This window comes from Heterodontus francisci, chromosome 7 (genome assembly GCF_036365525.1).
Source record: "Heterodontus francisci isolate sHetFra1 chromosome 7, sHetFra1.hap1, whole genome shotgun sequence".
NCBI classification, from domain to species: domain Eukaryota; kingdom Metazoa; phylum Chordata; class Chondrichthyes; order Heterodontiformes; family Heterodontidae; genus Heterodontus; species Heterodontus francisci.
Window position 1 is genome coordinate 135,252,766 of NC_090377.1, and position 223,524 is coordinate 135,476,289.

The window sequence follows — 223,524 nt, forward strand, 5'->3', positions numbered from 1 at the left end:
TCTCAACTTTAACCAAATGGATTTTCTCTTTGCTCCCTCAAGGACATCCTCTCTTTAGAACACTATAATGACGTCCGTAATCAGTACTGCCACCCCACCTCCCTTTTTACCTTTTCTATCTTTTCTGAACACTTTATATCCTTGAATATTAACGCCTCACCAGTTTTAATTCACGTTTCTGTTATTGCCACTCCATCATATTCCCACATGGCTATTTATTCTTATAGCTCACCAATCTTCTTCACCACAGTTTGTGCGTTTACATACATGCATGCTAAACCTGTCTTCATATTCCTCCCAATGCGATTTGCAATCTTTTTTTCATAGAATGGATCCCCATAGAAGTGGGCAAACAAGACTTCATCTCGAATTATTTTTAAAGGAAATGGCTTGATTTAAAAATTGTAAATAAATACAGTCATCAAAGTAGGGTTTATTATAGCAAATTATTTCCCATATTTATTGTGAAGTTCTGTGATGATGCTTTGTTACACCATGTAGTACGCAGTGTATTATTCTGATGCTGAGGTGGAGTAGTGTTTAAGATAATCTGTTTAAAGTCACATACTGTAATGAATGTAAGTAAGCACAGTCTGAAATCAAGTCACGGCAGAAGTTGGTAGAAGTTTGGAACTCTTTTTCCGCAAACAGCAATTGATGTTGGATCAATTGTTAATTTTAAAACTGAAATTGATAAGATTTTTGTTAGTGAAAGATATTAAAGAATATGGTGGATAGGGAGTGTTAGGTCACAGATCAGCCATGATCTCATTGAATGGCGGCAGAACAGGCATAAAAGGCTAAGTGACCTCCTCCTGTTCCTGTGAGAGTTTCATGCTGTTTGGCAAAGGGAAACTTAGGGATTTCTGGCTCCAGCTTAGAAAAAAAACAGCACGAAATGACTATCTTTATCTTTCACCATTCAAATAAACAAAGACCCAAAATTCCACTCGTCCACCATTTCACTTCATTTTACTGAACTCCTGGTAAGGCTGCTGAAAGAAAAAGGCTTGCATTTAAGTCTTTGAGAAACACCCGAAGCACTCCTGGAAAATTCATTACTTTCTTCACACAGCAAGATCGCATAAACTGCAATGATCAATAAATAGTTTTTTTTTGATGGTGTTATTTGATGGAAAAATGTTGTCCAGGATAACTCTCTGCTTTTCTTAGATTAGTGGCATGAACATTATAACATCAACTTTCACCTCGGAAGCACTTCCATTTCATCCCTCATTCTGAAGGAGAACAGTTTCAACAATGCAGCTCCAAAGTTTCAGCCTAGATATTTTGTCTTCAGTCATGGGATGTGGGCGTCGCTGGTTCGGCCAGCATATGGGAAGGTGGTGGTGAGCTGCCTTCCTGAACCGCTGCAGTCCATGTGGTGCAGGTACACCCACAGCGCTGGAGTTCCAGGACTCTGACCCAGCGATAGTGAAGGAACGGTAATATATTTAAGTCAGATGGTGTGTGACTTGGAGGGGAGCTGGCAGGTGGTGGTGTTCCGATGCGCCTGCTGCCCTTGTCCTTCTAGGTGGTAGAGGTCACAGGTTTGGAAGGTGCTGTTGAAGGAGCCTTGGTGAGTTGCTGCAATGCATCTTGTAGATGGTACACACTGCTGCCACTGCGTCGGTGGTGAAGGGAGTGAATGTTGAAGGTGGTGGATGGGGTGCCAATCAAGCAGGCTGCTTTGTCCTGAATGGTGTTGAGCTTCTTGAACGTTGTTGGAGCTGCACCCATCCAGGCAAGTGGAGAGTATTCCATCACATTCCTGACATCTGCCTTGCAGTTGAATGGGCAGGTTTTGGATAGTCAGGAGGTGTGTTACTCACCACGGAATTCCAAACCTCTTGTCCTGCTCTTGCAGTCACAGTATTTTATTTATCTGATTGGCCTGATTGGATTTGTCCTGCTTTTTGTGGACATACCTGGGCAATTTTCCATAGTGTCGTTGCTGTACTGGAACAGCTTTGTTCAGCTACTTCTGGCGCATAGGTCTTCAGTACTACTGCCAGAATGTTGTCAGGGTCCATAGCCTTTGCAGTATCCAGTGCCTTCAGCCATTTCTTGCTATCAAGTGGATTGAATTGAATTGGCATTTGTGATGCTGGGGACCTCAGGAGGAGGCCAAGATGGATCATCCACTTGGCACTTCTGGCTGAAGGTGGATGCAAATGTTTCAGCCTTGTCTTTTGCACTGATGTGCTGGGCTCATCGTTGAGGATGGGGATGTTTGTGAAGCCTCCTCCTCCTGTTAGTTTTTTAATTCTCCACTACCATTCACGATTGGATGTGGCAGGACTGCAGAGCTTAGATCTGATTTGTTGGTTGTGGGATCACCTTTGTCTATAACATGCTGCTTCCGCTGTTTAGCATACGTGTAGTCCTGGGTTGTAGCTTCACCAGGTTGAAACCTCATTTTGCAGCTCCTGGCATGCCCTCTTCATTGAACCAGGGTTGGTCTCGCGGCTTGATGGTAAAGGTTAGAGCGAAGGATTTGCCGGGCCAATAGGTGACAGATTGTGGTTGAATACAATTCTGCTGCTGACACTGGTCCACAGCACCTCATGGATGCTCAGTTTTGAGCTGCTAGAACTGTTCAGTCTATCCCATTTAACACACTGGTAGTGCCACACAACATGATAGAGCATGACCTCAGTGTGAACACGAGGCTTCGTTTCCACAAGGACTGTGCGGTGGTCACTTCTACCAATACTGTCATGGACAGATGCATCTCCGACAGGTAGATTGGTGAGGACGAGGTCAAGTACGTTTTTCCCTCTTGTTGGTTCTCTCACCATCTGCCGCATCCCCAGTCAGTCAGATATGTCCTTCAGGACTTGGCCTGCTCAGCCAGTCGTGGTGCTACCAAGCCACTCTTGGTGATGGACATTGATGTCCTCCACCCAGAGTGCATTCTGCACCCTTGCCTCCCTCAGTGCTTCCTCCAAGTGGTGTTCAACATAGAGGAGTACTGATTCATCAGCTGAGGGAGGGTGGTAGGTGGTAATCAGTAGGAGGTTTCCTTATCCATGTTTGACCTGATGCCATGAGACTTCATGGGGTCCAGAGTCAATGTTGAGAACTCCCAGGGCCACTCCCACACCACTATATACCACTATGCTACCACTTCTGACAGGTCTGTCCTGTCAGGACATATCCAGAGATGGTAAGGGAGGAGTCTGGGACATTGGCTGTATGGTATTCTTCCATGAGTATGACTATGTCAGGCTGTTGCTTGACTAGTCTGTGAGACAGCTTTCCCAATTTTGGCACAAGCCCCCAGATGTTAGTAAGGAGGACTTTGCAGGGTCAACAGGGCTATGTGTGTTGTTGTTGTTTCCAGTGCCTAGGTCAATGCCGGGTGGTCCGTCCGGTTTCATTCATGGCTGATCTTGGGCTTCAATCTCACTTTCCTGCCCACTCCCTTAATTCCTTGTGAGACCAAAAATCTATCTATCCCAGCCTTAAATGTATTCAATGATGGAGCATCCACAACCCTCTGGGTAGAGAATTCCAAAGCTTCACAACATTTTGAGTGTAGTAAATTCTCCTCACCTCAGTCCTGAATGATCGGCCCCTTATCCTGAAACTGTGTCTTCGTGCTGTAGATTCTCTGACCAGTGGGAACAATCTTTCAGCTTCTACCCTATCAAGCCCTTTCAGAATCTTGTATGTCTCAATGAGATCACCTTTCATTCTTCTAAAGTCCAGAGAACATAGGCCCAATTTACTCAGCCTCTCATCACAGGACAACCCCCTCAATCCAGGGACCAATTTAGTAAATCTTTGCTGTACTGCCTCCAGTGCAAGTATACCCTTTCTTAAATGGGGAGACCAAAACTGCACACAGTATTCCAGATGTGGTCTCAACAAAGCCCTGTGCAATTTTAGTAAGACTTCTTTATTGCTCTACTCCAATCCCCTTGCAATAAAGGCCAACATGCCATTTGCCTTCCTAATAGCACCTGCATGTTAACTTTGTGTGTTCCTTGCATGAGTATCCCCAAGTCTCTCTGAACATCAACACTTACCAGTTTCACACCTTTTAAAAAATATTCTGATTTTCTATTTTTACAACCAAAGTGAACAACTTCACACTTCCCTACATTATACTCCATTTGCCATCTTGTTGCCCACTCACTTAATCTATTTATATCTCTTTGCAATCTCTCTATATCCTCCCTGCAGCTTACCTTTCCACCGAGCTTTGTATCATCAGCAAACTTAGATAAATTACTCTCTGTCTCTTCATCCAAGTCATTAATATAGACTGTAAATAGCTGAGGCCCCAGCACTGATCCTTGCAGCACCCCACTATTTATTCCCTGTGGCCAACTTGAAAATGCCCCATTTATGCTCACTCTCTGCTTCCTGTCTGTTAACCAATCCTCTATCCACGCTAATATATTACCCCAACACCATAAGCCCTTATTTATTTATTGATACAGCACTGAAACAGCCCACCGAGTCTGTGCCAACATTCAACCACCCATTTATACTAATCCTACATTAATCCCATATTCCTACCACATCCCCATCTTCCCCTACCACCTACCTATACTAGGGGCAATTTATAATGGCCAATTTACCTATCAACCTGCAAGTCTTTGGCTGTGGGAGGAAACCGGAGCACCCGGCGAAAACCCACGCAGTCACAGGGAGAACTTGCAAACTCCGCACAGGCAGTACCCAGAATTGAACCCAGGTCGCTGGAGCTGTGAGGCTGCGGTGCTAACCACTGCACTGCCCTTATCTTGCCTATTAATCTTTTATGTGGCACCTTATCGAATGCTTTTTGAAAATCCAGGTATACTACATCTACTGGTTCCCCTTTATCTACCCTACCAGTTACATCCTCAAAAAACTGCAATAAATTTGTCAAACAGGATCTCCCTTTAGTAAAACCATGCTGACTTGTTCTAATCATACTGTACTTTTCAAATGCAATGTTAAGAATTCTTTAATAATAGTTTCCAGCATCATCTCAATGACTGATGTTTGGTTAACTGGCCTGTAGTTCCCTGTTTTCTCTCTACCTCATTTCTTGAAAAGCGGTGTAACATTTGGCCACTTCCAATCTGATGAGACCATTCCTGAATTTAAGGAATTCTGGAAAATCATAGCCAGTGCATCCACTATTTCTGCAGCTATCTCTTTTAGAACCCTAGGGTGTAAGCCATCTGGTCCTGGGGACTTGCCAGATTTTAGTCCCTCAAGTTTCTCCAATACTTTTTCTCGGCTGATATCAATATCCTTAATTTCCTCACTCTTTTTAGGATATGTGTCAATATCCTACAGTACCACAATAAGGGTAAAAGGATACATAATATCCCATATATACCTAACAAGTCCAACTGAGCTGAGTCGAAACATAAATTTTGTTACCAAGGTTACCTTCAGTGGAGTAGCCAAGGATTTTAGAGTTTAGAAAATCATAGTTTTAAAACAGAATTCATTACATAAATATATAAAGCACTGAATGTCTATTTTAATTTAGTACTTTCTTTACTTTTAAATAAAATTGTTTTAGAGGAGTTTTCTTTGAATATAAACTCACTCTAAGCACCAAATGCTTTAGGAATTAAAACTCCGAATGTTAATGATTGCGTCTGCTTGTTTCCAGTTTCTTCCTTGTAAGGAAATGAGGATAAGTTATGGGTAATTTTAAAGATATTTATCAAAAAGGACAATTGTCTGACCTCTTGTGAGTGTTTTCCTGAAAAATCATCAGTGAAAGTAGAAAATATCTTTAGAGTTCCATGGAGGGACAGCTGCCCTTTAAATCATGTCTAGGGTATGAGACATTAACTACAATCTAAGTATTTCACTACTTGAAAATGCTTTCATTCACTGATAATATCCACAATCTCAGACTTTTACCTCTCTAATGCATACTATTTTATTATGCTTGAATTGGAAAATTTGTAGCTATAATTTTGCAAGTAGTTTTACTTGTGTATAATATCAACAAAATAAGATATAAATTGTGACTAGTTCGAACAGTGACAGTTACAGTTAGTGTTAGGCAAGCTTTTTCAGTGAGTTGCCTGGAAATTTCTGAAATCTGATCGAGACGTCAAGACCATTTTTCCATTCACCACTGTGTGCTGTAACACTGAAGTATTACTTATCGAGGCTTTCAATTAATGGAGTGTCTCCTGACAACGCAGAGCATGTGCAAAGTGATCGCCGATGCCATCAGTGCATCTGAACTTTTGCCAGCTTGCCGGTATGAATCTGCACATGCGTGCAGCGATGTCACCACACAACGATGCCATACGTAATGTTGTCTGAGCGTTGCTTCACTCCTCAATGGCTGCAATCATCACCTCCATTCCCCCCAACAGTGCCCCACTTCGGCTGCTCGCTCCTGGCCTCGCTGCTTCCCCACCTCGGCCAATCGCTCCCGGCCTCATTGCTTCTCCCCCTCGGCTAATTGCTCCCTGCCTCGCCGCATTCCCCACCCCCCCCCAAACCTCGGCCGCTCGCTCCCAACCTCGCTGATTTCCCCCACTCAGCCACTCGCTCACTGCTTCCCCCACCTTGGCTGATCGCTCCTGTATTTCAGAAAGAATATACTAGCATTGGAGGCAGTTCAAAAGAGATTCATAGAGTCATAGAGTCGTACAGCATAGAAACAGGCTCTTCGACCCACCGCGTCCATGCCGACCATAATGCCTATCTATACTAATCCTACCTGCCTGCATTAATTCCATATCCCTCTATGCCTTGCTCATTCAAGTACCTGTCCAGATGCCTCTTAAATGTCGCTACTATTCCTGCCTCCACCACCTCCTCAGGCAGCTCATTCCAGATACCCACTGTTCTTTGTGTGAAAAATTTACCCCTTTGATCCCCTTTAAACCACCTCCCTCTCACCTTAAATCTATGCCCTCTGGTTTTAATCACCCCTACCATGGGAAACAGACCCTATCTATGCCTCTCATAATTTTATATACCTATATAATTTTATATTCACTAGGCTGATTCCTGGGATGAAGGGGTTGTCTTATCAAGAACGGATAAACAGGTTAGGCCTTTATTCATTAGAGTTTAGAAGAATGAGGGGTGATCTTATTGAAACGTACAAGATTCTGAGGGGGCTTGACAGGAGAGGTGCTGAGAAGATGTTTCCACTAGCGGGGGAACCTCAAAGTAGGGGACATAGTTACAGAACAAGGGGACACGCATTTAAAACGGAGATGCGAAGGAATTTCTTCTCTCAGAGTGTAGTGAATGTCTGGAAATCTCTACCCTGAGAGTTGTGGAGGCTAGATCACTGAAAGTATTTAAAGAGGAGGTAGATAGATTTTTGAAATATTGGGGAGTTGAGGGCTATGAGGAGCTGGCACGAAAGAGGAGTTGAGGTCTGGGGCAGATCAGCCATAATCTTATTGAATGGCAGGGCAGACTTGAGGGGCCGAATGGCCTACTCCTGCTCCTATTTCTTATGTTCTGATGTTCTCCCTGCCGCGCCACCCGGAGAAGTGGCGGTGAATGAGTAGCTGAGGTGTGACTGGGCAAAACGGGGATTGAGTGGCCGAGGAGGGAAAGCGATGAGGCCAGGAGCAAGCGGCCGAAGGGGAAAGGTGGTGAATGAGCAGATAGATGCGGGAGGGAGTGGCAAAGAGAATCGTGATGGCAAGAGGGAGCGGGATACTGTTGGGGGGTAGGATGGAGGTGGTGATCGCACCCATTGAGAGGGTTTGGGTTTAATTAATTTTTTGTGACAAATTTAGCAGTGCCACTTTTATTACTGGCAGCTGCCTGAGACTTCACAAACAGTGACATTTCAGTGGATGAGGCTGTATTTGCGCATGTGCCAGTACAGCGCCACCTAGTGTTTGCGTTGTCAGCAAATGCAGCCTTCAATTAATTATGTCACAGAAATATGCTATGTTGAATGATGATTTTTTAATCCACTGGCTGAAAACCTGAATTAAATTTCAAAAAAGGAAAAATGAACAGGCAAAAGTACTAGCAGCTAAGATGGCCACCCTAATTTGCATCACTATACTCCATATTCCAATGCATCGAGGTGGAGACAAATTGTCTGCCCAGTCCCCTCAAAAACAATGACCCGGGGAATCGGAATGAACTACCTATCCTACTCCTATCAGCAAGACATTAAGGCAATCACTTGGGACTGTCATGCAGGGCCCCACCTGCCAAGAATGAGGCATATTAATTTTGACACATGGACATTAAATTTCAAATTGTTTCTGGGAAGAAGAGAAGGCCTGTTACAAGGACTGCCAGACCTTGGCTGGAAAAAACATTTACATACTAACAGATATTGAAGGCAGGGAAGCACATTCCATTCCCTGCTAAGATGATACAATACACAGAGCCAAGATGTGGTCAGGTCACATGACTAACCTGCTTGGCAACCTGGAGGTTTCTGAATTGTACAGTTTGAACTGAGAGCCTGCAGAAAGCTGTTTGGTACTGGACTGAGAAGATCTCTCTCCTGCTTGCTCCCATCTCTTTCTCACAAACCTCTGAATCCACTGAAGACACATGAACCCCAAGACAGAAAAGTCTCCTACAGGGAACAAGGTTAAGAACAAAGAACAAAGAACAAAGAAAATTACAGCACAGGAACAGGCCCTTCGGCCCTCCAAGCCTGCGCCGATCCAGATCCTCTATCTAAACATGTCGCCTATTTTCTTAGGGTCTGTATCTCTTTGCTTCCTGCCCATTCATGTATCTGTCCAGATACATCTTAAAAAACGCTATCGTGCCCGCGTCTACCACCTCCGCTTGCAACGCGTTCCAGGCACCCACCACCCTCTGCGTAAAGAACTTTCCACGCATATCCCCCCTAAACTTTTCCCCTCGCACTTTGAACTCATGACCCCTAGTAATTGAATCCCCCACTCTGGGAAAAAGCTTCTTGCTATCCACCTTGTCTATACCTCTCATGATTTTGTACACCTCAATCAGGTCCCCCCTCAACCTCCGTCTTTCTAATGAAAATAATCCTAATCTGCTCAACCTCTCTTCATAGCTAGCGCCCTCCATACCAGGCAACATCCTGGTGAACCTCCTCTGCACCCTCTCCAAAGCATCTACATCCTTTTGGTAATGTGGCGACCAGAACTGCACGCAGTATTCAAAATGTGGCCGAACCAAAGTTCTATACAACTGTAACATGACCTGCCAACCCTTGTACTCAATACCCCGTCCGATGAAGGAAAGCATGCCGTATGCCTTCTTGACCACTCTATTGACCTGCGTTGCCACCTTCAGGGAACAATGGACCTGAACACCCAAGTCTCTCTGTACATCAATTTTCCCCAGGACTTTTCCATTTACTGTATAATTCACTCTTGAATTGGATCTTCCAAAATGCATCACCTCGCACTTGCCCTGATTGAACTCCATCTGCCATTTTTCTGCCCAACTCTCCAATCTATTTATATTCTGCTGTATTCTCTGACAGTCCCCTTCACTATCTGCTACTCCACCAATCTTAGTGTTGTCTGCAAACTTGCTAATCAGACCACCTATACTTTCCTCCAAATCATTTATGTATATCACAAACAGCAGTGGTCCCAGCACGGATCCCTGTGGAACACCACTGGTCACACGTCTCCATTTTGAGAAACTCCCTTCCACTGCTACTCTCTGTCTCCTGTTGCCCAGCCAGTTCTTTATCCATCTAGCTAGTACACCCTGGACCCCATGCGACTTCACTTTCTCCATCAGCCTACCATGGGGAACCTTATCAAACGCCTTACTGAAGTCCATGTATATGACATCTACAGCCCTTCCCTCATCAATCAACTTTGTCACTTCCTCAAAGAATTCTATTAAGTTGGTAAGACATGACCTTCCCTGCACAAAACCATGTTGCCGATCACTGATAAGCCCATTTTCTTCCAAATGGGAATAGATCCTATCCCTCAGTATCTTCTCCAGCAGCTTCCCTACCACTGACGTCAGGCTCACCGGTCTATAATTACCTGGATTATCCCTGCTACCCTTCTTAAACAAGGGGACAACATTAGCAATTCTCCAGTCCTCCGGGACCTCACCCGTGTTTAAGGATGCTGCAAAGATATCTGTTAAGGCCCCAGCTATTTCCTCTCTCGCTTCCCTCAGTAACCTGGGATAGATCCCATCCGGACCTGGGGACTTGTCCACCTTAATGCCTTTTAGAATACCCAACACTTCCTCCCTCCTTATGCCGACTTGACCTAGAGTAATCAAACATCTGTCCCTAACCTCAACATCCGTCATGTCCCTCTCCTCGGTGAATACCGATGCAAAGTACTCGTTTAGAATCTCACCCATTTTCTCTGACTCCACGCATAACTTTCCTCCTTTGTCCTTGAGTGGGCCAATCCTTTCTCCAGTTACCCTCTTGCTCCTTATATATGAATAAAAGGCTTTGGGATTTTCCTTAACCCTGTTTGCTAAAGATATTTCATGACCCCTTTTAGCCCTCTTAATTCCTCGTTTCAGATTGGTCCTACATTCCCGATATTCTTTCAAAGCTTCGTCTTTCTTCAGCCGCCTAGACCTTATGTATGCTTCCTTTTTCCTCTTAGCTAGTCTCACAATTTCACCTGTCATCCATGGTTCCCTCATCTTGCCATTTCTATCCCTCATTTTCACAGGAACATGTCTCTCCTGCACGCTAATCAACCTCTCTTTAAAAGCCTCCCACATATCAAATGTGGATTTACCTTCAAACAGCTGCTCCCAATCTACATTCCCCAGCTCCTGCCGAATTTTGGTATAGTTGGCCTTCCCCCAATTTAGCACTCTTCCTTTGGGACCACTCTCGTCTTTGTCCATGAGTATTCTAAAACTTACGGAATTGTGATCACTATTCCCAAAGTAGTCCCCTACTGAAACTTCAACCACCTGGCCGGGCTCATTCCCCAACACCAGGTCCAGTATGGCCCCTTCCCGAGTTGGACTATTTACATACTGCTCTAGAAAACCCTCCTGGATGCTCCTTACAAATTCTGCTCCATCTGGACCTCTAACACTAAGTGAATCCCAGTCAATGTTGGGAAATTAAAATCTCCTATCACCACCACCCTGTTGCTCCTACATCTTTCCATAATCTGTTTACATATTTGTACCTCTATCTCACGCTCGCTGTTGAGAGGCCTGTAGTACAGCTCCAACATTGTTACCGCACCCTTCCTATTTCTGAGTTCTGCCCATTTTGCCTCACTGCTCGAGTCCTCCATAGTGCCCTCCTTCAGCACAGCTGTGATATCCTCTTTGACCAGTACTGCAACTCCTCCACCCCTTTTACCTCCCTCTCTATCCCGCCGGAAGCATCGATATCCTGGGATATTTAGTTGCCAATCATGCCCTTCCCTCAACCAAGTCTCAGTAATAGCAATAACATCATACTCCCAACTACTAATCCAAGCCCTAAGTTCATCTGCCTTACCTACTACACTTCTTGCATTAAAACAAATGCACCTCAGACCACCAGTCCCTTTGCGTTCATCATCTGCTCCCTGTCTACTCTTTTCCTTAGTCATGCTGATTTCATTATCTAGTTCCTTACAGGCTTTAGTTACTACCTCCTTACTGTCCACTGACCTCCTCATTTGGTTCCCATCCCCCTGCCACATTAGTTTAAACCCTCCCCAACAGCGTTAGCAAAAGCACCCCCAAGGACATTGGTTCCAGTCCGGCCCAGGTGTAGACCGTCCAATTTGTAATAGTCTCACCTCCCCCAGAACCGGTCCCAATGTCCCAAAAATCTGAACCCCTCCCTCCTGCACCATCTCTCAAGCCACGCATTCATCCTGACTATTCTTTCATTTCTACTCTGACTATCACGTGGCACTGGTAGCAATCCTGAGATTACTACCTCAGGTTGAAGAAGAATACTGGGCCCCAACAAAAAGCAAGATCTACCTACAATCAAGGGCTCTATAGTGAGCTCAAAGAACCAGAACAACAACTCTTCAGATATTGCCTCAAACTTTTTCACTTTACTTTTCTTCTGCTCTTTTCTGTCTCTAATTGCATCTGTGTATCGCGTATGCATGCTAGTGTGGGCGCGTCGTGTATCGGTAGGCGTTAACCAGATTCGAGTTTAAGTTTAATAAATTTTCTTCTTTAAACCTGAGAAAGCCTGTTTGTGCTGGTTTCTTTGCCTTATAATTGGAAAGGGGTGAGCAAGGATTCACCAAGGCAAAGCTAAAAACAAGGGTGTGTTTAAAATTAAGCCCTGTTACAGTAAGACCAGGTGAAGGGTAAAAGGGACCCCTACAACTCTTTTTCACCTGGTCGTAACAGGACATCAAACTGGTGGAAACGAACCACTCAAACCTAATCACTTGAAAAATGGGACCCTGGATGTGAGAAGGAAATTCCTAGTCATAAACTGATTAAGTTGCGAGAGGAAATACACACTGATAGCCATCATGTTGAATCACTGGGTGACGGTCATGTGACAAGCCAAGCATCTGTGTGTTTAAGCTGGTGTTTTCTCTGCAGCAGCTAGACAAGCAGCTATACACCAACAAGAGAAGACCCAAGTGAGGTCCCTCCTCTCTCTCTCTCCAGTCCACTGTGCAAGGTTTGATCCCTGCCTGCTAACTGTAACCACTTAGGCCTATCACTGCTGCAGACAGAGACCCAGTGAAGGAAATGATCTGCATTGCCGTCTCCAGGAGAACCACCGAATCAGCTGTCCACATCTGCAAACCAAAAACCTCAGGAGCACCAATTCAGCCTGAAGCCAGCTGAGTCACCAACCTACACAGGCTGTATATCCCTTTTTATTGCACTGGACTCTAATCTGACCAGTCTATCCTTCCCCACTCTGTAACCTATTTGTGTGTGTGTGTGTGTGTGTGTGTGTGCATGCGTGCGTATGAACCTCGAGTGTGTGTGTGCGAGTGTGTGTATGAACCTCGAGTGTGTGTGTGTGTGTGTGTGCGCGCGTGTGTGAAAGTTGGAGTGTAGTTTATTATTTTACTTAGATCGGTTTAAGTAAAATAAAGCTAACCTCTTTTTTTGCTACTCTAGATAATCTGTCCAATTGGTTCTTTTATGATCATAGCATGTAAATAGTTAAACGCTCACTGAATTGGCAAGTATATCCACATTAAAAAAGAAATAAACCTGTTGTGGTCAAACAAGGAGGGGGACAAAAGGGGAGGGAGCCCCTTGATCCCCCCCTCCTCACCTGATTGTAACAATTATCACTGCAGAAAATGCCAGAACTCTGGCACCCTCTGCTCCATCCCTATCCCACCTCCCTTGTCCAGATGTAGACTTGGGAAAAGATGGTAGCTCTCGTAATAATCACAAATATTTATTTGAATTTCAAAATGCATCAAACATCCTGAAGTGGGATTCACTTGAGCTTAAAATGTAACTGAGACTGATTTTTTTTTATTCGTTCATGGGACGCAGGTGTCGCTGGTTAGGCCAGAATTTATTGCCCATCCTAAATTGCCCTGGACAGGCCATTTCAGAGGGCATTTAAGAGTCAACCATATTGCTGTGGGTCTGGAGTCACATGCTTAAAATAAACATTAATTTGATCTGTGCTCATGTTTTTGATCATAAAGCTCACTCCTAACATTTCTTGTCAAGAGGAAGATGAAGGCTTATGTTAGGATGAGACGTGAAGGCTCAGTTAGGGCGCTTGAGAGTTACAAGCTAGCCAGGAAGGATCTAAAGGGAGAGCTAAGAAGAGCAAGGAGAGGACACGAGAAGTCATTGGCGGATAGGATCAAGGAAAACCCTAAGGCTTTCTATAGGTATATCAGGAATAAAAGAATGACGAGAGTTAGATTAGGGCCAATCAAGGATAGTAGTGGGAAGTTGTGTGTGGAATCAGAGGAGATAGGGGAAGTGTTAAATGAATATTTTTCGTCAGTATTTACAGTAGAGAAAGAAAATGTTGTCGAGGAGAATACTGAGATTCAGACTACTAGGCTAGATGGGATTGAGGTTCACAAGGAGGAGGTGTTAGCAATTTTGGAAAGTGTGAAAATAGATGTCCCCTGGGCCAGATGGGATTTATCCTAGGATTCTCTGGGAAGCCAGGGAGGAGATTGCAGAGCCTTTGTCCTTGATCTTTATGTCGTCATTGTCGACAGGAATAGTGCCGGAAGACTGGAGGATAGCAAATGTTGTCCCCTTGTTCAAGAAGGGGAGTAGAGACAGCCCTGGTAATTATAGACCTGTGAGCCTTACTTCGGTTGTGGGTAAAATGTTGGAAAAGGTTATAAGAGACAGGATTTATAATCATCTAGAAAAGAATAAGTTCATTAGCGATAGTCAGCACGGTTTTGTGAAGGGTAGGTCGTGCCTCACAAACCTTATTGAGTTTTTCGAGAAGGTGACCAAACAGGTGGATGAGGGTAAAGCAGTGGATGTGGTGTATATGGATTTCAGTAAGGCGTTTGATAAGGTTCCCCACGGTAGGCTATTGCAGAAAATACGGAAGTATGGGGTTGAAGGTGAATTAGTGCTTTGGATCAGAAATTGGCTAGCTGAAAGAAGACAGAGGGTGGTGGTTGATGGCAAATGTTCATCCTGGAGTTTAGTTACTAGTGGTGTACCGCAAGGATCTGTTTTGGGGCCACTGCTGTTTGTCATTTTTATAAATGACCTGGAAGAGGGTGTAGAAGGGTGGGTTAGTAAATTTGTGGATGACACGAAGGTCGGTGGAGTTGTGGATAGTGCCGAAGGATGTTGTAGGATACAGAGGGACATAGATAGGCTGCAGAGCTGGGCTGAGAGATGGCAAATGGAGTTTAATGCGGAAAAGTGTGAGGTGATTCACTTTGGAAGGAGTAACAGGAATGCAGAGTACTGGGCTAATGGGAAGATTCTTGGTAGTGTAGATGAACAGAGAGATCTTGGTGTCCAGGTACATAAATCCCTGAAAGTTGCTACCCAGGTTAATAGGGCTGTTAAGAAGGCATATGGTGTGTTAGCTTTTATTAGTAGGGGGATCGAGTTTCGGAGCCACGAGGTCATGCTGCAGCTGTACAAAACTCTGGTGCGGCCGCACCTGGAGTATTGCGTGCAGTTCTGGTCACCGCATTATAGGAAGAATGTGTAAGCTTTGGAAAGGGTGCAGAGGAGATTTACTAGGATGTTGCCTGGTATGGAGGGAAGGTCTTACGAGGAAAGGCTGAGGGACTTGAGGTTGTTTTCGTTAGAGAGAAGGAGGAGGAGAGGTGACTTAATAGAGACATATAAGATAATCAGAGGGTTAGATAGGGTGGATAGTGACAGTCTTTTTCCTCGGATGGTGATGGCAAACACGAGGGGACATAGCTTCAAGTTGAGGGGTGATAGATATAGGACAGATGTCAGAGGTAGTTTCTTTACTCAGAGAGTAGTAGGGGCGTGGAACGCCCTGCCTGCAACAGTAGTAGACTCGCCAACTTTAAGGGCATTTAAGTGGTCATTGGATAGACATATGGATGAAAATGGAATAGTGTAGGTCAGATGGTTTCACAGGTTGGCGCAACATCGAGGGCCGAAGGGCCTGTACTGCGCTGTAATGTTCTAAATGCGAAATTTGAGCTTGGGTTTGAGTGGCAGTGGGTGGGGGTGGGGGAGAGGGGGATTGAATCGGGGTGGGGCGGGTGGAGGAGGTGGTTGGGGTGGAGAGAGGGATACCAGGAACTGAGGTTGGAGGGTTTGCTGTTGTGGGTGGGGGGACTGGGAGACTGGGGAATGTGATGTGAGTGGGGCCTTACAATTCCTGCAGAACCAGGAGCAGCAGCAGCAATGTGGTTAGTGGAGCCAAGAGAGGAAGAGCCAATAAAAGGGTGGGCTGGATTTTAAGAGCCTGCCCACCGATCTCAGCCAAATCTGGTGGAGCGGGCGGGCTGTCCGTCCCCGGCAATGGCTTCAGCTGCCTGGGCGCAGGCGCTGGCACCATTTTTAAAGCCCTGCCGGCATATTTACATTTTTAAAGAAATATCCCCCCAAAAATAAATCTATTTCATATGCCCCTTTCTCACCCCCCAGTAACAATTACAATAAATATTTGCTCTTACCCCCGCAAACACGTACCTCTGACATCTGACCTTCCGCTGCCCCCGCAAACTGCACAAAGTTCAACCCTCCCACCATGCCCTACACCCATTATGTGTACTTGGCCCCGTTTCCCCCGAACCCCGGAATTAATAACTTACCTCCTCCCCCCTCTCCACCAGTGTCACATCTCATTTCCCCAGACGGGGATCTGAAGGTGCAGGAGCGCCGGCCGCCAAAGGTCACGGTGGGCCCTCAGGAGCTCAGGTAAGTGTATTTAAATGTATTCATTTTATTCATTTGAATGTGTCCATTGTGGTCCTGTCACCCAGCGGTGGGGGGCCGCCAGGGAGACTTGCCGCCACCAGGGGGCTGGGCCAGGCCCTGCTGGCATCAAGGTCCATGGCGGGTCTCATCCAGAGCCATCTTCACCACCACCCCCACCCACCCCGCCACAGATCATGATGTCGAGGTCTTCTTAAAATCCAGCCCGGTGAGTTGGAAGGGCACTGAGGTAGAGGATCAGCCAGTAAGGTGTGAGTGAAATCTGGAGATCTTATTCTGGGTAAACAGTGAAAGATTGTTTCCATTGGGGTGAGAATCTGGAGATGCTCATCAGCTAAAACACGGATGAAGACAGTGGAGCATTCTTGAACTGATGGTGATTAGACTGTGGGATACTTCACCACATGTAGCTATTGAGGAGAAATATAAAAGGATCTGGGGAAATAGGGTTACAGGAGAGGGCATCAGCACTGGCGTGTGTGGCCTCCTGGTTCTTGGAACCTCTTGCATAGCAGCTGCTGGCGTAAAACCACAAACAAAAGTACTCAACTACTGGGGACCCAGCCAAGGTAAATGCAATAATATTTGCAGACGTCAGACGATCAAACCCCAGGGATAAATTTAAGGAAAGTTGGCAATCTCAATGTTAACAAGAATTTGTGTCAGAGAATTCCACAATCCAATCAACCTCTGGGGAAAGATTATTGTTTTCCCCCCTAATCTTCCCAATAAATGAAACTCAAACTGGAAGCTGCTGTGATTAGTCCATCTTTGTCCAATGTGTGTATCCCTTCTGAGGATCTCATGTTTTAGTTGAGATTTGGTGTCTGCAATCCCTGGTCCCTCAAACCAATTACATGATGACGAGTCAGCAATGAGCATGCGCAGCCGCAATGCAGCCGGGATATGTGGTTCCACACCGGGACCCGCGGTGCATGGCGGGAGAAGGGAAGCACTGAGCATGCGTCCGGCCGCAGTGCAGACCGGGAGTTGTAGTCCACGCCGCGACCCGCAGTGTATGCTGGGTGGGGGTGGAAGAGCAGTTCCAGAATGCTCGGCGCGGTCGCTAGGCAGCCGGTGGTTCCGGGATGGCGCAGGGCTGCAGGATCGGCCCGTCGATTCTCAACAGCGACCTGGCGCAGCTCGGGGCTGAGTGCAGGCGAATGCTGGACTGCGGGGCCGACTACCTGCACCTGGATGTGATGGACGGGTAAGGAGGGCCCAGTCTGCGAGACTGCGCGGGGGATGGGTCATTCACGGGTTTCAGAGAATTGTGTGGAGCTTTATCTGGAGATCTAAAGGGTTGATGTTCAAACCTCTGGATAAGGGCTGGAAAAATGTACCCAACGTCGCCTGCATCCTGATGACCACCTTTGTGTGCGGCTGTATCAAGCTGTGCGTATAGCCCCAGTACGCAAACACCAAGTGTGACTACGTGCTGAGGTTCAGTCTGTCCCCAGTGTTGCGAAGGATGGGTCTGGTCACATTGCCGCAGAATGCTCCATCCAGTTGGACTGTGCTGCACCACGTATCCTTTGTGGAAAAGTTTCTGTGGGAAAACACCTTTGACCACCAATCCAACAGGCAGTGGTCTGTACGGAATGTCCTCAAAGCCCTACTGGAAAAGGAGATGGTGGATCCTGTCGGATGGTTCCCCGAGCAGACTGCCAAAATCATTTGGCAGAATGCATCATCGGCAGAATGCCTCTTCACCAGAACTTTCAAACAAGCACCAAGACGTAGCTTGGCTGGTGGTGAGAAGAGTGCTCCCCATCAGATCCTTCCTGCACGCCCAGTGTCTCTCCCCCTCCACATGCTGCCCTCGAGGTGGCTGTGATGTGGAAGAGACTGTCGTCCACCTCCTTTGCAGTGGTGTTTGTTGATGTTCATCCCAAGCAGCTCTGTAACACAGGAGTCTATGCTCCATGGGCTGTTCCCAGGGACGCACACTGAGATAAACATCAACTGCTGCTGGAGGACCATCAATTCGGCGAAAGATGCTCTTTGGTCATCCCGAAACTTGCTTGTTTTCCAACGAAAAAAGTTGTCCGCGACCGAGTGTTGCAGACTGGTGCATTCCAAGGTCTAGGACTATGTGGTGAGGGACACACTAAAGCTTGGGGCAGCTGCTGCAAAGGCTCAATGGGGAAAGACCACTTTGTAAGGCCCTCCCACCAAAGCGCACTGAGGGACTGGACCCATGGGAAACCCCTCGGGCCGTATACACCAAATATGGGTTTGCTGTAAAATGTACATGGCATGTAAAATGGAATGGAAGGGTTGTGAGGCAACTCACTCCTGTATTGAAGAAAACTGATTTCCTTTGCACTTTCTGGAATGTCAACTTGGTGCTGTTTTGAACTGTTTTGTAATGCATTTTTTTTTACAGATTTTTATGAATAAAGTATATTTTTTGGGGAAAAAAAAGAGTTGTGTGTAGGGTGATTAAAATGCACCAAGAGAATATAGTGTTGAGGTTCAGCAAGAGAGCCCATAGAGTGGATAGAGCAAGACTGTACATAGGAGTCTGGGTGTGCTCTCACCAAAAGCCAATACTATTGCAGTAATGCTTCTTAAATCTTATGTTGCAATCAAAAGTAGTGATCTCTGGATTGCAAATGAGTACAGACGTGGTTGGAAAGATGGTGCAGGAGGGAGGGCTTTAGATTCCTGGGGCATTGGGACCAGTTCAGGAGAAGGTGGGATCTGTACAGGCCGGATGTATTGCACCTGAATAGAACTGGAACACATTTTCTTGCGGGGTGATTTGCTGGTGCTATTGAGGGTTTAAACTAACTTGGCAGGGTTGTGGGAACCAGGAGATAATACAAGAGAGGAAGACCAAGGTGCACAGAGAGTTGGATGTGATATAGCACTAGAGTAGGAAATAGCAAAGTATTAGGTGGGGGCAGGGTGAGAGTGTTAGTACTAGAGAAGGGAGTAGTTCTGCATTAGATGGGTGTGGACTGAGAAGGATTATGAGGAATGCAAGGACAGGATTACCATGCATGTGTGTAAACGCACAAAGTGTGTTGAATATGGTTGGTGAGCTTTTATCACAAATAGCAGTATGGGAATATGATGTAGCAGCAATAATGGAAATGTGGCTTAAAAATGATGAGGACTGGGTGCTTAATATACAAGTGTTCAGAAAAGATAGAGAAGGAAAAATGGTTGGGTGGCAGTCCTGATTAGGGAAGACATTGCAGTGCTGGAAAGGGAGGGCATCCTTGAAGAGACAAGGACAGAATAGTGCAGGAGCAAAAAGGGTATGATCACACGACTAGGGGTATTGTATAGGCCTCCGAATAGTGAGAGAAATAGAGGAGCAAATCTGCAGGGAAATCACAGAGATGTGCAAGAACTATAGAGTGGTGATATTGGGGAACTTTAATTACTCCAATATCGATTGGGAGTGTAAAGGGGGAGGAATTTCTAAAATGTGTTCAGGAGAACTTCCTTGATCAGAATGTTCTCAGCCCAACTATAAAGGAGGCATTGCTGGATCTGCTGCTGGGAAATGAGGTGGACCAAGTGTCTGTGGGCGAGCACTTGGGTACGAGTGATCATCATATCATAAGGTTTAGACTAGTAATGCAGAAAAGCAAGGAACAAAATAAGGTAGAATGTCTAGATTGGAAGATGGATAATTTCAATGCAATGAGAAGGGATCTAGCTAGGGGAGAATGGAACCAAAGACTGGCAGGAAGAGCCAGTATCTGAACAATGGTTATCGTCAAGGAAGAGATGCTTCAGGTACAGGCTAGGAACATCCCAACAAGAGTGAAAAGGGGAACCAAGAACTGGGCTCCTTGGTTGATGAGAGAGATATAGATATTGATAAAACAAAAAAAAAGTGTGTATGATGCATGTCAGGTGAATTCTCAAGTGAGAACCAGACCGTATACAAAAAGTTGAGAAAGGGGGTGAAGAGGAAAATAAGACTGGCAAAGAGAGAATATGAAAATAGAATGGCAGTCAACATAAAAGGAAACCCAAAGATCTTCTACCAGCATGTAAATAGTAAGCAAATAGTAAGAGGAGGAGTGGGGCCTATTAGGGACAGAGAGGGTAATATATGCTTAGAGGACAAGGCTAATACACTTGATGAGTATTTTGTATCAGTGTTCACTAAGGAAATGGAGGCTGACAAAATATCAGTAGAAGTAGAGAGAGTAGAGGCAATGGAGAGGATAAAAATTGAGAAGGGGAGGTACTAAAAGGTTGGCTATATTTAGGGTAGATAAACCAGATGGCTTGCATCCCAGGTTGCTAAAGGAAGTGGGGGTGGAGATAGTGGAAGGGCTTGCTGTAGTCTTCTAATCTTACCTAGATACGGGGGAGGTGCCAGAGGATTGAAGAGTGGCAAATGTGACTCCCTTATTCAAGAAAGGGTGTAAGGACAGTCCTAGCAACGACAGACCAATTAGTTTAACATCACTGGTGAGTAAGGTTTTAGAAACAATAATCAGGGAAAATATCAACAGGCACATGGAGAGATTTGGGTTAATTAAAGATAGTCAGCATGGATTTGTAAAAGGCAGATCATGCTTAAATCTAAGTGAATTTTTTGATGAAGTAACCTAGAATGTGGATGTTGTTTATATGGATTTTAAGAAAGCATTTGATAAGGTACCACATAAAAGGCTGTTTAAGAAAATTGGAGCTCAAGGAATAGGAGGATCAGTGGCCAATTGGATAAAGAATTGGCTTATGGACCGAAAACAGCGAGTTGTAGTAAATAGTTGCTTTTCAGACTGGAGGATGGTAGACAGTGGTGTTCCCCAAGGGTCAGTGCTGAGACCATTGCTTTTTTTGCTACATATAAATGACTTGGATCTTGGAATACAGAGTAGAATCTCAAAATTTGCTGATGATACCAAACTTGGAGGTGTGGCAAACAGTGAGGATGATATGAACTGCCTGCAAAAGGACATAGATAGTCTAGCAGAATGGGCAGACAGGTGGCAGATGGAATTTAATACTGAAAAATGTGAGGTGATGCATTTCGGCAGAAGGAATAGGTGGAGGCAATATATACTTAATGGCACAGTTCTAAAGAGTGTGCAGGAACAGAGGGACCTGGGGGTGCATATGCATCAATCTTTGAAGGTGGCAGGACATATTGAGAGAGTGGTCAGTAAAGCATATGGGATCTTGGGCTTCATAAATAGAAGCATTGAGTGCAAAAGCAGGGAAGTTATGCTGAACACTTATAAAGCTCTGGTTAGGCCTCAACTGGAGTATTGCTCCAGTTCTGGTCACCACACTTTAGGAAGGATGTGAGGATCCTTGAGAGGGCACAGAGGAAATTTACCAGAATGGTTCCAGGGATGGAGGATTTTAGTTCCAAGGTTAGGTTGGAAAAGCTGGGTTTGTTTTCCTTGGAACAACGGAGATTGAGGGTAGATTTAATAGAAATGTACAAGATTATGACAGTTTTAGGTAAGTTAGACAAGGAAAAGCCATTCCCATTAACAAATGGTACAAGGACTAGGGGACACAGATAAAGGTTTTGGGCAAAAGATGCAGGGAGAATATAAGGAAGCGTTTTTTTATACATCGGGTGGTAATGACTTGGAACTCGCTGTCCACAAGGGCGATGGAAGTGAAGACAATCAATGACTTCAAGAGGAAGTTGGATGGCCACCTGAGAGAAATAGACTTGCAGGGCTACGGGGATCGAGCTGAGAAGTGGGACTGACAGCATAGCTCCGTGGAGAGCCGGCATGGACTTGATGGGCCTAATGGCAGCCTCCTGTGCCATAAATGACTCTATGACTACCGTAAAGGCTATCACACCATTTGCTTTCCTAACTGCTTGTTGTTTGTGTACAAGGACAACCAACGTTTCCCAGTCTCTCTTCATTCAAAAAATATTTTGCTTTTATCTCTCCACATTATATTCCTTCAGCCACGTTCTTGCTTGCTCACTTAACCTGTCTAAATCCTTTTGCAGCATCCTCACTGCAAACTTTCCCATCTAAATTTGCATTGTCAGAAAACTTGATTGTAAATAGTTGAGGTCCAAGTACTGATCCTTGCACAGCCGCACTAGTTACAGTGTGCCAACCTGAAAATGACCCATTTATTCCTACTCTTTTCTGTTTATTAACCAATCATCAATCCAAGCTAATATATTACCCCCAATCCCATGAGCCCTAATTTTGTGTAATAACCTCTTGTGTGGTACCTTATTGAATGCTTTTTGAAAATCCAAATACACGACATCTACTGGTTCCCCCTTATCTACCCTGCTATTTACAACCTCAAAAAAACTCTTAACAGACTAGCCAAACACTATTTCCTTTTCATAAATTTGTGTTGACTGCCCAATTGCGTGATTTTCTAAATGTCTTGTTATTACATCCCAAATAGGTTCTAGCATTTTCTCTACTACTGATAGGCTAACTGGGCAATATTTCTCTGTTTTTTCTCTCCTTCCTTTCTTGAATAGCGGAGTTAGGTTTGCTACCTTCCAATCTATGGAACTATTCTAGAATCTACGAAATTCTGGAAGGTCAAAACTAATACGTTTATCCACTCATAGCCGTAGAACCACCTGCAGTGGCTTCTCTTCCTGCCCCTGCACTGTTAACTTGACCTCCAGTGAGGACCCGAGGTCCAGCAAGGCTCTACTGTTGGCTTCCTCCTAATTCTCATCTACATGCTGCTCCTCTGAAAAATCATCAGATTCCACATGTACCTGACCCCCAGCTCTACCTCACTACCAGCTTTATCAACCCTGCTACTGCCTCTAAATTGTCAGACTGTTTGTCCAGTATCCAGCACTGGATGAGCAGAAACTTCAACTAAATATTGGGAAAACTGAAGTCATTGTTTAAATCCCTGCCATGAACTTCATTCCCTGGCAACTGCCTGAGGCTGAACCAGACTGCTCGCAACCTTGATGTATTACTTGATCCTGATGGGAGCTTCCAACTACATATCCACACCGTCACTAAGATTGCCTTTTTCCACCTCTGTTACATTGCATGACTCCGGTCCCCCTCAGCTCATCTGCTGAAACCCTCATCCTTGCATTTGTTACCTCCAGACTTGACTATTCCAATGCACTCCTGGCCAGCCTCTCATGTTCTACCCTCTGTAAACTTAAGTTCATTCAGCTGCCAAGGCCCTAAGCTCTGGAACACCCTCCCTAAACCTCTGTACCCCTCTTTCCTCCTTTAAGACGCTCCTTAAAACCTAGCTCTTTGACTAAACGTTTGGTCGTCGGGCCTAATATCTCCATAAGTGGCTTGGTATCAAATTTTATTTGATGACACTCCTGTGAAACATCTTAGGATGTTTCACCACGTTAAAGGTGCTACATAAATTCAAGCTGTTGTTGTTGAGGTTGTTACGACCATGATGGGAGAAATACACTGTTAATTTAGTCCCACTTCTCCATGGGTCACAGCATATCGATTAATTTTTCCCACCTACCGAAGGATAGCCAATTAGACTCTATTTGTCCTCCAGAATAAAGTACACCAACCAGGTTTCTTTAAACAACAACAACATTAGCTATTTATTATCAAAAAAATAGTCTTAGCCACTAATGAGAGAAATCTATATATATGAAAAGCTCCTTATTTCCCTAGCCATCATGCTGTTGGATTCCATCAGTTACAAAGAGAGACGAAGTCCGACCGTAACTTTTAGAAACTTTATTGCCGTACGTAATTGTTACATTGCAAGGACACAAAAAGCAAAACAAAAGAACGTGTGCTCACTACAGCAAGCCTTTCTTATAGCTATTCAAACAAAACTAGTAACGCCCCCCCTTTGTTTCTGATTGGCTTGCAGACTTCTGTTGTCAGTGCATGATTGGTTCATTCATACCAGCATTTTATTTCTGCATTTTATTTCAGTAGTTTCACATTCCCCCTCCTTGAACCGTTAGGCTGATTATTAAACAATAGGTTACTATTAAGCTATCTGCAGCTGTCCTGTTAGCTTCTGCTTGTTAGTTTTTTATAAATTGTCTCCACAGCTCCACAGTTAGTTTGTTAGTTAGGTTACTTTTGATCGGTCCCCATAGTATATTAAAAAAAAAAGTTAACTTGGGAAAAAATGGATTTTGGTTTACAGCTGTTTTATATGAATAAAAGGAATAATAAAATAATTCAGTTTGTCACGTTCTGGTAGGAAATTCTTCGGTTGGGTGAGGTGTCACGGAGTGGAATAGTCGGATGCCACTCGAAGTCTCTCCAGACGAGGTTGATGAACGGTCTGTGATGGGTAGGCGTTCAAGGCAATTCGATTACAGCAGGCGTCACATACATCTTTCAGCAGGGGTGTAGCAACAGGTCTGTTTAGGATTCACAGCAGCAGTATAGCAGTAGAAGCTTTCTTCAGGTTCCAGGATTTCCCAAAACACAGGAGGAAACAGGAACCACACTGGATGCAGGAATTCTTCAGAGACAGGAGGCAATAGGAATCTGCCACCTTTCAAATACAGGATTTCCTTTCAAGAGGTGCAAGTCTCCTTTACAAAGAGAGATCTTTTTCTCTCGTCTCCAGGCAGGTCGGGTCTATGTTTCAAATTTCTGCTCTTTGTCCAACTCACTGGTTTTAAAAGTGAAAGCAAAACCTTTCTGAGCCGATTACATGACCAGACATAGTCTCCACTGTCACTCAAAGTGTTGCTGTGAGGAGGTCAAAACTTCTGGCTGGCCTCCTTGAAACTGCTTGCTTTTCCTATTCTTGTATACAAAGTCAACATCCAAACATTTCTGCTATTTGCAGGTGTCCATGTCCACTGAAAATCCTTTTTCTCAGTTTTTTAAAACACAGAATTCTAACATTTTAGTATAAAAATAAAACTCTTGTATCAAAGTACTTTGGGTGCTTCTAGTCCTGAGGATTTGTATCTTTCTGTTTTCCATCTTATTTCTGTTGAAATAATTGCCTTTACTGGGGTTCTCACCAGTTAGGAAGGGCACAGTGCTCCAGTGAGTACTTGGAAGAATTATTCATTCAATTCTTTAATTATCTTGTGCTCATTCTCTCTTTCAGCTCCATTAATTTTTTAGGTTTTCACCTCTTCTCTGACTGTCTCTACCTGTAATAGTAATGAAAGGATTTCTTAGTGTTCGGTTTGCATTTGCAGTTATGCCTTTTACTCAGTTAGTTCTTTGTCCCCTGACCAATTTTACTACAATTCTGCATGTGCTTATATTTATCCCAGTGGTTCTCTATTCTCATTTCTTTCTGTTGGAATTTTAGAGATTATTTTCCTCTGATTACTGCATTTATCCATTTGCGATCATGCTTAGGCTGTAATTGGGAATCTTGCGCATGTGTTTCTCCACAAGTCACTGAAAGTGGCAACGCAGGTGGATAAGGTAGTCAAGAAGGCATACGGAATGCTTGCCTTCATCGTTCGGGGCATAGAGTATAAAAATTGGCAAGTCATGTTGCAGCTGTACAGAACCTTAGGCCACACTTAGAATATTGTGTGCAATTCTGGTCGCCAAACTACCAGAAGGACGTGGAGGCTTTGGAGAGGGTACAGAGGAGGTTTACCAGGATGTTGCCTGGTCTGGAGGGCATTAGCTATGAGGAGAGGTTGGAAAAACTCGGATTGTTTTCACTGGAACGACGGAGGTGGCAGGGCGACATGATTAGAGGTTTACAAAGTTATGAGCGGCATGGACAGAGTGGATAGTCAGAAGCTTTTTCCCAGGGTGGAAGAGTCAGTTACTAGGGGACATAGGTTTAAGGTGCGAGGGGCAAAGTTTAGAGGGGATGTGCGAGGCAAGTTCTTTTCACAGAGGGTGGTGAGTGCCTGGAACTTGCTGCCAGGGGAGGTGGTGGAAGCAGATACGATAGCGACGTTTAAGAGACATCTTGACAAATACATGAATAGGAAAGGAATAGAGGGATATGGGCCCCGGAAGTGCAGAAGGTGTTAGTTTCGGCAGGCATCAAGATTGGCGCAGGCTTGGAGGGCCGAATGGCCTGTTGCTGTGCTATACTGTTCTTTGTTAGAACATAGAACATAGAACAGTACAGCACAGTACAGGCCCTTCGGCCCACGATGTTGTGCCGAACCTTTAACCTACTCTAAGATCAAACTACCTACATACCCTTCATTCTACTATCATCCATGTACCGATCCAAGAGTCGCTTAAATGTCCCTAATGTATCTGCTTCTACTACCACCGCTGGCAGCGCATTCCACGCACCCACCACTCTCTGTGTAAAGAACCTACCTCTGACATCTCCCCGAAACCTTCCTCCAATCACCTTAAAATTATGCCCCCTGGTGATAGCCCTTTCCACCCTGGGAAAAAGTCTCTGACTATCCACTCTATCTATGCCTCTCATCATCTTGTACACCTCTATCAAGTCACCTCTCATCCTTCTTCGCTCCAATGAGAAAAGCCCTAGCTCCCTCAATCTTTCTTCATAAGACAGGCCCTCCAGTCCAGTCAGCATCCTGGTAAATCTCCTCTGCACCCTCTCTAAAGCTTCCACATCCTTCCTATAATGAGGCGACCAGAACTGAACACAATATTCCAAGTGTGGTCGAACCAGGGCCTTATAGAGCTGCAGCATAACCTCGCGGCTTTTAAACTCAATCCCCCTGTTAAAGAAAGCCAACACACCATACGCCTTCTTAACAACCCTATCAACTTGGGTGGCAACTTTGAGCGATCTATGGACATGGACCCCAAGATCCTTCTGTTCCTCCACACTACCAAGAATCCTGTCTTTAAGCCTGTATTCTGCATTCAAATTCGACCTTCCAAAATGAATCACTTCACACTTTTCCAGGTTGAACTCCATCTGCCACTTCTCAGCCCAGCTCTGCATCCTGTCAATGTCCCGTTGCAACCTACAACAGCCTTCCACACCATCCATAACTCCAGCAACCTTCGTGTCATCGGCAAACCTGCTAACCCAGCCTTCCACTTCCTCATCCAAGTCATTTATAAAAATCACAAAGAGCAGAGGTCCCAGAACAGATCCCTGCAGAACACCACTGGTCACCGAGCTCCATGCTGAATACTTTCCATTGACTACCACCCTCTGTCTTCTATGGGCCAGCCAATTTTGTATCCAGACAGCCAACTTTCCCTGTATCCCATGCCTCCTCACTTTCTGAATGAGCCTACCATGGGGAACCTTATCAAACGCCTTGCTAAAATCCATATACACCACATCCACTGCTCTTCCTTCATCAATGTGTTTTATCACATCTTCAAAGAATTCAATAAGGCTTGTGAGGCATGACCTGCCCCTTACAAAGCCATGCTGACTGTCTCTAATCAAACCATGCTTTTCCAAATAATCATAAATCCTGTCTCTCAGAATCCTCTCAGAATGTTCTTTGAATATTCAGCATGTGTTTTTATAAGTGTTCCACTTGTACCCAGTGCTATACAGTGACAGACCTGTATCCACTAATACTGTATGCCAGTGTTACACAGTGACAGACCTGTACCCAACTGTACTGTACCTCTCTGTTATACAGTGACAGACCTCTACTGGACCCAGAATTGTGCATTGACAGTTGTGGTACATGTCGGTACAAATGACATGGAGAGGAGGTACTTGAAAGTTCTCTCCCTTTTTATACAGTTCAACTCTAACTCAAAACACTTCAAAAGTGAAACCGATAACAGGAGGTTAACCTTTTGACCTCCATCAATCTTGACCTGTCACTTCTTTGTCCTATGGTCAGATTTTCTGGAGCTAGGGAGGATGTTTAAAAAGTAGGACGTTGAATGCATTAATCGCTGGATTATTCTCAGTTGCATGCACTAGATAGGGAAAATAGGGAAGCAAAAAAGGGAGGTGGAATGAAGGTACTGATTAAGAAAACCTTGTATTGTTGGGAGAGGATGTTCTTGAGGGGGCAAGGACAGAATCCATTTGGTTAGAGTTGAGAAGCAAAAAGGGTATGATGCTACTGGGGGTATTCGATAGGCCTTCAAATAGTGAGAGAGAGAGATAGAGGAGCAAATCTGCAGGGAGATCACAGAGATGTGAAAGAACTATAGGGTGGTGCCATTGGGGGAACTTTAATTATCCAATATCGATAGGCATAATGTTAATGGGTAAGGAAGGTGAGGAATTTCTAAAATGTATTTAGGAGAACTTCCTTGGCCAGTATGTTCTCGATGCAACTAGGAAGGAGGCATTGCTAGACCTGGTGCTGGGGAATGAGGTGGGCCAAGTGGAGAAAGTGTCTGTGGGCGAACACTTGTGTAAGAGTGATCATCGTATAAGGTTTAAATTGTAATGGAGAAGAGCCAGGAACAATCTAAAGTACAACTTCTAAATTGGAAGAGGACTAACTTCAATGGGACGAGACGGGATCTAGCCAGGGTAAAATGGAACCAAAGATTGACAAGATAAACTGTAATGGAACAATGGGTGATCTTTAAGGAGGAGATATTTCTGGTACAGGGTAGGTATATTCCAACAAGGGAGAAAGGTAGCAGAACTAAAGCCAGGGCTCTTTTGATGACGAGGGTGATAGAGCATATGATTAAACAGAAAGAGGGTGTAAGATGCATGTCAGGTGAATTCTTCAAGCGAGAACCAGGCCAAATACAATAAGTTGAGAGGGAAATGAAGAGGAAAATAAGGCTGGCAAAGAGAGAATATAAGAATAGAATGGCAGTTAACATAAAAGGAAATCCAAAAATGATCTACCAGCATGTAAATAGTAAGCAGGTAGTAAGAGGAGGAGTGGGGCCTATTAGGGACAAAGAGAGTGATACATGCTGAGAGGCACAGGGCAAGGCTAGAATACTTAATCAGTGCTTTGTATCGGTGTTTACTAAGGAAGAGGATGCTGACAAAATATTAGTAGAAGTGGAGATGGTATAGGTAATAGATGGGGTGAAAAATGATAGGCCAGATGTACTGGAGGGGTTGGTTGTGCTGAGAGTGGATAAGTTGCCTGGTCTGGATGGCTTGCATTCCAGGTTGCTAAAGGAAGTGAGAGTGGAGATAGCGGAAAGGCTTGTGTTACGACCGAGGTGGGAAGAGTGCACTGTTTATTCTAGTTCCACTTCTCCATGGCTCAGAACATCTATTTAAATTTTTTTACCACTTACTGATAGGGTCAATCATAGACTATTTTTATCCCAGAATAAAACACACCAACCAGCTTTCTTTAATAAACAACAAAATTATCAGTTTATTATAAAACAAGTCTTAACCAGTAATGAAGTAAAGCATAAACACACAGATTGAAATATTGAAGTGCCCTTTTTACCTTAGCTCCTCACTCACACACGTACACCAGCTAACCAGAAATATAAAAGGATTTTTGTTTTTAGAGCAGTATTACAGACAAAAAAAAAAACACCGGGCTGAATACTTGCGTATTCTTGAAGAAACAGCAGATGAGATATGTTGAGTTCTAAAACTGGCATACAGTCTGTCCTCAGTACACATAGGTGGGTCACTGGGACCTTTTAGAACAGTTCTTTTCAGGCAACTGTGAGAATTAATTTAGTAGGCTTTTCTTCAAAGATAGGAGATGAGATGAGTTGACACAGTGGACTTCTCGGTATCTTTTAGAGAAGTGCTAGAAAGCAGAGCTGGGTTGGGGTCTTCTCTTCTCTCCTTGGAAGTTCTCTTCTCTCCTTAGAAGTTCCCTCCCTTTTTATACAGTTCAACTAACTCAAAACAATTCAAAAGCGAAACTGACAACAGGAGGTCAACCTTTTGACCGCCATCAATCTTGACCTGTCACTTCTTTGTAAACAACTTCATCAGATGTTCAAAGTTCTCTGTTATTTATTGAGCTGGATGTCAGGTGGTTTCCCAGAAAGGCTTCTTGTTGCTGGAAGTCAAGTGGTTTCCGGAAAGGCCTATTTTCCTCACAAGACTTAACATTTCTTCAGTCTTTCAAAAATGAATCTCCCCCAAAAATCTAAAACACAGGCACTTTCATAGCACTTGCCATAATCTTCCAATCTTACCTAGATAAGGGGAAGGTGCCAGAGGATTGGAGAGTGGAAAATGTGACACACTTATTCAAGAAACGGTGTAAGGACAATCCTAGCACTGCAGGCCAGTTAGTTTAACATCAGTGGTGGGTAAGGTTTTAGAGACAATAATCAGGGGGAAAAAATCAACAGGCATTTGGAGAGGTTTGAGTTAATTAAGGAGAGCCAGCACAGATTTGTAAAAGGCAGAATTGTACTTGACCAATTGAATTTTTTGATGATGTAGCAGCGAATGAAGGGAAAGCAATGGAACACAAAAACAAAATACAGCGAGTGCTGGGAATCTGAAATAAAAACAGAAAATGTTGGAAATATTCAGGTCTTTTTTTTTATTTAGAGATACAGCACTGAAACAGGCCCTTCGGCCCACCGAGTCTATGCCGACCAACAACCACCCATTTATACTAACCCTACAGTAATCCCATATTCCCTATCACCTACCTACACTAGGGGCAATTTACAACAGCCAATTTACCTATCAACCTGCAAGTCTTTTGGATGTGGGAGGAAACCGGAGCACCCGGCGAAAACCCACGCAGACACAGGGAGAACTTGCAAACTCCGCACAGGCAGTACCCAGAATCGAATCCGGGTCCCTGGAGCTGTGAGGCTGCGGTGCTAACCACTGCGCCGCCTCTGTGGAGAGAAAAGCAGAGTTAACGTTTCAGGTCGATGACCTTTCATCAGAATTGTCTGAGTTTTAAGAAAGCGTTTTTCAAAGTACAACATAAAGGACTGGTTAATAGAATTGAGGCTCATGGACTAGGAGGGTCAGTGTCAGCTTGGATAAAACAACAAGTTGTGGATGGTTGTTTTTCACACTGGAGGATGGCAGGCAGTTGTGTTCCCCAGGGGTCAGTACTAGGACTGCTGCTTTTTTGCTATGTATAAATGACTTAGATATTGGAATACAGAGTAAAATTTCTAAATTTGCTGATGATACCAAACTTGAAGGTGTGGCAGATGGTGAGGATGATGCCAGTTGACTGCAACATAGGACATAGATAGGCTAGCAGATAGGCCAGCAGAATGAGCAGACAAGTGGCAGATGGAATTTAATATAGAGAAGTGTGAGGTGATGCATTTTGGCAGAAGGGATAGGGAGGGGCAATATAGACTAAATGACACAGTTTTAAAGCGTATGCAAGGACAGAGGGACCTGGGGTTTATTTTCCCATTAGCTGATGGACTAGGGGACACAGATTGAAGGTTTTGGGCAAGAGATGCAGGGGGAATGTGAGGAAGAACTTTTTTTACACAGTGAATGGTAATGACCTGGAACTCATTGTCTCCACTTTCAACAATCAATGATTTCAAAAGGAAATTTGATGTGCATTTGAGGGAAATAAACTTGCAGGGCTACGGGGATAGAGTGGGGGGAATGGGACTGACTGGATTGCTCTATAGAGAGCTGGTATGGACTCAATGGGCCTCGATGGTTTCCCTTTGTGACCTGTCGTCGGTGTTATACAGTGACAGACCTGTACCTACCATAGGAACATAGGACTTCAGAGCAGGAGTAGGCCATTTGGCCCTTTGAGCCTGCTCCACCATTCGATAAGATCATGGCTGATCTGGTTGTGGTCTCAACTCCACTTTCCTGCCCCCCATAACCCTTGACTCCCTTGTCTATCAAAAATCTATCTAACTCAGCCTCCACTGTTTTCTGGGGAAGAAAATTCGACAAACTAATGATCCTTTGAAAAAATAAAATTCCCCTCATCTCCATCTTATTCTTAAACTGTGTCCCCCAGTTCTACTCTCCCCTGCAAGAGGAAACATCTACCACTCTTATCAAGCTTCCTCAGGATCTTGTGTTTCAATAAAATCACCTCTCATTCTTCTAAACTCCAATGGTATAGGCCCAACCTGTTCAACCTTTCTTCGTAACATAAGCCCTTCATCCCAAGTATCAGTGGAGTGAACCTTCTCTGACTTGCTTCGAACATAGTTATATCCTTTTCAAATAATGAGACCAAAACTGTACACAGTACTCCAGATGTGGTCTCACCAAGGTCCTGTACAGCTGCAGTAAAACTTCCCTACTTTTATACTCAATTCCCCTTGCAATAAATGCCAACATTCCATTTGCCTTCTTAATCACTTGCTGTACCTGCATACTAACCTTTTAGAATTAGAATTAGAACATTACAGCGCAGTGCCGGCCCTTCAGCCCTCGATGTTGCACCGACCTGTGAAACCATCTGACCTACACTATTCCATTTTCATCCATATGTCTATCCAATGACCACTTAAATGCCCTTAAAGTTGGCGTGTCTACTACTGTTGCAGGCAGGGCGTCCCACGCCCCTACTACTCTCTGAGTAAAGAAACTACCTCTAACATCTGTCCTATATCTATCTATCTTTTGTGATTCATGTACCAGAACACCCAGATCCCTCTGTACCACCAAGTTATGCAATTTCTCTCCATTTAAATAGTATACAGCTTTTCTGTTCTTCCTGCCAAAGTGGACAAATTCACATTTTCCCACATTAGAATCATAGAGAGATACAGCACTGAAACAGGCCCTTCGGCCCACCGAGTCTGTGCCGACCAACAACCACCCATTTATACCGATCCTACATTCATCCCATATTCCCTACCACATCCCCACCAGTCTCCTACCACCTACCTACACTAGGGGCAATTTACAATGGCCAATTTACCTATCAACCTGCAAGTCTTTGGCTGTGGGAGGAAACCGGAGCACCTGGCGGAAACCCACTTGGTCACAGGGAGAACTTGCAAACTCTGCACAGGCAGTACCTATATTATATTCCATCTGCCAAATTTTTGTCCACACACTTAACCTATCTATATCTTTTTGTAGACTCTTTACCTCCTCTTGACAACTTACTTTCCTTCCTATCTTGGTGTCATTGGCAAATTTAGCTACCATACATTCAGTCCTTTCATCCAAGTCATTGATATAAACTGTAAATAGTTGAGGCCCAAGCACTGATTCCTGTGGCACTTCACTAGTTACAGCTTGCCAACCTGAAATTGACCCATTTATTCCTACCCTCTGCTTCTTGTTAGCTAACCAGTCCTTTATCAATGCTAATATGTTACACCATTTGCCTCGTATCTTGTGTAGTAACCTTTGATGTGGCACCTTATCAAATGCCTTTTGGAAATCCAAGTACACCACATCTACAGGTTTCCCTTCATCCATGTTGCTTGTTACTTCCTCGAAGAACTGTAATAAACTAGTTAAACATGATTTCCCTTTCACAAAACCATGTTGACTCTGTCTGATCCCATTATGATATTTCTAAGTATCCTTAAAAATGGATTCAAATGGTGCTTCCTCGTTAGTATAGTGGTGAGTATCCCTGCCTGTCACGCGGGAGACCGGGGTTCAATTCCCCGACGGGGAGGTGTGAGTGTTTCTGAGGCCACCCGAGGGCGGAAAGGGTCAATCTTTTAGGGCGGCGCAGTGGTTAGCACCGCAGCCTCACAGCTCCAGGGACCCGGGTTCGATTCTGGGTACTGCCTGTGCGGAGTTTGCAAGTTCTCCCTGTGACTGCGTGGGTTTTCGCCGGGTGCTCCGGTTTCCTCCCACAGCCAAAAGACTTGCAGGTGATAGGTAAATTGGCTGTTGTAAATTGTCCCTAGTGTAGGTAGGGGGTAGGGAATATGGGATTACTGCAGTGTTAGTATAAATGGGTGGTTGTTGGTCGGCACAGACTCGGTGGGCCGAAGGGCCTGTTTCAGTGCTGTATCTCTAAATAAAAAAATAAAAAAGTAATTTCCCTATGACAGTTCTTGGGCTAACTGGCCTATAGTTTCCTGCTTTTTGTCTCCCTCCTTTCTTGAATAAAAGTGTTACATTTGCTATTTTCCAATCTGCTGGGACCCTTCCAGAATCTAAGGAAGTTTGGAAGATTATAACCAAAGCCTCTACTATCTCCGCAGCCACTTCTTTTAAAACTAGGATGCAAGCCATCTGGTCCTGGAGACTTGTCAGCCTTTAGGTCTAATAGTACCTTTTCCCTGGTGATGGTGATTGTTTTAAGTTCCTCCCTCCCTTTCCTCTCTTGATTTTCAAGTATTTTTGGGAGGTTTCCTAAGTCATTTGCAGTGAAAACAGACACAAAATACCCATTCTCCATTTCCTTATTTTCTGTTATCAATTCCCTAGACTCACTCTCTAGAGGACCAACTCTAGCTTTAGTTACTCGTTTCCTATTTAAATACATGTCAAAATTCTTACTGTCTGTTTTTATATTACTAGCTAGTTTTCTCTCACACTGTACTTCCTCATTTTTGTCATTCTTTATTGGTTCTTAAAATCTGTCCAATCTTCTGACCTATCACTAATTTTTGCAGATTTTTACAGTGTTTCGTTCAATTTGATACAACCCTTCACTTCCTTATTTAGCCATGGATGATGCATCCTTCTCAAAGAATCTTTCTCACTGCGATAAATCTTTGCTGAGAGTTATTTAAATATCTCACTGCATCTCTACTGTCCTACCTTTTAACCCAGTTTCCCAGTTCACTTTAGCTAGCTCTGCCTTCATACCCTTGTAATTACCATTATCTAGGTTTGAAATACTATTCTTAGACCTACACCTCTCCCCTTCAAACTGAACATGAAATTCTATCATGTTATGATCGCTCTCGCCTAGAGGCCCCTTTACCATGAAGTTATTGATTACTCCTGTCTCATTGCATATTACCAGAATAGCCTGCTTCCTAGTTTGCTCTAGTACGTACTGCTCTAGGAAATTGTCCCAAATACACTCGAGGAACTCATTTTCCAGGCTACCTTTGCCAATCTGATTTGCCCAACCTACATGTAGATTAAGGTCACCAATGACGATTGCGGTACCTTTCTTACACGCCCCGTTTCTTTCTTTTATACTCTGTCTTACAGTGTAGCAACTGTAAACTACTCCCACAAGTGACCTCTGACCTTTTCTATTTCTTATCTCTGCAGTACTCACCCCAGTTGTATAGAGGCACATGGTATTGAGGGGACTCTGGAAACTTGGGTATGTAATTGACTGTGGGATAAGAGGCAGTGAGTAGTCGTGAACAGATATTTTTCAGACTGGAGGCAAAGTATGGTATGCGGTCACCGAGGGCTTGGTATAGCTTTTGTCATTGTGCATAGATCACCTGGACTTGGATACAGGGAGTACATTTTGAAGCTGGTACATGATACAAAGCTTGATGATGTAGTAAATAGTGAGCTTGATAGCAGATTTCAGGAGGATATAGACAAATGGCACCTGGTAGATGCAATTTACTGCAGATAAATTTGAAGTGATGGACTTTGGGAGAAACAACATGGTTTAGAGTCATAGAGTGATAGAGTCATAGTGATACAGCACTGAAACAGGCCCTTCGGCCCACTGAGTCTGTGTTGACCATCAACCACCCATTTATACTAATCCTACATTAATCCCATAATCTCTACCACATCCCCACCTTCCCTCAATTCTCCTGCCACCTACCTACACGAGGGGCAATTTACAATGGCCAATTTACCTATCAACCTGCAAGTCTTTGGCTGTGGGAGGAAACCGGAGCACCCGGCGGAAACCCAAGTGGTCGCAGGGAGAACTTGCAAACTCCGCACAGGCAGTGAGGCAGTATAATCTAAGTGCTTCTGTTTTGAGGGGATGCAAGAGCAGGTGGTCCTAGGGAGTGAAGATTTGTAAATCCTTGAAGGTGGTAGGAAAAGGTGATAAGGCAGTTAAGAAAGCATATGGGATACTGACTTTGTATACGGAACATTGAATACAAAAGCAAGGAAACCATGCTAAACCTTTTACAAAACACTGGTTAGGCCTCAACTGGATTATTGTGTATAGTTCTGGGCGCCACACTTCAGGAAGGATGTCAGGCCTTGGAGAGGGTACAGTGGAAATCTATTAGAATGGTACCAGGGATGAGGGATTTCAGTTATCTGGAGAAACTGGAGAAGCTGGCACTGTTCTCCTTAGAGCAGAGAAGGTTAAAGGTAAATAGAGGTATTCAAAATTGAGGCGTTTTGTTAGAGCAAGTAGGGAGAAACTCTTTCCTGTGGTAAATGGGTCAGTAACCAGAGGTGATGGATTTAAAATAATTGGTAAAAAAACTACAGGGGAAATGAGAAATGTTTTCATGCAGGATTGTTAAGGTCTGGAACATACTACCTCTGAAAGAGTGGTGGAAGCAGATTCCATAGGAACTTTCAAAAGGCAATTGGACATGTACTTGAAGAGGAATAATTTGCTGGGTTATTGGACGAAATTGGACTGTTTTTTCAAAGAGTTGCCACTGGCATGACTGCCTGAATGGCCTCCTGCTGTGCTTTAAAATGCCATTCTATGAAATATCTCAATTGAAAGTTGGCTTTGAAGAACACCTGCCCTCTCTCTTCCAGACATTTTGTGCCTAATATCACCTTTGGTCATCCTGTGGTAGAATGTCTTCGTAAGGAACTTGGACAAGAACCCTTCTTTGGTAAGGCATTTAGCAGCAGTCCCTCTACTTATGATGGTTATGTCAGCAATGATTTTGAAATCGTAGCACAAAACAAAATGGGCAGCCTGGCTTTCCATTGCTACCAACTGGTAATGCAGCCACACTACCATTAACCATTTGCATTATTGTCAGTTGCAGAGTTGCCAGTTGTAAGGTCTTTAGTGATCTGTTTATTTCAGGCAGAAATAATGAGGCCAGTGATTCATTGGCGACTAAGTCAATGATTGATAACAGAGCAGCAGATTCCTGTGGTCGGGAAGTTGCTGGGAGTCAGCAGGTTTTCTCTTTTGCTTTGCCTCTCAGGAATTTATCACCTGTCTCTGCCCGACTAACCACAGCCGCAGACTGTCTATTCCAGCACGGGCAGAAAATCGCTGTTTACAGTCCTTGGAAACGCTTTCGCTAAATTCAGAGACGCTCAGTGAGTGAAATACTGTCCCTCCAGTGAGAGTGACTGAGAGAGAAATACTGTCCCTCCAGTGAGAGCGACTGAGAGAGAAATACTGTCCCTCCAGTGAGAGCGACTGAGAGAGAAATACTGTCCCTCCAGTGAGAGCGACTGAGAGAGAAATACTGTCCCTCCAGTGAGAGCGACTGAGAGAGAAATACTGTCCCTCCAGTGAGAGCGACTGAGAGAGAAATACTGTCCCTCCAGTGAGAGCGACTGAGAGAGAAATACTGTCCCTCCAGTGAGAGCGACTGAGAGAGAAATACTGTCCCTCCAGTGAGAGCGACTGAGAGAGAAATACTGTCCCTCCAGTGAGAGCGACTGAGAGAGAAATACTGTCCCTCCAGTGAGAGCGACTGAGAGAGAAATACTGTCCCTCCAGTGAGAGCGACTGAGAGAGAAATACTGTCCCTCCAGTGAGAGCGACTGAGAGAGAAATACTGTCCCTCCAGTGAGAGCGACTGAGAGAGAAATACTGTCCCTCCAGTGAGAGCGACTGAGAGAGAAATACTGTCCCTCCAGTGAGAGCGACTGAGAGAGAAATACTGTCCCTCCAGTGAGAGCGACTGAGAGAGAAATACTGTCCCTCCAGTGAGAGCGACTGAGAGAGAAATACTGTCCCTCCAGTGAGAGCGACTGAGAGAGAAATACTGTCCCTCCAGTGAGAGCGACTGAGAGAGAAATACTGTCCCTCCAGTGAGAGCGACTGAGAGAGAAGTACTGTCCCTCCAGTGAGAGCGACTGAGAGAGAAGTACTGTCCCTCCAGTGAGAGCGACTGAGAGAGAAGTACTGTCCCTCCAGTGAGAGCGACTGAGAGAGAAATACTGTCCCTCCAGTGAGAGCGACTGAGAGAGAAATACTGTCCCTCCAGTGAGAGCGACTGAGAGAGAAATACTGTCCCTCCAGTGAGAGCGACAGAGAGAAATACTGTCCCTCCAGTGAGAGCGACTGAGAGAGAAATATGTCCTTCCCAGTAAGTGCTGCATGGAGCTTTTTTTTTGCAGAGTAATGGCCCCTCACCTATTCACTCAGTATGAACTCTAAACCATTCATGTGTTATCTCTGCTTTGTGCTGAAAGGTTACAGCAGGTCATTTGACATTCTGACTCGATCCTAGATTTGAAAATCACTAAGTGTTCTTTTTAATTTGTTCGGATTCGCCTTGAAATTAAATTTTGTTAAATTGGATAAAGCTTAAGATGCTGCTGTCTCACTCCCTTTTTAATTTAAGCAATGAGTGACCTTGTTGGAGCACTTGGCTTGGCAGGCATAACACTGCTTGACAGTACAAGGGAGGAGGATTGTTCTGGAGATTCAATCATTAGCCATGGGTGCTTCACTCTGTAGCAGCATGATCCAGCTCTCCAATCACTTTGTTTTGTTTAACCTCTCACAAGTGAGGTTTGTCGAATAATATCGTGCTTGATGGTTTGAGTATGCTACATGGAATTGGATGTTCAGACATTGTGTGTAGTGTCGTGAGTGTGCCTGTGCCCAGTGTTTTCAGCGAGCTTCACCTACCAAATTAGCACCGTATCCACCTGCCGTCCAACAGGCCCAAGAGGTTGCAGTGTGGGCACAGTGAGTCCCTTTACAGCTGCTGGTCTTGACAGTGATGCACACTTTTTTTTTGAAGGGCAGGCGACTTTATCCCTTTACTTTGGGCTGATATTGACAGTGCTTTTTCTCTCCCTGTTATTAGCTCCCTTATCTTCTGAAGGCTGAAATTAAAGCTGGGATGGGCAGGGTGGTTGCGGGGGAGGTTGGAAAACTTCAAACCAGCTTTTTGTCTCTAAAATACAAAATGCTTGTCTCCCGATCATGGTGTTCCAGTAATGGTGAACACTCCTATAAGGGTGTTGTTTTTTGAGCATAGCAGCATGTTTGAGTTTTGAAAATGGCAGCAATGTGGATGAGGCTGTGGGCAATCAATCAGCAAATTATGCCATCGGCTCTAACCCAAGCTGGAAGGCGGGAGAAGTAAAAAAAGTTGTTTGGCCTAGTGAAACGTAATTCTCTGGCACTGTATTTAGCACTGCATCCAACTACACTTTGAACTCATTGTTTTGTTTCCACTACATTAGCTGGTCATTAAAAACATTTATCACTCTTTGAATAACTCTGTAATGCCAAGCATGCCATGTTTTTAAACAGCGTATTAATGAATTGTGAAACTGACCCTTGATATTTTTGAAAAGCAGCTGAAACTTGTAACAGCCACCTGTGTGGTTGTTGTATAAAAACTGGCATTAAAATTTGGTCATTTGGAACTAAGTTGCTTTTGCAGAGAGCCGACGTGGGCTTGATGGGCTGATTTGCTTCCTTCTGTGCTGTAAGTCTAAGTCTAATTAACCCCACGATATTTTCATAAGGTGAATGAGACCTTTACACAGTGTTGTACTGACAGACAAATTGCACGCTTTAGAACTGGGGTTTCATGTTTCCACTCCATCATTGGCAGCCGTGCTTTCAGCTGTCTAGACTCAGCAATTCCCTCCCCCCCCAGATTCCCTCATCTTCTGTGACCAATTTTTGGTCCTCCTTTGTGCTGCCATCCATGTTTGACTGATTATTCCTTTGTGAGGCGCTATGAGTTGTTTTTCTATGTTAAAGGTTGTGGTTGTTGTAAAGTGTGTGGAACAACAGCAACCTGATGGAGAACACCAAACTGCAAGTATACAGGTGTCGCCAAGCCTGAGTCCTCAGTGCACTCCTCTACGGTAGTGAGACCTGGACAATGTATGCAAGGCAGGAGAAAAGGCTGAACAGCTTTGCTGTCTCAGAAGAAATATCAGCATCTCTTGGTGGGACAAGGTCACCAACTGAGAAGTCCTAGAGCATGCTAATTCTGTCAGCGCACAGTCATTACTAAGCCATGATGTCTGTGATGGCTTGGCGGTATTCATTGGATGTATGATGGCTGTATACCCAAAGACCTTCTGTGTGGTGAACTGGCCACTGGGTCGTGACCTGCTGGACATCTATCCCTCTGCTACAAGGACACCTGCAAGCGAGAAATTAAGATGGCAGGCATCGACGCAAACAACTGATAGACAACTGGAGGCTTACTGTTTGGAGGGGCAGTGGAAAAGGTGAGGAGAAACAGAAAGCTCAGCTGGCTGAGAAGAGGCCAGAGAATCCTGCAGCTTCCCAGCCCACTGCCTCCATCTGCAGCAAGAGACTGCCATGTCAGAGTGGGATTCCTGAGACACACCAGGCAATGTTTAACACAGAGTTGCCCACCAAGGCACAAACCGTTGTCTCACGAGATGGAAGGCTGCCAGGGACGTTGCAAAGTGAAGATTTTGCTCAATATTTGCAGTGCAGTTATCTTTATTTGCAGGACCTAGGTTTGCCATTGGAGTGAGCTTTAAAAATCTAACCTTTCAAAAGCAGCTGGTTGGAATTTAAAAAAAAACACATTGCCTGCCACTGTGCGTTGTTTATTCTGCAGATATGCATATGATGGTCTCAAAGCCAGAGCAGTGGGTGAAACCAATGGCAGTAGCTGGTGCTAATCAATACACATTCCACCTAGAAGCAACAAATCGCCCAGGGCCGCTCATCAAAGACATACGAGAAAACTGTATGAAGGTAAGTGTAAAGGAATTGTTCCTTTCAGAGAACTATTGGGTAAAGTATGAATAGCTTCAGTGCTGTCCACAGACTTAGGAGAGGCTATTTTCAGCTGTGTGTAACACTGGAGTGCAGGACTGGTGGGGTACTGATCAGTTACTGTGCAACACTGGGTACGCTACTGATGTGTACATGTTCCAATGGAGCTCAACTTAAGTTCGACTTAAAGTAGAGGCAATTGTGGGGAGATCCGATAGAGGTGTACAAGGTTACGACAAGTTAAGATAAGGTAGACAATGAAAAGCTCTTCCCATTAGCTGATCATAGAAAAACTAGGGGACATATATTTTTGGGAAAGAGATACGAGGGGATGTGAGGAAGAACTTTTTTTACACAGCGAGTGGTAATGACCTGGAATTCTCTGCCTCCGAGTGTGGTGGAAGCAGGGACGCTCAATGATTTCAAAAGGAAATTAGATGGGCATTTGAGGGAACTAAACTTTCAGGGCTATGGGGTAATGGAATGAATTGGATTGCTCTACAGAGAGCCAGCATGGACTCAATGGGTCAAATGGCCTCCTCCTTTGCCGTAATGACTGCCATGGTATCACGGATACTAGTGGGTCTAGGTCTATCACCTTTTTTGGGACTAATGTGACTAGATGAATTCAATGTATAACACAGTACTGAAGGTAATTGGCCAGTGTGATTTTTATTTCCCTTTATAGTATCTTGTACCAGTACACTAAATGAATCCAGTGACCACCGTGAACTTGCAGCGGATAGAACAGTGGTGTTTAAAGAGTCTCCATGTATAAAATTGGATGTGGTAGGCTGATTGTGGATCTGGTGGCTTAGCTGCCTTCTATAACCGTGAACAGAGGTTGATTTTCGTGAAACATTACAGATTAAAACCACTCACTTTGTTCTATAATTGAAAATAAAATAAATACAATTGAGGCCATCTTGCTCATCCTTCCAGAGAAACTTGATTTTCTCTCTTTCTTCCCCAGCATCTAACTGTTAGTTGAAAGACTCTTGTGTTTTTGTCTCAAAGGCCATTCTAGGTGTTGAGCACTTGTGTGAAACACAGGAACGGGAATAGACCACTCTGTCCTGCCATTCAATGAGATAATCATTGATCTGGGACCCAATTCCATATATCCACCTTAATAACTTTGGCTCAAAAAAGCTATCAATCTCCGATTTAAAATCTATAGCTGATCTAGCATTAGTTGTCATTTGCAGAAGAGTTCTAAACTTTTCCCACCCTTTTTCTTAATTTCACTCCTGAAAGGTCTGGCTCTAATTTTTTGACTATGCCCCTAGTCCTTGACTCCCGAGCTAGTGGTTAATAGTTTCTCTCAACCTACCCTACCTGTTCTCCTTAATATCTTGAAAACTTTCATCAAATCGCTCCTCAACCTTCTAAATTCCACAGAATACCACCCTAGTTTATTTAATCTCTTCTCCAAGCTTAACCCTTGGAGTCCAGGTATTATTCTAGTAAACCTGTGGTGCACTCCCTCCAAGACCAATATATCCTTCCTAACGTGTGTAAGATTATTAAACATTTAACCCAACTAAGAACTCTTATAGTAGAAAAATGGGGAAAAATATAAAAGATGCCAAGGTAGAGGGACTGTGGGAGATCATGTCAAACTATAACAAGTCCACTGCAGCTGAAGCTAGAAGTCTTGGCTGAGAACTGTCTAGCAGGCCTCTCTCAAGTTGATAAGGCACAGGCTGTAAAGACCTTGAGATAAGGAGACTATAAGACAGTGCTGTAATGAAATGCATTATGTAAGATTGGTAACAGCCACATGAACAAATAACTGGTCAAGAAAGGCATGGACAGGGCATGATAGCCACGGAGATGAACATGATTGGGAATGGGGAGGAGTTAATTGGATAAGAGCAAGGATGAAAGAGAACCTCCCAGTCAGGTCTGCACAGTGGAGAGAGCCAAAAACAAGAAAACAGAGGAAGCGAAGTCCTTGAAGTCCAAAAGCTGCTAGAGAAGATGTGCGCTTCCCATCCAGGACTAATACAGCAAGTATATAGCCTGCAATAGACTGTAAATTGCTGTCCGAGTTTATTGCCATAGATTGCATGATACTTAAACTTGTTTTGACTTTGCCTCAATAACTTCTGATCCCGTTGTGAATAAGGGGTTAAATCCTCACAGACTGATTTCCTGATTGCACATGTGGTGCCCAATATCCAGGTGTAGTCGAACCAGGGCTTTGAATAGCTGAAGCATGATTTCCCCCCAATAGGCTAGATAAAAAGACTCTAATTCCATTAGCCTTTGATTATTTTCTGTACCTGTTCTTGGCATTTTAATGATCTGTGTACCTGGGCTCCCGAGTCTCTTTGAACCTTTAACTGTTTTTAGCTTTTTACTATTTAGAAAGAACCCTGTTCTCTCCTTTTTAGATCCAAAATGGATAACCTCACATTTGCTTACATTGAAATCCATTTGCCTCAGTTTTGGCCATTCACTTAATCTATCAATATCTCTTCTGTAATTTTATGTTTCCATTGTACAATACCCACAATTATGTGTCATCAGCAAATTTGCATATGCGGTTTTCTATCCTATTATCTAAGTCGTTAATGAAAACAATGAATAGCTGAGGCCCCAACGCTGATATTTGTCTTAATTCCATCCACTCGCCTTGGCTCCATATCTTTTAATATCCTTAGCTAGCAAAAAATCTGCTGATCTCAGATTTAAAATTAATTGCTAGCGTCTACTGCTTTTTGTGGAAAAGTTCCACACTTCTCCCACCCTTTGTGTGAAAAAGTGTTTCCTAACTTCTCTCTTTAAAGGGCTTGCTTTTATTTTAAGGCTCTGCTCCCTTGTCCTAGACTCCCGCACCAGTGGAAAACGTTTCTCTCTATCTACCCTATCAATTACTTTCAGAATCCTAAAACCTCAGTCAGCTCAGCCCTTAACCTACATTCTAGGAATACAAACCCACTTTATGTAATGTCTCCTCATAATCTAATCCTTGGAGACTTGGTAACATTCTTTAGAAAATCCTTTCCAAGGTGCAGGGCCCAGAACTGTACAGAGAATTCCAAATATGGTCTAACCAGGGCTTTGTATAGCTATAACAGAACTTCCTCCCCTTTATATTCTACAAAGTTTAATGTTCTATTAGCCTTTTAAATTTTTTCTTGTACCTGCCTACTACATTTTAGTGATCTGTGTACATGCCTACGTCTCTTGGAGCTCCAGAGTTCCTAGCTTTTCACCATTGAAATAAAACACTCATCTATCCTTTTTGGATCCAGAATGAATGACCTCACACTCACCTGCATTGTAAGCCATCTGCCACATTTTTGCTCACTCACTTAATCTATCAATGTCTCTGCAATTTTATGCTGTCATCTACACTGCAATGACAGCACCCAATTTTTGTGTCATCAGCAAATTTGGATATATGGACCCTTCTGAAGAAGGGTCACTGACCTGAAACGTTAACTCTGCTTCTCTCTCCACAGATGCTGCCAGACCTGTTTTCTGTTTTTATTGCACAATAGCTTTGGATGCTCTTTTTTTTCCCCCATCTAAAAAAGCCGAGTTTGTACCTGAAATATATCTACCCTGAATGTTCTTTATTGTTCCATTACTGCTTTACCCGGTAATCGCCTTCTCCAATCTATGTGCCGAGTCCCTCCTTAAATCACTGAAATTAACTCTTCGCTATTTCAGCATTTTTACCTTCGATATTTTCTGGTTTCTTTCCATAATTACTTTAAACTGATTAAACCTCTCACTGTTAGCTAGATGATCTACTGTAACAGATTCCAGTTAGCCTACTTCATTTCCCAGAACCAGATCTAGTCCTTGTTGGACTAGAGACATGTTGATTGAGAAAGTTTTTTGTATACATACCAGAAATTCCTCTCCTTCCCTGGTCTATATTAGGGTAATCAAAGTCTCCTAATATTATCCTATTTTTGTTATACACCTTTTGAAATTTGCTAATCTATCTCCTCATTGTTTGGAGCTGTATTTTTAAAAACAAAACTCCCAGCAATGTAACAGCTCCCTTTCTGTTCCTTAATGCAAGCCAAATAGATTCAGTCTTAGAACCATTTAGTGTATCCTTTCTATTTAGAACTGTAACATTATCCTTAATCAAAACAGCCACGCCCCCTCCTCTTTTTACTTCTATCTCATTCCTGAATACTTGGTAAAGAAGAATATTAGGAACCCATTCCCAGCCTTGTTTAGAGTCATAGAATAATTTATGTTAATGCAACATCATAATCCCATGTGGCAACTTGTGTCACCAACCTTGTTAGTTGCATTTAGTATCTCTTTCCTCACTTTTACTATTTTCCTCAACCTGGTTCGTGCAATTTTTGGGATATTTCTAATTTTACTGCTGTTTATTATCTCTGATCTCTTTTCTGCCCTTTTCTGGTTCCCCTCCCCCTGCCAATTTAATTAAGACTCTCCTCGACAGTACTAGTTAACCTCTCAATGAGAACATTGGTCCTGGCTGTGTTCGAGTGCAACTAGTCCATCTTGTACAGGTGCTGTTTCTCCCAAAACTGGCCCCAATAATCTGAAACCCTCCTTCCTGCCCCACTTCTCCAGCCATGCATTTGCCTACACTATCTTCCAATTTCTGTACTCAGTGGCACATAGCACTTGGAGTAATCCTTTGAGGTTTTTAAAAATCCTTTTCTAACTCCTGAAATTCTGTTTGAAGGATCTCAACACTTTTTTTCTACCTATTTCATTGGTTCCAACATGGATCATGATTTCTGGCTATAACACTTCCCCTTGTAGAATGTCCTATACCCTTTACTGTGGCAGTAGGGAGGCAACATACCATTCGGGAATTGCATAGCATTGAAACGAGAGATTAATTACAGCATAAATACGTTGGCTCTGTGTATTCACACAGCACTGTTAGTTCTAGGTCTGTACTTGGAACTGCCAGTTCCAGTAAACATATGTAACCCAAGATGAGGCCACTCCTTCTGCAATTATTTCCAGTCATGTTGGATGTTTTCTGTGCCAATTCTCAACTATTAGAATCCTTTTATTTGTAAAGCCAAAACAGGATTTGATTCAGCTCAACCACCTGTCACTGCGAGAAACAAGCAGCGCAGATTGAATGTTGGTCTTAACTATTTCAGTGGTCTCTTGTTATGCAGTTGCATTCAGTAACTCCACCAAGCTCTGGATGTTCCAAGAACTCTGAAGAACTGTTTTTGTAATTTTACTGGAAGTTTCTATTGAAATGAACCTGGTGTATGTACTTTCATAATCAGAATGACACACAGGTGTGACATATTGCTGCTTTACACCCAAACCAAAAGGTAATTGAAATTGATATCTGATTCTACTAGGCGACTGATGTAATAAGTAGTAATAGTGACATGGCAGTATCAACATTTAATAATTGCTCCAGGGAGGTTGATCAGGTGAATGTTACATCAGATGAGATTAGAAATTATATAACTAAATTTAAAATAAAGATAAAAATATTACAACTAATCAAATCGGAGGATAAACCCCCTAGTCCCATCAGATCGCAGCTGCATATTTTAAAAGAAACTAGGGAAGAGATAGCAGAGGCTCTATTACACACAATTTGTTAGAAAAAGGTGTAGTGCCAGAGGACTGGTGGATAACTAACATTATACCTATATTTAAGAAGGAAGATAGAACGTGTCCAAGGAACTATAGACCTGTCAGCTTAACACTGATGATAGGCAAGATAAGGGCGGCGCAGTGGTTAGCACCGCAGCCTCTCAGCTCCAGTGACCCGGGTTCAATTCTGGGTACTGCCTGTGTGGAGTTTGCAAGTTCTCCCTGCGTTTGCGTAGGTTTCCTCCGGGTGCTCCGGTTTCCTCCCACATGCCAAAGACTTGCAGGTTGATAGGTAAATTGGCCATTAGCAATTGCCCCTAGTGTAGGTAGGTGGTAGGGAAATATAGGGACAGGTGGGGATTTGGTAGGAATATGGCATTAGTGTAGGATTAGTATAAATGGGTGGTTGATGGTCGGCACAGACTCGGTGGGCCGAAGGGCCTGTTTCAGTGCTGTATCTCTAATCTAATCTTAATAAGGAGGCCCAAAAGAAGAAGAAGAAAAAAAGAAATCAAATCTTGGTTAGATCACACTTGTACAGTTGTGGTCATAATTTTATAAAAAGGACATTGAGGCGCTCGAGAGACGGTGCAAAAAATGATTTGCAGGGATGATACCAGAACTGAGGTTATGCCTATCAAAGAAGGATAACAAGCTGGGTCTCTTGAAAGGGGTGACCTAATAGAGCCCTTTATCAAAATCTCTCTCACTTTGGGGGAGCGGGGGGTGGGAACAAAACTGGAGGCCAACAATAGAGTCAGAGCACTGAAACAGGCCCTTCGGCCCACCGAGTCTGTGCTGACCATCAACCACCCATTTATACTAATCCTACATTAATCCCATACCCCCTACCACATTCCCACAATTCTCCTACCACCTACCTTAATTTACCAATCAACCTGCAAGTCTTTGGCTGTGGGAGGAAACCGGAGCACCCGGCGGAAACCCAGGGAGAACTTGCAAACAGGCAGTACCCAGAACTGAACCTGGGTCGCTGGAGCTGTGAGGCTGCAGTGCTAGCCACAGTGCCACCCAATATAAGCTAGTTGCCAAGAAATCATATAGGGATTTCAGAAGAAACTTCATTACTCAGAGAGTAGTGTGCATAACTGTCAATAGTTGAGGTGAATAGTATAGAAGGGAATAGAGGGTTATGCTGACATAAGGAAGGTCGAGTGGAATATAAACATCAGCATGGACTGGTTGGGCCAGATGGTCTGTTTCTGTGCTGTATATTCTATGTAATTCTGGATTAGATATTTCACTTCCGGGACATGGAGCTGGACCTTAATTGAATGAAAGTCTCATCTAATTGTAAGGATTCTATTTGAAATGAGTTTAGTTGATCTTCGCCCATTTTCTAGTGGCCAGGAGCACACACAACCGCCTCTAGTTTGGTACTAAACTTTATTCTGCATTTAACTGTGCTGTACCTGACCTGGGAGTGACTGCAAGACTTCTGGACGCCTTAAAGGAGAAAGTCTTTCATTTGCTTGTATTAACCTCATTTCACTTTGAGCAGGAAAAATGGTTTATATAAAAAAAAACTTGGAATTTATTTAAACCCAAATGAAAAAGAATGAGAGTTTTATTTTGAAACTTACAAAATTCAGACATTATATTTGCTAGAGTCATCCTATCAAAGTGGGTGGTGTCCCTGCCAGCTTCCAACAGTGAAAGGACTTCAGAACTAGGTAGCACACCGTGATAAAACAAGCTTTCCTCTACTTGACTGCTACATGGACACATTAGTAGATGAGTGAGGTTTCAAAACCTAATGTAAAGTGTAGAGACCCATTTCATGTGACAATCATACTGTTAATGCAGTATATTGTATTCTTCATCCTAAGGTGGGACTGGCAATTAAACCAGAGACAACTGTAGAAGAGTTAGCTCCATGGGCAAATCAGATCGACATGGCCCTGGTGATGACTGTGGAACCTGGGTTTGGCGGTCAAAAGTTCATGGGTGATATGATGTCAAAGGTATAATTTTCATTTAATATGCTTTAAACTACTAGTATTTTGTGGCCTGTTGCACTGTTTGAACAATAAAGGAATTGGTTTCATATGCAAAGTAATAATAGTTCCTGTTGGAACAGGTTAGTTTCCAGATTTGGGCACAGCAGCACAGTTCTGCTTAAATTAATCAATTGCAAGATAATTCTTTACATTCTTTTCTATCCCAATGAAGGTGTAGAATCTTGGTATACCAGTTACAGGTCTGTTCCCATTTAGCTGTGGGACATGTTGGCTGGAATATTTCCCTGCATTGTCAATTTGCAGAAAAGCTTTGGAACAGAAAGCAATTTGTTTGACTTTTGTTTTAGGTCCACTGGTTGAGAACACAGTTTCCTTCTCTGGACATTGAAGTTGATGGAGGTGTGGGACCCGACACAATTCATAAATGTGCAGAGGTATTATACCCTAACAAAAATGAAATCTAGCACAGAATGTGTGATGTATAATTATTTCTACAGGATTAAATTCCAGCACCCCCCCCCACCTTTTTGCAAGTCCATTATAACACAGGTGCCATCCCACTGGTCATCTGTGACATTTTCTTAACACCTCGAACACAGCTGAGTATCTGGACATGAATATAGGACACCAAATTGGTTTTCTTCTTAACAAAAGGTGCTAACCTTGCTGGTGTATGGTTCCATGTGAGTCAGCAGCTGTCTGATACCACACTCTCTGAATGTCAGCAGACTTTGGTGGGGTAGTGGGGAATACTTCTCCGGATACCTCCAGTGCATCACTGGGCATTAATTGGAACAGGGTGGTTTTTTTCTCCCTAGCCTAGAACACTCAGGACATTTTTAGCACATGAACTACTGTCCTGGCTAAGATCAGCTAACTCTGGAGAGCAAGAATTGACTCTGAAAATTTCTGGTCTGCATGGCTCTCTGCAAAATTGAGCTTGGCGCCCACCTACACAATCAAAATCTGCTTTTTTTTAATATCTCATTGTCTGTGTGACTTTGCTGTGCACAGATCGGCTGCTGAATTTCCTTCATTTAAACTGTGATCACATGTCAAAGGCACTATACAAAAGCTGTGGATTCCTTTGGGATATACATTTTCACTTTATCTTCAAACTGTGTCTGTTACTAACGCTATTGAATTAAAGGTACACAGCCAAACCCGTGTTTCTTCCATAGTATAGAACTGACAGGAGGTACAAGTTCTGCAGTGCTCAATTCTAAAGTTCAGTATTTTCCTATATTGATTAAATGCATCTTTATAGTATTTTTATTGAGCTTCAACAAAGTACAGAATGCAGATTTAACAACAGGAAGCACAGAACTTCACAAAAATTGGCTTGTTATACTAAACCTGAAATTCTTTCAGGCTGGAGCAAACATGATCGTATCTGGCAGTGCAGTCATGAAGAGTGATGACCCTAGGTCGGTGATAAACCTGCTCCGAAATGTTTGTGTGGAAGCTATTCAGAAGCGCTGTCTGGACAGATGAAGTGTCAACAATGCAACTCTAGGTTCACTCTAGGAAACCACTGTACCTGCTGTTGGTGGTGTGGGTATGACCTTAAATCACTTGTACTAAGCTCATACTAAATCGTCCTTGCAACAATCTGAAATGGTGCAGAAGTTCAGATCATTTTTGGCAGGGTACTCTGCAAATGCTTAATAACGTTGTGTAGCTGAAACACTCATCTCTCAATACCCTTTCTAATTTGAATAAAGATGTCTGTGGCAAAACATTACAACAAGGAGCATTTGTGTGTCCAGTATATGAATTGATACAAGAGCCGAATACTGCAGATGCTGTAAACCTGAAATAAAAACAGAAAACACTGCAAATGCTAAGCAGGCCTGGCAGTATCTGTAGAGAGAGAAAAAAGTGTTGATACCACTGCAGAACCCATTCCTGTTATCTTTACCATATGACTGCTGTAGTGCTCCAGCTGTGATCAGCTAACTTGGCAGAGAGCAGGAATCAAATATGGAGCCTTTGTATGTAGCACAAATGTTAGATATGAATGTTCTGAGTGACGTGTTTAGTAGGGATACAAATTCAATGTAGCACTAATGCTTGGAGCACTATATTTTAAATGAAAATTGAGGCACAAAATTGGTTCCTTAGAGTTGATTCAGTAATTTTCTATATCCCTTGACATGGAAAGATAAATTGTCCAGAACATTTGCTAAATCAGCCTCATTCAAACTTGAGTTTCAAGTCTGTCACATGGGGAAATGATGGCCAGAGGTAGGGAATCTCTTTTGTGGTCTTAGCAAAGAATGAGTTAGCACGTGCTGAGGGTTTAATGCCACATTTGTTGTTTGCACCTGCTGGATCCTGGTCTGTCCCCATTGCACAGTATAAAGGAGTTCTAGAGAACCATATGTATTGCTTGTGCATTTTAAATCTGTGTGGGAGGAAGTATTTTTACCTCCTTGTAAGTACAAACTTACACTGTTTTGCTAAAATTATCAATTGCTAGAGATGTCATCAGACTTAAACCATAGTTTTACCATAAATATCTATAGAGGTGTTCCAACTCTTGTTCTGTAAGTTGAACTGAGCTGTCCAAACTAAGAACATAAAATAGGAGCAGGAATAGACCACACAACTTGTTGAGCCTGCTCCACCATTCAGTATGATTATGGCTGATCTTGGGCTTCAACTCCACTTTCCTGCCCACTCCCCATATTCCCAGACACCAAATATCTGTCTATCCTAGTCGTAAATATATATTCAATGATGGAGCATCCACAGCCCTTTGAGTTAAGAAATTTTCCCCTCATCTCAGTCCTAAACAATCAGCCCTTTATCCTGAGACTGTGCCTCTGTGTTTTAGATTCCCCAGCCAGCGGAAACAACCTCAGCACCTACCTCTCAAGCCCCTTCAGAAGCCTTTGTTTCAATCAGATCACCTCTTATTCTTCTAAACTCTAGAGAGTATAGGCCCAATTTACTCAGCCTCTCATCATAGGACAACCCTCTGATCCCAGGGACCAATCTAGTGAACCTTCGCTGTACTGCCTCCAATGCAAGTACATCCTTCCTTAAATAGAGACCAAAATCCTGTACTACTTTATTCCTGTCCTCCAATCCCCTTGCAATAAAGTCCAACATGCTATTTACCTTCCTAATTGCTAGCTGTACCTGCATGCTCACTGTGTTCCTTGTATGAGCGCACCCAAGTCTCTGAACATCAACATTTACAAGTTTCATGCCTTTTAAAAAAAAAAAATCCTGCTCTTGTGACCAAAGCGAATAACCTCACACTTGTCCACATTATATTCATCTGCCACCTTGTTGCCCACACACTTAAACCAATCTATTATCTCTTTGCAGCCTCTGTATCCTCCACAGCTTGTATTTCCACTTACCTTTGTATCATCAGCAAACTGTGATACCTTACTCTTTGTCCAAGTCATTAATATAGATTATAAATAGCCAAGGCCCCAGCACTGATCCTTGCAGCACTCCACCAATCACAGCCTGCCTACTTGAAAATGCCCTATTTATGCCTTCTCTTTGCTTCCTGTTCATTAACCAATCTCTATCAATGTTAATAACATATTACCCTCAACTCCATGAGCCCTTATCTTGCCTATTAAAGCTTTTAAATGGCACCTTTATTAAATGCCTTATGGAAATCCGGGTACACATCTTCTGGTTCCCCTTTATGTACTCTTACCAGTTACATCCTCAAAAACCTCAATAAATTTGTCAACCCTTTCATAAGACCATGATGACTTTGCCGAATCATACTATGATTTTTTAAGTCTATTGTTGAGACTTCCTTAATAAAAATTTCACAAACTCTTCTAGACCACCCTTGCCAATTTGACTGGTCCAGTCTATAAGATTAAAGCCCCCCACAAATATTACAAGCCTTTGTTACAAGCTCCAATAATTTTCTTGTTTAATGCTCTGTCCAATATTGTAACTGTTAGGGGGCCTGTAAACTACTCCCACCGCTGTTTTCTGGTTCTTGTTATTCCTAATACCTATACTGATTCTACTTCATGATTTTCTGAGACAAGGTCCTTTCTTACTAATGCCCTTATGTTATCCTTTACGATCAGGGCTAGCTCTCCTCCTTTGCCATTCTGTCTGTCTTTTTGAAATATTGTGCACACTGGAATATTTATTTCCCAACCTTGGTCACCTTGTAAGCATGTCTCCGTAATGGCGATGAGATCTAATCCATTCATCTTTGTGCCACTAGTTCATTGACCTTATTGCAGATGCTTCGCGAATTGATATAAAGAACCTTTAATTTCAGTAATTTTTTTTTTACTGCTGTTGACTGCATGGACCTTAGTCATTACTGTGGAACGCTCTATTCCTTCCTGTCTCACTCTGCTCTATATCGCTAGACTGAACTATTGCCCTGACATTTAGTCATCGAGTCGTACAGCATAGAAACAGGCCCTTTGGCCCACCGCGTCCATGCCGACCATAATGCCTATCTATACTAATCCTACCTGCCTGTATTAATTCCATATCCCTCTATGCCTTGCTCATTCAAGTACCTGTCCAGATGCCTCTTAAATGTCGCTACTGTTCCTGCCTCCACCACCTCCTCAGGCAGCTCATTCCAGATACCCACTATTCTTTGTGTGAAAAATTTACCCCTTTGATCCCCTTTAAACCTCCTCCCTCTCACCTTAAATCTATGCCCTCTAGTTTTAGTCACCCCTACCATGGGAAACAGACTCTGGCTATCTACCCTATCTGTGTCTCTCATAATTTTATATACCTCGATCATGTCCCCTCTCTAGATTTCTAACTCTCCCTTCACCTGAACCAGTCCACAGCCCTAGTTGTACAACTGGTCAGGGCACTGGTTCCAGCCAGGTTTAAGTGGAGCCTATCGCAGTGGAACAGCTCTCTTTCCTGAGTACTGGTGCCAGTGCCCCATGAATCAAAATGCCTCCTTCCCACACCACTGTTTGAGCCCGGCATTTCATTCTCTAATATGCTTGAACCTCACAGGTTAAAGTTTCTCATCAGCTGATGTAACTAAAATATTAAATTTTTTAAAAGCTTAATTTGAAATTGTTGATTTACCTTTATATTTCACTTGTCTGGGCTTTCACAGTCCGTTATGGAAATAGGGCCTGTAATGTGAAAGCGGGCACTTTTCAAATGAGTAAGATTAAGCCAGAAATGTAAAGATGCACACCTTTTTGCATTGTTGTGAGGTCACCATTAATACAATTTTTAAACACCAACAGTGGAGTGTTATTTTGTAAATGGTCCCACTACCTTAAATCCTGCTCGAGCTAACTCAGTAGTAACTCTCAGGGTTAAACTGACGATTTAGAATGATCTCAGTTCAGATTTCTCATTTCACACATGACAAAGAATTCCTCAAGAGTGAAATTATTCATTACATCTATTCAGAATCTATAGATTCTTGTTGGGTAAGGATATGGAGCAGTGGTAGGTAAGTGAGTTGAGGTACAGATCAACCATGATTTCTAGTTGAATGATCTATTCCTTTTTCCAGGGGAAATTGTGTGTCATTTAGCTTCAGGGCAACTCCAGAAGGGAAAGCTGCAGTTTGTCATTAATTCCCCCTTTGGTGTGTGCAGAAAGGGAGCAGATTCTAGGAGGATCTGGTTAAATATAATCTGTATGTGTGTGGGGGGGGGGGAGGAAGTACATTTAAGGCATCTCCAGACTGGGAAGAACAGCTTCTCACTGATCTGTATGTGTTCATTCCTCACAATCAAACATTGCATTAACAAAATGATATGCAATGCACATAGGATGGAAAATGGAGCAAAAATAATATACAGCTAACCACAGAGAATCAGCCACATGAAGCCCATCTTGGGAAAATGACTGGTGCAGGCATGAATGTTGGCTATGAATGAAAGCTTTTAGTGTTTAGCACCAACATAATAATGTAACATTGTTTTCTTCTGCCATTTTGTCATTATTTCCATTCTGTGAAATTATTTTCCATGCTTCACAGGCTGCAGCTTGTTAAAATTGAAAACTTTAAATGTAACAAAAAGATGGGGAAAACCGTAAGCCATTTATAACTGCTGGCAAACATAGAAAATGCTGGAAATACACAGCTACTGTGATTAAGTGACTGGTCACAGTCAGCCCTGAAACATTAGCCTGCCTTCTTTCCGGTGCTGCTCCACATTTAGTATTTACACTTCCTATTTCTCCTTCAGATTTACAGCATAGCTGCCCAGACCATATCCTTTGTGCACAAAAGAGAACAATGACAGATTTTTTTAATAACTAAAATAATTTTACTTTTTAAAATGCAAACAGAAGGCAACAGGGTGTAAAAAGAAAACAAACAGTTTTGGAACAATTCTTGAACACAGTTACATAAATTCTCTCCTGATCTAATTGTTATAACCACAGAGCCAGCTGCTGGTCAAACAGTCTTAGGATGCAGAATGTCCAGTAGATTAAGAAAAGCTTACATGTTTAAATGCTGCCATTCTCGTTGAGGCTACTTGACCACTTCAGGCTCAGACTTTGTTAATAATCCACACTCATTTCTCTTAATGCAGACAGCCAACATTGCAGCTCTTTGTATGACCTCCAAACTTTTGCTGAGTTACATTTGAATGATTGAGATAAAAAAAATCAGCTCAAAAGCTTACAAGATTGCAGGTGTCTTTCACTACCATAAGGTGATTTCTTGAAGATAGTGTCTTCAATGTAATACCTGGCTGCAAGAAAGTAGGAAATGTTAATAAAGTACTGTGTGAACAAAAAACAGGAAACAAACATGTTATTCAGAAACTTAATACTATTTTTCTCATTGATCTTTTCTATTTGACTCATTAATTTCAGGTTATTCCCAAATGGAAAACTGATGTAATGACCTCAAAAGCCCTGGGTTAAGGAAATGAATAATCAGCCACAGGTTCCACTCTGCTGAAAAGCATATGCATGTGTGTGTGGAGGATGTGCTGGTGAGGACAGAATTAAGCTCAGCTGTGATGCATTTTTGAGAGACATTAATGTTTGTCTCATTAATTGCAGACACCATTTCATTATGTGGTCTAAGTAACAAATACTAACCACAAATTGAAAGTTGCATGAAAAACATTCTTGCCATTGTACTATTTGGACATGATTTCTGCAGGGCCTTATTTAATAACATGCATTTCCCAAACACATTCCTCACTGTATAAATATGGTTAAAACAATTTAAGATGCATGTGTTATTCAGCCGTGTCACCAACTGGGAAATCTTGAAGGGTATTTGCCAAAAAAATGCAATTTCAACATGTCACTGTATGCCTTTTGGCAATGGCAGGCAGCACAACTGCAACATTGTGGAATACGCTTGCAGTTCACAAGAGCGAGTGTCGAAAAGGTAAACTAAGGCAATTTTTTTCTTCAATACAAAAGACAGTGGATGCTGTAAAGTTGAAAAACAAAATGTTGGAAATGTTCAGCAGGTCAGGCAGCATCTGTGGAGAGAGCAACAGTTAATGTTTTAGGGCGATGGCCTGTCAGAACTGAAAAATGCTAGCGTTATAACAGATTTTAAGCAAGTACAGAAGCAAGGAAAGGTGGCAGGAGGGAAGAACAAAAGGAAACGTCTGGTCGGGTAGAAGGCAGGAGATTAAATGACAAAAAGGGATGATGGCAAAAGATGGGTCTCGATGCTGTGTAACTGGGGAAAGTAGAATCCATAGCTGCCATCTACAAAAAAATAATGGGCAGAGGTTATGATCTGAAACTATTGAACTCAGTGTCAAGCCCGACAGGCTGTAAAGTGCCTGTTCAGAAGATGAGGTACTATTCAGAGATTACTTTGAGCTCCTTCCACTGGAACAGTGTAGGAGGCCAAAGGCAGAGGTCAGAGCAGGAGTGGAGCCGCGAATTGAAATGATGATAGGTGACTGGAAAATTGGGGTCACACTTGTGAACTGAATGGAGGAGTCCTACAAAGCAGTCACCCAATAAAATCAAACAACTGAGAAAAAAGCAAGCAGCACTGATGAAAGGTTGCATTGTCAGAACAGATGTGACAAAGACAGAAACTGGGAGAATTGAGTCCTTACAGGAAGCAGGGTCATAGCGAGATACAGCACTGAAACAGGCCCTTCGGCCCACCGAGTCTGTGCCGACCATCAACCACCCATTTATACTAATCCTACATTAATCCCATATTACCTACCACATCCCCACCTTCCCTCTATTCTCCTGCCACCTACCTACACTCGGGGCAATTTACAATGGCCAATTTACCTATCAACCTGCAAGTCTTTGACTGTGGGAAGAAACCGGTGCACCTGGCGGAAACCCACGCGGTCACAGGGAGAACTTGCAAACTCCGCACAGGCAGTGCCCAGCGCCACTGTACCGCCCAGGGTAGGAGGCAGTGAACTCATGGTAGCTTATAGTGGATACTGGTCGATAGTCACATTTCTTGGGGATAGGCTGAGAAGTTGAGGAAGGGAAGGGAAAAGTTGGAGAGGGACCCTGCAAAGGTGAGGGGAGTGGAAATTAGAAGCGAAGTTAATGAACCTTCCAGTTCAGGATGAGAGTAGGAAATGGCAAGGGGAAGGGGTCCTGAGTATGACTGGGACAAAGAACGTTCCACATATCCCACAAAAAGGCAGGCATAGCTAGGTAATAACTTGACCTGAGTATTTCCAGTATTTTCTATTTTAATTTCAATTTTTTTTTCTTTCTTCCAATCAAACGGTAGGCGATTGCAGATTTACAAGGGAAATGGGGTGAAGGGGGAATGTACTTTTCAGTATGAAGGATTCAAAATATTTTCAAACTGTTTAAAAATCGCTAGCAACTGTTTTCCAGTGTGTGCAGTCCCTGAATTGTAGATCTACTTTTTTACTTGGGACTCAGGCATATCTTTCTGATATATCCTGAAAATAAAGTGTTGCTCAGAAAAAATGCAGCATTGCTTAAAATAATTTGATTTGCCAGAAAAAGACTTGCATTTATCCAGCTCCTTTCACAATCACCAGTCTCAGTACTTTACAGTTCTACAAACAATACTGCTGTTCAGCCCCTCCCAAAAAATACACTGCATTCCAGTCTTTCAGCACAATGCAGACAGAGCTCTCTATAGAACATCTTCCAGATTTACATTCAGAGGGAGTCAAGAGATAGAGTTGGAATAATTTAGTAGGGGCTTGAAATCTAGGTTTTGCTGCAATTGACTGGAATCTGCTGCCTGGAAATTTGTAGCAAGACTGGAGAAGAAACTGCAACGAAATAAAAACAAAATGCTGGAAATAGCATGTCAACATCTGCAAAGAAACAGTTAACGCTTCAGGATTGGGATCTTTCATGACCTTTTGTCTGAAGCTCAGCCGTGTTATTGGTAAGTTTAAGATGCACGAACTGCCTGTCTCTCAAGCATGTGCAAGTCAATATTGAAGCAGGAGGAAAACATGGGCTTGAAAGTTACACACTGGATCAGATTCAACACCTGATCTGATATCTGCTGGGTCAGCAGTAGGGATTACAGTTAACTCCATGTCCTAACTTAAAGAGAAAAATGAAATCAGCCAGGGTTCCTGATTTCCATCCAGTAACTCCTGCTGAAAAATGCACATGTTTGCATGTTAGTTGAAGGCAGGATCCAGCACAGCTGAGATGTTCTCCACGAGTCAATAACCTAGAACTTCACACCTTCCATCCATGAAACTACATCCCTTTTGGAGTCTGCACCTTCAGGAGGGGAGGGAAGAAAATTAGCAAAAGAAAATAATGCAAAGGTTTACTTAACATTGCTGAGAAGGTAGGTAGTTACATTTAAAAGAAATGTAATAAAATAAAAGTTACTGCAAAAGTTACCTTATGATCATCCAATAATTTTCTCCGTTTGCTAAATAAACCCTAGGTTTATCGGCACTACTTCTTGCCACTGTTCTGTCCCCGGAGTAAGAGACTGCATTCAGTTTCTTCAGCATTTATCTGTCCAGTAGATGGTACTCTTTCTGAAGAAGAGACAGTGCCACAAGGTGACTGGTTTTGAGCTGGGCTGTTCTCACTGAGCGCTGAGTATGACCTTGTGAGTGGCCTGGGGCAACCTTTATCAGCAACAACCACCTCCGGATCAGTTAAGCATTTTATCTCTTCATCACTCAGAGGGAAAGTTTGACAATTCCAAGGCAAAACGACCTGCAATAAAGGGCAGTTATCATTACAGAAAAAGCTAGGCTTATGATTTCTATATTTTCCACCGCACCTCATTCTTCAATATTATGTTTACAAGGATCAACACCTAAACAAAATCCTGAAGCTCTGCAGCAAAATTATTTAATTTCTGTACATTTTAAATCTGCTCCTCTGTTGAAACAGCAGTGCCACATGGTTACTGAGCATGATGACCTCATACATCAATGCTTAACAATAAATATGCTTGAAGCTTTGGAGTCTTAATCGGTCATTTTTTTGAATTCCAAAATAAAAATGCGCTCAAGAGTTGAGAAAGACAAGGAACAGTGTTTCTTACTTTACTGCAGGTTAAATGGCCCAAATCTTATCCGAAAAGTGTTTTAACATCTTAATTATTGTTTCATGTTGAAGAACTATTTTTACATAAAATCCAACCTGTAATTTGATAACTTTCATCTTGTACAGTATTATACACCAAATGCTCATTTCAGCAGTGCCTATTCTTTGGTTTTAAATGACTTGCCACCAGCGCTTTTCAGCTCTGAACTGGCTCTGCATTTACATTGTTGCCAGCAAAATGTGACACAAGCAACCACCCAGAAAATGCACCTTCATTCCGACAGGGTCCATCACTGTAAACAATAAATTACTTCATGAAAAAGCATTGAATGATCAGCCTTCATTGTTTTAACCCTTTACCTGCTCCCTCACTTGATTAATGAGCACAGGTGAAAATGAACTGCATTTAAGATTCAACCGCCTTCTAAAAAACCACAACCATCTCTCTCCATATACACCTTGTCATCTGTATTTCCCATCCTTTACAACCCAACAGCTTATATTTAAGATTGATATGAAATAGCAAATTAAAAACAATCTATTCAAAATGACCATAAATCAGTCTGTGTAGAACCAACTCAGCTGGTACTGTATCCAGGATATACACCATGTCATATTGTATGTAGTGTCCTAAAGGAAAAAATGAACATTGGGAGGTCTAACTCCTGATCAGTTATATCCAACACTAGAGCTTTTATGAGATCTAAAAGTCTGATAAAGGCAATAAAATTCTAATGGTTTTTGTTTTCTTTTTAAGAACATATCTTTACAAAATAACACTAACTCCTCCCTCAAGAGAACAAGCAAAGTTTATTTTCACATTCAGCTCAATTCTAGTTAATCTTGTTACCTTATAGACCAATCATCTTGGCTCCATTTATTTTTATGAGGTGATTAAGCTGAAGATATTCTTCCTTTACCTTGACTCTCACCACTGACCAACCAAGATACTATAAAGCTCCAAGATGCACTTTTTAATTTTTCATTATTCCTTTCTCTTAGACAAACATCACCTCAGACAACCAAGCTATGATCGGCAATGCATCACATGGTGAATTTAACAGCAATTCTGCCACTGGTCAGACTGCTGTACTGGGCAGTAATATACCTGATTCAATACCTATTCTAGGGGCAAAACTACAAAATGTTACATCTACTGTAAATTAAGCAAGTGAGGTAGAAAATAAACATCAAAAAAATTAAGTATCCTTTAGTCCGAAAAACAAACATTATATACTTTAACTAGTATGGTTCAATTATATAAATTCCAGCAGATCTTCAGTGTGGAACTCAGAAGAAACACTTCCATAACAGTAGGAGGCCAAGGCATACATTTGTTTTAATCACAGTGGTTAGAATATGGAATTCGCTACCACAAGGAGTAGTTGAGAAGAATAGCACAGATACATTTAAGGGGAAGTTAAATAAACACACAAGGAACAGAATAAGCTGATAGGGTTAGATGAAGAGAGGAGGGCGGAGGCTCTTGTGGAGCACAAACACTTAACATTGGACCATTAGGCCAAATGGCCTGTTTCTGTGATGTATATTATGCTCGGTTGTAATCAACTACAATTTTATGAATATGGCCTTTGAGGCAATGACAGTTGCTGCATGCATGAAAGATTTGAGGTGTGACAGACATACAAGATGCAGAATTTCTTTTAATGGTAAATTTCCCGTGACGATGCTCATAGTCAGTCAGATGTGCTGTGTTAGATACTGGCCACAAAACAGCTCCCAAAATGAACAGCGCAGGCAACAGAGAGGGGGATAGGGCAAGAGATAGTCTCATGCAACAGTGCCGTTAGCTTAGTTGAGATTATAAAGGGAAAACAGCAGCAACACATAGGATGATGGGAAGAGAATGAGGCTAACAGCTGTCACCAAAGACCAGGTACCAGAGAAATAATGCACATTCAAGGGACAGTGAAACATGCGCATCTCAAGATTTACTGCAAAGACAAATAACTAATAGAAACAATGGAAGTAGCTATGCAGTTCAAATGATATACAACACGAAGATTACATTAACAGACAAGGGGGAACACATTTTCTCCAACTTAAATCACAGGAAACTATTACATTTTTTCTTGAACATTTAATTACATTTCACCTACCTTTGCACTGGCCATGTCCTCCAGAGGTAAATCCTGAGTATCTTCACTCTTTGCCATCTCAGATACACAGCAAACTGAGCTATAAAAGTCGAGTTGGTTTTCATTATCTGGAGGAGCTGGAAGGTGAGGACTCAAATGCTCATCATTATTCTTACTGAAGGATGACGACCTAAAGAAAAATACCAGAGCGGTGAGCTAAAAGGCTACGAAACATGCTTTCTGTATTTACTGTTGCTTTTAAAAATCAGAAAGAAAGCCTGGAACAGCACATTCAGTACAAACTACACCCCCAGGTGTATAATTTCAAAGTTAAGAACACATCTCTGGAGACTGCCGATAGCCCAAAGATAGGCAGTATTGTAAGCAGTGTAGATCGAATGGAAACATTACATTATATCAATAGGTTAAATGACAGCGCAAAACTGTGGCAAACAGATTTTAATGTACACAAATGGGATGTCCTCCTCTTTGGACCTAAAAAGGAAAGAACACGGTAGTTTCTAAATTGTAAAATGTGAGAAACAGTGGAGGTCCAGGTACATGGATTAAAATGTCATGAACTGGTACAGAAAATAATCAAAAAGGCTAATGGAATGCTGGCCTTTAAATTTAGGGAATTAGACAATCTCCTTTGGCCTCCTTATCTCAAGAGACAATGGATACGCGCCTGGAGGTGGTCAGTGGTTTGTGAAGCAGCGCCTGGAGTGGCTATAAAGGCCAATTCTAGAGTGACAGGCTCTTCCACAGGTGCTGCAGAGAAATTTGTTTGTCGGGGCTGTTGCACAGTTGGCTCTCCCCTTGCGCCTCTGTCTTTTTTCCTGCCAACTACTAAGTCTCTTCGACTCGCCACATTTTAGCCCCGTCTTTATGGCTGCCCGCCAGCTCTGGCGAACGCTGGCAACTGACTCCCACGACTTGTGATCAATGTCACAGGATTTCATGTCGCGTTTGCAGACGTCTTTATAGCGGAGACATGGACGGCCGGTGGGTCTGATACCAGTGGCGAGCTCGCTGTACAATGTGTCTTTGGGATCCTTCCATCTTCCATGCGGCTCACATGGCCAAGCCATCTCAAGCGCCGCTGACTCAGTAGTGTGTACAAACTGGGGATGTAGGCCGCCTCGAGGACTTCTGTGTTGGAGATACGGTCCTGCCACCTGATGCCAAGTATTCTCCGGAGGCAGCGAAGACGGAATGAATTGAGACGTCGCTCTTGGCTGACATACGTTGTCCAGGCCTCGCTGCCATAGAGCAAGGTACTGAGGACACAGGCCTGATACACTTGGACGTTTGTGTTCATAATGGGGTAGAAATCATGCTTCAGATACACAGAGCCCTCATTAGACCATACCTGAAGTACTGTCAGTAGTTTTGGGCACATGTTAAGGATAAACCAGCCTTGGAGGAAGTGCAGTACTGATTTACCAGAATGATACTTGAATCCAAGGGTTAAATTTTGAGGAAAGATTACACAAACTAGGATCGTGTTGCCTAGAATTTAGAAGGTTAGGGGGTGATTTGATCGAAGTTTTCAAGATATTAAGGGGAACCAATAGGTAAGAGAGAGAGAAACTATTTCTGCTGGTTCAGGAGTCAACAGGATTAGGGGGCATAAGTATAAAAATTCGAGCCTGACCTTTCAGGGGTGAAATCAGGAAACACTTCTAAACACAAAGGGTGGTAGAAGTTTGGAACTTTCCCCTGCAAGTGACATTTGATGCTAGGTTAATTGTTAATTTTAAAACTGAGGTTGATAATATCTTTGTTTAACCAAAATCTAAAGAATATGGGGAAAAGACAGGTATGGAGTTGGGGTTGCAGATCAGCCATGATCTCACTGAATGGTGGAGCAGGCTCAAGCGGATAAATGGCCTACTCCTGTTCTTATGTCCCTATTTCCCCTCTTTAGTGGAGAGGTTTCCCACTCTGGAGGGAATGTTTTTCAAGGAGTTGTTTGTGAAGGAAGGGCAGTGAATGTTATCTATATGGACTTCAGTAAAGCCTTTGACAAGGTCCCTCATGGCAGTCTGGTACAAAAGGTGAAGTCATACGGGATCAGAGGTGAGCTGGCAAGATGGATACAGAACTGGCTCAGTCATAGAAGACAGAGGGTAACAGTGGAAGGGTGCTTTTCTGAATGGAGGGCTGTGACTAGTGGTGTTCTGCAGGGATCAGTGCTGGGACCTTTGCTGTTTGTCGTATATCTAAATGATTTGGAGGAAAATGTAGCTGGTCTGATTAGTAAGTTTGCGGACGACACAAAGGTTGGTGGAGTTGCGGATAGTGATGAGGATTGTCAGAAGATACAGCAGGATATAGATTGGTTGGAGACTTGGGTGGAGAAATGGCAGATGGAGTTTAATCTGGACAAATGTGAGGTAATGCATTTTGGAAGGTCTAATGCAGGTGGGAAGTATACAGTAAATGGCAGAACCTTTAGGAGTATTGACAGGCAGAGAGATCTGGGCGTACAGGTCCACAGGTCACTGAAAGTGGCAACGCAGGTGGATAAGGTAGTCAAGAAGGCATACGGCATGCTTGCCTTCATCGGTCAGGGCATAGAGTATAAAAATTGGCAAGTCATGCTGCAGCTGTACAGACCTTTAGTTAGGCCACACTTAGAATATTGCGTGCAATTCTGGTCGCGACACTACCAGAAGGACGTGGAGACTTTGGAGAGGGTACAGAAGAGGTTTACCAGGATGTTGCCTGGTCTGGAGGGCATTAGCTATGAGGGGAGGTTAGATAAACCCGGATTGTTTTCACTGGAACGACGGAGGTGGAGGGGCGACATGATAGAGGTTTACAAAGTTATGAGCGCCATGGACAGAGTGGATAGTCAGAAGCTTTTTCCCAGGGTGGAAGAGTCAGTTACTAGGGGACATAGGTTTAAGGTGAGAGGGGCAAAGTTTAGAGGGGATGTGCGAGGCACAGAGGGTGGTGAGTGCCTGGAACCTGCTGCCAGGGGAGGTGGTGCAAGCAGGTACAATAGCGCTGTTTAAGAGGCATCTTGACAAATACATGAATAGGATGGGAATAGAGGGATACAGTCCCTGGAAGTGCAGTAGGTTTTAGTTTAGGCAGGCATCAAGATTGGCGCAGGCTTGGAGGGCCGAATGGCCTGTTCCTGTGCTGTATTGTTCTTTGTGTGTCCCACATGAACGCATACTAACTGAACACTGTTCCAGAGGCGCATGTGCCAGCAAATTGAGCATTTGTTGGGTTCTGTTGACTTTTTCAGCATAAATGGGCGGCACAGTGGCGCAATGGGCGGCACAGTGGCGCAGTGGTTAGCACCGCAGCCTCACAGCTCCAGCGACCCAGGTTCAATTCTGGGTACTGCCTGTGCGGAGTTTGCAAGTTCTCCCTGTGTCTGCGTGGGTTTTCACCGGGTGCTCCGGTTTCTTCCCAGCACCAAAGACTTGCAGGTTGATAGGTAAATTGGCCATTATAAATTGCCCCTAGTATAGGTAGTTGGTAAGGGAATTAGGGACAGGTGGGGATATGGTAGGAATTTGGGATTAGTGTAGGATTAGTATTAATGGGTGGTTGATGGTCAGCACAGACTCGGTGGGCCGAATGGCCTGTTTCAGTGCTGTATCTCTAAATAAAAATAAAAAATAAAATAAAGTGTTTCTACAGCTGGTCATTATCAGACACCCAGATCAATTCAGGATCACAAAATATTCCTATTCTACAATCATGATCTCTTTCAATACAAAACTGACCATGTAGGAATAAAAACTAAATGCAGATATGTTTGATCTGCAATTCTAGGTCTGACTCCCACAAGTTCTCATTATTGTTATTGTGCAGAGATCAGAGCTGAAAACAGAAATTTCAAGCAATCTTTTTATAAAAGTTTCTTGCCTCCTGAAGTTGTTGACTCTTTGTTGGGTGGGTGATTTCATGGGCACCCTTGGTACCCGGACACTCTCCTACAGTGAGAGAGCCACCCCATGCTGCTCCACTATCTACTTGCAGAGGGGTACTGGCAGTTGAATTAGGGTGCCCACACTTGAGGAGTGGCCATGTGGATGAGGTACCAAGGGCGGTCAGTGCCTGTGAAACCACATGCCAGCAAGGACTTAACAGCTTCAGGAGGCAAGGAACTTTTACAAAAAGATTGTGTGAAATGTGACCATGTATGGTACAAACTTCAAAAAATGTATGAGGAGGGCAGATGAAAAATAATAAACCGATTATAGTCAAAGAATATATATCTACTTAGGTCCCTCATATTCCTTATACAGTACACCAATACAGAATGAATACTGTAAGTAATTTAATTTGTTAAAGTACAATTTTGTGTTAGGAGAGGGAGAGAGAGAGAGAGATGCGTCATGTTGGATCAGTACACCTACCTGTTGCCCCTTCGATGACATCGGCTTTGCTCCCACAAGAACCACCTTGCCTGCTCCCTTCTTTCATGCTTTTTATGCCGCAAAGCAAATGCTTCATCTGAAGTGTCTTCTAACTGTGAGCAAGGCAGACAGAGTGGCCAACAGAAACTAGTATCTTGGTCCTAATTAAGATAAATCTTGTTAAAATGCATTTACAAAGACAGCACAGCACTTAAGAGAAAAATGTGAATGCAAGAAATTGAAAATAAAAACAAAAAATGTTGGAAATATACAGAGACCCTGATATCTACAGGGAGGTCAAAAACAGCCAATACACACATCGAGGTAAGGGAAGTGGATGTCCTGTCAAATTTAGTGCCAGGACCTCAATCATTTTTCCCTCATTTCCTACCTGGCAGGAAACCAAATTGACAGAACTTCACCTCCCTTTAACTGCTCAGTTTCCACAACAACTGTTAAATTTAAATCAGGGACCGATTAAAATGTGTTTGTGAAGTGTCTCGCAACTCCAGCAGGATACTCATACACCATGAAACCTACCTCCATGAAAATGGTAGCAGACATGCATGCGGCAGGTTGGAGATGCATTTTCCATTTTATAAAACCTTCAACACTCTCCTGCTCATTGTAGGGTTGGGATTTAATTGGTGAGGCCAAAAGTTCTGAAAAGGTGCATGAGTGACTAATCTGTATAGGGTTGTACAGGATAGTAAAATCAGCTGTTTTTAAAATGTTGGTGAACACAGAGCATTATCCATTATCAATGCTATAAAATATTAGGTGGGAGCAGTGAGCTGGAAAGCAAAATCAGGGGCTACCCAGCACAAAAGTACTAGGTGTAACCGATGGGAAATGCAGTTGATTTAAATCAAGTTGATAGTTGCAAGTTCAGCTCAATGTGGGAGCTCAGGGACACGGCTGATGTCCCTGACTCCTTCACGTGCGGGAAGTGTGTCCAGCTGCAGCTCTTGTTAGACTGCATGACGGTTCTGGAGCTGCGGATGGACTCACTTTGGAGCATCTGCGATGCTGAGGAGGTAGTGGATAGCACGTTTAGCGAATTGGTCACACCGCAGATTAGGATTGCTGAGGGTGAAAGGGAATGGGTGACCAAAAGGCAGAGAAAGAGCAGGAAGGCAGCGCAGGTGTCCCCTGCGGTCATCTCCCTCCACAACAGGTATACCGTTCTGGATACTGTTGAGGGAGATGGCTCACCAGGGGAAGGCAGCAGTAGCCAGGTTCATGGCACCGTGGCTGGCTCTGCTGTTCGGAAGGGCGGGAAAAAGAGTGGAAGGGCTATAGTTATCGGGGATTCGATTGTAAGGGGAGTAGATAGGCGGTTCTGTGGTCGAAAACGAGACTCCCGAATGGCATGTTGCCTCCCAGGTGCACGGGTCAGGGATGTCTCAGATTGGCTGCAGAACATTCTGAAAGGGGAGGGTGAACAGCCAGTTGTCGTTGTGCACATAGGCACCAATGATATAGGTAAAAAACGGGATGAGGTCCTACAAGCAGAATTTAGGGAGTTAGGAGCCAAGTTAAAAAGTAAGACCTCAGAGGTAGTAATCTCAGGATTGCTACCAGTGCCACGTGATAGTCAGAGTAGAAATGAAAGAATAGTCAGGATGAATGCGTGGCTTGAGAGATGGTGCAGGAAGGAGGGGTTCAGATTTTTGGGACATTGGGACCGGTTCTGGGGGAGGTGGGACTATTACAAATTGGACGGTCTACACCTGGGCCGGACTGGAACCAATGTCCTTGGGGGTGCTTTTGCTAACGCTGTTGGGGAGGGTTTAAACTAATGTGGCAGGGGGATGGGAACCAAATGAGGAGGTCAGTGGACAGTAAGGAGGTAGTAACTAAAGCCTGTACGGAACTAGATAATGAAGTCAGCGTGACTAAGGGAAAGAGTAGACAGGGAGCAGATGATGAACGCAAAGGGACTGGTGGTCTGAGGTGCATTTGTTTTAATGCAAGAAGTGTAGTAGGTAAGGCAGATGAACTTAGGGCCTGGATTAGTACCTGGGAGTATGATGTTATTGCTATTACTGAGATTTGGTTGAGGGAAGGGCATGATTGGCAACTAAATATCCCAGGATATCGATCCTTCAGGCGGGATAGAGAGGGAGGTAAAAGGAGTGGAGGAGTTGCAGTACTGCAGAGGAGGTTCACCAGGATGTTGCCTGGTATGGAGGGCGCTAGCTATGAAGAGAGGTTGAGTAGATTAGGATTATTTTCATTAGAAAGACGGAGGTTGAGGGGGGACCTGATTGAGGTGTACAAAATCATGAGAGGTATAGACAGGGTGGATAGCAAGAGGCTTTTTCCCAGAGTGGGGGATTCAATTACTAGAGGACACAAGTTCAAAGTGAAAGGGGAAAAGTTTAGGGGGGATATGCGTGGAAAGTTCTTTACACAGAGGGTGGTGGGTGCCTGGAATGCGTTGCCAGCGGAGGTGGTAGACGCGGGCACGATAGCGTCTTTTAAGATGTATCTAGACAGATACATGAATGGGCAGGAAGAAAAGAGATACAGACCCTTAGAAAATAGGCGACATGTTTAGATAGAGGATCTGGATCGGCGCAGGCTTGGAGGGTCGAAGGGCCTGTTCCTGTGCTGTAATTTTCTTTGTTCTTTGTTCTTTGGTCAAAGAGGATATCACAGCTGTGCTGAAGGAGGGCATTATGGAGGACTCGAGCACTGAGGCAATATGGGCAGAACTCAGAAATAGGAAGGGTGCGGTAACAATGTTGGGGCTGTACTACAGGCCTCCCAACAGCGAGCGTGAGATAGAGGTACAAATATGTAAACAGATTATGGAAAGATGCAGGAGCAACAGGGTGGTGGTGATAGGAGATTTTAATTTTCCCAACATTGACTGGGATTCACTTAGTGTTAGAGGTCCAGATGGAGCAGAATTTGTAAGGAGCATCCAGGAGGGTTTTCTAGAGTAGTATGTAAATAGTCCAACTCGGGAAGGGGCCATACTGGACCTGGTGTTGGGGAATGAGCCCGGCCAGGTGGTTGAAGTTTCAGTAGGGGACTACTTTGGGAATAGTGATCACAATTCCGTAAGTTTTAGAATACTCATGGACAAAGACGGGAGTGGTCCCAAAGGAAGAGTGCTAAATTGGGGGAAGGCCAACTATACCAAAATTCGGCAGGAGCTGGGGAATGTAGATTGGGAGCAGCTGTTTGAAGGTAAATCCACATTTGATATGTGGGAGGCTTTTAAAGAGAGGTTGATTAGCGTGCAGGAGAGACATGTTCCTGTGAAAATGAGGGATAGAAATGGCAAGATTAGGGAACCATGGATGACAGGTGAAATTGTGAGACTAGCTAAGAGGAAAAAGGAAGCATACATAAGGCTGAAGAAAGACGAAGCTTTGAAAGAATATCGGAAATGTAGGACCAATCTGAAACGAGGAATTAAGAGAGCTAAAAGGGGTCATGAAATATCTTTAGCAAACAGGGTTAAGGAAAATCCCAAAGCCTTTTATTCATATATAAGGAGCAAGAGGGTAACTAGAGAAAGGATTGGCCCACTCAAGGACAAAGGAGGAAAGTTATGCGTGGAGTCAGGGAAAATGGGTGAGATTCTAAACGAGTACTTTGCATCGGTATTCACCGAGGAGAGGGACATGACGGATGTTGAGGTTAGGGACAGATGTTTGATTACTCTAGGTCAAGTCGGCATAAGGAGGGAGGAAGTGTTGGGTATTCTAAAGGGCATTAAGGTGGACAAGTCCCCAGGTCCGGATGGGATCTATCCCAGGTTACTGAGGGAAGCGAGAGGGGAAATAGCTGGGGCCTTAACAGATATCTTTGCAGCATCCTTAAACACGGGTGAGGTCCCGGAGGACTGGAGAATTGCTAATGTTGTCCCCTTGTTTAAGAAGGGTAGCAGGGATAATCCAGGTAATTATAGACCGGTGAGCCTGACGTCAGTGGTAGGGAAGCTGCTGGAGAAGATACTGAGGGATAGGATCTATTCCCATTTGGAAGAAAATTGGCTTATCAGTGATAGGCAACATGGTTTTGTGCAGGGAAGGTCATGTCTTACCAACTTAATAGAATTCTTTGAGGAAGTGACAAAGTTGATTGATGAGGGAAGGGCTGTAGATGTCATATACATGGACTTCAGTAAGGCGTTTGATAAGGTTCCCCATGGTAGGCTGATGGAGAAAGTGAAGTCGCATGGGGTCCAGGGTGTACTAGCTAGATGGATAAAGAACTGGCTGGGCAACAGGAGACAGAGAGTAGCAGTGGAAGGGAGTTTCTCAAAATGGAGACGTGTGACCAGTGGTGTTCCACAGGGATCCGTGCTGGGACCACTGTTGTTTGTGATATACATAAATGATTTGGAGGAAAGTATAGGTGGTCTGATTAGCAAGTTTGCAGACAACACTAAGATTGGTGGAGTAGCAGATAGTGAAGGGGACTGTCAGAGAATACAGCAGAATATAAATAGATTGGAGAGTTGGGCAGAAAAATGGCAGATGGAGTTCAATCAGGGAAAATGCGAGGTGATGCATTTTGAAAGATCCAATTCAAGAATGAACTATACAGTAAATGGAAAAGTCCTGGGGAAAATTGATGTACAGAGAGATTTGGGTGTTCAGGTCCATTGTTCCCTGAAGGTGGCAACGCAGGTCAATAGAGTGGTCAAGAAGGCATATGGCATGCTTTCCTTCATAGGACGGGGTATTGAGTACAAGGGTTGACAGGTCATGTTACAGTTGTATAAGACTTTGGTTCGGCCACATTTGGAATACTGCGTGCAGTTCTGGTCGCCACATTACCAAAAGGATGTAGATGCTTTGGAGAGGGTGCAGAGGAGGTTCACCAGGATGTTGCCTGGTATGGAGGGCGCTAGCTATGAAGAGAGGTTGAGCAGATTAGGATTATTTTCATTAGAAAGACGGAGGTTGAGGGGGGACATGATTGAGGTGTACAAAATCATGAGAGGTATAGACAGGGTGGATAGCAAGAAGCTTTTTCCCAGAGTGGGGGATTCAATTACTAGGGGTCACGAGTTCAAAGTGAGAGGGGAAAAGTTTAGGGGGGATATGCGTGGAAAGTTCTTCACGCAGAGGGTGGTGGGTGCCTGGAACACATTGCCAGCGGAGGTGGTAGACGCGGGCACGATAGCGTCTTTTAAGATGTATCTAGACAGATACATGAATGGGCAGGAAGTAAAGAGATACAGACCCTTAGAAAATAGGCGACATGTTTAGATAGAGGATCTGGATCGGCGCAGGCTTGGAGGGCCGAAGGGCCTGTTCCTGTGCTGTAATTTTCTTTGTTCTTTTCTTTGTTCTTTGTTCACTCTATCTGCATGATTAATATAAGGGGTCACCACTAAAAGCCAATTCCACACTGTTAATTGCAACATTTGCTGTAGACTTCAAACATACCACTTTCCCCTGTATGTGCCGATCCTTCAATGGTTTGATGGTCACAATTCGCCAGCTGTTGATACAAGAGAAAACAGATTTGATCAACAAATCATTGAATTGTATAGCACAGGAGGCCATTAAGCCCAACTTTATGCAATTACTTCCACTCCCCTGCCCTTTCCCCATAGCCCTATAAATTTTTCCCCTTCAATTATTTATTCAATTCCCAGTTGAAAGTTACTATCAAATCTGCAACCACCCCTGTTCTGTCAGTGCATTCCGGATCATCATAATCTGCTGCGTAAAACAAGTTGTCACCTCATCTTTGGTTCTTTTGCCAATTATCTTAAATCTGTCTCCTCTGGTGACTGACCCACATGCCAGTATAAAGCTTCTCCCAATCTATTCAATTAAACACTAAAATAAAAGCAAAATACTGCGGATGCTGGAAATCTGAAACAAAAACAAGAAATGCTGGATTCACTCAGCAGGTCTGGCAGCATCTGTGGAAAGAGAAGCAGAGTTAACGTTTCGGGTCAGTGACCCTTCTTCGGAACTCCGAAGAAGGGTCACTGACCCGAAACGTTAACTCTGCTTCTCTTTCCACAGATGCTGCCAGACCTGCTGAGTGAATCCAGCATTTCTTGTTTTTATTCAATTAAAGCTCCTTATGATTTTGAATACCTTTATTAAATTCCCCTCAACTTTCTCAGCTTGATATAATACTGAACTTTAAACACATGTTACGATCAAAATGATTAGACACTGAATCTCTTTCATTGTTGCTACCAGCAGATTGTAGTACATGTGCTCTAGGCTGCCACTTCAGTACAGTACTGAGGGAGCACTGTAGTCATGGTGCTGTCTTTCAGCTGAGACGTTAAACCAAGGTCCTGTCTTCAAACTATGGGATCCTTTACCCAAGATGGAAGGGCAGCAGCCTGGCCAATATTTATCCCCAGCTAACATCAAAACGACTGCCACATTTCTTCCATTGCAACAGTGACTACAAAAAAGATTCACAAGTACAGTTCCAGGGATAAGGAACTTCAGTTATGACGAACAGAGAAGTTAGGACTATTTTCCTTGAAGAGAAGGCAGAGACAAGATTTGATCGACTATTAAAAATCATGAGGGGTCTGGACAGAGTAGATAGAGAAAAACTGTTCCCACTCATGAAAGGATCAGGAACACGAGGGCACAGATTTAAAGTGATTGATAAAAGAAGCAAAAGTGACATGAAAAAACAAAAACTTTTTCATGCAGAAGTGGTTAGGATCTGGAATGCACTCCCTGGGAGCGTGGGAGAGGCAAGTTCAATTGAGGGATTCAAAAGGGAATTAGACTGCTATCTGAAAAGGAAGAATGTGCAGGGTTACGGGGAGAAGGCAGGGGAATGGCATTACGTGAATTGCTCATCCAGAGAGCTGGTGCACACACGATGGGCCAAATGGCTTCCTTCTACGCTGTAACAATTCCGTGATTCTGTGAACTCAAAAGTACTTCATTGGCTGTTAATGGCTTTGGGCAACCCTAGGTTATGAACGGTGATACATAAATGCAAGACATTCTTTCTTGTACTTTAACATAAAGCTAGTCTGGGCATTTAATCACTGGTATCAAAACTACATTGCTTAATTGTGTGTCCAAGCAAGTGACTGCATGAATCTGCCATACGTGTAATTCTTGAAAGTTTAGTTCTCAAATTGATAATTTAATTAAAAGCAAGTTTATGGCCATCCTATACACAGATATGGTTATCCTATATTCTTGAAAAGAAGTTCAATATCCACATACAAATCAATTACAGCCGTCTTGGGAAAAAAAAGTCACCTCAAAACACTGTCCCTTTTAGAAACTTATGCTGTTTTGTCATGTGATTCTCCTCCACACCATTTTATTTTGGACCTTAATTATGAACTGCACCCTTTGATCAAAGGGATACCACAGACTTGGAATAAAGCAATAAGAACAATATAATACATTAAAGCAGCTTCAAATAGCACCAATTTAGAGAGGGATTCAAGAGGTGGGACACAGTTGTTTTGTATTTATAGAGAAGAAATATCTAAGTAGGTAATCAACATTCAGATGACACCATGCAGACTGCAGAAGTTAAGCAGGCTTGTGACTAATGAAGATTATATGAACCCTGAAGGAGATCATCACCAGCACCCTGGTTCAGCCTGTTAAGTGTTCCCAAGGTGTGTCTGAAAGTTTCAATCTCCTATCTCAGCTAGAGCTGGAGTGTCTTTAGGCAGAACCCAGAACCAAGCAACAAGTGTGGACATCATGATCATCAGCCTTCCAGTGATCAAGACTTGTCATTCCTTTTTGCTGTATTTGAAAAAGACATCACATCTCAGTAAGTCATGGAACATTGAGAAGCACCACAAGCTTCAAAAATAAAATCACTACAGAACTGCTGCTAAGGGATTCTAATAATAGGACCGGTGTTGAACTTGTTGCTTTCATTGATGACTACAAAACCCACTGACTTAGTGCAGAAAAAAAGAGCAATGAACAATTTCCATTTATATAGTGTCTAATGCCTTCAGTAGGTCCCTAAACACTTTCTATCTGATTAAAGGCTAAACTGAAACATTAACTTTCTCTCTTCATAGATGCTGCCAGACCCGAGTACTTCCAGCATTTTCTGTTTTTATTTCAGATTTCCAGCATTTTGCTTTTGCAGCTGATTAATTACTTCAGAAGTAACTAATCATTGTTATGCAAGCAAACATCGCAGCCAATTTATGTGCAAACAGTAACAAGTTTTTGGTGGTGTTAGTTAGCTCACCCTCCAACCCACATGGAACTGGCTTAAATGAGGAAGAGCAGAGCACAGTAAGTGGACATTTCGGAATGTGCTGTGAGGACAATTCAATGTTAAATTAATCTGAATTAGGTTTTAAGCAAGTGAAGGGGCGCGGAGGGGGCTAGGGCAGGAGAGATTAAATAACAAAGCTGCCCTGGGACAAAGGCAAAGAATGTGTTAATGCTTGTGGTGAAAGACAAAGCATTAGTCCAGAGAAAGTGTTAATAGCAGAATAATGAGCACTCCCCTCCCCTTCACTTGTTTAAAACCTAATCCTTTTCTAACCTTTGCCAGTTCTGATGAAAGGTCACTGACCTGAAACGTTAACTTTGCTTCTCTCTCCATAGATGTTGCCAGACCTCCTGAATATTTCAGTACTTTTTTGTTTTTATTTCAGATTTCCAGAACCTGCTTTTGTTTTACTAGATGGGATGTATGCTAGTTTGATGTTAGAAGTATGGTCACAATCTTATAATCCTCCTTAGATATGGGGGTGGTGTCAGAGGACTAGAGTATTGCAAATGTTACAGTTGTGTTCAAAAAAGGGGAGAGGGATAAACTACAGGGCAGTCAGCCTTGCATTAGTTTAAAATAAACTTACAGACAATAATTTGGGACAAAATTGTCACTTGTAAAAACATGGGTTGATAGGAACTAGGAGTTGGCCATTCAGCCCATAGGGCCTGCTCCGCCATTCAATTAGATCATGACTGATCATCTATCTCAACGCCATGTTCCAGCACTATCCTCATATCCCTTGATGTCATTAGTATCCAGATATCTATCGATTTCTGTCTTGAACATGTTCAATGATTGAGTTTCCACAGCCCTCTGGAGTAGAAAATTCCAAAGATTCACCACCCTCTGAGTGAAGAAATTTCTCCTAATTTCAGTCTCAAATGGCTACCCCTTATTCTGAGATAATGTCCCGTGGTTCTAGACTCACCAGCCAGGGGAAACATCCAAACTCCATCCACCCTGTCATGCCCTGTAAGAGTTTCGTAAGTTTCAATGAGATCACCTCTCATTCTTCGAAATTCTAGAGAATACTGGCCCAGTTTCCTTAATCTCTCCTAAGACAGTCCTGCCATCCAAGGGATTAGTCTGGTGAACCTCTGTTGCACTCCTTCTGTGGCATGTATATCCTTCCTTAGATGAGACCAAAACTGTACACAATACTCCAGATGTGGTCTCACCAAAACTCTATACTATAATAGACAATACCATATTGACAACCAGCACGGGTTGTTAAAGGCAAATCATGTCCAATGAACTTGATTGAGTTCTTTAATGAAGTAAAAGAGAGTGTTGATAAGAACATAAGAAATAAGTGCAGAAGTAAACCATTTGGCCCTTCAAGCCTGCTCTGCCACTGAACAAGATCCCAGCTGATCATCTACCTCAACTTCAACTTCCCACACTATCCTCAGATCCCGTAATTCCCTTAGTACCCAAAAATCTACTGACCTCTGTCTTGAATATACAGAATGACTGAACATCTTCAGCTTTCTGGGGTAGAAACCTCCAAAAATTCACCAACCCTAAATGGCTGACTCAATGTTCTAGATTCTCCAGTCTGGGAAAAAATTCTCTCAACATCTAGCCTGTCAAGCTCCTGTTTCAAATAGATCACCTCTCATTCTTCTAAACTACAGGGAATATAGACCTAGTCTACTCAATCTCTCCTCATAGGACAACCCCCTCATCCCAGGAGCCAGTCTAGTGAACCTTTGTTGCACTTCCTCTAGGGCAAGTATATCCTTTCTTAGGTAGAGACCAAAACTGCACACAGTACTCCAGATGTGACCTCACCAAAGCCCTGTATTATTGCAGTAAGACGACTTCTTGGCTTCTATTAAAAAAGATTACAATCTAACATACTATTTGCCTAATTGCTTGCTGTACATGCATATTAATTTTCTGGTGAATCGTGTTCAAGGACACCCATTTCCCTCTGAATGCAAACATTTCCCAGTTTCTCACCATTCAAAAGATATTCTGCTTTTTTATTTTTCCTATAAGCAAATGAGACACATTAAACGAATACTTTGTGTCTGTCTTAACTGTAGAAAACACAAAATTCCGAAATAGTTCCCCATTTTGTCTCTTCCTCCTTTCTTAAATAGCAAGGTATGTTTGCTACCTTCCAATCCTTGAACTGTTCTACAATCTAAGGAATTCTGGAAGATCAAAACCAATGCATCCAATATCTTTGCAGCTATCTCTTTTAAACCCCTAGGATGCAGGTTGTCAGATCCAGGGGATTTGTTGCCCTTAGTTTCTCCAGTACTATTTCTTTACTTCTACTTAATTCAAGTTTCTCGTTCTCACCGGACCCTTGGTTCCTCATTATTGGTGTCTTCACTATGAAGTATTTGTTTAACGTGTCTGCCATTTCCTTATTCCCCATTACAATTTTACCTGGTTTTGCCTCTAACAGACTTGCGTTTACTTTCACTAATTTCTTCCTATTTACAAATCAAGGGAAATGTTTACAATCTGTTATTATGTCTCTTGCTAGACTACTCTCATTCTCTTTCCTCATCAGTTTCTTGGTCCCCTTTTGCTGAATTGTACAACCTCCCAATCCTCAGGCTTACTACTCTTTTTGGCAACAATATAAGGCTTTGATCTAATACTATTAACTGTGTTAGCCACAGTTGGACCACTTTTTCTGCAGGTTTTTTGTGCCTTAAAGAAATGTATATTTATTGCAAATTATGTATTAATTCTTTAAATAGTAGGCATTGCTTGTCTACCCTCATATCATTTAATATAGTTTCCCAATCTACCTTAGCCAACTCGTCCCTCATACGTACATAGTATACTTTGTTTAGATTTAAGACCCTAGTTTCAGGCTTAACTAAATCACTTTCAAACTCAATATAAAATTCAGTCATATTATGGTCACTCTTCCCTAGAGATCCCCTTACTACAAGGTTATGAATTAACATTGCACAATACTAAATCCAAAATAGCCTGTTTCATTGTTGATTCCTCAATATACTGATCTAGAAAACTCTCATATATTCCTTGCATTCGTCCTCCTTACTGCAAATTTGATTTGCCCTCTCTACATGAAGATTAAAGTCCCTTCTCCTTTTCCATTCTGCCTCTCTTCTAAAGGTTAAGTATCCTGGAATATATAGCTTCCAACCTTGGTCACTTTGCATCCAGTCTCTGTAATGTCTATTAAATCAAACATGTTGTGATGGAATTCGTGGTTGCAAAGCTTGATTTTTTTTAAGACCCTAACTGAGAGGAAAACTAGAATTGAAAGAAAAGGAACTTAAAAACTGAAACAGAAACTGAAACAGCAGCTGGAAAAACAACTTCAGGTTTCCGGGGAAACCGACACTTATTCGAACCAAATGAAAGGAGGAAGAGTCCTCCCCAGATCAGGCAAACAGTGGCACAGTGGTCAGCACCGCAGCCTCACAGCTCCAGCGACCTGGGTTCAGTTCTGGGTACTGCCTGTGCGGAGTTTGCAAGTTCTCCCTGTGACCGCGTGGGTTTCCTCAGGGTGCTCCGGTTTCCTCCCATAGCCAAAGACTTGCAGGTTGATAGGTAAATTGGCCATTGTAAATTGCCCCTAGTATAGATAGGTGGTAAGAAATTAAGGGAAGTGGGGATGTGGTAGGGAATATGGGATTAATGTAGGATTAGTATAAATGGGTGGTTGATGGTCGGCACAGACTCGGTGGGCCGAAGGGCCTGTTTCAGTGCTGTATATCTCTATGACTGAGTGGAGCGTTGACTGAATCCAGGAGCTGTTTCTGTTACTTAAAGTAGCTGACTAACCAGACCCGGCCATACAGTGCATAGGTTGTCACTGAAGGACTCTGATAAAGGGAAGACTGGTAAATTCAGGCCATCAAGTCTGACGTGAGCAGATTTGAGGTGGTTCTGGAGAAGTGGTGAAGGCTACACCCACAGAGTTCAGATTGAAAGGGAACTGCTGAGGGAAGAACAGCAGAAGCTAAATCTTTGAAGAAAGGCTCTGAATATCTAGCTGAGGAACTTCAGAGTTGTGAACAACTGAGACTGTAATTTGGTGCCATATATGCTAGGTGAACTGCACAGTCAAACCATTTGACCCGTATCTGATGTAACCTGTTTGTTGCTTCATGTTAAATTTATGTTGGTTTTGGTTTGAGTGTTAAAGTAAAAGTTATAAAAATATGAAATCTTGTCCGTTGGGTTTGGTTTACTGTGGTCAATGGATTCAATTCTTTGGGTTTGTTGGTCTCCAAGAGGATCATAACACTATTTATTACTATCTGTGCTATCAATTCATCTAATTTGTTGCTAATGCTTCGCACAGATATAGTGCCTTTAGTTTTGACTTTCTCCCCCTAATTTTCGACGTCACTTTAGTCACTAATGCCCTCACTAGCCTTTCCTGACACACATTATTTTTACCCAAAACACTGCTCTGTTGTAGAGCCTTGACACTCGCTTTGTTGCATTTGAATTTACCCTTTCCTGAAATCCTCACCACACCCCTACATCCCTTTATTAGTTTAAAGCCCTGTCTACTGTCCTAGTTATTTGATTTGCTAGGACACTGGTCCCAGCACAGTTTAAGTGGAGCCAATCCCGACAGGACAGCTCTTTCTTTCCAGAGTACTGGTGCCAGTGGCCCATGAAGTGAAACCCCTGCTTCCCAGACAGGGTAGTGCAGTCGTTGTTGTGTATTAGAACTTTCAAAAGGCCTTGGATAAATTACCACATAATAGCAAAAACCCAGTGGATTGAAGGAACAGTAGCTGTATGGATACAAAATTGGTTAAGGGACAGAAAGCAGAGTGTCATGGTAAACAGTTGTTTTCCAGACTAGAGAAAAGTATAGTGCTCCCCCAGTAGTCAGAATTAACTGTTCCTTTTGATATATATTAATGACCTGGACTTGGATATAGAGGGCATAATTTCAAAGTTTACAAATGACAAAACTCAGCAATGTGAGAAGGATAGTTGTAGACTTCAGGAAGCCATGGAGAGACTGGTTAAATTAAATACGATTTAAAAGACAAAATTTCATGCAAAGATTGTGAAATGATGAATTTTTGAAGGAAGAATGAGAAGAAGCAACATAAACTAAACAGTACAATTTTACAGGGGTGCAGGAAGAGACATGAGGGAGTACATGCACAAATCTTTGAAGGTGACAAGTTGAGAAGGCTATTAAAAAACATGGCATCCTTGACATTATAAACAAAAGTATACAGTACAATAAGCAAAAAAGTTATGCTAAACCTTTATAAATCACTGGTTAAATCTGTGTATAAACTTTACAATGAAACAAAAATACTCTTTGCATTACAAAGTTCTGTGACCATAATTCTGCAATAATCTACAGAACATAGAACAGTACAGCACAGTACAGGTCCTTCGGCCCACGATGTTGTGCTGAACCTTTAACCTACTCTAAGATCAAACTAACTACCTACCCTTCATTCTACTATCGTCCATGTACCTATCCAAGAGTCGCTTAAATGCCCCTAATGTATCTACTTCTACTACCACCGCTGGCAGCGCATTCCACGCACCCACCACTCTCTGTGTAAAGAACCTACCTCTGACATCTCCCCTAAACCTTCCTCCAATCACCTTAAAATTATGCCCCCTGGTGATAGCCCTATCACCCTGGGAAAAAGTCTCTGACTATCCACTCTATCTATGCCTCTCATCATCTTGTACACCTCTATCAAGTCACCTCTCATCCTTCTTCGCTCAAATAAGAAAGCCCGAGCTCCCTCAATCTTTCTTCGTAAGACAGGCCCTCCAGTCCAGTCAGCATCCTGGTAAATCTCCTCTGCACCCTCTCTAAAGCTTCCACATCCTTCCTATAATGAGGCGACCAGAACTGAACACAATATTCCAAGTGTGGTCGAACCAGGGCCTTATAGAGCTGCAGCATAACCTCGCGGCTTTTAAACTCAATCCCCCTGTTAAAGAAAGCCAACACACCATACACCTTCTTAACAACCCTATCAACTTGGGTGGCAACTTTGAGCGATCTATGGACATGGACCCCAAGATCCCTCTGTTCCTCCACACTACCAAGAATCCTGTCTTTAAGCCTGTATTCTGCATTCAAATTCGACCTTCCAAAATGAATCACTTCACACTTTTCCAGGTTGAACTCCATCTGCCACTTCTCAGCCCAGCTCTGCATCCTGTCAATGTCCCGCTGCAACCTAAAACAGCCTTCCACACTATCCACAACTCCAGCAACCTTCATGTCATCGGCAAACTTGCTAACCCATCCTTCCACTTCCTCATCCAAGTCATTTATAAAAATCACGAAGAGCAGAGGTCCCAGAACAGATCCCCGCGGAACACCACTGGTCACCGAGCTCCATGCTGAATACTTTCCATCTACTACCACCCTCTGTCTTCTATGGGCCAGCCAATTTTGTATCCAGACAGCCAACTTTCCCTGTATCCCATGCCTCCTCACTTTCTGAATGAGCCTACCATGGGGAACCTTATCAAACGCCTTGCTAAAATCCATATACACCACATCCACTGCTCTTCCTTCATCAATGTGTTTTGTCACATCTTCAAAGAATTCAATAAGGCTGGTGAGGCATGATCTGCTCCTCACAAAGCCATGCTGACTGTCTCTAATCAAGCCATGCTTTTCCAAATAATCATAAATCCTGTCTCTCAGAATCCTCTCAATAATTTGCCCACTACCGACGTAAGACTGACTGGTCTATAATTCCCAGGGTTATCCCTATTCCCTTTCTTGAACAAGGGAACAACATTTGCCACCCTCCAATCATCCGGTACTACTCCAGTGGACAGTGAGGATGCAAAGATCATCGCCAAAGGCGCAGCAATCTCTTCCCTCGCTTCCCGTAATATCCTTGGGTATATCCCGTCTGTCCCCGGGGACTTATCTGTCCTCATATCATTCAAAATTTCCAGCACATCCTCCCTCTTAACCTCAACGTGTTCGAGCATATCAGCCTGTTCCACGCTGTCCTCACAAACGACCAGGTCCCTCTCTCGAGTGAATATTGAAGCAAAGTATTCAGTTAGGACCTCCCCTACCTCCTCCGACTCCAGGCACAAGTTCCCTCCACTATCCCTGATTGGCCCTACCCTCACTCTGGCCATCCTCTTGTTCCTCACATAAGTGTAGAACGCCTTGGGATTTCCCTTAATCCTACCCGCCAAGACTTTTTCAATTCCCCTTCTAGCTCTCCTAAGTCCATTCTTCAGTTCCTTCCTGGCTACCTTGTAACCCTCTAGAGCCTTGTCTGATCCTTGCTTCCTCAACCTTAAGTAAGCTTCCTTCTTCCTCTTGACTAGCTGTTCCACATCTCGTCATCCAAGGTTGCTTCACCCTACCATCCCTTCCTTGCCTCATCGGGACAAACCTATCCAGCAGTCGCAGCAAGTGCTCCCTAAACAACCTCCACATTTCTGTCGTGCATTTCTCTGAGAACATCTGTTCCCAATTTATACTCCCCAGTTCCTGCCTAATAGCATTGTAATTCCCCCTCCCCCAATTAAATATTTTCCCATCCCGTCTGCTCCTGTCCCTCTCCATGACTATAGTAAAGGTCAGGGAGTTGTGATCACTATCACCGAAATGCTCTCCCACCGAGAGATCTGCCAGCTGGCCTGGTTCGTTGCCAAGCACCAAGTCCAACATCGCCTCCCCTCTAGTCGGCCTATCTACATATTGAGTCAGGAAACCTTCCTGGACACACCTGACAAAAACTGCTCCATCCAAACTATTTGCACTAAGGAGGTTCCAATCAATATTAGGGAAGTTGAAGTCACCCATGACAACAACCCTGTTACTTCTGCACCTTTCCAAAATCTGCCTCCCAATCTGTTCCTCCGTGTCTCTGTTGCTATTGGGAGGTCTATAGAAAACTCTCAAGAAAGTGACTGCTCCTTTCCTGTTTCTGACTTCCACCCATAATGACTCAGTAGACAAACCCTCCTCGACGGCCTCCCTTTCTGCAGCTGTGATACTATCCCTGATTAGCAATGCCACTCCCCCACCTCTTTTACCTCCCTCCCTATTCCTTTTGAAAAATCTAAACCCCAGGACATCCAACATCCATTCCTGCCCCTGTGATATCCACGTCTCCGTAATGGCCACAACATCGTAGCTCCAAGTACTGATCCATGCTCTAAGTTCATCACCCTTATTCCTGACACTTCTTGCGTTAAAATAGACACACTTCAACCCATCATACTGGCTGCAACTTTGTCGTGTCAATTGTCTAACCTTCCTCACAGACTCTCTGCACTCGGTATCTGCCTGTTCAACAGCTACCCCATCCACTGATCCATAGCTCCGGTTCCCATCCCCCTGCCAAACTAGTTTAAACCCTCCCGAAGTGCTCTAGCAAACCTCCCGCCCAGGATATTGGTGCCCCTCCAGTTCAGATGCAACCCGTCCTTCTTGTACAGGTCCCACCATCCCCAGAAAGTATCCCAATGATCCACATATCTGAATCCCTCCCTCTTACACCAGTTCTGTAGCCACGTGTTCAGCTGCACTCGCTCCCTGTGTCTAGCCTCACTAGCACGTGGCACCGGTAACAATCCTGAGATTACTACTCTGCTCGTCCTGCCTTTCAGCTTCCAACCTAACTCCCTATATTCGCTTTTCAGGTCCTCATCCCTTTTCCTAGCTATGTCATTGGTACCGATATGTACCACGACCTCTGGCTGCTCCCCCTCCTGTTGACTGCATAAGAAGTTGCACTGGTTTTGTGTCAATGGTAATGGAAGATTCTAGTTATTGACTGAATAGGTGTCAACGCACAACACCTTGAGCACTCCTGTGGTCCCTCACTGCTGGCCTTCTGCTTGAAATAATAATAATGTGTCTTATGAAATAGAATTGAGAAAAAAAAACAGTATACCTTGGCGTAATGATTTCCTTATACTGCAGCTTTTCAATCTTGGAGGTGGCAACCAATGACATGGGTATCACAATGTTATCAATATCGTAACAACATTCACTTTGCTGCCTTTGCCGTAAAGGAATCTAGAATACATACAAAGAGCTTTTCATTAAATAGGCTTGAGTCTATTAAACAACTTGTCATATTACTTGCCCGATAAATAAAAAAGACAGCAGAGTTGCAATAATAACCACTGCAGAAGATTCTAACTTCTTGCTCTAGTACACAGTTCCACAAACACTAAACATTCAATACTTCAGCAAGTAACAAATCGTCATTGTATGAGTTGAGACAGTGAGTGTCAGACTATTTGACCAAATGGGGTAGGGAGGGAAATCCCGCCCTCACTTAGCTGTTTCCAGGGAAAGTCACTGGATCAGATGGGGAACCCTTGGCAAATTTCCCCTTTCCTGACCTGGAGATACTAAGGTCAACTGTGGCATCCTTTCTGTTTGTCCCAACTGAGATCAGGTACAGAGCAGGGATCAAATCTGGAACTTATTGGTCTGTGTGGCTCAATCTTAATCAGCCGAACCATTAGGCTGCAAGAATGAAAAGTTGATCACACAGAATCAAAATTAATACATGCAGTACTCAGACACATCTCAGTGTGCATTTAAATAAGTTACATTAGAAATTCAAGCACTGGGCTGCAGAAGATTTACAGGGATCCTTGGTACGGTAGATTCACAAGGACAATAATAATTGGTGCTCCTAATTAATTCTGGCCACATGTGTCCATATTGAATTTTGTAGCTCATACTGGCAAATAGTACAGATAAGCAGCTAAACTGCATGTAAAATAGGGTGCCATTAACCCCAAACCATTCCCATCTCAGCAATGTTCCAGAATCCTAAACAAGCAAAACTGGCACAGACACAATGTGCCAAATGGCTCCCCGCCTGATCCAGTGACCTTCCCTGGAAACAGTTAAGTGAGGGTGGGATTTCCCTCCCCACCCCATTTGGTCAAATAGTAAATTTTCTATGTTTCAATCAGCATCTGGAAATTGTCACAGGCCAGTAAAATTGGTATTATTGTGAAATCTATTGGAGAAAATGATTTTCACCCTTAAAAGGAAACATTCTTCCATTATGGCTTATTTGAAAATATAGATTTTAACATATCTGTGACATTAGGAAGCTTTTTCATTTATCAACTTCCTTTCCCCCCCTCCATGGCAGGAATCAATCCAGTGCAGAAATCTCTAAGGACTGAATATCACAGATAGGTTTAAACTAGTCCAATAAATTACAGGGTCTGTCAACTATATCTTACATCCTTTGTCTGTGTAAGTGGCCTTTGTGGTGGTGTTGATCTGGGTGCCCAGCTGTCAGTTGGGCTGGAACATGGAGGTTGTTGAACAGGGACTGGTGTCTGTGCTGTTTTTACCGAAGAACCAGAAGGAGATTCACTGGAGTTCAGCAGAGCACAGTGTCGTTTATTTAGAACTGAAATTTTAAAAAAAAAGTGCACAAATTAGTGGAGGTCATATCATAAAGACAGCAAGATTCTACAATGCTGCTTAACCAGTCTGATTTTAGAAAGCATTGCCAGCACACTGTTCAATAATCTTTAGCTGTGATTTATTTTGTACAGGTCCCTACATTTTAAATATGAAATAAAATATCTTTAAAAACCAGTAAGCAATTTTTTAAATCAATGGTTTAACAGAACAACTTGGAAGGGCAGCAAATATTATGAAACAGGCAGATCAGTTAGAATGGGGTCCAAACAGATTGGGAGTCTGGATCAAAAAGCAGGAGATATTATTTAATGTAGAGAAATGCAATGTCATGGAGCGAAGGAAGGGAAATACAAAATAGGACGAGTTCAAAATAAGTTGTAACTGTTCAGAGGAAGTAACAAGAGTTGGATCTGGAGGGGGTCAGGAGCAGGAGGAGGTTAAGTAGAAAATACTCAAACTATCTGTATAATGTGTAGCAGTGAGAAAGGCAATTCGGAGCTTAGAAATTATAGCTTAAGGAATTGAGGCAACAACAATCCAATAAACTTGTATTTTATATCGTGCCTCTCAGCCTCAGGATGTCCCAAAGCACTTCACCAGCAATTCATAACTTTTGAAATCACTTATGCAGGCAAATACAACAGCCCCCAAATTGCACACAGCAAGGTCCCACAAACAATGAAATAAATGTGCAATAATGTGTTTTAGTGATGTTGGTTGAGGATAAATGCTGATCAGGAAACTGAGCAAATTCCCTGCCTCTTTGAATAATGCCGTGGGATCTTTTAGATCCACCATCCAGCTGGGTGGGCAGGCAGGCATCTCATCAAATAGACAGCAACTCTGACAATGCAGCACCCACTCAGTACAGCACTGGAGTGTCAGCCTAGATTATGTGATAAAGTCCAAGAGTAGGAGCTGAACCCATAACCTGCTGGCTCAATGGAGTCATGCGCTGAGGAGCAGGGGACGCAGTAGACCGATAGCACAAGTACTGGGGCCAGGGGCAAGAGAGCGACTCTGCCGAATGGAGGAGAAAAGAGAGACCTGTTTAGAGAGGGAAGGGGAGATAGAAAATGTGTTATTCCGAAGATAGAAGAGGATCAGAGAGGGAGAGAGACTCTACTATGCTTTCCCCCCCACCACTCCCCCCGCGTCTGTCCGTCACTGTGAGGAGAGTGATCACTATATCAAATCAGGCCAAGTACTGGTGTTGGATGTGTAGTGGCAAGTTTGGGATGGGTGTCACAGGTCTAGGTGCAGGCTAGAGAACCAGTGAGAAATGGTGGGGCTCAGGCAACACGACTCAAACAGTGTGAAATGAAGAAATTCATGGGCCAAGTGTCAGCAAATCCACTTCAGCCATGTACTGTTCATTTGGGAGGAAAGCAGCATGCCATCAGTAGTGAATTCAACAATGACTGAATTACATGCCCTATAGCATGGCCTCCCAAAAATACTGCTTCTCCTTACCGGTAGTTCTCTCATTCGAATGCCTCCTCTTTCTTAATTCTTTGAGGGGCTTCCTCGATGCTTCTGCAGGAGTCTGTAGCTTAGGAACAGAAGACGACTGGTTCCAGTGCTGTCGCAGTGCCTTTGCATAGTGGTGTTTATTCAGATCACACCCTGAAGATCAATTGGACGATAGAAATAAAAATCTTTGGTTTTGCTCTCCTAGATACAATATTTGAATTTAAAAAATTCTACACTTTGCAAAGATTAATTATTTTTACCATTTTGATTAGTCCTTTTGAGATATATGCATACTCTGAAAGCTTTCTGCTGTAGTTTAATTTTAAAAAAACTTAAAAGTTCTCTTCCTCCTTGTTTCATCCTTTCCTGAAGGCATCGACTTCATGTAGAGGTATGGGCCCACGATCAGTCACATTTTGAATACCTCTCTGAAGTGATCACTTGTGTGCAACTAGCAACTGAGTGCCAGCAGTTCATTAACTGTAGGAGCATCACAGTTGAGACCAATCCTGTTTTCACCCAATGCCCATACATCTGTCTTGCCAACAGAGATTGCTGGATGGCAGTTTAGGATTGGAGATTCAAAAATGGTTTACCAGCTTCTACCTCAGAATGCTGACGGCAACAAGTCCTGCCGCCTGAATCAGCTGAATTTCCAGAGATATGTACACCAGTCAATGTTTGTAAGGCTCAGCTGCTCATTGCTCTCACCATTGCGTAATACTGCCCATGTTACCAGAAGCAGAAGTAAACAGTTCATGGAAATTAACAGTACTATTTCAGACACTGAAATTTGCAACTGAGTTAGGGTAAAAATCTTATTTCACATTGGATCAGAAGATAAGCCCCAAGATGATCCGGCATAAAGATGAACTGTGATGTTGCCTGTCCAACATTCTTATTGGAAATCAGAGAATTAAACATGTGGCTCAAAGAGTGGCGTGGGATGAAGGAGTTTCGATTCATGGGGCACTGGTACCAGTACTCAGGAAAGAGAGTACTGTTCTGTTGGGATGGACTCCACTTAAACCGGGCTAGAAACAGTGTGCTGGCCAAACGTATAACTAGGGCTGTGGATTGGGCTTTAAACTAACAGGACTGGGGGGGGAGGGGGAGAGGTCAGGTGAAAGGAGATTTAGAAATCAAATGGTAAAGTCCAGGCAATATAACAGTCTAGGTGATATGGTAAAGACAAGCAGAGAGAGACCGGAAGGGACAGAAAGTTTAACAGTAATTGTGCATCAGAGAGTAAGGTCAACAGCAGTAAAAAAAAAAGAAATTAAAGATTCTTTATCTGAATGTAAGAAGCATTCACAATAAGATAGATGAATTAGTGAGAGAGAAATAAATGGTTTAGATCTAACTGCCATTAGATGACCAAGGTTGGGAAATAAATATTCAAGGGTACACAATATTTTGAAAAGACAGACAGAATGGCAAAGGAGGAGGGGTAGCCCTGATAATTAAGGATGACACAAAGGCATTAGTGAGAAAGGACCTTGGCTCAGAAGATCATGAAGTAGAATCACTATGGGTGGAGAATAGGAATAGCAAAGAGCCAGAAAACACTGGTGGGAGTAGTTTATAGGCCCCCTAACAGTAGATATGCTGTTGGACAGAGCATTAAACGAGAAATTAGTGGAGCTTGTAAGAAAGGTAATGTAATAATTGTGAGGACTTTAATCTTCATATAGGCTGGGCCAATCAAACTGGCAAGGGTAGTCTAGAATAGGAGTTTTTGTGGCAGCTTCTTGGAGCAATATGTTGTGGAACCAACTAGGGATAAAGCTATTTTAGATAGAACAAAGAACAAAGAAAATTACAGAACAGGAACAGGCCCTTCGGCCCTCCAATCCTTCGCCGATCCAAATCCTCTATCTAAACCTGTCGCCTATTTTCTAAGGGTCTGTATCTCTTTACTTCCTGCCCATTCATGTATCTGTCTAGATACATCTTAAAAGACGCTATCGTGCCCGCGTCTACCACCTCCGCTGGCAATGCGTTCCATGCACCCACCACCCTCTGCGTAAAGAACTTTCCACGCATATCCCCCCTAAACTTTTCCCCTTTCACTTTGAACTCGTGTCCCCTAGTAATTGAATCCCCCACTCTGGGAAAAAGCTTCTTGCTATCCACCCTGTCTATACCTCTCATGATTTTGTACACCTCAATCAGGTCCCCCCTCAACCTCCGTCTTTCTAATGAAAATAATCCTAATCTACTCAACCTCTCTTCATAGCTAGCGCCCTCCATACCAGGCAACAAGCTGGTGAACCTCCTCTGCACCCTCTCCAAAGCATCCACATCCTTTTGGTAATGTGGCGACCAGAACTGCACGCAGTATTCCAAATGTGGCCGAACCAAAGTCCTATACAACTGTAACATGACCTGCCAACTCTTGTACTCAATACCCCGTCCGATGAAGGAAAGCATGCCGTATGCCTTCTTGACCACTCTATTGACCTGCGTTGCCACCTTCAGGGAACAATGGACCTGAACACCCAAATCTCTCTGTACATCAATCTTCCCCAGGACTTTTCCATTTACTGTATAGTTCTGTATAGATATAGTATTTTGTAACGAGGCAGGATTAACTAGTAATCTCAGAGGTGAGCTGGCAAGATGGATACAGAACTGGCTCGGTCATAGAAGACAGAGGGTAGCAGTGGAAGGGTGCTTTTCTGAATGGAGGGATGTGACTAGTGGTGTTCCGCAGGGATCAGTACTGGGACCTTTGCTGTTTGTAGTATACATAAATGATTTGGCGGAAAATGTAGCTGGTCTGATTAGTAAGTTTGCGGACGACACAAAGGTTGGTGGAGTTGCGGACAGTGACGAGGATTGTCAGAGGATACAGCAGGATATACATCGGTTGGAGACTTGGGTGGAGAAATGGCAGATGGAGTTTAGTTTAGTTTAGAGATACAGCACTGAAACAGGCCCTTCGGCCCACTGAGTCTGTGCCGACCATCAACCACCCATTTATACTAATCCTACACTAATTCCATATTCCTACCACATCCCCACCTGTCCCTATATTTCCCTACCACCTACCTATACTAGGGGCAATTGCTAATGGCCAATTTACCTATCAACCTGCAAGTCTTTGGCTTGTGGGAGGAAACCGGAGCACCCGGAGGAAACCCACGCAGACACAGGGAGAACTTGCAAACTCCACACAGGCAGTACCCAGAATTGAACCCGCGTCGCTGGAGCTGAGGCTGCGGTGCTAACCACTGCGCCATTGTGCCGCCCTTTAATCCGGACAAATGTGAGGTAATGCATTTTGGAAGGTCTAATACAGGTGGGAAGTATACAGTAAATGGCAGAAACCTTAGGAGTATTGACAGGCAGAGAGATCTGGGCGTACAGGTCCATAGATCACTGAAAGTGGCAACGCAGGTGGATAAGGTAGTCAAGAAGGCATACGGCATGCTTGCCTTCATCGGTCGGGGCACAGAGTATAAAAATTGGCAAGCCATGCTGCAGCTGTACAGAACCTTAGTTAGGCCACACTTGGAATATTGCATACAATTCTGGTCGCCACACTACCAGAAGGATGGAGAGGGTATAGAAGAGGCTTACCAGGATGTTGCCTGGTCTGGAGGGTATTAGCTATGAGGAGAGGTTGGATAAACTCGGATTGTTTTCACTGGAACGACGGAGGTGGAGGGGCGACATGACAAAGGTTTACAAAGTTATGAGTGGCATGGACAGAGTGGATAGTCAGAAGCTTTTTCCCAGGGTTGAAGAGTTAGTTACTAGGGGACATAGTTTTAAGGTATGAGGGGCAAAGTTTAGAGGGGATGTGCGAGGCAAGTTTTTTTTTACACAGAGGGTGGTGCGTGCCTGGAACTTGCTGCTGGGGGAGGTGGTGGAAGCAGGTACGATAGCGATGTTTAAGAGGCATCTTGACAAATACATGAATAGGATGGGAATAGAGGGATACAGACCCCGGAAGTGCACAAGGTTTTAGTTTAGACAGGCATCAAGATGTCGGCTTAGAGGGCCGAATGGCCTGTTCCTGTGCTGTACTGTTCTTTGTTCTTTATAATACAATTGAATTCCATGTTTAGTTTGACAGCGACACACTTCAATCACAAACACGAATCTCAAACTTGAAGCCAATTACATGGGTATGAGGAGAGAACTGGCTGAGGTTGAGTGAGTAACTAGACTGAAAAGGTATGGCAGTAAACATTTCCCACTGTTTATTTAAAGAAACAATTCAAAATTTTCAACAAAAATACATTCCATTGCAACATAAAAACTCAGCAAGAAAGATCCATCCGTGGCTTACTCAGGAAGTTAAGGATAGTATTAGATTAAAAGAAATAAAAACAAGAAATGCTGGAAACACTCAGTAGGTCTGGCAGCATCTGTGGAGAGAGAAGCAGAGTTAACGTTTCAGGTCAGTGACCCTTCTTCAGAACTGGCAAATATTAGAAATGTAAAAGGTTATAAGCAAGTAAAGTGGGGTGGGGCAAGAGATAACAAAGGAGAAGGTGTAGATAGGACAAGGTCAGAATAGCTGACCAGAAGGTCATGGAGCAAAGATATGTTAATGATGTGTTGAAAGACAAAGGATTAGTACAGAAAGGGTGTTAACGGACTGAAAATTGAACAGCAGCAAGTACAAACATGAAAAAAACAGTGGGTAAGCAAGCTGAACAAATTAAGATGAAATAAAATAAAATAAATACAAAAAAATATATATATATAAAAAAGAAAAAATAACTAAAAATAAAAGTAAAATGGGGGGGCCCGTCATGCTCTGAAATTATTGAACTCAATGTTCAGTCCGGCAGGCTTTAGTGTGCCTAATCGGTAAATGAGATACTGTTCCTCGAGCTTGTGTTGATGTTCACTGGAACACCGCAGCAATCCCAGGACAGAGATGCGAGCATGAGAGCAGGGTGAGTGTTGAAATGGCAAGCAACCGGAAGCTCGGGGTCCTGCTTGCAGGCTAAACGGAGGTGTTCCGCAAAGCGGTCACCCAGTCTGCGCTTGGATTCCCCAATGCAGAGGAGACCACATTGTGAGCAGCAAATACAGTATACTACATTGAAAGAAGTACAAGTAAATCGCTGCTTCATCTGAAAGGAGTGTTTGGGGCCTGGGATAGTGAGGAGAGAGGAGGTAAATGGGCAGGTATTACACCTCCTGCGATTGCAGGGGAAGGTGCCGTGGGAGGGGGATGAGATGGTGGGGGTAATGGAGGAGTGGACCAAGGTGTCGCGGAGGGAACGAGCCCTTCGGAATGCTGACAGGGGAAGGGAGGGGAAGATGCGTTTGGTAGTGGCATCATGCTGGAGGTGGCGGAAATGGCGGAGGATGATCCTTTGGATATGGGGGCTGATGGGGTGGAAATGATGACAAGGGGAACCCTGTCACGGTTCTGGGAGGGAGGGAAAGGGATGAGGGTAGAGGTGCGGGAAATGGGCCAGACACAGTTGAGGGCCCTGTCAATCACAGTGGGGGGGAATCCTCGGTTGAGGAAAAAGGAAGACATATCAGAAGCGCTGTCATGGAAGGTAGCATCATCAGAGCAGATGTGTCGGAGACGGAGAAACTGGGAGAATGGAATGAAGTCCTTACAGGAGGCAGGGTGTGAAGAAGTGTAGTCGAGGTAGCAGTGAGTTTATAATGGATATTAGTAGACAGCCTATCACCAGAGATGGAGATAGAGAAGTTGAGGAAGGGAAGGGAAGGAGATGGACCATGTAAAAGGTGAGAGAAGGGTGGAAATTAGAAGTAAAGTTGATAACGTTTTCCAGTTCGGATCGGGAGAAGGAAACGCCACCGATACAGTCATCAATGTACCGGAAAAAGAGTTGGGGGAGGGGGCCTAAGTTGGACCGAAACAAGGAATGTTCGACATATCCCACAAAAAGACAGGCATAACTAGGACCCATGCGGGTACCCATAGCAACACCTTTTACTTGAAGGAAGTGAGTGGAGTTGAAGGAGAAGTTGTTCAATGTGAGAACAAGTTCAGCTAGGCGGAGGAAGGTGGTGGTGGTGGATGGGGACTGGTTGGGCCTCTGTTCACGGAAGAAGCGGAGAGCCCTCAGACAAAGATTAAAAGAAGAGGTTTATAATGTTGTAAAAAATAGTAGCAAGTCTGAGGATTGGGAGTGTTTCACAAACCAGCAAAGAGCCACCAAAAAGTTGATAAACAGCAAAAATGTAGAATACGAGAAAAAACTAGCAACGAATATTAAAACAGATTGTAAGACCTTTTACAAGTATATAAAAAGGAAGAAAGTACCTAAAGTAAATGCTGGTCCCTTAGAAGCAGAGACAAGAGAAATTATTATGGGGAGTGACAAAATTGAACAAATATTTTGTGTCTGTCTTCACAATATAAGACACAAGATGCATACCAGAAATATAGGGTAACCTAGGGGCTAAAAAGACTGAGAAAACTAGGTATTATCAGTAGAGAAAACATATTGGAGAAACTTAAGGGACTAAAATTCAACAAATCTCCATGACCCGATGGCCTACATCCTAGGGTTCTAAAAGAGATACCTGCAGAGATAGTACATGTATTGGGATGATTTTCCAAAATTCCCTGGATTCTGGAATGGTCCCAGCATATTGGAAGTTAGCAAATGTAATACTGCTATTCAAGAAAGGAGGGAGAGAGAAAACTACAGGGAACGACAGACCAGTTAGCTTGACATAAGTTGTCAGGAAAGTGCTGGAATTTATTAAGGAAGACTTAACAATGGATTTAGAAAATCACTGTATGATCAGGCAAAGTTAATATGGTTTTACGAAAGGAAAATCATGTTTGACAAATGTTAATGTTTTTTGAGGATGTAATGAGTAGGGTAGATAAAGGGGAACCAGTAGATGTAGTATACCCGATTTCTAAAAGGCATTTGATAACGTGCCACACAAAAGTTTAATATGCAAGATTAGAGCTCATGGAGTTGGGGGTAATATATTTGCATGGATAGAGGTTTGGTTAATGGACAGGAAGCAAAGAGTAGTCATAAATTTTCAAGTTGACAGGCTGTGACTAGTGGAGTGCCGCAAGGATCAGAGCTGGGGCATCAACTATTTATAATCTATATTAAGTGACTTAGATAAAGAGACAGAGAAATGTATGTAAGTTTGCTTATGATACAAAGGTAGGTGGAAATGCAAGCTTGGAGGAGGACACAGAGAGGCTGCAAAGTGATATAGACGGGTTAAGTGAATGGACAACAAGGTTGCAAATGGAGTATAATGTGGGGGAAGGGTGAGGTTTTTCACCTTGGTCGTAAGAATAGAAGAGTGGAATCTTTTTTAAAAGGCGAGAAACTTGTGAATGTTGACGTTCAGAGAGACTTGTTTTTTTTTTATTCTTTCACGGGATGTGGGCATTGTTGGCTAGGCTGGTATTTATTGCCCATCCCTAATTGCCCTTATGAGGTGTTGGTGAGCTGCCTTCTTGAACCACTGCAGTCCATGTAATGTAGGTACACCCATAATGCTGTTAGGAAGGGAGTTCCAGGATTTTGACCGAGTGACAGTGAAGGAACGGCGATATAGTTCCAAGTCAGGATGGTGTGTGTCTTGAAGGGGAACTTGCAGGTGGTGCTGTTTCCATGCATCTGCTGCCCTTTCCTTCTAGATAGTAGAGATTGTGGGTTTGGAAGATGCCGTTAAAGGAGCCTTGGTGAATTGCTGCAGTGCATCTTGTAGATGGTACACACTGCTGCCACTGTGCGTTGGTGGTGGAGGGAGTGAATGTTTAAGGTGGTAGATGGGGTGCCAATCAAGTAGGCTGCTTTGTTCTGGATGGTGTCGAGCTTCTTGACTGTTGTTGGAGCTGCACTCTTCCAGGCAAGTGGAGAGTATTTCTTCACACTCCTGACTTGTGCCTTGTGGTGGATAAGCTTTGGGTAGTCAGGAGGCTAAGAGGCTGCAGGATTTCCAGCCTCTGACCTGCTTTTGTCGTCACAGTACTTATACGTATGGTCTTGTTCAATTTCTGGTCAATGGTAACCCCCAGGATGTTGATAGTGGGGGATTCAGCAATGGTAATGCCATTGAACGTCAAGGGGAGATGGTTAGATTCTTTCTTGTTGGAGATAGTCACTGCCTGGCACTTGTGTGGCGTGAATGTGCTTGCACAAGGAACACCAAGTTAGCTTGCAGGTACATCAAGCAATTATGAAGACAAATGGCCTGTTGGCCTTTATTGCAAGGGGTTTGGAGTACACGAATAAAGAAATCTTGCTTTAATTTATAGGGCTTTGGTGAGACTACATCTGGAATCCTGTGGACAGTTTTGCTCTCCATTTTTAAGGAAGGATATACTTGCATTGGAGGCAATACAGCCAAGGTTCACTAGGTTGGTTCCTGGGAAGAGAGGGCTGTCCTATGATGAGAGGTTGAGTAAATTGGGTCCATATTCTCTGGAGTTTAGAAGAATGAGAGATGATCTCATTGCAACTTTCAAGATTCTGAAGGGGCTTGACTGGTTAGACACAGGGATAGTTTCTGATGGCTGGGGAATCTAAAAGATGGGACCACAGTCTCAGGATAAGGGGACGATCATTTAGGACTAAGATGAGGAGAAATTTCTTCACTCAAACGGTTGTGAATCTTTGGAATTGTCTACCCCAGAGGGCAGTGGACGCTCTATCGTTGAATACTTTTAAGGCTGGAATAGACAGATTTTGGTCTCAGGGAATCAAGGGATGTGGGGAGCAGGCGGGAAAATGGAGTTTGTAATAAGAACATAGGAGCAGGAGTAGGCCATTCAGCCCATCAAGCCTGCCCCGCCATTCGGTACGATCATGGCTGATCTTCCACTTCAATGCCTTTTTCCCACACTATCCTCATATCCCCTTATGTCATTGGAGTTGAAGCACAAGATCAGCCATGATCATATTGAATGGTGGAGTAAGCTCGACGGGCCATATGGTCTACTCCTGCTCCTATTTCTTATGTTCTTTAAAGGTTGAAAATGATAAATATCCAGCATGGTGCTCAAATCTAATGTATGCAGGGTAAACGTGCTGTGTAGATTGCTGCAACAGCTGGAAGAATGGGAATCCTCCAGAAAACCGTCAGGAGCTGAAGTTCCACAAAGACACTCGATGTCCAGCTATGGAGTACTGTTGCCCTGTTTAGCTGGCTGTATAGGAAACAGGTGACTTGATTCTGGATACAGTACAGTAGAAAGTTCTGCAGAGCTTTCCTGGTGAATAGCTAGGCTATACATACCAGGGAGTTGTCAGTTTTGATCCAGTTAGCTGAGCTCAGGCAGGGCAGCATTAGCAGCAGAAATGGCTTCTGTGCCCCTGGGTTAGAGAGAAGAAATTGTCTATGATTCTTGTTCCAGCGACCCCTGTTGGAAATGTATTTTGTGGATTGGGCTCGGCTGTGATTGAATAGTCTACCAGCTGAATTACATAGTTCACACTTGAACACTTGGAGGATCCACTAGAGGGTGACTGAACTATAGCCCAGAAAGGAATTGGGACCATCAGGAGAGGTGGATGCAGAAGATTTGTGAAGAGGCAGAAAAAAATGCAATGCAGACCAGTAAACTTCATGAGTAGACTACTGCACCATTAAACTAGCCTGGTGTTTAGATCAAGAAAGAAGCTATCGTCTGTCAATTCAAAAAGGTCTGCACAAATGGCAGCACATTTCACATATTAATTCTGCTGGTGAGAGTATTCTTATAGATTGTGATGTCTGGAGCTTCATCCTTTGCAGAATATTTCACAGGAATTTCCCATCACAAGATTACGTGAGCACCCAAAATTTTTGAAGACTTTCACCCCATTATGCCACCCAATGCTTTGATGCCAGTCTGTTAAGAAGCTATTATATAGCTCACCGCTACAACTGAAAAGTCACCGACCTGAAGCGTTAACTCTATTTCTCTCTCCACAGATGCTGCCAGACCTGCTGAGTATTTCTAATGTTTCCTATTTCAGATCTCCAGCATCCACAATATTTTGCTTTGAGTTTACAGTTAGGTAACTGTGAATTTACCCACAAAACTGGCTTTAAAGAGGATGACAAAGTGAAAAGGAAAAACAGAAAAAGTTTCCCACTTACTGATTGAATCCAAGGTATCCTCACAAGTATGACTTTTACATGGTGTATTGTTTAATAAGGAAGCCTTTAACTCATTCGTTATTGATGGAAAGGGCTGCTTGTTCCACTCTTCATTATGCAACGAAGCTTGAATGTGTACACTAAGAGGCATATCTACAAAATGTAAAAAAATGGTTATTTCCTAACCCTGTATTATTTTATTCACCAGCAGCCATAAAAATGTTTGAGTACTGTACACAAGATTGGTTACAACTGTGCATTCATTATGTGGGGTTTTTAGATAGTTATGTACTGCTAAACAATGAAAAATATAAGCAATAGAAACAACATGCAATGTGATGTGGCATTGCCCATTTTTAAACTTAATTGAAACCTAGAGGAGTACAACTGTATGGTTAAAATGGAGTGGCCGGTATCTTTAAGACTTGTTCATTCAGAAAATACTATTACTTATGAACAAAAGATAAAGACATTTCTTTGAGACTATTGATAAATTAGTACTTCTTTCATTCACTAAATGAATGAGGTTAGGAGAACACTAAGCCAAATATGGTTGTCGTGCAGAAGCAGAATTTTTCATATGTGCATTATGTTCCTTACCTTTTCCTAATTTGATTTTACATACTCAAGAAAATCACAGAACTGTTCACCTCCAAGATAATTATAAGACCTCAGTTTCATTATATAATTTAAGATATAAATGGGGTTGAAAATAATAGATTTCAATGACTGTTTTCTTGTTACTACATATGGAACTACAGCTCTAGGACAACCTCTGTCAACAAGCATGGTTTCATGGTACATGATCAAAAATAATCATCCTGTTGCAACCTGTGAGACCATGCAGACAGCAAGGGGCAGATATAAACATCACACATCTCCTTTTTGGTTTTCTTGGCCTTTCTTAGAGGTAACGCCTCAGCTTCCTCAGCATTTCACCATCAGACTCCAGGGCAGGGGTGTACAAAGTTTGGCCTGTGAGCCTAACCCGGCCCTCATAACCCAGATAACTTAGGACAAAGCACTGTTACCTCACTGGTGGACAAATCCTAATCAGAACACCAAGAACTGTTTGTATTCGCCAGGTTAAATATACCTTATATTAATATTAATGGGAACGTAGATTTAAACTTTACAGGTTGCCTGTGAATCTCCGTGGTACGCACCTGGGTAGCTCACAGACCAATAAAAAATGGGATATCTCTGTCCCGTGGAGTTTAATTTTCTCTGTTCTAATTTTAGGGCATACTTGCCTTAACCAGTGCATTAAGAGCAGTGCAGAAGTGAGAAAAAAGGTGTAGACTATTGCAGAGATATCTAAGAATCAATGCTTATTAATGGTAACTGGTGTCATGGGTGTATTTTTTTCCCTCGGTTTTTAAAAACTAAGGGGGTTCTGTGTGCCTTTAAGGCCGAAAGAAGTTTTTATTTTTCTCTGGGAACAGTGTGTGCGAGCTGCAAGCCTGTACCTAGGCAACAGCAGGAGAGATGAGATCACATGCTGTATTGTATCAGTTTGACTGTGTGTAAGAACTGGCTAGAACCAGTTTGACCTGGCAGACCAGAGAAGTGTCCTCTCCCTGAAGGAAGGATTTGTGTCTCAGTAGAAAATCTACATTGACCTACAGGCTGTGTTTCGCCTAAAGAGTAAAAGACCCCGGAAAGGAATCTTTGCATTGTTGGATCTAGCAAACTCCTTTTTACCTCTAGTCTCTAAGAAGTCTCTGCCTCATGAGTGACTTTCTGTTGCCTTTTGTATATCTGAGAGTTCTGGAATTCTCAGTAAAGTTTCTATTATTAGACTGCTAATTCAAAATCCAAATAGACCTGTTGCTATAATCCTTGTTGAATGATCTGTGTGACGCCTGCTGCAGCTGAGGTGCCTTGATCCATTACAGACGGAACAACAAATTCGCCTGGAGACTTCAAGTGGCATCTGACTATTCGACTCCGGGACACTTACCGAACCGGGAACATAATCCACCAGGACTTACAACCCAGCTATTTTGTTATTCCTAAGAAACAGCTCTAATTTAAAACATCATTTTAAAAACTACTTAACCATTGGTTTTTGAATGCATGTGTGTGTGCATGATAAGATGATTAAGAAGTTATAAAGTCTTTTAGATAGATTTATCTAGATATTGTTTAAGGTTTAGTTTATTAATAAATAGTTAATCTGTTGTTGTTTAAAGATACCTGGCATGGTGTATTTTATTCTGGGGGTTAATAACGTGTTTAATTTGGCTAATTTCCGGTAGGTGGGAAACATTAATATGTTGTGACCTGTGGAGTAGTGGGACTGAATTGACAGTACATTACTCCCACCTGGGTTGTAACACTGGCTAATATCTTTAATCAATGTTTACCATATTACCTTCTTCTGCATACTCATAATTCAATTATCTTTTATTTTGAATGGAAATCATGCAAAAACAGATCAATTGAAAATTAATTTAACTGTAACTCTTAATTTTGAATACTGATTAAATTAAATTCCTAACGTAAATGGGTTCTGCCCAGACAAAGCTAAATTCAAATTAAACCCCATAATCAACATTAATTGCCTAATTAATGTTCCTGTGAAGATGAGGGGTAGACAGAGGAGAGACATGTTCCTGTGAAAATGAGGGGTAGAAATGGCAAGATTAGGGAACCATGGATGACAGGTGAAATTGTGAGACTAGCTAAGAGGAAAAAGGAAGCACACATAAGGTCTAGGCGGCTGAAGAAAGACGAAGCTTTGAAAGAATATCGGGAATGTAGGCGCAATCTGAAACGAGGAATTAAGAGGGCTAAAAGGGGTCATGAAATATCTTTAGCAAACAAGGTTAAGGAAAATCCCAAAGCCTTTTATTCATATATAAGGAGCAAGAGGGTAACTAGAGAAAGGATTGGCCCACTCAAGGACAAAGGAGGAAAGTTATGTGTGGAGTCAGAGAAAATGGGTGAGATTCTAAACGAGTACTTTGCATCGGTATTCACCGAGGAGAGGGACATGACGGATGTTGAGGTTAGGGACAGATGTTTGATTACTCTAGGTCAAGTCGGCATAAGGAGGGAGGAAGTGTTGTGTATTCTAAAAGGCATTAAGGTGGACAAGTCCCCAAGTCCGGATGGGATCTATCCCAGGTTACTGTGGGAAGCGAGAGAGGAAATAGTTGAGGCCTTAACAGATATCTTTGCAACATCCTGAAACACGGGTGAGGTCCCGGAGGACTGGAGAATTGCTAATGTTGTCCCCTTGCTTAAGAAGGGTAGCAGGGAAAATCCAGGTAATTATAGACCGGTGAGCCTGACGTCAGTGGTAGGGAAGCTGCTGGAGAAGATACTGAGGGATAGGATCTATTCCCATCTGGAAGAAAATGGGCTTATCAGTGATAGGCAACATGGGTGCAGGGAAGGTCATGTCTTACCAACTTAATAGAATTCTTTGAGGAAGTGACAAAGTTGATTGATGAGGGAAGGGCTGTAGATGTCATATACATGGACTTCAGTAAGGCGTTTGATAAGGTTCCCCATGGTAGGCTGGTGGAGAAAGTGAAGGCGCATGGGGTCCAGGGTGTACTAGCTAGATGGATAAAGAACTGGCTGGGCAACAGGAGACAGAGAGTAGCAGTGGAAGGGAGTTTCTCAAAATGGAGACGTGTGACCAGTGGTGTTCCACAGGGATCCGTGCTGGGACCACTGTTGTTTGTGATATACATAAATGATTTGGAGGAAAGTAAAGGTGGTCTGATTAGCAAGTTTGCAGACGACACTAAGATTGGTGGAGTAGCAGATACTGAAGGGGACTGTCAGAGAATACAGCAGAATATAGATAGACTGGAGAGTTGGGCAGAGAAATGGCAGATGGAGTTCAATCAGGCAAATGCGAGGTGATGCATTTTGGAAGATCCAATTCAAGAGTGAACTATACAGTAAATGGAAAAGTCCTGGGGAAGATTGATGTACAGAGAGATTTGGGTGTTCAGGTCCATTGTTCCCTGAAGGTGGCAACGCAGGTCAATAGAGTGGTCAAGAAGGCATACGGCATGCTTTCCTTCATCGGACGGGGTATTGAGTACAAGAGTTGGCAGGTCATGTTACAGTTGTATAGGACTTTGGTTCGGCCACATTTGGAATACTGCGTGCAGTTCTGGTCGCCACATTACCAAAAGGATGTGGATGCTTTGGAGAGGGTGCAGAGGAGGTTCACCAGGATGTTGCCTGGTATGGAGGGCGCTAGCTATGAAGAGAGGTTGAGTAGATTAGGATTATTTTCATTAGAAAGACAGAGGTTGAGGGGGGACCTGATTGAGGTGTACAAAATCATGAGAGGTATAGACAGGGTGGATAGCAAGAAGCCTTTTCTCAGAGTGGGGGATTCAATTACAAGGGGGACACGAGTTCAAAGTGAAAGGGGAAAAGTTTAGGGGGGATATGCGTGGAAAGTTCTTTACGCAGAGGGTGGTGGGTGCATGGAACGCATTGCCAGCGGAGGTGGTAGACGCGGGCATGATAGCGTCTTTTAAGATGTATCTAGACAGATACATGAATGGGCAGGAAGTTTAGAGATACAGACCCTTAGAAAATAGGCGACAGGTTTAGATAGAGGATTTGGATCGGCGTAGGCTTGGAGGGCCGAAGGGCCTGTTCCTGTGCTGTAATTTTCTTTGTTCTTTGTTCAAGTATGGCAGTCTTTCCATACCAGAATACAGGAAGCAGGGTTAGTGAGAAGTAAAAATTTCTTTCCACTGAGAAAAAAATACAAGATCTTCAAATAGCGGAGCAGCATCCTGAAGAAAGGAAGGAAGCTGTGGCATAGGAATTTATTATTCCCACGACACTTTCAACCTAGCTGAAAAACAGACAACCAGCAGAATTTTCATAAAGTAAGAGACTATCTTAGCCGGTCTCTACTTTGCTGAGCTGTATCAAGCATCTACCCTCATCTTGCTGGAAAAGGCAAATTAATTTTCCAAAGGATTTGGAACTAACCCCATTTCTGCATAAATAAAAACAGAAAGTGTTGGAAATACTCAGCAGGTCAGGCAGCATCTGTGGGGAGAGAAGCAGCGATAACGTTTCAGGTCCGTAACCATTTCTGCATAGTTCTGCCACTTCAAAAAGTACCACATAACCAAGTCCAGGTTCACATATAGGTAGGCAAGCTACATTCCTTAAATGGCATAAGAATTGAACATGATAAAATTCCTAAATTGTATCTCATAAGATTTTACATAGTGCCTTTCATGACCTCAGGACATCCCAAAGGGCTTTACAGCCAGTGATTTACTTCTGAACTATAGTTATTGTTGTAATGTAGGAAATGGGGCAGCTAATTTGCATGCAGCAAGCTCCTACAAACAGCAATGTGATAAAAACCAGATAAACTCTTTTTGTGGAGTTGATTGAGGGATAAATATTGGACAGGACACCAGAAATAACTCTCCTGCTCTCTTTGAAGTAGTGCCATGAGATCTATCACATCCACCTGAGGGGCAGATAGGGCCTCAGTTTAATGTCTCATCTGAAAGATAGACCAAGACATATCCAATGCTAATAAAACTAGCCTTTTTTGGACAAACTGCACCCAAGTGGAATGCTGGCTTTCATCAACAAAGGTTCTCAGGTGAGAAAAAGCCAAGCATGAATTCCTATCATGACTCTGGACTTATATGACTGGGGATTTAAAAAAACTCTTGGTGATTGGCATTCCAAAAATTTCCAATGTCGTGATGGTAGAGTTACTCGACCTGTAAACTATCAAAACAAAAAGGGATGGTTGATTGTTGCTTTTGAGGAATGGCTGTGTCACTTTCACCACAGTTTGGCATCGCAGGGCAGAAAAGTTCCCTCGGTAGTTGATAATTGTGGAGCTCACAAACTACCAACATTTAAATGCAAAGGGGAAGGGCTAACATTTCTACAGCCAAACTTGACATCATGATCCAGCCAATGATGCTGGTGTGATTTGTGCTATGAAACAACACTATGAAATGTTTGGTGCAAAAAGTGATTGCAATGTATGATGCTGACATGCTATTTACTCTGAATGCTCTGCAAGAACTCCACATGGTCCATTCATCATAAGAGGAGCTGAAAGCAGAATCATTGCCAATTGCTTTTGGCATTAAATCTGTCTCACCAGAAGCAGCAAAAGGAATAAGTTGTATTACACAGTTGAATATCCCACACTAATGGTTGAACCTGAAGTAACGAATCTCTGAACGCAAGTTCTACGTAGCAACTGGCAAGTTCTGAATCTATTGCCAAATATTGATAAGAAGTCCCCATACAGACCGTTGACCAACTGGATTCAATTTTTGATTTTGATAATAGCCAAGTTCTTACGCAATGCTTCTCAACACAAAAACAATCAGCTCAGAGTCCAGACAAGCTGCATGCATCGCTCCTCATTGTGGATGCTTTTAAGGCAAGCACAATGGATTGTCTAAAATGTTAATTGTTTATTTGATCAGAGCCAACACATTCAATCACAGATATCTTGGCCATTCTCAAAGTTTGGCTATCCATTTAATATTAATGGATGACTACTGATCCAATATAATTATGAGGGATGCACTCATCCACATAATTTTCAAAATTCAAAGACATTTGGATCATAGCTCTGCAGGGCAGTGTCAACAATAGTAGTCCCGAGCTGCCTTTGCATGGATCAAAGAATCAGGCCCTGTCTGTGGTTAGCAGGGTTGACAAACAAATGTGTCAGAGGTCTTTGAAAATTGATTTTTTTCTTATAATAGCGATGTGGAGCGACTAGAGAAGCTGGGGTTGTTTTCCTCAGAGCACAGAAGGGTAAGGGGACGTTTAATAGAGATGTTCAAAAATCATGAAAGGTTTTGATAGAGTAAATAAGAAACTGTTTCCAGTGTTAGAAGAGCTGGTAACCAGAGGTCACAGATTTAAGGTAATTGGCAAGAGAATCAGAAGCGAGATGAGGAGAAAGTTTTTTTTTAAAACACTGAGTTATTCACATCTGGAATGCACTGCCCCAAAGGGTGGTGGAAGCAGAGTTAAGAGTAACTTTCAAAAGTTGGTTAATAACTTGAAGGGGAAACATTTGCACGGCTATGGGACCAATTGGAGAGTTCTTTCAAAGAGCTGGCACAGGCATGATGGGCCAAATGGCCTTTTTCTGAGCTGTATGATTCTATAGGATCCTTTGGCAGACAGGTCAGTACACTGGGATCTACGAATACAGCATTAGATCGGGCTCCATCTGTTTGGCTGTTGCCTGATTGTAGCCTAAGAGCTCCATGTTTAGCTTTTCTGCCAGACCAGTAAGGAACCCATACCAGATTGAAGCGGCAGCAAGGAAACTTTTGTTTAAAGTCTACATTTAAGAGAGAAAGCAAGCGGCGCACTTATTATTTGAGAGAGTAATTATGATTATGGTTTTATATCAAATACTGTTTATTCATCTGTTTCATTTAATTGGCACCTTTTAGTACAAAGTCTGTTTTTATCTGATGAGTCCAGTTTGCCTTTCAAAGTGAGGAGAATCACGAGATATTCTCTTTGGTTTCCTTCCCGAAAGGACATTAGTGAACCAGATGGGTTTTTACAACAATCAATAATGGTTTTATTGTCACCATTAGATGAGATTTTAATTCTAAATTAATTAATCGAAATCAAATTTCACCATCTGCCGTGGTGGGATTCGAACACATGTCCCCAGAGCATTAGCCTAGGCATCTGGGTTACTGTTGGAAAGTGGTTAACAAGGAGCATCCCCTCCCCTCCCATCAGCATTCCGAAGGGATCGTTCCCTTCGCGACACCCTGGTCCACTCCTCCATTACCCTGACACCTCCCCATGCAATTGCATGAGGTGTTATACCTGCCCTTTTACCTCCTCTTTCCTCACTATCCAAAGCCCCAAATACTCCTTTCAGGTGAAGCAGCAATTTACTTGTACTTCCTTCAATGTAGTATACTGTATTTGCTGCTCACAATGCGGTCTCCTCTACATTGGGGAGACCGAATGCAGATTGGGTGACAGCTGTGCGGAACACCTTCGCTCAGTCCTAAAACATGACCCCAAGTTTCAAGTCGCTTGCCATTTGAACACACCCCCTGATCTCATGCCCACATCTCTGTCCTGGGATTGCTACAGTGTTCAGTGAACATCATCGCATGCTCGAGGAACAGCATCTCATTTACCGATTAGACACGCTACAGCCTACAGGACTGAACATTGAGTTCAATAATTTCAGAGCATGACTGGCACCCCCCCTTTTTTATTTTTACTTTTTTTTTTAATTTTAGTTTGTTTCATCATTCATTTTTTTAACCATGTGTCTTCCCACTGTTTTTTTCACATTTGTGCTTTTGGCAAGGCTGTTCATTATTGTCATTTAACACCCTCTCTGCACTAGCTTTGTCTTTCACCACACCATTAACACACCCTTTGCCTTTGCTCCATGACCTTGTCAGTTATTCTTTGTGACTGTCTGTCCTATCAACACCTTCCCTTTTGTTATCTTTTGCCCCATCCCCACTTTGTTTGCTTAAAATCCATTACATCTCTAACCTTTGCCAGTTCTGATGAAAGGTCACTGAAATGTTAACTCTGCTTCTCTCTCCACAGATGCTGCCAGACCTGCTGAGTATTTCCAGCATTTTTTGTTTTATATCTGGATTACTAGTCCTGTGACATTACCACTATGCCACCGCTTCCCCAAAAGTGCAGTTTTACTGCTTGAAATGCTTCACCTCTGTTCAACTTATCAAAATTGACACCCTCTGATTTCAGTTTTTTTGCTCAAATAAATGTTGAATTATTGCTGTAGTTTGAATTTGGTCTTAGGTTTTGAGTTAGCATTTTCAGTTATGATCCCTAGACTTTGCAATTGTTTACCTAGATATTGGGATGAAAAAGGTACACTCTTAAACACAAGATACATACGTTTTAGTTATGGAAATGATCAATGATACTAAACCCAAGAAAATAGCTAGCGCAAATGCCCGAAACCTGACAGGAAATATTGTGTGGGAAAATGCTGCTGCCAGTGAGAGGGAGGAAGAGGAGGGGTCCAATTGAGTGGGTCCAGACAGCAGATCAAGCTGGAGAAACCATCCCCCAACACAGCTATGTTATCCTAATCTTGTGCAATTGCTGAGGAAGTGGTCGGCACGTGTGCCAGATGATGTGATGGAACTTCTCTCTGCACTAAACAGAACTGACAACTTTATGGAAGAATCGGTCAGCAGGCAGCAAACCAATCACTGAACATTTTGTGAACTGACAGAAATTTGCACTGTGCAGTTTCCATACTAAAGTTTTGATCATATGGATTCATAAAAATAGCATAAATCAAACCAATTGGTAAACTTTATATGTGGGCGTTGCTGGCTAGGCCAACATTTGTTGCCCATCCCTAAATACCCTCGAGAAGCTGATGGTGAGCTGCCTTTTTGAACTGCTGCAGTCCTTGGGGTGTAGGGACACCAACAATGCTGTTAGGAAGGGAGTTCCAGGATTTTGACCCAACTACAGTGAAGGAACGGTGATATAGCTCCAAGTCAGAATGGTACATGGCTCGGAGAGGAATTTGCAAGTAGTGGTGTTCCCATGCATCTGCTGCCTTGTACTTCTAGGTAGTAGAGGTTGCGAGTTTGGAAGGTGCTGTCGAAGGAGCCTTGGCGAGTTGCTGCAGTGCATTTTGAGAATGGGACAACCACCACATGCGGGTTCTCCTCCAAGCCACACACCATCCTGACTCAGAACTATATTGCCATTCCTTCACTGTCGTTGGGTCAAAATCCTGGAACTCCCTTCCTAACAGCACTGTGGGTGTACCTACACCCCAAGGACTGCACTGGTGCAAGGCGGCGGCTCACCACCACCTTCTCAAGGAGAATTAGGGATGGGCAATAAATGCTGGCCTAGCAGCGACGCCCACATCTCATAAATGAATAACAAAAAAGTCCAGAAAGTTTTTCTTTCAACTGAATACAGATTATAAACCTACCTATTCAAAATTTTAACGGATAGGGCAAAGTTTCAAAGTGTTTAAGTGTTGAATTAAAGAAACCCCGCTGTGAAATCACGCTTTTTGGTGTGTTACTTACTTTTCTATGGATCATTGAGATTATTCATTTGTGGTTTTTCTCTCCTCTGATACAACACTCCATACTCACTTATTTAAGCCATTTGAATTGTTAGGAAGCTTGTACCCTGCAAACAAAGGCCTTTACTTCCTTCCTCCTTAATTACATAACAAAATCCATCCAGTTCTTGAATATTCAATTTATCCACAATAATTAAAACAATGATGACCTAAATAAATCAGTTCACCTAAATAATTACAAGAGTATTTTTTGTTTGCTTAAATCAGATAATTTAATGTATGGGATAGCTTAAATACTTAGGTTTATTGTGGCTGAAGAAATTCACGATGAATAAAAATGGCTTTTGGCTCTGACAGCCTCGTTATTGAAAGTATCATCTCTGTAGCGATAAGTAATTAACATCACAGCATCCCAACTTCAGCTCTGTGCTGATTTAGTTCATCTCAGCCACGACAGTTAAGAGCGGTTGTATAGAAACCAGGAGCAGAAACCCTGGCTATTTTACTGCTTCACATGGAAAGATCGACACAGTGAAAGGCGATCCCAGTTAGAGATGTTGGAGTTCGGGGAAGATGGCCAGGGTTTCTGCTCCCGATTTCTATACAGAGACTGCTGCTGGGAAGTACGCATGCAGACAGCAGGATCAAACTCAGCTGTGGCAGTCTTCACAGTCAACTAGCCTATCAACACTCACTGTCTAGGTTCTCACATAAAAAACAGCCAGTTGGGTGGTGCACTCCAGGACTGCCAGCATTTGTAGTACCATGCCCCAGCCAGAATCGATGTTTTTAACCAGAGAATGGAAAAATAAATATAACACCATAGATCACCTGTAAACATCCAAGCTAGTTATAAGAAAACAAAAGTAAAAAAAAAAGCAATACTTTGATAAGAAGCTTTTGTAATAGAAAAAATATGGTTATATAACCAGCCGTACCACAATGTAGTGACAATACTGGGTGGAAGCAAGGGTCCAACATAGCTACTTTTTCTTCCAGTGTCATTGTCCTCGAGTTTATGGCGTCAGTTGTGTTGTCGGGACCACACATTTCACAGGATACAAGCCAGCAACATTTACACTGCACAGCTGCAGCCTGTTGAATCTGCAAATGTAATTACTATATTAAAATAAAATTTTGGTTAATGGCAGTTTCACGTATATATTGTTGACAATTGGAACCATAGCAGATGATAATTTGAACCAAGCTGCCACATTCAAGGACTTACAGCAGCTTAGCAGGAAGAAAAGCCAACATAAATTTTGTGCATTACCGATATTCCACTGATGCAGAAACTAGCCTATGTTACCACTGAATCTAACTATTCTCAAAATTTAGAACGGAAATGAAAGATGGCGCCTCTGGATAATAATTTCCCTGCAGTTTATCCTTCCATAGTGCAGTTCAGTAAGCATTTATAAAGAAAAACAGACTTTCACATCATCAGGACATCCTGAAGTAACTGATAACTACTGAATTATTTTTAAGCCCACGCCTGTTATATAAGCAAACACTGCAATCAACTTGCACAGAGTAGGGTCCTACCAGCAGTAAGGAGGAAAATGATAAGTTCATCTGTTTTAATGGTGTTGGTCAAGGGATATGTCAGTCAGGACACCAGGAGAGTTCCCTGCCCTTCTTCAAAAAGTGCCGAAAGGATCTTTTATGTTCACGTCAATAAGCAGAAGGCCTCATTTCAGTAACTCATCTGAAAGCCAGCACTTCCAACAATGCAACTCCCTTGGTATTGCAATGAAGTATCAACCTGGATTGTGAGATTAAGTCCTGGGAGGGATGTGTACATTTTGAAAACCATCAATGGCAGAAACAAAATAAATGCCAAAACATACAAAGCAAATGATGGTGAGGGAGAAAAATGTTTGGTCTCAAAAGATAACAAAAACTGCTTCTACATTGGATTATCACTTTTGGTTCCTAATGTGTTGGTTTCATGCAGCCGGCGACAACTCCAATTTACTGGGTTCACAAAGATCAATTCTGAGAGACTTTAGATTAAAACATGCATAGTCAGCATGATTTTGTTAAAGGAAGATCTTGTCTGACCAACTTGATTGAATTTTTTTGAAGTAGTAACAAGGAAGATTGAGGAGGGTAGCGCAGTTGATGTGGTCTACGTGGATTTTAGCAAGGCTTTTGACAAGAACCCACATGGCAGACTGGTTAAAAGAATAAAAGCCACAGGATCCAGGGAAATGTAGCAAGCTGGATACAAAATTGGCTCAGTGGCAAGAAACAAAGGGTGTTTTTGCAACTGGAGGGCTGTTTCTCGTGGCGTTCCACAGGGCTCAGTACTGGATTCCCTGCTTTTGTGGTATATATCAATGATTTGGACATAAATGTAGGGGGCATGATCAAGAAGTTTGCAGATGACACGTAGACTGCGAGGAAGATAACTGTAGGCTGCAGGAAGATATCGATGGACTGGTCAGGTGGGCAGAAAAGTGGCAAATGGAATTCAACCCAGAGAAGTGCGAGATGATGCATTTTTTTTTTTTTAGAGATACAGCACTGAAACAGGCCCTTCGGCCCACCGAGTCTGTGCCGATCAACAACCACCCATTTATACTAACCCTGCAGCAATCCCATATCACCTACCGACACTAGGGGCAATTTACAATGGCCAATTTACCTATCAGCCTGCAAGTCTTTGGCTGTGGGAGGAAACCGGAGCACCCGGCGAAAACCCACGCGGTCACAGGGAGAACTTGCAAACTCCGCACAGGCAGTACCCAGAATCGAACCTGGGTCCCTGGAGCAGTGAGGCTGCAGTGCTAGCCACTGCGCCGCCCCGATTTGGGGAGGTCAAAGGCAGCAAAGGAATACACGATTAATGGGAGAATACTGAGAGGTGTAGAGGAAGTGAGGGACCTTGGAGTGAATGTCCACAGATCCCTGAAGGTAGCAGGACAGGTCAATAAAGTGGTTAAGAAGGCATGTGGAATCCTGTCCTTTATTAACCGAGGCATAGAACATAAGAGTATGGAAGTTATGCTGGAACTGTATAAATCATTGGTTAGGCCACAACTTGGAGTACTGTGTGCAGTTCTGGTCACTTCTGATGCAATTGCACTAGAGAGGGTACTGAGGAGATTTATGAGGATGTTGCCAGGACAGGAAACATGCAGCTATGAGGAAAGATTGGATAGGCTGGGATTGTTCTCCTTGGCACAGAGAAGGCTGAGGGAGATTTGACTGAAATGTGCAAAATTGTGAGGCACCTGAATAGAATGGATGTGAAGAACCTATTTACATTAGCAAAGAGGTCAGTGACTAGGAGGCATAGATTTAAAGTGACTGGTAAAAAGATTAGAGGGGAGAGGGGAAATATGTTTTCACCCAGAAGATGGTGGGGGTCTGGAACTCACTGCCTGAAAGGGTAGTAGAGGCAGAAACCCTCAACTTATTTAAAAAGGTGTCTGGATATGTATCTCAAGTGCCATAACTTGCAGGGCTACAGACCAAATGCTGGAAGGTGGGATTAGACTGGGTGGCTCATTTCTTTGGCCGGCACAGACACAGTGGGCCAAGTGGCCTCTTTCTGTGCTGTAAACTATGATTCTATGATCAGGAAGACTTTATTTAAAAAAACAAAAAAAAATGCTGGAAATCTAAAAATGCTGAAAGCACTCAGCAGGTTAGGCAGCATCTGTGGCCACCATTGGTGGCTGTGCCTTCAGCTGCCTAGGCCCTAAGCTCTGGAATTCCCTCTCTACCTCCCTTTCAACCTTTAAGACACTCCTTAAAACCTAAATACTAAAGTGTTGGAAATACTCAGCAGGCCTGGCAACATGTGGAAAGAGAAGCAGAGTTCACGTTTCAAGTCAGTGACCTTTCATCAGAATTGGCTCAGCCAGCTCATTCTAATCACATTTACCCACCCTGTTCCCATATCCATTCAACCCCTTTTTCCTTCATCTACCTATGCAATCTAATCTTGACTGTTGACTGAGTTTCTACCCAACCAAGAATCCGTTAGTATCCTGACGAATCTGTGTTGTATCCTCTATGAAGCCTTAATATCCTTCCTATAATGTAGAGCTCAATACTGTACACTGCACCCTAAGTGAGGTCTTATCAAGGTTTCATATAGCGTTCCTAGTTTTATTAGAAAAAAAAATCAGATATCCCCAGTGTCCAGCCTTAGTGAATCTGGGAAACTTATGTCCAAAAGTAAAAATAAAAAATTCTGGAAATACACAGCAGACCAGTCAGCATTTGTAGCAAGATGTTTAGGTGTGTACACTTCATTAGTTCTGTCATTTTCTGCCTTTTCCCTTTTCAGGTGTTGACTGCCCTGTTATGTATTTGCAGTTTTCATTGTAAAACTTGTTTACGTTAAGTTTAGATTTTATTTCACATATTTTAAAAGTTTAAATTGGTTGCAGCTATGATGCACTGAAGAAGTCCATGTCTCAGCTGAACTAAATGTATACAACTAATTTAAATAGTTGTTTGGTAGGACAGAACTTGAGTATTGCTGAAAATAGAGGCATGTCTTGCACTCATCAGGACAATCCGCAAGAATACTAATGTAAGGGAAAACAACAACTTTATACTTTCTGAGAAGGGAGTGCTGATTGGTAAAGGCGTTGCCATGGAGAAGGCACCTGTTTAACGGTGACTGACAGGTAACCACCAAGCTTTGTTTGAAATTTAAACCAGGCAGCTTGGCTCTGATTACTCAGGGCAATGCCTTGACCAATGAACCAGCGAATGACTGTCACTTATTTTGTTTAGCTGAAACAGGCGCAATGTTTGTACATGTTCTTTCTGTCTGCAAAGAACAGGGCCCTGCGTATTAATATGTAGCTTCCAGTACGCACAAATGCGCCACACTGCGAGCCCTACTGACAATCCTAAATTGTTTGTCAGCGTAATTCTTAGCACACTGAGGATTATTTAGCAAATGTTGTCCAATCGCGGAATCACGGATCATATCAAACGACATGTCCCTTCCGCTGTTTGCAACGGGTAAGGGACAGGCCGTACCCAACCAGCCCATGCTTGCAAAACTCAAAACACAGTGTCCAACATTAGATGTGATTCTGTGATTGGACAACATTTGTTAAATAATCCTCAGTGTACTCCGAATTACGCTGACAACCAATTTAAGATTGTCAGTAGGGCTCGTAGTGCGGCGCATTTGTATGTACTGGAAGCTACATATATTAATCTACAGGGCCCCGTCCTTTGCAGACAGAAAGAACATATGCAAACATTGCGCCTGTTTCAGCTAAACAAAATAAGTGACAGCCATTCGCTGGTTCATTCCTCGTGGCAATGCCTTGACTGGAGTCAAGCTGCCCGGTTTAAATTTCAAACAAAGCTTGGCAGTTAACTGTCAGTCATCGTAAACTGGTGCATTCTCCATGGCAACGCCTCTACCAGAGTTCACTTGCCAGTCAATCAGCACTCTCTTCTCAAAATATAAAATTGTTGTTTTCCCTTACATTGGTATTCTTGCGGGTTGTCCTGATGAGTGCAAGACGAAAAGCTTCGACAACACGTCTCTATTTTCAGCAATACAACTAATTTAATGACTAATGGTCTTTGGAAGCAGTTGTTTTGGGGGGAGAGTGACATAGGCAAAAGTGAATCAGAACAGATTTGCAGTTTAGACTCAGAACCCCCTTGACTGATACTTTGCCATTCAAGAAATTGAAGGACTGACCAGTCAACTCTCTCATAATGGAGTTCGATTTAATTAATCGTTTAGTGAGTTTCCTGCAGGGGCAATTTCCAGTGATGTTACTGGCAGGAAAAAACCATTTCATGGTTTCCAGGGCAGCAAATGTGTCCACGTGCTTCCTATTGAGGAATGTGGGTTTGACATTTGGTAAGATAATTATATGAAAATAACCTAAAGCAATGCTACAATAGACAGTTTCTTTTTAAACATCTTGGGGTTTAATTTCCTATAGCGGTAGGGTTTAATTTCCTGTCCTGGCTTGCTGTATGATGTCGTCAGGTTTATATTAAAATAGCGCAAATGGAATGTTCAGTGAACACATTCAGCAGTATGCCACCAAGAAAATGGAATTCTCATGTGGATGTAGGCTACATTTCAATAATATGGAATGCAAGGCTATTTTATGAACATGACATGTAGAACAGGGGCTGAAAGTGATTTGACAGTTATTAGCAGGGGGTGTTCCATGTAATGAAGCACAAGAGACAACAGTGGATTTGGCTTGCATCAGATTTTGAATTAATAGTGGTAAGAAGTCACACACACCATTTAATGAGTAGGAATGTGACATAAAAACTAAACTAAGCAGGTGTTGGTTATGGATAAAGGTAGCTAGAAAGGTATTGTGGAAGCTTTGCTCCACAACATGCAGTATTATTTGAAATTAGAGAAAAACATGAATTACAGTTGTTTGGAAACTACTGCTGCGGCTTTCCGTTACCTCTTCTCCCTTTGTGTCCTTTTTTGCTTTTTCCCCACTACTACTGTTGTGTATTTCTTTGTAGGTTTGATTTGGCAGCAACTTGTACACAATTTGTAAATTGGTCATTAGTACAATGACTGTTTATTGCTTTTATTTTGCTAAAATTCTTTCCTCCTTCCCTGAAGACATTGACTCTTGTCAGGTTACATCTCAACCTTGTAGTTCCACCAAATGACTAAGTAGCCTGCCCATAATCACTTGACCATGCAGCATCATTGCCAATCCCATTCTCATTCAATGTCCATCCATTTGACCATCCAACAGGGCTAGTGGATAAATATCAAGAGCAGGAACTCTAGTTGATTTGTGCTGTTCTACCTGACTGTAAAATAATGGGGACTGTACATCTCAATGCCACACACCTCTAGTAATAGAAGGAACATCACTTGGGTTGAGATATTAGCTTATGCAAGATAGAAGGCCAGAATCAAATCTTTGTCCGTGCTGAATTAAGTGATTACAGCTGAGAAAGCACTCAAGAGTGCTACCATGGCTTACAAGGGAAATTAGAGATAGCATTAGATCCAAGGAAGAGCCATATAAATTTGCCAGAAAAAACAGACCTGCGGATTGGGAGCAGTTTAGAATTCAGCAAAGGAGGACCAAGGGATTGATTAAGAAGGGGAAAATAGAGTACGAGAGCAAGCTTGCGGGGAACATAAAAACGTAAAAGTTTCTATAGGTATGTGAAGAGGAAAACATTGGTGAAGACAAATGTAGGTCCCTTACAGTCAGAAACAGGGGAATTTATTATGGGGATCAAAGAAATGGCTGACCAACTAAATGCATACTTTGGTTCTGTCTTCACAAAGGAGGATACAAATATCACACCAGAAATGTTGGGGAACACAGGGCTTAGTGACAGATAGGAACTGAAGGAAATCAGTATTAGTAGAGAGATAGTGTTGGGGAAATTGACGGGATTGAAGGCCGATAAATCCCCAGGGCCTGATGGCATGCATTCCAGAGTACTTAAGGAAGTGGCCCTAGAAATAGTGGCTGCATTGGTGGTCATCTTCCAAGATTCTATAGACTCGAACAGTTCCTACAGATTGGATGGTAGCTAATGTAACCCCATTATTTAAAAAGGGAGGTAGAGAGAAAGCAGGGAATTATAGACCAGTCAGCCTGACATCGGTAGTGGGGAAAATTCTAGAGTCCATTATCAAAGATTTTATGGCAGAGCACTTAGAGAACAGTGGTAGAATCAGACAGAGTCAACATGGATTTACGAAAGGGAAATCATGCTTGACAAATCCACTAGAATTCTTCGAGGATGTAACTAGTAGAGTTGATGAGGGGGAGCCAGTGGATGTGGTTTACTTGGATTTTCAGAAGGCTTTCGACAAAGTCCCACATAAGAGATTAGCATGTAAAATTAAAGCGCACGGGACTGGGGGTAGTGTATTGCGATGGATAGAAAATTGGTTTGCAGACAGGAAACAAAAAATAGGGATAAATGAGTCTTTTTCTGAATGGCAGTGACTAGTGGGGTACTGCAGGGATCAGTGCTAGGACCCTAGCTATTCACAATATATATTAATGATTTAGATGAGGGAACTAAATGTAAGATCTCCAAATTTGCAGACGACACAAAACTGGGTAGGAGGGTGAATTGTGAGGAGGATGCAGAGAGGCTTCAGGGTGATTGGACAAGTTGAGCGAGTGGGCTAATGCATGGCAGGTGCAGTATAATGTGGATAAATGTGAGGTTATCCACTTTGGTAGCAAAAACAGGAATTCAGATTATTATTTGAACGGCTAAAACTGAGAGAGGGGAATATGCAGCGAGACCTGGGTGTTCTTGTACACCAGTCGCTGAAGATAAGCATGTAGGTCCAACAGGTGGTAAAAGAGGCAAATGGTATGTTGGCCTTCATAGCAAGTGTATTCGAGTACAGGAGCAGGGATGTCTTGCTGCAATTATACAGGGTCTTGGTGAGGCCACACCTGGAATACTGTGTGCAGTTTTAGTCTCCTTATCTGAGGAAGGATGTTCTTGCTATAGAGGGAGTGCAGCGAAGGTTTACCAGACTGATTCCTGGGATGGCAGGGACTGACGTATGATGAGAGATTGAGTCGGTTAGGATTATATTCGCTGGAGTTCAGAAGAGTGAGGGGAGATTTCATAGAAACCTATCAAATTCTAACAGGACTTGACAGGGTAGATGCAGGAAGGATGTTCCCGATGGTGGGGGAGTCCAGAACCAGGGGTCATAATCTCAGGATACAGAGTAAACCTTTCAGGACTGAGATGAGGAGAAATTTCTTCACCTAGAGAGTGGTGAGCCTGTGGAATTCGCTACCACAGAAAGCAGTTGAGGCCAACACATTGTGTGTTTTCAAGAAGGAGTTAGATATAGCTCTTGGGTCTAAAGGGATCAAAGGGTATGGGGCGAAAGTGGGAACAGTTTACTGAGTTGGATGATCAGCCATGATCATAATGAATGGCGGAGCAGGCTCAAAGGGCCGAATGGCCTACTCCTGCTCCTATTTTCTATGAGCTTTAATGGCCCTGCACAAAATTCAGACTGTGATGCTATTCTATTATCCCTGCCCCATCTGCCTATTCAGATGGACATAAAACATTCCATGTCAATGTTTTTTGAATCCAGTGTCCTGGCTAACACTTATTTCTGAACCAACATCACTAAAATAGATCATCTGGCCATTTATCTCATTGCTGTTTGAGACACCTTGCTGTGCGTAAACTGGCTGTTGTGCTTCACTATATTACAATGGTGACTACACTTCAAAAGTACTTCATTGGCTGTGAACCACTTTGAAATGTCCTCTGAAGTTATGAAAGGTGCTATATCATGCTAGTTTTTTCTTACCCCCTCCCCTCTCTCTCAACTCCTATTCTTCAGATTACTGTATTTACTGATCATAAATGCTTTACTGGGGAATATTAGTTATTGTGAGCGAGGTGGTGGCAAGTAAAACTGAATCTTGAATTGGCAGCCTAGTCAAACTAAAGACTTTATGGGAAGTATACGAGAATAGAGCAAGGGAAGGGAGAGCAACACCAATTGCATGTGGAAAGCTACTCCTTTATCAATATATAGAGGCGAAACTTCAAAAGTGTGTGGGTACAAGACCAAGAAACCTCTTAGTGAAGGAGACATTGTTTCTGCAAGGGTGTCTTTAATGATTAAGAAGATATTTTATTTTTGCACCAGTATGTGTCGCTTTAGGGGAATCTGGTCTTCAACTAATTTTAAATATCGCCATTAGTCAAAGAACAAAGAACAGTACAGCACAGTAACAGGCCATTCGGTCCTCCAAGCCTGCGCTGATCCTGATGCCTGCCTAAACTAAAACCTTCTGCACTTCCGGGGTCCGTATCCCTCTATTCCCATCCTATTCATGGATTTGTCAAGATGCCTCTTAAACGTCTCTATGGTACCTGCTTCCACCACCTCCCCCGGCAACAAGTTCCAGGCACTCACCACCCTCTGTGCAAAGAACTTGCCTCGCACATCCCCTCTAAACTTTGCCCCTCTCACCTTAAACCTATGTCCCCTAGTAACTGACTCTTCCACCCTGGGAAAAAGCTTCTGACTATCCACTCTGTCCATACCGCTCATAACTTTGTAAACCTCTATCATGTCGCCCCTCCACCTCCGTCGTTCCAGTGAAAACAATCCGGGTTTATCCAACCTCTCCTCATAGCTAATGCCCTCCAGACCAGGCAACATCCTGGTAAACCTCCTCTGTACCCTCTCCAAAGCCTCCAAGTCCTTCTGGTAGTGTGGCGACCAGAATTGCACGCAATATTCTAAGTGTGGCCTAACTAAAGTTCTGTACAGCTGCAGCATGACTTGCCTATTTTTATATTCTATGCCCCGACCGATGAAGGCAAGCATGCCGTATGCCTTCTTGACTACCTTGTTGCCACTTTCAGTGACCTGTGGACCTGTACGCCCAGATCTCTCTACCTGTCAATACTCCTAAGGGTTCTGCCATTTACTGTATACTTCCCACCTGCATTAGATCTTCCAAAATGCACTACCTCACATTTGTCCGAATTAAAATCCATCTGCCATTTCTCCGCCCAAGTCTCCAACCGATCTATATTCTGCTGTATCCTCTGACAATCCTCATCACTATCCGCAACTCCACCAACCTTTGTGTCGTTCGCAAACTTACTAATCAGACCAGCTACATTTTCCTCCAAATCCTTTATATATACTACAAACAGCAAAGGTCCCAGCACTGATCCCTGCGGAACACCACTAGTCACATCCCTCCATTCAGAAAAGCACCCTTCCACTGCTACCCTCTGTCTTCTATGACCGAGCCAGTTCTGTATCCATCTTGCCAGCTCCCCTCTGATCTCATGTGACTTCACCTTTTGTATCAGTCTGCCATGAGGGACCTTGTCAAAGGCATTAATGAAGTCCATATAGATAACATCCACTGCCCTTCCTTCATCAATCATCTTTGTCACTTCCTCAAAAAACACAATCAAATTAGTGAGACACGACCTCCCCTTCACAAAACCATGCTGCCTCTCGCTAATAAGTCCATTTGTTTCCAAATGGGAGTAAATCCTGTCCCGAAGAATCCTCTCCAATAATTTCCCTACCACTGACGTAAGGCTCACCGGCCGATAATTTCCTGGATTATCCTTGCTACCCTTCTTAAACAAAAGTCAGAAGTTACATTCCCATCTTCTGGCTGTTAAACAGCTGAGACATCTGTCCATGAATGTTTTGACCAAAGGATAATTCTCTGCCTATGCAAGCATGCCAATAGTGAAAAGGAGGCTATATGGTATTAAGTAGCAGTGAATATTGGATACTAAGTCTTGCCTTAGAATATGGCGTGAGGTTTGAGGAAAGCATTCTCAGTCTATTCACCTGTTCAGAGGCATTGAATATGGTCACAAAACTCACTGGCACATCAAGAGAATCCAACCTGCCTGTTTTTTTTCTGTTTTTTCCCTCCTCCTGTCTTGAGCTTTATTGAGGAAGTTAATCAGCATGTATGGCTATCAACAGAGGACAGATTTATGCTACACCGCGATCCTCCCCAATTAGCCTACCATCACTCAAGCACATCAGTGAGAAAAACATTCAGCCAGACCAGAGGGCTGACTGGTGGCTGCACCTTCAGTTGCCTAGGTCTGAGCTTTCGAATACCCAACCTACACCTCTCCACCTCACTTTCCTCCTTTAAGGGACTCCTTAAAACCTCTGTCTTTGACCAAGCTTTTGGTCATTTGACCTAATTTTTTTTGTGGCTTTATATTACACTTTTATAATGCTCCTGTAAAGCACCTTGGGATGTTTTATTATGTTAAAGGCGCTATATAAGTTGTTGCTGTACGAGCACACCCAAATCCCTCTGAACATCAACATTTAGAAAAGTTTCACACCTTTTAAAAACTATTCTGCTTTTCTATTCTTACTACCAAAGTGAATAATTACACACTTCCCACATGATACGCCATCTGCCAACTTGCTGCCCACTCACTTAACCTGCCTATATCTTTTTGCAGTCACTTTGTGTCCTCCTTATAGCTTACATTCCTACCTAGCTTTGTATCAGCAGCATATGTGGATACATTACTCTTGGTCTCTTCGTCTAAGTCATTAGTATAGATTGTAAATAGCTGAGGCCCCAATGCTGATCGTTGCAGCATTCCACTAGTTACAGCCTGTCAACTTGAAAATGCCGCATTTATCCCTACTATCTATCAGTGCTGATATAGTATGCCCAACTCCATGAGCCCTTATCTTGTCTATTAACCTTTTGTGCAGCACCTTATCGAATGCCTTTTGGAAATCCAAGTATACTACATCTACTTGTTCCCCTTTACCTATCCTACTAGTTACCTCTTTAAAACACTAACATTTGTCAAACATGATTTCCCTTTCGTCTTTCTCTGATCGTACTATGATTTTCTAAGTGCATTGTTCAGAGTTCCTGAATAGTAGATTCTAGCATTTACCCTGATGACTGCTGTCAGGCTAACAAGCTTGTAGTTCTCACCCTCCTTTTTTGAACGGTGCTACATTTGAGAACTTCCAATCTGTGGGGATCATTCTAGAATCTAGGGTATTTTTGCAAAATCATAACTAGAACATCCACTATCTCTGCAGCTACCTCTTTTAAAGCGCTAAGATGCAGGCCATCAGGTCCTGGGGTTTGTCAGCCTTTAGTCCCTTAAGTTTCTTCAATACTTTTTCTCAGCTGATATTAATTACTTTAAGTTCCTCACTCTTATTAGACCCTTGGTTACTCTCTGTTTCTGGTATGAAATTTGCGTCTTCTACTGTGAAGACAGACACAAAATATTTGTTCAATGTCTCTGCCATTTCCTTCTGTCTCTGCCTCTAGGGACCAACATTTACTTTAGCTACTCTCCTTTTTATATACTTGAAAATCTCTTACAACATGTTTTTATTTTCCTGACTAGTTTACTCTCATTCTATTTTTTTCCCTTTATCAAGTTTTTGGTTGTTCTTTGCTTGTTTTTAAAACCCTCAATCCTCAGCCTTACTACTATTCTTCGTCACATTAAAAGCCTCTTCTTTTAATCTACCAGTATTCTTAATTTCCCCAGTAAGCCACAGATGGATCTTTGAGTTTTTTGTTTTTTTAATGGAATATATTTTTGTTGAACATTTTGAATTGCTTCTTTAAATCTTTCCCACTGTTTATTTACTGTCATACCTTTTAGTCGATTTACTCAATCAACCTCAGCCAGCTCTCCCTTCATACCTATGTAATTTGCTTAAGATTCTTCTTCGGTACTGGAATATGTCACTTTCAAATGGAATATGTAATTTAACTATCACTTTTTCGCAGCGGATCTTTTACTACAAGATAACTAATTAACCCCACCTCATTGCACAATACTAGGTTTAAAATAACTTTATTCCTAGTTGGGTGCCTCTTTCGACAGCATCTTTCAAACCCGCGACCTCTACCAACTAAAAGAACAAGGGCAGCAGACTCATGGGAACACTACTGCCACCACCTGCAAGTTCCCCTCCAAGTCACAACATCCTGACTTGGAACTACATCGCCGTTCCTTCACTGTCTCTGGGTCAAAAACCTGGAACTCTCCCTTACAGCACTGTGGGTGTACTTACACCAGATGAGCTGCAACAGTTCAAGAAGGCAGCTGACCACCACCTTCTCAAGGGCAATTAGAGATGGGCAATAAATTCTGGCCTAGCCAGCGATGCTCACACCCATGAAAGAATTAAAAAATAAAAAAAGGGACAAAAGATCACTATTAGCCATAATCTCAATGAATGGCTGAACAGGCTTGAGGGACAGAATGGCCTACTTCTGTTCTTATGTTCCTAGATATATTTCCAAGAGGAAAATAATATAGTCCAAGCCATTCCTAATAACAGAGTTGTAGCAGGATTGAGAAATGATACAAGAGAGTTGAGATATTGGGACAATTTCAACTGGTACAGAGAAGGCTAAATAGAGATTTGAGGTTTTTAAAATTATAAAGATTTTTAATAGGATAAGCAAGCAACCACTATGTTCTCTGATTGGTGAGTCAGTGACAAGAGGCCATCAATTAAAAACTGTCATGGAGTCAATGAGGAGTTAGGACATATCACTCAGCTCCTCATTGACCTACAGTGATACCCTGCCACCTAAACCCCTCCAAAGCACCAAATGCAAGTTTCTAGTCCCTATTTTTATAATGCTCCAAGGCCTCATTATGCCTATTCGCTGCAACCTCCTCAGACCTTACCTTCCCACAATTTCTGGTGTTCAACTCCAGTCTCCTATGTTGCCCACCCTCTCTGCAATACAACTCTGGTACAAGAGCCTTCAGCCACCTCAACCCTACTCTCTGGAACTCCCTCCCTACATCCCTCTGTCTCTTCACCTTCTCCAATTATAAACCTGTCATAAAATTTATCTTTGCAACCAAGCTTTTAATCATCCCTCCAAACTCTCCCATAATATTTATTTTCCCCCCTCTCCCACCCCTGTAAAGCATTTTCATGTTTTTGTTAAGGCGGTCGGTTTAATGGATTTTCCAGTGAGAAGCGTACATGATGGTCCATACAGAACAAGCTATGTATGTCCTGTATCATTCTGCAAAACAAAACTCAATATGCTGTTTGAGTCATTGGGCACATTCGCAGAGAAAACGCAATTTTCAAGCTGATTCACTTTATAAGTGGGAACTAACTTAAACAATAAGGAATTCCTTATTCTGAATGTGTGATAAATTGCATAGGTATGAGTGTGTTACTAGTCATTTACAGTTACTAATAATTGAGTTGAATGGCTTTCTATGTTATCACCTGAAACCTTCATGTCTTACTGTTTTGTAATGCAATTCTGGTTATACGTTGCCTTGCATACAATGGCTCATGAGTGACATTATTTCACAAACTCGATCTAGTCACCCAAGTGAAATCACAAGAGCTGGAATCAACATTTGTTCTGTTAAATGCACAGAGAAAGAGAACAAAAAGAGGCAGATTCCAGACATTTTGTTTTGCCAGAAGCACTGATGGCCAGGTTCAGGTTCAAAATTGAAAAGAGCTTATTGACAGTATGAAGTGTCAAGTACAAGAGGCAACATTGCTGAAACAGCTTGACAAATATTCAAACTTATATAGGGTTTATAATCTGTGATCATACCAACATGTTCTATTTTGTTATCTGTTGACATCTACTAAGAAAAAATTGCGAGTTGTCCCCTGACCTCTGCTGAAGGTGCTAACTTTCACTGGAGTATGCTGGCAGATACTAGTAGCTCCCCAATACATCAGCTACATAACTAGCCTTCATGCGTGAGTTAGGCAGCTAGAAATTTAACTGTGCACAGCATCATAGTTGTGTCTTGCCCAGTCCAAAGCCTACATCACAACTGACATTAACACAAAAGAACTTTCTAGTGGGTACCAGTGATCACTGTCTGTTTTTTCTCTTCAGCTTAGTGACTCCAGTTGAAAGTGTACATCTTACTGCTCCACCAGGTATTGCCTTTAGTCACCAAGCCATCAGCAGAGCTTTCCCTGTTTTTAAAGTTGCACTGCTGGATATTGAGTTTATTTTCTTCATGTACGTTTTATGTAAAGGTTGATGAACAAGTCATATCTACATTCAAACTTTCAATTTGCAAACTGGTGTGAGCCGCACATTGCCTTTATAACAGGTAGTAGCTTAAAGAAAGTATCCACTGAAGTTTTATTTTGCATCCAATTTATTGTAAAGATACTCCACTGCAACAATGAATTCTCATTAACAGAGTTTGTGGATTTGCAATGCTAAACTATGCCCTTCACTCGTGGTTTCAGCATCACAAGTACAAATGCCACACATTAATTAAATCAAAAATGGCTTCAGAATGACAATCAATAACATAAGTAGAATACTTACATTTCTACCAGTTTAAAACAAAAATGAAATTTGATCATTTGGCAAAAGAAAAGTACTGATGATATAATGGGTCAGACACTGACGTTTACTTCTAGGCCCTGTTCATATCAGCTCAAATTGAGATGGAAGTCTCCTCAGTCTGCTGTCCTATTTGAAATGAGTTTGGGAAGTTTCAACCTATTGGAGTGTGGGCCCACAGCTGAAAACTGCCTATAATTTGATACTAGGATGCCTGAAATACTAAGTTTTCCAATTCCTTACAGTAACATTGCTTTAATGAGCACAAAATTCATAAGTTAAAAAGCTTTGTCTGCAAACAAACTTTTTTTTCTGCTGCACTTGCTTTATACAGTTCACCTCACCTGTCTGTTTGCATTATAAACACAACTGAAGAGTCTGTGTTTATGTTGTGTCCAGAGGGGCCTAGTTCTGGCCGACGTGTCACCCATAGAAAGAAGCCGCTGTGAAGTCCTGTCTAGGTGCTTTTTCTTAGACTGACATTCAAACAGTTCTGGTTCTGTGGAACAGCTAGACTGGTCACCACCTAAAACACTAACAACCACAGTTATTTTTAAATATTGTGACCCTTAGATAAAATAGGAAACTATTTTCTTTCACTGAAAAGGCACTACTTGAAAAGAATGCATTTCCATCAAAAATCAAATGCAGCAGTTAGAGTTACTTACAACAGTTACAGATATAGTCAACATTAGCTTCAAAACACTACCACTCACCTCATTGCATTTAACATCCATGCTAGAGCCCCACTATAATTGAGACCATTTGTCCATGGGTCTGCTAGCATCACAAACAAAATCATTTTCAAATTTATGCTCTATTGTAAATTAATATTTCAATGAAGTATGAATGAAGATATCACAACCTGATCAACTGATAGCCTGATGTAGATGAAAGAAGTGAGTGGAAGTACTAATCTTCCTATTAATTGATTCAAAACAAAAATCTTCTACTCCTACTAGTAAACAGTCACACCTAAGTTTAACACTTATGCGAGTAAGTGTGTCTTTTTTTGGTAATTCTTTCCCACTACATGGAACCTCAAGAACTTTGTTTAGTGAAGTGACAGCAACAGAGAAGCATTCTTCTTTTTAAAAAAAATTGAAACCTTTAATTTTGTAAATATACATTCAGTTCATAATGCACTGATTGTTGTATAATGGTTTACAAGAGCATACATTTATGTATTAAGTGGAGTTACTAACATATCTGTGTAGTACACTTGAGGATATACCACTCCCACTAAAAACAACCAGGCCCACAGTTATGGAACTTATCTTATAATTATTGGGCAGTTACAGGGGATGGGGGCGTTGTGGGGTGTAAAGGAATGAGGTGATCCCTTATCTCTTCATGTGGTTCAAGGTTGAGGAGAAAGTTGACAGTCCCTGAGTGTGACAGGGCATCAAGAAAGGAACCCCAGTTGCTTGCTCATCTTCAAGCATAGTCCACGTATTGCTAATCTTCTGAAAATGGTTCCACTGTTTTAGCCACGTAATTCTTGTCTGTGAAATGATTTGGGACATCCCGTGAACGTGAAAAGCACTCTCAAGTTCTTTTATTCGGGAAAATGTACCTTCCTTCTGCAAGCAGCAAAGTAAATTGCTGTTCCAGTAGGCTTAGTTTCAAAGTAAGCCCAGGGAGAACCAACTTGAATGATTTAACAAACTGCATTCACAAAGTTTCATTTGAGTTTATTCCACAGGTTCACATTTCGAATGACTTAACTTCAGTTTAGCATGCTGATTCTGAATTCATCTCATGCAACCATTGGAAACAGCAATCTCAATTCGTCACATTTAATAAAGACAATGTCCAGGAAGGCCCATTTATCAAATTAAGAGATTTTCCAACTTCAGTTGTGGTCCTTGAAGAGGAAATCTCCCATGGACACCTCTTAGGACTACCCAGCATCGACCTAGGCACTGGAAACAACAACGGCACACCCAGCCCTGTCGACCCTGCAAAGTCCTCCTTACTAATATCTGGGGATTTGTGCCAAAATTGGGCGAGCTATCCCTCAGACTAGTCAAGCAGCAGTCTGACAGTCATACTTACAGAATTATACCTTACAATCAATGTCTCAGACTTTTCCATTACCATCCCTGGGTGTGTCCTGTCCCAGACAGGATAGACCCACCAGAGGTGACGGCACAGTGGTATACAGTCGGGAGGGAGTGGGAATCCTCAACATTGACTCCGGACCCCATGAAGTCTCACTGCATTAGGTCAAACATGGGCAAGGAAACCTCCTATTGATCACCACTTACTGCCCTCCATCAGCTGATGAATCAGTACTGCTCCATGCTTGGAAAAAGCACTGAGGGTGGCAAGGGCACAGAATCTACTCTGGGTGGAGGATTTCAATGCCCAGCACCAAGAGTGGCTCGGGAGCACCACGACTGACCAAGCTTGCTGAGTCCAGAAGGACATAGCTGCAAGACTGGGCCTGCAACAGGTGGTGAGGAAACAAAGATGGAAAAACCTGCTTGACCTCTTGTCACCAATCTACCTGTCAGATGCATCCGTGCATGACAGTATTGGTCGGAGTGACCACCGTACTGTCCTGGTGAAGACGACGATCCTACTTCATATTGAGGATAAGGTCTATCATTTTGTGTGGCACTACCACTGTGTTAAATGGGATAAACTTAGAACAGATTTAGCAGTTCAAAACTGGGCATCCATGAGGCGCTGTGGACCAGCAGCAGCAGAATTGTATTCAACCACAATCATGAATTAGATCAAAGCTCTGAAGTCCTGCCACATCCAGTCGTGAATGGTGAAATAAAAACAGAAAGTGCTTTCAGTCCAAAAGCATAACCTCAAGCTTCCAGTTGCTTGCCATTTCAACACCCCACCCCACACCGGCTCTCAATCCCACATCTGTCCTTGGCCTGCCGCAGTGTTCCAGTGAACATAAATGCAAGCTCAAAGAACAGCACCTGATCTTTCAATTAGGCACTTTACAACCTTGCAGACTCAATCCTGAGTTCAACAATTTCAGAGCATGACAGACCTTTTTTAATATTTTTCTTTTTTTTAAAAATCACGTGCCTGTTTTTTCATGTGGACAGAGCTGCTCATTATTTTGCCATTAACACTCTCTCTGGACTAATGCTTTGTCTTTCACCACAAGCATCAACACGCTCTTTGCCTTTGTCCCATGACAGCTTGGTTATTTAATCTCTCCTGCTCTCTGCCCTATCACACACCTTCCCTCTTGTTCTCTTCCCCACCAAACCACCTCCCCCCACTTCACTTGCTTAAAACCTCATTCTTTTCTAACCTTTGCCAGTGCTGATGAAAGGTCACAGACCTGAAACATTAGAGTCATAGAGTCGTACAGCATAGAAACAGGCCCTTCGGGCCACCCCGTCCATGCTGACCATAATGCCTATCTATACTAATCCCACCTGCCTGCATTAATTCCATATTCCTCTATGCCTTGCTTATTCAAGTACCTGTTAACTCTGCTTCTCTCTCCACAGATGCTGCCTGACCCACTGAGCCAGCACTTTCTGTTTTTATTTCAGATTTCCAGCATCCGCAGTATTTTGCTTTTATTACAGCCGTGAATAGTGGTGGACAATTAAACAACCAACAGGAGGAGGAGGAGGCTCCACAAACATCCCCATCCTTAATGATGGGGGAGCCCAGCACATTAGTGCAAAACAAGGCTGAAGTATTTGCAACCTTCTACAGCCAGAAGTACCTCTTCCTGAAGACCCCAGCATCACAGATGTCAGTCTTCAGCCAATTTGATTCACTCCACGTGATATCACGAAACAGCTGAAGGCACTGGATACAGAAAAGGCTATGGGCCCCGACAACATCTCAGCAGTAGCACTGAAGACTTGTGCGCAAGAAATAGCCCCACCCCTAGCCAAGCTGTTCCAGTACAGCTACAACACTGGCAGCAACCTGATATTGTGGAAAACTGCTCAGGTTGAAGACTGCAGGGCAGGTTAAGGAATTGTTTAAAAAGGCATACGAGATGCTGGTTTTTATAAATAGAAACACAGAAGGAAGTTACGAAGAAACTTTGTAAAAAGACTGGTACGGCCTCAACTGGTATACTGTGTCCAAGTCTGGGCACCACACTTTAGGAAGGATGTGGAGGGTGCAGAAAAGATTTACAAGAATGGTTCCAGGGATGAGGGACTTCAGTTACGTGGATTGACTGGAGAAGCTGGGGCTGCTCTCCTTAGAGAAGGCTGAGAGGAAACTTGATAGAGTTGTTCAAAATTGCTATAATCATTCTATGATTCTACTTTTAACCAATTCTCAATAGGTGTAAAGTTTTTTTTTAGAACATTACAGCGCAGTACAGGCCCTTCGGCCCTCTATGTTGCGCCGACCTTTGAAACCATCTGACCTACACTATTCCATTTTCATCCATATGTCTATCCAATGACCACTTAAATGCCCTTAAAGTTGGCGAGTCTACTACTGTTGCAGGCAGGGCATTCCACGCCCCTACTACTCTCTGAGTGAAGAAACTACCTCTGACATCTATCCTATATCTATCACCCCTCAACTTAAAGCTATGTCCCCTCGTGTTTGCCATCACCATCCGAGGAAAAAGACTCTCACTATCCACCCTATCTAACCCTCTGATTATCTTATATGTCTCTATTAAGTCACCTCTCCTCCTCCTTCTCTCCAACGAAAACAACCTCAAGTCCCTCAGCCTTTCCTCGTAAGACCTTCCCTCCATACCAGGCAACATCCTAGTAAATCTCCTCTGCACCCTTTCCAAAGCTTCCACATCCTTCCTATAATGCGGTGACCAGAACTGCACGCAATACTCCAGGTGCGGTCTCACCAGAGTTTTGTACAGCTGCAGCATGACCTCGTGGCTCCGAAACTCGATCCCCCTACTAATAAAAGCTAACACACCATACGCCTTCTTAACAGCCCTATTAACCTGGGTAGCAACTTTCAGGGATTTATGTACCTATATCTAAATTTTAGGCACAGCAGGACTCAGTGAGGGCAATTTTAAATTTCTGCAAAGGCATCAAACGGATCAACAGACCACTGCATACCATGCGTGATTTTCCTCTCCAGTCTTTGTAATGAGATTCAATATCACTGTTTTATACCATCACCAAAAAGTTAAAGAAAATGACAGATGTGTTACAGCATTCCTTTTTATTTCTGCTGAGACCATCACTGTATTTTCAATACGTTTTCTATGTCATCAGAACCTGTTACACTGGAAAAAGAAAACCTTCCATAATTGCATTTCCTTAAACATGCTGTGCTTAATGTGCATAAATATTATGAAATTACACCTTAAAGAGGGATTTAAAGAAGGAAGATACAAACATATGAACTAGGAGCACTCAGCCCCTCGAGCCTGCTCCGCCATTCAATAAGATCAGGCTGAACTGATTGTAACATCAACTCCACATTCCCGCCTACCCCCAAATAACTTTTCACCCCCTTGCTCATCAAGAATCTATCTATCTCTGCCTTAAAGATGTTCAAAGACTCTGCTTCCACTGTCTTTTGAGGAAGAGAGTTCCAAAGACTCATGACACTCAGAAAAAATCTCTCATCTCTATTTAAAAATAAGGGGTTGCACATTTAAGACAGTGACCCCTAGATCTAGATTCTCCCCAAGGGAAAGACATCCTTCCCACATGCACCCTGTCAAGACCCCTCAGGATCTGGTATGTTTCAATCAAGTCGCCTCTTACTCTTCTAAACTTCAGCGGATACAAGCCCAGCCTGTCCAACCTTTCCTCATATGACAACCCACTCATTCCAGATATTAGTCTAGTAAACCTTCTCTGAACTGCTTCCAATGCATTTACATTATTCTTGAAATAAGGAGACCAATACTGTACACAGTACTCCAGATGTGGTCTCACCAATGCCCTGTATAACTGAAGCATAAACCTCCCTAACCTTTGTATTCAATTCTCCTCACAAACAATAACATTCTAATAGCTTTCCCTATTACTTGCTGAACCTGCATACTAACATTTTGCAATTCATGCATGAGGACACCCAGACCCCACTGCATCTCAGAGCTCTGCAATCTCTCACCATTTAGATAATGCTGCTTTTTTTATTCTTGCTGCCAAAAATGGACAATTTCACATTTTCCCACATTATACTCCATTTGCCAGGTCTTTGCCCACTCACTTTATTTAAATTCTTTTGTAGCCTCATGTCCTCTTCACAAGTTAATTTCCTATCTATCTTTCTGTCATCAGCAAATTTAGTAACCATACCTTCAGTCCCTTCATCCAAATCATTGATATAAATTGTCAAAAGTTGAGGCCCCAGCAGTGACCCCTGTGGCACACCACTCGTTACATCTTGCCAACCAGAAAATGACCCATTTATGCCTACTGTTTTCTGTTAGCTAGCCAATCTTTTATCCATGCCAATATGTTACCCCCTATACCATGAGCTTTTATTTTCTGCAATAACGTTTGACGCGGCACCTTATCAAATGCCTTCGGGAAATCTAATTACAGTACATCCACCGGTTCCCCTTTATCCACAGCACAGGTTACTTCTTCAAAGAACTCCAATAAATTGGTTAAACATGATTTCCCTTTCACAAAACCATGTTGACTCTGCCTGATTACCTTGAATTTCTCTAAGTGCCCTGCTATAACGTCTTTAATAATAGCTTCTAACATTTTCCCTATGACAGACGTTAAGCTAACTGGCCTGTAGTTTCCTGCTTTCTGTCTCCCTTCCTTTTTGAATAAAGGAGTTACATTGGCTATTTTCCAATCTAATGGAACCTTCCCTGAATCTAGGGAATTTTGGAAAATTAAAACCAACACATCAACTATCTCACCAGCCACTTCTCTTAGGACCCTAGGATGAAGTCCATCAGGACCCAGGAACTTGTCAGCCCTCAGCTCCAACAATTTGCTCAAAACCATTTCCCTGGTGATTGTGATTTTGAGTTCCACCCTCTCTTCCATTTCCTGATTTACAGCTATTTCTAGGATGTTACTTGCATCCTCTATAGTGATGCAACATACCTGTTCAATTCATCTGCCATCTCCTTATTTTTCCTTAATTTCCCAGAGTCACTTTCTACAAGACCAACGTTCACTTTGTTAACTCTTGCATATGCACTGTGCTTTCCTCAAGCCCCGATTGTTTACACTGATAGCTGCTTGTTTTACAATAGCTTTTATGCTCTGGTATATGCCAATGAAATTCTCAGGAAACTCCAGCATAAGTCGCTATTGGCAAGATAGGTGGAGAAGTTGGTGTAAATGTGGGCACAAGTACATCAAGGAAATTCTAGCCCTGTGTAAACAGATGTTTTAAATTAAATTGTTTCCAGAAACAAAGGAAGAACTTAAGAGTCTTCCTGGCCGTCACCTTTAAATAAAGTCATTTGCCGGCCTTTCTGGGCCCACTAAACATTTGCTCTGAATGTAGCCAGATACCCATAATGTGCATGGCAATATCACGAAACGTCAGTGTGCACATGCACCATTTTTCAATAGTATGATGGAATACCCTCAACTTGCCTGGATGAGTACAGCTACAACAGCACCCAAGAAGTATGACACATCCAGGACAAAGCAGCCTGCTTGACTGGTGCCCCATCAACCACCTTAAACATTCATTGTAGTGCACTGTGGCTGCAGTGTGGACCATCAACAACAAGGTTGTCCAACAAAAGGTCTGCGGATGTAAACTGCTGAAATGGCAAGCAGCTATAGGTTTGTTGGGATCCCACTACCAGCGGAGAGGCGGTTGTTCACAACCTGCCGCTATTTTGCACATGTATGGCAATTGCACAAGTGGGGGGTGGTGTGTGAGGGGAGAGGGGAGAGATCAAAATCACTCCTGACATGTGGACTTCTATCCGGAATACTCGGCATCACTGCATCAAGTGTGGGGGCAGAGATTGAATACTTATGCAAGCAAAAACACTGCCAGGTATGTCACTAAATGTGGCGTCATCATTGTGACGAGAAACTAATAAATTTGTCTTCTCATTTAAAGCTTCTTCACAAAATGCATATTTGTTGCTTTGATTAATAAATAATAAGAAATTTTTTATGCCTTTATTCTTTCCTAGATTTTCTCACCAGCCCCGCGTAGGACAAAAATTGTAATGTGGCCCCCCACGTGAATACATTGGTCACTCCTGATCTCCAAGATACACTGTGGTAACTTGTCAATGCTTCTTCTACAGCACCTTCCAAACTCCTCCATCTTTCAAGACTCGGGCAACAGATGCATGAGAACACAACCACCTGCAAGTTCCTAATAAATCATACACCATCCTGACTTGGAATTTATTGTCATTTTTGGATATTGATCCAGCAACAATGAAGGAACTCCTTACCCAACAGCACCTAAAGCACACTGACTGCAAGAGTTCAAGTGGGCAGCTCACCACCTTCTCAAGGGAAATCGAGGTGGACAATAAATGCTGGCTTTGCCAGCAATCCCCAAATCCCATGAATGAATGTTGAAGAAAACAAGGTGATGGAGGAATCTGGGACATTGGCTGAAATGTATAATTCTGTGAATATAACTACATCATGCTATTGCTTGACTGGTCTGTGGGCAGCTTTCCCAGCTTTTGTACAAGTCCCCAGATGTTAGAGAGGAGGACTTTGCAGGATCAACTGGGATGGACGAATCTGGTGCCTATGTCAATGTCCGGTGGTCTGTCCAGTTTTATTATAATTTTTCACAGCTGTTTGAGTGACTTACAAGGCCATTTCAGAGGGCAGTTAAGAGTCAACCACATTTGTGGAGATCTGGAGTCACATATAGGCCAGACCTGATAACAGCATATTTCTTTCCCTCAAGGACATTAGTGAGCCAGATGGGTTTTTACGACAATCCAGTAGTTTAATGGTCAAAAAATAGTTTTTTTATTCCGAACTTATTAAATGAACTGATTTTAAATTCTCCAGATACCATGATGGTATTTAAACTCATGTCTCCAGATCATTAGTTGAAGCCTAAGGATTACTAGTCTAGTAACATAACCACTAAGCTACTATATCCTCAATCCATACTATTATCCCCAACCCCATGAGCCCTAATCTTGTCTGACAACCTCTTCGGTGGCAATTTATCGAATAAGTTCTGAAAAATCAAAATACATTCTTCTTTGTCCTGCTTGTCTCGAGAGACAATGGGTAAGCACCTAGAACAAAGAACAGTACAGCACAGGAACAGGCCATTCGGTCCTCCAAACCTGCGCCAATCTTGATGCCTGCCGAAACTAACACCATCTGCATTTCCGGGGCCCATATCCCTCTATTCCCTTCCTATTCATGTATTTGTCAAGATGTCTCTTAAACGTCGCTAGCGTATCTGCTTCCACCACCTCCCCTGGCAGCAAGTTCCAGGCACTCACCACCCTCTGTGTAAAACACTTGCCTCGCACATCCCCTCTAAACTTTGCCCCTTGCACCTTAAACCTATGTTCCCTAGTAACTGACTCTTCCACCCTGGGAAAAAGCTTCTGACTATCCACTCTGTCCATGCCGCTCATAACTTAGTAAAACTCTATGATGTCGCCCCTCCACCTCTGTCGTTCCAGTGAAAACAATCCGAGTTTTTCCAACCTCTCCTCATAGCTAATGCCCTCCAGATCAGGCAACATCCTGGTAAACCTCCTCTGTACCCTCTCCAAAGCCTCCACGTCCTTCTGGTAGTGTGGCGACCAGAATTGCACGCAATATTCTAAGTGTGGCCTAACTAAGGTTCTGTACAGCTGCAACATGACTTGCCAATTTTTATACTCTATGCCCCGACCGATGAAGGCAAGCATGCCGTATGCCTTCTTGACTACCTTATCCACCTGCGTTGCCACTTTCAGTGACCTGTGGACCTGTACGCCCAGATCTCTCTGCCTGTCAATACTCCTAAGGGTTCTGCCATTTACTGTATACCTCCCACCTGCATTAGACCTTCCAAAATGCATTACCTCACATTTGTCCGGATTAAACTCCATCTGCCATTTCTCCGCCCAAGTCTCCAACCGATCTGTATCCTGCTGTATCCTCTGACAATCCTCATCATTATCCGCAACTCCACCAACCTTTGTGTCGTCCGCAAACTTACCAATCAGACCAGCTACATTTTCCTCCAAATCATTTACATATACTACAAACAGCAACGGTCCCAGCACTGATCCCTGCGGAACACCACTAGTCACATCCCTCCATTCAGAAAAACACCCATCCACTGTTACCCTCTGTCTTCTGTGACTGAGCCAGTTCTGTATCCATCTTGCCAGCTCCCCTCTGATCCCGAGTGACTTCACCTTTTGTACCAGTCTGCCATGCGGGACCTTGTCAAAGGCTTTACTAAAGTCCATATAGACAACATCCAACGCCCTTCCCTCATCAATCATCTTCGTCACTTCCTCAAAAAACTCAATCAAATTAGTAAGACACGACCTCCCCTTCACAAAACCATGCTGTCTCTCGCTAATAAGTTCGTTTGTTTCCAAATGGGAGTAAATCCTGTCCCGAAGAATCCTCTCTAATAGTTTCCCTACCACTGACGTAAGGCTCACCGGTCTATAATTTCCTGGATTATCCTTACCACCCTTCTTAAACAAAGGAACAACATTGGCTATTCTCCAGTCCTCTGGGACCTCACCTGTAGCCAATGAGGATGCAAAGATTTCTGTCAAGGCCCCAGCAATTTCTTCCCTTGCCTCCCTCAGTATTCTAGGGTAGATCCCATCAGGCCCTGAGGACTTATCTACCTTAATGCTTTGCAAGACACCCAACACCTCCTCCTTTTTGATAATGAGATGACTGAGACTATCTGCACTCCCTTCCCTAGGCTCATCATCCACCAAGTCCTTCTCCTTGGTGAATACTGATGCAAAGTACTCATTTAGCACCTCACCCATTTCCTCTGGCTCCACGCATAGATTCCCAGTGGTCAGTGGTTTGTGAAGCAGCGCCTGGAGTGACTATAAAGGTCAATTCTAGAGTGACAGACTCTTCCACAGGCGCTGCAGATAAAATTGGTTGTCAGGGCTGTTACACAGTTGGCTCTCTCCTTGCACTTCTGTCTTTTTCCCTGCCAACTGTTAAGTCTCTTCGGCTTGCCACTCTTTAGCCCCGCCTTTATGGCTGTCCGCCAGCTCTGGCGATCACTGGCAACTGACTCCCACAACTTGTGGTCAATGTCACAGGACTTCATGTCGCGTTTGCAGACGTCTTTAAAGCGGAGACATGGATGGCTGGTGGGTCTGATGCCAGTGACGAGCTCGCTGTACAATGCATCCTTGGGGATCCTGCCATCTTCCATGCGGCTCACATGGCCAAGCCATGTCAAGCGCCGCTGGCTCAGTAGGGTGTATATGCTGGGTATGTTGGCCGCCATGAGGACTTCTGCGTTGGTGATACGGTCCTGCCACCTGATGTCAAGGATTCTCCGGAGGCAGCGAAGATGGAATGAGTTGAGACGTCGCTCTTGGCTGACATATGTTGTCCAGGCCTTGCTGCCATAGAGCAAGGCACTGAGGACACAGGCTTGATACACTCGGACTTTTGTGTTCCGTGTCAGTGCGCCATTTTCCCACACCCTCTTGGCCAGTCTGGACATAGCAGCGGATGCCTTTCCCATGTGCTTGTTGATTTCTGCATCGAGAGACAGGTTACTGGTGATAGTTGAGCCTAGGTAGGTGAACTTTTGAACCACTTCCAGAGCGTGGTCACCAATATTGATGGATGGAGCATTTCTGACATCCTGTCCCATGATGTTTGTTTTCTTGAGACTGATGGTTAGGCCAAATTTGTTGCAGGTAGCCGCAATCCTGTCGATGAGTCTCTGCAGACACTCTTCTGTGTGGGATCCGTGCAGCATCGTCAGCAAAGAGGAGTTCCCTGATAAGGACCTTCTGTACTTTGGTCTTTGCTCTAAGACGGGCAAGGTTGAACAACCTACCATCTGATCTTGTGTGGAGGAAAATTCCTTCTTCTGAAGACTTGAATGCATGTGACAGCAGCAGTCAGAAGAAGATCCCAAACAGCGTAGGTGCGAGAACACAACCCTGTTTCACGCCACTCAGGATAGGAAAGGGGTCTGATGAGGCACCGCTATGCTTAATTGTGCCTTTCATATTGTCATGGAATGAGGTGATGATTACACCACTAGTTTCTCCATATCTATCTTTCTAGTTACATCCTCAAAAAGCTAATAGATTTGTCAAACAAAAGTTCTTTCATGAACCTGTGCTGACTCTGCTTAATCATAGCGATTTTTCAAGTGCCCTGTTTCCACATCCTTAACAGAATCTTTTTTAAAATCAACCTAAGTTTAACAGTATAAAATCAATAACTCTTCCAGGAAGGTCCTTCAGCACCAGCCTTGACAACAAAATCTTTCAATCACATTGTTCCAGGTAGGATACAGTCTCAAATGTGCACACAGCGAGATTTGGGGTCAGCACAGATGATCCGGGAATCACCCCGATAGACCATAAGACTTTGAAGGCATAAATTCAGTTAAACTCTTTATCTTTTCAGCTCAAGGACGTGCATTTTTGACCCCCTACATAGAATTAATCTACCACAACACAGAGCATTTAAACTGGTTTGTATGGGTCAGTAGTTCTAAAGAGCTGCATTTGATTACCATTACTTTGGCAACAATATGACACAGTATTACAAGTAACTGTTAACCATTTGTGAATCGCATTCCTATGTAGGAAATGCAACAGGAGTTACAAATGAGGCTGATAGAAACAAACTGACAAGTATTCTTACCTGCAGACAATACCATCAAGATGACTGCATGCCTTACACGAGACAGGAGAAGAAGCAGGTGATAAATTGAGTGGAGGAATCAAACTGTTGACTGATTCTGTTAGCTGTGCACTCTGCAGACAATTAATAAACAATCCTTTTAACTTCCTGTCTTTAAGAGCATGATTCTGAGTATGTGAAGCAAATACCGAATCAGCATTTTCTAGCTTGAACTATCTTTGACATGTGGTTTAAGCTGAAGACAATCTTACAGAACTCAGTTTTTTTCAATCAACTATTTTTTTGTATAATAGATTGTGACTGTAATACTATTAGCAACGCAAGTAATCAACTGGTTCTAGCTTTAACTTAGACATTTTCTTTCTACCTGTTTATCTATATTCCTTAGAAGAAGCGAAGGACTGCTCGGTGACATTTCCAAATTGCATTCCGGGGTTGAATCCTTTATCTCTGCAGGAGTTTTATTATCCTCAGTTGCAGCTAATAAAGCTGTTGCTTCTGTCAACTGCATCTGCTTTTTGAGAATGTTTTTGGAAGGCTGAGAATCGTCCAGGATCACCATTTCCTAGACAACAATTACACAGAAATGACTGAAGTTAGGAAGAACTTGGCTATATCAAATAGTTTCCAGTGAGTATTCTCTCATTAACTAACAAAGTAACCTTCAAAAGCTTGTTCTGAAAGATGAAATACCGTACATGTAAATGGTACATTACATAAGAAATTAAAAACACTAACATATTAGCTCACATCAACCAAGTGACCTGTCAATACGTGTAATCCTAGATAATGAGTGATGAAAGACCACTTATCCTTCAGGCCCAATCTTGTCCTCGTAGAATAATTACTTTCCAACAGGAATCACTGGGTAATGATCAGGAGTAAGCACCCTGGAAGGTTTTCCTTGCCTAATTCAGGGGTGCTAAAGACAACTAAAATACCCTAACTGCAACATGACTAAGTAGTAGAGAATACTGTTCTGAAGTCGGTGATGAGGCAAAATGTCTGGGCCATGTGAAGGGAGCTTCATTCTGCATCAAGCTTTGTTACATTTGGTACCCGAGAGTGTTTGGTGCCAATACAGGGTGGCACAAAGCTTTGGTTTACGGAATGCAGATTTGTATGAATGACACCTATGGGATGAGTTCATGTTCTCAGATGGGCTGGCATAGGCAAGGACCCAAGAAGCATCCTGCCTATATTGTCAATACAAAAGATCATAAGCATTTTCGTTAAATTGTTTAAATAAAATCCCAATTTCTGCTAGTTCTCTATTTTACCTTTGCAGCACGTATGTGCCTGTAGATATCGTTTAGCTGTCGTATCCTATACTCCAGCTCTGATATCTGGGCTTGAAGCCACGTCCACCGGCTTGCAATTTCAGCTCGATCAATGGTCCATCTCCATTCTGAACTGTACTTTCTGTAAAACATCATAATTCTTTATTACAGGTTAGAACAATTAACCAATCTCTGTCCTACTCGTTGTCAAAACTAGTATTTTTCAAAATTTAAAACATTTGGATTTTGATATAAAATTTGTGTCCTGTCACGAGCAATTTAGATGCTGGAACATTAACTTTATTTCTACCTCCACAGATGCTACCAAACCTGCTGGGTATTTCCAGCACTTTTTTTTTTTAAAGATTTCCAGCATCTGTAGTAATTTGCTTTTGTAAAATATTAATTAACATTGAGGCCAGGGAGGGAGTTAAAGGTTTGTCATCCTCTGCTGCTGCTCCCTCCTTCTTCAGGCTCCATTCTGTTGTCACATCCTTCCTCGCTGGGCCATGTTTTGCTGTTACACCAATCTATCTCTGACTCTGGTTGCTCCTGCTCAATTCTATTCCAAGTTGGTCTTGGGGGGAATTCCTGAGGCATTATGTTCTTAAAAGAGAAAAACAGAAAGTAAGAAATAGGAGGAGTAGGCCATTCAGCCCTTCGAGCTCACGCCACCATTCAATGAGATCATGGCTGATCATCTACTTCAACATAATTTTTCTGCACTATCCCCATAACCCTTGATTTTTTTAAAAATGTAGAAATCTATCAATTCAGTCTTGAACATAATGACAGAGCCTCCACAACCCTCTGGCACACAGAATTAAGATTCATCACCCTCTGCATGAAGAAATTCCTCATCTCAATCCTAAAAGCCTTTATTCTGAGACTGTGTCCCCTGTTTCTAGACACCCCAGCCAGGGGCAACATCCTTCCTGCATTTACCCAGTACAGCCCTGTCTGAATTTTGTATATTTGAAGGAGATCACCTCTCATTCTTCTACACTCCAGACAATAAGTGCCCAGTCTATTTAATCTTTCCTCATATGACAATCCCTCCATCCTAGGAATTAGTTTGATGAACCTTTGTTGCATTCCCTCTATGGCAAGTATATTTTTCCTTAGGTAAGGAGACCAAAACCGTACACAATACTCCAGGTGCAGCAAGACATCTTTACTCCTATAATCAAATCCTCTTGCAATAAAGGCCAACATACCATTTGCCTTCTTAATTGCTTGCTGTACCTGCATGTTAGCTTTCAGTGACCCGTGAACAAGGACACCCAAGTCCTTTTGAAGTTCAACACCTCCCAGTCTCTCACCATTTAAGAAATACTCTGGATTTCTGTTTTTCCTACCAAAGTGGATAACTTCACATTTCTCCACATTGTATTCCATCTGCCAGATCCCCCTGAAGCGTCTTTGCATCCTCCTCACAACCCACACTTCCTCCTAGTTTTGTGTCATCTGCAAACTTGGAAATATTACATTTAATCCCCACATTCAAAGCCTTGATATAGATTGTGAACAGCTGGGACCCAAGCACTGATCCTTGCGGTACCCACTAGTTACAGCCTGCCAACCTGAAAATAACCCATTTATTCCAACTCTGTTTTCTGTCCATGAACCAGTTCTCAATGCATGTATATTCCTCCCAATTCCACATGCTCTAATTTTGTTTACTAACCTCTTGTGTGGAACTGTATCAAAAGCTTTATGAAAACCTAAATACACCACATCCACCGGTTCCCCCTCATCTATTCTGCTAGTTATCCTCAAAAAACAATATGTTTGTTAAACATGATTTCCCTTTCATAAATCCATGCTGACTCTGCCCAATCCTACCATTACTTTTTTTTTTTAAGTGTCTTGTTATCACATCCTTTATTATAGATTCTCACATTTTCCCTACAATTCATGTTAAACTAACAGGTCTGCAGTTCCCTGTTTTCTCTCTCCCTCCTTTCTTAAATAGTGCAGTTATAATTGCCACCTTCCAATCCGCAGGAACCATTCCAGAGTCCATAGAATTTTGAAAGATGACCATCTACTATCGCAACAGTCACCCCTTTCAACACTCTGTGATAGAGATCATCAGGTCCAGGGGATTTATCTACTTCAAGTCCTATTCATTTCTCTAGTATTTTCTTTTTACTGTTATTAATAGCTTGCAATTCCTCATTTACAGTAGTCCCGTGATTCTCTATTTCTGAGAGTTTTTAGTATTGTCCTCAGTGAAGACAAACGACCTATTTGTTTAGTTTCTCTGCCATTTCCTTATTAGCCATTATAAATTCTCCTGACTCCGCTTGTAATGGACCCACATTTGCTTTTGCTAATTTTTCCTTTCTACATACCTATAGAAGTTTTACAGTCCGTTTTTATATTTATCGCCAGTTTACTCTCATTCTATTTTCCCTTAGTCTTTTTCTTGGACCTCCTTTGCAGAATTCTAAAATGCTCACAATCCTTAGGCTTACCATTTGTTGGCAACTTTAAACGCCTCTTCCTTTGATCTAATACAATCCTTGATTTCTTTTGTTAACTGTGGCGGAATGCTTTCCTTGCTGTGTTTTTGTGCTTTAAAGGAATATATTTTTGTTGTAAACTATGTATTAGTTCTTTAAATGTTAGCCATTGCCTGTCTAGCGTTAGAACGTTGTTTCCCAATCCACCTTTGCGAATTTGCCCCTCATATCTTCATAGTTTCCTTTGCTTAGATTTAAGACCCTAGTTTCTGATTGAACTATATCACTTTCAAACTTAATGTAAAATCCTATCGTAATATGGTCACTCTTTCCTTAAGGCTCCTTTCTTCTTCTTTGGCCTGCTTGCCTCGAGAAAGGCCAATTCTAGAGTGACAGACTCTTCCACAGGCACTGCAGATAAAATTGGTTGTCGGGGCTGTTATACAGCTGGCTCTCTCCTTGCACTTCTGTCTTTTTTCCTGCCAACTGCTAAGTCTCTTTGACTCACCACTCTTTAGCCCCGCCTTTATGGCTGTCCGCCAGCTCTGGCGATCACTGGCAACTAACTCCCACGACTTGTGGTCAATGTCACAGAACTTCATGTCGCGTTTGCAGATGTCTTTGAAGCGGAGACATGGACGGCCGGTGGGTCTGATACCAGTGACGAGCTCGCTGTACAATGTGGCCTTGGGGATCCTGCCATCTTCCATGCGGCTCACATGGCCAAGCCATGTCAAGCGCCGCTGGCTCAGTAGGGTGTATATGCTGGGGATGCTGGCCACCTTGAGGACCTCTGCGTTGGAGATACGGTCCTGCCACCTGATGCCAAGGATTCTTCGGAGGCAGCGAAGATGGAATGAGTTGAGATGTTGCTCTTGGCTGACATACGTTGTCCAGGCCTCGCTGTTGTAGAGTAAGGTACTGAGGACACAGGCTTGAAACACTCGGACTTTTGTGTTCCGTGTCAAGGCTCCTTTACAACAAGATTAATTAGCCCTTTTTCATTGCACAATACTGGATCTAAAATAGCCCATTCCCCAGTTTGTTCCTCAATGTACTGCTCTAGAAAACCATCTCGCATACATTCCAAGAATTTGTCCTCCACAACATTAGTACTAATTAGGTTTATCCAATCTATATGTAGACTGAAGTCCCCCATGATTACTGTATTATCTTTGTTACACACACCTCTAGTTTCCTGATTTATATGGTGATTTACATTGCCACTGCAGTTTGGTGGCCTGTAAACAACTCCCTATGTTTTCTGCCCCTTGCTGTTTCTTAGTTCCACCCAAACTAATTCTACATCTGGATCTTTGGAATTAAGATCATCTCTCACTACAGTAATAATGCCCTCTTTAATTAACAGAGCTACCTCACCTTTTCCCAGCTTCCTGTCCTTCCTGAATGTCAGTTACCCTTGGATATTCAGGTCCCAGCTTTGGTTTCCTTGCAGCCACATCTGCGTAATGGCTATCAGGTCATACATATGCATTTCTATTTGAGCTGACAATTCATCTGTTTTATTGTGAATGTGTGGACATTCAGATACAGAGCCCTTAATTCAGTTTTTCTTTCCTGTTTTTGTAAACTCTGGCTTTATCTGCTGGCACACACTTAAGTTTGCAATCACTCCCTTCCTGCAATACTTTATTACCTTTATTGCTACCTTGTCATTTCCCTTTAATTTACTCCCCCACATGATCCCTTCCCCCCTCTATTTAGATTAAAGTCCTCTCTACTTCCCTAGTTACATGACTCGTTAGATCACTGGACCCAGCGTGGTACAGGTGAAGTCCGTCCTAACGGTACAGCCCCCACACCAGTCTTTGAGCCACACATTCATCTCTCTATCTTATTTACCCTATGCCAATTTGCATGTGGCTCAAGTAATAATCAACAGATTACTACCTTTGAGGTTCTGCTTTTTAATTTGGTGCCTAGCTCCTCATTCTCCCTGTGCAGAACCTCTTTCCTAGTCCTATCTATATTGTTGGTGCCTACATGGACCATGACAACTGGATTCTCTCCCTCCCCCTGCAAGTTCCTCTCCAGCCCTGAGCAGATGTCCCAAACCCTGGTACTGGGCAGGCAACACAGCCTTCTGGATTCTCGCTCTTGGCTGCAGAGAACAGTGTCTATCCGCCTGACTATACTGTCCCCTACTACCGCTACATTCCTTTTAACTCCTCCCACTTGAATGGCTTCCTGTACTATGGGGAGTCAGCTCATCCATACTACAGCCCTCGCTCTTGTCCATACAAGCTGAAAGGACCTCGAACTTGTGGCTGAATTGCAAGAGGTGAGGCTCCTCCACTCCCACCTTCTCCATCCCCTTACCTGTCTGACTCAGTCACACCCTTCAAGTTGCTCTTACTGTTATCATTTCTCCCACATGAGAACTATTCTTCTGATTACAAGACCTCTTATTTCTGAACATAAGAAAGCTGTTTTCATATATGGGTTTAGTTGGATGCTTTGTCACCAGGTTCCAATGTGTGGGTCTCACGGAATCAGCAGCAATCTGAGGGTAACGTGGTGGGCTTGCTAAGGCCAGCCAATATTTTTGGTACCAATTCAAATAAAAAATAAAAATAAGTTAATTTGAGTAAAATAACCTTTTCTACACTGCCTCACCAAAAAATTAATTGGTTGGGTCACAGAGTATCATGTCCAGTTTTGGGCTCCTTACTTTAGTAAATATGGCAAGGCCACAGAGTTGGTATAGAAGGGATTTTTAAACAGTTTGACAGATTTAAACCAAAGGTATTAAGGGATATGGGGCAAGGGCAGATATGGGACATGAGGACACAAATCAGCCATGATCTCACTGAATCACAGAACAGGTTCAAGGGCTAAATGGCCTAGTCCTGTTTCTATGTTACTATGAGTGGTTAGGATTCGGAACGCATTGTCCAGAGGGTGGTTGGAATCTGGAACACACTTCCTGAAGGGATGGTAGAGGCAGGAACCCTCAACATTTAAGAAGTATTTAGATGAGCACTTGAAACACCACAGCATACAAGGCTGCGGGCCAAGTGCTGGAAGATGGGATTAGAATAGATAAGTGCTTGATGACCGGAACAGACACGATGGGCCTGTTTCTGTGCTGTATGACTCTATGACTCTATGAGTGGGACGAACTTCCAAAAAGAGTCAGCACAGACTCAACTGGCTGAATGTCCTCCTTCTATGCTGCACTATTCGATGATTCTAGTCAGGGGAAATAGAGAAGTCAACAATGATGGGAGTGATAGATGAGTAGAACCAAGCACGAAATAAGGATAGAAGGTGAACATTGAAGTAGTTGAATCTGAAGGTGGCATAGATAAATGTTTCTGCAGAAGAAAGGCCAAGACAAGAGTGGAGGCAGGTAATGCTATGGAGATGGAAGCAAGCAGTCTTTACTATGGAGAGCGTATGGGGTTGAATGGCATAAGACACCAAGATTACAATCTGGTTTAGTCTTGAACAATGTCCAGGGAGCAGGATGGAATCAGTGGCAAGGATATAAAAGTTACCTGAAAATTATCTGCCTTGCAGTGTCGCCACCAAACCAAGGCAGACAATAATGAACTTTGTGATTGGGTATTATATAGTCTTTTAAAATTAACTTTCTGTACAAAATGATAATTCAGTATTTTTAATATTGTTGAATTTAAGTCCAAACCTCTGTTTATTTTCCTTAAATCTACAAAACAAAAACAAAAATTTAAAGCTATAAAACAATTGTTTTCCTAACTTCAAATGGTGCTATTGTCAAAACATACACACAAACATGCCAACAGTCCTGTCTCCCTTGGGTTAATTTAATGAATTTATAAATTGGGTTTCCATGCACAGGTATTCCTAAATTTTCCAGTAACATTCCCGAATGTCTTGTATCAGTTGAACCGCTGTGCAAGCAACTTTGGAATGCTTTCTATTTGAAGAGAACTTTTAAACCTCACTTTAACTGGGGACAGTTAAAGAAAGTGGAGGCTCAGGGGTTGAATTACTACACTCATTTATAATCCATTTCTCATTCAAGATGTGCCAGACCTCAAATATTCACTCCTGAAAATGTAGCACTGTCATAGGCCTCTCCAACCCAATAGGTATATAAAATTTTGATCCATTCCAGTTCCTTCATACACTAAAGCTGGAAAGCATCAATGCATATTGTTTTGCAATATAATCTGTGATGAACAGACAGGGTGGCAGTCTGTGATCTTTGTTCAAATTCACCACGGGCTGATGCCTGAAAATTTCTCTGGTCTGCTGGTTGCAAGATTTTCATGTAATTTGGGCTTGGACAGTCTCAACCTAGTTCCTGGTGGGCAAATGTCCAAATCACAAATCTGTCCTAATTTAGCTGTAAACTGGCAATCTCAAAGAAGCTACAAGGATGACTGGTGAGGCAAAAATTACCACACTGAGCAAAGGCAGCTCTTCTGAATGGAGTTGCAATTGTAGGGCATGCAGGGCAAGGTCTCCTTTTCATCTGACCAAGGACTGCCCAATTCCAGCACCAAGTACCTGAGTAGGAAATCCTTCCAATTCCAACATTCTTCACTTTACTCAGTTCAAAAATGACCCAAGCATGACTTTACAAACTTTGCCAATAAAAGATCACTCTAACATAGACGATACTAATATTGTAAAGAGCAAAAAGGGGCGGGGAAGGAATTCTTGAAATGTGTACAAGAGGACTTCTTTGATCAGTGGGTTTCCTACCCAGCAGGGAAGGAAGCAGTGTTGAATCTAGTTCTGGGAAACGAAGTGGGCAAGTGCAGCATTTGGGAAACAATGATCATATAATCAGATTTAGAATAGTTATGGAAAAGGACAAGGAACAATCAAGCATACAAAATACTTAACCGGAGGAGGGCTAATTTCAGTGAGCTAAAGAGCGATTTGACCTATGTCGATTGGAATATTGTTTAAAAAAAAGACTTGCATTTATGTAGCACCTTTCATGATAACTGGGCATCCCAAAGCACTTTACAGCCAATGAAGTAATTTTTGAAGTGTATGCACTGTTGTAATGCAGGAAATGTGGCAGCTAATTTTTGCACAAAATCACCCAAACAGCAGATAAGCTGTTTTTATGATGTTTACTGAGGGATAAATATTAGCAGGACACCAGAGATAACTCTTCTTCGAAACAGTGCCATGGGATTTTGTATGTCCACCTGAGGGGGCAGGCAGGGTGTCAGTTTAATGTTTCATCCGAAAGACAGCATCTGACAGTGCAACACTCATTCAGTACTGCACTGGAGTGTCAGACTTGATTGTTGTGTTCAAGTCCTGAAGCTGGACTCAAACCCACAAGTTTCTCACTCAGGTGAGAGTGCTACCAACTGAGCCTAAGCTAAAGTATTGGGTTAAATTTTGGGCACCACACTTTAGGAAGGATAGAGGACATAAAGGCAATGGAGAAGAGACTTATTAGAATTGTATCAGAGATAAGGGAGTTCATTTACGTGGAAAGATTGGCGAAATTGAGGTTACATAGAACTTGCACAAAGAAACAGGTCATTCAGCCCAACTGGTCTACGCCAATACTTATGTTCCACAGATGTCTCTTCGCACTCCTTTTTCATCTCATCCCATCAACATAACCTTCTATTCTTTTCTGCCTCATGTACTTATCTAGCTTCCCCTTAAATGCATCTATGCTATTCATCTCAATGCCTCAAATGTGTCCATTTATTGTTTCTTTTTCTGCAAATAAGATAGTCAAGCTTTGGAGGCAGTTCAGGGAAGTCATGGCACAAGCAGAACTCAAGACTGATTTCTGTGCCTTAAAAAGTTTTAAACTTTTGTTTTTTCCTTGTTAAAACAATGGGCTTAGAGCAAACAGGTTTTAATAGTCGTGTTTAAACTCAAAACAGTTTTGATAGAATAGGCATGCAGAAATTGTTTCCAGTGGTAGAAGGGTTGGCAACGAGAATTCACAAATAATGTGACTGTCAAAAGAACTAAAAGGCGATATCAGGGCTTTTAAAAAGAAAACCCAGAGAGTTATGATGATATCGAATGCACTGCCCAAAAGGGTGGTGGAAGCAATTTTTTTTAAAATATATTTGTTCACGGAATGTGGGTGTCACTCGAAAGGCCAGCATTTGCTGGCCATCCCTAATTGCTTTGAGAAGGTCGTAGGTCAACCGCCATCTTGAACCGCTGCAATTTGTGTGGTTCTGGTACACCCATAGTACTGTTAGGGAGGGAGTTCCAGGATTTTGACCCAGTGACATTGTGATGGAGCGGTGATATATTCCGAGTCATGAGTGATTTAGAGGGGAAACTGTAGGTGGTAGTGTTCCCATGCACCTGCTGCCTTTGTTCTTCTAGGTGGGAGAGGTTAAGAGTTTAGAAGATGTTGTGGAAGGAGCCTTGGCAAGTTGCTTCGCATCTTGCGCATGGTACACCTGTGGTGGCGAGAGTGTATGTTTAAGGTGGTGGATGGGGTGTCAATCAAGTGGGCTGCTTTGTCCTGGATGATGTTGAGCTTCTTAGGAGTTGCACTCATCCAGGTAAGTGGAATGGAGAGAGTATTCCATCACACTCCTGACTTGTGCCTTGTAGATGGAGGATAGGCTTTGGGGTGTCAGGAAGTGACTTACTCACTGAAGAAATCTCAGCCTCTGACCTGCTCTTGTAGCCACATGTGTGTGTGGCTAGTCCAGTTAAAATTTCTCATCAATGATGACTCCCAGAATGTTGATGGTGGGAGATTCAGTGTTGGTAATGCTGTTGAATGTGAAGAGATAGTTAGGGTCTCTTGTAGGAGATGATAATTTCCAGGAATTTGTGTGGCGCAAATGTTACTTACCACTTATCAGCCCAAGCCACAGTGTTGCCCAGAGTTTTTTTTCATTCGTTCATGGAATGTGGGCGTCGCTGGCTAGGCCAACATTTATTGCTCATCCCTAATTGCCCTTGAGAAGGTGGTGGTGAGCTGCCTTCTTGAACCGCTGCAGTTCTTGGGATGTAGGTACACCCACAGGACTGTTAGGAAGGTAGTTCCAGGATTTTGACCCAGTGACAGTGAAGGAACTGCGATATAGTTCCAAGTCAGGATGGTGTGTGACTTAGAGGGGAACTTGCAGGTGGTGGTGAACCCATGCATCTGCTGCCCTTGTCCTTCCAGGTGGTAGAGGTTGCAGGTTTGGAAGGTGCTGTCTAAGGACACGAACTGCTTCATTATTTGAGGAGTCGCGGACGGAACTGAACACTGTGCAATCAGCGAACATCCCCATTTCTGACCTTATGACGGAGGGAAAGAAAGTGATGAAGCAGCTGCAGATAGTTGGCCATAGGATTACTACCCCGAGGAACTCCAGCAGATGACCACAAGTATCTCCCTTTGTACGAGGTATCACTCCAGCTGGTGGAGAGCTTCCCCTTCCCAACGACTCCTATTGTCTTGAACTTTACTAGGGCTACTTGATGCCACATGGTCAAATGCTGCCTTAATGTCAAGGGCAGTCAATTTCATTTACTTCTGGAATTCAGCTCTTTTATCCACGTTTGGACCAAGGCTGTAACGTGGTCGGGAGCGAGCAGTCCTGGTGGTACGCGAATTAAGCACTGATGAACAGGGTTACTGTTAAGTGCCATTTGACAGCACTGCTGACCACATCTTCCATCACTTGGCTGATGATTGAGAGTAGACTGATGGGGCAGTAGGTGGCTGGATTGGATTTGTCCTGCTTTTTGTGGACAAGACATAATTTCTTTTAAATTTGCTCTTGGAATGAGAGTGTCACTGCTAAGGCTAGCATTTATTGCCCATCCCCAATTGCCTTTCAGCAGATGGTGGTGGGCTACCACTGCAGTCCGTGCGGTGTAGTTACACCCACAATGCTGTTAGGGAGCAAGTTCCAGGATTTTGACAGCAATTTTCCACTTTTTCGGGTAGATGCCAGTGTTGTAGCTGTACTGGAACAGCTTGGCTAGGATCACAGCTCGTTCTGCAGCCCAAGTCTTCAGCACCACAGCTGGGAAGTTGTCAGGGCCTTTGCTGTATCCAGTGCACTTAGCCATTTATTGATATCATGGGTAGCGAATCGAATTGGCTGAAGACTGGCAGCTATGATGCTGGGGGCCTCAGGAGGAGGCTAAGATTCAACAGTAACTTTCAAAAGGGAATTCAGGGGTAATAGGGTCAGAGCTGGGGAGTGGGACTAATTGGATAGCTTTTTCAAAGAGCCAGCACAGAAGCTTCCTTCAGTGTTGCATCATTCTATGAACAGCTAGCAGTATGGTATGTGAGTAGACCAAATAGCATTTTAAAAGGAAGCCAGACCAATCAAGTGGGTAGATTAACTGATAGATAGATCTTGGTGATACAATTGCAAAATTCAGAAAATGCAAGAAGAAAACATACTTGATAAAGGAAGGTGGAGTACCAAAAGAGGAAAAGGATTTGGCTTGGAGTATTGACCTGAAGTTAATTTTTTTTTTGTTCGTTCATTTGTGGGATGTGGGCGTCGCTGGTTAGGCCAGCATTTATTGCCCATCCCTAATTGTCCTCGAGAAGGTGGTGGTGAGCTGCCTTCTTGAACCACTGCAGTCCTTGGGGTGTAGGTACACCCACAGTGCTGTTGGGAAGGGAGTTCCAGGATTTTGACCGAGTGACAGTGAAGGAACTGCGATATAGTTCCAAGTGAGGATGGTGTGGCTTGGAGAGGAACTTGCAGGTGGTGGTGTTCCCACACATCTGCTGCCCTTGTTCTTCTAGGTGGTAGAGATCGTGGGTTGGGAAGGTGCTGTCGAAGGAGCCTTGGTGAGTTGCTGCAGTGCACCTTGTAGATAGTACACACAGCTGCCACTGTGCTACGATGAGGAGAGTGAATGTCGAAGGTGGTGGATGGGGTGCCAATCAAGCGGGGTGCTTTGTCTTGGATGGTATTGAGCTTCCTGAGTGTTGTTGGAGCTGCATCCATCCAGTCAAGTGGAGAGTATTCCATCATACTCCTGACTTGTGCCTTGTAGTTGGTGAACAGGCATTGAGGGAAGACAAGAAGGGAGTGACACGCTGCAGAATTCCTAGCCTCTCACCTGCTCTTGTAGCTGCAACATTAAATGTGGCTGGTCCAGTTCAGTTTCTGATCAATGGTAACCCGAGAATGTGAATATTGGGGGATTCAGCAATGATAATGCCATTGAACATCAAGTGAGGATGGTTAGATTCTCTCTTGTTTGAGTTTGTCATGGCCCAGCACTTCTGTAGCATAAATGTTACTTTCCACTTAACAGTCCAAGCCTGGATGTTGTCCGGGTCTTGCTGCTTTTGAACATGGACTGCTTCAGAATGAGTCATCGCGAAAGGTGCAATCAGTGAACATCCCCACTTCTGACTTTATGATGGAAGCAAGGTCACTGATGAAGCAGCTGAAGATGGTTGGGCCTAGGACACTACCCTGAGGAACTCCTGCAGTGATGTCCTGGGACTGAGATGATTGACATGCAACAACCACAACAGTCTTCCTTTCTGCTAGGTATGACTCCAATCAGCAGAGAGTCTCCCCCCCACCACCGCCCCACACCCAATTCCCATTGACTCCAGTTTTGCTAGGGCTCCTTGATGCCATACTCGGTCAAATGCTGCCTTGATGTCAAGGGCAGTCACACTCACCTCACCTCTGGAGTTCAGCTCTTTTGTCTATGTTTGGACATAGGTTGTTATTAGGTCAGGAGTTGAATGGCCCTGGCGGAACCCAAGCGGAGCGTAAATGAGGTTATTGTTGAGCAAGTGCTGCTTGATAGCACTGTCAACGACCCCTTCCATTACTTTGCTGATGATCAAGAGTAGACTGATGGGGCGGTAATTGGCTGGGTTGGATTTGTCCTGCTTTTTGTGCACAGGACATACCTGGGCAATTTTCCACATTGCCTGAAAGATGCCAATATTGTAGCTGTAATGGAACGGCTTGGCTAGCGGCGCAGCTAGTTCTGGAACAGAAATCTTCAGTACTATTGCCAGAATGTTGTCAGGAACTATAGCCATTGCAGTATCCAGTGCCTTCAGCAGTTTCTTTATATCATGTGGAGTGAATCGGATTGGCTGAAGACACTATGCCAGGCTGTTGCTTGACTAGTCTGTGGGACAGCGCTCCCAACTTTGGCACAAGCCCCCAGATGTTAGCAAGGAGGACTTTGTAGGGTCGACAAGGCTGGGTTTTCTGTTGTTGTTTCTAGTGCCTAGGTCGATGCCAGGTGTTTTGTTGGTTTCATTCCTTTTCTTAGACTTCATAGCCGTTTGCTACAACATGCAGTGAATCAGATTGGCTGAAGGCTGGCATGTGATGCTGGGGGACCTCAGGAGGAGACAGAGATGGATCATCCACTCGGCAGTTCTAGCTGAAGATGGCTGCAAATGCTTCAGCCTCGTCTTTTGCACTGATGTACCGGGCTCTCCCATTGTTGAGGGTGGGGATATTTGTGGAGCCTCCTCGTCCTTTTAGTTGTTAAATTGTCCTCCACCATTCACGATTGGATGTGACAGGACTGCAGAACTTAGATCTGATCTGTTGGTTGTGGGATCGCTTAGCTCTGTTTATTGCATGCTGCTTCCACTGTTAAGCTTACAAGCAGTCATGTGGTGTAGCCTCACCAGGCTGACACCTCATTTTTAGGTATGGCTGGTGCTGTTCCTGGCATGCCCTCCTGCACTCTTCGTTGAATAAGGGTTGATCCCCGACTTGATGTTAATGGTAGAGTGGGGAATATGCCAGGCCACGAGGTGTGGTGGAAAACAATTCTGCTACTGCTGATGGCCCACAGCGCCTCATGGATGCGGAGTTTTGAGTTGCTAGATCTGTTCGAACTCTAGCTCATTTAGCACAGTGGTAATGCCACACAACATGATGGTGGGTATCCTCATCTCTGCAAGGACCATGCAGTGGTCACTCCTACCTGTACTGTCATAGACAGATGCATCTGTGACAGGTAAATTGGTGAGGATGAGGACAAGTAGGTTTTTCCCTCTTGTTGGTTCCCTCACCTGCTGCAGACCCAGTCGAGCAGCTATGTCCCTTCGGACTCGGCCAGCTCCGTCAGTAGTGGTTTTAGTGGTGCTACCGAGCCACTCTTGGTGATGGACATTGAAGTCCCCCACCCAGAGTACATTCTGTGCCCTTGCTATCCTTAGTGCTTCTTCCAATTGGTGTTCAACACTGAGAAGCACTGATTCATCAGTCGGGGGGAGGGGGGTGGGGGGTGGAAGAAGTAATCAGCAGGAGGTTTCCTTGCCCATGTTTGATCTGATATCTGATGCCATGAGACATCATGGGGTCCTGAGTCAATGTTGAGGACTCCCAGGGCAACTCCCTCTCGACTGTATACCACTGTGCCACCACCTCTGGTGGGTCTGTCCTGCCAGTGGGACAGAACATACCCAGGGATGGTGATGGTGGTGTCTGGGACATTGTCTGTAAGGTATGATTCCGTCGGTATGACTGTCAGGCTGTTGCTTGACTAGTCAGAGTTATACAGCACAGAAACAGGCCCTTTATCCCAACTTGTGCGGCAGCGCTCCCAAATTTGGCACAAGCCCCCAGATGTTAGTAAAGAGTACTTTGCAGGGTTGACAGGGCTGGACGTGCTGTTGTTGTTTCCTGTGCCTAGGTCAATGCCGGGTGGTTTGTCTGGTTTCATTCCTTTTCTTAGACTTCACAGCTGTGATACAACTGAGCAGCTTGCCAGGCCATTTCAGAGGGTGTTTCAGAGTCAATTACATTGCTGTGGATCTGGAGTCACATGTAGGCCAGACCAGGTAAAGACGGCAGATGTCCTTCCTTAAAAGGACATTAGTGAATCAGATTTTTTTTAAAAAACAATCAATAATGGTTTCATGTAGAGGCCTGCTACCCGACCCGAACCCGAAAACTTGTGTAGGAGTCGGGTCGGACACACACGGTTAAGTCCTCTGCCGGTAAGTATTGAAATTTAAAAACTTACTTGAGCTGGGAGCCCAGGACAAAATGGAGTCTGTGCAATGAGTGAGTGACGTCACTGCGCATGCGCTGCAGCCTTGTGGGCCTTCCCAGTCGGAAGGTAAGTGAAGGGATGGTCGGTTCAGGCTCGGGGCAAAATCGGAGGCTCTCGGGCCAGGTCAGGCTCGAGTCCACTGTGGTTCGGTTGGGTTCTTTTTTTCCGACCTGAGCAGGCCTCTAGTTTCATGGTCACCATTAGACTAGATATTTTAATTCCAGATTAATTGAATTCAAATTTCACCATCTGCCCTGGTGCGATTTCAACTAATGTCCCCAGAGCAATAGCTGGGGCCTCTAGATTAATAGACCAGTGACATTACTACTATTTTTTTAGAACATTACAGCGCAGTACAGGCCCTTCGGCCCTCGATGTTGCGCCGACCTGTGAAACCATCTGACCTACACTATTCCATTTTCATCCATATGTCTATCCAATGACCACTTAAATGCCCTTAAAGTTGGCGAGTCTACTACTGCTGCAGGCAGGGCGTTCCACGCCCCTACTACTCTCTGAGTAAAGAAACTACCTCTAACATCTGTCCTATATCTATCACCCTTCAACTTAAAGCTATGTCTCCTCGTGTTTGCCATCACCATCCGAGGAAAAAGACGCTCACTATCCACCCTATCTAACCCTCTGATTATCTTATATGTCTCCATTAAGTCACCTCTCCTCCTCCTTCTCTCCAACGAAAACAACCTCAAGTCCCTCAGCCTTTCCTCCATACCAGGCAACATCCTAGTAAATCTCCTCTGCACCCTTTCCAAAGCTTCCACATCCTTCCTATAATGCGGTGACCAGAACTGCACGCAATACTCCAGGTGCGGCCTCACCAGAGTTTTGTACAGCTGCAGCATGACCTCGTGGCTCCGAAACTCGATCCACCACCTCCCCCTAGCTTTCAACTAGATGAATCATATAGTGGCGCATAAGATGACATATGACTATGCAATAAAAAGTAATGGATTAATCTAACGATTACGACTGTGGCCACATCATGAACAGCGCTTGGGAGAATATCAAGACCATCACAATACTGAGTCTGGGACTTCAGTGCTCCCAGAACTATTTTTATTAGGGAAGCAGAGGACACTTCACCTTGACTTTTAAAATGCTTTAAGAAATGGACAATGTAGATACAGCGTTTTCTAGATCTACCCAGACTGCAAGCTGGGAAGCATATAATTGAACAAGATTTGAGATGGAGTGGAACTCCCCCCCGCACCTATGAGATGGTGGCTAAGCGGAATATATCCTCAGCAGTTAATAATGCATCAATTAACACCTCAAAAAGCTGATGAATTTATTTGGGAATAGAATTTAAGGTAAAAATAAATACATGTACAGATGACTGAATGCGGTGTAGAATATGACTGTTATTTAACTACAAAACATAGAGTCATAGAGTTATACAGCACAGAAACAGGCCCTTCGACCCAACACATCTGCGCTGACCATTAAGCACCGATCCAATCTAATCCCATTTTCCCACACTTGGCCCCTAGCCTTGTATGCCATGGCATTTCAATGTCATGGAACACAACTGATTAATGTAGGATAGCTTGGATTTAGGCTGAGTTCATTGAAACAAGAAACGTAAGAATTTGTCCTCAGAAGTGAGTGGTGGGTAGATTGCCTGATGAAAACAGTTTGTACATAAAAAGAATGGGATGCTGAGACTACATAGGCCAGATTTTGCCATTAACTAGAATCGCTCCTTCACCCTTCAGCTCAAAATATTTTTGTGCATGAAGTTGCCAGAAGTACCAACTGATAAAGGGGCAACAATGAAACATGGCATCTGGGACCAGAGAGAACAGCGCAACCAACTTTGTATCTCCTTAAACAATCAGATTAAATGATTGAGAAATAAACAGCAGCAGGACTGCGAAGGAAATGTAAATTAAAGTGAGCGAATTCAATGTCAAATCAGGTAAAGAAGGAGAAAGGAAGGGTAAAGAAAGTTAGGATTAAGATAAAGAGACAAAGGAAAATGTAAAAATATCAAATCTAATTTTTAGCATCTCCAATCATTAAAACCTGAAGGGATAAGACTCACACTGGTAACAGTTAATTTTCAGAGAGATTGATTGACTGATTAACAATCAAATCATTTTAAGTCTACTTGCGCTTGAGAAGACAAGATTTAGCTTTTTCTGGTGACTTTAGTTAGTATCTATTGCACAGATTCAACAACTTCATGCCATTCAATGGATTTCAATGTTGAGGCAGGTAGCGACGTGCCCTTTTCATAAAGCTAACAACAGAATGGCCTAACTCAGACACCAACTTTGAATATTGGTATTTAACTGCACATTTGGCACTCAGCTGAAGTTGCTGTACCATTTACACACAAACAATGGCAAACAGCATTAGTCTCACTGTTATTTTGATAGCAAATTCTGATCCATTACCTTTTTGAGTTCCCTACATTCACTGTGCTAGAAATTTCAGAAACAAGGGAAAAATAATAATGCACAAATGGTGACCTTTGTGCATCAATTCAATAAGTTGCTGCTTACAAAGCCTTAAAATTAGAAAAGAAAATGTCTTTCCAAATCTGTGAAGAGAGGAAACGAAGAAACCATGGGAGGCGTAATTGCTGGGAGAACTGCAGCAGAGGAGAATGGGAGAGCTTGAAGCATGAATATCAAAGACGATAGAATTTCTGACTTGGTTTTTGCCACTACCAGTTTATAGTGGCAGAAGCAGTCATTGGGTCTTCTAGTTTTCCAAAGTTCATGGAGCAACCACATTTATTCTCACCTTTACTGATTTGCCACATTTATAGAGAAAAACAGGAGCCAAAGTATACAAACAGGTTATCCTTTTCAAATTAAAACCAATTCACCGAGCAAAGATGGTTCTCTATAATGCACAAAAAAATTCTTCTGGCATTGAGGCACAGGAAAGGAGTTATTTTCACTGGCTTCTTGTGTAGATTGCAAGTTGCACGATCTGTAACTTAAAACATCTTCTTGCAACACATTTCATAACTGCTTTATAACTGTTACAATGTCAAATGCAGACTTTTCACATTTCATTTGCCATTTCCTCTATATCTAGTTACTAGTACAACCATCCTTTTGATGTACCTTTGTGGCAGTTATCTAGTCAGTAACCAGATGCCAATTAATATAAAAACAAACACACAGCTTGTCTAAAAAACCTGCATTTGACAACCTCAAAGTAGTTCTGAAATATGTCAAGATGATGTGTTCAGTTAGAAAAACAAATCGCTCCTAAAAATCTTTGACCGATTATCTCTCATCACCAGTGCATTTTTGTTTAGTTCTGTACTGATAAGATCTCAGCATTCAACCGATCACTGTTCTGCACTGAAGAAACTGTATAAAATTGCACATCAGCCATTGAACACATGGAAAATGTCCACTATTATCAGCAGAAAGTGCATGGCACCGTGCAACAGGATCGGCAAAGACAGACTTGATCTGCCACTCAAGTTTCAACTATACTAATGTAGGCAGTTGTTGAGCAGACACCAAGCACTGCTCCAGTGAGTGGGATATCTAATGGGGAGAGGAAAAATAAAAGTCCGAGAAACCTTGTCTTTCTTCCAGAACTTGGCATAGGAGACGTGTCAGGTTTCAGGATGTTGACAATTTTTGCACAGGAGGATTTGGAGGAGTGTTACATTTAAATGTTGGGTTTTAAAAGCAAATTGTGCTCACACAAGGAAAGCCCCGAGATGAAACACCTTAAAATGCTAAAGGGTCAAGAATTGAACTTGTTTCTCCAATGAGTGAAAGCAACATACAAATTTTTGCCTTTCACAGTAAAGATTTCACACCCACTGAGCTACTGCTTGTAAACAAAGAGAGATACATACAATGAATATAAAATTACTTCTCAATAAAACTGTTACTCATTTTTCGTTACATATCACTGCCAAACATTACCAGCATTGCATAGTCTCCAGATAATTGAGTTGACTATCCTGAACAAAGTTAACATTGTTATTTAATAGAGGGCTCCAGCTTGCAATAGTTCAGAGAGCGTAAACAACAAACCACCTCGAACATTGGATTTCAACGTTCCGAAGTGGCCTGGCTGACAAAAGGTGCTATGGGAAAGAAACCTTGTTTCAAACAGCTATCTTGCACACTGCAATATCCTGAGCATCATTATGTGGAATTTCTCCAAAATGATGCTTTGAATATAATGTAGTGCAGTCGACATATAAAAGATTCACTCAGCTAATCAGTGTACACTTTTATACCAACTTCTTCTAGAAAAACTTTAATGCATGTATCTAAAGCAATTTTGTGCAGCAAACACTTCAGTATACATGTCATGCACCTTTCAGCACATGAAGAACGATGTGAATGCTCCATCTTTTTATAATTCAGGTTCATGACTTCTTGAACAAATCATGAGATTATTTTTTAATCTGGTGATAAATTTTATAGTCAACCAATGTCTCAGTGGTAGTACTCAGTAAAAAAACATGTTTAAGCAGTATCGCTACTGGTTCATTTTATAATTAGATGACGTTCACTTAACTATTGGATGGGATGGCAAACCTTATGTAATACAGTTTCTGTCTTCGTGGTGGGGAGTAGGGGTGGACGTGTGAGACTCTGGAGGTTACATATAGACAATATAAAGAGAGGAGTTAGAATCATAGAAGGTTTAAAGGCATAGAAAGAGGCCACTTGGCCCATCGTGTCTGTGTCGGCCGAAAAAACGATCCACCTATTCTAATCCCACCTTCCAGCATTTGGTCCGTAGCCTTGCAGATTACGGTACTTGAGGTGCATATCCAGACTCCTTTTGAATGAGCTAAGGGTCTCTGCCTCAATTACCCTTTCAGACAGTGAGTTCCAGACCATGACCATCCTCTGGATGAAAAAAAAATTACCCTCATCTCCCCTCTAATTTTTCTACTAATCACTTTAAATCTATGCCCCCTAGTCACTGACCTCTCTGCTAAGGTGAACAGACCCTTCACCTCCACTCTATCCACACCCCTCAAAGTTTTGTACATTTCAATCAGATCTCCCCACAGCCTTCTCTGTTCCAAGGAGAACAACCCCAGCCTATCCAATCATAGAATCTTTCCTCACAGCTAACTTTTTCCAGTCCTGGCAACATCTTCATAAATCTCCTCTGTACCCCCTCTAGTGCAATTATATCCTTTCTGTAATGAGGTGACCAGAACTGCACACAGTACTCAAGTTGTGGCCTAACTGATGAGATTTACAGTTCCAGCATAACCTCCCTGCTCTAATATTCTATACCTTGGTTAATAAAGGAAAGGATTCCACATGCCTTCTTAACCACCTTATCGACCTGTCCTGCTACCTTCAGGGATCTTTGGACATTCACTCCAAGGTTCCTTGGGTTGTTCCAATGTGGTGCATAAAACGGCTACTGCCAAAAGCCTCTATTTACCTTTGACACTAGAGGTCACATGTACAGCAATTTTGCAGCCAAACATCCCCATTTTCATTAAAAATTGTCTGTCCTGATGTAAGTTTAACAATCTTTAAAATCATTCAATTTGCTTTATGGCATGCGTACAAATTGCTATTGGCTCAGTCTGGTGTCTGCTGGTTCCTTGGGTGATGTTGTTAGTGTTCCTTCTCTGGGAAATATTGCTGTGGCTGTGATTACTGCTGCACTGGTTGGTGTACGGTTGACCTCAGAGACTGATGGTTGTTCAGTTGGGGGCCTCCGATCTGTCTCGTCAACTGTTTTCTGTGAAGGAGCAGCTTCTCCAGTTAAGCGTAGAGGTGTGCAGTTGCGACAATAGATCTGATCGTCCACCTTCACCGAGTACGATTGAGGTGATAACTTCGTCACGCTAGTCCCAAGTTGCCAAGTGGGCTCATTTTTCCAGTGCATTGAATGTTTGCACTCTAACTGGCTCTCCAACTCTCAGCTCCAGTAATGAGTTGGCAGTTTTATCAAAGTTACATTTGACTTTGTCGTTTCGCTATGATCTTGTCCCTTACACCTGTTACTACCTCTGGCTTCAGTAGTTTCTTAGTTGTTGGAAGAGTCGTCTGGGTGCAGTGTGACATTAGTCGCTGGACTGGACTACTTCCCAAACCTTCAGTAGGCACGTTTCTCCACTTTAAGATTCCCTTGTATACATCTATGCCAGATCTGGAAGATTTCTTTATGACCCTTTTAGCAATTTTCACCACTGCTTCACCCTTTCCATTTGACTGGGGATAGCATGGAGATGTGTCATGCTGAATTTCCCCAGGCCTTCATGAAGCGTCTGAATTCTTCACTCCTGAACGGAGGGCCATTGTCGCTCATCACAATGTTAGGAATGCCATGATGACTGATGTGTGCTTCGAGGCGTTCCACGATCTCACTGGTAGTTGTTGACGTCAGCTCTCAGTAGTCCAATTAGTAGTCAACTGTGTTGAGATAATCAGTCTCAATGAAAGTGAAGAGGTCTACTCCAAGCTTCATCCATGGTCTACCTGGGGTGAGTCAGGAGGGACTCTTTAGCTTGCTCAGCTTGATGCTCATTGCAAGTATTGCACTGCTGATATGGTCCTTAATCCCATTGCTCATGTTTGGCCAGTAGAACATTTCTCTTGCGTTCCTCAGACTCGACTAGATTCCTTGGCGGCTTGTGTGGACACATTTCAGCATCTCTTATCTCTTTAGGGATAATGACCCTAGTCCTCTTGTACAAGATACCATCTTGGGCAGTCACTTCATCTCTGTATGCCCAATATTCTTATAGCAAGAGGTGTGTCTTTGATGGTTTTAGGCCATCCTTTCATCACAGTATCCTGCAGCACTTAAGAGTTGCATCTCGTGATGTAGTTTGCTTGATCTGAGCAAGACACTTGCCTATCAGATTCATAGTCTCTGCTGGGTTGATGACCTCCAGAGCACGTTGTGTTGTTGCTTCTTGTTGAATCTGGAAGATTTCATATTCTGCACTAGTATCAACAAATTCCTTCAAAAGGGAGTGCAGTGATATCTCTGCAAAAGTAGTAACATCCCTTGCAAACACTTTGGAGCAAATAGAAGCGGTTTGAGAAAGATACTTTGAAACAGCTTGTGCCTAAACTCTACCATCACGTTTGCCTCTCCCGAGCAGGTACTGTTGAAATGGTCACAAGCAAAGACAATAGCCAGACACTCTTGATCTGTGCATAGTGCCGTTCAGTTTGTGTTAACACTCTGGATGCAAAGGCAACTGGTTGTCCTTGCATGAGGGTGGCTCCAAGTCCTGTTTCACTGGCGTCACACTGAAGGGCGACTTACTCATTAACATCACTGTAGCTCAGCACTGGTGTTGTCATCACTAGTGGTTTAATGCAAATGAAAGCGGCTTCTTGTTTTGTGCCCTTTAGTTGTCAGTACATGTCCTATGCACCTGACTTCAGTCATTTGCCGCTGCAATAACTTGTTCAGCTTCAGGTTCATCTGGTGAGCGCTCTCGAGCAGTTTCTCTCTATTCCAATCATGGTCTATGATGGCGTATTTCATCATATCTCCACATCCATAGACTAGATCATCCATGATCACTTCCACTCCTGGTAGACCACTATCATGTTTGCGTTGGTACTCTTCCAGAACAGTAAAAATGCCAAACAACATGCGCAACCATCTGTACCTTCCAAATGGTGTCCTGAAAGTAGTTAGAAAGTTGCTTTCATCCAACTTCACTTGCCAGTATCCATCCTTAGCATCTAGGGTAGTGAAGATCTTTGCCGTGGCACTTTGAGGCAGAATCTCTTCAATGGTTGGTATATAGTGAGATCTCTTCAAAGCTTTGAGGTCCTTTGGAACTAAACATGCTCTCAACTTTCCAGGTTTTTTCACTGCTATCATGCTGCTAATCCAGTCTGTAGGAGTTGTCACTTTCTTGAATCCTCCCATCTTGTCAAATTTCTCTATTTTGTCTTTCAGGCAACTGGAACTCTCCTCGAAAGATGTTGAATTGGCCTCATGCTCTCATCTACTTCAAGATGATATTCACCAAGAAGGCATACAAGACCTGTGAAAACATCTTTATAATCTGTGAGGATTTGTTCAGCAGTCAATGGTTTTGTGTCACGCGAAACACTGCAAATCTCTTCTGGTACATGGAGGGTCACTCGTCCAAGCTTTTGATATGTTTCAGCCGAGATGAGGGGAGTTTCCTTCGTGTCCACTATCTGGAACTGAAGTTCTTTCTTCCCATTGCATTGGACTCTCAGTTTAGTTTGTCCTCTTGGGGTAAGCATCATTCCATCACAGAGCCTCAACTTCACCTGTGACTGCTTCGTATTCGGTTCAACATTTTGTACAATTTCACCCAAGTCTGCAAAACTCATGATGTTGCACATCAAACCTCTGTCTGACACCTCACATCAGCTGATGCTCTCCTTCTGCAGTCATCATTCCAACAGTCACAAACCACTCTCTACCTCGACACGTGATGGCACCAACATGTTCTCGGATATAGTGATTTGTCAGAATTATCATCAGACATCTCTCCATCAACTAGCTTTACAGGCTTGCTTTTCTTCTTTTTAGAAAAATGTGTGCACAAAGTGGTTCAGCTTCTTGCAGTTATAGCACTGCTTTATCATTGACCTGTACTTGGAAGACTTGGACTGCCTCTCAGCATAGCACACAGCCTTGCCAGCTCTCTTATCAATACTCTTCAGTTGTTGATTAGCAATCTGAACTCCTGCATGCTAACAGCCTTCTTGAGCAAAACCTTCTCTTCTCTAAGATATGCTCTCACAGCAGAATCGTTGTTCCTAAGACAATCCTATCTCTGATGAGTTTAAGCAACTGAAGGATAATCTCAAGACCCAGCTAGACATCTCAGTACAGTCACATACTATTTTTTTTATTCATTCATCGGATGTGGGCATCACTGACTAGGCTGCATTTATTGCCCATCCCTAATTTCCCTTGAGAAGGTGGTGGTGAGTTGCCTTCTTGAACTGCTGCAGTCCATGTGAGGTAAGTACACCCACACTGCTGTTAGGAAGGGAGTTCCAGGACTTTGACCCAGCAAGAGTGAAGGAATGGCGATATAGTCCCAAGTCAGGATGGTGCGTGACTTGGAGGGGGACTTGCAGGTGGTGGTGTTCCAAGACATTTGCTGCCCTTGTCCTTCTAGTCGGTAGAGGTCGCAGGTTTGGAAGGTGCTGTCTAAGGAACTTTGGTGCATTGCTGCAGTGAATCTTATAGATGGTTGCCACTGTGCGTCGGTGGTGGAGGGAGTGAATGTTTAAGGTGGTAGATGAGGTGTGAATCAAGTGGGCTGCTTTGTGCTGGATGGTGTCGAGCTTCTCGAGTGTTGTTGGAGCCGCACCCATCCAGGCAAGTGGAGCGTATTCCATCACACTCCTGACTTGTGCCTTGTAGATGGTGGACAGGCTTTGGGGAGTCAGGAGGCGAGTTACTCACCATAGGATTCCCAGCCTCTGACCTGCTCTTGTAACCACGGTATTGATATGGCTACTCCAGTTCAGTTTCTGGTCAAGGGTAACCCCTAGGATGTTGATAGTGGGGGATTCAGTGATCGTAATGCCATTGAATATCAAGGGGAGATAGTTGGATTCTCTCTTGTTGGAGATGGTCATTGCCTGGCACTTTATTTTTATTTATTTATTTATTTATTTAGAGATACAGCACTGAAACAGGCCCTTCAGCCCACAGAGTCTGTCCTACATCAACCCCATATTCCCTACCACATCCCCACCATTCTCCTACCACCTACCAACACTAGGGGCAATTTACAATGGCCAATTTACCCATCAACCTGCAAATCTTTGGCTGTGGAAGGAAACCGGAGCACCCGGCGGAAACTCACACGGTCACAGGGAGAACTTGCAAACTCCGCACAGGCAGTATCCAGAGCTGAACCCAGGTCGCTGGAGCTGTGAGGCTGCGGTGCTAACCACTGCGCCACTGTGCCACCCCACTTGTGTGCCACGAATGTTACTTGCCACTGATCAGCCCAAGCCTAGATATTATCCAGGTCTTGCTGCATTTCTACACAGACTGCTTCAGTATCTGAGTCATAACGCATAGTGCTGAACATTGTGCAGTCACCAGTGAACATCCCCACTTCTGATCTTATGATTGAAGGAAGGTCATTGATGAAGCAGCTGAAGATGGTTGGGCCTAGGACATTACCCTGAGAAACTCCTGCAGTGATGTCCTGGCACTGAGATGATTGACTAACAACCACAACCATCTTCCTTTGCGCTAGGTATGACTCCAACCAGCAGAGAGTTTTCCCCGATTCCTATTGACTTCAGTTTTGCTAGGGCTCCTTGATGCCAAACTCGGTCAAATGCTGCCTTGATGTCAAGGGCAGTCACTCTCACCTCACCGGTTCAGTCTTTTGTCGATGTTTGAACCAAGGCTACAATTAGATCAGGTGCTGAGTGGCCCTGGCAGAAGCCAAACTGAGCGTCACTGAGCAGGTTATTGCTGAGCAAGTGCTGCTTGATAGCACTGTCTATGACACCTTCCATCACTTTACTGATGATTGAGAGTAGACTGATGGGGGTGGTAATTGGCCGGGTTGGACTTGTCCTGCTTTTTGTGTACAGGACATACCTGGGCAATTTTCCACATTGCTGGGTAGATGCCAGTGTTGTAGCTGTACTGGAACAGCTTGGCTAGGGGCGCAACAAGTTCTGGAGCACAGGACATCAGTACTATTGTCGGATTATTGTCAGGGCCCATAGCCTTTGCAATAACATAATTTAGTAAGGATTAAATAAGTATTTATTTATTTTAAATTAATTTATTAATTAGTGCTAGAAATGTCAGAGGGGTAAAGTGCTTCACCTGTGAGATGCGGGAGGTCCGTGAAGCTTCCAGCGTTCCGGACGACCACATCTGCAGGAAGCGTACCCAGTTGCAGCTCCTCACAGACCGCATGGATCGGTTGGAGCATGCAGGTGGCAGAAAGCGTCATAGACAGGAGTTTTGGAGAAGTGGTTACACCCGAGGTGCAGGCAGATAGATGGGTGACCGCTAGAAGGGCCAGGCAGTCAGTGCAGGAATCCCCTGTGGCTATCCCCCTCTCTTACAAGTATACCGTTTTGGATACTGTTGTTGTTGGGGGGGTGGGTGGCCTATCAGGGGAAAACAACAGCAGCAGCCAGAGCAGTGGCACCACTGCTGTTCAGCAGGGAGGGACAAAGCGCAGAAGACCAATAGTTATAGGGGACTCTATAGTCAGGGGCACAGTTAGGCGTGTCTGTGGACATGAAAGAGACTCCAGGATGGTATGTTGCCTCCCTGGTGCCAGGGTCAAGGATGTCTCTGAACAGACAGGGGGCATTTTGAAGGGGGAGGGTGAACAGCCAGAGGTTGTGGTACACATCGGTACCAACGACATAGGCAGGAAGAGTGACGAGGTCCTGTAGGAGGAGTTTAGGGAGTTAGGTAGAAAGCTAAAAGACAGAACGTCTAGGGTTGTAATCTCGGGATTACTCCCATTGCCACGTGCCAGTGAGGCTAGAAATAGGAAGATAGTGCAGCTAAACACGTGGCTGAACAGCTGGTGTAGGAGGGAGGGTTTCAGATATCTGGATCATTGGGATCTCTTCAGGGACAGATGGGACCTGTACAAAAAGGACAGGTTGCATCTTAACTCGAGGGGCACAAATATCCTGGCTGTGAGGTTTGCTAGTGTCACTCGGGATGGTTTAAACTAGTGTGGCAGAGGGGATGGGAACCAGGGCAGTAGGACAGCAGGTGAAATAACTGAGCAGGAACTAGTAAATAAGGCCAGTAAGACGAAGAGGAAGAGCAGGCAGGGAGATGTTGCTGAGCACAGCTGGACTGGTGGTCTGAAGTGCATTTGTTTCAATGCGAGAAGTATAACAGGTAAGGCAGATGAACTTAGAGCTTGGAACTATGATGTTGTTGCTATTACAGAGACTTGTTGAGGGAAGGACAGGATTGGCAGCTAAATGTTCCGGGATCTAGAAGCTTCAGGCGGGATAAAGGGAGATGTAAAAGGGGTAGGGGAGTTGCATTACTGGTTAAGGAGAATATCACAGCTGTACTGCAGGAAGACACCTTGGAGGGGTCATGCAGCGAGGCAATATAGGTGGAGCTCAGGAATAGGAAGGGTGCAGTCACGATGTTGGGGGTTTACTACAGGCCTCCCAACAGCCAGCGGGAGGTAGAGGAGCAGATATGTAGACAGATTTTGGAAAGATGTAAAGGTAACAGGGTTGTAGTGGTGGGTGATTTTAACTTCCCCTATATTGCCTGGGACTCACTTAGTGCTAGGGGCTTGGATGGGGCAGAATTTGTAAGGAGCATCCAGGAGAGCTTCTTGAAACAATATGTAGATAGTCCAACTAGGGAAGGGGCCGTACTGGACCTGGTATTGGGGTATGAACCCGGCCAAGTAGTCGAAGTCTCAGTAGGGGAGCATTTCGGGAACAGTGACCATAATTCCGTAAGTTTTGGTAGTTGTGGATAAGGATAAGAGTCGTCCTTGGATGAAGGTGCTAAATTGGGGGAAGGCTAATTATAACAATATTAGGCAGGAACTGGAGAATTTAGATTGGGGGCTGTTTGAGGGTGGGAGTCTTTCAAATGTCAGTTGATTAGAATCCAGGACCGGCATGTTCCTGTGAGGAAGAAGGATAAGTTTGGCAAGTTTCGGGAACCTTAGATAACGAGGGATATTGTGAGCCTCGTCAAAAAGAAAAAGGAAGCATGCATAAGGGCTGGAAGGTTAGGAACAGATGAATCCCTTGAGGAATATAAAGACAGTAGGAAGGAACTTTAGCAAGGAGTCAGGAGGGCTAAAAGGGGTCATGAAAAGTCATTGGCAAACAGGATTAAGGAGAATCGCAAGGCTTTTTATACACATATAAAGAGCAAGAGGGTAACCAGGGAAAGGGCTGGACCACTCAAGGACAGAGGAGGGAATTTATGTGTGGAGCCAGAGGAAATGGGCGAGGTACTAAATGAGTACTTTGCATCCGTATTCACCAAGGAGAAGGACTTGGTGGATGATGAGTCTAGGGAAGGGAGTGTAGATAGTCTGGGTCATGTCGTTATCAAAAAGGAGGTGGTGTTGGGCGTCTTGCAAAGCATTAAGGTAGATAAGTCCCCAGGGCCGGATGGGATCTACCCCAGAATACTGAGGGAGGCAAGGGAAGAAATTGCTGGGGCCTTGACAGAAATCTTTGTATCCTCATTGGCTACAGGTGAGGTACCAGAGGACTGGAGAATAGCCAGTGTTGTTCCTTTGTTTAAGAAGTGTAGCAAGGATAATCCAGGAAACTATAGGCAGTGAGCCTTACGTCAGTGGTAGGGAAATTACGAGAGAGGATTCTTCGGGACAGGATTTACTCCCATTTGGAAACAAATGAACTTATTAGCGAGAGGCAGCATGGTTTTGTGAAGGGGAGGTCGTGTCTCACTAACTTGATCGAGTTTCTTGAGGAAGTGACGAAGATGATCGATGAAGGAAGAGCAGTGGATGTTGTCTATATGGACTTCAGTAAAGCCTGTGACAAGGTCCCTCATGGCAGACTGATACAAAAGGTGAAGTCACACGGGATCAGAGGTGAGCTGGCAAGATGGATACAGAACTGGCTCGGTCAGAGAAGACAGAGGGTAGCAGTGGAAGGGTGCTTTTCTGAATGGAGGGCTGTGACTAGTGGTGTTCCGCAGGGATCAGTGCTGGGACCTTTGCGGTTTGTAATATATATATTATATATATATATATATAAATGATTTGGAGGAAAATGTAGCTGGTCTGATTAGTAAGTTTGCAGATGACACGAAGGTTGGTGGAGTTGCGGATAGTGATGAGGATTGTCAGAGGATACAGATCGGTTGGAGACTTGGGCGGAGAAATGGCAGATGGAGTTTAATTCGGACAAATGTGAGGTAATGCATTTTGGAATATCTAATACAGGTGGGAAGTATACAGTAAATGGCAGAACCCTTAGGAGTATTGACAGGCAGAGAGATCTGGGCGTACAGGTCCACAGATCACTGAAAGTGGCAACGCAGGTGGATAAGGTAGTCAAGAAGGCATACGGCATGCTTGCCTTCATCGGTCGGGGCATAGAGTATAAAAATTGGCAAGTTATGCTGCAGCTGTACAAAACGTTAGTTAGGCCACACTTGGAATAATGCGTGCAATTCTGGTCGCCACACTACCAGAAGGACGTGGAGGCTTTGGAGAGGGTACAGAAGAGGTTTACCAGGGCGTTGCCTGGTCTGGAGGGCATTAGCTATGAGGAGAGGTTGGATAAACTTGGATTGTTTTCACTGGAACGACGGAGGTGGAGGGGCGACATGATAGAGGTTTACAAAGTTATGAGTGGCATGGACAGAATGGATAGTCAGAAGCTTTCTCCCAGGGTGGAAGAGTCAGTTACTAGGGGACATAGGTTTAAGGTGCGAGGGGCAAAGTTTAGAGGGGATGTGCAAGGCAAGTTCTTTACATAGAGGGTGGTGAGTGCCTGGAACTTGCTGCCGAGGGGAGGTGGTGGAAGCAGGTACGATAGCGACGTTTAAAAGGCATCTTGACAAATACATGAATAGGATGGGAATAGAGGGATACGGTCCCCAGAAGTGTTGAAGGTTTTAGTTTAGACAGGCATCAAAATCGGTGCAGGCTTGGAAAGCCGAATGGCCTGTTCCTGTGCTGTACTGTTCTTTTTTCTATCCAGTGCTTTCAGTCGTTTCTTGATATCATGCGGAGTGAATCGAATTGGCTGAAGTCTGGCATCTGTGATGCTGGGGACTTCGGAAGGAGGCCAAGATGGATCATCCACTCGGCGCTTCTGGCTGAAGATTGTTGCAAATGCTTCAGCCTTATCTTTTGCACTGATGTCTGGGCTCGCCCATTATTGAGGATGGGGATATTTCTGGAGCCACCTCCTCCAGTTAGTTGTTTGATTATCCACCACCATTCACAGTTGGATGTGGCAGGACTGCAGAACTTAGATTTGATCCGTTGGTTATGGCATCGCTTAGCTCGGTCTATCACATGCTGCTTACAGTTTGGCATGCAAGTAGTCCTGTGTTGTAGCTTCACCAGGTTGATACCTCATTTTGAGCTCTGCCTGGTGCTGTTCCTAGCATGCCCTCATGGAGCCAGGGTTGGTCCCCCGGCTTGATGGTAATTGTAGAGTGGGGGATATGCCAGGCCATGAGGTTACAGATTGTGGTGGAGTACAATTCTGCTGCTGCTGATAGCAGACAGTGTCTTGTGGATGCCCAGTTTTGCATTGCTAGATCGGTTTGAAATCTATCCCAATTAGCACGGTGGTAGCGCCACAGACGATGGAGGGTATTCTTAATGTGAAGGCAGGACTTGGTCTCCACAAGGACTGTGCGGTGGTCACTCCTACCAGTACTGTCATGGACAGATGCATCTGTGGCAGGCAGATTGGCGAGGACGAGGTCAAACATGTTTTTCCCTCACCACCTGCTGCAGACCCAGTCTAGTAGCTATGTCCTTTAGGACTCGGCCAGCTCGGTCAGCAGTGGTTCTACCGAGCCACATTTAGTGATGCACTTTGATGTTCCCCCACCCAAAGTACATTCTGCACCCTTGTCATCCTCAGTACTTTCTCCAAGTGGTGATCAACATGGAGGAGTACTGATTCATCAGTTGAGGGAGTGTGGTAGGTGGTAAACAGCAGGAGGTTTCCTTGCCCATGTTTGACCTTATGCCATAAGACTTCTTGGGGTCTCCCAGAGCAATTCCCTCCCGACTGTATACCACTGTGCTGCCCCCTCTGCTGGGTCTGTTCTGCCAGTGGGACAGGACATACCTGAGGATGGTGATGGCAGTGTCTGGGACCTTGTCTGTAAGGTATGATTCCATGAGTATGACTATGTCAGGGTGTTGCTTGACTAGTCTGTGGGACAGCTCTCCCAACTTTGGCACAAGCAAGGAGGACCTTGCAAGGTTGACAGGGCTGGGTTTGCCTGGTCGTTTCCTGTGCGTAGGTCAATGCAGGGTGGTCTGTCCAGTTTCATTCTGTTTTATTGACTTTGTAAAGGTTCGATACAACTGAGTGGCTTGCAAGGCCATTACAGAAGACATTTAAGAGTCAACTACATTGCTGTGGGTCTGGGGTCACATGTAGGCCAGACTAGGCAAGGACAGTAGATTTCCTTCCTAAAAGGGAATCTATACCCTTGCTCTCTCTCCTTGATTTGATTTAGAGATACAGCACTGAAACAGGCCCTTCGGCCCACCGAGTCTGTGCCAACCATTAACCACCCATTTATGCTAATCCTACACTAATCCCATATCCCTACCACATCCTCACCTGTCCCTATATTTCCCTACCACCTACCTGTACTAGGGGCAATTTATAACGGCCAATTTACCTATCAACCTGCAAGTCTTTTGGCTGTGGGAGGAAACTGGAACACCCAGAGGAAACCCACACAGACACAGGGAGAACTTGCAAACTCCACACAGGCAGTACCCAGAATTGAACCCGGGTCGCTGGAGCGGTGAGGCTGCGGTGCTAACCACTGCGCCGCCCATTGAGATCATATTAAAACACATAGCACTCATAAATGACATCAATAGAGGATTCAAAGGGGGATTTCAAGGCCTCCAAAATGTCAAGTTTGCTTTACTGCTCCTCAGTCAGATCTAGGGTGCAATACTACTTGCAACACTCCTTCCCCATCAACTTTTAGCTGTTTGTGTTTCTTGTCCAACTCTGTGGCAATCTCATAACTGTCACGGAGGCTGGAAGAATTACCAATTTCCTCTCAAACCTCCCTTCATGTCCAGGTACCGGAAAATTCAAAGTCATAATGACTTATGCAGCTGTGCAAAGTTTTAAACTGATGTTCCGCACATCTGTTGTTGGTCTTACAGCTATCAAAATCCTCTAAAATCCCGGCTATTCACTTCTAACACTAAGTCCCATGTGGTGCATAAAATGGCTACTGCCAAAAGTCTTTATTTATATATCAAGACAGAAGTCACATGTGTACAGCAAGCCAAAGCATACAAAAGTATTTATTCAAACAGGTAAAATATTGTGAGAGAGACAGACACTAAGGTAAAGCATAATCAATGTAATATTGGGATCAGAGAGGGAAATCCATTTTAAAATTAGGACAAGATTTGGAGGCAGATTGGGATAAGGTTTGACATCACAGAAATTAAAGAAAAAAATGAGAGACTGAGGTGATGATGGGATAGGAGTGCAGAGGGAGATCCATTTTAAAAATAGGCAACTTCTGTTGTGTTTGCAGGTCTTGGTTTGTTTAGTATTTTGCAAGGTCCAGTGAAGCTTTGCACCTGTGGGCTGACAGTTGGTTGATTAAATATTGTAACATTATGTAGTAACATTAAAGTACAACGTGCATTGAATGAGTTCTTTTTCATCGATTCAATACAGGGTACCTGATGAATGAAGATACACCTTTAGTGGGCTCTGCCATTGTGGGGGGGGGGGGGGGGGGGGGGGGGTAAAGACTGTGGTGATTACCTCCAAATCAATCCAGTAGCAGATTGGGATAAAAGAGCTTTGACATCAGAAATTAAAGAAAAAAGGGGAGAGACGGATGTGAAATCTTAAATAGTTTGTCCACATTTTGATTGGTTGGTGGGCGGAACCTGGTGCATGTGCCCCATTTACTGGTCCCCAGCTCTTGCGATTCCTCGGCCTCGGTTACTCGCTTACACCCTAAGAGGAAAATTGATACAGTGAACCTCATAGCCACAAAGTATAAAATGGCATAGGGGGAGCCCGGAATGTTAGTCAGGTGGAAGAGGAGGATGTAAATTTTGGCCTTGGTTACTGGGCTCCAGCCTCTGGCCGCTCTCTGACCCCGCTTATTGAGCTCTTGACTAGAGTGGCGGTTCAGATGGGAGGGGGAGAACACTGACAGGGCAGGCGAGACGGATAGCACAGGGAAAGGATAGATGGCATGGGAGGTAGGAAAGGGGAAGAAGCAACAGCATAGGAATGAGGTAGGGGGCGAGGATGGCACGGAAGATATGGAATCGGAGGGAGAAAACAATAAAGTAAAGGGATGGGTACTGCATGAGGGATCGCATAGGAAAGATGGAACAGCACTGGATGGGATTTAAAGTAGTATGTTTGCAATAAAGATACTAATTTCACTGCAAATATTTTGCCGGTCTCTGCTAGTCAAGTTAGATTTTCCAAATAAAATCAAAATACTGCAGATGCTGGAAATCTGAAATAAAAACTAAGTGCTGGAAATACTCAGCAGGTCTGGCAGTATCTGTGGAAAGTGAAACAGTTAACATTTCAGGTCTGTGACATTTCATCAGCACCCAAATGGTTGCCTTCTGTAACCATCTGGAGGGCGTCAAGCTACAGACAGAATTTAACTGTACAGTGGTACTGAAGAGTCACTGTGATCAAAGTCTTTTTTTTAAAAACTACCAATGAGAGAGTGTGAATACAATTTAGAGGTATGCATTTTATTTATTTACTTATTTAGAGATACAGCACTGAAACAGGCCCTTCGGCCCACCGAGTCTGTGCCGACCAACAACCACCCATTTATACTAACCCTACAGTAATCCCATATTCCCTACCACATAGCTACACTAGGGGCAATTTACAATGGCCAATTTACCCATCACATGCAAGTCTTTGGCGGTGGGAGGAAACCAGAGCACCCGGCAAAAACCCACACGGTCACAGGGAGAACTTGCAAACTCCGCACAGGCAGTACCCAGAATTGAACCCGGGTCCCTGGAGCTGTGAGGCTGCGGTGCTAACCACTGCGCCGCCCCAAAGTTAATTATATGACTGGAAAATACAGATATCAAGTATAGATGACGGATGGTATTTTGCCCATCTAGCTTGTTGTTCCATAAAAATCTACAATTCCCACCAACACAGCATCTAATTGCCTCTTGAATGAGTCCAGTATTTTTGTCTCTGCCATAGCCAGCACCATCCCAGGTACTGATCAATCTGAGTGAAGAATTGCTTCCTGACATTGAACCTGAATTTTATTTTACCTGTTTTTACCCATGTTCTGTTATCCTGGTTTAATTAGTGCTCAGGGTTTTAACCATTTCGATTCCACTCAGCATCATTACACCTTAGGAGGAGTGATCAAATGGAATAGAAAAGGTTAATCATCCACCTTCATGCAAGGTGGGGCAATCCATATTTTTCTATCTTTTCTTCATAACTCAGTCCTCTTCAGTTATCATCTGGGCCTGAGATGTTTTCTTTATATTTCAATGATGAGATTTAAATACTGTATGCAAGGTGCTTCCTAACAAAAACTCTGTACGATTCAGTATGCTGGCCAGAGAGTTATAGTCTAATGATTTCACTTAGAACCATTTCTTTGTCTCCTCCATGACCAGGCATGGTCAGAGTATACTACCATTCCCAGAGCTCTTTCAGCTTCTCATACAGTAGCTGACATAATTTTGCACGCCCCCATTATTAGTTTCTGTAATTATATCTATTGATTTTCTACTGTCACAATTCAGCCCACTTGCAGATATTATCCAAGTCCTTCTGTGATCCTTTTTGCTGCTTAAATGCTTAAGTCTTCTCTACACCTTCAAGAACAGTAAAACATGCAAATTTGACAAACTTAGGCCTGTCTGAAACCAGGTTATTTATGTAGCTCAAAAAGGGTAGAGGCCCAGTACAAATCCTGAAACACTGCACTCAATAAATCTCTAGTCCAAAATCAAAATCCTAACTAGTACCCCTGCTGCTCCCTTTTTTCCAACCAATTCCCCAGACAACTCCAATTTTCACCAAGGATACCCAATGGTTTAAGCTTGTGCAGCAGCCTTTCATTGAAGTTAAGTTCTCATACAGGGCTTTCCAACACTCACTCGAGATGTCTCTTTCCTCAGAAAAGAGGAGATTGATCAGGCAGGATCTGCCTCTGATGAAACTATAGTGGATGCCACTTATACCTTCAAATAGGTACTCAAATTTGTTCTGCATTATCAATTCCATTGTATGCTCAATATGCATTTTACAAGGAGCTCTCTGATGTCATTTTTGGGAGTACATGAAATTATAAGCATGTAATAAATAGACACAAATGCAACATTTCAGAATGTACCAATACAGCCATTATCCAGCAGAATGAAGGCAATCCAGGCAGATAAATCAAGTTCCCCTATAAAAAAAGGAGAAAGCTTTTAAATAAAACACACATTTTTCCATTTTAGAAACATATTCTGGAAAAAAGTTAACTCCTGACCCAAAGTGAAATATCAAGAGTTGCATGGATGGTAACTTCTACCAAGTACTGAAAATGCAGTTGGCTCTATCCTGTTGCATCAGAGCCTAGAAGGAAAAAAAAGCTAAAAAAGTTAGTATCTTAGCTTGTTTATGCAAAAAAAAAATCAGATAACTCCTACAAGAAGCTCTTCCAGATAACATACTGCAGCACAAGCCAGACACCCAATTGTAAAGGGTACCAAACCAAACTAAATATTCCAGAAACAATACAGTTCGACCAGGTGAGTGAATAGCTACTATACTTGAAGATCCACTCTACAGATTAACTGGTTAAAAAGTGGCATGGCAAAAAGATGGATTCTGATCAGATGAGGATATCTTATTTCAAAAAGTACAAAACTGGTCACAGATTAGTTAAATATATAATGACTGCTTCAATTGTGTGAAATGTGTAAACAATAAATAGGATTAATTAAACATTATCCTATCACTGCAAGATATACTTGAAAAAAAAACGGTTTCTCATCCCTATATAATAATAATTAGAGTTGTGGTTGCATAGTGACCAATGTCGAGAACTAAATATTCCAGGATACCTGACTTTTAGAAGATACACATCAAATGGAAAGGGTGAGTAGCTCTGATGATAAAGGATGGGGTGAAAGCAGTAGACAGAAAAAGGACCTTCGCTCAGAAACTAAGATGTAGAATCAGTTCAGGTGGAGCTAAGAAACAGGGGCAGAAAACGTAGGGAGCCAATAAAGTACTCCCACCAAACTGTAATTGCAGTGTAGGGCAGAGTATAAAATCAGGAAATTAGAGGGGCATGTAACAGAAGTAATGCAGTATTCATGGAGAACATGAAATTTTCATATAGACTGGGCAAAGCAGATTTGTAGTGTGGAGGGAAAGTTAATTGAAAGTATACAAGACAGTTTTCTAGATCAAAATGTTGGGGAACCAATTAGGGAACAGGCTACTATCTAGTATTGGGCAAGGATTAATTAATAACCTAGTGGCAAAGGAGCATCTAGGGAATGATACAACATTTTATATTGACTGAGTAATTTAGTTAGGTCTAAAATTAAATCTGAACAAAAACTACATAGGTATAAGGAGGCAAGCTAGATAAGTAGATTTGAAAATAGCTTAGTTCATGTTCTATACTTCTGTAGCCTTCAAAGTGCTGCTACTTATGTTCAAAATCATAGCAAGTTAGAGACATCCCTCAGGAATAGTTATCATCCATGTTCTAAGAAATGCATCAGTATGTTGCAGAACTGTTTAAAACAATTTAGGTGCACAGAAACACGGCCAACTGGACTTTACTTACAGTTGAAATGCCAGCAACATAATTGATGCAGCAAATTTGAAAAAGGTGGCAAGTACAGATGATGGTACTAACCAAAATTAACTTATAAAATGCAGCACTTCTATTGGTTGCTCAGTCAAGGTATTTATCGCAATATAAAGCAGCAAAAAAAATTGCAGATGCTATCAAATAAAAACAGAACATGCTAGAAACACTTGGAGTGTAACAGTTGACATTGTAGGTAAGAACCATCAGAAGTGGAAGACATCACAAGCGAACAGCACTTTAAAACAAAGGGAATGAATACACACAAGAATGATGTGAAAGCATTGTCCCCTCCCCACTCCTCTTTGTTCTTTTTAAAGATTCATCTGTAATTTCTTCCAGTCGGTCCATATGTGTCTTGTTAGCTTGTCTGTTATCTCTAAAGACAGACTGACCTGCTAAGAATTTCTAATAGCTTGTGTTTCACATTTATTGGGATGTAATGGTTAAAAGGGTCTTCACTCAGACAAGTCAGATCACTTTCCTTTTGCACAATTAGATATATTTTACAACAAAATTGAATCATGTACATATAATCCTGCTGACATTCAAAATTGTTGAATTTTCAATTAAATCAGTTGGCAGGATTTTTTTTAATCTAGCAAAATGATTTCATCACAATTACTGCCAGACTACAAACATTCATCATGGCAACTTACTTATATTGCTAAAATCATTAACCACATTACGATTTTCCTATCAATTGACCCTCAGTGATATTAAAAAAAGATGAGAGTGTCTGGTGAGAATTCGCTACATCTGTGAAAGATACTTTCTGAAACACATGTAAACACTTTAAAACTTACAAACTGAGTTCATTCATTACAATCATACACTGCAGTACTCTCACTAAGTTTATTTAACATGTTGGTACCAGTACACAAGAGGAAAGATAAACGAGGACGCTTAGAATTTACAAACTACTTCTGTCAAACATCACCTGTAACAATCTCTAATCACTGCTTTGAACAGCCTGCAATCAGCAGACTTAAAGCAGCTGGTTTTTCATATTTGTGCCATGGTTTACATGAAAGGTCCAAGAACAGAAAGTGCAGAGTGCGATTTTCAGTCAGAGATACTGGATTAGTGGTACTGCAGATGGTACCACCTACAGAAAAAAAAACAGCTCTGATCATGAATGCTCACACATTTAGAACTCCACTCTCAGACACTATATTTCTGATGAGTGCACAGGTGGGGGCATCTGCTTTCTCAAACCATGGAGACTTTGTTCAAGTGCCTAAGAGGTTCAAATGAGCACCCTGAACACTTAAAAAAAAAAATGCAGCTTGAAACCACACTGCAGTTAGTCACATGGTGTTAAGCTCAAAAAATGCAAAATAGCTTTTCTGAAAGGGCTTTATTGTTGTCCACAAGAACCTGGACTTCTCTGGAGTTATGCAGTCATTTCAAGTTGATAGTTGATAGTGATAAAAGTGCCAGCAACTACATCTCTGATGTACATGCTACTTGTTAAAATAATGGCTCCCAAATCCACTCCAAAACGTTTAATTCCTGGTCACTTCAAAACAATGTTGACCAGATAAAAGGGTTGGCTCAGTGAGAATTACACAGTTTTTCCAAGCTCCTTGTCACCACCATACACTTCATAAATCCAATATTCTACATTTTTAATATTCCACTCTACTAATGATATAAGCTGATTGTTGAATCATTATTTGCATCAGTGAGTATATCCAATCTATAGTCTATAAAACTTCATACAATAGTGCATAATTTTTTGTGCTCTCTAAACCATTTGCCATTCTACCTATACTCTCTTATGAAAACCTCTATGCTGTGTTGAAGTGAAGGTGGGCTGTTTTCCTTAGAGCAGAGAAGGCTGAGGCAGGACCTGATTGAGGTATACAAAATTATGAGAAGCACTGATAGGGAAGATAGGAAGAAACTTTTTCTCTTAGCGGAGGTGTCAATAACCGGGGGCACAGATTTAAGGTAAAGGACAGGAGGTTTAAAGGGGATTTGAGGAAATTTGTTTTCATCCAGGAGGGTGGTTGGAATCTGGAACACGCTGCCTGAAGGGGTGGTAGAGACAGGAACCCTCAACATTTTAGTATTTAGATGAGCACTTGAAATAGCATAGCATATAAGGCTTGAGGCCAAGTGCTGGAAAATGGGATTAGAATAGATGGGTGCTTGATGGCTGGCACAGACACAATGGGCCGAAAGGCCCGTTTCTGTGCTGTATAACTCTATGACCCGATTTACAGGAGCTCCCTCCGGGGAATTTGTGGAAGGAAAATTATAAAATGGCAAGTTGCTAGGACAGTTTCAGCAAAGAGATATAGATAGGTTAAGTGAGTGGGCAAAAACTTGGTAGATAGAGTATAATGTGGGAAAATGTGAGGTTGGCCACTTTGGATAGGAAGAATAGAAAAGCAGATTGTTTAAATGGAGAGAAACAGTAGAATGCTGTGGTACAGAGGGATCAGGTTGTCCTTGTACATGAGTCACAAAAAGTTAGCAGGTACAGCAATAAGGCAAACGAAATGTAGGCCTTTATTACAAAGGGGACGGAGTTTAAAAGTAGGGAAGTCTCGCTACAACTGTACAGGGCATTTGTGAGACAACACCTTGTGTACTGCATACAGTTTTCGTCTCCTCACTTAAAGAGGGATAAATGTGCAATGGAAGCAGTTCAGAGAAAGTTCACTAGTCTGATCCCTGGGATGAAGAGGCTGTCTTATGACGAAAGGTTGAGCAAGTTGGGTCATTGGAGTTTAGAAAAATGACAGGTGATGTGATTGAAACAAGATTCTGAGGGACCTGACAGGGTAAATGCTGAGAAGATGTTTTCCCTCATGGGGGAAATCTAGAACTAGCAGGTACAGTTTCAAAATAAGGGGTCTCCCTTTCAAGATGGAGATGAGGAGGAATTTCTTCTCAGTCGTTAGTCTTTGGAATTCTTTTCTCCAAAGGGAAGTGGAGGCTGGGCCATTGAATATACTCAAGGCTGAGTTAGATTTTTGATCTACAAGGGAGTCTAGGGTTATTGGGGGGGGGGGTTGGGGGGGGGGGTGCGGAAAAGCAGTGGCAGGAAAGTGCAGTTAAGGCCACAATCAGATCAACCATCTGGAAGAGGCTTGAGGAGCCAAATGGCCTATTCCCACTCCTATTTATGATCGCCAACAGTACACATACGCTGTTGTGAGTTGCAGCTAATCCACTTAGCTAAAATTGATGACTGGAAAGATGACATTAACAATTCTACTTACACTGGCATATTCCTCTTCAATGAAATCTCTTCGCTTTCTGAATCCTCATCTGCGCTACTGCCAGTCGCATCGGAATCCACATTTCCTTCTATGTGCGAAAGCAGTGCTTTTGAAAAACAGGTATACTCAAAGAGTTCAGAGTTGATGGGATTTGGAACTGATCCAGTCTGCTCACCATCACCATATTTTATTCCAGCCAAAAAGACAGACTTAGCTTTTGAACTGTCAAATTTGTTTATTCCCTTTTGTCTTTGTTGCTGGGATTTTATCAACTCTTGAATTTTGTACTTAACATGATGCTCAACATGCTTTGCCTGTATTATCTGCAAACGTTTTCTAAGTCTGCTGGCCTTCTTAGCTAGCTCTTGTTGTCTTCCATGGCACTCAAGCAGCTGAGTATTCATTTGAGTTTCCCTTGTACTTTTGGAATTACTGAGTTGTTTTTCTTGTTTTCTCTGCTGGGCCGATTGTCTGGTACTACTCAATAAATTTCCAATCTGAATGGCATCCGCTGCTGGTACAGTATCCCAAGTTCTGTTTGCTTTGGTTGTTTTCAACTCTGCTTTTTGATTTGAAGTTATGCTGCCAGGAGCGTTGAGGTTCACTGAAACTGAATCACAGGCCAGTTTCATCTCACTGGCAGCAGTTAACACACCCGTACACTTTAAAGGACTGTTTTTCTGGCAGCTTAAGCCTTTCATACCATTTTTGTTACTACTTAGCTCTGCTTCAGATACACCATACATTTTGCTAGCATTAGCAGATGTTTGCTCAGTAATATCACAAGATAAATTTTTTTTGGTAAGAACGACTGGAGAGTTTTTGTTAAACAATTTCTTCCTACTAGTAAGGTTACAGTTTAAAGACAATATGTCCAGTAGAGAATTAGTACTGGTTAACAAGGCTGTATTATCTGAGTTTGAGGAATGTACTATTGCAGATCCATAAGCTACATGTTTCAAATCAGTTGCATCACTGCCAAGCCCATGTGCTGCAAATGGATACGCAAGTTGAGACCAAGTAGATTGCATGTCACAATCCCCATTTAGCTTCTGTTCTGTAACGGCATCTTCCTTATGCATAAATGTGTCAGGTTCAATGGTACTGGAAGGTAAGGACGACGACGACAGCTGGAATCCATGTCCCTCTGTGGCCGTTTCTGTGAGAGCCGGAGCCATTGTAGCCATACAGCGTTGCCCCAACAGTCCCACTGCAATAAAAATATTGCCCCTACAGAAGAGAATAAATAAAAACTCAATGGCACAGCAAAATATTTGAAGCCCTCAGTTAACATAAGCTAGTGGTACATTTAGGCTTCACCAAGATACTTCCAAAATGGTTCTCCATACACCTCGAACAGGAAAATACAAACATCTCAAACTATACAAAGTTAACTTTAAAGCACCATTCTGTGATAACCAGTTGAGATGCTTAGCTATATATTGTGTTTGCCTACAATTTAAACTTTATACACATCCTTTGCAAATAACCATAAGTTTCTAAGTGTCACAAAGATGGATCAATGAAAAAGGCAATATGCACAGCACATTTATAAAATGATTGAACTTGCCAAATTTACTGTGTTGATAGATGGAGTTAACTTACCAGAGCGTCAAGAATTGTTCTCTTGCCCATGAAAGTGATAAACAACTTCAAATGCAGTTAGACATTATTTTCAATACTTAAAGTGGAAGTGTGCTCCAGGGATCTTAAATAGAATCAGTCATTTACAGCATGGGAGGAGGCCATTCAGCCCATTGTGTCCATGCCGACTCTCCATGGTGCTATCCAGTCCCATTTCCCCCACACGATCCCCATAGCCCTGCACGTTTATTTGCCTCAAGTCCCCATCCAACTTCCTTCTGAAATCATTGACTGTCTATGCTTCCGCCACCCTTGTGGGCAGTGAGTTCCAGGTCATTACCACCCACTGTGTAATAATGTGCTTCCTCATATTCCCCCTGCATCTCTTGCTCAAAACCTTCAATTGGCATCCACATGTCCTTGCACCATCAAACTTATCCAAGCCTGTCATAACCTTGTACACTTCTATTTAAATCTCCCCTCAATCTTCTTTGTTTTGAAAACAAACCCAGCTTTTCCAACCTAACCTTGCACCTAAAATCCCCCACCCTGGGAACCAGTCTGGTAAATCAACTCTGCACCCTCTCAAGGACCCTCACATCCTTCCTAAAGTGTGGTGACCAGAACACAACACAATACTCTAGTTGAGGCCTAACCAGAACTTGATAAAAGTTCAACATAACTACCCTACTTTTGTAGTCTATACTTCTTTTTATGAAGCCCAAGATTAAATATGTTTTGCGAACCATTCTCTCAATATGTCTTGCCATCTTCAAAGACCGATGCACATGCACCCCCAGGTCCCTCTGTTCCTGCACACTCTTTAGAGCTGTGCCAAAGTCTATACTGCCTCACCCTATCCCTTCTGCCAAAATGTATCTCACAGTTGTCTATATTAAATTCCATCTGTCTCTTGTGTGCCCATTCTGCTAGCTTATCTATCTCCTGTTGCAAACGGTTCGTATCATCCTGTTTGCAACTCCAAGTTTGGTATCATCCGCAAATTTAGAAATCCTACTCCATATTCCAAGATCAAGTAATTTAGATGTAACAAAAAAAAGCAGTGGTCCTAGCACTGACCCTTGGGGAACACCACATCTACTAGTCTGAAAAACAACCATTTACCACAACTCGCCGTTTTTTGTCCTTAAGCTGTTTTTTTAAAATCCAATTGGACACTGATTCTCCTATTCCACGAGCCCCAGTTTTGTTAACCAGCCTTTTATGTGGTACTTTATCGAATGATTTCTTACAATCCATATAAACATCCATTGCATTTCCTTCAACTGTTATTTAATCAAAAATTCAGTTAGATTAGTCAAGCATGATCTGCCTTTTACAAATCCTGTGTTGGCTATCCTTAATTAACTCAAACCTCTCCAAGTGCCTGCTGATTTTTTTCCCTGATTATTGTTTCTAAACTTTTACTCACCACTGATGTTAAACTAGCTGGCCTGTCGTTGCTAGGACTGTCCTTACAACCTTTCTTGAATGAGGGTATCACATTTGCCACACTGCAAACCTCTGGCACCACCATCTCCCCGCACACCCCCCCATATCTAGGGAAGATTGGAAGGTTATGGCAAGTCCTTCCCCCATCGCCACTCCCATTTCCTTTAGCAACCTAGGATGCAAGCCATCCGGACCAGGTGACTTACCTATCCTAAGCACAGTCAGCCTTTCCAGTATCTCCTACCTTTCAATTTTTACCCTACCCATTGCCTCTACTCTCTCCGCTTTTACCAATATTTTGTCACATTCCTTTTCTTTAGCAAGCACGATACAAAGTACTTAAGTATTCGAACCTTGCCCTGTGCCTCTAAGCATATAATACCTTCTTTGTCCATAATATGTCCCACTCCACCTCTTACTATCAGCTCACTATTCACGCAAGTTGAAAATTTCTGCATTCCCTTTTATGTTGACTGCCATTCTATTCTCATTCTCTTTGCCAGTCTTATTTTCTTCACCTCCCCTTCAACTTATTGTATTTGGTATTAGTCTTCACTTGAATTCACCCGACATGCATCATGCACCCTCTTTTTTTTGTTCCTTCATATTCTGCCTCCCTCATCATCCAAGGAGTCCTGGCTTTGGTTCCCCTACCTTCCACCCTTGTTGGAATGTACCTAGTCTGTAACTGAAACATCTCTTCACTAAAAATAACCCATTGTTCCATTACAGTTTTTCTTGTCAGTCTTCAGTTCCATTTTATCCTAGCTAGATCCCTTCTCATCACATTGAAATGGTCTCTCTTCCAATTTAGCAGTTCTACCTTATAATGCAGAAAAGCAAGGAACAAAATAAGTCTAAACCTTACAATGCAATGATCACTTTTACTGCCACCCACCCACCCATCCAAAAAAAACGTGTTCCCCCAGACACTTGGTCCACCTCATTTCCCAGCACCAGATCCAGCAATGCCTCCTTTCTAGTTGGGCTGAGAACATACTGATCAAGGAAGTTCTCCTGAACACAATCCAGAAATTACTCTAAAATCATCCCAATCAATATTTGGGTAATTCAAGTCCCTCAATATCACCACTATAGTTTTTGCACGGGATTTCCCTGCAGATTTGCCCCTCGCTCTCTATTTGGAGCCCTATAAAATGCCTCTAGTAGTGTGATCATACCCTTTTGGTTCCTGCACTCTAACCAAATGGATTCTGTCCTTGCCCCTTCAAGGGCACCCCCTCTTTCCAAAACTACAATGTCTTCCCACCCTCCAACCTCCCTTTTTTCCTTTTCTATCTTTTCTGAACACTTTGTATCCTTTTATATTAAGCACCCAGTCCTCAACATTTTTAAGCCATTGTTTCTGTTATTGCCATTACATCACATACCCATATTGCTACTGTGCTTGTAGCTCATTAACCTTATTCACCACACTTTGTGTGTTTATATAAATGCATTGCAATCCTGTCCTGCATTCCTTGCAGCCATTCTCAGTCTGCTCCTATCTAATGTGGAACTCCTTTCTTCTCTAGTACCGTCCAACACTCTTTCCCACTTCTATATGCTGGTGCCCAGCTCCCTGCCAATTTAAATACCACCCAACCACACAAGGGAACCTCCCCTTGAGGACACTGGTCCCAGTCCTGTTGAGGTGAAACCTGTCCCTTTTCAATAGGTGCCTTCTGCCCCAGAATCTGAAGACCTCCCTCCTGTACCACACTTTCAGCCATGCATTGATCCTCCCTATCTTCCTATTTCTACTCTCACTAGTGCATGGCACTGGGCATATTCCAGAGATTATTACCATATTCTTTTCTTTTGGGCCTCCTTATCTCGAGAGACAATGGATACGCGCCTGGAGGTGGTCAGTGGTTTGTGAAGCAGCGCCTGGAGTGGCTATAAAGGCCAATTCTGGAGTAACAGGCTCTTCCACAGGTGCTGCAGAGAAATTTGTTTGTTGGGGCTGTTGCACAGTTGGCTCTCCCCTTGCGCCTCTGTCTTTTTTCCTGCCAACTACTAAGTCTCTTCGACTCGCCACAATTTAGCCCTGTCTTTATGGCTGCCCGCCAGCTCTGGCGAATTATTACCATAACAACCTTATTAAAACAATGTTTTAATATTCCGGATGAGAGACTTCAGTTATGTGGAGACTAAAGAAGCTGGTATTTTTCTCCTTAAGCAGAGGTCAAGGGGAGATTTAAGAGAGGTGTTCAAAACTATGTAGGGTTTTGATAGATTTGCCATAGTTTGTGTTTTCAGCAGGAAAAGGTTCAATCAACCAGAAATTAGCAAGAGCCAGGTGAGACGAGCATTTCTTAAAAAAAAGTTATTATCTGGAATGCACTGCCTGAAAGCACGGTAGAAGCAGATTCAATGGTAACTTTCAAAAGGGAATTGGATAAACACATGAAAAGGAAAAAAAGAGCAGGGGAGTGGGTATAATTGGAGAGCTCTTTCAAAGAACTGGAGCAGACATCTCCTTCTGTGCTACAAGATTTCATGATTAAAGTCAGCCCAAAGGACAGGCACTTTGTGCCAAAACACTGATGTGACCATACAGAATACTGCTTTGCAGTGTAGAAAACTAAACAATGCTGGGTCTGCCATCAATTTCAAGTCTTACACTTGAATGAAACCCAATGAGCCTAAAGGCCACCCATTTGAAAAAAAACATTACCAGCTGAACATCACTCTGTGCTCAAAATCAGTTAAGTTTCTGGGGATGGACAACCCCGCACTGCCTCACAGATAAGTTTAAAGGACTGACCAAACAACCTTCCTGGGAAGCAAACAGCTACTCCAATCTAAGTGACTTGGGAATAAAGGAAACCCAAGAGTCGAACTCTACTGGGTTGCATAATTCAAACTGTTCGAATAAAATGCAATTTATTCTTGCATATTATTTTCAGATGGAGCTGGCAGAGTACTTTGAACATTTTAATCCTTATATTTTAACTTCCACAACTAAATATTTTACCTACTTTTCTTGGATATGCCTCCAACATTTCCACCATTCATTCTGGCACCAACATCTTGAAACACAGTCTGATTAATCATTGAAATCAAAGCTCAGGACATTGTAATGTGACCTGGTTATTTTTTATTTATTTATTTTTTTATTCATTCATGGGATGTGGGCGTCACTGGCTATGCCAGCATTTATTGCCCATCCCTAATTGCCCTTGAGAAGGTGGTGGTGAGCTGCCTCTTGAACCGCTGCAGTCCATTTGGGGCAGGTAGACCCACAGGGCTGTAAGGAAGGGAGTTCCAGGATTTTGACCCAACGACAGTGAAGGAATGGCGATATAGTTCCAAGTCAGGATGGTGTGTGATTTAGAGGGGAACTTACAGGTGGTGGTGTTCCCATGTATTTGCTGCCCTTGTCCTTCTAGTTGGTAGAGGTCACGGGTTTGGAAGGTGCTGTCTAAGCTGCCTTGGTGCATTGCTGCAGTGCATCTTGTAGATGGTACACACTGCTGCTACTGTGCATCGGTGGTGGAGGGAGTGAATGTTTGCAGATGGGCTGCCAATCAAGCAGGCTGCTTTGCCCTGGATGGTGTTGAGCTTAAGAGTGTTGTTGGAGCTGCACCCATCCAGGCAAGTGGACAGTATTCCATCACACTCCTGACTTGTGCCTTGTAGATGGTGGACAGGCTTTGGGGAGTCAGGTGGTGAGTTACTCGCCTCAGGATTCCCAGCCTCTGACCTGCTCTTGTAGGCACGTTACTTATATGGCTACTCCAGTTCAGTTTCTGGTCAATGGTAGCCTCTAGGATAGAACAAAGAAAATTACAGCACAGGAACAGGCCCTTCGGCCCTCCAAGCCTGCGCCGATCCAGATCCTCTCTCTAAACATGTCGACTATTTTCTAAGGATGTTGATAGTGGGGGATTCAGCGATGGTAATGCCGTTGAATGTCAAGAGGAGATGGTTAGATTCTCTCTTGTTGGAGATGGTCATTGCCTGGCACTTGTGCGGCACGAATGTTACTTGCCACTTATCAGCCCCAGCCTGGATATTGTCCAGGTCTTGCTGCATTTCTATATGGACTGCTGAGGAGTCACGAATGGTGCCGAACATTGTGCAATCATAAGCGAACATCCCCACTTCTGACCTGATGATTGAAGGAATGTCATTGATGAAGCAGCTGAAGATGGTTGGGCCTCGGACACTACCCTGAGGAACTCCTGCAGTGATGTCCTGGAGCTCAGATGATTGACCTCCAACAACCACCTTCCTCTGTGCTAGGTATGACACCAGCCAGCGGACGGTTTTCCCCGATTCCCATTGACCTCAGTTTTTCTAGGGCTCCTTGATGCCATACTTGGTCAAATGCTGCCTTGATGTCAAGGGCAGCCACTCACACCTCACCTCTTTTGTCCATGTTTGAACCAAGGCTGTGATGAGGTCAGGAGCTGAGTGGCCCTGGCGGAACCCAAACTGAGCGTCACTGAGCAGGTTATTGCTAAGCAAGTGCCGCTTGATGGCACTGTTGATGACACCTTCCATCACTTTACTGATGATTGAGAGTATGCTGATGGGGCGGTAATTGGCCGGGTTGGACTTGTCCTGTTTTTTGTGTACAGGACATACATGGGCAATTTTCCACATTGCAGGGTAGATGCCAGTGTTGTAGCTGTACTGGAACAGCTTGGCTAGGGGCGCGGCAAGTTCTGGAGCACAGGTCTTCAGTACTATTGCCGGAATATTGTCAGGGCCCATAGTCTTTGCAGTATCCAGTGCCTTTAGTCGTTTCTTGATATCACGCGGAGTGAATCGAATTGGCTGAAGTCTGGCATCTGTGATGCTGGGGACTTCAGGAGGAGGCAGAGATGGATCATCAACTCAGCACTTCTGGCTGAAGATTGTTTTATTTTATTTATTTAGAGATACAACACTGAAACAGACCCTTCGGCCCACCGAATCTGTGCCGACTAAGAACCACCCATTTATACTAACCCTACAGTAATCCCATATTCCCTACCACCTACCTACACTAGGGGCAATTTACAATGGCCAATTTACCTATCACCTGCAAGTCTTTGGCTGTGGGAGGAAACCAGAGCACCCGGCGAAAACCCACGCGGTCACAGGGAGAACTGGCAAACTCCGCACAGGCAGTACCCGGAATCGAACCCGGGTCCCTGGAGCTGTGAGGCGGCATGCGCCGCATGCTTCAAAATGTGCAAATGCTTCAGCCTTATCTTTCGCACTGATGTGCTGGGCTCCCCCATCATTGAGGATGGGGTATTTGTGGAGCCACCTCCTCCAGTTAGTCGTTTAATTGTCCACCACCATTCATGGCTGGATGTGGCAGGACTGCAGAACTTAGATCTGATCCGTTGGTTATGGGATCGCTTAGCTCGGGCTATTGTATGCTGCTTCCACAGTTTGGCATCAAGTAGTCCCGGTTTGTAGCTTCACCAGGTTGACAGCTCATTTTGAGGTATGCCTGGTGCTGCTTCTGGCATGCCCTCCTGCACTCTTCATTGAACCAGGGTTGGTCTCCTGGCTTAATGGTAATGGTAGAGTGGGGGATATGCCAGGCCATGAGGTTACATGAGGTCATGGAAATGAACAGATCAAATCTATGACTTAAGCACATGAGGTGAGTTATACAATTCCAAGTACAGTGGGATTCCTGCCCCACCAGGGCTGTCACAAGGAATCTGGGTGAATTACACAGCCCTGTCCACTAACTGATGAATACTATTTCCCAAGATTGATACAACAGGTGTAGCAATCATTACAAAGTTAAGGTGATGCAGGTAGATGAACTGGACGTATGAATTCTCCAAATTAAATTAATTAAAATAGCACCCTCAAATAGTTACAATACTAAAATTACATTTAGAATAAAAAAGGTATCAATCTCATCAAGTTTCGATCGTTATGCAACTTTTACCCAATTGATATGACAAACATTCTTACACTAGAACTACACTCAAAATTGTAAAACCAGTCATGTTGACTATGTGTTTCAGTGGGATATCATTTTAATTAGATTTTTCTTCCTGGTTTTATAATTTTTGTTTCCAATCTGCACAATATCAAACTAATTGGACCAAATTTTATTAAAACAGCTTTACAGTATTTTTTAAAAATTCACTGTTACTGCAATCAAAGCAGACAAGATTTTCTAATCTGGCCCACCCATCTCCCAAATTCTTTTTCCAAATACAAATTCGCTACTCAATTTAGAGACAGGAACTATGTCCACTGGTGTGAAGAGTCCAGAACAAAGGGGCACAGCCTTAAAATTAGAGCTAGGCCATTCAGGGGTTATGTGAAAAAGCACTTCTTCATACAAAGCGTAGTAGAAATCTGGAACTCAAGGGAATGAATTGCCTCCTTCTCTTCCTATGTTTGGGAAATTCTGGAATTTACCATTGTAATTTTCCAAAACAATGCAACTCATCTACAAAAGCCTCAACTATCTAGTAGACAGATTCAAACATGCTTTTCATTTGGACAGTAGAAAGGAAACATTTTTCCTAAAATGATAAATGAAGAACAGATAATAATCTGTCCAAAAGCTAATGAATCCTTTGCAAATTCACAGCACTTAAATGTTTAAAAAGTTTACGTAGAACATCCTAACGCTCACACAATAAACGTTTCAAAACAGACACACTTACTCCAAGAACTTCTCACAAAACTTTAACATACTTTATACTGAACAGCCAACTTTCACATTTAACATAAAAAACCCCCAGAAGTATAATTTATACTAGTTAATGAATCAAGGAGTGGAAAAACTGGAAACAATTGACTAGAGATGATTTACCTATGTATTTTCCCTATAAGTCATGGCAGAGTACAGCAGGGGAGGGGGGCAGTCGGGCTATTGTTTGAAATAGCTATCCAATTAGCCCACGCCCCTGCTCTTTTCCCACCAAGCATGTACATTCTTCCCCTTAAGTATTTATCCAGCTCTATTTGAAAATAGTAAGCCCGCTTCCACCAACTTTACAATGATCTCTCTACTCCTTCCTGGGGAAGGTAAGGGGCCAACATGGTTGGTTGGGGGGGGGGGGTTGTCGGGTGGTGGTCACCCCAACTAACCCTGGGGGTCTGACTGACCTAGTTGGACATTGATTAACCCTCCCCGCCCACCAAACTGCAAACACTACGGCCAGCCTCGCCAGCGTGCCACCGGAGACTGGCAGCGAACCAGAGCGTTCATAAATCTTACCACGTGACTCGGCCGACTCGGCCCCGCCCTCAGACTGTTTACCGCTGCGCGCGCGAGTGGCACGGGCAAGGGTGCGGGGGGGGGGGGGGGGAAACGGACTTGTCTCGCTCTCGGCTCTTCTTGCACATAAACACTCCCCAGAGTTCGGTCTTTTCCGACAGCAAAAAAAAAAATTAACTTTTTTTATATCAAAAAAAATTATGTGCAGAGCGAAAAGTGTCCTCGGCTTTTCCCAACACTATATTAAAAAAACCACACACCTCGATGTTTCCGATGTAACTGCAGAAATGGCGCCTGTCGTCTTGTACAAGAACCTTCACCAGCCTAGCTCGCTCACTGACTGACTGGGCACTCGCTGCCAACAGCTGTTGTTGTTATCCTCACTTCTCCCCTCCCCCCTCGGCCCCCCCCCCGGTCCCGTCACAGCTCTTCAGCACGGGGCGGAGCAAACTTGCCGGCCAGTGATGCTTTTGATAGATGTTTCACGCTAGCCACTGGCGACGCCCGTAGCCCCCACGTGACGTTCATCAATCACCCAATCGCCGCGCCGCGGCTGGGAAGAGGGCGCAACGTCAAAGCTGCCAATTACCGCCCCCATTGCCATGGAAGCAGCGAACGATCGTCCCACCCACCCGGGGGGCGGGCCATCCCTTGCAGAGGTGGAGCTGTGATTGACAGCGCTGCGCGGCGACCTTCTCTCCCTTTGCAAGCTCTTCTGTTAAGAGTAGTCTTTTTTCGACTTGTTTTGAATAAAAGAGCCACATGCTGACATTGTGGATTTGCTTTACGTTTTTTTTTTAAGAAGTTGTACTTCCCCAGCATCTGTTCAGTTAAAACTGGCAAACACTGTTGGAAATCGGAAGTTTGCAAAATTACACCTTTGCTACCATATGACAAACCTTTTTTTTAAAATAAAACGTTAATCATTAGAAATAAGCATTGCTACACACAAAACATGACCGAATGGGCAATTAAATACCCCTTTAATTTCGGGAGATAAAACTCAGCAGTAATTCGACTTGCACAGTAATTTTGTTTCAATGTTAAATTACGCTTGCAAAATGTGTAATTTGTCATAAATGTAAAACATACAAATGGTCTACGATACACCGAATGGAGGAAATTCCTTAAATTAGAATTAAATTACTTGGAATCTAGAACTTTGTTACATGTTCATTGCTTGATACAACAAAATAACAAAAAAAATGCTACAAGCTGTTCATGTATACTTACAATGACGAACTTCAGGTGAGCAATTAAGTTTTAAGAATTGTTGCATACTCCATTTACACTTTTACAATCACACACATTGCTTCCTTGTTGAAGTTGGTTGGGCCGTGACTCAGGTATAAAAGTTACAGTGTAAAGTGTGGAGATGTAGCTCCAGTAAAATTCGCTCATCAATAGACTCGGTTTTTCCCTTTTTGAACTACTTTTCCAGGGGAAAGGGATGGGAATTTCAACAGAAAATAAACCACCTCAAAACCCCCCACTAATTTGTGCTACATATTATCGAAGTTGATGTCTCCTTACGGGAAAAGAGAATTTAAAATGGTAGGAGCAGAAGGTCAGAGTTTTACTTCTATAATTTCTTCTCTTGGTTAAATGTGGCTCAGTTGATAACTAACCAATTTCTGTGGATTCCTTTAAAGAACAGGACATAAAACCCAATCATTCTTTGAAATCCGTTCAAATTATTCGTTCCACCGCCTAGTTCTGATCAGATCTCAGCACCAGGGCCAAACTTCTAAGAACCGGAAAACACAGGGGGCCAAATCAATCGGAATATCTTTTTCAGCCAGGAACTGTGTTATTCCACATCGTGCGACGGTGGCCTTCTTGAACACACAGCATGGCCCCCTGCCCAATAAGAGGAATGAATCCTGCTTTATCTGGTGAGTTCAGATGACAGGGAATGAAAATCATGAAAACAACACACAAGGTGGAAAGGCAAGTGATGCAAATCATCCAATCAGCTGCTGCAAACCAACATGCACAACCTTAAAGTTGTCAACTCTCACCCACCCTATATCACCCAGTCACTCACCTGAAACGTTAACTCTGCTTCTCTCTCCACAGATGCTGCCAGACCTGCTGAGTGTTTCCAGCATTTCTTGTTTTTATATCACCCAGTCTCTTGCCCAGGTGGCTCAGGAGGGGGATCACGCAGAGGCTTCTACAATCAGCAGGCACCTCAGGTGTTAACTGAAATTGTGATGTAGTTTCGTTTTGGGCATTGTTCAGTTTAATTGGGGAATCTATAAGAATGTTTTATGAGCAGTGCGCTCCTCAGAATGAGGGGCCACTTGTGCCATTTCCAGTCTGGGACACTGGGTTACCCAGTGTCACTCTTTTGGTTCAATTAAAACATTCCTGCTCTTTCTGTCCAAGCCACAGGTAGCTATTAGCCATACATTCCGCAATTCTCGATACCTTCTTTGCTCTTTCTCCCCCTCTGCAAAAGCCTCTTCTAAACTTACTTTTTTGATCCTGCCATTCAACACCTCCCTTAACGTTTCCCCTAATTCCTCTGCAGCATCTTTAGTTTAGTTTAGAGATACAGCACTGAAACAGGCCCTTCGGCCCACCGAGTCTGTGCCGACCATCAACCACCCATTTATACTAATCCTACACTAATTCGATATTCCTACCACATCCCCACCTGTCCCTATATTTCCCTACCACCTACCTATACTAGGGGCAATCGCTAATGGCCAATTTACCTATCAACCTGCAAGTCTTTGGCATGTGGGAGGAAACCGGAGCACCCGGAGGAAACCCACGCAAACACAGGGAGAACTTGCAAACTCCACACAGGCAGTACCCAGAATTGAACCCAGGTCACTGGAGCTGTGAGGCTGCGGTGCTAACCACTGCGCCGGACCGCACCACAGTTACATGATGTGAAAGATGCTACATGAATATTAGCAGTTATTAAAGTGAGGTGGCTTCACTGTTCCATCAGCAATAATTACCACTCTGCTGATGAGGCTCAACTTTGATTTAATTGAAGCAGAATACAATTTATGCTGCTTAGTCCATCTCACCAATTTGAAGCCTGTGCAGATTGTGGCTGGAGGTTCTGGCAGATGCTGACTGACCTGCTGCATATTTCCAGGATTTGCAGTCTTTTACAGTAATATTAGCACTTTCTATTGTTACACAACCACTAGTGTGCAGGGATAAAAGCTACCTGTGACTTGAGCAGGGAGTGGAAATATTTAATTGGACCAAAAAGGTTGGCAAGAAGTAACCCGGTGTCCCCAGCACAGAAAACAGCACGAGTGTTATAGAGCTCAAAATGTTCTCTCCAGACAATTCAAGACATGGAAGAATTCTAAAATTGTACTGCTGGACATTTTCATAATTTGGGACAAAGTTTGAAGATTTCACACACCATTACACTTTACTGAAATCTTAGTTCAAACCCAGGACTCAAGCACAAAATCTAGGCTTACACTCTGGTGCTACGATCAAAGAAAGGTGTATTCCTTTGGATGAGATGTTATAATTAGGTCCTGCCTGATCTTGGTTCAGGTGGATGTTAAATGGCACTGTTCAAAGAAAAGCGGGGAGTTCTCCTGACACATACCTCGCTCAAACGCCACCAAAAAGCAGATTCATTGGTCATTCCAGTTCGAAGGAAGGGTCATCGATCTGAAATGTTAACTGTTTTTCTCTCTCTCAGACCTGAATATTTCAGCATGTTCTGTTTTTATTTCACGAATCATTCATCCAACTGCTGTTTGTGGAATCTTCCTTGGTTGTCATGTTTGTCTACGTAACAATATTCTCTACACTCCAAAGTAACTAATTTATGTGAAGCACTTTGGAACATTTGAGAAATGATATGGTGATATATAAATGTAATTCTTAACTGATAACACAATCATCTCAAACTAAAAATATCAAACTTTTATATAGCAACCTGTAAATATTAACATATGTATAATTAAAATAACTCAATGTCATAGGTACATAGGACTGACCTTTTGAAATAGTAAATTCAATATTCCTGTCAGAGCAACTTCACAGACTCAATTCACAGTTCTGCAGATGTTTTTAATCATGTACCTGAAGCAATATAAATAGAGAAAAACAGTGCCTAAACCACAAGACTGAAATTCAATGATATCAAATGATCAGACAGCAATAATGAAAACCCTCTATGTTTTAAAGCACATCTTAAATCAAAGTAAAGGCTCCACTTTATTGGAAACTTGTAAAGTTCTGTTCTTTGTATTGAGATTGGAAATTTTATAGTGCATAACTTTCTACAGTTGTATTTGTCTTTTCATCTTGGAAATTGCTATGTGGTGCAAAATATAGATTCAAATGGAAAAAAGTTATTTTATTTAGGTTTATCAAATAGAACATATTTTTTACTTCTATTCCTAACACTCTGAAATTTAATCCACTCTTGTTACTGGCTAGTAGTCTGAATGTGCTGTAAAGATTGATTTCATGTGTTATCTCAAATCACATTCCAAGTGAGGTTACCTGATGTGAAATCTGCAAATTATGTATTCCTCCATAAGATACAATAAACTTTTTGCTTCTCAGCAAAACAAGGAAGTGGAAGTATCAATGGGTCTTTAATCTGAAGAATTAGTGGGTCAGTAGTGGAATATCAGGCAGGGGTGGGAAAGCAGCTGTAGTCAAGGGGAAAGGAAAGAAATGCCAAATAACGTAAAGAGGGAAGGAGCAAATGTGTTGAGACCAGAAAAAGGGTGGGGATCATTAAACTTATTTTATTTTTATAAAACAAGCTTTAATACTATTATGACCAGGTGAGAAGAAGTCTAGGGGTTCCCTCTCAGCCTTTGCCTGGTTTAACCATAACAGGGTTTAATTTTTTTTTTAAAACACCGTGTTTCAGCTCCTCCTTAGTGAGTTGCTTGTTTACCGCTTTCCAATTGTAAGGCAAAGAAATCAATTCAGACAGATTTTCTTAGATTTTAAACAAGAAAGGTAGAAGTTTATTAATCTTAAACTCTAATCCAGTTACCGATTACGAATGTGCGACGCGACCACGCTAGCATGCATACACGATAAACACACACGCAGATAGAGACAGAAAAGAAGAAAAGAATAAAGGGGAAAAGTTTGAGGCAATAGATGGGTTTAGTTTAGTTTAGAGATACAGCACTGAAACAGGCCCTTCGGCCCACCGAGTCTGTGCCGACGATCAACCACCCATTTATACTAATCCTACAGTGGCGCAGTGGTTAGCACTGCAGCCTCACAGCTCCAGGGACCCGGGTTCGATTCTGGGTACTGCCTGTGTGGAGTTTGCAAGTTCTCCCTGTGTCTGCGTGGGTTTTCTCCGGGTGCTCCGGTTTCCTCCCACAAGCCAAAAGACTTGCAGGTTGATAGGTAAATTAGCCATTATAAATTGTCACTAGTATAGGTAGGTGGTAGGGAAATATAGGGACAGGTGGGGATGTTTGGTAGGAATATGGGATTAGTGTAGGATTAGTATAAATGGGTGGTTGATGGTCGGCAAAGACTCGGTGGGCCGAAGGGCCTGTTTCAGTGCTGTATCTCTAATCTAATCCCATATTCCTACCACATCCCCACCTGTCCCTATATTTCCCTACCACCTACCTATACTAGGGGCAATTTCTAATGGCCAATATACCTACCAACCTTCTTCGAGAAAGGGTCACTGACCCGAAATGTTAACTCTGCTTCTCTTTCCACAGATGCTGCCAGACCTGCTGAGTGGTTCCAGCATTTCTTGTTTTTATTTCGATTTCCAGCATCCGCAGTATTTTGCTTTTATTATAGTCATGTGACTAGCTGGTTTGACCACTTCTGTTTGTGGATTCTGCCATCTTAGCAGTCATCCTGGAATGTGAGCTTCAGCACCTTCAATGTCTGGTGGTCACAGTCCATTTTGGGTTAAGTGGACCAGGGAATAGTCCTTTGTCAGTTAGTATGCAAATATTTCTTTCAGCCAAGTGTCTGGTGATTTTTTTGAACAAGTCCTTTCTTCACTCCAGCAACAGTTTAAAATCAATGTTCATATGACAACATTAATATGCCTCATTCTTGGCAGGTGGGGGTCTGCATGACAAAACTGAAAGGATGAAGTAAGACACCCAATGCCTGTAAAAAAAAGTTTCAAGACAAGGGCCGTCCTCCTATATGACAGGTGGTCCTCTTCAGGGTGGTGCTGCTGCTGAAGAGAGTAGCAACCATAAATTGAACAGTGAAATTGGGGTATCTCAAAAGCATTTGAATATTGGTGTAGAAGGGCATTGAATAAAAAGATACAGATTACACCCACAATTTCTCATGTGGTTTGCTCCTGGTATTGGCCAAGTGCCAAAAAGATCATGGAAGTTAAGAGCTCCTTTGTCAAGTTGTTTTGATCCTTTAGTTGCTCAGCCAAACTAAGACAAAAACGCATATTAGTCAAGTGGTGCCCCTTGAAAAATAGCCATTAATTCTTCAGTCAGGTTCAGACCATAAATACAGGAACAACTGAAACTGAGCTAATGTTTTCAAGAAAGAAATGTAATAAATAACCATTGCAACTTCCCTACGTGTTTTCATGCTTGTCTGGTTTAACAGCTATATTAAATTGGCTTGATAAATTTTGTTTCATGACACACATTTTATTTTGAGGAAATCAAGATCATTTGTTTGTTCGTAGTCTAGGGATAGTTCTGGTTGCTGATGGCTCTATTTAATCCAGCTAGGCTGGATTACACTGTATTCATAACCAATACCATGTTTAACTGTAGTAGGATATTTTTCAGCTATTTTCTGGGTAAATTGGCCAATCACCATGATAAATTACAATTTCAAAAAATTCTTGGTATGTGTGTCACTGGCAAGGATGGCATTTATTACGCATCTATAGTTGCCCTGAAATGGTGGTGGTGACTGCCTTTTTAGCAGTTTGATACAAATGAGTGATTTGTTTGAATATATGAATTAAGAGCAGGAGTAGGCCATTCGGCCCCTTGAGCCTGCTCTGTCATTCAACAAGACCATGACTGATCTGACTGCAACTTCACGCCACATTCCCGCCTATCCTCGATAACCTTTCACCCCCTTGCTTATCAAGAATCTATCTACCTCTGCCTTAAAAATATTCAAAGTCTCTGCTTCCACCGCCTTTTGAGGAAGAGAGTTCCAAAGACTCACCACCCTCAGAGAAAATTTTTTTCCTCATCTCTGTCTTAAATGGGCGACCCCTTATTTTTGAAGTCATTCCTAGTTTTAGATTCTCCCACAAGGGGAAATATCCTTTCCACATCCACCCTGTCAAGATCCCTCAGGATCTTACATATTTTAATCAAGTCGCCTCTTACTCTTCTAAACTCCAGTGGATACAAGCCTAGCATGTCCAACCTTTCCTCATAAGGCTCCATTTCACCAGGAATTACCACCTTAAAATAAACCCTTCACACAAGACTATTCCAGGTATTAGTCCAGTAAACCTTCTCTGAACTGCTTCTAATGCATTTACATCTTTCCTTAAATAAGGAAACTAAAACCATACACAGTACCCCAGATGTGGTCTCACTAATGCCCCGTATAACTGAAGCATAACCTCCCTACTTTTGTATTCAATTCCCCTTGCAACAAATGATAACATTCTATTAGCTTTCCTAATTATTTGCTGAACCTGCATACTAACCTTTTGCTTGGACACCCAGATCCCTCTGCAGCTCAGAACTCTGCAATCTCTCACCATTTAGATAATATGCTTTTTTTATTCTTCCTGCCAAGATGGACAATTTCGCATTTTCCCACATTATACTCCATTTACCAGATCTTTGCCCACTCACTTAACCTATCTATATCCCTTTGTAGCCTCCTTATGTCTGCTTCACAACTTATTTTCCGACCTATCTTTGTGTCATCAGCAAATTTAGCAACCAAATCTTTGGTCCCTTCATCTAAATCATTTATATAAATTGTAAAAAGTTGAGGCCGCAGCACTGATCCCTTGTTACATCTTGCCAACCAGAAAATGACCGATTTATGCCTACACTCTTGTTTCCTGTTAGCTAGCCAATCTTCTTTCCATGCCAATATGTTACCCCCTATACCAAGAACTTTTATTTTCAGCAATAACCTTTGAGGTGGCACCTTATCAAATGCCTTCTGGAAATCTAAGTACAATACATCCACCGGTTCCCCTTATTCCACAGCAGGTTACTTGTTCAAAGAACTTCAATAATTGATTAAACATGTTTCCCTTTCACAAAACCATGTTGACTCTGTTGATTACCTTCAATGTTTTCTAAGTGCCATGCTATATCGTCTTTAATAATAGCTTCTCACATTTTCCCTATGCCAGATGTTAAGCTAACTGGCCTGTAGTTTCCTGCTTTCCTCACTAGCCACTTCTTTTAAGATCCTAGGATGAAGCCCATCAGGACCAGGGGACTTGTCAGCTCGCAGCTCTGACAATTTGCTCAGTTCCACTTACCTGGTGATGGTAATTTTAGTCATTTGGTAGTATAGAACTTGAGTATTGCTGAAAATAGAGACACGTTGTCGAAGCTTTTCATCTTGCACTTATCAGGACAACCACAAGAGTATCAATGTAAGGAAAAACAATAACTTTATACTGTATGAGAAGAGAGTGCTGATTGGTTGGCAAGTAAACTCTGATTGGTAGAGGTGTTGCCATGGCGAATGTACCAGTTTACGGTGACTGACAGTTAACTGCCAAGTTTTGTTTGAAATTTAAACCAGGCAGCGTGACTCTGATTGGTCAAGGCATTGCTTTGAGGAATGAACCAGCGAATGGCTGTCACTTATTTTGTTTAGCTGAAACAGACGCAATGTTTGTACATGTTCTTTCTGTCTGCAAAGAACAGGATCCTGTGTATTAATATATGAAGCTTCCAGTATGCGCAAATGCACCACACTGTGAGCCTTGCTGACAATCTTAAATTGGTTGTCAGCGTAATGCTTAGCACACTGGGGATTGTTATAATCAAATATTTTTTAACCATGTGCCTGTTCTTCATGTAGGCAGAACTGCTCATTATTCTGCCATTAACTCTCACGCTGGACTAAAGCTTTGTCTTTCACCACAAGCATTAACACGCTCTTTGCCTTTGTCCGATGACAGCTTTGTTATCTAATCTCTCCTGCCTTCTGCCCTATCACATACCTCCCCCTTTTGTTCTCTTCCCCACCACCGTCACCCCCACTCTTCAATTGCTTAAAACCTAATTTTTTTCTAACCTTTGCCAGTTCTGATGAAAGATCACAGAGCTGAAACGTTAACTCTGCTTCTCTCTCCACAGATGTGGCCCGACCTGCTGAGTATTTCCAGCACTTTCTGTTTTTATTTCACTCTCTATCAATGTTTTGTCAGGACACGGCTTCCCGGAACCCTCTATCTTGAATTACAAGGGGCTCAAAGTACTCTTTACCCTGGGCCGGGAAAGGACGTGCACAGGCCTCTGTTGGTGCTTCACTGCAGCAGAGCAGTCAGGGTGAGGCATAGGGTACAATTCTGTTCAGGGCCACAACTGTTTGCATTGTTAGTGACCCAAAACAAAAATACCGAACATAAAGGTGTCCGGTAGCAGGCAAGAGAAAGACCATCTGAAAATTTATTTATTTAATTATTTTTATTTAGAGATACAGCACTGAAACAGGCCCTTCGGCCCACCGAGTCTGTGCCGACCATCAACCACCCATTTATACTAATCCTACACTAATTCCATATTCCTACCACATCCCCACCTGTCCCTATATTTCCCTACCACCTACCTATACTAGGGGCAATTTTATAATGGCCAATTAACCTATCAACCAGCAAGTCTTTGGCATGTGGGAGGAAACCGGAGCACCCGGAGGAAACCCACGCAGACACAGGGAGAACTTGCAAACTCCACACAGGCAGTACCCAGAATTGAACCCGGGTCGCTGGAGCTGTGAGACTGCGGTGCTAACTACTGCGCCACTGTGCCGCCCGGACTGATTGGTATAAAACCAGATGAATGGTCACCCTAGTCACTTAAGTCCAGTCCAGGTAAGGACAGCAGGTTTCCTTCTCTAAAGGAAAGTAGTGCACCAATTGGGTTTTTAAACAAAATCCGATCATTTCATGGACACTTATACTGATACCAACTTTTCATTTCCAGGTTTAAAAAAAAAATTTAATTCACATTCTCAAACTGACACAGTGGGATTTGAACTTGTGTTCTCTGGATTACATATCTGGTAACATAGCCACTACACTACCATATCCTATTTAACATGAGCAGATATAGTTAATATAATTATTTTACCGTATTTGTTGCTTTATCAGTGTTTTTGTTTTGCTTTTGCTGGTAATTCATGCTAAGTCAGTCCGAGTTTGTTTTTAAAAAGACACAATCGGTTCTGTGTTTGACCCCCTCAGTGCAGCAACAGCCAGTGACATCAGTCTGTGTTAAAGTTTGTTAGTCTGTGACAGCTGAGCTCTACACATGGTATAAAATTAATGGAATAAACCATCTCATGAGTGACGCTTATGACTCATTTTGCTTCCTCTGGACAGCAATTCACAGTCAGTCCCTCAGTAAATCAATCATGCATTTAAACTGATTAAATGACTCTCAATGAGTACAGTTTAAATGATCCAATTCCAATTCAGCGTATTCATTTATAGGCAGCCTTGTTTATCCATTGAGAAGCAGAATTCCAATTTGGAACGAGAATACTATTGTAGAATTGGTTTCTGCTTTTAATGGGACATTAAATATTGTGTTTATGAACATGTGTCCCTGGAAATTAAATATGGCCATCTTTAAAATTCTCCTTTATGTAATTTAATTTCCGACTCGATGGGCCAAATGGCCTCCTTCTGTGCCGTAAGTAACTATGACTAAATAGGCGTTGGATAATGAGAATCTCTATGTAGTCTCAATCTCTAATGTTTTTCATCCGGAATCCTATACAGACTTGAATTTCTGCATTCCTGTTATTAATCTGGCCATACACAAAGACAAAATTTTTTATTGAAATCTCAGTAAATATTCCTTTGAAAATAAAAATCAGTTTGATCAAATATATGAATTCAAGTACTCTTTTTACAGCTGGAAATTAAGAAAAATGTCTTTGACATAAGAATTAAGTCATTTGCAATTCATCTGCTTGGAAGAGCAAATGTGTCCCATGACATATAAAGAGACCATTAGCATTTTGGGAAATTAGACGTTTTTTTTATTGCCAATTTTCTTTTCCTGACCTCCTCTGAGCTACAGTTTTACAGGTGCTTTCACCCTCTGGTAACTCACCTCACATGTCCATTCTTCATGTCTAAGCCTAGACATGGAGTGTCAGCAGGCTATTCAACATGGAGGGCACAAGAATAGAGGTTCACATACAAACACACTTTCTAGAAAGGGTAACTAGAAGCTATGGACCGAATTTTACACTGGGCTGGAGGTCCCGCCCACCAGCCAAAAAGTTGGGGGTGAGCCCGCCTCTGCGGGGCCTGGTAGCCACGTTATAATTTTACGTGGCCCAGGTCCTGAATTGGCTTCGGGCAAGTCATCTGCCCCTCTGAGACAGGAAGTCCCGCCTCCAAGAGCTGCCAGCCAATCAGAGGGCCGGCAGCTCTCAGTCCCAGCAGTGCCACTGGGAGTGGTGGCCACTGCTGGGAGTGCACCCAGTCAGGAGAGTAAGAGGGACGCCAGGCACGGAATAAAGTTAAGTGTGTGGGGCCTCGCCAGGGACGATTAGCCAGGCCCCAGCAAGGCAAGTGGGCTTGGTTGTGGGCATTGGGAAGGAATATAGTGCAGTGGGGTTGGCATGTGCCAGGGGAAAGGGGTGGGGGGGCAGCTGTGGGGCACAGAAGGGGCCACCCCTTCAGCCCGCATGGAGGCCGCCAGGTTTTACTGAGCGGCCTCCTGAGGTCTTCAGCTGCCTGCCCGCCCGCTGCTGGTATATTACCAGAGGAGGCAAAAGGAGGCCTTTAAGTGGTAGTTAATTGGCCACTTAAGGGCCTTAATGGGCCTGGGGTGGGTAAGCCACTTCTCGCCACCACCACTCGTAAAATTGCAGCGGGGGTGGGATGATGACTAGAATGGCACACCCCCATTTCTCACTCAATTTTACAACCCCCCCCCCCCAGTCTGCTCCTGTGGGGGTGGGGGGGGGGGGGTGTAAAATTCCAGCCCAGGAGCAAGAACCCTGGCTGATTTCTCCCTCTTGGATCAGGGGCACTTAGGGTCCATTTTAGCCACCATATTACCACCCCAACGAGGCACAGACTAAGAATCGACCTGGTACCTTATTTGACTCAAGTCAGCTACTGGGGAGCTTTCAGATTTCAACAGTCTACATAGATGGTGTATTTAATCACTGCATGATTGCATCAGTAAATACTCATTTCAATTCAAACATAAAGCTGAGCTGAGCCTAAGCTGCATATTTTTAAGAAAACAATCTATGCCAAATTCTCAGGACTAGTGTTTAATTCAGTTACAGTTCTATCAGAATTGTGTCCATTCGCACTTTACAATGAAAATACTCACACAACATAAAAGAGACATAAAACTGAGGGAAAAACAGTTCAGTGGAACATTGCTAACAAGTTTCAGCTTTCTTCCAAATTAATACAGCATTTAGTTTATCTGCTTAACATTTCAGCCAGAAAGAAAAATTCAATTATATTTTGGTTCAAAAGCAAACTTATGCGGAGGTTGGAAATCTTAAATTCTGACAGAAAATGCTGGAAATACTCAGCAGGTCTGGCAGCATCTGTGGAGAGAGAAACAGAGTTAACGTTTCAGGTCTGTGACCTTACATCAGAAGATCTACTCTCAATGCCATGTGCCATCCCATGCACACTCTCTTAAGCAGCACCGACTCAGTATCTCAAAGCTGGCCTGGTCTGCAGTTTCATTTCATCCTTTATCTCATTCGGTGCCTTAATAAAAACTTTTTATCTTCCTTTCAGGTGTGAAGGATTCACACTTCTGATGAAAGGTCACAGACCTGAAATGTTAACTCTATTTTTCTCTCCACAGCTACTCTCTGGCCTACTGAGTATTTCCAGCACTTTCTGTTTTTATATTATATTTTGGTTCACTGCCTCAACAATAAAACATGGATTCTTGGACAGGTTTTACCAAGTAGAACATCTCGCAGTTGGCTCAACAAGTCTGGCTGTTGCTATCACAGTTCCACAAACAGCAAATAAACAAAAAGAAATACACAGAATGGTGTACATCAAAGGCATTTAATACTGATTCTGCATTGAAGCACCTGATGCAAAGCATATTAAGATAAAACAAGAGAAAGAAACAATTGGGTTCTTAAGTCAATATTCAAGTTCTCATTTCTAAATAACCCTGTAGTTGATAGATATTATCAGTCATCTTTGGACAAATGTAACTGGTATAAGGAATGTAAGTTTTCAGACTGTAGAGGTGCTTTGACAGGAATCACCATGCAAGCATCAACACGGCAGGTCCCATTTGTGCTGTCATTTTATTCGTGACTTAAAATTCCTCGAGCTATAAGCTCTTTCATTATTTCATTTGTACCACCATAAATTGGCTGAACACGGGAATCCACAAAAGCCCTGAAAAAAAAAGCTGTGTAAGATTTATGGTGCATTTTTAATGTGTGTTAATCATAAATCCAAGTAATTATCCACTTACAAATTCTCTGAATTAGAAATTTTAAAAAAAATTACGAAACTTCCTCCTTCGTTTTCTCCCCTCCTATTGACAGGAACATGGTTTTTAAAAATAAACTATGCAACTGTCATATGATGCTGAATAGAGTATCTCAGATTAGGGACTGCACTGTAGGCAGAATCTACACATGGTCTACCATTAAAGCACATTTTGGTAGCAAAAGAGGTAGATTAACATGACAAGATTGCTTAGCAAACATTTTACTCTTTCTCATAGAGACACTGGCCTTTGCTGGGATGTAGCTCCAGGAGTGCATAAGGCAGGGGCATCAGACCAAGAACTCACTCACATCCACACAACAGAAGTGATTAGATAGTCAGAGTCATAATGGCACAGATGGAGGCCACATGGCCCATCAAGTCTATGCTGGCTCTCTGTAGAGCAATCCAGCTAGTCCCATTCCCCACTCTATCCACGTAGCCCTGCAAGTTTAATTTCTTTTGAAATCATTGAATATGAAATGAACCAGACAGGTTTTCTTGAGTTTAAACAAGAAAGATGCAAGTTTATTAACCTTATCACTCTAAAACGGTTAAAATTACTAAAATACACGACGCATCCACGCTCGCATGCACACACACACACAAATAGATACAGAGGCGAAGAAAGATTTGGGAGGTTGAAGTAAAGTTTGTAAAAAATAGAAAGATCCTCAATTTAAGTTAAAGTCTTAGAGGAGCTGGGACCACGTGCAGAATTTCCAGCTTGCTTCTCTGGTTGCTGAAGGCTGAAGATAGGTTTTATCTGTCTTCTTGGTAGTCTTGAGGCATAGTAGTTGCCACCGTGGTTTCCCTGGGACTTTGCCAGAGAGAGAGAGAGAGAGAGATGTTTTTCTCTTGGAGTTCAGTTGCAGTCTCTTGTTCACTCTGAGGCACAATTCAAAAACCTCAGTGATATACCAACAGGTATGCCATGTGACCATATCTTTGTTTGATTCAGCAACTTCTAGAAGGATTTTTGAGATTCAAAGCTGTTCAAATTAGATTAGATTAGATTAGAGATACAGCACTGAAACAGGCCCTTCGGCCCACCGAGTCTGTGCCGAACATCAACCACCCATTTATACTAATCCTACACTAATCCCATATTCCTACCAAACATCCCCACCTGTCTTTATATTTCCCTACCACCTACCTATACTAGTGACAATTTATAATGGCCAATTTACCTATCAACCTGCAAGTCTTTTGGCTTGTGGGAGGAAACCGGAGCACCCGGAGAAAACCCACGCAGACACAGGGAGAACTTGCAAACTCCACACAGGCAGTACCCGGAATTGAACCCGGGTCCTTGGAGCTGTGAGGCTGCGGTGCTAACCACTGCGCCGCCTCAGACATACTTGGTAAGTGGTGGGGGGGGGGGGGGGGGGGGGGGTGGAGGAGAGAGAATATGGCTCTTTCAAAGTCAAAGGGTGTCAACGTCTTTTGATCACCACTGTTGACAAAATCAATCTCGCTAACTGAATCAGGGCGCACCCCCATTGTTCCAGCTAGACTGGTTAATTTATCTCGTCTCAGCCAGCCTTTGCCTTCTCATATGCAAATGGGCGTGGCCATTTTTAGCAGTTCAGTTCTGTTTTGTTTTTAAAAAAGTTATTTATGTCTAGTAAAAGTTCTCAAGCAGAGTTTCATACGATGAGATTAATAATTTTCCCGTTTGGCATGTGTGATTGCTGTCACACAGTCCTCATGGAAATACTTTCAAATTCAGTGGGAAATACTGAAATGCAACTTTTCCTGCAGTGGGAAGTGGGATAGAAGTACATTACACTGAATTTTATACTCCATCAATTTCAGCCCATCTTCATTTCCTGAAGATATTGCTTCCTTCCGAGTTACAGTTCTTCAGTTGTTGGCAGCCATATTATATCTTGTCCAAGTGGCATTTACTTACGTTATGACCTTGATAGTGTGAGTGTTGACAGGCTAATTGTACATAAAAAGCATCACAGTCAAGCTCAATCCTGTTCTCATTTAACTTGCACAGACCTTACACACTTCAAGCAGGGCTCACTGGAGTATGATAGGATCAGGAACTCTGCCTCAGCCCTTGGATTAGGGAAAATAAAAATCAACCAAACTGTAACACCACTATGGCCATCCTAGCTACGACCAGCCAACTCAGCACAAATTAAGGATCAAACCTGGAGCTTCCTGGTCTGTATGGTTAGCTACTCATTGGATTAATCTGGTGACTGATTCTTTATGCAATAGTGAATGGCAGCAGATTATTCATGAGGAAGGGGCATCACAGCTGAGCCCGATCCCATTCTTAACCTTTAACAACGAAGGTCTTGGTAATCGAGTACGAGTCCACTGCTCCCGAGCTCATCTCAAGTGCTTCATATAGCTTGGGGAAGTTTCCCTAGCTCCGACTCGCAAGTTCACTCAGGTTTCCCACCAGCAGCAAAGGTGGTGAATAAGAACATAAGAAATTGGAGCAGAAATAGGCCATTTGGCCCTTCGAGCCTGCTCTGCCACTCAATAAAATCATGGCTGATCTTCCACTTCAACTCCACCTTCCCGCACTACACCCATATGCCCTAATACCCCAAAATCTATTGACCACTGTCTTGACCATACTCGATGACTGAGCATCCAAAGCTCTCCAGGGTAGAGGATTCCAAAGATTCACAAGCATTTGAGTGAAGAAATTTCTCATCTCAGTCCTAAATGGTTGGCCCCTTATTCTGACAGTGTCTCCCCATGTTCTAGATTCCCCAGCGAGGCAAAACATTTCTAGCAACTTAAAACTGGGCATCCATGAGGCACTGTGGGCATCAGCAGCAGCAACAGATTCAACCACAATCTGTAATCTCTTGGTCCAGCATATCTCCCACTCTACCATTTCCATCAGGCCGGGGGATCAACCCTGGTTCCATGAACAGTGCAGGAGGGCATGCCAGCAGCAGCATCAGGTATAACCTAAAAATGAAGTATCAACCTGGTGAAGCTACAACACAGGACTACTTGCATCCCAAATAGCATAAGCAACATGCGATCGGGCTAAGTGATCCCACAACCAACAGATCAAATCTTAGCTCTGTAGTCCTACCACATCCAGCAGTGAATGGTGGTGGACAATTAAACAACTAACAGGATGAGGAGGCTCCACAAATATCCCCCACCTCAATGATGAGGGAGCGCAGTACATCAGTGCGAAAGACAAGGCTGAAGCATTTGCATCCATCTTCAGTGAGAAGTGCCGAGCGGATGATCCATCTCAGCCTCCTCCTGAGGTCGCCAGCATCATAAATGCCAGTCTTCAGCTAATCCGATTCACTCCATGTGATATCAAGAAATGGTTTGGGCGGAGAAATGGCAGATGGAGTTTAATCTGGACAAATGTGAGGTAATGCATTTTGGAAGGTCTAATACAGGTGGGAAGTATACAGTAAACGGCAGAACCCTTAGGAGTATTGACAGGCAGAGAGATCTAGGCGTACAGGTCCACAGATCACTGAAAGTGGCAACGCAGTTGGATAAGGTAGTCAAGAAGGCATACGGCATGCTTGCCTTCATCGGTCGGGGCACAGAGTATAAAAATTGGCAAGTCATGCTGCAGCTGTACAGAACCTTAGTTAGGCCACACTTGGAATACTGTGTATAATTCTGGTTGCCACACTACCAGAAGGACGTGGAGGCTTTGGAGAGGGTACAGAAGAGGTTTACCAGGATGTTGCCTGGTCTGGAGGGTATTAGCTATGAGGAGAGGTTGGAGGGGCGACCTGATAGAGGTTTACAAAGTTATGAGCGGCATGGACAGAGTGGATAGTCAGAAGCTTTTTCTCCAGGGTGGAAGAGTCAGTTACAAGGGGACACAGGTTTAAGGTGAGAGGGGCAATGTTTAGAGGGGATGTGCGAGGCAAGTTTTTTTATACAAAGGGGGGTGAGTGCCTGGAACTTGCTGCCGGGGGAGGTGGTGGAAGCAGGTACGATAGCGACGTTTGAGAGGCATCTTGACAAATATATGAATAGGATGGGAATAGAGGGATACAGACCCCGGAAGTGCAGAAGGTTTTAGTTTAGACAGGCATTTTGATCGGCGCAGGCTTGGAGGGCCGAATGGCCTGTTCCTGTGCTGCACTGTTCTTTGTTCTTTTGGCTGAAAACACTGGATACAGCAAAGGCTATGGGCCCCAACAACGTTCCGGCAACAGTACTGAAGAGTTGTGATCCAAAACTTGTGCGCTCCTAGCCAAGCTGTTCCAGTACAGCTACAACACTGGTATCTACATGACAATGTGGAAAATTGCCCAGGTATGTCCTGTCCACAAAAAGCAAAACAAATCCAATCCAGCTAATTATCGCCCCATTTGTCTACTCTCGATCATCAGCAAAGTGATGGACGGTGTTGTCAACAGTGCTATCAATCAGCACTTACTCAGCAATAATCTACTTACTGACGCTCAGTTTTGGTTCTGCCAGGGCCACTCAGTACTTGACCTCAAACATGGACAAAAGAGCTGAACTCCAGAAGTGAGGTGAGAGTGACTGCCCTTGACATCAAGGCAGAATTGGACTGAGTGTGGCATCAAGGAACTCGAGCAAAACTGGAGTCAACAGGATCGGGAGAAAACTCTCCACTGCTTGGAGTCATAACTAGCACAATGGAAGATGGTTGTGGTTGTTGGTGGTCAATCATCTCTGTTCTAGGACGTTACTGCAGATGTTCCTCAGGGTAGAGCCCTGGGCCCAACCATCTTCAGCTGTTTCATCAATGACCTTCCTTCCATGGTAAGATCAGAAGTGTGGATGTTCAGCAGCATTTGAGACTCCTCAGATACTGAAGCAGTCCATTTCCACATACAGCAAGACATGGACAACATTCAGTCTTGGGCTGATAAGTGACAAGTAACATTCGCGCCACACAAGCGCCAGGCAATGACTATCTCCAACAAGAGAGAATCTAATCATCTCCCCTTGACATTCAATGGCATTACCATTGCTGAAGCCCCCAATGTCAACATTCTGGGAGATACCATTCACTGAACTGGAGCAGCCATATAAGTACTATAGCTATAAGAACAGGTCAGAGGCTGGGAATTCTGCAGCAAGTAGCTCCCCACCTGACTCCCCAAAGCCTGTCCACCATCTACAAGGCACAAGTCAGGAGTGTGATACTCTCCATTTTCCTGGATCAGCGCAACTCCAACAATACACATCAAATTAAACACCATCCAGGAGAAAGCAGCCCACTTGAATAGCACCCCATCCACCACCTTTAACATTCACTCCCTCCATCACCGACGCACAGTGGCAGCAGTGTGTACCATCTACAAGATGCACTGCAGCAACTCACCAAGGCTCCTTCGACAGCACCTTCCAAACCTATGACCTCTACCACTTAGAAGAATAAGGATAACAGATGCATGGGAACACCATCGCCTTCAAATTCCCCTCCAAGCCACACACCATCAGGACTTGGAACTATATTTCCATTTCTTCACTGTTGCTGGGTCAAAATCCTGGAACTCCCTTCCGAATAGCACTGTTTGTGTACCTACCCCACGTGGACTGCAGCGGTTCAAGAAGGCGGCTCACCACCACCTTCTCAAGGATAATTAGGAATGGGTAATAATGCAGGCCTGGCCATCGACGCCCACATTCCGTGAAGGAATAAAAAAAAAAATCATTTGCCTTCCTAATTGCTTGCTGTACCTGCATGTTAACTTTCTGTGATTCATGTACAAGGATGCCCATTTCTCTCTGAATGCAAACATATCCCTGACTCTTGCCATTTAAAAAAATTCTGCTTTTTTTTATTTTGCCTACCAAAGTGGATGACCTCATACTTCACCACATTGTACTTCATCTGCCATGTTCTTGCCCACTCAACCAACCTATCGCTATCCCTCTGCAGCCTCTTTGTGACATCCCTACTGCAAACTTTTTTTTATTCATTCCTAGGATGTGGGCGTCGCTGGCCAGGCCAGCATTTATTGCCCATCCCTAATTGCCCTTGAGAAGGCAGTAGTGAACTGCCTTCTTGAACCACTGCATCCATGTGAGGTAAGTACACCCACAGTGCTGTTAGGAAGGGAGTTCCAGAGTTTTGACCCAGCAACAATGAAGGAACGGCGATATAGTTCCAAGTCAGGATGGTGTGTGACTTAGAGGGGAACTTGCAGGTGGTGGTGTTCCCATGCATTTGCTGCCCTCGTCCTTCTAGTTGGTAGAGGTCGCGGGTTTGGAAGGTGCTGTCTAAGGATCCTTGGTGCATTGCTGCAGTGCACCTTGTAGATGGTACACACTGCTGCCACTATGCATCGGTGGTGGAAGGAGTGAATGTTTGTGAATGGGGTGCTAATCAAGTGGGCTGCTTTGTCCTGGATGGTGTCGAGCTCCTTGAGTGTTGTTAGAGCTGCACCCATCCAGGCAAGTCACACTCCTGACTTGTGTCTTGAAGATGGTGGACAGGCTTTGGGGAGTCAGGTGGTGAATTCCCAGCCTCTGACCTGCTCTTGTAGCCATGGTACTTATATGGCTACTCCAGTTCAGTTTCTGGTCAATGGTAACCCCTAGGATGTTGATAGTAGGGGATTCAGCGATGGTAAAGCCATTGAATATCAAGGGGAGATGGTTAGATTCCCTCTTGTTGGAGATGGTCATTGCCTGGCACTTGCGTGGCACGAATGTTACTTGCCACTTATCAGCCCAAGCTTGGATATTGTCCGGGTCTTGCTGCATTTCTACACGGACTGCTTCAGTATCTGAGGAGTCGCGAATGGTGCTGAACATTGTGCAATCATCAGCGAAGATCCCCACTTCTGACCTTATGATTGAAGGAAGGTCATTGATAAAGCAGCTGAAGATGGTTGGGACTAGGACTCTACCCCGAGAAACTCCTGCAGTTATGTCCTGGAGCTGAGATGATTGACCTCCAACAAACACAACCATCTTCCTTTGCGCTAGGTATGAAGCCAACCAGCAGAGAGTCTTCCCCGATTCCTATTGATTTTAGTTTTGCTAGGGCTCCTTGATGCCATACTCGGTCAAATGCTGCCTTAATGTCAAGGGCAATCACTCTCACCTCACCTCTTGAGTTCAGCTCTTTCGTCCATATTTGAAACAGGGCTGTAATGAGGTCAGGAGCTGAGTGGCCTTGATGGAACCCAAACTGAGCGTCACTGAGCAGGTTATTGCTAAGCAAGTGCCGCTTGACAACACTATCAATGACACCTTCCATCAGTTTACTGATGATTGAGAGTACACTGATAGGGCCGGGTTGGTCCTGCTTTTTGTGTACAGGACATACCTGGGGAATTTTCAACATTGCCGGGTAGATGCCAGTGTTGTAGCTGTAATGGAACAGCTTGGCTAGGGGCGTGGCAAGTTCTGGAGCACAGGTCTTCAGTACTATTGCTGGAATATTGTCAGGGCCCATAGCCTTTGCAGTATCCAGTACTTTCAGTCGTTTCTTGATAGCACACCTAATTGGTTGAAGTCTGGCTTCTGTGATGCTGAGGACTTCAGGAAGTGGCCGAGATGGATCATCCACTCGGCATCTCTGGCTTAAGATTGTTGCAAATGCTTCAGCCTTATCTTTCGCACTCATGTGCTGGGTTCCCCCATCATTGAGGATGGGGATATTTGTGGAGCCATCTCCTCCAGTTAGTTGTTTAATTGTCCACCACCATTCAAGGCTGGATGTGGCAGGACTGCAGAGCTTAGATCTGATCTGTTGGTTATGGGATTGCTTCGCTCTGTCTATCGTATGCTGCTTACGCAGTTTGGCACACAAGTAGTCCTTTGTTGCAGCTTCACCAGGTTGACACCTCATTTTGAATGATACCTGGTGCTGCTCCTGGCATGCCCTCCTGCACTCTTCATTGAACCAGGGTTGGTCTCCCAGCCTGATGGTAACGGTAGAGTGGGGAATATGCCGGGGCCATGAGGTTACAGATTGTGTTTTGAGTACAATTCTGTTGCTGCTGATGGCCCACAGCGCCTCGTGGATGCCCTGTTTTGCATTAATAGATCTGTTCTAAATCTATCCCATTTAGCACGGTGGTAGTGCCACACAATATGATGGGGGGTACCTTCAATGTGAAGCTGGGACTTCGTCTCCACAAGGACTGTGTGGTGGTCACTCCTACCAATACTGTCACAGACAGATGCATCAGGCAGATTGGTGAGGTCAAGCATGTTATTTGCTCTTGTTGGTTCCCTCACCACCTGCTGCAGACCCAGTCTAGCAGCTATGTCCTTTAGGATGCGACCAGCTTGGTCGGTAGTGGTGCTACCAAGCCACTCTTGGTGATGTACATTCAAATACCCCACCCAGAGTACATTCTGCGCCCTTGCCACCCTCAGTGGTTCCTCCAGGTGGTGATCAACATGGAGGAGTACTGATGCATCAGCTGAGGGAGGGTGGTAGGTGGTAATCAGCAGGAGGTTTCCTTGCCCATGTTTGACCTGATGCCATGAGATATCATGGGATCCTGAGTCGATTTTGAGGACTCCCAGGGAAACTCCCACACGACTGTATACCAGAGTGCCACCACCTCTTCTGGGTCTGTCCTACCGGTGGGACAGCTCATACCTGGGGACGGTGATGGCAGTGTCTGGGACATTATCTGCAAGGTATGATTCCGTGAGTATGACAATGTCAGGCCGTTGCTTGACTAGTCTGTGGGACAGCTCTCCCAACTTTGACACAAGCCCCCAGATGTTAGTAAGGCGGACTTTGCAGGGTCATTTGGGCTTGTTTTGCTGTTGTTGTTTCCAGTGCCTAGGTTGATGCTGGGTGGTCCGTCCGGTCTCATGCTGTTTTATTGACTTTGTAGCAGTTAGATACAACTGAGTGGCTTGCTAGGCCATATCAGAGGGCATTTAAGAGTCAACTACAGGTAGGTCTGGAGTCACATGTAGGCCAGACCATGTGACTATCCCACCTAACTTTGTTTGTCAGCAAACTTGTCCACATTACACTCAGTCGCCTCATCTAAGACATTAATATAGCTTGTAAATAACTGTGGCCCAAGTACTGATCCCTCTGGTACCCCACTAGTTACAGCCTGCTAAACCAAAATATCCTGTTCATTCCTACTGTCTGTTTCCTGTCCATTAACCAATCCTCATTCCATGCTAATAGTAACCCAATCCCATGAGTCGTAGTGCTGTCTACTAACATCTTGTGCGGCACATTATTAAATGCTTTTTGAAAATCCAAATACACTAGATCCACTGATTCCCCCTTATCCATCCTACTCGTAACATCCTCAAAACCTCTAACAGACTTGTCAAACACCATTTCCCTTTCATAAATCCAATGTTGATTCTGCTTAAATCATATGATTTCTTTTTTTAAATGACCTGTTGCCACATCCCTAATAATAGCGTAGTATTTTGCCTACCACTAATGTTAGGCTAGCTGGCCTACAGTTCCCTGTTTCTTTTGTTCCTCCTTTCCTTAATAGCAGGGTTATGTTTTCTATCTCCCAATCCTTGGGAACTGCTCCAAAATCTAAGGAACTGAGGAAGATCAAAACCAATGTGTTCACTTTCTCTGCAGCTACCTCTATAAAAACCCTAGGATGCAGGTCGCCAGGTCCAGGGGATTTGTTGCCAACGTAGTCCCATTAGCTTCCCCATAACTTTCTTTAAGTTCCTCATTATCACTGGACCCTTGGTTCCCCATTATCTGTCTTCTACGTGAAGACAGATACAAAATATTTGTTTAACGTGTCTGCCATTTACTTATTCCCCATTATAATTTCACCTGGCTCTGCCTCTAATCGGCCTACTTTTACTTTCACTAATCTTTTCCTTTACATACCTATTACATACCATGTACAATCTGTTTTTATGTCTTTTGCGAGTTGACTCTCATTTTCTTTTCTCATCAATTTCTTAGCCCTCCTTTGCTGAATTCTAAAATTCTCCCAATCCTCATGCTACTACTCTTTTTGGCAATATTATAAGCCTCTTCCTTTGATCTAATACCATCATTAACCCATTTTTGGTGGGATTTTTGCTTTTGTGCCTTAAAGGAATGTGTTTGTCGCAAATTATGTATTAATTCTTTAAATGGGAGCCATTGCTTGTCTACCATCATATTTTTTTAATGTAGTTTCCCAATCTACCTTATCCAACTCTGCCCTCATACCTACGTAATTTGCTTTGTTTAGATTACGATCCTAGTTTCAGACTTAACTAAATAATTTATAAACGCAATATTAAATTCCAACACATTATGGTCACTCTTCCCTGGAGGCCCCTTTATGACTCATTGTACAATAAGAGAACCCAACTTGGTTCCTTGACATACTGATCCAGAAAACTAACTTGTATACATTCCAAGAACTCGACTTCCACACTATTACTGCAAATTTGGGTACGCCCAGCCTTTACAAAGATTAAAGATCTCATGATTATTGTATTATACACACCTCTTATTTCCTGATTTAAGCTCTGCCCTACACTACAATCACAGTTAGGAGACCTCCCACTGTTTTCTACCCCTTGCTATTCCTTAACAAACTGATTCTACTTGATTTTCTGAGCTAAGATCCTTTCTCTCTACTGTCTTTATCCCATCATTTACTATCAGGGCTACCCCTCCTCTTTTTCCATTTTACCTATCTCTTCTGAAAGTTAACTATCCTAAAATATTTAGCTGCCAACTTTGGTAACTTTGCAACCACATCCCCATAATGGCTAATCGATCAAACCTATTCATTTTGATCAGTGCATTAATTCATCTAATTTGTTGTGAATGCTTCACATATTCATTCAGATAGTGCCTTGAACTTTGACATTTTTCTAATTTCCCCGATGTTCCCTTAGCCAATAATGCTCTATTACCTTTGTTACTTTCCATTCCCTTCCTGACCTACTCTGCTTTTTTTTTAACCAAAAACGCTGCTCTGCTCTCGGGCCTTGACATTTCTCCAATTCATTTCAATTTATTGTCCATATGGAAATCCATTTCGGGTACATTCCTCATTCATTAATATATTACTTATGTATAGTAACAAAAAATGAGCCTATCACAAAAAATGTAACTTAATTAAAATATATACGTTAAAAACTAATTCAAGTATATTAAAATAATCAATAAGTCCCAACATTCCTGCTTTTGAATTTACCCTTCCCTGAATCCTCTCACTGCCACCCCTCCATCCCCCCCCCCTCCACCCCCACCTCCCCCCCATATTAGTTTAAAGCCCAATCTACAGCCCTAGTTATTCGATTCGCCAGGCCACTGGTCCCAGAATCGTTACAGTGCAAAAGGAGGCCATTCGGCCCATCGTGTACACACTCGCTCTCCTCAGTTCCATTCCCCTGCCTTCTCCCCCATAACCCTGCACATTTTTTCCTTTTCATGTAACTATATAATTCCCTTTTAATTACCTCAATTGTTCAACATAACTTCCTTGCTCTTGTAATCTATGCCCCTATTAATAAAACCCAGGACACTGTATGCTTTATTGACCACTCTCTCAACCTGTCCTGACACCTTCAATGACTTATGCACATTTACACCCAGTTCCTGCACCCACTTTAAGAACTGTACCCCTTATCCCCTTATTCTATATTGTCGCTCCATGTTCTTCCTACCAAGATGAATCACTTCACATTTCTCTGTATTGAACTTCATCTGCGACCTGTCTGCCCATTCCACCAACTTATCTATGTCCTTTTGAAGTTCTACACTATCCTCCTCACAATTCACAATGCTTCCAAGTTCCGTATCATCTGCAAACACTGAAATTGTGCCTTGTACACCAAGGTCTAGGTCATTAATATATATTAGGAAAAGCAAGGGTCCAACACTGATCCCTGGGGAACTCCACTACAAACCTTCCTCCAGCCTAAAAAACATCCATGAACCACTACTCTTTGTTTCCTGTCACTCAATCAATTTCGTATCCATGTTGCTTTTATTCCATGAGCTGCAAGTTTGCTCACAAGTCTGTTGTGTGGCATTGTATTAAATGCCTTTTGAAAGTCCATATACACCACATCAACAGCATTGCCCTCATCAACACACTCTGTTACCTCCTCAAAAAAACTCCAGCAAGTTAGTTAAATCTGATTTTCCCTTAAGAAATCCATGCTGGCTTTCCTCAATTAACTCGCTTTTGTCCATGTGACTATTTATTTTGTCCCACCACCAAAGTTAAACTGACTGGCCTATAATTGCTGAACTTATTCTAAATCTGTCTTCGTATTCCTCATTGTCTTTCTTGGGCTGCTCCTATCTAATATGGTATTACTTCCTTCTCTAGTACTATCTAACACACTTTATACACCTTATTCTTCTTTGCTACTTCTATATGCAGTTCCCACCCCCTGTCAATTTAGTTTAAACCCTCCACAACCACATTAGTGAACTGCCCGGCGAGCATAGTGGCGCAGTGGTTAGCACCACAGCCTCACAGCTCCAGCGACCCGGGTTCAATTCTGGGTACTGCCTGTGTGGAGTTTGCAAGTTCTCCCTGTGTCTGCGTGGGTTTCCTCCGGGTGCTCCGGTTTCCTCCCACATGCCAAAGACTTGCAGGTTGATCGGTAAATTGGCCATTATAAATTGCCCCTAGTATAGGTAGGTGGTAGGGAAATATAGGGACAGGCGTGGATGTGTAGGAATATGGGATTAGTGTAGGATTAGTATAAATGGGTGGCTGATGGCCGGCACAGACTCAGTGGGCTGAAGGGCCTGTTTCAGTGCTGTATCTCTAAACTAAAACTAAACATATTGGTCCCAGTCCTGTTGAGGTGGAACCCATTCCTTTTGAATTGGTGCCTTCTGCCCCAGAACTGGTCCCAATGTTCCAAAATTCTGAATCCTTCCCTCCTGCACCATGCCTCAAGCCACATGTTGATCCTCCCTCTCTTCCTATTTCTATACTTGCTAGCACATGTCACCGGGACTAATCAGAGATTACTACTTTGAGGTCTTACTTTTTAACTTCCTCCCTAGCTCCTGAAAATCTGATTGTAGGACCTCAATATCTGCTCTTTCTATGTCATTGGTACCGATGTGCACCACAAGTCTGCTCACTCGCTTCCCACTGAAGAATATTCTGCACCCTCTCCATGATGTCCTTTACCCTGGCACTAGGGAGGCAACACTCATGCAGGACTCAGGATGACAGATACAGAAAGGCTGTCTGTTACCTTAAACTATGGAATCTCCTGTAGCAACTGTATTGCTCTTCTTTGCTGTTCCCTCCTGCAGTCCTATGCCCAATAGCAATTCTTTGAGGGGCCGGATTTTGTGCAGGAGGCAGAGCCGAAAAGGCGGGGTAACTTTTTGCGCTCCTCCGGAGCGATTCTCCAGTCTTTTTGAATCAAAATTTTAGCAGACAGAATCCCCATTTATTTAAAGACTTTAAAGGGATGGGCATCCCGCCTCAAAGAGCTGCCGGCCCTCTAACTGCCAGCAGTATTGATAGCGACACCAGGAGTGGTGGCCACTGCTGGTACTGCAGAGGTCTTGGCCACAGGCCCAGCACAGGAACCTCGGAATAGAGGTAGGTGAGGTGGGGTCACTGGGACCAGTCTGGAAGGCACTGGCGAGGGGGGGTTGGGGAGGGTGGTCGTTCAGACTGGGGTGGGGGGGGGGCTCCCAGGGGTGAGTTAGTTCCCGGTGCCAGTCCTCTGTGGGCCACAAATTGTGGGCGGCACAGTGGCACAGTGGTTAGCACCGCAGCCTCACAGCTCCAGGGACCCGGGTTCAATTCTGGGTACTGCCTGTGCGGAGTTTGCAAGTTCTCCCTGTGACCGCGTGGGTTTTCGCCGGGTGCTCCGGTTTCCTCCCACTGCTAAAGACTTGCAGGTGATAGGTAAATTGGCCATTGTAAACTGCCCCTAGTGTAGGTAGGTGGTAGGGAATATGGGATTACTGTAGGGTTAGTATAAATGGGTGGTTCTTGGTCGGCACAGACTCGGTGGACCGAAGGGCCTGTTTCAGTGCTGTATCTCTAAATAAAATAAATAAATTGCCCACGAAGGAAGGACCCCACTCCAAGCCCGCAGGGAGGGCATCTCGGTTTACAAGGCGCCCTCCCTGCGCGGTGGAGGCCCCCAAACCCTTACCAGTAAGATCCCAGCGGCAAGAACAGGCCTTTAATTGCCTGAAAACAGGCCACTTATGGACGTCAATTGGCCTCTGGGCAGGAAGGCCCTCGTCGGCCTATCCCACCCATGGGAAGAACGCTGGGCGACGAGTCCTCTGCCCCACTGGGCCCAATTACATGCATGGTCAAAAAAGGCCCATTAATTACAGGCCAGGAAAGCCTAATATTGGTGATGGGGAAATGCTTAGAGACCATAATCCAAGATAAAATTATGACTTGAAAAAATATGGGTTAATAAGTGACAGTGAGCATGGATTTGTTGAAGTCAAGTTGTGTTTGATCAACTTGATTAAAGTTCTTATTAGGACAACTCATTCTTTTGATATATGTATTGACATGGACTTGCGGATAGTGATAATTTCAAAGTTTGCAGGTGACATGAAAGAGACGTGACAGCATTAACAGACTTCACGATGGCACAGACAGACTGGTGAAATGTGCAGGCATATTGCAGATTAAATTTAACACACAGCAGTGTGAAGTGATACGTTTTGGTAATAAGAATGAGAAGAGGCAATATAAACTAAATGATACAATTTTAAAGGGGGTGCGGGACCAGAAAGACTTGGGATGTTCATGCACAAGTCTTCGAAGGTAGCAGGACAAGTTGAGAAGGCTGTTGAAAAGGCATATGTGATCAATGGATTTATAAACAGAGGCATATAGTACAAAAGCAAGGACTTTGTGCTAAACCTTTATAAATCGCTGGTTTGGCCCCAGCTGGAATATTTTGTCCAATTCCGGGCACCACACTTTAGGAAGGATGTCAAGGCCTTAGAGAGGGTGCAGAGGAGATTTACTTAAAGGTATCAGGGTAAGATGGACTTTAGTTACATGGAGAGATTAGAGAAGCTGTAATTAATCTTCTCTGTCCTAAGAAGAAGAGGCAATTTAATACAGTGTTCAAAATCATGAAGGGCTTTGATTGGGTAAATAAGAAGAAACAGTTTCCACTGGCAGGAGGGTAGTTTCCGGAGAACACAGATTTAAGGTAAATTGACAGAAAGGGAGAGGAGGAGAATATTTTTATGCAGTGAGTTGTTATGGTTAGTAATGCACTGCCAGCAGATTCAATAGCCACTTTAAAAATGGAATTGGATAAACATTGGAAAGGGAAAAATTTGCAGCACTATGAGAAACAAGCAGGGATGTGCAATGGGGTTCCAAATGGCCTCTTTCTGTGCTGCATTGTTCTCTGATTCTAAGCACCATCTCCTGTGGGTGCAAACCAACAAAGAGAAACTGACCAGCAATTTCACATAACTCAATTTCTTAACTATTTGACTGTAGATTCTCCACAAATAGAATATGCAGAAACCCTATTGCCTCTGATATTCTAGCTGGAAACAATGTGTTCCAGTCTCCAATTAACGGTATAAATAGCTATCTAGGACAGCTCTTTTAAAATCTCATTTGCACTTCTGGACAGAACACAAAAATATCATCTGTCTGATGATTCATTTGCCTGCAAACTTTTATTTATTCCTTTGTAACCTTGATTTGCAATCATATCAATTAACATATGAACATATGTTCATATTTTGCAGATTAAATGATTGACAATACTACCCTAAATGTTCTTCCCTCATACCTCCTAAAGTTCAAATATCCTGCCATAAAGATTCCTCCTCACTGTGATAGAATCAAGACTCACTACCATGTCTTCTACTCTAACTTGTTCTTTTCCAACATCTCAAAGCTGCCCTCTTAATATTGGTGTCATCCTGCCTCATGGGCCTTGGCCCTTTGCAATGGTTTGCATGATCTGGCATTGCATGATCTAGTCCTTCATGCCATAATTTTGCATTAGACACTGAGTAACAAGACAATAACTAGTATTAGACACTAAAATTTTCTAACTATTCAATGCTATAAATATTGCCATCAGACTGTGTATGAATTCTCAGTATTATTGCTATCTAGTGCTGTTATAGTTAGACCTAAATTCAAGAGGAATTCTCATCTGAAATCCATAAATTAATCAGAAACTCAAAAGTTGCTGACACGTTAACAGAACTCAGCAGACCCAATAAATGGACTAGAGTCATAGAGAGATACAGCACTGAAACAGGCCCTTCGGCCCATCGAGTCTGTGCCGACCAACAGGCATCCACTTATACTAATCCTACATTAAATCCCACCTTCCCTCTATTCTCCTACCACCGACCTACACTAGGGGCAATTTACAATGGTCAATTTACCTATCAACCTGCAAGTCTTTGGCTGTGGGAGGAGACCGGAGCACCCGGCGGAAACCCACGCGGTCACAGGGAGAACTTGCAAACTCCGCACAGGCAGTACCCAGAACTGAACCCGGGTCGCTGGAGCTGTGAGCCTGCGGTGCGAACCACTGCTTATTTTGACAAAAGAGCCCATTTTTCAAAGTAAAATGCTCATGAAAAATCCATTCATGTGTCAGGTGTATGCAGTCTTCCCAAGTAGAACTTTTGTTGCAGGTCAAGTAAGGTCTCCAATTGGACAAAGAACATAATGTATTTAAAAGATGTCAAAGGAATATCTTTGTTTAAAAATAAAAATGAGTAAAATATCCATGATGTTGTCCAGAACCCGAGCAGCAGAAGTCTAGGAGTAAGCAGGAGAACAGGTCTCAAGCAGTGAGAAAGACTTGTATTTATATAGTGCCTTTCACAACCTCAGGACATCCCAAAGCACTTTACAGCCGATGAAGTACTTTTTGAAGTGTAGTTACTACTGTAATGTAGAAAGGCTGCAGTCAATTTGTGCTTAGCGAAGTCCCACAGAAGGCAACGTAATAATGACCAGATAGTCTGTTTATATGGTGTAAGTTGAGGGATAAATATTGGCCAGGACACCGGTGAGAACTACACTTCTCTTCTTCAAAATAGTGCATTGGATCTTTCAGGTCCACCAAACAGGGCAGACGAGGCCATGGTTTAATATATCATCCAAAAGCAATGGCCGTGTCCCAGACCCAGGGAGCAAACAGTCGAAGACCTAAGGAGTGTGCATCAGGTTACAGCCTCACTGACATTGCTGCCAATGTGTTTCACAAAGTTAAGTACAAGTGGAGAAGGCAATTCTGTTAATGGGTAAATCAACAGAAGATCAGTGGGAGGTGCTCAAAAAAAGAATTCAACAAGAGCTCAATTTGCAGCCTCACAGCTCCAGCGACCCGGTTTCGATTCTGGGTACTTTGTGTTGGCGTTTACTGAGGAAGAGGCTGCTGACAAAATATTGGTAGAAGCAGAGATGGTAGAAGTAATAGATGGGGTGAAAATTGATAGGCCAGATGTACTGGAAAGGTTGGCCGTGCTGAGAGCGGATAAGTCGCCTGATCAGGATGGCTTGCATCCCAGGTTGCTAAAGGAAGTGACGGTGGAGATAGCGGAAGGACTTAGCATAACCTTCCAATCATCCCTCAATACTGGAGAGGTGCCAGAGGATTGGAGAGTGGCAAATATGACACCTTTGTTCAAGAAAGGGTGTAAGGACATTCCTAGTAACTACAAACTGGTTAGTTTAACATCAGTGATGGGTAAGGTTTTAGAAACAATAATCGGGGGGGGGGGGGGGGAATCAACAGGCACGTCGAGAGGTTTGAATTAATTAAGGAGAGCCAGGATGGATTTGTAAAAGTCAGAATGTACTTGACTAACCTAACTGAATTTTCGGATGACATAACAGAGAAGGTTGATGAAGGGAAAGCAAAGGATGTTGTCTTGAACGATTTTAAGAAAGCCTTTGACAAAGTTCCACATAAAAGGCTGGTTAACAGAATTGAGACTCATGGTACAGGTGAGTGAGTGCAGCTTGGATAAAACTTGGTGTAAGGACAGAAAACAGTGAGTCATGGTAAATTGTTGTTTTTCAGACTGGAGAATGATGGACAGTGCTGTTTCATAAGGTTCAGTGCTCGGACTCCTGCTTTTTTGACTATATGTAAATGACTTGGATATTGGAATACAGAGTACAATTTCAAATTTGCTGATGATACCAAACTTGGAGGATGATATCAAACGACTGCAACAATTCATAGACAGGCTAGCAGAATGGGCAGACAAGTGGTAGATGGAATTTAATACAGAGAAGTGTGAGGTGATGAATTTTGGCAGAAGGGATGAGGAGCGGCAATACAGACTAAATGGCACAGTTCTAAAGTGTGTACAAAGACACAGGAACCTGGGCATTCATGTGCATAGATCTTTGAAGGTGGCAGGTCATATTGAGAGTACTTAGCAAAGCAGGTGGGCTCTTGGACTCCATAAATAGAGGTATCAAGTACAAAAGCAGCTGAACCTTTACGAAGCTCTGGTTGGGCCACAACGAGAGTAATGAGTCCAGTTCTGTTCACCACACTTTTTGAAGGAGTGAGGGTACAGGGGAGATTTACCAGAATGGTTCCAGGAATGAGGGATTTTAGCCATAAGGTTTCAGATTGGAAAAGTTGGAGTTGTTCTCCTTGCAGCAAAGAAGATTGAGGGGAGATTTGATAGTGGCATTCTAGGTTATGACACTTTTAGATAAGGTTGTCAAAGAAAAGCTGATAATACAAGAACTAGGGGACACAGATTTAAGGTTTTGGGTGGAGTGGGGTGTGAGGAAGGACTTTTTTTTTATGCAGCAGGCGGTAATGACCTGGAGCTTGCTGCCTACAAGGGTGGTGGATGCTGAGACAATGCTTTCAAAAGGAAATTGGATGGGCACTTTAGGTAAATAAACTTGCAAGGCTAAGGGAATGAAGAATGGGACTGTTGGATTGCTCTAAAGTGGACCAGGATGGACTCAGTCATTTATGGCAATGGGGGAGGCCATTCGGCCCATCAAGTCCATGCCGGCTCTTCGCAGTGCAATCCAGTTAGTCCCACTCTCCCATTTGATCCTCATAGCCCTGCAAGTGCCCATGGTCTCCCTTGCCTTTCCCCCTGCAACAAATTGTTTTTTTCTGTCTTATTTTGTTTTTGATTAATTGTTTCACCAATTAGGATCATGTTTGTTTGGACTCCAGTTGATAATCTTATATATATATTTACCTAACATATGCTGAGCAACATACCTTTTGTCCTCTACTGAAGTGCAGTTGAATATCCCACACCCCTATGCCCACCATCCAGTAAATCTCTAATTTTGGCTTCCATGGTGTAGAACCTTACACTTATTTGTATTGAATTTTATCTGTCAAAGTTCAACCCACTTGTAAATATTGTCCTTCTACAACCCCTTGGATGCTTCATCAGTCTCTCCAGGCCCCTTAGATTGATGTCATTGCCAATCTGATCATATTACATTGTGTTTCCGGAACCACATTATTTATGCAGATCAGAAATAGTAGAGGACCCAAGAACAATCCCCACATTACTCTGTGTTGCATCGCTGCCACCATCAACCCCCATCCCTCAATCCTCCAACTAATAGCTACTACTTCCTTTGCCTGGGTGGTAGAACCCAATCCCTGCCAGTCTTTTGCTGAAGACTTCAACTGATTCAGTTCAGCCATTTTTATATCTTGCCAATGTAAGACCCAGGTTTCTAACGAAGATGCAAGCAAAGTATTTAATGTACTGTTTGCAGTACAGCACAAGTGTTCACTTGGTTTAAAAATGAATATCTGTGGTGCCAGTTCCTGTTGTGCCAAGTCTCGATCATTGTAGAATCCCAGCGGTGCAGTGGGAGGTATAGTGGTTGAGAAGTTTAAATAAGCACAGCCATACAGGAAATGAAGGGGAAGTTTCTAAAGGGAACTGGTGTAGGCTGGAAAACTAGTCATTATGTTGTATTTCAGCCATGCGGAAAGAAAGAATAATATGTGAATTAAATGGTACCAGGGATGAAAGATTTCAGTTACTTGGAGAGACTAGAGAAACTGGGATTGCTTTCTTAGAACAGAGAAGGTTCAGGAGAGAATTGAGAGAAATGTTCAAGGGGGATGGTAGCGTAGAGGTGATGTTAGTGGACTAGTAATCCAGAGGTCCTGTCTAATGGTTCTGAGACATGAGTTCAAATGCCCCACAGCAATTTATTAATAAATATGGAATAAAAATCTAGTCTCAGTAATGGTAGCCATGAAACTACAGGTTGTCATAAAAATCCATCTGGCTCACTAACGTCCTTCAGGGGAGGAAATCTGCCATCCTTACCTGGTCTGGCCTATATGTGACTCCAAACTCACAGCAATGTGGTTGACTCTTAACTGCCCTCTGAAACGGCCAGTTGTTTCAAACTGCTACAGTAAAGTCGAAAAAGAATAAAACCAGATGGACAACCCGGCATTGATCTAGGCACCGGAAATGATAAAGGCACACCCAGCCTAGTTGACCCTGAAAAGTCCTTCTCATTAGCATCAGGGAACTTGTGCCAAAATTGGGAGAGCTTTCCTACACACTAGTCAAGCAACAGCCTGACATAGTCATACTCACAGAATCATACCTTACAATGTCCCAGACATTACCAACACCATCCCTGGCTATGTCCTGTCCCACCAGCAGGACAGACCTACCAGAGGTGGCGGCACAGTGGTATACAGTCGGGAGGGAGTTGCCCTGGGAGTCTCCAACATTGACTTGGGACCCCATGAAGTTTCATGGACAAGGAAACTTTCTGCGGATCATCACTTACAGCCCTCCCTTGGCTGATCAATCAGAGCTCCTCCATGTTGAACACCACTTGCAAGAAGAACGGAGGGCTTGCAAGGGCACAGAATGTACTCTGGGTGGGGGACTTCAATATCCATCACTAAAAGCGGCTCAGTAGCACCACTACTGACCGAGCTGGCCGAGTCCTGAAGGACATATCTGCCAGACATGGCCTGTAGAAGGTGGTGAAAAAACTAACGAGAGAAAATCTGCTTGACTGCGTCCTCACTAATCCACCTGTTGCAGAGGCATCTGTCCATGACAATATCGGTAGCAGCGACCACCACACAGTACATCTTCAACCAGAAGTGCTGAGTGGATGATTTCATCTTGGCCTCCTCCTGAGGACCCCATCATCAGCCAATTTGATTCACTCCACTGATAGCAAGAAACGGCTGAAGGCACTGGATACAGCTAAGACTATGGGTCCTGACAACATCCCAGCTGTAGTATTGAAGACTTGTGCTCCAGAACTAGCTATACCCCTAGTCAAACTGTACCAGTACAGCTACAACACTGGCATCTACCCAAAAACGTAGAAAATTGCCCAGGAATATCCTGTCTGGCCAATTACCACCCTCTCAGTCTAGTCTGAATCAGTACCAAAGTGATGGAAGCTGTCATCGACAGGACTATCAAGCAGCACTTACACAGCAATAACTTGCTCACTGATGCTCAGTTTGGGGTCTGCCAGGGGCACACGGCTCCTGACTTCATTACAGATTTGTTCCAAAAATGGGCAAAAGAGCTGAATTCCAGAGGTGAGGTGAAAGTCACTGCTCTTGACATCAAAGCAGCATTTGACAGTGTGTGTCATCAAGGAGCCCTAGCAAAATTGAAGTCGATGGGAATCAGGCAGAAAGCTCTTCACTGGTTGGAGTCATACCTAGTGCAAAGGAAGATGTTGTGGTTGTTGGAGGCCAATCATCTCAGTCCCAGGACATCACTGCAGGAGTTCCTCAGGGTAGTGTCCTAATCCCAACCATCTTCAGCTGCTTCATCAATGACCTTCGCTCATCATAAGATCAGAAGTGAGGATGTTCACAGATGATTGCACAATGTTCAGCACCATTCAAGACTCCTCAGATACTGAAGCAGTCTATGCCTGCATACAGCAAGACCTGGACAATACTCAGGCTTGGGCTGAGAAATAAAATGTGCAGCACATTATAATGTTCTGGAACACACTGCCTGAGAGGGTGGTGAATGCCGATTCAATAGCTACTTTCAAAAGGGAATTGAATGTATACTTTAAGGGGAAAAATTAGCAGGGAAATGGGACTAATTGGATTGCTCTTTCAAAGAGGCAGCACAAGGACAATAGGCCAAATGGCCTCCTTCTGTGCTCTATCATTCTATGAATTAAGAGTTTCGGGAGACCCGCTTCTGCCGAATTCATTTCATCACCGTCTCTCAAATAGCCAGGCAAGTGGTGAAGTGGGGCTTCAAAGGAATGGGAGAGTGAGCAGGGAGCAGAACATCACAGAATTACAGCACAGAGGAGGCTTCTCCTTTCTCACCAAACCAATGCTCCTCCAGGCTCCTTATGTCCTAGCCATGGATCCCTGGCCTCTCTCTAGTTTCTTTCCTATCTCATCCATGAGAAATACTTCCTATTTCCCGACCTTGTTCCCAGTAAAATGACCATCTAACTTGCCGTACTGGCCCTATGCAAACTGACATTTCATATGGTTCCTCTCCTCAGACACTGTTCCCCTCACTTTGCTTGGTGCTAAAGTATTCAAAGCCAGAGAAGGCATTAATATTTTTAGTTAATTTATGGATGCCACACCGGAAACATTGGACTCGTGCAAACCTGCAATTTTAATCGCACCACCATTGGTGGTCATGCCTTCAGCTGCCTGGGAATTCTCTCACAAAACCTCTCCGCTGGTCTATCTCTCTCTCTCCTTCTCCATGATGCTCCTTAAGACCTACCTCTTTGACCAAGCTTTTGGTCATCTGTTCTATGCGGATTGGTGTCAAATTATCATAGAATTTAAATTATGATTGACAATTCTGAAGCATCTTGGAATGTTTTACTATGTTAAAGGCACTACATAAATACAAGTTATTGTTGAAATATGGACCGAGGTATGTGTACTGAGGTTTGTAGTACTGGCAGGTACAAGTTTGTGGTTGGAACTTGATACATGCACTGAGTGGGGATGCTGAGGTCTATCATGAGTATGTGGTGTAAATTGAGAGTAAAGAGCACAAACGAAGAGCAGGCATCGGAGAAAATCCAGGAATTTTGACGTTTGTAGAAGGAAATCCATCAGTAAGACTAAAGATTTTCATCGGTGATCTTATAATTTGCCAGGTGTTCACTTTATCTGAAACTTACAATTTTAATTCCTTGTATGGAATCATAGAAGGTTTAAGGCAAAGAAAGAGGCCACTTGGTCCATTTTGTCTATGCCGGCCAAAAAACGTTCCACCTACTCTCATAGAGTCATAGAGAGAGACAGCACTGAAACTGGCCCTTCGGCCCACCGAGTCTGTGCCGACCAACAACCACCCATTTATACTAATCCTACATTAATCCCAAATTCCCTACCACATTCCCACCATTCTACTGCCACCTACCTACACTCGGGGCAATTTACAATGGCTAATTTACCTATCAACCTGCAAGACTTTGGCTGTGGGAGGAAACTGGAGCACCTGGCAGAAGCCCACGCGGTCACAGGGAGAACTTGCAAACTGAGCGCAGGCAGTACCCAGAACTGAACAAGGGTCGCTGGAGCTGTGGTGCTAACCACTGCGCCGCCCCCACCTATTCTAATCCCATCTTCCAGCATTTGGTCCGTAGCCCTGCAGATTACGGCACTTGAAGTGCATATCCAGACTCCCTTTGAATGAGTTGAGGGTCTCTGCCTCAACTACCCTTTCAAGCAGTGAGTTCCAGACCATCAGCACCCTCTGGGTGAAAAAACTTTTCCTCATCTCCCCTCTAATCTTTCTACCAATCACTTTAAATCTATGCCCCCTAGTCACTGGCCTCTCTGCTAAGGTAAATAGACCCTTCATCTCCACTCTATCCAGGCCCCTCAAAATTTTGTACATTTCAATCAGATACCCCCTCAGTCTTCTCTGTTCCAAGGAGAACAACCCCAGCCTATCCGATCTTTCCTCATAGCTGCATTTTTGTATAAAAATATTGTGCATCTGGCTTGTCCCTATCACAGAACAGATGTTACAGAGACAAAACTTTTTTTTTTTAAAGCAGCGATTTCATCCTGGGTTTTTGGACTGAAATCTGAAATCGATAAGCAATTTGTGTACCTCACTAATTTACAAGCAACTACAATTACCTGGATTGAGGTCAGTAATTTTTGCAGTGGCCTTAAAGAACCAGGGCAGGTTAGCAGCTAAACACCCCTTTGAATACCAACGTTTGCTAGTTTCTCTCCAGACTCAAGTGATGAACAATGCCACAACAGATACATTAATATAGATACCTCGCTATAAAAATTAAAAAAAATTGCACATCAACATGCTAAGACGTCATATGCCAAATCTCTTTAATATAAATAGAAAACAATTGTAAAATGCCAGTTGTTCCTAACCTGCACTTCTGATCATCAGCCTGAAACTGATGAGCACATTCCAACCACCAAAGTTCTCTGAACAAACTAATACACCCTAAATGACCTCAGCTTGTATTTAATTAACAAAGTGATTGATGACAACGCTACGTCATCAGGATGCGCCACGGTGCGCTCATGTGCACACGGTCTCAGGCCCTCTGCGCATGCGCTGCGGTCCGGATTGCCAGGACCAGTTTGCGCATGCGCAGATGACGTCATCGCGTAACGTCATCTTCCTCGGGGGACACGCCAGGTTGGCCTCTGCGCATGCGGAATCTGGTCCTGACAAGCCGGACCGCAGCGCATGCGCAGAGGGCCTCAGACCGTGTGCGCATGTGCGTCAATCTTCCGAAAGCTTCGGCGCGAGTTTTTGAAAATGGAAGGAGGAGATGTTTCGTCGGGCATTTTACCTCAATTATTTAGTCATTTTGGACATTTGCTTCATTTTTATTAGACAGAGGAGATTGTTCCAAGGTAAGTTGCTCTGAAAATACTTACATTGTCTGGGGCACCGCATGTGCTCCAGTCCCTGTTGTTAAGTTGGTCTGAAAACATTTCAAGGGAGGGAAGGAAGGGAGGGAGGGAGGGAAGGGAGGAAAGGGAGGGAGA

At 43.1% G+C, this 223,524-nt stretch overlaps 3 protein-coding genes and 1 non-coding gene across 11 annotated transcripts in view; 2 read left to right on the forward strand and 2 right to left on the reverse strand.

Annotated features, from left to right (window-relative positions):
• The first annotated feature begins 17,336 nt into the window (after positions 1–17,336).
• On the forward strand, positions 17,337–53,999 carry rpe (ribulose-5-phosphate-3-epimerase). Of its 3 annotated transcripts, XM_068036222.1 has the most exons (6): positions 17,337–17,491; positions 36,643–36,722; positions 40,647–40,786; positions 48,241–48,375; positions 48,720–48,806; positions 49,744–53,992. In XM_068036222.1, exons 1-6 carry the CDS (start codon positions 17,370–17,372, stop codon positions 49,864–49,866), a joined length of 687 nt encoding a protein of 228 aa, XP_067892323.1. In that variant the 5' UTR covers positions 17,337–17,369; the 3' UTR covers positions 49,867–53,992. The 3 variants fall into 3 exon arrangements, with proteins under 3 accessions (XP_067892323.1, XP_067892324.1, XP_067892325.1); XM_068036223.1 differs by lacking the exon at positions 48,241–48,375 and having other exon boundaries at positions 49,744–53,999; XM_068036224.1 differs by lacking the exon at positions 36,643–36,722 and having other exon boundaries at positions 17,418–17,491; positions 49,744–53,995.
• trnad-guc (transfer RNA aspartic acid (anticodon GUC)) lies at positions 33,572–33,643 on the forward strand. The gene has a single exon. It is a non-coding gene; the product is annotated as a tRNA-Asp (tRNA).
• Positions 54,000–54,294: 295 nt separating the features above from the next.
• On the reverse strand, positions 54,295–189,001 carry kansl1l (KAT8 regulatory NSL complex subunit 1-like). 6 transcript variants are annotated; one of them, XM_068036220.1, is made up of 16 exons: positions 188,939–189,001; positions 174,716–175,945; positions 135,487–135,628; positions 134,574–134,771; positions 134,207–134,319; positions 121,799–121,988; positions 106,524–106,689; positions 95,508–95,660; positions 85,434–85,586; positions 83,771–83,943; positions 82,450–82,574; positions 70,750–70,804; positions 65,333–65,493; positions 60,969–61,137; positions 58,186–58,512; positions 54,295–58,059 (listed from the first exon to the last, which is right to left on the reverse strand). In XM_068036220.1, the coding sequence occupies exons 2-15, from the start codon at positions 175,900–175,902 to the stop codon at positions 58,243–58,245; spliced, it is 3,255 nt and encodes a 1,084-aa protein (XP_067892321.1). In that variant the 5' UTR covers positions 175,903–175,945; positions 188,939–189,001; the 3' UTR covers positions 54,295–58,059; positions 58,186–58,242. The 6 variants fall into 6 exon arrangements, with proteins under 6 accessions (XP_067892321.1, XP_067892319.1, XP_067892317.1 ...); XM_068036218.1 differs by lacking the exon at positions 188,939–189,001 and adding an exon at positions 186,183–186,583; XM_068036216.1 differs by lacking the exon at positions 188,939–189,001 and adding an exon at positions 185,210–185,333.
• Positions 189,002–197,377: 8,376 nt separating this feature from the next.
• Positions 197,378–223,524, reverse strand: part of acadl (acyl-CoA dehydrogenase long chain) — a gene marked incomplete at its 5' end in the record, with an annotated part of 159,340 nt that continues 133,193 nt past the window's right edge. Inside the window, one exon of the mRNA XM_068036310.1 lies at positions 197,378–198,507. Within this exon, the coding sequence (XP_067892411.1) occupies positions 198,414–198,507 (94 nt within the window). The remainder of the gene's footprint in view (positions 198,508–223,524) is intronic.

Coding starts and splice junctions, on each gene's coding strand:
- rpe (XM_068036222.1), top strand. CDS start 17,370: ATGGCGCAGGGCTGCAGGATCGGCCCGTCGATTCTCAACAGCGACCTG. Junction 17,492..36,642: donor CACCTGGATGTGATGGACGG/GTAAGGAGGGCC, acceptor TCTCTCTTCCAG/ACATTTTGTGCCTAATATCA. Junction 40,787..48,240: donor TACGAGAAAACTGTATGAAG/GTAAGTGTAAAG, acceptor CTTCATCCTAAG/GTGGGACTGGCAATTAAACC.
- kansl1l (XM_068036220.1), bottom strand. CDS start 175,902: ATGGCTACAATGGCTCCGGCTCTCACAGAAACGGCCACAGAGGGACAT. Junction 83,944..85,433: donor TTCGAATGAGAGAACTACCG/GTAAGGAGAAGC, acceptor TTAAAATTTCAG/TTCTAAATAAACGACACTGT. Junction 70,805..82,449: donor AAGGAAATCATTACGCCAAG/GTATACTGTTTT, acceptor TTGTATCAACAG/CTGGCGAATTGTGACCATCA.